Here is a 288,358-nt window from a genome sequence, read left to right on the forward strand (position 1 = left end):
TTCTGTCTCTATGGATTCGCCTATTCTGGACACTTCACGTAAGAGGAATCTTATGATGAGAGACCTTTTGTGTCTCTCTTCTTTCACTTAGCGTAATGTTTTCTAGGTTCTTCCAAGTTATAGCATGCATTAGTACCTATTTCTTTTTTCTTTCTTTCTTTTTTTTTTTTTCTGAGATGGAGTCTTGCTCTGTCACCCAGGTTGGAGTGCAGTGGCCAGATCTCGGCTCACTGCAAGCTCCGCCTCCCGGGTTTACGCCGTTCTCCTGCCTCAGCCTCCCAAGTAGCCGGGACTACAGGCGCTCACCACCTCACCCGGCTAGTTTTTTGTATTTTTTTTTTTGGTAGAGACGGGGTTTCACCGTGTTAGCCAGGATGGTCTCGATCTCCTGACCTCGTGATCCGCCCGTCTTTGCCTCCCAAAGAGCTGGGATTACAGGCTTGAGCCACCGCGCCCGGCCAGTACTTATTTCTTTTTAAAGCTGAATAATATTTTGTTGTATGGCTACACTACATTTTGTGTGTGTGTGTGTGTGTGTGTGTGTGTGTGTGTGTTTTGAGATGGAGTCTTGCTGTGTCACCCAGGCTGGAGTGCAGTGGTGCAATCTCAGTTCACTGCAACCTCTGCCTCTGGGTTCAAGTGATTCTCCTGCCTCAGCCACCCCGAGTAGCTGGGATTACAGGTGCATGCCCCCACGTCCAGCTAATTTTTGTATTTTTAGTAGAGACGGGGCTTGGTTTTGTATCTGAGATAGGGTTTTGAGACAGGGTCTGCCTCTGTTGCTCAGGCTGGAGTGCAGTGGTGTGATGATAGCTCACTGAACCCTCTATCTCCCAGGCTCAGGCCATCCTCCCACCTCAGTCTCCTGAGTAGCTGGGACCACAGGCACTCCCCACCATGCCCAGCTAATTTTTGTATTTTTGTTTTTTTGTAAAGAAAAGATTTCACTGTGTTGCCCAGGCTGGTCTGGAACTTTGAGCTCAAGCAATTCGTCCTCAGCCTCAGCCTCCCAAAGTACTAGGATTGCAGGTGTGAACCACCCACACCTGGCCTATACTACGTTTTTTAAATCCACTCATCTGTTGGTGGACATTTGGCCTGTTTTCACCTTTTGGCTATTATGAATAATGCTGCTGTGAATATTTGGGTACAAGCTTCTGTGTAGACACATTTTCATTTCTCTTGGATATAAACCTAGGAGTGGAATTGCTGGGTCATATGGTGACTCTGTTTATTTTTTGAGCAACTGTCAGACTATTTTTTCACAGCAGCCAAACCATTTAACATTTCCACCAGCAATGTATGAGCGTTCTTATTTTTCCATATTCTCACTGACACTTATTATTTTCCTGCTTTTTTTTTAGATCATAACTCTTCTAGTGGGCATGAAGTGGTATCGCATTGTGGTTTTGATGTGTATTTCCCTAATGACCAGTGGTATTGAACATCTTTTCATGTGCTTGTTGGCCATTTGTGCATTTTCTCTGGAGAAATATCTATTCAAATCTTTTGTCTATTTTTTTTTTTTAGACGAAGTTTTTGCTCTATTGCCCAGGCCGGAGTGCGATGGCCCGATATTGGCTCACTGAATCCTCCATCTCTTGGGTTCAAGCGATTCTCGTGCCTCAGCTTCCCGAGTATCTGGGATTACAGGTGCCCTCCACCACGCCTGGCTAATTGATTTGTAATTGGGTTGTCTGGTTTTTGTTGTTGAGTTATAGGGGTTCTCTGTGTATTCTGAATACTAAACCATTGTGAGATACTTGATTTGCAAATATTTTCTGCCACTCTATAGGTTGTCCTTTCATTTTCTTAATGATGTCCTTTGATGCGCAGAAGTTATAATTTTGATGAAGTCCACTTTATCTCCTTTTTCATGGAAACCCCCTTTGAATCAGACCTGATTCCTGAGCATCTCCCATGGGTCAGACATGGATCAGGGAGCTGCATGAGACACCAGCCAAGTCAGACTTCCCTGGCCCATGTGGAATCTCATGTGAGGGAAGTGACATGGGTCTGTGCCATCAGGTAGAGCCTATTGACCTGAGATGGGTACAGATGAAGCCCTTGCCTGGGAGAAAATCAGGAAAGTCTTCCTGGAGGGAAGGACATTTGAAGAAGGATGGGATTTGGAAAGGCAGAAAAGACAGAGCAAAAATGGTGCTCAGGGTGGAGGGAACAGCTTTGACGAAGGCAGGGAAGTAGGAAGGGACAGGAGACCCTTGCTCTGACATTTATTATTAACTTTGGGCTGGACACTTGCTGTGCAACAGTCTCGGTTTCCTCATCTGCAAAATGGGGATGATGGTGCCCACCATGCTAAGAGTGATATAAACAGTCAGATGTGGTAGGTGCTTTGGTTAGTGGCAACCTGGGTTCTTATAATCTCTCAGGATAGAAATCAAGAGAGATCACCAGACATGATAGCAAAGAAAGTTTATTTTAGCTTGTGAACAAGGGAACCAGAACCAAGAAAGGAAAAAGAACAGCTGCTCCTCAAGGGTAGTGTGTGGGTTAGTTTTATAGGGTCTTTCTATAGGGAAGGGTTACATCGGGCCATGTGTAGGAGGGTTTTCCTTTTTCTTTTTTTTGAGACAGAGTATCGCTGTTTTACAATATTATACTAGTGCTTCTAAAATGGTCAAGTGTATACAAATCACCTGGGGATGTTGTTAAAATGCAGATTCTGGGCCGGTCACAGTGGCTCACGCCTGTAATCCCAGTACTTTGGGATACCGAGGCGAGCAGATTGCCTGAAGTCAGGAGTTCGTGACCAGCCTGGCCAACATGGTGCATGCACCCCGTCTCTAATAAAAATATGAAAAAATTAGCTGGGCATGGTGGCAATGGCATGTGCCTGTAATCCCAGCTACTCAGGAGGCTGAGGCAGGGGAATTGCTTGAACCAGGGAGGTGGAGGTTGCAGTGAGCCGAGATCACGCCACTGCACTCTAGCCTGAGCGACAAAGTGAGACTCTGTCTGAAAAAAAAGCAAAAAAGGAAACAGAAAAAAATGCAGATTCTGATTCAGGAAGTCTAGTTGTGACCTGAGATTCTGCATTTCTAATAAATTCCTAGGCTGTCCAGATGTTGCTGGTTTAGGAGTCACATTTTGGATAGAAAAGACCTGGTTCATCTGTTCAATAAACCTTCACTGTAGAATTTCACAATATACCAGGCAGTGATGAATAAAGCAGCCATGTTTTTGCTCTTGTGGAGTTTATGCTTTAGTGAGGAAGATAGGAATTAAGTAACAAATTATGTAAGGAAAATAAATAGGAGGCATGAGAATGTATGACAGAGGTATGGTGTCTTGAAAGACCATCTGATAAATATTGAGGAAAAGCGGGAATAGGATGTGCAAAGGCTCGGAGTTGGAAAGAAGTTTGGTTGGAAACACAGAGTGAAGGCTTGTGTGGCTGGAGCCCAGGAAGCAAGGAGAGAGGAGGTAGACAAGAAAACCACAGGTCTCCTCATTGGAGACCACATTAAGGATTTTGAACTTTATCCTGAGAGGAATGGGATGGCCTTAGAGAATTTAAAGGAGAAGAGTAATATGATCAGATTGGTGTTTGGAAAGATCACTTCGACTGTAGCTGAAAAAAAGATTGGAAGGAAGATTAATGCCCAAGAAAGGACATAGAAAGCCTAGGAGTTTGAGAGGGCAAGATTATACAGGTCTAGTGGGCATGGTGGCTCCCACCTGTAATCCCAGCACTTTGGGAGGCCAAGGCGGATGGATCACCTGAGGTCCGGAGTTTGAGGCCAGCCTAGCCAACGTGGTGAAACCTGGTCTCTACTAAAAATAAAAAAAAAAATAGCCGGACACAGTGGTGTGCGCCTGTACTCTCAGCTACTCGGGAAGCTGAGGCAGGAGAACGGGAAGCTGAGGCAGGAGAATCGCTTCAGCCCAGGAGGCGGAGGTTGCAGTGAGCTGAGATGGCGCCACTGCACTCTAGCCTGGGGGATAGAGTGAGACTCTGTCTCCAAAAAAAAAAAAAAAGAAAAGAAAAAAAAGTCCAGTCAAGGTTTGGTTCAGAGTGGTGGCTTTCAAAAGGTGTTTGTGAGGTAGAGACAATTTCTACACCAATATTAAGATATTATCCTTTTCCTTCTTATTCTCTCATGACCATACAGTAGTTTTCCAAAGTCTACGTGACCTGTGATATCATAGCTGATTGAATTCAGAAGCAGCTGCTTCTGTTAAGCCACATATTAAAGAGATTTGCAAAAATGTAAAATGATGCCAGTCTTCTCACTAAACTATTTGTTTTGGAAAATGGTTATTTTTTATTTTGAAAAGTTAATGCATAATGCTTTATGCATTATGGGTTTGTTGTTATTTAAAATTTTTTATTGTGGCAAAATATATATAACATAAAATATACCATCTTACCCTTATTTTTTCTGAGACAGAGTCTTGCTCTGTTGCTCAGGCTGGAATGCACTGGCATGATATCCATTCACTGCAACCTCTGCCTCCTGGGTTCAAGCAATTCTTCTGCCTCAAATCTCCCGAGTAGCTGGGACTATAGATGCATGCCACCACACTTGGCTAGTTTTTGTATTTTTAGTAGAGATGCGGTTTCACCATGTTAGCCAGGCTGGTCTTGAACTCCTGACCTCATGATCCTCCTGCCTCAGCCTCTCAAAGTGCTGGGATTATAGGTGTGAGCCGCTGCGCCTAACCAATTTTTGTATTTTTAGTAGAAACGGGGTTTCGCCATGATGGCCAGGCTGGTTTCGAACTCCTAACCTCAAGTGATCGACCCACCTTGGCCTCCCAAAGTGCTGGGATTACAGGCATAAGCCACTGTGCCGGGCCTTAACCACTTTTAAATGTATGTTTCAGTAGCATTAGGGAATTTTACATTATTGTGCAGCTGCCACTACTGTCCATCTCCAGAATTCTTTTCACCTTGCAAAACTGAAACTCTATATTTATAAAACAATAACTTCCTTCTGCCCCTGCCAGCCACGATTTTACTTTCTGTCTCTATGAATTTGACTACTTTAGGTACTTCATATGAGTGGGTGTCATACGAATTTGTTCTTTCGTGACTGGCTTATTTCACTTAGCATAATGGCTCCATGCAGGCCCCATGGGCAGATCAGGCATGGGTGAACAAGCATGAGATCTGGTTGGCTGCTTTGAGCACTAGCAGGAGCAGGCTCTGTGCAGGCGCTGCAGTGGCACCCAGGTGGGGGTGCTTGTGACGCCTGAAACCGCAGAGGGCGTGTTACAATGCTCTCTTAGCTCCACTGTCCATGGACAGTGGTGTGTTATCAGCTCAGTGAGTCCCTTGCCTCATCGTGTGGGGGTTTGCCCTCCACCAGCAAGGGCAAAGGGCCAGTGTGATAGCCTTTTTTGGGTACCCACACTGGTGGGTCCCAAGCCCTTGTCCAGTGTCCAATGAGGTCACACAGACACTTGAAGAATAGTGGAGGCAGATAATTTTATTTAGTGGTGGAAATGGCTCTCAGCAGAGAGGGGAGCTGGAGAGGGGGTGGGACGGGCAGGTAATCTTCCCTGAAGTCCAGCTGTCCCCAGCCAGCTCTTCTCTGAAGTTAAGTGGTCTCTCCTTTGAAGTCTAGTAATTCCTCTGAAGTCAAGTTGCCTCTTTCCAGTCAAGCCGCTTCTTCCCCTCTACCAACTGAATCTGGGGTCTTTATAGGCACAGGATACGGGGTGGAGTGGGCCATAGGTAGTTTTGGAAAAGGCAACATTTGATTGGTAAAAAAAAAATAATAATATTCAGAAAGAACCAACTGGGAGAGGGCAAACAGGGACATAAGTTCTCACTTTGGACTGTGGGTTACAGGGTTTTCAGCTGGAAGGTGGGGTTTTGCTGGGGACCTGCCCTTGTCTGCCTAGAATTTCTCTGCCTCCTGCCTCTATTAGAAAGATAATTAGGAGGTTAATATTGACTGGATGTGGTGACCCTTTGTGGGAAGGAAGAGAAAGATGAGGGGTTAGGGGTGACCTCTGGGTTTCTGGCTTGCACAACTGAGTGGGGAGTTGAGGGAGCTGAGATGTGATGGAGAAGATGAGATCAGTTTGGACCAGGTGAGTTGGAGGTGGAAATAGGGCCCTCAAATTGAGATGGCTTCTAGGTGGTTGGCTATAAGGATCTGGAGTCTGGCGCGATGTGTGGGCTGGGAGCTAGACACATGTTATTTGACCTGTGGTTTTCCACTCTCCAGCTGGGTCATGGGCTCGGGGAGGTCAGGAGCTGGTTACATGCTTGTTACCTAGGTATGCACACACAGGCCCTTCCTGAATGCTTAAAGTGTGGGTGGTTCAGGGTGGCACCTTCATACTCCCCTGACAATAACAACCTGCCTCTTCAGCTTGTTATTGGCGTGGCAGCCAGGAAAGCCTTCACAGGGCCACTGTTTGGAAAGAGACTATAATCTTTAAACACCAGGCAAGAGCATGAAGCCTGCTGAGGGGCAGTCATACATCAACAGGTGACACCATCTGCCATTGTGAAACCCACTTACACCAAAGAATGCTAATAGGCTAGGTGCAAACTTTCGTCTGTGCTGACCTTAAAAAACTCCTTCGTAGAGTTGGGAGGGAAGATCCTGAAAAACCAACCAACCACATACATCCACCAGTAAACAGAGAAGCTAACCAAACCCACTGCCTCTCTCCCCAGGAACTAGCCTAGAGCCTAGAGTGCTATTTCCTTCTGTGAACTAGAAGTATTTTATGATTCATTGACCAAGGGCCAAGAAGCCCAGTGTCTAACATTTTGAAGCCTGAGGCAAAAGAAGAACACCAGAAATATTGATCCTGTCTTTGATTATTTTGGTGTCTTGGTCATTGTGGATTTTATTGTAAATTTTGACTTTTTAAAATATTGCCGTAAAATGTTTTTCATTTCAATAATAATACTTTTTTTTTTTTTTTTTTTTTTTTGGCAGCCCCTTAAACGTTATACCTGAGTGGGTGCTTCTCTTGCCTCATCCTAGTGTAGGTCCTGAAAAAGCCCCTGAGAATCGCCCGGTGCCTCCCGCCAGATCAGAACACTGACCATCTGCAGCAGGTTGTTACCAAACAGAACTTGGGTCTACCCACCTGGTACAGCAAAGCCAAACACTAGCATTGGGATTGCCGTGAGAGAAAGGGAGGCAATGATTGCAGGGCACCCAGCCAGGAGAATTGGGCAGCTCATGCTTAAGACCTGAATTCCCTCATGGCTTACAGCAAGGGCTTTTAAAGGTGGAGAGGCAGAGGTTACAGGCAATGTCATAAATCAATACAGGGAGGCAGGATGGGCAAGGTGGCACACACCTGTGGGCCCAGCTATTCGAGAGGTGGAGGTGAGAGGATCACCTGAGCCTAGCAGGTTGAGACTGCAATGAGCTATTATCATGCCACTGCACTCCAGCCTGGGCAACAGAGTGAGACCCTGTCTCAAATAAACACCACCACCACCACAAACAACAGCAACAAACCCCCATAACGTGGAGGCTATGTATTGGTTGGACCTAAAAAGTCTGGACATCTTGGGGAGGAGGGCATGGGTCATAGGTGGATTCGAAGATTTTCTGATTTGTAATTGGTTAAAGAGGAGAAGCTCTGTCTAAACATTTGAGATCAGCAGATAAAAATGATAGCTCTGGCTCGTGGGCATGACCTCCTCCAGGTCCCTCAGGAAGAGCAAAGAGTGATGGACAGAGGTTAGTCCCAGTTACCCCTTACCTGCTATGTGCCAGGGTCATCTGCGTTTCTGAAAAATAATATATATTAAGAGATTATCTTTGGTTTTCATAAGGAACATTCCATCACTCTAACTTCCTTGGCTATTGTTTCAGGCTACTGTTACCTTCCTGCTTATCAAGTTTCTCATTTGCTTCTCAGGGAGAGGAGGTGCCTGGAATTTCCCCTGAAGGAACTCAAGATTTTCCTTTATTTCCATCCCTGGGGGGTGCCCAGCAGGCCTATGAGAGGAGTCCCGGACTCACTCTCAAGGTTAGTGAGTGATGACCTCACAGCTTCCTTAACGATAGGCATCTGGCTTTGCATTATCCAAGTTTCAGGCTAGACGGCCCAGCCTCAGTGTTCCCCTGTTGATTGTCCTCGTGGTCTTTATCACCCTACCTTGGGTATTTCATTTTATTTATTTATTTATTTATTTATTTAATTTTTTTGAGACGGAGTTTTGCCTTTGTTGCCCAGGCTGGAGTGCAATGGTGTGATCTCGGCTCACCACAACCTCCACCTCCTGGGTTCAAGCAATTCTCTTGCCTCAGCCTCCCAAGTAGCTGGGATTACAGGCACACGCCACCATGCCCAGCTAATTTTGTATTTTTAGTAGAGACGGGGTTTCTCCATATCGATCTGGCTGGTCTCAAACTCCTGACCTCAGGTGATCCACCCACCTCTGGCCTCCCAAAGTGCTGGGATTACTCGCGTGAGCCACCGCGCCCAGCCTCCTTTGGGTATTTTTTAAAATTGCTCACTCCCCACTGCCCACTAGAACATAGGCCTTGTGTGGGCAGGGATCTTGTTTGCTTTGTTCACTAGGTCAGCAATGCCTGGAATGGGGCCTGATACAAAGTAAGTGCTCTGGAAATATTTCATGAATGAACAACAGCTGATGGTTCTCAAGCACTTGCCACGTGCTGATCAGCTCACCTGTAGCAGCTCATTTAATACTCACAACAACCTGGCAAGGCAGGCACTATTCTTGTCTCCATTGTACAGGTGGGAAAACTGAGGCATAGAGTGGTCTTGTAACTTGCCCAAGGTCATATGGTTAGTAAGCAGTGAAGCCGAGATTTGAACCTGAGCAGTCTGGCTCTAGAGCACGGATTCTCAAACTCAGCATGATTGACATTTTGGGCTGCATAATTCTTTGTGGTAGGGGCTGTCCTGTGCATTGTAGGCTATTTAGCAGCATCTCTCGTCTCTACCTAGTAGAGGTATCACCTGGCCTCCCCAACTGTGACCACCAAAAATGTCTCCAGACTCTGAGGTGAGGAGTAAAATCGCCCCGTTGGTAACCGCTGCTCTAGAGCTTGTTTTTGTTTTAGGGCAGTCTTGCTCTGTTGCCCAGGCTGGAGTGCAGTGGTGTGATCCTGGCTCACTGAAACCTCCACCTCTGGGGTTCAAGCGATTCTCCAGCCTCAGCCTCCGGAGCAGCTGGGATGACAAGCACCTCACAACGCCCAGCTAATTTTTGTATTTTTAGTAGAGACAGGGTTTCACTATGTTGGCCAGGCTGGTCTTGAACTCCTGACCTCAAGTGGTCCTCCCGCCTCAGCTGGGATCACAGGCGTGAGCCACCACACCTGGCCTGCTCTAGAATTTGTAATCACTCTACCACACTGCCTTCCTATTTTGAATAAATGAAGAAACGCTTGGGTTCCAATCTGATGCATCCATTGCCCCAGTGTCTGCTTGTGGGGATGGAGGCAGAAGCCTCCCTCCTGAGGCTGGAAGGCCAAACTGCCCAACTGTGCTTTTCACCTTCAGTGAAGAGGAATGGACCCCACCGAATGGACCCACTGGCACATAGAACTGAACTCTGGCTGCAGTTTTGTTCTAAATTTCTTCCTGAGGGGCCTGGAGGAGGTCATGTCCACAAGCCAGAGCTAACATTTTTTTTCTGCTGATCCCAAATTTTTAGACAAAGCTTCTCTTCCTTAACCAATTACAGATCAGAAAATCTTTAAAAAATTTATTATTATTTATTTATTTATTTATTTATTTATTTTGAGGCAGAGTCTTGCACTGTCGCCCAGGCTGGAAGACAGTTGTGCTATCTCAGCTCACTGCAACCTCTGCCTTCTGGGTTCAAGCAATTCTTTTGCCTCAGCCTCCTGAGTAGTTGGAATTACAGGTGTGCACCACCACGCCCAGCTAATTTTTTTTTTTTTTGAAATGGAGTCTCACTCTGTCACCAGGCTGGAGTGTAGTGTTGCAATCTTGGCTCACTGCAGTCTCCGCCTTCTGGGTTCAAGCGGTTCTCCTGCCTCAGCCTCCCGAGTAGCTGGGATTACATGCGCGCACCACCATATCCAACTAAATTTTTGTATTTTTATTAGAGATAGGGTTTCACTACGTTGGCCAGGATGATTTCCATCTCTTGACCTCGTGATCTGCCTGCCTCGGCCTCTCAAAGTGCTGGGATTACAGGCGTGAGCCACTGAGACTGGCCAATTTTTTGTATTTTCAGTAGAGACAGGGTTTTATTATGTTTCCCAAGCTGGTCTTGAATTCCTGAGCTCAGGCAATCCTCCCGCCTCAGCCTCCCAAAATGCTGGCATTATAGGTGTGAGCCACTGCGCCTGGCCCAGAAAATTTTTGACTCTACCTATGACTGGTGCACAGCACTTGCCTCAAGATGCAACCGCCTTTATACGTTAACCAATATATAGCCTTTGTGTGTTGATTTATGACCTTGCCTGTCACCCCTGCCATCCCAACTTTAAAAACTCTTACCTGTAAGCCATCAGGTAGGGTAAAGACTTAAGTTCAGGTGTTAAGCATGAGTGGCATGATTCATCTTGCTTGGTGTCCTTGCAATAAACGCCTCACTTTCTCTCGCTGCAATCCCAGTGTCAGTGCTTGGCTTTGCTGTGCCGGTCAGGTGGACCCAAGTTTGTTTTGGTATCAAGGCCATTGACCCATGGAACCCCAGGATGGCTTTTGGTGTCAAGAGTAACAGCTGATGTCTTGCTTAACAAAGCAGCTTGTATTATACTACTTCATTGGCACCTCAAAAACACACTCTTCCTTCTCTACCACTAACTGTTTAATGGTATTTAATACCATTAATTATAATAATTCATTTAATTTTACTCTGTCATGAGACATCATTTTCCTCCCCATTTTTCAAATGAGAACACTGAAGCTCTGAGAGGTTAAGTAACTTGGCTGAGCTCATGAAGCAGGTAATGCTGGCAGTCAAAAGAAGGATCTAGAACCTTCTCCCTCTAGATCCCCTCTTTCCGCACTTGCTATCCCCCTCAGATCTGAGCACAAAGTAGGGGATGGAAATGTCTGGAGGAAACGGAAAAGCGGTTATGGAGCCAGGTGGCTGCAGGTCCCAGGGGAGGCGGCCTTGGGAGCTCTGGAAGGGGTTGTGCCTTACAGTGGGCCCCATGCCTGTGACTGAGGGTGGTGTTCCGGGGCTTCCCTTCCTGGGTGGCAGTGAGGACACAGCTGGGCTGGATGCCATCTGGGCAGCCTTGCAGCTTCGCTCTTGGAACCCAGGTGCCAGACTGTGAGGAGCCCAAGCCACATAGAGAGGCCATGTGTGGATGCTCCCATGAACAGCCCTAGTGCAGCCCGGCAGACATCAACACCCAGCCATGTGACAGCGCCATCTTGGTGCACCAACTAGAGCACCGCCTGGTCCAGTTGAGCCTTCAGATGACTCCAGCCCCAGTTGCTGTGTGACTGAAACTTCATGAGAGACTCCAAATAAGAACTGACAGCTGGACCCAGTCAACCCACAGAACTGTGAAAGGTAACAAAAAATGGTTTTAAGCCATTATGTTTTGGAGTGGGTTGTTCTTGGTGCAGTAAGCAACTGAAACAGTCTTCCCCATCAAACTGTTGGTGCCTAAAAAGCAGGGATAGTGTCCTTGACACTGTGGATCTCTGGTCCCAGCCTGGGCTGGGTAAGGAGCAAGTGCTCATCAAATATTCTTTGACTGAACAAATGAAACCCATCAAAACTCGCTGTTCACCCTGAGATAGAATAGATTTATTAGCAAGAGGTAATCAGGAAACATATATTTTTACAAAAATGGAAATTTTTTTCCAAACGAGCTGTAAGTTGAAATATTTTAGGACTTGAAATAGAATTCTCATACCACTAGGTATTGCTTACAGCAAAAGTTGTCTGTCTGTTGTAGTGGAGCATGCCTGCCACTTCGGAGTTAACCTGTGTTTTCTATACTGTACAATGTAAAAAATACATGGTAATATTCACAGAATAAGCACTACATTACTATATTCCTGCTAGAAGGCATTTAGACAGGACTACAGTATATGCAATAAAAACACTTGGTTATTGATTTCCTAATTCTACAGTGTGGTACTAATTATCACAAGGTATACAGACTTAGAGCATCTCAATGTAAGCTTGTAGTGACCGTTAGGCGGCTTAAAGAGGAAAAGTGATATTTTTGTGTTCCCGACTTTCAGTGAATGCTGGGCCGGTGGTCGGCAAGAGTCGACGTGGCTTGGTGTTTGTGACTCTGTTTCCTCGGGAAGTCTAGGGCCTTATCCAGTTGTATTGAGACTGCTATTCATGCTATCTGGTGTTAATCCTAGAGCAAGGAGCAACATGGGGCCTGAACGAGATGGCAGCATTTGTACGAGGGGTGTGGTTCTGAGCAGAGAGGACTCCCTTCCGTCCAGGTTACTGGGAGACAGATGGGGAGTTTTGAGACCTGCGATTTTGGCTGGAGAAGCTGCTTTGGAAATTGACATCACCATCAGCGGGAAGATTTGTCAATGACTGGACTTCAGGGTATGGTTCCCCCTCCCGCCGCCCCCCACCCCCCACCCAGTTATAACGACTACATGGAACATGCTGGGAGGATGCCTGGGTGGCCACCTCAACCCAGGAGCCTGGGCTGGGGAGGGACGGAAGCAGGACTGGAGTCTGAGGTTCTTGTAGGCAAAGGTGCTGTTTCCCCTCTGAGAAGAGTGAGGAGTCTAGGGAAGAGGGACCAAGAGTACAGCTGTTTAAAAGAAACAGGCACTGCAGGAGACGAGGGGAGGGACGGGTGGGCAAAGTCTGAAACGGTGCAGAAACTCATATTCCGGTTCTACAGGAATCTAAGAACAAGGACGATTTGTATTCTTGGAGAAGCACATACTGAAGAAGAAAATCCAGTGAAACCAAACGAATATGTACAGTATTATCTAGCACGTGTCCCCGGGAACAGCTGGGTCTGGGCTGGGCACAGCTTCAGGTGGGGAGTTTTGGTTCTATTCGGAGAGAAGACTCGTAGAGGCTTTCTTCATCCATTACAAAAGATTGGTCCAGTAAATATTGCGTTACCTGAGAAAAGAAAAGAGAAAAGGGAATGGGAGGGTTGTGGGACCTCCATAGTACTGATTGTGGATGCCCTTTATCTCCTAGGGCCCAAGTCTCTTCCTGGGGAGAGTCAGGTTGGCACATGAGGCAAAAATGCATTCAGTAGTGTTCCATCTTGACATAAGTTTTCAGTAGTTGACGTAAGTATTGTCTTAGGATTATTATTTAATATTGTCATAATATTAAGGTTGGTACAAAAGTAAAAAAAAAGTCAATTGTAGAAACTAGGTGGCGGATATATGTGTTCACAATTCTGTCAGTGTTTATGTTTGATCTGTCTGTCACAATTCTGTCAGTGTTTCCGTATGTTTGAAAAGTTTCATAAGGCTGGGCATGGTGGCTCATGCCTCTAATCCCAGCACTTTGGGAGGCTGAGGCAGGAGGATCACTTGAACCCAGGAGTTTGAAACCAGCTTGGGCAACAAAGTGAGACCCTGTTTCTACAAAAAATCAAAAAAGTAGCTGGGTATTGTGGTGTGCATCTGTGGTTCCAGTTACATGGGAGGCTGAGGCAGCAGGATCACTTGAGCCCAGGAGGTCAAGGCAGCAGTGAGCTGTGTTCACACCACTGTACCCCAGCTTGGGTACAGACCTTGTCTTAAAATAAAATAAAATGTTTTATAATAAAATGTTGGGATAAAATATATTTAAACACTAGGATTACATGGTACTGTGAGAGATTCACTCCAAGAGAGGCAAGTAGAAATGGAGGCTGTGTGAGAGAAGAGCCTCCCTTTTTCTTACCCTGGGGAGAAATCTTAAGAGTGGAAAATCAGAAAGATGCATCATATGAGTTAGGTTATCCTGTCTTCTCCTCTCTCCCCACCCCACTCCTGCTCTGAAGCATTTTGCTGAACGCCTGTGCATTAAATGTGCAATGAGGGATCTGAGCTCTAACCTCACAGGCAGCCCCCTGCTCCAAAAAGTGTCTTTCCAAGACTTATTTATTTGTCAGTTGTTTGGAACTAAAGGCACATTTCTCCCCCCTACATAAATCCAGAGCAGAAAGAAAAAAAAATTTTTTTTGAGACAGCATCTTGCTCTGTCACCCAGTCTGGAGTGCAGTGCTACAGTCTGCGCTCATGGCAACCTCTGCCTCCCAGGTTCAAGCGATTCTCCTGTCTCAGTCTCCTGGGTAGCTGGGATCCCAGGCATGCACCACCATGCCTGGCTAATTTTTGTATTTTTAGTTGAGACAGGGTTTTGCCATTTTGGCCAGGCTGGTCTTGAATTCCTGACCTCAAGTGATTCATCTGCCTCGGCCTCCCGAAGTGCTGGGATTACAGGTGTGAGCCACCGTGCCTAGCCAAATTTTCTTATTATATGTTTGGGAATCTTTTGATAGCTGCTTGAGAAAAATTAAGTCTGCTGCTTTTGTCTTGGCTAATTGACTCTGCTACTATAAAGGATGGAACCAGCTGTCTACTATGCTGATAGCAGATAAAGTGATTACTATGTCCGATTAGCAGCTCATACCCAGCACTTCTAGGAAGATGACTTTAGATATCACAGTCTGGTTTAACCTACACCCACTGATAAAGACATGGTGATTTTATGACTGTGTGAAATAGTCTTTTATGTCTAGATAGTAGCGTCATGTGAACAGTCCTTTCTAGAACGCATGAATCCCTACCTCCCAAGCCCCCTGGGGATCAGCAAACTGATCAGTTCCCTCCATAGTGAGCATGTGCAGGATCAATTTTAGTAGAGACAGGGTTTTGTCACGTTGGCCAGGCTGGTGTCGAACTCTTGACCTGACTTGGCTAAGTCAGGCTAATTTTCCTAAGACATTGTACTTTTGAGGGAGACTGGCAGCATATACCACCATTGCAAAGCTGTTAATGAAAGAAGACTGAAGAGCAGTAATATTTATTTATTTATTTTTTGAGGGGGAGTTTCACTCTTGTCACCCAGGCTGGAGTACAGTGGCGCGATGTGATGTTGGCTCATTGCAACCTCCGCCTCCAGAGTTCAAGTGATTTTTCTGCCTCAGCCTCCCAAGTAGCTGGGATTACAGGCAGGTGTCACCATGCCTGGCTAATTTTTGTATTATTAGTAGAGACAGGGTTCCACCATGTTGGCAAGGCTGGTCTCGAACTCCTGACCTCACGTGGTCCGCTTGCCTTGGCCTCCCAAAGTGCTGGGATCACAGGCGTGAGCCACTGGCCCTGGTCAGTAATATTTATTTGTATTGCACATCAGAGCTTGAGGGAAAGTTTAAGGAGACAAAAGCAGGAGATGGAAGAAAACCCTGAAATTTTGTTGGTAACTTCTGAGACTTTTCCAGGGCCCACTGTGACCATGGTACCTTCTGGATAAGCCCTGTGTGATCCACATGGCAACTCTATGGTTCCCAGGCTGGATGAACACACAAACACAGACCCTCAAATACTGCTGAGTTATGTTGATACTTTTGTCTTAATATTTTTTATTGTAGAAGAAAGGATGTAACAATATAAAATACATTTTTGGAGAAAAACAGAAGCCCGTAATCTCACCACTCTAAAATAACTGTTTTCATTTTTTTTGTGTGTGATCGTCTAGTTCTTAAAATACAAAAGTACGTTTCCATAGTTGTACCTACGGAATGAATAGCACTTGGTATGCTTTCACTTATACTATTAGGAAAAATGTCCATGTTTCCATAACAAAATCTCCAAAGTTACACTTTTTAGTGGCTGTAAGACTGCATCATCTTGCACTATATTTACTAACCTCTTTCCCTATTGTTGGGTATGTAAGATATGTTGGATATGTTTTCAGGTTTTTTTTTTTTTGAGATGAGGTCTCACTCTGTCACCTAAGCTGGAGTGCAGTGGCGTGACCTCGGCTCACTGCAACCTCTGTGTCTTGGGTTCATGCAATTCTCCCACCTCAGCCTCCTGAATAACTGGGATTACAGGTGTGCACCACCACGCCTGGCATTTTTAGTAGAGATGGGTTTCACCAGGTTGGCCAGGCTGGTCGAGAACTCCTGACCAGTTGTTTTCAGGTTTTTTTGCTATTTTATATATAAAATAAATGTTGCAATGCAGATCTTCTAGAATATAGCCTTTTGCCTTAACTAAGTTTTTAAAGTGTAAATCCCTAGGAGAAGGATCATGGGTTCCTTACTGCATTTTTTCATATTTCTTTCAAGACAGTGTGTATCAATGGCCAACACTGTCAGCAGAGTAGGCTTGTCGAGCATTGAGTATTGTTTTACTTTAAAAAAGGTACATACAGTACAACTCACTCTTTTTGGTGGGTGTGATTCGGATGCACGTGGATACTGGAGACCCACTGCCTTTAAACACTTCTGCTCTTTCCCTGAAGTTCTTGCCTCCAAAGCAGGGGCTCTAGCCATGCAGTTGCCAACAACCTCCCTCTTTAGCCACATTAGACCCCCTCACCAGGCCCTCAAAATCCCCTCACCCATCCACGGAGACCAGAAACCAACTGTTACTCATGTATGCACGAGTTCTTGCATCAGACAGCAATGCTTTTTATAAAGTCCTTTCACAAAGATTGTCATATTTCATCATCAAAAACAACCCATCCCAGGCTGGTATAAGAATCTCATGTTACCAGGCGTAGTGGCTCTATAATCCCAGCACTTTGGGAGGCCAAAGCAGGTGGATCACTTGAGGTCAGGAGTTTGAGACCAGCCTGGCCAATGTGGTGAAACCCCGTCTCTACTAAAAATACAAAAATTAGTCAGGCATGGTGGCGGGCACCTGTAATCACAGCTAGTTGGGAGGATGAGGCAGGAGAATCACTTGAACCCGGGAGGCAGAAGTTGCAGTGAGCCGAGTGCCACTGCACTCCAGCCTGCGTGACAGAGTGAAACTCTGTCTCAAAAATAAAAGAATCTCATGTTACAGTTGAGGCAGAAGGTAACACAGCTGGTGAGTGGCTTTGCCAGGATTTGAACCCAGGTGTTCCCTGGTCGACTGAGAGAAGCTCATGGGATGTGGGAGTGGGCTGAGTGGGGGCTGGTTGGTGTTGAATAAGGCAGAGGGAGGAGCCTTGGAGATGCTGAGCAGGCTCTGGCTTGCTGCTGTTAATTGGCCAAAGAGCCATTCTGAACCCTGGCGGCTTGGGCCTGATTCCCTTAGTGCTTTAAGCTGATGGATTCAATGTTTGATCTTGTTATTCAAATCACCGTGTGTTTATCATCTAAGAGCCATGCCCCCAAACTCAAAGCTTCCCTACCAGACCATGAGCACTTATTTATTTATTTTTTTAAATAGAGTCAGGCTCTCACTCTGTTGCCCCAGGCTGCAGTGCAGTGGCACGATCACGGCTTACTGTAGCCTCGACCTCCTGGGCTCAAGTGATCTTTCTGCCTTAGCCTCCTGAGTAGCTGCGACTACAGGCATGAGACACCACGCCTGGCTAAGGTTTTTTTGTTTTTGTAGAGTTGGGAGCCTTTACTGTGTTGCCTAGGCTGGTCTCAAACTCCTGGCGTCAAGCAATTCTCCTGCCTTGGCCTCCCAAAGTGTGGGATTTCGGTTGGGAGCTACCATGCCAGGCCCTGGACTATTTTTTTTAAATTGTATTTTTATTTCTTTTTATTTTATATCTTATTTTATGTAATTAAAAAAGCAAGTAACATTAAACAGTTCATAATGAAAACCAGCAATTCTCTGTTGCCCCTTCTCAGCCGCCCGGCCTGGCTCTCTAGAGATAGCCATTTTCAGTTCTTAGCCCCCAAATCCAGTGCAGCAGCCATTAGCCACATGTAGCTACTGAGTACTTGAAACAGGGCTCATCTGAATTAAGATGTGACGTGTAAAATACACACTGGATTTTTGAAAATTTAGTATGAATAAAATAAAGTAAAATATTTCAGTCAATTTTTATATTGATTACATGCTGAACTGACAATTTTTTGGATATATTGTATTAAATAAAATATATTATTGTTAATTTTACCTATTTCTTTTTGCTTTTAAAAAAAAATGAAGCTGGGAATGGTGGCTCACACCTGTAATCCCAGCTCTTTGGGAGGCCAAGACGAGAGGATCACTTGAGCCCAGGAGTTCAACATTGGCAGACCCTGTCTATAAAAAAGTAAAATATTAGCTGGGTGTGGTCATACCTTAAGCTGGGGAAGTCAAGGTTGCAGTGAGCTATGATTGTGTCACTGCATTCCAGCCTGGGTGACAGAGTGAGACCCTGTCTCAAACAAACAAACAAAAAACAGGCCAGGTGCAGTGGCTCATATCTGTAATCCCAGCCCTTTGGGAGGCCGAGGCAGGCAGATCACTTGAGGCAGGAGTTGGAGACCAACCTGGACAACACAGAAAAACCCTATTTCTACAAAACATATGAAATAATTAGTTGGGTGTAATGGTGAACACCTGCAGTCCCAGCTAGTCAGGAGACGTCGAGGCTACAGTGAGCCAAGATCACACCACAGCACTCCAGCCTGGGTGACAGGGTGAGATCCTGCCTCAAAAAATTAAAATAAATAAATACAGTTAAAAAAATGTGGCCCTGTAGGATACTTAAAGTTACATATGTAGCTTACGTTATATTTCTAGTGGATAGTCCTGTTTTACATATTCCTTCCAGTATTTATATCTGTTTTTCCATGGTAAATGCTTTTACTGTTGTCTGTTTTCCCGCCAACTTTTTATTTAAAAAATATAAAAACTATGCATACAACATATATGTATAACCCTTTTTCTGAGGGCTGAACCATTTGAAGGTAAATAGTGTAATGCTTCCCCCACTAAATACTTTAGTCGTGCATCTCGTAAGAACACGGACATTCTCTTACATAACCGTAACATCATTACACCTAGGACATTTAACATCAATAAAATAAAATTAGCTGATGCACAGATCATATTCAAATTTCTTCAAGTTTTAATGAATAAAATAATCTTTACAGCTGTTTTTTTTTTTTTTAAATCCCAGATCCAATCAACATTCACACATTGCATTTAGATGTCATATGATTTAGTATTTTTTTTTTGAAAAAAAAATTTTTTTCATTATAGAGACAGGGTCTCACTATGTTGCTGATCTTGAACTCCTGAACTCAAGTAGCCTCCTGCCTCTGCCTCTCACAGTGCTAGGATTGAAAGCTCACCATGAGCCCAGCCTGTGTGTTTTAGTCTTTTTTATTTTATTTTTCATGACATTGATACATATGTGTGTGTGTGTGTGTATTTTGTTTTTAGACACAAAGCCTCATGCTGTTGCCCAGGCTAGTGTGCAGTGGTGCAATTATAGCTTACTATAGCCTTGAACTCCTGGGCTCAAGTGATCCTCCTGCCTCAGACTCCTGAGTAGATGGGACTACAGGCGCGCACCACCATGCCCAGCTAATTATTACTATGATTTTTGCTAGAGACAGGATCTCTGATCTCCCTATGTTGACCAGGCTCGCTTCAAACTCCTAGGCTCAAGTGATCCTCCTGCCTCAGTCTCCTGAAGTGCTGGGATTATAGGTGTGAGCCACTACTCCCAGCCGATATATATATTTTTAATTGAAAATATTTTATTGCTAAAAGACATTGATATTTTTGAAGAGTATATGCAGTAGTGTGTTGGAGCTGGCTCATGCCAGCCTGCACGTGCCAATTGTTAGCCTCTGTTCCCAACTCTGCTTCAGTGATGTCCAGGTGGTGGTTTGAAAGTGGCCCTGCCAGCATCACCTACCAGGCTTCTCTGAGACCTTTTCATATGTAGGCTTCAAATTTGGCTTGCCTTTAGCAAGAATTCCCCCACCTTGATATCTGATCAAATTCTTCATTCTCCAACCCTGATATCTGAAGTCCTTGGCCTGACTTTAATAAAAACCTCGTTAGGCCAGTTTAGCAAGAATTCCCCTACTCTTGATATCTCCTCTTAGTAATTTTCCATCCACTGACCCCCTTCCTTGACCCATTGACTACAAATCCCCACCTGTCCCTGTTGTATTTATAGCTGAGTTCAATCTCTCTCCCCCAAGAAACAGTCTTGGCCTCTATTGCATTTGAGTAAACCTACTATTTTAAACAAGTGTTCCAATTTTACCATTTTTAACAAGTATTCCAATCATTTTTCTCTTCAACAGCAAATAATGCTACACATCAGGACTCAATCCCCCACCCCCAAAACCAGTTTAACATTTACTAGCATACCACTGAGTTACAGGCCAGTTGTCTCACAGAATGTCCCATATTCTGAAATTGTCTGTTGGTTCCTCCTGAATAGATTCAAGCACTTTGATGCATAACATAGGTGACGTTGTGGCTCATGATGCCCTTTATTTCTGTTTTGTCCAACACTGAAAATTCTAGGTCACGCCTGTAATCCCAGCACTTTGGAAGGCTGAGGCGGGTGGATCACGAGGTCAGGAGTTCGAGACCAGACTGACCAACATGGTGAAAGCCTGTCTCTACTAAAAGTACAAAAACTAGCTGGGATCACACCATGGCACTCCAGCCTGGGTGACAGAGCAAGACCTCCGTCTCAAAAAAAAAAAAAAAAAAAAAAAAAAAGAAAGAAAAGAAAAGAAAAGAAAATTCTAGGACTCCACAGCCACCTATTCCTTTCCCAACCTCCCATTCCTTTCCCCTGCTTCATTTCTTCCATGGTTGTAATAATCATCTGTCATATTATATTTTTTGCCTCTTAGTCTATCTCCCTCTAGAACGCAAGCTCGTGACGGCCAAGAGTTTATCTGTTTTGTTCACTGCTGAGCCAAGAGCCTATTAGAGTGCTTGGCATGTAGGACTTGCTCAGTGAATATTTGTAGAGTGAGAGAATGAATGGAAAGCAAAGAAAAAGTGGCCAGTTTAACTAATTGTAGTTGCTCCACCGATTTTTCTCCTTCGATATGGCTATCGGTTATAAAGCAGATCATGAGTTCTCAGGACATGGCAAAAAATAGACACATTCTCAAACAACACATCGATCACAAAGGACATTAGAAGGGAAAAACGATAAAAGCTTGATTTTCTGGTGTGCTTGAGGGTGTGTCTGGAGTTGGATGTTTTTGTGAACTGCACACTACTAGGAGGTTAAGATGCTATATCTCTGGGCAGAGAAGAAAGGTCATAGGATTGGAGGCTGGGTGCGGTGGCTCATGCCTGTAATCCCAACACTTTGGGAGGCTGAGGTGAGTAAATCACCTGAGGTCAGGAGTTTGAGACCAGCCTGATCAATATGGTGAAACTCCGTCTCTACTAAAAACACAAAAATTACTGGGGCATAGTGGCGTGCCAGACCAGTCATTCTCTTACATGGCCTTGCAATCTTTCAAAAATGCAAACTAGTCCAATTATACAACCTCCTTTCAGGGCTTCCCGTGGGCCTAAGGACAAAGTCCCAGATCCCAGCTACTTGGGAGGCTGAGACAGAAGAATTGCTTGAACCTGGGAGGTGGAGGTTGCAGTGAGCCAAGATTGTACCACTGCACTCCAGCCTGGCAACAGAGTGAGACTCCGTCTCAAAACAAACAAACAAACAAACAAACAAACAATAATAATAATAATAATAATAAAAGAAAAGAAAAGTCATAGTATTGGGAGCCCAAGAGTCTGGGTTAGCAAATCTCAGTTATTTTATCTGTAAAATGGGGCTAACAGCACAGGCTTTGAATAATAAAATGAGACTAAAATGATAACCATTCTTTTTTATTAAACAATTTTTTTTTCTTTTTGGTGAGCTGAGACTTTTTTTTTTTTTTTTTTCCAGACCATTCTCTTACATGGCCTTGCAATCTTTTAAAAATGCAAACTAGTCCAATTATATAACCTCCTTTCAGGGCTTCCTATGGTCCTAAGGACAAAGTCCCAGGTCTGATGCTGCTCTCTGCAGCCAGCCATTTGGTGGTGGTGGTGGGTCACTGTACTTAGCCTTACACAAGCTTGTCTCTCTGCAAGAAAGACATGTCCACCCCAACCAGGAAAACTCTTCCAAGATTCTCCTCCTCCAGTAAGGCTCTCTAGGCCCTCAGAGCAGCACAGCCCCTGGGATCCATACCCTATGGCCCTCCCTGCCTGTTTCTGGATATACAAAGTATTTCTTTGTGCCTTGTCTGTAGCAGCAAAATATCAAAACAACCTAAATGACCATCAATACAGAGGATTGGCTAAATAAATAAATTCCTCTGCAGCTGTAAGCAAGAATGGGGATGCTTCTGTTTTAATAGAGAATGATCTCCAAGATATATTATGAAGGAGAAAAAAGAATGATACTGAGCAGTATATAGTATGCTGGAGAATAGTATGCAAAGTCTGCTGTGTTTATGGACTACCTGTGGACCTAGACACAAGAAATGGATGGAAATGTTGCCTTTGGAAGGGGAACTAGGTGGCTGGGGAACATTTCACTGTGCACTCCTTGTATCTGCGGATTTTGTAACTTGTGAGCATAGTACCTTTCAGAAACAGATGTTATCAACTCTGCCTCTCTTGCCCTGGGGGAGATTAGACATGAAAATAAACCATCCTATGGTAGGTAAAACCAGACAAGAGTCACAAGATGAACACAGGCCCAATTTGAAGAAATAGGGACTTGGGAAGGCCTCCTGACAGGGATAGTGTTTGAGCTGGGCCCAGGAGAATTCTGGAAGGGAAAGTGGATGGGTATGGAGGGGACAGGGTAGAAGGTGGCCTAGACAGAGCCACTGTGAAAGCATGCAAGTGACCAGGAAAAGGCACCAGCTTACCTTTGCTTGGTGCTCTATTTTGTAGGCAGTTTGTTGAAACTGGCGAATCTCTCGGATAATATGGGATATCTGTGGGAAGGAAGGAGAGTTTCAGAACACAGTTTGCTCTCCTAGTTCTACCCCCCACGTTGCAGAACTGAAGGGGCATCAACAGCGAAATCTGAAGTCAGCCTCTTAATTCCATACGTGTTGCCTCCTGGAAGGTCCCACGGAGGCATCATGTGTGTTTGTTTTTAGTTTTATTTTTTGAGATGGAGTCTTGCTCTGTCACCCAGGCTGGAGTGCAGTGGCGTGATCTCGCCTCAGTGCAACCTCTGTCTCCTGGGTTCAAGCGATCCTCCTGCCTCACCCTCCTGAGTAGCTGGGACTACAGGTGCATGCCACCACACCCAGCTAATTTTTGTATTTTTAGTAGAGATGGGGTTTCACCATATTGGCCAGGCTGGTCTCGAACTCCTGACCTCAAGTGATCCACCCGCCTCAGCTCCCAAAGTGCTGGGATTATAGGTATGAGTGACCACACCCAGCCTCATGTTTTTTTCTTTTTTCTTAAATCAGAAATCTACTTCCAAGACTTGTCAAGATTCTGTAGGTGAATTACACTATGTGACTGAGAGAAGAAAAAAATCTCCTTTAATTAGTGGCATAAGCTACCTAACGTCACTAAAACAAAACCCTACGACTCCAGCAAAAGTTAAAGGCATTGCCACTTCCTTAGTGCCTGCTGTGCACAAGACATGATGAAAAGGGGCTTTCGCTCTTCAGGATAGTGCCTGAAGAAACCCTTTCCATCCAACAAAAATCAAATGTAGAGGCCTGTTATATAAACCTGGTGCAAGTAGAGGCTTTCCAGTTGAAGTGAGAGGGAAGAAGGGAACGGTTAGAATCCTGTTTCTGATGGGAGAAGTCTCCTCATCCCTTATCCTAGGTTCTTGATTTTTCTGGGAAAATTGGAAACTTATTCTTTTAGGAGATGCTGTGTAAGTGGTTTTACTTTGTCCACATCAAGCGTCAATATGAACAATACAGATGGGTGTGAATAACAGTGTGGGGCTCTGGAGTCACCTGGACCTGGGCTCCAGACCTAGCTCTGCCTTTTACTTGTGGGGTGACCTTGGGCTGCTCACTTGACCTCACCCAGGCTCAGTCTGCTCATCTGAATGGTGCAGAATAAGAGCAGCTACCTCTCAGACTGTCAGGACTAGAGGAGGAAATGCCTGTGAAAGCATGGTTCAGGGCCTGCCAGATTCTAACTGCTCATCAATGATAGTGATGGCTCTCATTGGGAAGCTGGACCCAGGCTCCCAAATGGTGGCACCCTATGCAGCGGGTTGAGCCTTCGGGGGCAGAGTGTGGGTGGGCCCCAGGTTGAGTCATCTGGGCTTCGACACCCCCCTTCCCCTGCCTGGCTGGGGGGAACGCACCATCCTCATCTTGGAGAAGTTGACCAGGCCGTCTTCCGTGTAATTGGGCGTCCCCTCCTCGATGAAGGCCAGGTCGGTGAGGTACATCCCCAGGTAAGGGACACAGGGTGGGTCACAACTTGGAAGCAAACGGAATTAACAAAAGTTTTTCATTTAAAAAAAGGTAACGTCTACCAAGAACAGAACATCCCGCATGCACCTTTTGCTTTGCTAGAGGCAAAGGGACTTGCAGTCACCAAGAATCACACTATACTCTAGGACTGACTATTCTACAAGCCTAGGACAGTCAGCTGGGTCTCAGGGCCAGTCCTCTGGGGTGGTGAGGGCGACATGGTACTGACTGGGGCCTCTTATACCCACTGGGGCATCTCAAATTGTCTCTTTCCTTCCCGAGCCAGAAGGTCCTCCCCTACCTCTCTGCCTTCTGTCCCAGTCAGTCCTTGGGCTCTGTCACCAGCCCCTCTAGACTCACCTTTCCTATCTCTCCTTGAGCCTCTCCCATCCAGATCTGCCCCCTGAATCACCTCCCGGAGGGCTCTGCAGCCCCAGCCACCCCAGTCCTGCCAGTACCCTATCTGACTCCCTTGTCTCTGCTCCCTGCGACCTCTGTCTCCACTGGCATCTCCCACCCACCTAAGCACTGGGCTTGGGTGCCAGGGCAGGGAACCCTTGCTCTCTGAGATCACTTTCCTGAAAGTGATCGTAGCTTCGGGGCAGGAGGTTGGGTGATAGTTTCCATAGTTGGTGACTCTTGGGGGACTGCATCTTTGGGAGCGGAGCCCCTGGAGTGATGGGCCATGCCTCTCTGATTTTTGGTCCAAAGCAGGGGCTCCTGTTACTGCCCCTTCCCAGCATGTTCTGGTGCCCCTGGCTGGATGCTGGGTAAGGGTTCATGGAGGCTGTGATGGAGCCTGGCAGCTGTTATGTGCCGGCAGGGCTCCCTTTAGCTCCTTCTGGGGCGTCCTCCCCAGTGCTCTGCCACCTCCTCTCAGCTCAGCACACAGATGTGGTGGCATCATCGAGCACAGTGCAGTGACCCTCATTCCCAGCCCATCTCACCTTTGTCTCGTTATGGCCGCCTGGCAACCCTGCTAACCTGGAGGAAGGGGAGGCCGGCAGGATGATAGAGCAAGAGTAGAAACCTGGGCCTTGTCCCTCACCTGCCTACTGTGTGACCCCGGGCCAGGCCTTTCCCTCTCTGGTCCTCAGGCTCCTCATGTATAAAGCAATGATGCCAGCTAAGACAATTTTAGGTGGTCTGACAGCTGATTTTAGGTGACTTACAGGCACAATATTAAATAACATGAATTCACGTGGTAAGAAACATTGGATTTTTACTTTTCCCCCTTCTGCTCAGGGAGAATGCCTCATTTGGTGATAGTGTGACTTTGACACTTTTGACCCTTGCCATTCTCCTTTCACATTTTATCTTTTTAAACAAATAGTGACACAGGTGTCAGAATCAGAGTGTTGGCAAGCATCAGTATTTGGCCAGAATTCAATAACATTATTTTGTTTTTACTATATACTTTTTAATGGCATTCTTGTATTTACAGCAAGTATGCTGGTTTTCCATTTGTCACGATATAAAAATTTCCTGCTTATATATTTTTGGGAAAAAGTGAATTAATTTAAAGAGGCTGTTAGGTAAACACAAGTACAGTTGGCACAGTATGGCGAAGTCACGAAGGAGGCAGATGCCTGGCGTTAGGGACACAGCAGGCAAAAGTGTTTTTCCAAATGTAGGGCTGACCCTGTCATGGGTGTTGAAATCAATTTAGAGGGTGTAGACTAGAATTTTTAAATAGTGAAAAAGGGCCGGGTGTGGTGGCTCACTCCTGTAATCCCAGGGAGTGGGATTTGAGAGGTTGAGGTGGGAGGATCACTTGCGTCCAAGAGTTCAAGACCAGCCTAAGCAACATAGTGAGACCCCATCTCTATTTAATTGAAAACAAATAAAAATAACAAGTGAAAAAGAAAATATCTGACTTCACCAAATGGAATAAAGGTACATATTGTTTTGTGGAATTTTTTCTCCTGTAATGCATATATGCATTTGTATACAGACTTGTAATTTCAAATATATATATTTACTGTAGTTTGTGATTAAAAAAGAATAAGGATCATCCAGCCACTGGAGGGGCTGCTCTGCATCCTTCCATTCCTTCTAGTCCATGATTATTACATGCTCAGGTCTTCATTTCCTTTCTTTTTTTCTTTGTTTTGGCAGGGTCTCACTGTTACCTAGACCGGAGTGCAGTGGCACAATCACAGGTCACTGCTGCCTTGACTTCTTGGGCTCCAATGGTACTCCTGCCTCAGCCTCCTAAATAGCTGGACTACATGCACGCACCACCATACCCAGCTAATTTTTGTATTTTTGGTAGGGACAGAGTTTTGCCATGTTGCCAGGCTGGTCTGGAACTCCTGAGCTCAAGTGATCTGCCCACCTCAGCCTCCCAAAGTGCTCAGATTACAGATGTGAGCCACTGTGTCCAGCCAGCTCTTCATTTCCTTTCCATCATTCTCCAAGTCTGAAGCCCAGGATTATGAGTCTGATGGAGAAATAATCCAAAGATCTGAGAAGTAACTCTGGGGTTGTAAGGCTGTGGCAGTGTAGACTAGTGGGTTCTGAGAGGTGCTCTCCCCCTTCACCCTGCCACCTGCACGTGTGACAGTAGCCAGGTAGCCATGGAGTGCTCTAAGGATAGAAGGGAGAACGGGAGACCTGGTGACTGCGAGCTGACTGCAAATGATCAAAGGACTCAGAGTGTTTCTCAAGGCTTTTGGGGGTTTCTGAACACCCAGACCAGTGAAAAGGATCCGAGGTCCTCTGATCACTCAGGGTCGACTTCCCCTGGTACTTATGGGGAGTCATGGTCCAGTTGTGGGAAGGTGGTGGATTTGCAATCGAATCACTTGCAAGTAGCATGCCCAGCCCCAGTACTAACCTCTGTCCCTATTTACTACCTCTATGGCAGGGATGCCCAATCTTTTCGCTTCCCTGGGCCACATTGGAAGAATTGTCTTGGGCCACATATAAAATACACTAACACACTAACGATAGCTAATGAGCTGAAAAAAAAAAAATCACAAAAAAATCTCAATGTTTTAAGGAAGTTTAGCAATTTGTGTTGGGCTGCATTTAAAATCATCCTGGGCCACATGTGGCCCTTAGGCCACAGGTTGGACAGGCTTGCTCTGTAGTGAGGGGCCATGAAAGAGGGGATGAGAGCACACTGAATCAAACACACACACACACCCCCATCCGAAATCCACAGCCATGTGGGCAAATGTATGGAGTTGCCAGAGTGGGATAGAGGACTGCTGGAGGGCCCTGCAGGGACACATGGCATGGGGACTGAGCCACACCAAGCCTCTGAATGAACAGGGAAGTATGTTGGGACTTCCTGTAGGCAAGATACCCAACAACAGGCCAGTCCTGAACCTTCCATATGGGCCTTTTGGCCTCTCTCGGGTGAGGTCCAGCTCTTGCCTATTGAGCAGAGCTGATACAGGGGTGGCTTCCTCCTCTGGCAGAGCCCTCACAGGTCTGCAGCTAGCATTTTAGGGAGCAGAGAGGGAAGTGTCCCACCCCCAGCCTGAAAGCTGTTTCTGGTTTCTGGGCAAGGCCTTGTTGTGGCACTCCCATGCATGGTGACACCTGACCTTGCCTGTGGTTGTTTGGAGCCCCCAAACTGGATGTTTCTTTCCACCAAGATGCTCCTGATGATGTTAAATGGAATAAGGGAAATTATGGGAGACAAGCTACTGCTGGCATGAGGCAGCTGCCCACGCTCTACACCAAACTCCAGGAAACCGACCCGTGACAAGCACTGAGTCCATCTCTCCTTCCTCCTTCTCTCCGACTTTTCTCTTCCCTGTACTGCCCTGGCTGTGGGATGGGCCACTGTCTCTTACAAGTTTCTGCCGACTGTAGTTGGGGATCTCTTCTCTTCTATCTTGAGGCCTGGGATGGGCGTCAGGGAGGGTGTGAGGGCCCTTGAGGCTGGGCTGTGTGGGCGGAATCCCCTGGGGCCAGGGTCCAAGGTTCTGGCACAAGGTACAGGGTGATTAGGTAGATAGTCTTTGAAAAAAAACTGCAATGGGGTGGGGGTGGAAAGTCCCATTTTACCTGCTACTCTGCCCTGTGGTCACAGGCAGAAAATACAGATAGAGATAGATATTTGGTTTTGCTGGAACCCCTGAAATTCTAGAGCTCAGCCTTTGGGCTCATCACATCCATATAGATAAATTGATTCTCACCCTGATTAACGGGTATAGGGGATGGCCTGGCAGTCAGCTAGCTGACACACTCCTCCATGGCTGTTCCCATCCTTAATTCAGGGGAACAAAGGGGAAAAGCTTTCACTGCAGCAGCCTACAATAACAGTGTGTCCCACATGTTCCTCTAAATCAACGACTTCCTATTCAAATTAAACACAAAATGTGCAGATATGAAAGTGTGTGCTCGGTTGAGATTCGACAGGGTAGTCAAAACTGGAATTGGCCCCAAAAGAGCTGGTGACCACATTTTACTGCTAAATTCAGTTCTCAACCAAATTCTTGTTGCCTGGAGCTGTGGAAAGGTTCTGATTGCTGGGAGGTTGGGAGGAGGGAACAGTCATGGGACTTCGCCAGGATGTAGGCTTGGGGAATGAAAAGGGGAGATGAGGCCACTCTCAGGGCACCCGGCAGGGACTGAAGGGGCACACACAGTTAGGGCTGTTGTAGGTGGGGCAAGGGACATTTAAGAGAATGGCTGGCGGGGTGTTGATTTAGGGTTTGGTGGTGAAGTCTTGGCTGGGAAAGGCAATAAGGCCATTTTCCAGCCTGGATGCTGGTAGAAATTGGATATTTTTTCTTTTTTCCTTTTTCATTCTTTTTGAGACAGAGTCTTGCTGTGTCACCCAGGCTGGAGTGCAGTGGCGCGATCTCGGCTCACTGCAATTTATGCCTCCCGGGCTCAAGCGATTCTCTGCCTCAGCCTCCCAAGTAGCTGGGATTATAGGCATGCACCACCACGCCTGGCTAATTTTTGTATTTTTAGTAGAGACAGCGTTTTGCCATGTTGGCCAGGTTGGTTTCTAGCTCCTGACCTTAAGGGATCTGCCCGCCTCGGCCTCCTAAAGTGCTGGGATTACAGGCGTGAGCCACTGTGCCTAGCCTGATATTGGATATTTTAATGAAAAGCTGAAAAAGATGCCTGGGACATATGAATGGGCTGCAGACCAACATGATGAGGCCCATAGCATGGCTGCTTGTCTGGGAAGGTCATTGGCTATGCCCATGGACTACCACCTTGCTACTCTTGCCCCCGTCCCCTGCCTAGTGAAACAGATGCTCAGTATTCATGCAACATCGCTCTTTGTGAAAACCTTAGAGCCTCAGGAGAGGGGGTGCGGGAAGCATTTTCCCCAGGTTTCCCCAGTCCCTCCCTCCTCTGCGTGCTTTGCCTATGTCTCTGTAAGTCCAGAACCTGGTTTGCATAAAGCTCTTAGCTCCCAGAGGCCCGCAGGCCACCTCTGCCCTGTGCTGCAGGGACTAGGAGAATGTGGGAGAGACACTTACACGGGCCCGCAGGCCACCTGAAAGAGGGAAGACGGTCAGGATGGGGACTCAGACAGAAAGGGGGGCCCCAGAGGCAGTGGAGGCAGCGGTGGTGGCGGCAGCAGACCAGGAAGCCAGCCATGTGAGGAGGTGGATGGAGTGGTGCCCCGGGGGCGGACGGACAAGTTGGTGAATGCACGGAGGGGCAGCTCCCCACAAGCACAGTCCACAGGGGCTCTGGGGAGCCCAGGCAGAAGAGAGACGGCCGGACAGCACAGATGGGTGCAACATCTGTCTGAGAACACAAATAAAGTGGAGATGGTCAAGGCGATGGCACACAGAGCTGGCGAAGGACAGACCAAGTATGGCAGGAAGAAAACGAGGAGGCAGACGAGGCTGGCAGAGGGGGTGAGCAGTCCGTCAAAGCCACTGTGAAGGGCTGGAGGTTTTGGCTGGCCCCATCCTCAGAATCTGGGGGTAGTAAACTCTGGTGGTCCCTGCATCAGCCATGATCATGGGAACACCAGGAAGGGAGGAGAGGCTTCCTAAGCTGTACAGGGAACCGGGACCCCAGGGGTCTCCCCGGGTCTCTCCAAAGTGTGGCAAGTAGCCAGTCAGGCAAGGAGAGGAACGGACACTCACTCAATGAAAGGAGGGTTGAGACTAGTGCAGAAGCCTGAGTAAGCACCTAATGAGAGTGACAGAAGCAAATCCCCCATTTCGTGTGAGTGTGCGGCCACAGTGTGTGCAGATGGGCCGAATCAGTGCTTCCCTGGGAGAGCTTGTCTGGAGCCCAGGGCAAACCTTGCCAAGCTCTGGAGGCCAGCCTGGGCCAGTCCTGGTGCTAGGCCATGGCCACATGGCCTTGGACCAGTCACTAGCTCTTCAGTTTCTTTGTCTGCAAGAACAGGATGTGGGAAGCAGCCTTATCCTAGTGGTTCTCAAGGGGGGAGGATTTTGCCCCTAGTGGACATTTGGTAATGTCTGGAGACAGTTTTGGTCGTCACAACTGAAGGAGGTGCCATTAGCATCTCACAGGTAGAGGCCAGAGATGCTGCTAAAGATTCCACAGTGCACAAGACAGTCCCCCTCAACAGAGGATCATTGTAGTCAAAATAGCAAGGGTGCTGAGGCTGAGGACCCCACCTTATGGGCAATGTTGATGGCGTTAAACGCACAATGTCTAGGCAAGTCCTTTACAAACTTTAAGTATGATTATTGTAAAACAGTATTTTTTTGGATTCCAAGATGCCACTGTCTATCAAATGAAAGCATATTTTGATGATGAATTCTCAAGTGAAAAAGGAAACACAATCATGTTAAATAAACAATACTGACTTTAAGACATCTCCTGATGTCAGAATTATTAAAATGTAAAAAGAAAATGTGATTTTAGAATCGAGACATCTGGCGCCACTATTATTATCATCACAGCTACTATATGCTTTCAGGGATCCCAGCGTGATTCCTGTGCTTCTCCCAGGAAATGCCAGCAAACTCTGGAGTTTCTCTGGCAGACCATGGAGGACTCCACCATTGGGGTCCAGGAAATGTAGGGGTCTTGTGGGTAGACAGATGAACAGACAGACAGACAGACGTCCTGCTCTGGCTGGGGGTGGCACGTGAATGCCTCTGCAATGCGGGTCTATGATTTTACAAATAACAGTGACAAAACGACAGACACTTACTTTTTCAGAGCTTCTCTGAGATTCTTAAATCTGCCCTCAGATGACACAAGCTTTTGGAGCTTATCAATCAAAGCTTTAGTCTAGAAGGAATCAGAAGCATTTACTAACACACAGCACACACCAAGGCCCGGGACCTCAGGCCCACACTCCAGCATGCTGCCCGCCAGGGTTCCAGAATTGCATTCCCTTGGGATCTGGGGGCCTCCTGTGTTTGGGCACCTTGCCCCTGAACTCCTCAGGAGTTGGGCATGGGTTCTTGTTGAGTGTGCCTGTGCTCACACATCTCTCAGAAGCAAGGAAGTAGATGTGAGGGACCTGAGTGTGGATTTGGCCCTGGGAAATGTTGCAGGAGCCCGACACCTGGGCAGTTTAGGACTTGGTGGGTGACTCCCAGGAGCCTACGCTGAGGGCAGGAAATGGCAGATTTTTGATTTTCCTGATCTTTCTCATGAACTACACTCAAACGATGTGACCCTCATCTCACACGTTCCCTTTTTCACACCAGAAACACCACCCAAATTTAAGGATCAAGAAAAAAGATGGGAGACGAACTGATCATCAGAAAAGAAAAGGCCTGGCTGGAGAGAGGAAGCCCCAGAGCAAAGGGCTTTGCCAAGCGACCCCGCCAGGCCCAGCACACACATCAGGCTGCAGCCGAGTTTCAGTGGCTGGAGTCTGTCTGACCCACGGAGTGCCCTGGGTCAAGCCTGGCTTTGTGTGCTGTGGAGCCTGAGGGAAGGTCCTTTCCCTCAGGGGTCCTCAGCTCCCTCATTGATAAAATGGTGAGATAGGTTAGAGACTTCCTTTGCAGCTCTGTTCTTCAAGATTCCAAATATGGCTGAGAAACCACCGGAGCAGTATGTCACGCCACCAGAGCCCTAGTCAGCCTGAAGGGGAGACAGGCCCTGGAGGCCAAGCACACGCCCAATCTTGGGGTCAGATTTCTGCTGAGAAACTTGTCTACTGAAAAGACAATCTAAGTCTCCATTCTGACAGGAGGAGATCTGTGTGTGCTCTTCAAGGGGAAAGAAGGGCTGAGCGTACCATTCAGTTCCGTGCCTTATCAACGAGCAGAAAAAGCCTAGCCACCTGGTGTGGACTAATCCTGTTCAGAGCACAACTGTGTTCTGGATCTGACACGCAACAGAATAGCACACAGCACACAGAGTCAAGGCAGATGATTCTGCTTTCACTTGAGATGTCTGCTCTCCAATGACTGGCGGAGGCTGGATGCCCTGGCTCACCTCTGTTCTAGATCTCAGCTTCCCTCCTGCACTTGCCCCTTTCCAGAGCTGCACCCTCCTTCCTCTTCCTGTCCATCCGCCTGCAGAGGAATGACCTGATATGGCTTGAGGTCAGAGGCGGGGGCTGAGTCAGGAAACCTAGGGCCTCCCCAGCCTCTGTCACCTACTCTTGGCATGCCGACTGGCAAATCACCACTCCTCTTGTCTGTCTGGCCCTCAGGGTCCCCATATGGAAAATGGGAGGGTAAATCCAGGTATTCCCTAGGGCAATACTAGCTCAGATATTCTAGAATTGTGGGAGACACAGAAGCTTGATCAGGAGGTCCCGGTGGCCATGTAGTTCTAGATGAAGTGTCACCGTGCTCTGAGGCCGTGAAAATGTGCAGAAGATATTCCAGGACCAATTTGTGGCTCTGAACTGGGCACATTTTTAACTTCCTCCACATCCCCATGCTTGCTGTGTATGGCTGCTCCTCTTTGGGTTGTCATGCTCTCTCCAGGAAGGAGCTCTATGGCCTGGGAAGCCACAGAATTTTCTCAGCTGCTGCTTAAAAAGTATGTTCCAAGTTGAAGCAGTTCAAGTATCTATCTTCTAGCTGGGCCAGGAGCTTCTATCCTTTGATGCTCCATGGGATACCAAGCCTCTGGGATCTTGGGTGTCTCTGTTAGAGTGTGGACACCAGCAGGCAGAAACGAGGGGCCCTTGGAATATGTGATTGAGAGCAGGGACCAAGCAAGGAGCCTTGGAGTCAATGTCAGGAAGAAAGATGATTTTGTGGTCTCCAAAATTCCATCACTTCCTGTTCACCAAGCGGAGGACTTCTGGCTGGCCAAGAATGTTCCCTCCCAGAGAGGCCAAAATCTATTGTTAGCCAAGGCGAGGCTTTTGTCTCCAGGAGAGGTGACACACAAATCCATGTTAGTCATTGTACTGTCCTATGGAAGAGCATCATCATCAGATCCTCTCTTGAGGTTTGTTTTTTTTGTTTGTTTGTTTTTTCAAAGAGGATGGGGAGAGGGGTTAAAAGAAGAAAGGGGAAATGAAAAGTCCCAAATGAAACCCAGCTGCCTGACTCTTGCCAGGGGCTGAACCAGACTTGGACATAATGCTTTTCTGCTATGGTGAGCACATTTAAGCGAGCAATAAGAACTGGCTGCTGAGGTTACAGTTCAGGCCATCTAAGAAACGTGGCCATTTCGGAGGGTCTCCAATGTCCATGGGACACCTGTAGAGAGATAATGAACTGCCCCTGGCAGATGCTGAGCAGGCCATGACCAGGAGCTCTCAGAAGCTCCTGGGGCCAGGTGCTGTGCAGACACACAACTCTTACATGGCTGGGGGCTGCAGAAGACAGCTGGGTCCAGACTGCCATAGAGGGTGGAGACCTCATGCGGTGCCAAAGGCATTTTTGATTTTTGAACCAGGCCAGCTGACCCTAAGTCCAGAAAGACATCCTAGAACACAGGCTGAATCACATGCCCTGACCACCAAGTGTCCTTGATTTGCACTCTCTGCAGAGAACAGAAGATTTCAGGATGGCCAAGCTCATTCCCTCCCAAATCCAATGAGGAGGGTGATGCTGGAGATCGAGACCAAGAAATGCAAGGAGTGTGGGTTCCAGGAAGCCTAAGTGGGGTGGGAAACTGAAGCCTGGTCTGCAGGGCCTCTGGAAAAGATGATGTCATTCCCATAGTACAGGGGAGAAGGAGAGAGAGATTTACCTGGAATGGGCCCCCAGACTGTGGCAAGGGCCCTGCCTGAACCTTGACAAGCCAAATGAGGTTGGGTGACTTGGATGTTCTGCAGAGCTTTGCTCAACACCTGCCTCTAGGAGTTCATGACAGTATGTACCATGTTTGGCTGGATGTGCCTGCAGCTCTGAGCTCCTGTGCTCCTGAGCTCTGCTCTTTCCTGGAGCCCGCAAACAAGAGTAACATCTTTCACAGTCCTTGACCCCAAGCCTGGCATCTCTGTGTGCCAAGAAGCAAAAGGCCCAATCCCACTGGGTTGTAATGGGGTATCCCTGCATGTTCTGTAGTCCTGCTGTCATCAGGGGCTGGAGTGACCAGAAGGTGGGGGAAGGGTAGCAGAGATGTCCCAGGACTTTCCTGAGTTTGGCTGCTAAGTAGGGAGGATTATGGACATGCCGCCTGCTTGGTGGGTGGAATCAAGACCTGCCATTGCCATGAGGAGGGTAGTGAGGAGCAGGTGATAAAGAGAACAATGAGGGCGACACAGTATGCAAGTCCGGAGTGGCCCAGATGAGACAGGGCCCTTGGAGCCACTGGATCCCGCACAGCCCACCCAGTGGTAGGATGACAGACACTGCTGCCAAGGGATCGTGCTTGGGGGCTTGCCCTGTCTACTAGGGGGGCTTGTCCGGCCTCCCGCACACATGCAGGCTGGGGTGGGGCATCCACCAAGTACACTAAGGAAGTGGTCCAAGTGCCTCATTGTGCTCTCCTATAAGGAGCACTGGTCCCTCCTGACCCCAATGCCTGCAGCTTTATTCCTGAGGAAGAATGTATCTTATGGTTTTATGTTCATGTTTTATGTTTATGGCTTTTCAGATTCATGTTCTGAGTGAAGAGGGATTGAGCTCACATTTAAGGTGATCAACTAGCCGACAGGTTCCAGGGAGCAGCTAATTCTCTGTGGCCAGAAGGGCAGGTGAAATCAGAATCCTGGGAAGGGCTTGCAGGATCATCTGTCGGAAGGATCCTCCAATGGAAGGCTCACCTGACCACGGTCTCAGCTGCCCTGCAGATCCCCATAAAGCCACCACTCTCGCCCCAACTCCAGAAGAAAAGTGTTGGGACCAATAATCACCAACATATTCTTTCCACTTTGAGGTTTTAATTACTCAAGTGGGAATTACAGTCCCACAGTCTCACTGCCACATCTGTGGGCCTGCTATCTGGTCCCAGGTGATATACGGGAAGTGATTCTCTGTTTTACCTGGGAGTGTTAGACCTCAGCCCAGTCCTTTGCCCACTTGTAGATGCCCAGTGGCCAGCCCACTGGTCTTCCTGCCCCATCCCCAATCCAGCCCCAGGGAGGCAGTGGTGCCAGCCTCCTGCCCGCACCTGCTTAGAGACTTTGAGCCACGTCTTTTTGAGCCGGAAGATTGCACTGCGGTTCATGGATGAGGTGATCTCCAGCACAGCATTGTAGTTGTGGAGGCAGCGGCAGATGTCAGCCACGGCCACCCACTTCTCGATGGCGCTCACCCTGGCATTGATGTCCTCATTGCGGATGATTTCTGAAGCAATCAAGTTACTGATCTTTAAGCCAATGCAATAAGACAGGGACAAAGAGGAGTAAGTATTGCAAAGATGATAAATAATCACTATTTGCAGATATAATTGCCTGTTTGAAAATACAAGAGGGAATTGGAAAACTGTGAGAACAACTAACAGAGCTTGCTAGGGTTGCTGGCTAAAGGTTCAATATAGAAAAATGAAAAGTTTATACATACATTAGCAATAATCAATTAGAAAATACAACAAAAATACAACCTTCCAAATAACAATGGGAATTTGTAAATACCTAGGAACTTAATGAGAACTATGCAGGACGGAAAAAACAGGTCACCAAAGGATATAAAAGGCTTGAATAACAGAGAAAGAGATCAAATTCCCAAATGGGAATGTAAATATGTCACTTTTCTGAAAACTGATACATGTGTTTAATGTAATCCAATAAAACACTCAGGCCTGGTGCGGTGGCTCACACCTGTAATCCCAGCACTTTGGGAGGCCGAGGCGGGTGAATCATTTGAGGTTAGGAGATCGAGACCAGCCTGACAAACATGGTGAGACCCTGTCTCTACAAAAAAAACACACACACACACAAATTAGATGGGTGTGATGGTGCATGTCTATAATCCCAGCTACTCAAAAAGCTGGGGCAGGAGAATTACTCGAACCCAGGAGGTGGATGTTTTAGTGAGCTGAGATCGCGCCGCTGCACTCCATCCTGGGTGACAGAGCGAGACTCCATCTCAAAAAGAAAAAAAAAACAAAAAACAAAACAAAACAAAAACCCTGAAAACAAACAAAAAACCAAATACCAACGAGAGCTTTCTCTAGAAAAGTAATTATAGACAAAGTAATTCTAAAGTTCATCTGGAAGAACAAATAGTTAAAAGGGGCCAAATTCTGAGGGAATCCCCCATCATACAACTAGAGCTTGGACAGGACACACTTTGAAGCACTGCTGGTCTCACATACACAGTAGAAGATATCTTGTAGGACTCCATCGCCAAACATGACATGCACATGAACAAATCAAGGGCAGGCTGGACCTGGAGCAGCTGGGGGCGGGGGTGGGAAGCTGGGGCTAGAACATCAGGGAATTAGAATTGCAAGAAGCTGGAACAGCAGGAAGCAGTGGGCTTTCTGGTACATTCTTTTGCCACTTCCTAAGACTTTTTTTGTTTTGTTTTGTTTTTTTGAGACAGAGTCTTGTTCTGTTGCCCAGGTTGAGTGCAGTGGTGTCATCTCGGCTCACTTCAACCTCCGCTTCCTGGGTTCAAGCGACTCTCCTACCACAACCTCCCAAGTAGCTGGGATTACAGGCACACACCACCATGCCTGACTAATTTTTGTATTTTCAGTAGAGATGGGGTTTTACTATGTTGGCCAGTCTGGTTTTGAACTCCTGACCTCAAGTGATCTGCCCACTTCGGCCTTCCAAAGTGTTGGGATTACAGGTGTGAGCCACTGCACCCGGCCTTTGTGACTGTTTAATTATTTTAAAATAAAAAATTTAAAAAAAGACTACTACTTTTAAAAAAGGCAATAAAATGACATTTACAGATGAATTAAATATTATAGGGCTTTATTGCTAAGAAACCTCAAAAATAATTTCTAAAGGATGCTCATCAAGAAGAATGAATTGTAAAACTACTTAAGAATGGAACTACTAAAGAACTACTACTTATTATCAGGAAGGATAATAACGCACAGTAGTACATGTATTATATTTCTTAATTAAATTGAAGTTGTAGTTAACTTTTTTTCCATCAAGAGAACATGGAACTTAAAAACAGTTTTATATAAAAGTTATACTAATTTTTGAAATCAATAGATCAATCAAATCTTCCAGAGAAGAAAGATAAAAGGAATATCTGCCAGTTCATTCTATGAAGCCAGTATCACCTTGATACTGAGACCAGAAATGGATAACAAAAGAAAGGAAAGCTACACACCCTTTTGTTTAATATACCATGACCACATTGGGTTTATTCCTGGAATGCAAGGATGATTGAATATTAGAAAAAAAGTATAATTGTCATTTACTATATCAACAGATTAAGGGAGGAAAACCATATGACCATCTCCATGGATGCAGAAAGAAATATTTGATAAAATTCTGTATTTGTTCATGGTTAAATCCATTAGCACCCAAGGAACAAAAGCTAATTTAAAAAAAACCTGGTAAAGAAACAAACATCATTCCACATAGGGGAAATATTAGAAGCATCTCCTTTAAAATCAAGAAGGTGGCCAAGTGCAGTGGCTCACACCTGTAATCCCAGCACTTTGGGAGGCCGAGGTGGGTGGATCACCTGAGGTCAGGAGTTCAAGACCAGCCTGTGCAACATGGTGAAACCCTGCCTCTACTAAAAATACAAAGATTACCTGGGTGCAGTGGCGTGCACCTGTAATCCCAGCTACTCAGGAGGCTGAGGCATGATAAGCGCTTGAACCTGGGAGGTGGAGGTTGCAGTGAGCCGAGATTATACCACTGCACTCCAGCCTGGGCAGCAGAGTGAGACTCTGTCAAACAAACCCAAAAAAAAACAAACAAAAAAAACCCCCAAAACCCCACAAAAACCCAAGAAGGAGACACATGATCACCATGTCCATTCCACGCTGTCCTGGAGAGAGACGGGCCTAGGGTGAGGCAGGTGAGGTATGGGGTACAAGTGCAAAGGGTAAGCAGCTCCTTAGATTTTGCTGTCTGGGGACCTTGCTTGTCTTACCCCAGTACCCCAGCTTGGCCATGGTCCTGAAGATCCTGGCCAGTACCAGCTAAGAGGACAAAGACATTAAAGGCAAAAGGACCAGAAAACAGCAAACAGAACTGTGCCAGGGGAGACGAGGTAAATCGCTATTGTGCCAGCACACGTCCTGTGTATCAGAACCAAATGGTGGATTTGAACAGAGATGGCCAAATGCCAGGTCATTTCAAGGGCAGCTTCTCAGGTAGACCGTGTGCGTTCAAAATTGTATTCTGCTGTGTAATGTTGGGGATGAGATTTCCCCTCCTCGAGCCTCAGTTTCTTCATCCACAAAGTGGGAATGGCAGGATTAAATGAGATGATGCTTTTGAAGCACAGCGTCTAGCATGCGGTGGACACTCAATGAATGCTCACTTCATATTCTTGTCTTTCACTTGCTTGACTCCTGGGCACATAGTGGGACAGGGGAAGGGAGGGGACGGTGATTTGTTGCCTGGTGCTGTAAGGTGTGGTCAGATCAGGCCTCTGTCAGGATGTTTCCTGAGGCTTGGTCTCTGTCCCTCTTTCTCTCCTGAGAGGCACACAAGTCTCCTTTCTGCTGCTGTGCTTACTGCAGGAGCCACTGGGTGCCCGGGCCTAGGAGGCCCCAGAGGGCTCCTCCCCTGAGCTGCAATCCCTGGGTCTTTCTTGTTTCTTCCAGGCTGCTGAGGATCCTCCCAGGATATGGTGTGCTGGGGGCTGGGGCTGGTGGGATGTGGCCCTGGCCAAGGTGGTCAGGGCAAGTGGAATCATGTGCTCCCACCACCGGCCCTCAAAGGCTCTTTCCTCATGTTGATGATTAAACTCAGAAGAATGAGGATGCTGAGTGCAACTGTTCTCAGGGCTGTTACGAGGCTGGGAGTGACCCATCTCTGTGGTTCAGGGGCTGGAACTTGCGCAAACGTGGGGAAGTTGCTGGGAGGGATTTTTTTCTTTCTTTTTTTTTTCTCACACAGCCGATTTGCACTGTGCAGCAATGAAAGTCATGAGCCACCACACACCGGTTAGGAGGCCTCAGCACTTGCCCCTCCAGAGCCTTGGTTTCTTTGTATCTAAAAATGTGAGGACAGCCCCCATCTTTTTTTTTTTTTTTTTTTTTTGAGACGGAGTCTCGCTCTGTCGCCCAGGCTGGAGTGCAGTGGCGCAATCTCGGCTCACTGCAAGCTCCGCCTCCCGGGTTCACGCCATTCTCCTGCCTCAGCCTCCCGAGTAGCTGGGACTACAGGCGCCCGCCACTGCGCCCGGCTAATTTTTTCTATTTTTAGTAGAGACGGGGTTTCACCATGATCTCGATCTCCTGACCTTGTGATCCGCCCGCCTCGGCCTCCCAAAGTGCTGGGATTACAGGCGTGAGCCACCGCGCCCGGCCATCCCCAGCTTTCAATGAGATTACTATGCACAAAATGCTCAGTGCTAGGCACGAGGTAGGCACCCGGTTAGGGGGCAGTGGATATTCTTATTAAAGAACATTGCAAATGCTCCCTGTGGACATGAATTGAGCCTCAGAAGGCTCTGGGACCTGTCTGGCCCCCAGTTCTCTGCTGCTCCCATGTTTCTCTGAGAAGGGATTCTGGGAGCTGGGGGTATGTGATGCACCCATCTGAACTTAGTGTGCTAATCAGTCAGTCCAGACGCTTGGAGTCGCTTATGCCAGGCCAGTTTGCAGGCCCAGTGCTTGGTCCCATCTCAACAGTTCTTCCCCAGGAAAGCTGGGGCTGGGAGGTCTAGAGGAGGGGGCTGGAGGAGCTGGGGACATTCAGGAGCCTTAGTCTCACTCAGCACTGTGGCCTCCTAACATTAAAGAGAATTAAACATTCACCTTCAGGGTAGCCGAAACAGCCAAAACATTAGGAGATTCTGAGGGTTCTGGATAATGTATGAATTAGAGGGAAGCTGTCTGCCATTTGATGAGGTTAAAAAATAGGAAGCATAGCAAGGTCTTCGTTGCTTTCCTTCTAATCCTTCATTCCTTTCTGTTCTCTTTGCCGCAGACGCCCCAAACACCCTGCTCCGAGGAGTGACCCCTCTTAGGAATCACAAGTCCTGGTGAGGGCTCGTGGTGAGCCAATGCTGGGCTGAATGTCTTTAGATGACTGCCCAGTTAATCATCCTACGACCATTCTATGGTCAGCCCCACTTAATAGGAAAAGAGACCGAGACCGAGGTGAGGCAACCAGCCCAAGGCCACATGGCAAGGGGTGGCAGGGCTGGAGAGGACCCAGCAGTCTGGTTCCAGCCAGGTGTATAGCCCATTCTCTACCCAGCCTCTTGAGCATCTTGCCAAAGAAAAACCTCAGTGAGAGAAGTGCTCCCATCCATACTCACATCATTGAAGTGCTTGGTGGTTTTCATGATATAAGGGGTCCTTTCATTCTTTTCCAGTTTCATCCATCCTTGTCCGAAGAACTCCCTGTGGGAAGTAAGGGGAGACCCAGGTGGAGGAGGTGAGGTTTGCCTTGCTGATTTCATTGCTCCATGCTTTTTATTTTATTTTTATTTTTTGGCTTTTTGAGGCTGTCATTTTGGGGGAATGACTTTCTGCAGAACCCTGGAAGGAAGGAACCCTGGGCTGAAGTCCAGCTCTGCCTTGTCGCAGCCGTGTGGCCTCAGACAAACCCTTTATAGAGCAGGGCTTCAGTTTCCTCATCTGTAAAATGGGAATAAAGACGATCCTTTCCTCACAGGGTTACTGGGAGGCTGAAATAAGGTGTGGGAAGGCACACACCTTATTGTGAGGTACAGTGGAAATACTTTGTTATGAATCTTGTTTTCTGACAGAGAATTCACATTTTAGTCATTGCAGCAGCTGGTCTGTAGGATGAGGGAATAGAAGACCCTAAAAGGGGGCAGATAAAAGGCTTAAAACGCCTGCAAGCCAAGCCACAGTCTCCTGACATCATAAAGTGACAGGGAGGGGGACCTTGGCAGAGCCCTGTGGGCAGAAGGGGCCAGGGGAGGTGATCTGTGTTTGAAAACATATCCCGCTTCTCCTCCTACAGGGACATATCAGGAATATCAGCTGCTTCTATGTCCAGGAGATGTGACAGGTTTCCAAAGTGCCAACGCTGTCTATTTACACGAGGCAGCACCCACGCTGGGGAGGGCTGCGAGAGTGCCAGGTGGAGCTGAGGCCAAAAGCCCCTCAATCATTCAAATCCGGCAAGCTCAATTTTGAGAAACCATTCTGGGACCATTGTTAGGAACTGAGACGTATTTGTTACAAGGATGCTTACTGCAGCGATAAATATAAAAGTGGAGACTGAAAACACCCTGGTGGCTTAGTAACACACTGTTAGAGAATGCTGTGTACTCATTAAAAATAATGTTTACAAATGCCATTTTGGCATAGTGTCAGAGGAAGGAAGAAGGATACAAAATTATAAAAGTAGAATAACTGCAATGAACACCAGGGATGACTGAGGCCAGAGCAGGTAATAGCAGGCCTTGGGGCTTCTTCAAAGTCCACATCTGCCCCCTAAATCAGCTCCTGGAGGTCACTGGACCCACACACGCACCCACGCTTATACCTGTGTGCACAGTTTCTCATAGGTACGTGTGCACACACACATGAACACATGCTCTTTTCCAGATACTGTCTTTCTAGGAGCTCTGAGTTAGAGATGATTCCAGAAAAGTGTGTATGTGCAGCTGACAGGTAAGGAGAGAACTTGGTGGGCAGGAACAGAAACAGGCTTCTCCGTCATTCTGCGGACCCAGGCACTATTGTTTTAAGCTGTGGAGGGTCCGCACAGCTCTGGAAGTTCACTGCATATGCTTCTGGGGTGCTGTCCAAGACAGTGCCTGAGGAAGCGGGGGGAGGCAGGTGCTGCCTGCAACACTTACTCATAAGGAATCTTCTTGAAGACGAGGTGGTCTAGCAGGGTCAGCTGCTCTGCAATCTCTAGGGCCGAGTGGTTTTCAAAGGGCTCAGCCTTCACGCCTTCAGCCTGGTTTTGAGTTAGGGGAGCAAGGTTTTGAGTTAGGCCCACGATGAACACCTCCTAGATTCTCAGCTGCCTCTCTGGGGGTTTCTCCCCCTTGAATTTGGTGGGCGGGTGGATGGGGTATGATGCCACCTCGAATCTGGTGGGCGGGTGGATGGAGTATGATGAGGGAAGGTGGAGGGAAGGGAATGGAGGGAGATGGGCCCCGCCCTGTTGTGCTGGTGTGTGCAACCCAGTGCTCAGACCACCCTCACCCACCCTGCCAGGGAGCTCCCAGCACATGCATGAGACAACCGAGGTTTCCAGATGTGAACCACTGGCCCAAGTTGCTAAGCTGGAAGTGGGCTGACTAGGACTGGAGCCCAGGTCATCTGACTCCAGGCTGTGCCTGGCCACTCCCTTCAGGGTCTGCCTGAGCCAACAACTGGCTCTATACAGTTTCCTTTTGAAACTAGCAGGTGTGGACTCCCAGGTGTGATTAGCTCCTGGGATGGTCCTGTGCTTAGAAGACAGCTGACCCACCTTAGTCCTGGGCCTTAGTCAATGTCTCTGGTCCCCAGGGGCCACCCTTGGATACTGTCATTAAGGGTGTCCACTACTTGGGCCCTATGATCAGAGATCTTCAGGGAAACGTTAGCTAGCGGACAGTGGTGCCCACGGCAGGAGATGGATGAGAGGTGGACATGGGGAGGCCGGTGTATTGGGCACAAAGGCCTCGTGGAAGGTCTGCTGGATCTGAGTGAGGGGTGCTGGAAGGCGGTGGGTAAAGGGACAACTATGTTGGTCTTGGGAGGAGCCTGTTAGGAACAAGAATCCTCCCCCATCACCACCTCAGGACCAACTGGGCCACACAGGAGGAGAGGAGAGGGGTCAGCTCCTCGGGCAGCAGGTGCTCCAACAGATGACTGTCTCGTGTGCCTCATGCCTTCGCTTTCTCATGCTCACTTCACTCTGTCCAGAAGTCCTAGTGGGCTGGGCTGAGCACCCACAAGCAGCCCATCTGCTGGTTCCCAAAGGAAGTGGGGCCATCCCTCCTAAACTAAGTGTCTCCCTTCCTCCCATTTCCTCCTCAGATGAGCACTGAGGTCTGCACCAAGGCCTCACCACATGCCGTGACAGAAAGGCAGGAAACACGGGCCCTGACCTCAGGGAGCTCCAGCCTAAGTGGTTCCAAGTCATGTGAACGGAGCGAGGACCGTGGAGGAAAACAGCCTCTGTGTGTGCCATGTGGGTGCTGTGTGTGTGTGTGTGTGTGTGTGTGTGTGGTGTGTATGGGGTGTTTGTGGTGTGGGTATGTGTATGTGTGTGTGTGTGTGTGGTGTGCCTGTGGGTGATGTGTGTATGTGGTGTGGTGTGTATGTGGTATGTGTGTGTGTGATGTGTGTGTGTGGTGTGGTGTGTATGTGGTATGTGTGTGTGTGTGTGTGGTGTGTATGGGGTGTTTGTGGTGTGGGTATGTATATGTGTGTGTGTGTGTGTGTGTGGTGTGCCTGTGGGTGATGTGTGTATGTGGTGTGTGTGGTGTGGTGTGTATGTGGTATGTGTGTGTGTGTGTGTGGTGTGTATGGGGTGTTTGTGGTGTGGGTATGTGTATGTGTGTGTGTGTGTGTGTGGTGTGCCTGTGGGTGATGTGTGTATGTGGTGTGTGTGGTGTGGTGTGTATGTGGTATGTGTGTGTGTGATGTGTGTGTGGTATGGTATCTGTGGTATGTGTGTGTATGTGGTTGTGTGTGGTGTGCACCTGTGTGGGTGATGTGTGTGTGTGTATGTGTGGTATGTGGTGTGGTATCTGTGGTGTGTATGTGGTGTGGTGTATGTGTGGTGTGTGTGGTATGTGTGTATGTATGTGGTGTGTGAGCACTGTGTTCGTGAAGTGTGTGTAGTGTGTGTGTGTGTGGTGTGATGTGTGTTGTGTGTGTAGTGTGTTGTGTGTGTGGTGTGGTATGTGTGTTTGCTGGGTGTGTGTGGTGTGGTATGTGTGTTTGCTGGGTGTGTGTGGTGTGTGTAGTGTATGTGTGTGGTGTGTGTTTGGTGTGTGTAGTGTATGTGTGGTGTGTGTGGTATGTGTGTTTGCTGGGTGTGTGTGGTGTGTGTAGTGTGTGTGTGTGGTGTGTGTTTGGTGTGTGTGGTGTGTGTTTGTGTGTGGTGTGTGTGTATGTGGTGGCTGTCGGTGAGTTTTTCCTGGCAGAGCTGCCCTGGGCAGGGAGGGGTGTGTACAGAAACCAAGGTGCAGGAGTATGGATGTTGGAGGACATGAAGCCTTTGGGGACATGGAGAAGAGAGTGGCAGGGCCACTGGGATGCCAGGTTGTAGTGAGAGGACCCAGGCAGGGGATCCCCTGTGTGCTCACAGGGAGGGGACCCTCAGCTTCTGAAGCAGCTGAGTGAATAAATACAGGTGGGCAGCCCAGCCATCTTCCCATCTGAGGGTACTGCCTGGTGCCCTGGGGTTGGGCTGAACTGACAGGGCCAAGGGTAAGCTCAAGGAGCTGGGTGGCTTATGGCCCAGAGGCCCAGGCACTGTGGGGCCCAGAGGCCTGCACCAGTACCAGAGGCCAGAAGAGGCGTTCTGGCCAAGGTGGGGTAGTTGGCTCCTTTCCCTGGGGTGGCCTGGGAAAGAGGGTGACCCTGGAAGCAGAGGTCAAAACTGACAACTTCCTCCACCTTTTATAGGCTTTTGAAAATCCTTGCTGTCTCTAGTGAGGCCGCGGGGTCCTCTCAACCCAGATCTGCCCCACACAGGCTCTGGGGACAAGAGCGGGCAGCTCAGCGGCTGTTTGTTCTGGAAGAACCTCAGGCTGTTCATGAAGGAACAAGGGGCCCTCATGCTCTTGAGGGGTAAACATTCCAGGTGGGCCTCTTTTGGGAAACAGGAGCAGAGTGCAGTCAGCTTCCCTTCAGCTGCCAAGAGGAGCACTTCTGTCCTGGGGTTTACCCAGCATTCTGGCTCCAAAGGGTCAGTCTGAAGTAGGGTCTGGGCACTGCCAACCTCCCTGCCTAAGGAGCACGTGTGGGTTCCTGGGGGCCCAGCCCTGCAGTGCTGCTCTGGGGGCAGAGTGTGGGCAGAGTGCTTACAGCTTCATAGGTCCCCTCGCCACTTCCAGGAACCAGGAGGGCAACATGGGAGGAGTGGGGGCAGCAGGGGCCCAGAGCCTAGAGTCCCAAGTCCTCACGCTGGCTACTTCCAACAGACTGAAGGTCACTCAGCCAGCAAGGGGCTGAGCCAGCATGGCGCAATCTCTGCCTCTGGTGGGGGTGGTGTGGTCAGAGTGAGTCTGTCTTGAGCATCCCTGGCTGCTGTGATGCAGGGCCAAGGGCTCTGGGGTGGCTTGTGATGGTATTCTGGGGTGCATAGCACTGACTTGGAAAAAAGTGGGCTGTAGCAGGACACTGGAAGTGCACAAGACCATTATTCCCTTACTCCTTGTGGAATGCCACGATGAGCTTGGCTTTTGTTTGTGGTAAGCACAGCTCTCTCTCTGGGGTCCCATCATTTCTGGGCAGGTGGTGAGCTGCAGCCCGACTTCTGAGGATGAGGCAGTGTGGTAGACGGAATGAGGGAGAGTTGTCACTCTGGAGTCAGCCAGACCTGGGGTGAAGACCAGCTCCTACACTGCCACTAGGGCCTCCCCTTGAGCCTTCAGAGGGAGCATGACCCTTCCAACACCTTTTTTTTTTTTTTTTTTTTTTTTTTTTTTAGATGGGGGTCTCACTGTCACCCAGGCTGGAGTACAGTGGCTCGATCTCAGTTCACTGCAACCTCTGCCTCCTACGCTCAAGCAGTCTTCCCACTTCAGCCTCCCAAGTAGCTGGGATCACAGGTATGTGCCACCATGCCTGGGTCATTTTTTGTATTTTTGGTAGAGATGGGGTTTCACCATGTTGCCCAGGCTGATCTTGAACTCCTGACCTTAAGTGATCTGCCCACCTCGGCCTCCCAAAGTGCTAGGATTACAGGTATGAGCCACCACGCCTGGCCTCCCTCTCACATCTTAATTTCAGACTCCAGAACTATGAGAGAATAAATTTTTTTTTTTTTTTAAATGAGACGGAGTCTCCTTCTGTTCCCTAGGCTGGAGTGTGCAGAGGGTGGTCTCGGCTCACTGCAACCTCTGCCTCCCGGGTTTAAGCGATTCTCCCGCCTCAGTCTCCTGAGTAGCTGGGGTTACAGGCACCTGTCACCACACCTGGCTAATTTTTGTATTTTTAGTATTAATGGGGTTTCACCATGTTGGCCAAGGCTGGTCTCCACCTCCTGACCTCAGGTAATCTGCCCACCTCGGCCTCCCAAAGTGCCGGGATTACAGGTGTGAGCCACCGTTCTCAGCCCATTCCTGTTTTTTTAAGCCACCCAGTTTGTGGTATTTTTTCACAACAGCCACAGAAAATGAATACGGGTGATGCCTGTGCTGGGTCAGGGGTCCTGGGCAGGAGGACGGAGAGGAAAGCCTTGGAAAGCAAGAGGGTGGGCCCGGCTCACCATCTGTGTGATCTCCTCCAGCGTGATCTGGTTGTCACCTGGGTCCTCCTGGGTCAGAGTCCTAGGCAGGAAGGAGAAGGCATGGTGAGCCCCACTTCACTCCTCTGCAGCCCCTCCCCAGCTCGGGCAGCCCCACACGGCCTCTGCTCTTACGCCCCTCTGTCCTCGTCATCCCCATTGCCAGGAACGCCCTTTCCTCTTCGTCCTTCACTCTCTTCTTCCTGATGGTTCTGACCCTCCTGGCTGTGGGAGGTCCCCTTCTGGGACCCTCTCAGTCCCTGGGCTTCCTGCCTCTGATTGGGTGGGAATGGCCTTTCTGCCACCTCAGGCAGGGAGCCCTTGAGGGAGGGACTGTGTCTGATTCAGCCCCATAGCTCTGGTGCCAGCATAGGACTGGACATTCAGCAGGCGCTCCTGCGAGCACATGGATGACGGGATGCATGAGAGGAAGGAAGCACAGGGAGCAGGGAGGGAGCAGGGAGGCAGCAGTATGGCAGCCACAGGCCCAGAGGAAAGACTGCAAGGATGGAGTTGGGATTGCAGAGGAGAGTGATACCCATGGTGGGGAATGAGGGTGGAGCCTCAAAGTCAGGCCAAAGTGCCTCACGCTCATGGTGATGGGCTCAGAGTCACAGCTGGTGAGTGCCAACGGAGGCTGCAGACACTGGAGAACCAGGTCTGGGCTGCATGGGAGTGGCTCTCTGGATCAGCCTGGCAGAAGGCATTGTCGTGTATATCTCACAGCTGAGGAAATGGCCCCTCAGGGAACTGCCTCACCTGGGGTCTCGCAGCTGGAGCATGGTGGGCCCATGCTTCAAACCAGGGCAGCCAACTCCAGAGCTTGCTCTTTCATCGCACCCAGGGAACAGGCTCCCCTCCGAGGGTGGCTTTGATCAATATGCTCGGTGGGGGGCTCCACATACTCCTAAGGCCTCCTGGGAGGATGTGAGCGGTGGTTGTGTGCATGTGTGTGTGTGTGTGTATGTGTGTACACACTCTGGCCTCTGTACTGAAGATGGGGAGGTCTGAAAGAGATTTTAGGACTGTGAGCCTGAGGGAAGAATGGGCCCCAGTATGGGGCCTCGATGGCCTGGCTGGGGAGGAAGACTGGGCACTCTGGTCACAGGCAGGACTTGGTGGAAAGTCTGGGGAGGCTGGGGCCAGGCAAGAGGTGAGGAGGAAAGGCCAGGGCCCAAGCCCTCACACCTGGGCTGGGCTGGGAGCAGACAGGCTGAGTCGGTAGGTGCCCGCCACCCACTGAACAGCTTGTAGAAGTGACACCTGTGATCTCACCCCAGCCTTGAAGTGGGTGTTATTCACCCATTTTATGGATGAGGCTCAGAGAGGGGCCTTGCCCAGTTCACAGAAGTCACTGGCTGAGCCAGCTCAGACACGGGGCTGCCTGACCCTGACCTCTGCCAGGAAAGGGCAAGCACGGGTTTGAGGATAAACAACTTAACTGAATTCAATTCAACAGGCACTCCCTGAGCACCTACAAATCAGGCCTTGCTAGCACTGTTTAATAGATCTCTGCAGTGATGGCAGCGATCTACAGCCTGTACTGTCCAATGTAGGGGCTGCTAGCCACATGTCAGGGGTGAAGCTGAGGCTGCTGGGCTCATGTCACTGAGGAGCTGAACTTTAAATTTTATTTAAACTTTCATTAAGATTTAAATAGCCAAGGCTGGGCACGGTGGCTCATGCCTGTAATCCCAGCACTTTGGGAGGCCGAGGCGGGCGGATTGCCTGAGGTTGGGAGATCGAGACCAGCCTGGCCAACATCGTAAAACTCCGTCTCTACTAAAAATAATAATAATAAAAAAATTAGCTGGGCATGATGACAGGCGCCTATAATCCCAGCTACTGGGGAGGCTGAGGCAGGAGAATTGCTTGAACCTGGGAAGTGGAGGTTGCAGTGAGCCAAGATCGCGCCACTGCATTCCAGCCTGGGTGACAACAGCGCAAAAGAAAAAAAAAAAAAAAGATTTAAATAGCCTTGTGTAGCTAGCGCCTACCACATTGGATGGCACAGGCTAGACAGGGGGTAGCAGCTGTGGACACACATGCAGAAGTGTGCTGGGTTCTTGCTTCGAAGAGATCAAGGTCTGGCACAGGGTGGGGAGAGAGGAAAGAAGGACAAATGGACTGCCCAGGCTCGAGCCTGTCCCCAAGAGCTCACCTCTACCCCAGCACTCCTACTTGGGGCTGTCCTTGACAAGGGCGGCCTTCACCTCCCTGGCCTCTGACCAGCCCACATAGAGGCAGAAGGCAGGGCTCCTGTCCCAGCAGGCAGTCCTGAGCCAGGAACCAGGTACTGCCTTTACCTGATGATGTTGGCTGCAGCCTTCCGCTCCTGGGTCAGGAGCTCCGGGTCGTGCATGACTTCTTCCAGAAAGCCGATCACCTTGCATTTGAGCTCATCGTTGGTTTCAAAGTCCTGCCGGGAAGGCGTGATGGGTGGCTCTGGTTACTGTTTTTGAGTTGCCCTGAAGTGGTCTGGGCCCAGGCCAGAGGAGGGAGCTCCAGTTTCTATTCTGCCCAGGGCAGGCTGACCTGCCTCATTTCCTTTCTGCTGGCTTCCTGGCAGGGCATGAGAGGCTCTCCAGGCCTAGAGAATCTTAGATAAAAGCACTGGGGCCAGACCAAAGCCCATCCTTCAGCTGGCTGCACCCCTGGGCCAGGGAGGCACAAACCTACCTGTACCCTTGCTACAGACAGGGTGGATAGACAGAGGCCCATTGTCCTTCCTTGTCCTTGGTTCCCTCCTAGGGAATCTGAGCAGTCCTCTGGGAACATCAGGGTGGCACACTTGATCTCCCTCCCTCCTGCTGCCCCACTGCCAGCCATCAGCTCACTCTGCCCGCAGCTGCTTTTGGAAGGCAGCTGGTTCCTGGGGCCATTGCCTGGTGGTCCCCAGCAGCCTGCCCAGGGAGGGCTCCCACCCACCTGAGAGTGCTTGGACACCCAGTGGCGGAGCACGTTCAAGACACGATTGGTGGCTGCTCTGCGGATCACAAACTCCTTGTCTCCATTCCTCTGGTCTGGGGGAAACCCTGGCAGCATGCGTGGCAGAGGGGAGAGAGGACAGGTGAGGACAAGAAACAGAGCTTGATACTAGTCTGGATTTGCCTCTTGGATCCGGCTGAGCTGGGCTGAGAGGGTCATGGGCAGAGGGATAATAACATATTTAACAACTAGTGTCTGACCAATAGCACAGATGTCATGGCTTCTCAGTGGACATGGTCCATGCATGCCCAGCCTCTTCTAGACCTCTCCATCTTTCAAGAGCTGCTGGAAGGTTCAGGCAGCCTCCAAAGACAGAGCCATGCAGGCCTTCCCCAGGGACCAGAGCTCACGGGGGCCCCTATTCCAGTCTCTGCTGCAGGACCAAGGCTGCAGAAGTGGGAGGTGGGAGCATGGGGGAACAGAGGTTCCCATGGGCAATGGGCTTTATGTTGAGTAGAAGTTGGCCAAGTAGCAAAGGGTGATGGATGGGAAGGAAGAGGCCTCCAGGCAGGAGGGTTGGCATTAGCAAATGCCTGCAGGGTGGAAGTTTGGGGGTGGGATGGGTGGCATTCAGTTGGGCGCTGGAAGAGGAGGGTGCAGGGCAGGCTGTGCGCTAGATGTGCAGTGGCCCTGGCTCTAGGTGTGGGGTTCAGGCCCTGGGTGTGTGCAGAGCCCCAACCAGTGCAGAGAGGTGGGGATTGTGACCCCACACCTCCATAAGTGGAAGGCGGTGCCCAAGTCAAAATAATGATTCAGGAAGCTTCGTGTCCAGTGAGTGAGTGTAATCAATTGAAGCAATTTAACAGGACCCACCTGTGCCTTCAGCAGCACACCTTAAACACCCACAGCAGAACAAGTCCCTGGGACCATGCTGGTTATCACCTGCCACTGGGGTTGACCGTGGGGAGGACCCTGTGAGCGGAGACCACCCCACATACCTGCACTGGCTAAGGACATCCTCCGGTACTTCTCCTTGTTTGGGGTGCCCTCGTTGGCCCCCGCGGTTGCTATGGCAAAGGCGGAGGCAGCCGACAAGGCACTGCGGTTATTGTCCAGTTCGCGACAGGAGGTCATGACGACTCCATTGTTATAGGAAAAGAGCGGGAACTCTGCAGAGAGGAGGGAACCAACCCTCAGCTGTCCCCAGTCCCAACTCCTCAGGCTGTTAGAAAACCAGGGGTCCCGAGGCTAGACCAGCGTCAAGAGCCAGCAGGCTGTGTCTTCAGGGCACGAGGGCATGTCGGGTGGTGCTGGTTTGCGTGTGTGGGTCTCTCTGTGTTAGAAGCTCTGGGGAGAGTCATACCACAACACCCTTAGGGCTGCCCCAGGATGGGGAGCACCCTCCTGCTTCTGAAGAAGGTCTCCAGTCACCCCTTCCATCTTTCTGCAGCTCTCAACCCCTTCACTTCTCAGGTCCAGCTGGGCATGGGCCTGCCTGAGGGCAGCGTCATGAGTTTTCTTACTCTCTCAGTCTACTTGGGATTAACACATAACCTGTTCAATGTCTGACATCCATAACAATCCATACTGATGGGCTCGTGGGCACAGTGGGATGGAGAGAGGATGGCTCTTGGAGTCCAGTCACCTAAGTTGAAATTCTCCCTTATCCCCTACTAGCTGTGCGACCTTGGGTAAGTTATTTAACCTCTCTGGGTTTCAGCAATCTCCTTTGAATAACAGGGATAAAGCTTCAAAAGGTGGATATAAAGATTAAAGGTGATAACATAGATGAAAGTACTTTGTATTAGGTGAAAAGCTATATAAATGCTATGGAATATCATTGCTATTAGTAATAACAATAATGATTTTTAGTAGTAATGACAGGAGAAGCCTACTCCTGAAACCTTTGGTTTCATCTTGTCTCTGGAAAGCAATCCAGACTAAGACAAAATAGCAGTATTTATGCTGTGAGGCACAGATGATTTATTTTAAGGACTCACAGCTTATTTCTAAAATTTGGCTCTCCTAAGCGCTGTTTCTGTGTGTCTGAGCAACTGTGGCAGGGCTGCAGTGCGTTTGGGCAGTTTCTCTCTCAAGTTCGATGACCCTGTTACCTACTGGGTTTCTTTTGAAGGCCTGGATAGTGGGGAGTTCAGGCTGCAGGCTGCCCTTTGCATGTGAGAGCAGGGGCATTGGAGAAAGCTGTGTGAGGAGGGGCTGCCTGGGAGGTGGGTCCCCTGGGAGCTCTCTCTCACCATTGGGTATCTCACAGCCCCCTTGTATAGGGAAAAGGGCTTTATGAAAACCAGAGACCAAGACTGCTTCTCAAGGACCCTTCAGGATCAGGAGTCTGAGACTGCGGGTGAGCAATGTCACCGCCTCTTGGAGTCTTTCCCCTTATTTGAAAAACCTGGCCTTTCTGCAAGGTTGTCAAGATGATGAAAGGGGCCTGCGCAGAGCCTGACACACAGTTCAGGAAGCACCTTCTGAATCAGGATCTTCCATGAATGAGCCCTAGATGCTGAGCTTCCCTGCCTACCTGTGCTGGGTGGGCTCAAGGCAGTCTTGTTTGAAGTTGGGAGAGTGACTTGGTTGAGTTGAAGAGCAGAATCTACCCAGCCAATATTCCAGTGCCCACAGCCCCTTCCCCCAGGGCGGGGCGGGTGGGTCATGAAACATCAGAAAAGTTACTGCTCTTAGGAGTCACTCATAAAGCATAAGGGATGACACTCACTTGCCTGGACTCGACTTGACCTGCTGCCCTCTCCCAAACCGGAAATCTATTTGTGGTTTTGAATTGGTGCATTGTACCTGAAGAATTTTTGCTTTTGACTGATTTGGGTGTTGTTGGAGATTTAGTTGGTGATGTTTCAGTATCACCATCATCACTCTGGTTTTGATCAATATCTGACTCCTCTCTCACGGAGATTTCTGAGCCTGAGAGAAAAGAAATAAATAATTTTACTTTTCTCAATTTTAATTTTAAAATTTAAATATCTGTTTTTAAAATTATGTCTATAATTTACTGAGGCAAAACAGAGTAAGCTTGCGATACAGCTGCTGAAGGAAGTTTAACAGCTTTGTTTCCCACAGGACTTATCAGAACCTTTCTCTTGCTAATGAGCACTGTCAATCTCCAAGATGGCTTTTGCTCTACCAGGGCTTCTCCAACCTTACCAGACACACCTGGGGATCTTGTCAGAATGCAAATTCTGACAAGATCAGGGGTCTCAGGTGGGGCCTGAGAGTCTGCATTTCTAACAAGTTCCAGGTGATGGCCTCTCTTTTTTTTTTTTGGCGAAGCTTCTTAGTTAAGGTCACCATCTGCTCCAGTTTTCCTCTGCTTTTTACCTATTGCCCCATGCCCCTGGTCACTCTTAAAAAATGTCCTGTCTCGGACAATTAATTATAGAGGCTTCCCAATCTTGGGAGACTCATGGTCCACACACCCTGGGGAAGCTGATGAATTATATTAAAAGCGTAGGTCTGGCACAGTAACGTCTTGGTCAGAAACTCTTAACTGCTCTGGGCCTCAGTTTTCCCACATAGAGAGTGGATGTAGTCGCATCTGACCTTGAGAACCCAAAAAAAGCCACAGGTCTTCTCTTTAGACAATAATGACCACATGCACACACATATTTATACATACACAAATACACACACACACACACACACACACAGTTTGGCACACAGTTAGGTTCATGGGCTCCTGGATCACCAATCAAGAAGCCTGGTACAAGATAATTTCTCAGGACTGCCTTGCGTTACATTTCAGAATGTGAAATTATAAAATTTCTGGTAGGCCATTTCCTTGGTTACTGACTTTCAGTTGCACGCATCACCCATCAACTGCATGTGCCACAGTGAGTGTTACTTGGTAGGGAGCCTGGTGGAGGATTTATCTCACCCCAGCTGTGCCCCCTGCTAGGGGTGCCCTCTGCCTTCCCTCTTGACAGCTGAGAGGAGAGAAATCCTTCCCTCTTCAAAGGCCTTCTCCTCAAAGCCTGGGGCATCTGACCAGCCCTGGTTTGCACGTGGGTGTGTGCACATGCTCTCATGTGCTAACCAAGACAACGCTGGTGGCACCCAAGATGTGGCCTGATCAGATCTAAAACAGAATCAGGCCTGACACTTTTAGAACGGTCAGGAAAAACCATGAGAGTAGGGAGGCTCCAGCCTGTTCTGGAATTATCTCCAGCCTGTCCTGGAATTATCTCCAGCCTCTGTCTCACACCCAGCATTTCAGGTCTGTCTGGCGTTCAGCTGTCCCCGAAACACACAAGGCCTTTCTTTTCTTGCTCCTCAGTCATTCCCATCCTGTTCCCATGGTCTAGAATGTTCTTTCCTCTTGGTAAAAATCAAGATCGAACAGTTCTTCCAGGAAGCCTTCTATGACACCCCCAATGGTGTTCCCACCCCAACCTCTGTGTTCCTCGAGCATCCCCCTAACACATGCCATTCATATCAGGTGTCCACATTTCAGTGTCTGGTCTGAGTCCTCAGCCAGACTGAATCCCAGGGGGCAGGAGCTGCTGACAACCTCTTCTCTCCCGGGCCCTGAATGGTCCTGGCCCAGGCCCTGTCCTCTGCAGACATGGACAAACGCAGGGATGCCGCAGGATGCTGTGGTCAGGGCAGAGGGATGCCTAAATTGCTCATGATGGGAACTGACACTCATCTAAAGTGTGGTGATGCCCTGGGAATTTCTGCCTGCCTCCCCCCGCAGCCTAGGCTCCCATATACGGCTACCTCTCTGCACCGCCCAGACTCTGTGCTGCCCCCACAATCTGCCTGGTGGGACCCCCAGCCTCTCCCTTCCTTCCCCATGGGAGCAGGAAGAGCAGCCCTGAGGCCTTGCTGGGCCAGGCTGAGCCTCAGTGGGGCTGGGAGGCTGGGGGGCAGCTCCGACGGCATGGCCACTCACTCTGCTTGCTGAGCACCGAAGGGTCTTCGGGCTTCTCAGGGGTCGTATCGCCCTCATCTGGAATCTTGTTGGTGAAGCTGCTGGACACATAGAGCTTGCTGGTGTCCAGTGTGGCCTTGCTGAAGGGCGACATGGCCGAGTACATGCTGGTGTAGCCATTGGAGTTGCAGCTGAGGGCGGCCAGGTCCAGGGCCTTGCCGCCGGTGATAATGGGGATGTTCAGGGAGAGCTTCCGCCGGCGGCTTGGCGAAGATGTCTTGGTGATGGACAGAGGTGGTGGCGAGGAGAACTTGCGGGTGGCGCGCGGGGACTTGGGGGGGTCACCGTACAGAAGCTTGTTGTTCTGGCCACTGGCAAACAGAAGCTCCAGCGACCTGTTGGGAGGGCGGGGGTGGGGGTGAAAATGACAGCGTAGGCCTGCCTGCCCTCCTAGGCCTGGGGGCCATCTCCAGTGGGGTTCAGAGTGGCAGCAATGGCTCCATCATTCTCATGATCCCTGAAACCCAAGCCTGAGCTGATCTTCTGAGCAGGGACAATGTGATTAAATGGCCTGGGGCCAAGGATCCTGCTTTGGATGGTTTGGTCAGAGGATATGGGGCTTCTATGCTCCGCCCCCCACCCCCTCAGGGCAGCAGCTGCAGCATCTGACCTGAAGTGCTAAGGGTCCCCTGACCTGCAGGCTGTGCAAAACCCCCCTCCATCCCACACAGGGCCTGCTCCCGCCTACACGCTCTGGCCTCATCTTTAGAGAGGTCCTCAGGCGTGGTTTGTGGAATGAGGAAGCTGAGGCTCAGAGACAGGAAATGACTCATCTGATGCCTCCTACTCTAAACCCAGGGTCCTTTCCACCTGCCATGAGGCTTGAGTGGCCCTATATGCAAACTTAGGGGGATGGGAAGCTGAAAGTGTCCCCTGCTATCCTCATGACAGGGTCCCACCTCAGGCCAGGCTGGAAACAGGTTACACATCCAGAACAACCATAGCTTGTTTCATCAAGGCTGTCTGCTCCACGTTGCGCACAGGGCAGGATTTCTCTCTTAACCCTCACTGTTGCCTCAGAACGTAGGCACTCTTAGTCTACAGGATAACTGTAGGCAGGAAACTGAGGCTCAGAGAGGTTAAGGGACTCAGCCAAGGCCACAGGGCTGAGAGCAGTCTCTGAACCAGCCTCTCTGTTCTGCAGGGCACTGCTGCTGGGCCCCTGGGAATGATCTCGGTGACTTTTAGGGGGTAAATCCATCCTGCATAGGATGTTTTCTTCTGCTTTCTCAGAGCCCTGGGAAGCGGATCATTGAGGTTTCAGAAGTTCAGGGCAGAGAGGCAAGACGTGCCCTGCCCCAGTGAGTCCTGAGGTGGGGGCAGGAGGAGGGAACAGAAGAGGGAATGGGTGTATTCTGGGTCGTTGCATTGCTCTGGCAGCAGAGGTGTGGGTTGGGGGAGGAATGGTGAGGTTCCTGGGGAGCCCTGGGGAGCCAGTGTGATTCAGGAGCTCTGCTCCAGGCAGCCCTAGAGCTGAGGCTCTGGCCTCATGTCTTGCCTAGGGTGTTTTGGGCCGGGGCACTCAGAGAGCTTCTGAGCCTCTGAGGGCTGGGATGGGCTGTCCACAGCTGGGATCTGGGTAAGTGGCCTCTCGGAAAAGATAATCACCTACTATTCCTGGACGGGCTCCTCCTGGAGCGGTGAGGCCCATCAGGGGCCTGAACCAATCCCTGAACTTGACCTACTGCTCGACAGCCTTGACCAAGTCCTTCACGGCTCCATGTCTCTTGGGAAGCCAAGGCTAAGGTGGCCTGCATTCCTTATGTTGACTCACCCCAATTAGGCCAAAAAGGGCTCCATCGTTTCTCAGAGTAGGAGGTGGTCCAAGCAGAGCAGGGGTAAGATTCCTTTCTCTCTTCCTTTCTTCCTTCCTCCCTCTCTCTCTTTATTTTTCTTTCTCCTTCTCCCTCTCTCCTTCTGTCCTCCCTCCCCTCATTTCCTTTCTCTTTTTTCTTTTTTCTTTTCTCTTTTTTCTTTTATCAAAGGAAGCACTGTCCTTTGATGAGGGTGGGACCCTGTGCTTCCAGGAGTGGGGCTAAGAGGTCAGAGCACCCTCCACACCCCAGGATCCCTGCAGGTGGAGACGGAAGAAGCTGAGACTGAGCAGTAGCACCAGACAGGTGAGCTATCCCTGCCTCTCTGCAGAAGGAAGCTTGGTTCCAGGGGATAGGGGGCAGTGGCGGTGAGCGTCACACAGCTCCCCAGCACATGCTACTGCTGCTCCCCCAGGGACCTTCCAGGTCACCCCCCAACCCCATGCAAGCTCAGTTTTCCTCCAAGACTTGGAAGCTCTGTGGGCATAGGAGGATAGGGCACCTCAGCCACCTGGCAGGGATGGCACTGATGGGCTTCTTGTAGATGGTAATGAGCTTGTCCAGGACCACGACGGCGGTGGTGAAGACCCGGTAGGAGTGCAGGAAGGTGTTGAGGAAGTCGATGCTCAGGAAGCGCAGGTCTGTCAGCCTCTCCAGCAGCCGCTCCACGCTGGCGTAGCGGATCTGAAGCACTTTGCAGGAGTTCATGGTTTTGCTGAAGCGAATGTCAACATCATCACAATATAAGGAGGCGTCAGACCTGAGAGGGGAGGAAGGACGCAGGTGATGTGGGTCTAAAGGCATCTGAATGGTACCCACCAGGCCTGCTCATCACTGCTTCCCCCACACACTGACAGCCCAGGACGGTCTTATTAAGAGAACAAGCTTGGGAAGGATGACATTGAAGGAGGGGTACAACTTCATTTTCCCAATATCCTAAAAACCCTCCGTTATAAAACCCCTAGAAGTACAGGAGAAATATTACAAACTTAAAAACGTGTTGTTGAGTTCACAAGATACAAGGAACTCTGTTCATACAAATATGTACGTGGATGGGGTGCAGTGGCTCACACCTGTAATCCCAGCACTTTGGGAGGCTGAGGAGGGAGGATCACTTGAGGTCAGGAGTTTGAGACCAGCCTGGTCAACATGGCAAAACCCTGTCTCTGGTAAAAATACAAAAGTTAGCTGGGTGTGGTGGCGCATGCCTGTAATACCAGTTACTCAGGAGGCTGAGGCACAAGAATCGTTTGAACCTGGGAGATGGAGGTTGCAGTGAGCTGAGACTGTGACACTGCCCTCCAGCCTGGGTGACACAGCAAGACTCTGCCTCAAAAAAAAATGTGTGCATGAATGTTCTTAGCAGCATTATTCGTAATAGCCCCAAAGTGGAAACCACCCAGGTGTCCATCAGCTGATATGTGGAAAAACAAAATGTGGTCTATTCGATCTGCTAGCAGCCGCCAAGATGTGAGGACAAAGGGGCTGAGATGGGTGTGAACTTGCAGGGGTCTTGTTTCAGCTGCTTGTGAACTTGAGGTCGGCAGCCTCTACAGGGCGTAGTGGGAACCAGTGGCCCGGGAGGTTGCTGTACCACACAGCGCCCTCTGGTGGTTAAACCACTGGAATCGTGTTTTATTGGTCATCCAATGGGAGCTATCAGGACTCTTGAGCAACTGTGGGTTTCATTTTTTTGGACATTGTGAGTCTTTGTCATCATGTTTTACTTTTTGTTTTGACTACCAAGAATCTTAGAATCAAATATAGTGCTCATTTCTTTTTATTTACTTCTTTATTTTTTGTTTGTCCTTATTATATACTGATGGCTGTATCTAGTTTTTGTTTTTGTTTTTTTAATAAGACAAGGTCTCATTTGCCCAGGCTGGAGTGCAGTGTGGTGGTGCAATCATGGCTCACTGCAGCCTTGCCCTCCTGGGCTCAAGCGATCCTCCTGCCTTACCCTTCCCAGTAGCTGGGATTACAGGTGCATGCCACTATGCCTGGCTAATTTTTGTATTTTTTGGTAGAGACATGGTTTCACCATGTTGCCCAGGCTGGTCTTGAATTCCTGGGCTCAAGCGATCCTCCCACCTTGGCCTCCCAAAGTGTTGAGATGTCAGGTGTTAGCCACTGTGCCCAGACTATCTAGTTTTTTCTTTTCTTTTTTTTTGGAAATGGAGTCTTGCCCTGTCACCCAGGCTGGAGTGCCTCTGCCTCCACGATTCAAGTGATTCTCCTGCCTCAGTCTCCCGAGTAGCTGGGATTACAGGCACGCACCACCATGCCCGGCTAATTTTTGTATTCTTCATAGAGACGGGGTTTCACCATGTTGGCCAGGCTGGTCTCAAACTCTTGACCTCTTGATCCACCTGCCTCAGCCTCCTAAAGTGCTGGGATTACAGGCGTGAGCCACTGCACCTGGCTCACCTGTTCTTTCGACGGTATCTTCTACCTAGGAGTGTAGATAGTGCTCAGAGGAAGCGAGCAAATGGACATAGCCTCCCTTTCACACTATCTTTCTTAAATGCTTTTCTTTGGAAGCATTCTTGGGATTTGAAATAAACAAACAACTTTTATTGAGCACCTTCAATGAGCAGGGTGGGGGGATTTCTTTTCAGGATGAGAACAATATGGGAAAAGCACAGGGCCTGAAAGGATACTGCAGTTCAAAAAGAGACCATTCCAAAGAAACCAAGGAAATGCTGCCTTCTAAGTTAGCTTTGCTGCAAGACACAAAACGTTTTAGAAAACTCCTGATTTGGTTTCCACCAAGATTCAGGAAAATATACACTGCATCTATGGGACCTCGAGAAGCAACCATGAAGAGGGAGTAATCCGATGTCAGAAGGATTTCCTGGATGTGAAAAACAAGAGTGCTGAATTGAAGGCTGGGATGAATTCAGGAAATGGCAGATCGGACAATCAGAAAATCAGAGTGGTCTATTAAACACATTTGTGGAAGTGCCCTAGAAATCAGAGAAGGACAAAGAGGTTGAAATGAGAGAAAATGGAAGCGACACAGAGTGGACAGAGAGAGGACCTCTCACTACTGTGAGAAAGTAGCAAACAAGAGAAGCCACGCCTGCTCATTTCTGCTCGACGGCATAACTCCACAAGGCCCCTGACTCTGTGATGATGTGCAGCTCTCTGGAAAGATGCTTTGAGGACAAAGCAGGCCAGAGCATATGGCCTCCCAGGACTCTTGCCTGAGTCTCTATTCTCCCTACAAGATAAATGACCCTTGTCCTTGCCTTTCCCAAACATAAGATGACGTCTGATGGGGTTAGTGAGGACGTCTCTGTTATCTCTGTTATCTCTAACCAGATGTATTCTCATGCCCAAACCTTTATGTGATTCTGCTTCAATGTCACTTCTCAGCAAGTCTGATGTGATTCTGCAGGTGCTGAACCCCCCACCTGCATTTAAACTGGCTGAAACACTGTGCTGGGATCTGATAGGACCTCCCTGAAGGGCAGCTCCGGGGCTGCTGGCCTCCGTTGACAGTCCTCAGGAAGGCTTCTAAAGAAAATAAACCTGAATTCTTTAAAAGCTTGATCATTTTTCCTTTAGTCAACACTAAAAGTCTCAAAAGGAAGGCGAGAAACTGTGAAGAAGCACTAATAAAAGAAATACTGGGCTGGAGGAAGTGCCTGGGACAGCAACATCGAGTAAGGGCTACGTCCAGCCCTGGAGGCTGAAGGGGTTCAGGAACTGTCTCTCAAATGAAGCCAAGTCATTCCCACTGGGCTGCATGTTTCAGAGGGAGAGGACAGCCACTCCCACATCACGATCCCAAAGCATCCAGCCCAGGCCTGGCATCCAAATAGGGATCATCTGACCCCTCTGGCAAGGGTTTGCTTCTAGCACCTTTTCTGTGGGCTCCTGCTACTGGAGGGGGAAGAGAAAGTGAAGAAAAGCCCCTGCATTCTCTACTCCTTTTTTTTTTTAAGACGGAGTCTCTCTCTGTCACTCTATCACTCAGGCTGGAGTGCAGTGGCGCCATCTCCGCTCACTGCAAGCTCTGCTGCCTCCCGGGTTCACGCCATTCTCCTGCCTCAGCCTCCTGAGTAGCTAGGACTACAGGCGCCTGCCACCAGGCCCGGCTAATTTTTTTTTTTTTTTTGTATTTTTAGTAGAGACGGGGTTTCACCATGTGTTAGCCAGGATGGTCTCCATCTTCTGACCTCGTGATCCACCCGCCTCGGCCTCCCAAAAGTGCTGGGATTACAGGCGTGAGCCACCATGCCCAGCCCCTTTTCTGTTTTAAACCTCACAATCACTGTTGGTTCCAGTGCCTCTGGTAACTCCAATACTCTTTTTTTTTTTTTTTTTTTTTTAAATTGAGATGGACCCCTGCTCTGTCGCCCAGGCTAGAGTGCAGTGGTGCAACCTTGGCTCACTGCAACCTCTGCCTCCTGGGTTCAAGTGATTCTCCTGCCTCAGCCTCCTGAGTAGCTGGGATTACAGGCGCCCACCACCACACCCAGCTAATTTTTTGTATTTTAGTAGAGACGGGGTTTCACTGTGTTGCCCAGGCTGGTCTGTAACTCCTGACCTTGTGATCTGCGCACCTTAACCGCCCAAAGTGCTGGGATTACAGAGTGAGCCACCGCACCCGGCCTCTTTTTTGTTTTTTTGAGACAGAGTCTCACTCACTCTGTCGCCCAGGTTGGAGGGCAATGGTGTAATCTCGGCTTATTGCAACCTCCACCTCTGGGGCTCAAGCGACTCTCCTGCCTCAGACTCCTGAGTAGCTGGGATTACAGGCATGCACCACAATGACTGTCTAATTTTTTGTATTTTTAGTAGAGATGGGGTTTCACTGTGTTGGCCAGGCTGGTCTCAACCTCCTGACCTCAATTGATCTGCCTGCCTCAGCCTCCCAAAGTGCCAGGATTACAGGCAAGAGTCACCACACCCGGCAATATCCCCAATATTCTGTAGAACTATCCTGGACTTCAGCTTCCCTGTCTGTAAAATGGGAGGGTGCATTAAAGTAGGTAGACTGGTGGCAGTGGCCCAGGGCTATGCTTTCAGACTCAACACAAGAGAGTGCTGTGATCCATTAGCAATGTCTGCCAGGGGCTTTGGATGGGAGATGACTGACTTGAGTGCCAGATACTTGCTATGCCTGCTAGAAAGTGTATTCAGTGCCTTAGAATGTGAACGTTTTCTCATTGGAAATTCAGATCTGCTTCTCTCTGATCTTCCAACACTTCTTGATGAATGCTCCAAGTGGTATTCCTGTCTCCCAGGCATCAATGACAGGCCTTGCCTGAAGGGAAAAGGACTTTCTCTTTCTTTTTTTTCCCAGGGACAGTGCCCCCACCTTGAGTCTACCTGCCCTTGAGGTCACATGTTGGGGCAGAGCCTCAGCCCCAGGAGCCTGGCAGGTGGAAGGAGACTTTTCAGTTTTGGGTTGCTGGTGGCTGACCTGAGACTCTGACCACTATATCCACCCACAGAGCTGCTGTGGTAAGGCCTGGATGCATCATGTTAGGGGCTAGTGGGAGTACTTGGGACACGTGCGGTGTATGCCTTTGTCTTGCAAACCCAAAATCAGGATGCTCTTGACTCACAGTCTGAGAGCAGGGAACTGTGCTAGAAACTCAGCATGTTTTGGGAGACATATGGGAGGAATACCCCCAACTCCCCGCCTATCATCCCTACACCTTTCTCCAGCTAGGCTCTTCACTCCCCACTCTCCCCATCAGAGTGGCTAGCAGCGGGGAGCCTGCCACTCCCCTGGTTTGTCTCTATCACCTACAGAACAAAGCCCCACTCCTCGCTTGTCACATTACTGTGATCTGACCCTTGCCCACTGCTCCAGCCCCATCTTTCACTACATCGTATGGATCGCTATATTATTTAAGAAAGTCAAATTGGGCCATAAAAGTAAGAGAAATAAATAAGGAAGACAGATGAAGCTAAGTACAGAAGACTTACTCTAGACATAGTATACCAAGGAGAGCACCTGCATGCTGAACATAGGAAGGGACAGAGGGACCAAAGGCACTAAATAGCCACAAGGCGCCAAATATTGATGCTATGCTTAATATTCATGAGGCATATGGGACATTCAATATTTATTAGGTCTTAAGTCAGCCACCTATTGGTGATGGCTATTCTGACCCTCTGTGTCCCCTGCCCAAGAAATGCAGAGAAAGGTGTAGCTGTTCTCCAGGTGAACTGATGGCTGCAGCTGTGGCCAGGCACTCGCCCCCTACACCGGGGAGAGGGCAAGTCTGTGCCATTGGCCCAAGTGTTTTCCATCGCATGGGCTCCTTGGTTCAAACTTCACTCCATCAGCAGCTATCCCATTTCCTTTCCCTGGTGTCTTGCTATGTGTTTGTAATTGATACTCCATTAGCCAGGTGTGGTGGTGCACACCTGTAGTCCTAGCTACTTGGGAGGCTGAGGTGGGAGGAACACTTGAGCCCAGGAGGTTGAGGCTGCAGTGAGCCGAGATCACACCACTGCACTCCAGCCTGGGTGACAGAGTGAGACCCTGTCTCAAAAAAAAAAATCAATACTCTAGGCCCCAAAATGAAGCATCTTAACTTAGCCTATGAATCTGTTCCAAAGCCTTTAGAATAGTTTGTCTGGTAGTGTACCTGGAGACCACAACTGCATCAAGGTCATTGCCTTCATGACATGTCACTCTCCCCAACCCTGCACTCTCCCCAAACACCATGCACTTTTTTGCCTCTGAACCTATGTTCATGCTGTGCCCTCTTTCCAGAATGCCCTTCCCCCTCAGTCATTTAGCAAAGTCCAACTGATCCTTCGAGGCCAGCTCTGATGTCCCGTTCCATAAGAAACCATCCTTAACTGTGCCAGGTAGATCTGTCACTCATCCTCTGGACCTCACCTGGATTACACAGATTCCATTCTGCAGCATGCGCTACACTGCTTTCTAATAATCTCTCTGTTTGTCTCTCTCTCACTAAACGATGAATTTCCCGAGGACAGAGACCCCACCTGCTCATTTCTGCTTCCCTGGTCCCCTCACTGGTCCTCCTGTGAAGGAAGCCAGGCTTTAGATTGGTAGCAGATGGGTCCTTAAAGTTGTCATTTTAATCTGGACATTCCATTCACTTTATCACTATCATAGTTCAAAATTTTGTTATTTTTTCTTTTGTAGGTGATTTTAATTTTATTAAAATTAATAACATTTAATAAATTTTATATAAAATTATATATTATATGTTAATATATATTTTGTGTTAATGTTTTATTATAATATAATATATTATATATACAGATATGTAATATACAAATATATAATATATATACATATATACATGTGGTGAGGTCTCGACTCAATGCCACCTCTGCCTCCTAGGTTCAAGTGATTCTCCCATCTCAGCCTTCTGAGTAGCTGGGATTACAGGCATGTGCCACCAGGCCTGACTAATTTTTGTATTTTTAGTAGAGATGGGGTTTCACCATGTTGCTCAGGCTGGTCTTGGACTCCTGACCTGAAGTGATCCACCTGCCTCGGCCTCCCAAAGTTCATCTGCTCCTTTGGCTGTCTCAATGTGCACCCTTTCCAGAGCATGAGTGGGTACTCGCTAAACATATAATGGTAATTGAGTGGGTACTCACTAAACATATAATGGTAATTCCAGCTGTGAGTTTTATTGGATTATTGAAACGGATCTAGGAAGTAGGTAGGTACTATCATGTCCCCCATTTACAACGTGAGAAACCCAAGCTCAGAAAGGTTAAGCGACTTGTCTCTAGTCACACACAAAGCTAGGGCTGGTGACCAGGGCTGTTGCTTTCGAGGCCAGACTTTCCTGCTGTACCCCACCACCTGTTCAGCGATGTAGTCATGAGGGGAATAATTCCTTATCAACTTGTGCAGAGGCTTAAAGACCTGGTGGACCTGAAACTGCCTCGGCTAGCTCCTGGCACACAGTAGGTTCATAAAGGGCTCGCTTCATTACACTTGACTTCAGATTGGTGGCGAGTGGAAACAAAGGATTTCACACATTAAATCATGTTCTGCATTAAATGCATTAACTCTGCGGTTCCCCAGAGCATGTATGTGAAGTAGCAAAGAGGCCTGGGTTACCCAGATGATTGTTCTGGCAACAGCAACATGGCCCAGGTGGGAACAGAGTCCTAGCATGCACCAGGTGAGCAAGGCAGGCTCAGAACTCAGAGATGGGAATTGAGGTCAGAGAGCCACTGGGCTCCAGGGTTGGGGCAGAAGGAGGGTATGGTGAGGGGGTTAGGCACGCAGGTGACTGCAAGATAATTGTGCCTGGTGCAGGTGAGGGAGGCTGCATTACCCAGGGCTTGGAGAGCTGCATTTAGTAGCTCTCTTGTCTCTGGGGATTGTTCAAACAAACACAGTGGTCCTGGAGCCTGTGTTTTGGTTTTTCTGGTTTTTGAAATGTTCTATGTATTCATTTTTTAATTAGGAAAAGAAAAATAGTTGTTAAAAAAGAGTAGATAAAGTTTCATTCCTAATGTTATATTTTAAACAGCCAAATACAAAGATAATCCACATGTACAAAACAGATGAACCATAACAAAACTAAGCCAAAGCACCATAATAGAAAATTAAAAAAAAAAAAAAAAAAAAAAAAGATGTTGGCGTGGGTGTGGTGAAAAGGTAACACTTCTCCACTGCTGGTGGGAATGAAAACTAGTACAGCCACAGTGGAAATCAGTGTGGAGATTCTTTAAAGAACCAAAAGTGGAACCACCATTTGATCTAGCAATCCCACTACTGGGTATCTGCCCAGAGTAAAAGAAGTCATTACGCAAGAAAGATCCTTGCTCAAGCATGTTTATAACAGCACAATTCACAAAAATGTGGAACCAACCCAAATGTCCATCAATCAATGAGTGGATAAAGAAATTGTGGTATACATACATATATATATGTGGTATACATACATATATACATACATATTCCATATATATGATGGAATACTACTTAGCCAAAAAAATGAAGGAATTAATGGCATTCACAGAAACCTGGATAGGACTGGAGACTATTATTCTAAGTGAAATAACTCAGGAATGGAAAACCAAACATTATATGTTCTCACTCATAAGTGGGAGCTAAGCTATGAGGATGCAAAGACATAAGAATGACGCAATGGACTTTGGGGACTCAGGGCGAAAGGGTAGGAAAAGGGTGAGGGATAAAAGACTACAAATTGGGGCCAGAGGCAATGGCTTACGCCTGTAATCCCAGCACTTTGGGAGGCTGAGGCAGGCGGATCACGAGATGGTTAGGAGATCGAGACCATCCTGGCTAACACAGTGAAACCCTGTCTCTACTAAAAAGACAAAACATTAGCCGGGCGTGGTGGCAGGCGCCTGTAGTCCCAGCTACTCAGGAGGCTGAGGCAGAAGAATTACTTGAACCCGGGAGGCGGAGGTTTCCGTGAGCCGAGATCGCGCCACTGCACTCCAGCCTGGGTGACACAGCGAGACTCCGTCTCAAAAAAAAACAAAAACAAAAACAAAAACATAAAAATAAATAAATAAAAATAAAGACTACAGATTGGGTTTAGTGTATACTGCTGGGGATATGGCTGCACCAAAATCTCACAAACCACCACTAAAGAACTTACTCATATAACCAAATACCACCTGTTCTCCCAAAACCTATGGAAATAAAAAATTAAAACAAAGGGGGGGAAAAAAAAAAACTAAGCCAAAGCAATCATCCAAATAGCAATCACCCAACTCAAAACAAACAAACAAGAAAACATCCAAAACACCCCCAAAGACAAAGCCCAGCATCTCTGAACCCCAGTAGCTGGCTCATGCCAGTGTTCTGGCTGTCGCCTTGTGGTACTCAGTCTCTGGAATGCTGCCTGGTCAAGAGGGGTTTAGGGCACTTACTTGATCATCTGTGGCACAGTGACCTTGGAATTTTCTTCAAACGCGTTCATCATGAGCCCATTGCATCGGATGTTATCCACACACTGGAATCAGAGAGAGGACCCCAGCGTGAGAGCTCTCCATTGCTGGACCCAGGCCCACCAGGAGCTCTGCCAACTGTAAAGTTCACATGCCTTGGCTTGACACAGGGTCCTCAAGCTTCAAGGGCATTGTCCTGGCAAAGGCAGGGTCAGTGTGGAGCATCCTTTAGACTTTGGCCAGAAGTCAAGTCTCAGTTGAGTGACCTTGGGGAACTTGATCTCAAGTCTTGGTTTCCTTATATGCAAAGTGGGGATAATGACTTCTACCTCACTGGGTTGACTGCAAACAACCACTGGGATGCAAAATGAATGCATCTGCCACTGACCATTCTGTTGCTGATCTCTGGGATCCAGTGTCAAGGACAAGATCAGATCCAAGATGATGTGGGATCTCTCTCCTGGGAGGCCAGCCCAGCAGGGCCTCTGCTCCCCCTGCACGGGGGTGTTGAACTGTTTGTTCTCTCTGTGCTCTGACCATCACAGTGCCAACACTTGGATGCTGTGGATGGTTTTCTATATGAAGAATGCATGGGTGTGGGGTCCTGGGGAAGGCAAGGCTACTGGCAGGAGGGCCACAGATGATTGTACATTTCACTTGACCTCCAAAAATATTCAAAATGCAAATTTTGCTTTGAATAAAAAGTACCCGCCCAAACAAAAATAAAAGCTGCATCTCTTGGGGGGGGGGCTGCCTCTTTTCCCCTGCACTGTCCCCTGCCCTGGGTCTTCATATTTCTGCCATGAGAGGGTTTCTTCTTGGCATAGCGATGGGGAAGCCTTGGTGGCACATTACAGAATCTTCTGGTTTTGAGAATGTGTGTGTTGCAGGGAGGAGGGTGTCAAAGTCATTGGGAAGTAGCAACTTCCACAGTGGGTGGTGGAGCTCCCAGGCCCAGTCTTCTGGGCAGGGCCAGGACCCCAATGAGGGAGGCTTCTGTCATTTGTGTTTCTCAGTCCCACTTCTCTCACCCACCTGACAAGCTCTCTAGCTTTGGTTCTACCAGCAACTGCAGAACAAAGACTTGGCCAGGGGCTCAGAGTGTTATGGAGGCAGGAGAGCTTGGTGTAGGGGCCAGAGGACTCCCACCTTGACCCATTCACTGGCATCCACAACAGCTGCAAGGAGGGCAGAGGACTAGTGGGCACCCTTCGGGCAAGTAGTCCTGGGCCTTTGACGGCTGCAGCTCACTGGGGATGTGAAAGGGCCAAGCTCAGGGTCTGCAGTTTTCTCCAGGGCTTCCTGGGTGTTTTGAAGACATGTGGGAAGACTCAGAACAGGCATGTGCTATGCATCATCCCACCCGCCTTACTCCTCTGGGACTGCGAGATGGGCAGGTGGGCCAGAAGGAAGGCTGGGAGGGGCAGTCAGGGGAGCCTGGAAGGGGCACAAAACCAAGAAGGTGGGGAGCGAGCAAGGGCAGCCGTCCTAGATCCCATGAAGATGCTGCCCTGCTCTTTCAGTTCCTACAGGCACAGGCCTCCTGCAACCCTCTGGACCATGGGGGGCCACCAACCTCCTTCCCCTTCTCCTGCTGTTGGCTGCTCTCCTACCACCCCACCCCACAGAGAGGATGACCAAGGCTCCCAGCTGCTGGGATGGCACATCCCTGATCCATCACAGGCCCCTGCTGGGCTCAGGGAAGGGCTTGTCCTGGGCCTTGAACCCCGGTGCTGCTGACAGCCTCTTTTTGGACTCAAGTCTCACCCCTTGTACTTTAGGCACCCATGGGCACTCTGGGTCTGCTCACTGGTACCTGGGAAAGTCTGTGCTTCCTGGTTAATGCTCCAAATAGGGCGAATGACCCTAATGCTTGCAGCAGGCCAAAGCAAAACTAAATCTTCCATGTGCATAGTGGAGGCTGGGTTTGATCTTAGGTAGCTGCCCCAACTCACTGAAGAAGCTACCCTCGGCTTTCAGGGAGACCGTTCTCTCACTGCGAACATTATTACATCTAATATGCTCAGACTTTTCTGTGCATATCAATTAGCTGGAGCATGTACTAAAATGTGGATTTGCAGGTCATATGCCAACAATTTAGATTTGTAGGTCGGCAGGGTAGTGGGGAAAGGGGAGAAGGGTCCAGGAAACTGAAGTTTTTAAAATCACCTTGCTAGGTGATACAGATGCAAGAGGGGTTTCCAGACCACACTTTCAAGGTGACCCAGGGGACTGTAAACGGGATGGACTAGCTGAGCTCAGCTTTGGGTAGGGCTGTGGACTTGGAAGATTCTTGCATCTTTCTCTGTAGAACAGTGCAGCTACTCCACCGCCCCTCCCCATCCCCCCACCAGCCAAGCCCCTGACCTGGTTAAGCATGAAGGGACCACTCGCTTTCAGGAACAGGTGACGCTACTCACCTGGCTGATGTCACTGGTCCACGCCGCCTTCTCCTGTCTGGACGAGGCCACTAGGATGACCGTAAAGGGCGGGGAATCCTTTGGCTCCACCCCAATTTTAAAATCCAAGTGATCTATGTCTTGGCTGGATCCTTTGGCTTCCAGTTGTAAAACATAAAGTTAACAGCATGAATGTGGACACTTTTTCAGTTGGAAAATGTTTTATTGGTCCCTGTCGTACGTACCGGTGGAGGCTCTGCATTAGTAAGGCACCGGGCCAATTGCTGCTACTTTCAGAATATTATTTTTCTAAGTGGGGAATCTCCATTTCAAAGATGGAAAAACTAAGACGTAGCTTACGACCACTCAGGGGCAGTTCCGGATTCAGAGCAGGAGAGCCTTTAGGAATCACAGTCTGCCCTCTGCCCTCCTTACACCAATGACGGTGAGGTCCCGGGCGAGGACTTGTCCAAGGCTCCCAGCAGGGTGGCGGCCAAGCCAGGGCAGGGCTAGAATGGGCCTCACAGCCAGGCCCTCCTGCTACCCCCAAGGTGGTTCTGGGGCCAAATGAGGAACTTCAAGATCTTAAACTTTTATGGATTGGACTGGACATTTAGTTCAGTTTAGAGCTCCCCAAAGCAAAAGTGAATCCTAGGTATTTTTATTACTGCTCTTAACCTGAAAATTCCTTGAAGTCTTGAAAGCTGTTTATTTGGAAAAACTAAGACCACGGCTTCAAGATTCTTTTCAATGCACTCACATTAATTGGGGATGCACTGAATGGGTTAATGGTGTAAAGGGCCTGCTTTGGCTCTGCTCTGCTCTGAAGCTCTATGTGTGTGTGATGTTGAGGTGGTTTCCTTCCCCCTCTGGGCTTCAGATGTCCTCCTGTACAACAGGAGTGGGACTTGATTTCTGAGGTTCCTGTCCCTTCCAGTTCTGACACCTGAGAATTTTAGGAGTCCTTGCTGGGCACGGGGGAGCCCATTGTCCTGGGACTGTGCTGGAGTCTCTGAGAAGTGGGTACCTGTGTGTGAGTGTGTTTCAGGTGGGGGACGCTTGTGGCCATGCTCCCACCTCCCTGGGCCTAGGAGGGTAAAGAGCCTTGGAGCCTGACAGTGCCACTTGAGTCTGGGCTTTCCTGTGGACCTGCTGTGGCCAAGATGAAAGAAGGCTGCACTGGTAGGAAGGCTCCAGGTAAGCTGCCTCCTCGTTTATTCTTCCCTTGGGGAACCACTTGGTTTGGCCCTTATTGGAAGGGCATGAGGGGAGCAGAACCCAGTGGTAGCAGGGGCTGAACAAGGTGCATGCATGAGGGCATGTGTGTGTGTGTTTGTGTTTGCCAAGTGTGTGTGTGGCAACCCCCAGGCCCATGCCCATCCCCATGCCATGCTGGGCCTGCGAGGCTGAGGTGCTTCAGACACAGCCCACCCCAGGAGGCCCAGTCTGAGGAGGGAAAAGAGCATGGGTCCTGCTGGTGTCCCCACAGAGCAGGGCATCCAGAGGCATCTCTGTGGGTCTTGGCTTGGGGTCAGTGAAGAAGGGAGATGAGTGCCAACTTTGACCCAACAGTAGTGATCACTACCCCTAATCGGAATAATGACCCCACCTCCAATTCGGGTGCCTTGGGAGGTAAATCCCATCAAACATCACAGCACCAAGGACTCTGCCCTCCGTGCATTTCCCCATTCAGCTCCATTTGAGTTGTTCAGTCCCTTCTGACTGAGGTCTTGCCTCCCCTGCTGGTCCCTGCTAGGGGATAGTTCCCTCTCTCAGGACCCTCAGCCCTGCAATCCCTCTGTCAGTGCCCCCTGCACATCCTTTCCTTTTCCACTGCACGACAGAGACAGGGCTGGGTGTCTCCCTGGCTCCCAGCATGTGGCCCTGAGAGTCTTTGTGCATGTCACATGCAGGTGCATGAATGAGGGGTGCTCGCCGAGATGCCATGACCCCAAAACCTAACAGTGCCAACTGGCCCAGCAGCCCAAGGAGCTTGGAAGGAACCAGGAAGGTGGATCAGGGTCATCACCTGCTGGGCTGGGAGCTCTTTCTTTAAAGCCTCAGGCTCTGGCCTCTCCACACCTTATTGGAAGTATGAGGGGAGCAGAGCCCAGCTGTAGCAGGGACTGAATAGGGTGTGCGCATGAGGGCATGTGTGGACCTCCCCTCTGCACTTCAGCATCCTTCCTTCCTCCCAAAGAAACCAATGCCTGGCCCAACCTTTAGGAGTGAGCATGTGTGTGTCTGTGCAAGCACACACATGTGCCCATGCAGCCTTCACACTCACCTTCCTCCTCCGTGCTTTCTGGCTCCTCCAATAAAGTGCAGTCAATGAGGGATATGACTCCATTCTGAAAAAGAGCAGCAGGGGCTACTTTGGATCGAGGGGTAGATGTGCTGGTTTAGGAGTCCCTGGATGATAGGGCTGGAAGGGACTTTAACAAGGAGCATCCATGTATACACACAGATGTATGGATATATTATATGCCAAGTGGATATTTTGCTTTTTCAGTGGAAGAACTTTATCTTCATACAAGAAGCTCAGTGAAGTGAGTCAAAGGGGATTGTCTCAGAGAGGCCTTCCCCAAACCAAGCTTGAGTTCAGGTCACGGGTGGAGCAGCCCAGAACCTGGCCTGCTGGACCCTTTCTTGCTTCCACAGCAGTTCCAGGACATCGCTTCACAGCCCTAAGTCTGCAGAGGTTTGAAATCCCCCATTTTGGGCCAAAGCTATCAGGTTACCCACAGGAAGACAGAGGCTGATCTTATGGGTATTGTAATTCTCATTTTACAGGTGAAGAAGACAGAGAAGTTGTATGCCTTGTTCAAGGTCCCCTGGCAAGTTAGCAGTGAGTCTGGAGAGAGCCTCAAGGGCCCGATCCCAGTCCTGGTCAGTTACTTATTTTTAATTATTAGGAATACCTGGAAAAATGCCTCCCATCCATGAGTGTGTAAGCATCTCTTGGGTAGGAGGTCCCTTGATATTGTAGTGAGAAATAAGAGTGGCCACAGCTGTGGTGGTTGTAAGACATGTTGACAAATTCTTTCACGTTTTTCTTTTCAAAAAGCAAAGCCTAATTCCCTTCCTCTTGAGTGTGGGCTGGACTTAGTGGCTTACATCTAATTAAAAGAATAAATCAGAAGTGACGGTGTGCCACTTTGGAGACCACAGCCTCCTGCTTGCTCTCTTGCTGTCTCTTGCATCACCTGTTCTGGGGGACACCAACTGGCATGCATGCTGTGGGGAGAGGTCTATGAATGAGGAACTGAGGCCTCCAGCCAATAGCCATGGAGGTGTGCCATCTTGGAAAAGGATAGGATACTCCGGCCCCAGTTGAGCCTTCAGAACACTGCAGCCCCAGCTGACATCTTGACTGCAAACCCCTGAGATGCCCTGAGCCAAGACCACCCAGATAAGTCGCTCCTGATTTCCTGACCTACAGGGAAACTGTGAGGTAATAAATGTTTGTTTTAAGCTACTACATTTGGGGGTAATTTATCACATAGCAACAGATTGAAGTAAAACAGCAATGAATGATAAGGAGACCTGGCCATGTGACTAATTTATATATGAAAACGCTTGCAGAGCAGGCTGCCCCTTGGGAGGCAAAGTGGACTGCCAAACCCTGGGTTTGACTTCTTGCTTTGCTCTTTGGTGGCCTTGGGTTAGCCCCTAGGACTAACCCACTGGGCCTCAAGCCTGCCCAGTGACATCACTGGGCTTCATCATTTGGAAAGCCAATCTAGCTCTGACATTCTCTTACTTCAGGGTCTCACAAATTCTTACAGTCGTTTTAAATCTTGCAGATCTGTAGTCTGCCCCCTTCAGAAAGGACTTAAGGCATTCTATTGCCACTTGTGATATTTCAAGAGAAGTGATTTGAATTTTAGCTTATGGCTATTGGAGAGTAGAGCACAGTGATTAAGAACACAGACTCTGGAGCCAGACTGGCTAGGTTCAAATCCCAGCCCTGCCATGTGCTGGCTTCTTCTGTCTCGATTCCCTTATCTATATAAAATGGGGAAAAGGATAGTATCCGTCTCGGTGGGCTGTTCTGGGAATTAAATATACATAACGTATTTGAGTGAGTTCTTGCCCCATAGTAAGCATTATGTAAGGGCTTGATATTAGAAATACAAGTTCATTATTACATAATTAAGAGCGACAATGTCTGTTGTCCAGTGAGCATGCAGTGTGTACCTGACATGAGAACTCCCTCACTTACTCCTCACGGCACTCCTATGAAGAAGGTATTTCCACACCCTTTATGCAGATAAGGAAACTGAAGCCTGATGAGGCCTTGTGACTTGTCTGAGGTCACCTACTGGTGAATGGCAGTGCTGGGATTTGAGCTGATTTCTGGGTCCATGTTCTTCATCAGTGTGCTAACAGACTTTTAAAACTAAAAACAGCTGGGTACCGTGGCTCATGCCTGTAATCCCAGCACTTTGGGAGGCCGAGGCTGGTGGATCACCTGAGGTCAGGAGTTCGAGACCAGCCTGGCCAATATGGTGAAACTCTGTCTCTACTAAAAATACAAAAATTAGCCAGGCATGGTAGCGGGTGCCTATAATCCCAGCTAGTTGGGAGGCTGAGGCAGGAGAATCTCTTGAACCTGGGAGGCAGAGATTGCAGTGAGAAGAGATTGCGCCATTGCACTCCAGCCTAGGCAACAAGAACGAAACTCCATCTCAAAAACAAACAAAAAAAACCCCCAAAACCCCCACAAAAAACTAAACACAAACAAGCAAACAAACAAAAAACTCCAGATAAAATAAAACAAACATAAAAACATGCTTTTGGATTTTCAGAGCCTTCGTGTCTTCAGTTTAACCTGTCCCCACTGACCCCTGCCACACCCCCAGCCTAGACACAGATCTTCTCAGTAGAAACTCCAGAGCTAATAAATAATGAAAGCTTTCCTTGATACATAATTTGGTTAAAACAGAAGTATTCAATATTTGTAAATTAATTTCCCCTTGTGCAGCCAGCCAGCTAATTTGTGGCTATGTGAACATAAGCAGTATATTCCCTGAAGCCATTGTTGGGTCTGTTAGCTCTGCAGGAGGTTACGGGCCAGGCATCCAGGGTCTGGAAGAATGGCTTCTCTGATGCTGTGGCTTAATTAAGAGCACCCTCTGGCCCTTTCCAGGCCACAATGTGTTCAGGCTTCCAAGGTGATGAATGCAGGGCTGCGGGGACTGTAGCTCACAGAGGCAAGTGCTTCCTAATTGACAGCAAATCCACACCCACTGTGAGCTCAGCGCTAACTTATCTGTGCAATGTCTCTGTGAGGGCCAATGTCTCTATTTGATAGAAGAAGTGTGGACAGGGGCAGGGGTATTTTCCAGGGTCACATGTGTGTAAGGGATGGAGCTGGGACTGATGTGGAGCTCAGAGTAATGAGACAAGCAGTGGGCTGTGTCGGGGGATAGGAGATCCTGCCCAGGTCACAGGCTTTACAGCAGAGGTGGCACTTGAACAGGCCTTGAGGGATGTGAAGGTGGTCTGCCAGGGGAGAGGAGGCTGTGTGGCTGAACAGACAGCATGAGCAAAGGCCCTGGGCCTACGAGGAGGCAGGAGCAGGTCTGAGATGCTCATTCCCTCCACCTTTAGGGATGAGCTGGTTAGCTGAGCATTGGGGGCCTCACACAGGGCTGCAAGGTCTAGAAGCTCTGTGTGGAGAAGCTCAGCAGCCTCCAGGGCTCCTGTGCTGGAGGAGGGAATGCTTGAGAAGGTCACTGGGAGCGGCTCTGTCAGAGGTCCCTTGGGGTGGAGATGAAAGAAAGGCCCTGAGTGATGCCTTGGCCCTCAGCCAGTGGAGGCCCTCCACCCTGCCCCTCACACACACCACACACAGACACACACACACACACCACACACACAGACACAAAAACACATACCCCACACACACAACACATATCTCACACATAGACACACACAGATACATACACACATCACACAAACACACACACATACACACACCACACACACATCACACATACATACACACATGTACACAGAAACATACATACACCACACACAGACACACACACATACACACATATACCACACCCACCCACAACATACATACAAACATACACAGATATACACATAGGTACACAGACATATACCACACACATACCCACCACACCTGTACACAGAAAGACAACACATATACACACATACATATGCCATATACCATAGACACACACACACACTGAACACACACAAATGCACAGAGACACAACACACATACAAACACCTACTCACACTACACACAAATACACATATCATATACACAAATACAGACACACATATATACACATACATACATACACACACCACACACACAGACACAAACACATATACACATATATCCATACTGATATGGTTTGGCTGTGTCCCCACCCAAATCTCATCTTGAATTGTAGCTCCCACAATCCCCACCTGTCATGGGAGGGACCCAGTGGGAGGGGATCAAATCATGGGGGTAGGTTTTTCCCAAGCTATTCTTGTGATAGTGAATAAGTATCACAAGATCTGCTGGTTTTATAAAGGGCAGTTCCCCTGCACATGCTCTCTTGCCTGCTGCCATGAAAGACGTGCCTTTGCTCCTCCTTCACCTTCCACCACGACTGTGAGGCCTCCTCAGCCATGTGGAACTGTGAATCCATTAAACCTCTCTTTCTTTGTAAATTACCCAGTCTCAGGTCCTTCTCATAGCAGTAAGAAAATGGACTAATACACACAGAGAGATATAAACACATACAGACACACACTCATATACATACCACGCACACATACACACACACACACACCCCACATATACAAACACACAGACACAAAAACACCACACATACATACACACAAACACACACAGACACACACACACATGCACACACACATGCCTTTTAGGGGTTTGTCCAGGCCCTCTGGTTCCTCTGCCCAGGTGCCCAGCGTGGGGAATCTGAGGCCCTCGGTTCTCACCTTCCCATCTCCCAGGATTTCGCTAGTGGAAAATTGGTCAAGTTCTGCTCGCTCCAACTGGCCAAACTACAGGGTGTGTGTATATCTGTGCGTGTGTGCATGCATATGTCTCCAACACCCCTGCCCACCACCTGGGCCCATAGACCGTATGGCCAGGACAGCACCTGTGTGACACTCACTGGGCAGCCCCCGAGCCCCTCTTCCGCAGCCCTTACCTTGGTCAGGTGAAGCTTCCCTCCAGAGCCTCTGGTACAGATAATCAGATGCTTAGAAAACAGGAAGCACTGTCGCTCACCCTCTTTCTTTAGGGAGAGAGACCCCAGGCGCCCTCTGGTGATCTTGCCCTTTTCAGACATGGGCACCTGGATGAGGGAACCTGTGGGTGGAGGAGAGAGACCCTGAGCCCATCTTCTGGGGTGACCTTTGCCTCTGACCCAGCTTTGAAGGTTGAGATACTGGGGCAGCAGCAGTGGGACAAGTCCATTCTGGTTCCCAGTGGCAAATGTGTTCCTGGGATGCTCCTTTAGGCCTCTCTGCAGGGTCAGATGGTTGGGGGATGAGAGGTGATCAGAGAAGCTCCATGCAGTGCCCACTGATGTCCCAGCCAGGGGCTAGGGACTCAGCAAGTAAAGGAAACCCCAAAAGGCATGGCCCATGTGGTGAGAATGAAGGGCTGGGCTGAGGTCTGGGGATGGCAGGGGACTGAATAAGTGGGGAACCGGCTGCAGGCCCCGAGGGGTTAACAAGATACACTGCACTCCTGCTGGGAACTGCTTAGGGCAAAACCTGCCTCCCATCCTATTTGTAAAAAAGATAGCTACTAAGATTAAAAAAAAAAAAAAAATACATTGCACTCCTGTTGTCCACAGCCATGGTAGACATCACCAATCAATCACTGCACCATACTGCAGAGCTCAGACAGAGCTTCTCAGTCCTCAGCACAGCACTCTAGGAAGCCATTACTGAGCAGAGTAGGTGCCTGTCATGAAAGCCATTGCTGCCCTACTCTGGTCTCCCCACCCTAATACATACCCTACAGGACCTTCCCCACTGACTTCCACAGCTCCTCACTGTCCCCAGGATTCAGGCACTCGAGGCCTCCCACCGGTCTGGCTTAGGCACACCTCCCAGCCTGCCCTCTTACAATTGTCCCCTTCTTCTGCTTCACATGTAGTTCCGGGTCAAGTTAGCCTGAGTGTCACTCTTAGTTCTGAAAAGCCCTTCCTTCACTCTATCTTCCCTGTGAATTCCTGCTTATCCTTGGGAAAGCCCTCGTGACTCTTGGTCCTGCTCCAGGCCACTGCTCTGCCTCCTGCATCAGGGAGATCCACCTGGCACACGTTCCTGCATTTGTCCCCTCATGACTCTCTCCCTCTGTACAGTAGGCTTCTGGAGGGCAGGGCCGGGGCTATTCTCTGAGTGTCCCCAGAAGGCACTGTAGGTCTGGCATGAGCAGGGCAGGTATCAGTGTTGGCTGCATGACTGACAAGTCAGAAACACCTTGTAGAATCCACTCATTTTGTCTTCAGGTCCAGCCCGGCTGGAGAGGGAGAAAATGCCTTGGCTCAGGGTGATGGAGCAGATTTCTGGTCTGTGGGGACACTGGCCACCCCAGAAGGGGTCATTTCTTGAGCTACTTCCAAGCCAGGTCCACTTGGGGTTCCTTCAGAGAGGGGGCCTAAAATACTATGTGAGAATACTTCTGGCATAGAGAGTACCCAACACAGCCCGAGGGGAGCTGAGAAACAGGCAGGGCTGGCTCTGAGCTCAGCAGGTCACAGGGTGGGCCTGGGAAGGACATAGGGGCCACCACACACAGGGGCTGGGACAAAACTCTGAAAAGGTGATACCCTTGTCCAAGGCAGCTGCATAGGCCAGCGGGAGGCACTGGCAAGTATTTCATTAGGCAGAGAATCCCAGGGCTACAGAGAAGAGACTCTGGAGGTCCGTTTGAGGTGGAGGTCACTTGTGAGGCATGCCAGCAGGAGCTTAGTCTCCGACAAAACATGGAAGTTGAATGTGATGAATTTCAAATGCATTGCAGTTCTGATGTCAGTCCCCTGAGCCACAGAGAGCCTTCACCCGCCCCTCTCAACCGGGCTGTGCCTCTTAATCACTGCTCTCAAGGGAAGCAAGGCTAAAGTGTGGGAAAGACCCTTTACCCATGAGAACCACTGTGAAAATGGTCTCTCTAAAGCAGCAGAGGATGATGAGGAAAGGACAGGGGAATGGACCCAACACTGACCTCCTCCCAGACACTGAAAATGCTTCTGATTCACAGAGACAACTGTTAGCTGTCCTCATCCCCCGCCCCATACTTTCTCCCCAAAAAGGACATGTCGATGTTTACTATGACACACAATAGACAAACCAAGGCCATCTGGGTAGAATTCTGTTTACATCTGGAGAGAAGGAAACTGTGAAAACCAATAATATCTGCATCTATATGTATAGATACTGACATCTACATATAGCTGTTGCATTCCGCCAGCAGCCTGGGAATATTCTGCAATCACATTGGCAGGTCTTGGCATGTGGCAGCCAAACCAACTGGTGGTGTCCCCAAGTGCCGCCTCCCTCCTGCTGCTGGGGCCCACCTGGTGGGGGCAGGGGAGACAGGGTGGAGAGGCCATACCTTGTCTCACAAAGGTCTGGCTGGTGTCCAGGAGGATCTCACAGCCTTCGATGATCATGCGCTCGATGGCCAGGTTTTTCCGGATGTTCTCTGTCTCACTTACTTCATCGTGCATTATCCTGTGGGGATGCGAAGCTGCACAGTCAGAGACAGGCTGCCCCCACTTCCCAGGGCGGTGAGAATGCCAGGCTTCTGGCCAGACCTAGGAAGAAAGCCTGGCACACGGATTCTCAGATGGGGTCTGTGGTCATGGAGGGGATGGGAGTGTGTATTTACTGAGTGCCTGCTGCATGCCGGGCACTTCATTGGCATGACCTCATTTTATCCTTCTGACAGCTCAAGGAGGCAACTGTTCTTATTTCAGAAAAAAGAAAACAGAAGTCAGCAGCTACGAAGCAGCTCTGTCAGATTTTAGAGTTCGAACTATGTAGAACAGACAGCAGGGGCAGCTCAGCACTGGGAAGGATATGGGAGTACAGGAGACATCCTGTGTTCATGACCCTGGCCCTCATCCTTCTACCAGCCTTATTCCCATCCCAAGAACAAAGCTCATTGCTCCCTCAGGGCCTTTGCACTTGCTGTCTCCTCTTCTTGAATGCTCTTTCTCCAAATATTTGCATAGTTGTGTCCTTAATATTGCTTGGGTCCTGAAATGGCTTACCTTTTGGAGCACCTGGAAATCCCACTGGCTCAGGGGATGACTGACCTTAGCCTACTTCTGTAAGCTCTGGCTGACCTTAGCCTAAATATAGACAACTCCCCTATTTATTGCTCTCCGACTGCTGTAATACCCCTCATCTCCGAGAGGTGGCGCCATCCAATAGCTTTTAAAAAATGGCGTTGGCGGGAAAAGGTGGGTGTGAGCCGCCAATTTTGCCTTGGTGGGTTTCCAGGAGTCTTGAGAAAGTAGTGAGGAATTTGGCAGGGGCAGGGTCTGGGGAGTGGGGAAGGGGGGCTTCTGGCAAAAGTACCCCACCTACTCCAAGCAAAGTACAAAACCTTTTATCTGCTGCTGATGCCTGAATTTCTATAGCTAAGACCAACAAAAGGGCTGGTTAATATGTGTGGCTTACAAACTTCTCTCATAGACATTATCCAATTTAAACCCCAAAATAAAGATGATACTGCCTCTTCCGGAGCTGGATCTGTGCTTAACTGAATCAGCATGACATTGAGCAGATTCCTCAATCCCTCTGATCCTTAGTTTTCTCATCTACAGAATGCTGGGGTGAAGGTGGAATAAAAGGGATTTCAGGTACTCGCCCATGCCATGCCATGCCTGGCACATGACAGCTGCTTAAATAAAGGGTAGTAGTCACTGTTGATGATATTATCATTGGTTGCAAAAGAGTTGTTATTATCTTTCCTGGTTAAGGACATGCATTTTAGGCTTAAAGTCTCTAGACTAGCACTTTAATAAATGGACTGGGGCCCTTAGCTGGAGTCTCTTCTTTGGGAGCCTCAGTTTCCCCCTTTCTTCCCCAGCAATGCTCTTCTTGGAAGCCCAGGCCCCTGCTTGATGTTTGAGAGGGAGGCACCTCTGGGCACATGCTAGTTCCCTAGAGATGGATTCATTATGGAAGTAGCCAATGGTAATTAAAACCACTTCTCTTGATGAGGGTGGGATTTTGTGGGGGAAGCCTGGTTTTGGTAAAACACAAGGGGGGTAATTCCAAGGTAGCAAAACTAGTTTTCCTGAGCAGCTGCAGTTTACACATTCTAAGTTCCAGCCCCAAGTGGGGTTTGTGTTCGGGACCCACATGCACACATGTAGGAGCTCTGGGAAGGCGGTGGGAGTTTCCAGGCTGCCAGGCTCCTGGGAGCCCTGGAAATGATGACTTGGGTTATCAGTGAGCAGAGAATATAGGGGTCAGGATAAAAAGGTGGGATGAAGGCCCAGTCCCTGGAGGTGGGGAGTGTTTCTGAGCGCAGCCTAGGAGAAGTTTGGCTATCTAATGGCTTCCTCCCTGGGGGAACGTGAGAGGAGAATGAAAGGGATACTGTCATGATGATAGGAAAAACTTTTGTGCCACTGGAGCTAGGTTCAGGGCCAGGTACAGGTAGTTGGGTGGGAGGAAGGAAGAGTAGGCCACACACCGAGGATCCCGGGGATAAGGGATCAGGGTCTTACGTCAAATACCTCGGCACCATGTGCCATCTGCAGCTCTGTTTGCAACAGGATAGGATATCCCTCAGCAAGGAGGAGCCCTGCTGCCTTACAGGAGTCCCAAACCTTTTTCCTTGGGGAAGAGTGTACAGGATTTGGATCCCTGGGCATGGGAGGACTGGAGTCCCTCCACCCTCGTGATCGGTGGTTTCGTTACTCTGCAACTCTGCAATCACACCCTGATGGCATCCTTGCCCTGATTCTCCACTCAGGTGTGCAACTTGGCTGGGTCGTGGAAGGATCAGGGGGCACCCTATACCTTGTGCTGGTCCAGCCTGGTCCTCCCTCCACCCAGCTGGGAGCTGTGGCCTGGTTGGCTGCCCCTTGCCAGCCTCAGGAAGACTTTTAGGGCACTGAGTGTTTGGCAGTGCCCTGGGTAGGGGCCAGGGCTGGATCCCAGACCCTGAAGACTGATCCTTCTTTGTAGCCCTTGGCAGCCCAGTTCTGACCACAAGGCCCTTCCTCATCTCTTGGTCTTCACAGGGTAGATACCCCTGGGCTCAGCCTCTGGTTCTCATCTTTTTCCTGCCCAAGCTAATTCCCTTGGCAATCTCACCAGTGCTGTCGCTTTAAACACCATCTGCAAGCTGATGATTACCGGATTTCTCTCTCCCCTCCGCTCCAGACTCAAATTCCCTAGTCCCTTCTTGTCATCTCCACTTGGACACTGAATTGGCATCTCAGGTTCATCATGCTCCCAAGAAAGCTCCTGAACTCCCCTCCAGACTTGTCCCTCCTGCAGTTTTCTCCAGCTCGGTTGACGGCAGCTCTGCCCTCTTGTGGCTCAGCCCCACATCCTGCAATCACCCTTGACTCTACTCTTTCTCTTTCCACATCAAATCCATCAGAAAATCCCATTGCATCCAGGATCTGAACCTCTTCCTGGAACCTCTTCCTGGATGACCACAGTCGTCTGCTGCCTGGGGTGCTGCAAGAGCCCCTCCGTGCTCCCCCATGTCTGCCCTTGCAGAGGAAGCTTCCCTCTGGGCTTCAGGGGCTGAAAGAGGGCCAGGTGAGGGGCCTTGACCAGAAGACTGGGGCACTAGATTGGACAAGCCATGTGCTTATCCACCCACTGCCACTACCTGCCTCTAGTTGACTAGAGCCTTGGGCACATGAGGGCCTGTCACCCAGGACCCCCTCTGGGCCTCCTATGGCCACAGGTTTTGACACATTGACACTGGAGAACAGAGGAAACAGGCAGAGAGTGCCTGGGAGTCCCGGACAGCTCCCTCTCCTGGGAGATGCTGAGTGCCCAGGGGCCTTCCTCAGGCCCCATCTGTGCCAGGGATAGCATGGCACCCGCTATTCCTGCCCACCAGGGCTGGAGTTGTAACCCCCTCAGGACCACTCCAGGGGACTCTGCTTTGAGCTGTGGCAAGCTGTGCCCCTCCCTTACAATCCCCATCTGAACTCGAGCTTTGTCAGGGGTTCAGCGAACTCCTGGTGAGGGGCGTCCTCAGCCCTGCCCCATCTGCCGGTCTGGTGCACGAAGAGCCAGGCCTCACCTGGACAGCTCCTCCAGTTTGGACTTGGCGTAGTCCAGGCTGTTGCGCTCAACGTGCTCATGAGGTGTGTGGGCCAGGAGCTCGTGGAGGGTCAATATGTACCTGGGGATCTGCGGGCAGGTGGGAGAGGTGAGGGTGGAGAAAGAGCCAGGGAAGTAGGGCCGGGGAAGTAGGGCCAGGGAAGTAGGGCCGGGGAGCAAGGCAGGGTCAGACAGGGAGTGAGCAAGAGAGAAAAAGAAAGAGGGAGAGGGAGAGGGAGAGAAGGAAAGAGGTGGCGAGGGTGGGGGAGAGAGGGAGAGAGAGAGAGAGCACATGAGCATAGGGCACAGGTGCGGGGGGAGAGAGAGAGAGTATGAAGGGGGGTGGTGGGAGAGAGAGAGAATGGTTTTTAGCCCAGAGGACTTCCATGAGCAGAACTGAGGAAGGAGATAGGCTGCCCTTTGGTCACAGACTCTAACTTGGAGGCTCTTCCAGGGTCTTGTCTAGGGCTCTGCTCTGGTTGAGGGTGGTGTGGGGTGCTCAGGAGCCAGGAGAGAAAGGTGGGGTGGACAGGCCCACAGTCAGCTTGCCCTGCACCCAGCATTGTCTGCTGCTGGCCCTAACCACCTCCCCCACCCCCTCTGGCAACCCAGAGCTGGGGCATGTTAAACACTGAGCCCCTCTGCCTGCCATGGTCCCTCCCCCATGCCTGCCTCCCTGACTCTCCCCCACCCAGGCAGGGCCAGACGCCACCTGGAACATGGGGTAGGTGAGGAAGGTCTCCAGCGTCCTCTCCTCGCAGTCAGGCTTGGCCTCGTAGTGCTTCAGCAGCTTGTCAAAGTCACGGTTCTGCTTGCAGTGGGCCAGGATCTGCAGGCTATACTGGTGGTTGCGGACAAACTCTTGGTAGATGTTGAGCATGGGCAGCAGGATGTCAAACAGGTCAGCTGGAAGGATGAGGCAGTCAGTGGGTGGCCAGGGCAGCTTGGTGGGGACAGAATCCCCTAGGACCTTGGCTCCCCCAGCTACACCCAGAGAGGCCAGGGGCCAGGTTCAAGTTCCTCACCCCAGAGACATCTCTGCTCTTGGGGATGACTCCAGGACCACCGCCCTGTCCAGTGCCAGTAGGTGGGCCTCCGTCATTGGGACCACATTAGAATCACAGACTCTTAGAGACACTTGTGATGGGAGTGTCAGAGAGAGGAGGTAGAGTGGGCACTGTGGGGTGCCATCTGGATCCCCCCAGCTGCCAGGAGTGCTGGTGGCCAGTGACTCTCAGCTGGGTCCCTCTCCAGGCATTGCTCTCAACTGGAGGAAGCTGCCTTGCCTGGTCTGTCCTCCCGCTTCCATTCAGGACATTAGTGTAAGGTCACCCTTCTCCATAGCTTCCTGTGGGGTCGGCTGAGGTTCTGTTGCAGCTGGAATGCCGCCCAGATCCTCCCTCTGCCTGCCCCCATGCCCTATGGTGCTATGGCCTAGGACACTCCCCAGGAGGCCTCCCTCCCTCCTGGAGTCTCCATCCTGGGACAGAAGTGGCCTATCTGAGGTCACAGGGCAAGTCAGCAGCCAGCCTGGAGCTGGGTCTCCTGACCCCCCGTTTTCAGGGGTTTTCCTACCATATGACACACGAGTCTCTGCTCCTTTGTTCATCTGTCATTGTCCCAGCAGTCCTTCCACGCTCAGCACTATCTAGTTCACCAGGTGGGGCCCTTTCTGGCTATAGTTCTGTCTCGAGCTTCCTGGGCATATAACTTTCCTTTCAGTGCCCCTAAGTCCCAACCAATTTCCCCAAATCTGTCCTTCAACATTTGATAGACTGGGATGGAGTCACGTGAAACATCTTCTATTTATTTATTTATTTATTTATTTATTTATTTATTTATTTGATGGAATCTTGCTCTGTTGCCCAGGCTGGAGTGCAGTGATGCAGTCTCAGTTCACTGTAATCTCTGCCTCCCACGTTCAAGTGATTCTCCCACCTCAGCCTCCCAAGTAGCTGGGACTACTGGTGTGCACCACCACGCCCAGATAATTTTTGAATTTTTGTGTTTTTTGTAGAGATAGAATTTTACCACGTTGACCAGGATGGTCTTGAACTCCTGACCTCAAGTGATCTGCCTGCCCTGGCCTCCAAAAGTGGTGAGATTACAGGCGTGAGCCACTGTGCCTGGCCTTGAAACATCTTCTTCTTCTTCCTCTTCATTTTTTTGAGATAGAGTCTCGTTCTGTCGCCCAGGCTGGAGTGGAGTGCAATGATGAGATCTTGGCTCACCGTAACCTCCGCCTCCTGGGTTCAAGCAATTCTCCTGCCTCAGCCTCCCACGTAGCTGGGACTACAGGTGTATGCCACCATACCTGGCTAATTTTTGTAATTCTAGTAGAGACAGGGTTTCACCATGTTGGCCAGGCTGGGCTTCACCTCCTGACCTCAGGCGATCGGCCTGCCTCAGCCTCCCACAGTGCTGGGATTAAAGGTGTGAGTCACCACGCCTGGCCAAAACATCTTCTTGTAAGCCCCATTTAAGAAAGGAAACATGGTTTCCTGGTAATCAACTCTAAATGGTAGCTCATGTGATGGGTGTCCATTAGTAGCTTGCTGATGGACAATATCTTCAACAATGCAATTGCAGAAGATGAGGACCCCATCTTTCTAAGGACACTTCTTATTTGACCTTAGAGAAAAGCACGGGTCTTTGACTTGAGAAAAATAATAGTGTCTACTTCCCCCTGGGAAGCTGAGGGCAGGGGAGCTCTGGAGAGCCAGGCCTGGGCCTGCTCTGTGCCCTCCACCTATGCAGCCTTTGCTATCCCTTTACTTCCCTAAGCCTTTGCTATCCCTTTACTTCCCTAAGCCATTTTCTTTGCTTCCATCGTGGAGGTGACACCAACACTCACCTTTATCTACCACATTAAGAAAGTGAAAAAAAAGAAAGACACTTAGTGCAGGTTGAGGGTGAGATGCAGGAGGTTCTTCTGTCTGTTGCTTGTGGAGCTTAGGGCAGTGCAGCCATCTTGGAGAACAATGGGACAATATGTATGAAGCAAGAGCCTTTCACATTTTTGGGTTCTTTGTTTTAGCAATTCTGCTAATTGGAAACCTATCTCAAGGAAATGATCTCTAACATGAAGAAAATTTCTTATGAAGAGATGATTATTTCTAATAACAAAAAATTGGAACAATTCTAAGAGCCAACCATAGCAGAGAGTTAGATAAATGACAGTGCCTTCATGGGTACTGGAGTATTACACAGTGATCAAAAAGCATGCTTTTGGCATGAGAAAATGCTTATGGGATAATGCTAAGTAAAAGAAAAAAAAAACAACACACAGCAAGATACAAATTCTATATTCAGTATGTTTGCAATTATGTAAAGTGGAAAAAAACCCAAGATCTATGCATAGAAAAAAATTGGAAGAAAACACACCAAAGTGTTTATAGTGGTTATCTTTGGGAAGCAGAACTATGCTTGATATTTTTAAACATTTTCTACTTTTATGGGTTCTCAATTTTTCTGAAATGGATGTGTATACATTCTTTATAAAAGGGGAAAGTGGATAGGAAACTAAAAATATATCATTTCCTCTTAGAAATACAAGATTTGCCAACTTGTCTTTTCTCTTCTGCCCCCTCTGAGGGATTCTGTGGGTTTTAAAAAGTGACACTCTATTATGCTCTAGAAGGACAAAACTGCCGCAGCCTTTTGGGGTGGCCCCTGGAGGGGGATTTCTCTGGGGGCCTCAGTGAGGGTTGACTACTCACCCAGGACCAGCGTGGGCCAGCTGGAGATGCGGGCCTTCAGGCCTTGGTAAAAGATTTGATGTAAAAACATGATGGTTTCACTGAAAGAGAAAGCACAGGGTCACCTCTGCCCCAGGGACTTCCTGCTCCTCCAGAGGTGACTGTCCCCAAACCTCCTGCGCGACTTCAGCAGCAAACCCTTTTCTCATGTGAGACCTTATGTGAAAACTGCATCGGCAGGATGAATGCTATAATCTGGGGGACCTGGTGCTAAATGAGAATGCAGGCCCCTGGTTAAAGAATTACTAAGCATTTCCAGATGGTGACAGCAGAGCATTAAATCAAGCCCAGGCTCGTCTATGCATGGGGTGGCATATCCATGGGCCAGCAGAGGGCAGGGAGCTGCTCTGGCCAGTGGCCTCTGTCTCCTCAAGTCCTGGCCTGCTGGGCTCCACACCCCCTCCCCCAAGGTATCTTGGAGGAAACCAGGGCTCTGGCGAACACGGGTAAAAGCCACGGATCAACAGAAGAGCCAGAGTTTGAGATTAGCACAGAGAGGGGCTGAAATCTGCCCAATGCCCCTTCCCAGCTGTGAGATCATGAATAAGTTACCTAAGGTCTCCCAGCCTTGAGTCCTTCTGTGTAAAACACGAAGGTGAAATGAGGAAGCCCCTGGAAGCCATGGGACCATTTGAGTGCCCAGTGCACAGGAGACGCTCAGCAAACGCTAGGTCCCCAACACCCAGTAACTGCCCCCGCTTTTTGGAATCAAAGTCAGAGAAGTCAAAAGACCCAGAGTCTTGCTGCTTGCAAAGCCTCTGTTTTGTTGCCATATAACATGCTGAACTCGTATTCTCATTGGCAGCTTAGCGGGCTGGATACAGACAGCCACATTTGCTGGGCCTTCCCCGCAACCCGTTTTCCACCCACTGCTCCCAAAGCAGCTGGTCCCAGAACACAGTCCGGGCATCTCCTCTCCCAGGACAAGCTGTGAGGACTGAGAGAACACCAGAGAGAGGCAGCTTCTGCTGCTTCCTGAAGGCACCCCCATTCCTTCCTGCCCAACCATTTCTCCCCTACTCCTTAGCTCCTACCACCTTGGAGACCTGGGGGTTTCCCCCAGATTCCCTCTAGGCTCTTTGCGGTACACTCCATTTATGGATAGGAAAACTGAGGCCCAGAGAGAGAAAGTGAGTACCTCAGGAGTCAGAGAGAGCCCTGAGCCTTTGGGCAGGCCCCTATCTCTCCCTGGAATGTTCTCCTGTCTGTCTTTGGCAGCATTCTCCACAGTGTGCTCTGGGCTCCCTCCCGCCTCTGTTTCTCCAGGGCTTTGTTTGGCTATTTGAGGTACCTGGTGTTTCCCACCTTGGGATGCTGGCCCTTCTCCCAGCGGTTTGTGCTCTGAGGCAGCCCTCCTCCATCTCATTGTCTTAGAACAATGAGAGCAGAGGGTGGAAGACATCTGGTGAGCACAGAGATGCTCCAGCTTCGAGGAGGTGTGGGGCAGGGCACAGGGGCCAGTGGATGGAGGGGGCTCAGAGGTTAGAGGCTCAGGACCCCAGAGGGATGTGAAATGTCCTGCGCATGCCTGCTTTGCAGATAAACAGGTAGGGTGGGGAGAAAGAGGATGTGAGAGAGAGAGCAAGAGAGAGGAAGGGGTGAGGGAGGTAAGAGAGGGAGAGAGGAAGAAAGTCAGGGAGAGAGAACAGAACAGAACACAATACCTCTAGGCTAAAGGGTGAAACTAGCAACTGCATTCCACAGAATATGTAGAAGGAAAGGAAAACTGAGCAAGACTGAAACCAATGCGAACTTAAAAATCCAAGCAGAGAAGACTCTGAGTTCTCACTTCTGAGTGTGGATCCCACTAGTATTGTGAATTATCTGTTATCTCCCTAAAGTTCCCAGAGAAAGGGTCCCTCCAGGTATGGCGACATCTTATGATCCTTGGTAAGCCTGGTTTCTGTCTGGCTCTGACCCTCAAATGAGTTTGTTGAATGGATAAATGTTCCAATTTTAAGAACTTTGGGAGTCCACATGTGAAGACCCTTCAAAATGGCCAATAGCAAGAGACCGACCCAGGGTTGCGTGAGAGTGCAGAGGGGGAAGAATGTCTGACTTGAGGTGGGAGGCAAGGAGGTCAGGTCAGGGGACTTTCAGGGGTTCTTGAGGGAGCCATATTTGGCAGCCATCCCCAATCTTTTTGGCACCAGGGACTGGTTTTGTGGAAGACAATCTTTTCACAGACAGATGGTGGGGTGGGGGCAGTGTGGTGGAGGGATGGTTTCAGGGTGATTCAAGTGCATTACATTTATTGTGCACTTTATTTCTATTATTATTATTATATTTTTGAGGCAGAGTCTTGCTCTGTCGCCCAGGCTGCAGTGCAATGGCGTGATCTCGGCTCACTGCAGTCTCCTCCTTCTGGGTTCAAGAGATTCTCCTGTCTCAGTCTCCCGAGTGGCTGGGATTACAGGTGCGCATGCTGGGTTAATTTTTGTATTTTTAGTAGAGACGGGGTTTCACCATATTGGCCAGGCTGGTCTCAAACTCCTGACCTCAGGTGATCCATCTGCCTTGGCCTCCCAATGTGCTGGGATTACAGGCGTGAGCCACCATGCCTGGCTTATATCTTTTATTATTACATTGTAATATATAATGAAATAATTATGCAAGTCACCATAATGTAGAATCAATGGGAGCCCTGAGTTTGTTTTCCTGCAACTAGGCGGTCCCATCTGGGGGTGATGGGAGACAGTCACAGATCATCAGGCATTAGATTGTCATAAGGAGCATGCAACCTAGATCCCTCACATGTGCAGTTCATGATAGGGTTTGTGCTCCTATGAGAATCTAATGCTGCCACTGATCTGACAGGACGTGGAGCTCAGGTGGTAATGTGAGCAATGGGGAGTGGCTATAAATACAGATGAATCTTTGCTCGCTCACCCACTGTTCACCTCCTGCTGTGGGGTCCAGATTCTAACAGGCTACAGACCAGTGTTAGTCTGTGGCCTGGGGGTTGGGGACCCCTGATAGATAGGATCTTGACATGTGTCTAGATCCTTTTAGATAACCCTGAGTACTGCCATGGCAAGACTTAGGATTGCCATTCTCAGACAGCTTCAGCACAGCAGACAATTGTTCAGGATGGACCAGGGAGAAAATGAACCTTCTTATATCCCAATACTGCACATGCCTGTGCAGCAGCATATCAGGAACATCATAAGCTAGAATTATAAAAATACAGTTGATGAAGCCTCCATTTCTAAGGTTAAATTTAAAGAATTTAACTTGTAATCCTACTACTCAGAAATTACTATCATTGTCCAGCCAACTAAAAATATTATCTCATTTTGACTTGATTTACTTAAAAAAATCAAATTATTAATGGGTTGTTTGAACACTTTTCTTATATATTGGCCATTTGTATTTCTTTTTAAAAAATTGCCTAGTCATGGTCATTGCTATTTTTTCTCTTATTAACCTTTTCTCTCATTAATTTTAAATAACTATATTAAGTGTATAGTCTGACATCTATGTTGTCAACATCTTTGCTCAGCTATTTGCCTGTTAATTTTGTGTCTGGTATTATTCTGCAGTTTTTCCATTTTTCCTTGTAAGATGGACCATTTTCTTTCTGGTTGGCTTGGGGAATCATATCTTTCCCCACTCCCAGACTGCTTACATACTCATGTATATATTATTTTATTGTTTCATTTTTACATGTAAATACTTAATTATTGTTTGCTTTGGTGTATGATATGAATAAGGGAGATAGACATAGCCTTTCTCTCAGTTTGGTTAGCCAATTGTCAATTCTGTTAATCAAATATACCAGCTATTTACTAGGCTGGTTTTTCATAGTTACCAAATTCTTGCCAGGCGAGGTGGCTCACGCCTGTAATCTCAGCACTTTGGGAGGCTGAGGCAGGTGGATCTCTTGAGTCTGGGCACTATAGGGAGACTCCGTCTCTACAAAAAATAAAAAACTTAGCCAGGCATGGTGGTGCACACTGGTGGTCCCAGCTACTCAGGAGGTTGAGAGGATGGCTTGAGCCCAGGAGGCAGAGGTTGGCAGTGAGCCAAGATCACATCACTGCACTCCAGCCTGGGCAACAGAGTGAGACCCTGTCTCAAAAAAAAAAAAAAAATTCTAATATATGCGTAAGTCTCTTTCTGGACTTTCTATTTTATTTTGTTGATCTTGTATTAGTCTTAGGTTGTTTTTATTACTTAGTATATTTATAAGCCTTTATAATATATTTAAATTACAGGTAGGAAATTCTTTCGTTGTTTTTTAAGAATATTATCTGTCTGTATGCATTTATTCCTCCAACTGAATGTTAAAATCATTTTGCTAGGCTGCACTTTGATTGGCATCACATTAAATTTACAGAATATTCTGGGTGAAATGACATCTTTACGACACACATCCTTTCTTTTTTTTTCGAGACGGAGTCTCGCTCTGTCACCCAGGCTGGAGTGCACTGGTGTGATCTCGGCTCACTACAAGCTCCACCTCCCGGGTTCATGCCATTCTCCTGCCTCAGTCTCCCTAGTAGCTGGAACTACAGGCACGCGCCACCATGCCTGGCTAATTTTTGTATTTTTTAGTAGAAATGCAGTTTCACCGTGTTAGCCAGTATAGTCTCGATCTCCTGACCTCGTGATCCACCCACCTCAGCCTCCCAAAGTGCTGGGATTACAGGCATGAGCCACTGCGCCTGGCACAACACACATCTTTTTGTCCAGGATGCTGGTGCGTCTCTCTACTATGTCTTTGTTGATGCCTCATCACATAGATACTGTGTTTATTCCTAGATATTTTATGTTCTTGTTGCTATTTCTCATAGTATATTTTCTAAGTGGTTTCTGTAGATATAGGGAAAAGTTACTGATTTTTCTTTTTTTTTGAGACAGGGTCTTGCTCTGTCCCCCAGACTGGGGTATGGTGGTGTGATCTCAGCTCACTGTAGCCTCGGCCTCCTGGGCTCAAGCGATCTTCCCATCTTAGCTTCCTGAGAAGCTGGGACTACAGGTGTGTGCCACCATGACCTTCTAATTTTAAGTTTTCTGTAGAGATGAGATCTCCCTATGTTGCCTGCGCTGGTCTTGAATTCCTGGTTAAAGCAATCCTTCTGCCTCGAAAGTGCTGGGATTAGAGGCATGAGGCACTGTGTCCAGCCTGATTTTGCTTATATTTTAACAACATGAACTCCTAATAGTTTTTAGGAGGTTGTTTTTTTTTTTTTCCATTGACCCTGACCTTGGGTCTGCCCCACAGAGCTGCTTCTCCTCCTTCTCTTCTCATTAAATAGCAGCCCTTCCCACCAGGCTCTCAGACAGAACCTAGGAATCCCCTATCACCTCTTCCCCCTTCACCCCATATCTACTCCATCAAAGTTGCTGATTCTGCTGTCTCCTGTCTGTTGCATCTGCCATTCCTGTCACCTCTGCCTAGACCATTGTCAGTGGGCCCCTAACTGGTCTTTTGCTTCCACTCTTGCTCCTGGTCCACCCATTCTCCACACAGTGGATTCATCTCTTAAAAATTGAATCCAATCGGGGGAGTGGCCTTAACTTGGCCTTCAGCCCCCTGTAGGAACTGCCTCTGTCTGTCTCATGGGCTACTCCCTCTTCCCTATGCCCTCTCACCACTCTGGCCTTCTGTTCCCTGGATTTGCTTTCTTCTGCCTTAAGGCCTTTGCACAGGCCATTCCCTTTGCTCTCACCACCCCCTTTGTTGGCATAGCTCTTCTATTTATCAGAGCGAGAGTGAGAGAGAGAGAGAGAGAGAGAGTGTCTGCACACACATAAATGTGCTATTTTTAAGACTAAGTTTTGGTAAAAAAAAATTGGGAAGTTTTCTACTTTTATCCAATGTTCTGTAACAGTTTAAATAAAAATGATTGATTCTTTTAAAATGCCAAGTTCATTGTGACTCTCTAAGGGGATTATACCATGCACCTTTCTCAAATCTACATGACCCCTTGAAGGTGGAACACCTAATAACATCTTGCAGAACTAGGGTTTCATTCACTCATTCAATATATAGTTATTGAGTACCTACTAGGTGTCAAGCACTTGCTCAGACAATGGTCTCCCTGTGTCTAACTTCAGCAATCATAAAAACAGAAATAGTCCCCATCAAGGCTGCTAGATGCATAGTTCTAGTGGGCACCATTCACAGCCTAGTGTATGTCAGGGGTTGGCAAACTATAGCCCATGGGCCAAATCTAGCATAGCTACTGTTTCTGTATGGTCTGAGAGCTTAGAATAATTTTTCCATTTTTAAATGGTTGAAAACAAAAGAAAAGTTTTACGGTAATATAGCCACATTCATTTGTTTTTGGATTATCTGTGACTGCTTAGTTGTAACAGAAATGGTATGTCTCACAAAGTCTAAAACATTTGCTAACTGACTCTTTACAGAAGAAAGTTCACCCACCCCTGTGCAACATGAACGGTGCCCCTAGAACTGTTCAGTGCACAGCTGGAGCAGCTGTAATCTATGGCCCTGTCCCCACTCACATTGAACAGTTAATATAGTGAGAGACCTAAACACAAAAAGAAATCTTTATTTAAGTGTGATGCATGCAGCAAAGAGAAGCATAGGGGCTCTGGGACAGCACGACCAAAGCACATAAACCAATGGTGGCAAGGGGCATGGGGGTGGTCAGGGACATGGCAACCAAGGAAAGACATGAAGAAAGAGTAGGATTGCTGTCGGAAGGAGAGTAGGGTGGGAAGAACGTTCCAGCAAGAGAAGTGGCCTAACTGCAGGACAAGTTCATTTTGCCTGGTTCACTTCCTGAGCCCAGAAAGGGGCATGACGTACCCAAGGCCAGTCCAAGGCAGATAGGGCTGGGCAGGAGCAGGACAAAATCAGGCCCCTTCACTCTTGCCCCCACACCCTGCCTGTTGCATTGCATCATGGGTTCCGGGCCTGCCCCTCGTCACCCTCCAGCCCATGCAGACAGGATGAATTGATTGTGGCATGCTCTCCTGCTGAGCCTCATCATTCCCTCAACTCAGGGCTCCAGGCAGCCACTGCCAATCAGTCAGCGCAGGAAGCAAGATATAAACCATCTGTCACCAGGACAGGATGCCTCTTGTCATGGGCAACACCTGTGGTTCCCAGCACACGGCGCTGGGCATGGTTTTTATTAAAGGGAAATAGCCAGTCTCTAAGCTTATTGTCTTGACTGAACAAAGCCTGCTGCAAATGTTTAGTTCAAAGATCTTTTCCCCCCTATTTGAGAAGTAGACCGTTAACACCCTCCCCAGCTCTGCAACATCCTCGATGAATCTGCCAAGCTGGAGAGAGGCTTCTGTCTTCCCAAGGACCTTTTAAAATGAGCTTCAGTCAATCACCAAATTAGCATCAGGTTTCTAATGTGGCTGTATATTTCAGCCTAAAAGCAAATCTAGGAGACAGCTACATATGGAAAAGCTTTGCAGCAAGTGAGCTGGCAGCTCCACCGTGGCTTATGACACACAGACCTTTGTGCTGTGGTCTGAGGCAAGGAGAGCGGCGAGGTTCACGTCCTGGATCGGCCCCCACAGCGTGGACAGCAAGTGAAAAGGTGGGTCTCACACACAAGGGGGAGTTCTCCAACAGAGGGTGCATGCCCAGACCTGTGCTGTAATGACCCACACTCATTAGCAGTGGGGGCAAGGAAAATGGGTTCCTGGAGAGGATTCCAGCCCATTATTTAACAAGGCAGCAGCGGGAAGCTGGGGTCTTACCATTAAACAGAACTAGGTTACAATCCCAGCCTGCCCCACTCGCTGTGTGCTATTGAGCATTTCCTGCCACCTCTCTGATCCTGGCTCCAGCCTCATGGGTGCCTCTGAGGATCAGAAAGCATGCAGGTCAAGTGCTGGCAGAGAGCCCAGCACAATGCAGGTCCTATAAAGCACTGCCGTAGTATGGGAAGTGCAGTCCAGAAACTTCAATCCTGCAAAGCGCTGAGTGGGGGCTGTTTTAAGGTCACAAAAAAAATAATTCCAGCTGTTCCTTACGTTTGCAAAAAATCATAGAGTTTAAGATAGTGAAGCTTGTGCTGTCCCCAAGTGACAATGTATAAGGCAAGGATGGTCTGGAGTCCATCATGTTCCAGCTCTTCCTTCCCACCCTGACCCCTGGGGAAGGAAAGATTTCTGGCTTGCACATGTTTGAGAACAGGGACCAGGGTAGAGGAGAGGAACCAGCCTCATCAGACTTGCAGCTATTGATATAACCACCAGGTCTTCTCACTTAATCTAGGAAGACAATAGAGTAAATTACACTAACGGATTTTCAATGTTGAACCAGCCTTGCATTTCTGGGATGGATCCCACTTGGTCAGGATGTATTACTCTTTTTATATATTGCTACATTCACTTTGCTATTTTGTATATATGCACATGAGGGATATTGGGCTGTAGTTTTCTTGTGATGTATTTGGTTGTGATATGAGGGTAATGCTGACTTGTAAAATGAGTCAGAAGTGTTCCTTCCATGTTATATTTGATTTTGATTTCTTGCACCGTGCATTATTATGGAGCACCTGGGCTATGTTGGGCTCTGTGCTAAACACTTTACACCAAGTCTCTTCTTTGATCCTTTAGTGCCTGTAAGAGACAGGTACCATTCCTGGGGCAGCCTTTTCTGATGACCTCTAGAGTCCATATTCTAGAGGTCTTGAGAATTGATCAGGCTGCTGCTATTTTTCCTGAGATCAATAAAATTGCTAAGGTAGGCAACAGTTGGCCTTGGGCCCATCGTAAATAAGGTGAAATGGGCAGCATCCTTGGGATGAAGAAGTGGTTACCTGGGGAGATGGGGATGGGTAAGGGAGCTTCTCAGGCTGAAGCCTGTGGAGGATGCCACTTGTCTTTGTTCTAGGCAGGCATGCACACTGCCCAGGAGGTCCTGAAAGCATCACATTCATAGTGTCACTATTCAGAGCTGGAGGATCTTAAAGGGCATCTGATTAAACTTCTAAGCCTCTTTGATGTTTCTGACAAAGGGTTACTCTTCTGAATTCTTACTGTGATGGGGAGCTCATTACTCTTCCAAACTTTTGCCTCTGGGTCCACCAGCCTTCAGTTACCCAGCCCCCTACAAGGCACCAGGGAAGTGTGCTCAGATGCACATTTGCCTCTGCTGGCAGGATGCAAACATGTGCTGGGCAGTCATGCCTGCTCAGGCCCTGGAGTCCCTCCATGCTCACTTAGCCTCTCTACCAGCCTCCCATCTTCCACTCTCCCCAAGGAGTGCCCCCCCCACATGGCAGAGGGGCTGAGCTTCCTGCAACAGACCTGACCATGACATTCTCTGCCTGAAATGTCTGATGGCTCCTTCCTGCCTCCAGAATCAAGTCCCACTCTCACCTTTGGGCCTTCGCACATGCTGTTCTCTCTACCTGGAGAGTTCTTTCCTCTTCCTTCTCCTGTAAACTTCCTTGTGTCCTTAAAGACTAAGCTCAGACACCACCTCCTCCAGGAAGACTCTGGTGGTTCTCACATTTCATGGTAAACATCTGCTGGATCATTCGACTTGATGGTGGGGTTTACATGGCTCACTCTATATATGTGAACCCAGCACGCAGCCAGGCACTCTGTGTTGCTTGTTTGTTGAATGAGCGAGTGGATGAGTGTCCTTGCCTTTGGTGGGGCTGCTGGCTACCAACCCATTCCTTCCATCCCTAGTCATTGCTGGGGCCCCACCCTATGGACTGCCTTGTATTGACAAGAGAAAGGGAAAAACAGATTTGGGTAAATCTTTCCACTTGCCCTGCTGAAGGGCACTTGCCCTGTTTTGTTTCTGGGTCTATCTTGAAGTCTATCATGTTTCCTTTTGAGGTCATTGTTGAAAATATCAGCTTCATGAGAAGGCAAAATCCCCCCCTTTCCTCCTTCTCATTTGTTCTCCATTATAGGTATCTGACCTGATCCATTCAGTTCTTTGAAGATAAAAATATAAAACCATGTTGTGATTTTTTTTTTTTTCCCGAACAACTTTTGAACAAATGCTGTGAGCTGGCATGAATATTCTCTATCAAAGATTCCAGGTCAAAAGAATTCTATTTCAGATGAATCAGTGGAGTATAATAAAATTATGAAAAGGTAACAAACACAAAAGGACGCCTCTTAGCGATGATGATAAATCGTCACCAAAAGTTTGCATTGGTGGCCTAACATGCGAACAAAGTACAAACGACATAGAACTACACCACTGCCTCCTGAAGTAAACCTCAAATAAGGAGTCATGGTGGAGATAAACACAGGCAGCCACCTCTGTTTATCTCAAGCCTCCCATTTTGGTGCCATGTGGGACCAGTAGCATCAGCAGCACCTGCAAGCTTGTTGGAAATGCAGTCCCCCGGGCTCCACCCAGACCTACAGATGGGCTTGTGTTTGAGAATCTGTGAAGTCAGCTGAGCTATCAAGGGTTTGCTCAGCAAGGAACATGTTCTTCACATTTTTCATTCAAATTCCAGGTCACTGAATCTAAACAACCCACTTGGAGTTTCTGGGTTAAATGTTACCTGATTTCACACACACATAATTCTTTTGTTGTTGTTGTTGTTTTAGTCAATGCATAAAAAGCATTTATTGAATGTCTAAGAACTGTGATCCACATGTCTATTAAAAAGCAACCTTGTGGGGCCCTGTGATTCAGTCTGGAAAAGGTCTCATGAGGCCAAAAGCTATTTTTCTCCTCCTGCCTGCTTCTCTCTCTTTCCTTCTCTCTCTGTCCCCCATATTCTGATGCCTTGTCCACATCTGTGGTGTCACCTGTCCCACTTCAATGACTTTCAGTTTCTTCAGCCCAATCTCTCACCTGAGCCTCAGACTCGTGTCTGACTCACAACCTCATACATCCCCACCCTGGGGTGTTCCACAGTCCCCTCAAACTCAGCACATCACACTGTTAGGGAAAGGGGAAGAGGAGGACACAGGGAAGGTGGCTCTGGGTCCCAAATATTCATGCAGAGGGTTTGGAGAAAAGGCTGGTTGAGATTAGTAAAAGGACTGAATGCTGAATATTTGAAAAGAAATGTAGTTGAATGAACATCTAGGGGAACATAACGATTTACTTTAATTAGTAGATGACATTCCATTGTAAATAGCATGCTGTTTGTATGTCTTCATTTTTGTTGTTTTTATCTAGTTTATACAATTTTATCACCCACCAGAAAGCTCATTTAAACCATTTCCTTTTAAAAAGAAGTTGACAGCAGAAGAGCAGCCATCAGTGCAGCCTTCTGAAGAACTATAAGCCTCATACTGATGCCAGGGTCACCTTCTGGGCGAAGTGACTTCTTTGTAAGGCATGTGGGTAGTGTGGTCCACAGCAGAACTCTAAGGCACCTGAGAATTGTAAGCTTCAACCTGGCCTCCAGGTCATTATGATGGCATCAAGGTCGAAGAATATTTTATTTTACGTTTTGTAGCTTGATTTATAACTCTTGAACATTTAAACCAGGGTTCCTTAACTGTGGCACTACTGACATTTTAGTTGGAATAATTCTTTGTTGGTGGGGGACTGTTCTGCATATTGTAGGATATTTAACAGCATCTCTGGCTGTTAGATCATTGGATGCCAACAGCAACCTCCCTCAAGTGGTGACAATCAACAATGTTTCCAAACATTCCTAAGTGTTCCCTGGGGAGCAAAACTGCCCCAGTTGAGGCCCACTGGTTTAGACCTATACTTTGTGAGCCTACATTTGTGCCCCTGCCCCAGACCCCACAATTGTTGGGGTTGGTGGTTTCTAGCCACGTGATCTTGGGCACTTCCATCCTCTCTGGGCCTCATCTGCACTTGGTGGGAAACACATGAGAGAGTGTGTCAAAGCTTAGCTGCAGCCAATGCTCACTAGTCTCCTTCCTGCCTTGGTCAACCTTTAGGGGTGCTCACCTGTTCAGGAAGATGCTGCTGACATCGTCATGTGTGATGGGAGGCTTCTTGGAGCTGGCAGCCATCCGCAGTGGGCGCAGGAAATTGTTGACAAGGATGTGCAGCTGCTGCACGTACTCAGCCTCAGCCTCCAGCATGCTGAACACCACCTGGTTCCTCTTGCGCATGCTGTCGGCATGGGGTGACCGGATGTAGTCCTGGATGATGGTCTTCCACTTCCGCCGGCACAGCCAGCCCCGCAGGAAGCTCTGCACCTGGGCAGCAAGACCAGTGGGGAGAGGCTCCTGTCAGGGAGTCTGGACCACTCCTGTCCTTCGAGGTTGTGAGCTCCCCAAGGGCAGGGACCAAAGCTTTGTTATTCCTATGCCGGCCATGTAGCAAAAAGAGCTCAGATGTAGACCAGGCCTGGCTCTGTTGCCCACATGATGCAGGACAAGTTGTTTGGTTGCTCTGAGCCAATTTTCCCATCTGCAAAATGGGGCTAAAGAGATGATGGCTAGACTGAAAGTGTGGTCCACAAATTGGACTGGCATCTCTGAAGAGCTTATTGGAAATGCAGATTCTCAAGCCCCACCCCAGACCTCTGCAGTTTAACAAGACCCCTTGGGTTGCTTTGGAAGCACTCGCTGGAGGAGGGAAAATGTGGCTCCATGTCTCCATAATGGGAGGTCGCCTGAGGATAAAGGGTTGCAGGGCTGTGCTGGGCATGGGTCATGCCTTGTCTTGTCTAATGACTTGCCTGAAAGCCCAGAAGTTTCAATTAAAGCTCTTCTGGATAGAAGGGTGATTATCAAATTGAACAGAACATGGAAAATTAGTTAACTCATACTTAGCCCTCATCAGCGGCTTCTGAGTGCTGGTGCCTGCCTGGAGCCTCTCCTCCTGACTCAGTAGGGAAATGAACACTTAACTTAGTTGCCTTGGAGCTGGGCTGCTTGGAGTGGCCTCGTGTTGGCAAGAACTCGGGAAAGAGCCTTGATTGACATACACACAGAGAGTTGTTTTAAGCTGTACAGGCTTCCAATCAAGGGCTTCTGAGCTGTGTGCAAGCTCACAGTCCACACTGGGAGGAAGGGTGCTGGGATGAGCCACTGGGGACCAGGCAGAGGTGCTCATACAATATTCTCCACTGAAAGGACCACTGTCTCCAAACAGCAGGTACAGTTGTCCAGGGGCAGACCTGCTGGCTAGAGATGGGTGCTGTGGAGTGAAGAGGCCTGCCCAAGCCCCAGGAGCTAACTCTGAAGATAGGAAGGGCTTTCTCAAAGAGGGAGGGGCTTACTCTGAGGTTCCAGGAGGGTGAAAATAGAGTGATGGGAGGTGGATTTCAGCTAGCCTTTAACAAAATGTTCCAACCAGAATGCTCCAAATACAGGGGTGGACTGGGAAGCTCACTGGGACTGTAGCAGAGAACACGGGTCAGGGCATCTCTGCCCAGATGGGACTTGACTCAGACCCGGGTGGCAAGTCCCAGTGTCTGTGGGGCCCTGGCAGTTCCTAGAGGTGCGTGAAGCTGGCTGGGTAGGGTAGGGGGATATATCATAAGGTGGCACCTCTTGCCTGGGCCAGCTGCTGTCATGTGCAGGAGGTGGCCTGGGGCTGCTGGACTTTCTGCTTTTTAAGGAGATGTCGTGTCCCAGCAGCATAGCCTCTGGAGCTTGGCCGCCAGGGTTTGAATGTTACTCTGTATATACTTAGCTGTGTGACCTTGGGCAAGTTCCTTTGTCTCTCTGTGTCTCAGCTTCCCCATATGTAAAATGAAAATAATAAATAAACCTCAGAGGATTTTAGAATTAATCTGCATAAAGCTCTTAAAATAATGTCTGGCACATAGAAAGTAGTTAATTAATGTTAGCTATTTCTATTCTTAAGAAACCAGAAATCCAGATTTTCGTGTGATGTGTTTAGCTTTTAAAGCACTGGCAACAAATTTTTAAAAATGTAAACCAAAAAAAAAGCCCAGTGGGATGAAAATCTCAAAATCTCAAACACACTGGTAAGCTGAACTTGGCCCATGGGATGCCAGTTTGCAGTTTCTAGGGATGGCATTGGGGTCCTTTTATGCACTCAACAAATAGGATTCTGTGGTTTCACCTGTTTTTCTTAGGGTGAGTCAGGCTCCCCTGCCTTGAGTCTGGCAAGCTACAAACACAGCCCATGCTCCTTCCCTCTGCCACACCACCACAGGGTGGCCCATGGTATGTCACTACCTGGCCACTGGGCAGATCCCTGGTAGCTTCTGAGATGTCTGTTCCTCCTGAACTCTCATAGGGTAAAAGCAGTGAGGTCCGAAAAAGGCTGGACTACTGTGCTGGGTCTGCTGGGGACTCAGGAGGTACTTGTGAGAGGTGGTGTGTACATGGCAGTGGGGGTCACATGCCAGGGAGTGGCAGCAGAGAGGTGGCCCTGGGGGTCTTGGCAAGGTGAATGACAGCGTGAGGAAAGTGGTCAGCTGAGAGTCCCGGGCCTGGGCTTCTGTCCTGGCTTTCCCCACTCCTTCCTCTTGTGGAACCTTGGTTTTCTTTTTTTTTTGAGATGGAGTCTCACTCTGTCACCCAGGCTGGAGTGCAGTGGCACGATCTTGGCTCACTGCAAGCTCCACCTCCCGGGTTCACACCACTGTCTTTCCTCAGCCTCCTGAGTAGCTGGGACTACAGGCACCCGCCACTATGCCTGGCTAATTCTTTGTATTTTTAGTAGAGACGGAGTTTCACCATGTTAGCCAGGATGGTCTCGATCTCCTGACCTTGTGATCCACCTGCCTCAGCCTCCCAAAGTGCTGGGATTACAGGTGTGAGCCATCGCGCCCGGCCCTCAGTTTTCTTATCTATAAAATGGGGCTGAAGCACTCTACCCCACAGGGATAACCAGAAGAAATGACTTGACAAGGTACCCTTCAGGGATAAGGGATTGTGGGCTCTGTCTTTGGAGCTGAGGTTGGGGGATGGGGGGCACGCCCTGAGGAAAGTGGGACTATGGGTGGATACTGCCAAACCCTGGGCTGGCTCTCTAAAGACAGAGCTCCAAAGAGGGCCACCCAGAGGGATAGTACAGACCTTCTTAATTTTCTTGATGTCGCTGTCTTCATCGTTGGGAGCAACAGTCTGGGTGGACTGGATGCGCTCATTGTCCTTGAGCAGGGATGCGATCTGCAACAGAAACACAGGTCAGCCTGCGAGGGGCACTGGTTCATGGAGGCCCCAGGTCTTTGGGTGGTGGGTGGCAGGCACAGGGTGGCAGCTGAGTGCCCTGCCTCTTCTTCCCCAAGAACCAAGATGCCACAGCTTGTGATTCTGACTCTGTGCATCCAGGTCATGGAACCAGACAGGCCCTAGACATCTGCGAGAAGCAAGCGCTGCATGGGGGATGGGTAGACACCTGGGTTCCAGGCCAGCTGGGCTGCCCAACCAGAGTGACCTTGGATGAAGCCCTTCTGCTCTCGGGGCTGTAGCCACCTCATTTGTAATCTCAGAATTTGACCTAAATCTGTGATTCTCCTCCCTATTCCCCAAACCACTAGTCCCTTTATTTGATAATTTTTGCTGTGATAGAACACATGTAACATAAAAGTTACCATTTTTACCATTTTTAAGGGTATGGTTCAGTGGTATTAAGGACATTCACAGTATTGTGCAACCGTCATCACCATCTACCTCCGGAACTCTTCATTTTGTAAAAGCGAAAGTCTGTACTCAGCAAACAATAACCTTCCATTCCCCTTCCTCCCAGTCCCTGGCAACCGCATTCCACCTTCTGTGCCTCTGAATTGGACTCCTCTAGGTAGCTCATCTAAGTAGACTCATGCGCTATTTGTCTTTCTGTGACTGGCTTATTTCATGGTGCATAATGTCCTCAAGTTTCTTCCCATGTTGCAGCATGGGTCAGAGTCTCCTTCCCTTTCAAGGCCTGAGCAATATTCCCTCGTGTGTGTAGACCACATTTTATTTATCCATTCCCCCTTTGATGGGCATCTAGGTAATCCCTTTATTTTTCAAACAAAATTGTATCTGGATATAAATCAGATACAGCAGGTGGCTCCAGGTGATGCCCTGCTGGCTTGGCGCTTTCCTTCCTGGGCAGCCCCAAAGCACCTCTTAGAATCAGAGGCCTATTTTAATCATAACCTGGAAACTGCTGGCCTAGAAAAGTGGAATAGCTCTTCGAATATCTAGCTGCTCTAAACATCTCCATTTGCATAATTTGGGGATCACAGATGTCGACATAGCTGCAAGAACAAAACCAAGGCATGGTGCCTAGGAGAAGGTGCACCTTAAGCTGCACTGTGGCCAGGGGCCTCTGGGACTCATCCCATAGACAGGCCAGTGGTGTATCCTCCTGCGCAGGGTTCACCCAACCACTCCAATTCTGTAAGTCCTTGTTTTGTGTCCTGTAGCAGGGTTCCCACTGCACCATGGACTTTCCTGTGAAAATGCTGGAATTGCCTGTCTACTCTTCTATCTTTGCTGTGAGCTCTAAGGGAGAAGGGATTGCAGCTGTTTCATTTATTGTGCTCCTGGTGCCTAGCGCGACATTGGGCACTCAGCACATTCTTGTTGTCTATACAAATAAGTGAATTAAAAAAAAATCAGAGCAACAGCAGCAACAAAAACATTAACCAAGGGAAAACACTGCAGTAATGAAGCCCCGCATGTCTAAAGATAGTAGCTTGGGGGATTCTATGAACACAGCCACAAAGCCCAGTGCTGTTCTCTCTTGGGAACACATGGCTTTTGTCCCCTCAAGGCCACTTGCTGAACCACAGGATGAATGGGTGCTCATAATTGAGCAAATCAAGCACTTTGAAAGCAAAATGGAACAGTTACCCGCTCTCCACTCCTTGGTTGCTAAAATTACCCCTGTGATTGAAGAGTGGCCGAAAATATCTAACTGAGAAATAGTCAGCATGGAGATGGGCTTTTCTCCCCTCCCCCTCCCCCTTTTTGATCCTTTGAGAACATTTGCACATTGAAATGATGACTGATTCTTTGATCTAGACTCTAAAGGGCTAAGAAACACACAAGTGTGTGTACATACACACAAACACACACACACGCCTTTGGAACCTGCTCAGTCAACACCTTAACCTTCAGCTTCTCACCTCTGTGCCAGGATGCTTTCTTTGCCAGTTTTGGGATTTGCACATAGCAACTCTTTTCACTTTAGGATGGTGATATGTGTGTGTATGTGTGCTGGGGTGGGGGAAGTGGTCTGTGTTTAAAACTGATGGTGTTCTTCTCAGAGAGAGGCATGCCGGGACATCTGCTCAACAGGGACCAGGGCAGAAAACAGATGCAATTAGGTCAGGCACCGTGCTACATGCACAGGCAACAATGGCAGCTTTGGAGTCTTTATTTAAAGATCAGGCTAAGTGGGCAAAGCTCTGGAGGGTTGCAAGCCTGGGGACACTGCAAGAGTCTTGAACTATGTCTAGTCTTGGCCGATTGCAACTAGGAGCCAATATCGGGATGGTGGTGGGAGCCCCAGGCCTAAAGGGCTCATGGAGGGCTCATGGAGGCAGCCTTTCCCTGACACTGGCAGGTGCCTCCTGGAAGTAGATTTTGCTTTGCACCCTGCTTTGTTTGGTTACATCCTGCCCCTACTTAGTTGACCCTGGTGAATTACAGCCATGGGGAAGTGGACCTCTGACTCACGCCCTGTCTCTGACTGGCTGACTCCACACCTGGCTCCATGCCTGGTGTCTTGGCTGGCTCCTGCCCACCCACCACCCTCAGACTGGCTTTCTTTGCCCCTAAAGGCAAACTCTTACTTGCCACACCTGCTTTGGGCATGGTGCATTGACTCCTGCTCCACCCTACTCCCCTCTCTGGAGACACTTTCTTTAACCCGGAATGTGTTTAGTCAGTGCAGTAATGGGTAATGGAATTAATCCAGGTCTTTTGCTCTTTGTTAGCAGCCAAGGGTTTACTAAAGATTGCTGCATTGCTTGCTTTTCAAGCAGGTGCCACACAACTCAGCTGTCTCTCCTGCCTCCCTGCCTCCCTCTGCCCCCATCCAAGCCCAACAGGTGCCCCCATCTCTGTTTCCCTTTGTGCCAACCTTATCAGCATGTTCTGATGGTGTCTGTTTGGGCACCGTGCCAAGTGCCCTTTCCCTGGAGGAGCTCCCAGCCTAAGAAAGAGGTCAGGCATTCATAGAGGTGACTTGCAATCCAACAAGGCCAGGCCAGAACAGAGCTGTGTACCCACTGCCATGGGAGGGCCTCGGCCAGGGAGTGGCAAGGCTCCCCAGGAAAGGTTTTGAAGGGCAAACAGGAGCCCAACAGTTGGTATATGTGGGGGAGAGAATTCAAATAGAGGGAATGATATGAACAAAGGCATGGGTGTAATAGAGTTGTGTGCCAGGGCAGCAAGTCTTGGGAATGGGGGATGGCAGGAGATGGGCAGCAGGGCCACAGCAGGGAGAGTGGCCATGGAGAGGGGGTGCTGGTGGGGAAGGACCAAGGCCACCCTCCCCTCCTTTCCCCAGAGCAGTCTTCTACCTATTTTATATATTGGGGTTCCACATCAAAGTGTGTTTGCAAAACTGATTCTAGGCCAGTTGCGATGGCTCACACCTATAATCCCAGCACTTTGGGAGGCTGAGGCAGGTGACCACCTGAGGTCAGGAGTTCGAGACCAGCCTGGCCAACATGGTGAAACCCCATCTCTACTAATAATACAAAAATTAGCTGGGTGTGCTGCCTGTAACACAAGCTACTTGGGAGGCTGAGGCAGGAGAATTGCTTGAACCTGGGAGGTGGAGTTTGCAGTGAGCCAAGATCGTGCCATTGCATTCCAACCTGGGCGACAAGATTGAAACTCCATCTCCAAAAATAAAAAAATAAAAAAACCTAACACTGATTCCAAGGCTAAGTCTTCCTTTTGAACTTTAGGGTAAAGATCTCTGCAGTTCCCTCCACTGTCAGCCTTCTGGGATATGTGTGTTCCCATGCCAATGAAATATTACAGCCATGTGCAAACTCCTATGCTGCCCTTTAGGGCCTGTCTTAGCTCTCCAAATTTACTTGCAATTGCAAATGGGAGAGAAATAGCTATTAAGAAAATGAAATCATGCCAAACTGAGCATTCTAGAGGAGGGGAGGAGTCTTCTCAGAGGCAGATGTTCCCTTATTTAGATGGTTCCTTGATGGGGTTTTCTGGTAATGAAAGAGAAGTCCTGATAGGATTGTTTAGAAGGGAGAGAAGAGACTAAGTCAGCAGGGGATTGATTGTTTAACTTAGTAACGTTACAGGTGTGTCAGCATGATCTCCTGTTACAGAGATGGCTGGGGTGGGTGCCACAGGATGGAGGGTACAAAGGGAGAAGATACAGGCTGGCTTCATGGATGTGTGGCCTGTGCATTTGCACAGAGTCCCAGGCTTACAAGGGCCCAACGGTTGGTTTAAGCTTCTGCAGTTGCTGTCTTGAAGTTTTTAAGGGCCCCACATTTTCTTTCGTGCTGAGCCCTGCAAATTACAGAGCTGGTCATGAAAAGAGTTACAGACAATAATATAATGGTAAATTATAAATGGTAAAGCTCTCTGAAAGGAAAACTGACTTGTAGCATTTGCCAGTTCCCATGATGTCAGCCCATTTCTAGCTCAGCCCATTTCAAGCTACCAAAGGTCAAATACACAGCTAGCGAAATTCTTGAAAATCTAGCAGTTGGCTCTTGCAAGCTGGTGTTATGGAGTGTTGTGTAGATGGCCAATGGCCAATGGTAGAAGCAGGCTCTGGCACATCACTGGATGCAGGGGGAAGATCTTGTTAGGGAAAGAGGTTATGGACAACAACAAAAGTGGCACGTGGGAGTGTGAGGAGAGAAGTCAGTGTGTAAAGGGGAGGTTGGTGAAGGATGGTTGTGGCAGGAAAGGCTGGGTGACATGAGGGCAGAGGTGTTTTCTATTCATTTTTTAGCTGTTTTCTGTTTTAATAGTGGAGTGCCTCTCCATTCTGTTACATACAACAGCCTGTGTTACGGGTTTAGGGACTGAAGGAGGAGCCTCCTCTGAGTCATTGTTGGGACTTTTGCAGATACTCTGGTTCTCTCTCTTCTTGGAAATGGTGGGTTGTATTTCCCAGATCCTCTGAAGTTGGGCACAGCCACGTGACTTGCTCTGTCCAGTGTGATGTGAGCACTGTGCCATGTGCCTTTCCCCAGCCCAGCCACATGACTGGTGAATTTCTTGATGGCAGAAGCCTCCTTGGCTTGTCTCTCGATCACTGGAGGATTTTGGGGAGCAGAGTCTTCAGCAGAACTCTCAATGGACACACAGAGTCAGTAATCAACCTCTGTTGTTTTAAGACATTCAGATTTGGAGGTTGTTACTGCAGCGTAAGCTAGCCCATTCTGACAGATACAGGTAGTGACTACTCCAGGGGAAAGAAGCAGTGAAGACTGAGTGGAGGCAGCTGCCATGAGAAGTGCAGTGACAGGCCAGGAGAGTGGAGTTTGAAAGCAAGAGGTGGCCAGGGGAATGTAAGCCCCCAGGAATCCTCAGGAATATGTGGGATGGGGCCTGAGGAAGCTTATTTGGCCATCAGAAGAGAGGTGGACCATGAGAGTGTGGGGCCATCCAGGCAACACTGTCATTCCTGAATACGTACTTTGTTATCAAGGTCCTCTCCTCAGCAGGGAGGCAAGGCTGTGGTGGGGCAGGCTCAGGCCAAGGATTTCAGCCAGGAGATCCAGTGGTGGAGGCGAGAGACTTTGGGTAAGTTGCTTCCTCCCCACGGACTTGGTGTCTTCAGAGTCCTCCTGGCTCCAACAGTCTAAGACCCTGGGCCTTCCTCACTGGTGTCACTCGTCGCTCACCTGGCTTTTCAGTGTGTCCTGCCCACCTGATGGCCACTCCTCAGGAATGAGCTCTGGTTCCACTCTCCTAGAGCCCACTCAGAGCCAGCAGGTACCCTCTGACCTGCAGGACATATTTTTGCATATGTGTGTGTGTGTGTGTATATTATCAGGGGGACAGAGAGAGAGAGAGAGAGAGACCAAGAGAGATACTATGGCCAGAAAGCTTTCCTAAGATGGTCCTTCTTTCAAAGTCTTCTTTAAAAAATCTTTTGCCCTGAAGGGTAATACACTCAGTTGGAAGCATCGCTCTGAAAATTCCCATCAAGTGGGTCTCTACTGCCACTTTGAGACACACACACACACACACACACACTCTCTCTCACTCAGTCATGACTGACCGGCTTTCTGCTCCCCAATACCACAGGGGGCTCTGCCCTTTGCACCTACACCCCTTCTCTGACCTAAAGTGCCCTGACACCTTTTAAGGCCATGTGCAACATGAACCCACACCTCCCAGGCTGTAAAACAACTGACTTCCTGACTTGGGTTCACACTGCAAACCCTACTATGGCACTGATGACACTCTACCACAATCAGACCCAAAGGCAGAAACCTTCATATCTCTAATGCTTCCCACAAAGTCTGACAACCATTCATTCATCAAGCCCTTATTGAGTACCTACTATGTGCCAGGCCAAAAGAAGGAGTGATAAGCGACACAGCCCTGTCCTTATGGAGTTCCTGCCAGGCCTGTTGGGGTGACAGGCACGCATGGAGCCTGCTCTCACATGGTGAGCTGAGTGTGGGAAAGCCATGGGAGCAGACAGCAGGGAGCACCCTCCGGTCCAGGGGTCCCCCAGGGTGAGGCATTTGAGTTTGGTAGGATGTCACCAGGTAGGACGCTTGGGGATGAAAGGGCATTCCAAACAGAAGCACCAGCATGTGCAAAAGCCAGGAGACGGGTAGTGCACTGGTGCCCACAGTGAAGAGGTGAGTGCTTGAGGACAAGGATGAGGTCAGTGGTAGGTGATCTTCAGTGAGTAAGTGAATGAATGAATGACACCTGGACACCCTTGATCATGAAGCTAATAATCTGGTACTGGGGCTGGGCTCCTTCCCTGATCCTGTATAGGAGTTCAGTTTGGATTTAGGAATCTGTGTTGGGCAAGGATTGATCCCACAGTGAACTGGGTGGGCTGGAGAGGGGACATCCCTGAATTGAGCTCTGGTAGCCCTGTGGGAAGAGGCTACCAGAGTAGAGTGGAAAGACTGGCAAGCAGACAGGAGACCTGGGTTCCAGCCCTCTGCCACTTCCCAGTTGTGTGAGCTTGGGCAAGTGACTTGGGCTTTTTGAGTCTGGTTCCTCCTGTGAAATGTAGGTGACTGATCCTATCAGGATGGTTGTGGGGAATGAAAGAAAGTATGTCTTGAAGGTGCCTGTTATCAGGCTAGCAGAGGTGTGTAGAATCTGGAATTTTTGTTGACCTTGAGGTTGCAAGTTGATGTTACTTTTAGTTCAGGGCTTGGCTGCTGCGGAACAAGGTGGAATTGTTGGCTTTAGATCTTTGAACATTCCAAGCAGAACTGGATTAGCAGGTGTGATGGGGTCCTATGTTCAGAAGGCCCTGCACTTGGGACTTCAAGCTCTTTTGTTGAAATTCTTAAAATAGTTTTCTCTTTGAATTGTGTTTAGTGAGTGAACTCTGATGGGACCATGAGCACAGGCCAGGGAAGTCATTCTCCTGTCCCACAGCCTCCTGACCTAACTCATGGCAGACAGGCAGCACCCAACCTCAACCTCCAGCCTGCCCTGCCCCGACTGCCAGGATGTGCTCAGTAGCTGGACTTGGGTGGGCAAGGAGCTCCTTCTGAGTCACCCATCTAATGTACCCTGGCACTGCCAGCCTGTAGCACCGTGGGGCACACACTGGCCCCCAGCCTGCACCTATGCCCAGGCACCTGCTGAGGGCCAGGGGCGATGGTAGACTGTGAGTCTCCTCAGCTGACTCAACCAGTTGCTCCCCAACCAGTTGCCTTGGCTCATGCATGTTCCTACCTCCCACTGCTTTCTCAGCAACTTGGATGGGTTATTGACTGCTTATTCCTCACACTCTGGCATCCCAGGCCCCAAGACCTCTGCTACCATCTGCTTAGGGAGCAACTGGTTGAGTCAGCTGAGGAGACTCACAGTCTACCATCGCCCCTGGCCCTCAGCAGGTGCCTGCGCATAGGTGCAGGCTGGGGGCCAGTGTGCGCCCCACGGTGCTACAGGCTGGCAGTGCCAGGGTGCATTAGATGGGTGACTCAGAAGGAGCTCCTTGCCCACCCAAGTCCAGCTACTGAGCACATCCTGGCAGTCGGGGCAGGGCAGGCTGGAGGTTGAGGTTGGGTGCTGCCTGTCTGCCATGAGTTAGGTCAGGAGGCTGTGGGACAGGAGAATGACTTCCCTGGCCTGGGCCTTGCATTTTCACCTCGCATCAGACCCTGCAAATTGGATACCCAGCTGACTTCAGGGGTCTGTGTTTTCATTTTCCCCTCCTCAGTGCAGAGTCCATGGTCCTTGTGTGATACGGCCAGATGGTTCTGAGCATGCTGGTGAGGTGATGGGGGAAGAGATGATCAGATCATTCTGTGTCGGGGTTGATAGCTAGTGAGGGGCATCTAAGGGACTAAGAGCTGGTGCTTCCCAAGGTTTAATGTAAATGGAATCACCTGGGCTGTTGTGAAAATGTAGATTCTAATTTAGAAGATCTGGGGCCTGGCCTGAGATTCTGTTCCAGGTGAAACCAATGCTGCTGCTTCATGGCTCACACTTGGTGAAGCCAGGTGCCAAGAAGCTTAGTCTGGCAACAATGCCGCCTTCAGAATACTGGCTGGTGGGCCCCTGCAGGAGCTTTCATCAAGATGGGTGGAGGGAAGGGGCTGCCTTGGAGTTGAGCAGAAGCCCACACTCTAGTGACCTACCAGTGACCCTGCGCCCTCCAGAGTCTTGGGCTATTAATGCAGAATGCTCAGTCAATACAGTTGCTGACACAGTAACTAGGAGCTTACCCATAGGTAATCTCACTCAATCCTCACGACCTTGTCAGGTGTTTATAGAAAGCCCTGTTTTACAGCTGCAGAAACTGAGGCACAGGCACGTTGAGGGACTTGTTCCAGGTTGCAGTCAGTAAGTGGCAGAGGTGAGATTTAAACCCAGTCTGACCACAGGACCTTCTCATTCTGCCAGTACTACCACATCTTAAATTTGGAGCCTGGAAGAACTGCATCTGGGAGCTGGTTCCCCTGCCCGTCATGTGGCTCCCCGATCCTGCAGGAGCCCAGGGTTTCAGATGTTGTGCCTAGGGCCTGGGCCCCTGGCCAGCTTTCTCCACCCGCCAGCCCGCAGTCACCTCTGCCTTCAGCCGCTCGATCTCGATCTCCCCATCCTCGATCTGCTGCCGAAGCTGCTTGGCTACGGTCTTTTCCGTCTCCACGATCTGCAGCAGGTGCAGGTACTTCTGCATTAATGCCTCATGCTCTGTGGCCAGGGTCCTGTAGCTGTGGACAGATGGACATGGCAGGTAAGATGATGACTCCTTGTCCCCTGGCGAACCAAGCAGGGCACTGACCGGGAGAGGGGCTCACCCACCCACCTGCACTTAGCAGAAGGCCCTGACTCCCAGCACCCTGCAGAGTGAGAGGGCTTGGCAGGGTGGAGCTGGGGGCAGTCCAGGCAGGGAGACAGCTGGAGAAAGGCGGGGCGGTGGGCCCGAGTGCGAGTCTGCTCTAGAAAGCACATCTGCGTTCTTGTTCCCACCCACTTTTAAAGATAAATAACAGGGCTAGAAGAGAGAATCCTTTAGTTTGTAATGCTGTTCTATTAAAGTGTAATAAGATTTTGTGCTTCTGTTATGAAAATGAATATCAGGTTTTAAAGTTTTTCCAACTTCTCAAGAGACTTAATTGTTTTTCCTTGCAAAGGAAATTCAGCTGAGAGCCTGAAGGAGTCTGTTTGGTACCACCACACCTCCCCCCACCCCACGGGTGTGAAAATTCGGCTGCTTCATTAGTCTGTTCTTACTAATGGACCCCGTCAGAGTGCTGTAAAACAGGCGTCCACCTCATCTGCAGGCTGCTCTGCTAGCCTCCCTCCCTCCTTCTGTCCCTCGTTCCAACCCTCCCTCCATCCTTCTCTCCTTTCCTCTCCTTCCTCCCTTCCCTTTCCTTTCCTATCCTTCCCTTTCCTATCCTTCCCTCCCTCCCTTCCTCCCTCCCTTCCTTCCTATCCTTCCTTTCCTTCCTATCTTTCCTATCCTTCCTTTCCTTCCTATCCTTCTAATCCTTCTATCCTCCCTTGTGCAGGCGCGATCTTTACAGACTCAGACTCTCAGAGAAGGGAACTTGGGGATCACAAAAGACCAGCTGTCTCATTTCACAAATGAAGAAACTGAGGTCCAAATCACAGTCCATGAGTGTCAAAGCTGGAGCTAGAGTCGGGCTCCAGCCCCTGACAGTGCATTTGTGCCTCCTTTAGTGGTTTCATCTTCTGGTTTGGCATACAGTTCTCTCCACTGAAACATACACTGTAAAATGCACTTGATGTTGCATTTTGTATCTTGCTGTACATAAACACACACCCCCCACAGAGGCATCCCATAATACCAGAATATTATACATACAGCGCGAGAGAACATTGTGTCTCTACATGATATTAATATACTCCAGTGCCTTTTTTCGTACATAGGAAGTATCTATTATATATATGTAAATAAAAACTAAGTTGGGAATATGTAAAAATACTTAATATGGCTGTGGAAGACAGCCAGTGTCTCCCTTGATACAAACACACACACACACACACAGTGTCTGAGGGTTCAGTGATGCTTACAGTTACAGTGTCCCCCTCTGGTCTTATGGCCAACTCCATAGATAAGGGCACGATAGCTCCTGTTGTCCCAGGCACTGCTCAACAAGCCTCAGCTCAGCCAGGATGGCTGATGTGGATGCTGACTATTCTAAGGAAGGTGCCTCGATTTCCCTTTCTGCGACCATCACCATGTCACTCCCCCAGCCCCCATGTTGAATGGGAGACATTCCTGGGAGGCCAGTGGGCTGGCCCCAGGGCTTGACAAAGGAAGAAGGCAAACAATCAGCCTGTCCCATCATTCCATCACTGTCCCATTGACATGTGCCCCTGGCTTCCAAAAGGGTGATGCATATGGAGAGGTTTTTGTTCACAGGTGTGTGGTCTCCATCACCAGCTGCTCCCTTATTGGGGAGCAAGGCTTCTCTGCATTACCTGGCAGTTGCAGAGCTCCCAGCTTACTGGGAGCCAGGATCTGGAACTCTACAACCCCCACTTAGGCACCCATGTCCTGTGTGACATTGGGTCATACGTCTGTCAAATGGGCTGAAGGGACCCCTCCCTGGGTTATCATAAGCACATGATGAACTGTGAGAGCTGGACAGACTGTAGAGCAGACAGACACTCTCAGATGCAGAACATTCTGTCAGGCTCTGGAGGCCCAGACAGGCTTGGCAGCATTGATGTCAATTGGATTATTATTATTTTATTGGCTTCTTAGAGCCAGTCCTTAATTTAGTGAATTGCTTGAAAAATTATCCTGTCCATGGTAGGCAGCAGAGGAGTGCCTTGCCTGCCTGGCATGCACCATTGCACAGTTGCCCTGCAGGGCTTCTTCTCCTGTCACCAGCTTGTGTCAATGTGGCTCAGTTGACCTTAAAGCAGGGAGATTGTCTAGGTGGCTGTGATCCAATTGCATGAGCCTTTAAAAGCGGGGAGTTTTCTCTGCTGGTTGTAGAAGGGACCGTGAGAAATCTGAGGCTGGAGAGTTACTAGCTTGAGGATGGAGGAGGCCATGTGGCAAGGAGTGTGCAGCCTCTAGGAAGTGCCCCCTACTCCCCTTCTCAGTTGCCAGCAAGGAAACAGGGACTTCAGTCCCATGGCTACAAGGAGCTGAATCCTGCCAACAACAAGAACGAGCCTGGAAGTGATGATTTCTCAGAGCCTTCAGAGAGGAGCCCAGCCCACTGACTCTTTTTTTGTTGTTGTTGTGTTTGAGACAGTGTCTTGTTCTGTCTCCCAGGCTGACTGCAGTGGCGCAATCTCTGCTCACTGCAAGCTCTGCCTCCCAGGTTCAAGCCATTCTCCTGCCGCAGCCTCTCGAGTAGCTGGGACTACAGGCACCTGCCACCACGCCTGGCTAATTTTTTGTATTTTTAGTAGAGATGTGGTTTCACTGTGTTAGCCAGGATGGTCTCGATCTCCTGACCTCGTGATCTGCCCGCCTCGGCCTCCCAAAGTGCTGGGATTATGACTCTTTGATTTTAGCCTATGAGACCCTGGGCAGAGAGAGACCTCAGTCAAGTATGGACTTCTGACCCAAAGAACAGGGAGGTAAAATAATGGGTGTTGTTTCATGCTGCTGAGTTGGTGGTAATTTCTCATGCAGCAATAGAAAATTAAAACACTATCTTTAAAATTAAAAAAATATATATATCATTCATTTTTAAAATTTGAGGTTTAACATACATATTGTAGAAAGCACAGGTCTTAAGTGCAGTTTGATCAGTTTTGATAAATGAATGCACTCAAAGCCAGATGAAATTTCCATCACCCCAGGAAGTTCCCTCATGCCCTTCCCTGTCAATCCCTACACCAGAAGTAACTACTGTTCTGATTTCTATCACCACAGGCTCATTTTGCCTATTTTAGAATTTCATGTAACTGGAACCAAATATCATGTACTATTTTGTGTCTGACTCTTCACTCAGCAAATTGATTTTGAGATTCATCCACCAGGTTGCACGCATTTGTAACTGGTTCCTTTTACTGCTGAGCAGCATCCCATTGCATGCATGTACCAAGGTGACTTTAGACATTTGCCTGTTGATGGACACATTGGCTATTCTTAGTTTTGGACTATCATGCATAAAGCTGCTAAGGGATATTTGCATACGACTTCTTATGGACATTTTTTTCATTTCTCTTGGATAAGTACCAAGAAGTGGAACTGCTGGGTCACAGAGCAGATGTATGTTTAACTTTTTAAGCAACAGCCTTGCAATTTTCCAAAGTGGTTGTGCCATTTTATCCTCCTGCCAGCACTAGATGAGAGTCATGTTTGTTCCACTCATCTTCAACATTCAATATTTTCTGTCTTAACCATTTTAGCCACTCTACTATATAAGTATTGGTATTTCGTTGCCTTTAGAAACTTTTCGTATTGATTGAGATTCTAAATCAATGTAGTCCTGGTTATCAGCACGTAAAAGTTAGAATTCTATAATACTTCTACATTTACAGAGCCCCTTCACATAAATAATTTCATTTGCTCCTCAAAATAACCATGCTCTTGGTTCTACTTTAGTGCTTAGGAGACTGAGGTCCAATTGCTCCCCCTGCATCTGGGTTCTTCCTCACTCAGTTTTATCCTCCACATCATGAGCAATTTCCAATTCAGATCATAGTTCTGATCATGCTACTCCCCTTGTATAACACCCTTGATGGCTTCCCACTGTTCACAGCGGAAGGGTCAAACATCTCAGCAGTATTCAAGATCCAGTTGTGGTCTGGTTCCAACCCACGGTCCACGGTCCAACCTCATCTACTTTCTCTCTCTCTCTCTCTTTTTTTTTTTTTTTTTTTTTTGAGACCGAGCCTTGTTCCTTTGCCCAGGCTGGAGTGCAATGGCGCCATCTCGGCTCACTGCAACTTCCGCCTCCTTGGTTCAAGCAATTCTCCTGTCTCAGCCTCCTGAGTAGTTGGGACTACAGGCTCCCCTACCACCCCCAACTATGCCCAGCTAATTTTTGTATTTTTAGTAGAGATGCGGCTTCACCATGTTGGCCAGGCTGATCTCAAACTCCTGACCTCAAGTGATTTGCCCACTTTGGCCTCCCGAAGTGCTGGGATTACAGGTGTGAACCACTGCACCTGGCCAACCTTATCACTTTATGACACCCAAACTTTGCCTCTTCATTATTCTTGGAATTATCTTTCCTGTATCAGTGCCTTTATTTAAAGCTTTTTTTGTGGGGTGTGGGGAGAAATGAGCATTCAATGCTACCAATCTAACCCATTAAGTCTGACTCCCAATCCCCTTACTCAGGCCAAATCTTACCCTATTTCCAGATTCCCCATATTCTCCCATTTCCCTGCAGATGGAAGTAATGTCTCTCTCTCATGTTGTTTTGTATTTAACCCAGCCTCATGCACCAGAGCTATCTGTGCATACATCTAATGTCTACCTGAGGGAATACTTATGTTGCATCCATCTGTCTCCCAGCACTGTGCACTGGGCCTGACTACTGGTTCCTATGTGACAACCTGGTCTCTGTAGCTAGAATGGATACCCCTTGAGGAAAGAACTAGAGATGGCCTTATCTCAGGGCCAAGGTCATTGCTATAGTCATAATAAAGGCTTCTGGTTAACTAGTCTGACCCAAGGCTCAAGGAGGGGCCCTAGGATCCATCTATCCAAGCATACATCCATCATCCACACATACTTTCAACTCATCCATGTATCATCCATGTATCCTCCATTAATTCACCATTCATCTTCCATATATAAACTCAACAACCAGTTTTGCATCCATCCTCCAACCATCCATCCATTCTTGCATTCCTCTAACCCATATTTACTGGGCACTCTGTCTATGCATTTATCAGGCCTCGGTAATGCAAAGAATCACATCTGATCCCTGCCCTCAGGAGCTTCCATTTTTTTAGGCAGCAGATACAGAAACACCATTACTCACTAAGGTAGAAAGATCCACTGCCCAGAAGGGAAAGTCTGGGTGCTGCTGCCCCTAACCATGCTCAGCTCTGCCAGGCGATTGTCACCTCTGGAATCACATCCTGGCTCACAAACCCGTCATTTCCCTAGGACCCAAAAGGGACTCCGTTCAGCTTGGAGCCCCTATTGTCTCTGTGGTACCTATTGTCCTTTGTCTTTCCCCTCTCTTGGCCCAGGGAGTCTCCCTCCAGGGGGCACTTACTGCTGGATCAGAGGCAAGGAGCAGGCCTAGAATCCCTGAGTGTCAAAGTTCAGAGAGGTTTAGAATGTCAGTCTCTGGATGAGAAAAGCGAGGTCCAGAGAGCAGAGAGGACTGGTCCATGGTCATGCAGCGAATGAATGGCTGCATTTGGGTCAGAATGTTGGAGGACTTAGGCTTCAGGAACCACAAAATCCTTTAACCAAACCAAATACTTGGTTCCACTAATATAAAAGAGGTAACTAGTGTGGGAACAGGGTAGGAGCTACAATACTCATGGCCTCTCATTCCCTGTGGCACTGAGAGGCTCATCTCAGAGGTGCAGGCTGTAAGGGTGGACCCTGCCAAGAGATGCTTCTTCTCCTCCTTTCCCCTGCCCTCCTCTTCATGGGGCTTGGCTTTGTTCAAGGGCCCTTGGGTCTGGTCTCTTCTGCCTGGACTATGGGGTGGGGGCTTCCTGCCCTGGGCAAGGAGACATACCTGGCATGTGCAATGGCTGCCACCCATTCATCACAATCTTTTGCGTCCTCTGTCCTCAGCTCCAAGGCTTTCTGGTTCTCATGGCTGAAGTTCACCGTGAAGTAATGCTGTACCAAGAAGAAGACATCTCCAATTACCAGAGTGTCCATGGGACCAACAGAGACTCCTGCAATCAATCTAGCTGTTTTGCAAAGTGCCTGCTGCCACATCAGCTAGGCACAGATTCCTTGTTTGTGATAATCAGAATGCCATTCTATTTAGCAGTTTCCAATTCTCGATTAAAAGGGCTTTTGTACCATGTAACAGAACCTATGCTTAGGATATTGTAAGAAGGAAACAAAACACACAAAGCCCTGTTCGACAACAAATTGCAAAAAAGCCAGTTTGAAACCACCAGGCACGCCGATGGGAAGGCAGGGAAAGCACACCCTTAGAACATCGTTTTGGGAATTGGGTACTAATTCAATGCAGCATGTATTTAACTCACAGCACAAAAATGGACTAAGTGCCCTTCTAGGTCCTGGGGTTAGAGCGATGAGTAAACAGACACGGTCCCTATAAGAGCCCACTGGAAGCCACCTCTGTGTTGGGTGTAGGTGATTAACTTAGAACCATGCTAACCATGGGCACTGCCCCTTAAGGACTCAGGGAAGCGGAAGAGTCAGACAATAGACACCCATCTGCAATACTGTTATATGAGTTAAATACATGTAAAGCTCCTAGAAGAATGCTTGGCACCTAGTAAGCACTGTAATTGCTATAATTAATGTGGTGCAGTCACTACTGTCATGGAGGTAAGAACAAAGGGCTGTGGGGGCACAGAGCAAGTCACCCACTGACTTATCCCAGGGAGATCAGGAGGGCTTCCCAGAGGATGGGACATTGGTTCTGGTTTTATTTCAGCTGAATGGAAGAGCATGGGGACAGCTTGGTGTCCAGAGCTCACAGCATATTTGGGACGGGGAGGGGGCTGTACAGGGATGCCAGTGGGCAGGTGGGCAGGGGCTGGGGTGCAGCTGAGAGGAGGAGCCGTGGGAGGAGAGGGCAGCAGGAACAAAACCCAGGTTTCTGGTTTGAGCAACTGGGCATGTTGGAAGAGTAAGACTGGGCTGGGACATTGGCAGGAGGAAGGGGCAGGGGCTCTGAGGGGCCAGTTCCACATGCAGAGGGATTCGTTGAAGAGAGCAGACAGACAAACGAAGTGCTGGGGGACCAGCCTGGGCCTAGTCCTGGTGAAACGGGGAGGAGAGAGGCAGGGGGTGAGGTGCAGAGAGGGGTCCTTAGGTCTGCCATTCAGAGGATGCACCACAGGCCAGCCATGGTGTAGTACTGAGCCAGAGAGGGTGCCCGTCCCTCCATCCCTCAGTGTCTAGGTGGCAGGGAGCAGCAGCACAAGGTGCAGTGTGTAAACTAATTTTAGCTTCTGCTGACATTTATGTATTTTTGTTAATTGTCAGTCTAGGTGGCAGCTGGGTGTATGTGAAGCAGGGGGCGGGGGAAATGAGTGCGGTGGGGGGGGGAGAGGGAGAGAGAGAGAGAGAGTTGTTACAGAGTCAATGTCTGTCTCTTGTTTCCTAGGAAACAGATAACTGGGGCTATAGAATGAAATGTCAGCTATAGCCTCAAATAACTGAATCTGAAAGGCTCCAGTGGGCAACCCGCCCCCCTCGAGGAGGAAGCAGGTGACACATAGTGGCAGGCGGCTACCTAGCACTTTCACCATCTCTCGAGAGATGATGAACACACAAATGCTTGTCTCCCATGATCTCATTATTTCCACATTCACCAAGCGGAACAGGTATTCTCTGTGTTACAACTGATGAACCTGAAGCTCAGAGAAGTTGAGCTGCTTGCCTAAGGTCAAACAGCGGGAAAGCAGAGGAGCCAGGATGACACATCTGCACTGGGCAACTGCCGCCTGCTTAGGCCCTGGGCTTGGCCCTGGGATGTAAAGACAAAAAGGCAAAGTCCCCACCTCAAGGAGCCTGTAGGCAGGTGAGACTTAGAGTCCCAAATCAGAAACAAGGCACTCAGCTACATATAGGCACAGTGGGGTTGCTGGGTCTCCTTAGAGCCCCAAGGGGAATGTCCCAGAGCTATAGGGGCCCATTGCTGGGAGCAGAGCAGGAGTGTTCTCCTTCCCCACTGGGTCACCAGGGGACTCAGAGCTGCATGGTGTGATGGGCTTGGCTGAGGGCTTTCACTCCTCACAGAGTCTTCCCAATTGGCCCTCCTGAGTGGGGAAGCAGATGGCTCCCTGCTAGCCATGTGTACTGGAATCCCCTGCAGCCTCACCCCTGCTGGAAACCTAACTGTGAGGAAGGATGCCAGGAAGACCCTCCAGGCCTGAACCCAGTCATCAGAGACCCTGAACTTCTGACAGGTGATGATGCCCAACTCTGTCCTGCAGACCAGGCACGGGGCTCCTGGAGGCTTCAGAAAGCTGGCTGCAGGCTACCCAGAGGCTTTCCCCACTCCCTTCCTGCCACTCCAATAGTTGCTAGTTCGTCTGCCTGTCTACTCCATCTGTGTGACCTCGCTCTGACCCCATCACTGCTGCCCTAGGTTAGGCCCCACCACCTTTCTCCAGGGCTACTGCCACAGTCTTCTAACAAGCATCCTGCATCTGCTGTCCTCCTGGGATGGGAGACACTGCCTAGACCCTGAGTGACTGACGAGCCTGGAGTTCAAGTGTAGTGGCCAGTTTATGGAGGGATGGCTTTCAGGACAGGTGTGACCCAGAAGCTTCCCTGTGAAGCATAACAGACAGGCTCCAGGGTCCAGGGTGAGCTCTGGGAGAGTTCAGAGCCACTTCAGGCTCCTGGCCAGAGGAACTGCAGTTCAGGCAGCTGTGAGGGCCTCCACCTTAAGGAGAAGGGGAAACTGGAGGCCCTACCACGCCTCAGGCATAGTACTAGGTTCTTTGCACACATCAGCTGACTAGAGATACAACTGCCCTAGAAATTAAGTCTGTTATTCCCATTTAGTTGGGGATGTTTTGAGGCAAGACACATTCATTTGTCCAAGGTCACCAGGCTAGAAACAGCATCACTGAAGCCAGAACCCTGGGCTGCCTTTGCCCAATGGTGCTTTTGCTGCTGCAGGAGGCCTGAGCTGGAATATAAGTGCCTCGAATGAATTGAGAGCAGTTTGTTCCCTTTGTGCTTGTAAACCTGCCCCCTGACATCTGTTTTATGCAACTGCATTGCCCGACTGACTTGTAGAAATTGTTTGCTAAGGGAAAGTCAGCTTCCACCCAGAGTTTCTGAATCAGCACAAATCCGGACTTTGGGTAGCAAGTAAATGAGACTTTGCTCTACGTGGGAACTGGTAGGGACAGAGATAGAGACAGAGATAGATATGATAGAGATAGATGGCTCGTGGGGGTGGTGGTGGGGAAGGTGGGAGAGGGAGAAGCCTACAGAGACACAGAGACAGAGTATAATCCACTGGGAAGACCAAAGACCACATCTAGAGAGAGACGATGAGCTCTAGGCTCCTGGAAGATGCTATGAAAATGGGAGCTTAGAGAGTTGAAAGGGGCTCAGTGAGAATGCAGATCTCCAAACCTATGTGCAGGAAAACCTAAAACACAACCAGTGGTGTGGGGAAAAAAAGGGAAAGTGACTGTTTTTGTGAGGCTCTGCTGTGTGCCTGTCACCCTGTAGGCACTGTCACTGTGTTCCTGAGGGAGCCCAACCACGGTGGAGGTAGGTGGCATGACCCCACTTCACAGAGGGGGCTGAGGCTTGGAGGTGGGTGTGAGGTGTCTCTGGGATTGCTGTCTAGGGTGACAATGGCTTGACTCTTAGCCCAGGGCCCTTCTGTTCACCCTGTTTGTTCTCTTCACTGTAATGGACAAGACTTAATAGGGGGCAAGTGGCTTTCTGGGTGCAGAAAGAGCACTGGAAAGGGGGTCTTATCTGGTGTCAGTTCTACAGTTGAGACTGTGTGGCTCGGGGGCAACTAAGTCTCTTCCTCCTTGTCATTCTTAGCTTCCTCATCTATGAAATGGGGAGTTAGATGAGCTGGGCTCAAGGTCTTTTTGAGCTCATATATATAAATATATATATACACACACACACACATATATAAATATAAAAATATATATTAATATATAGATCTGTGTGTATATATATCTACACACACACACATACATACACATGCTTTTATATCTATCCATCTATGAATATATCTGTCTGGAGAATATGAATGAGAGTGTGCATGCGTGGATGTGTGTGGATGTGTTTTGGGTCTTTCCCTGCACTTCTGAATAGGCCCTGGGTTGTTCCCAATCTCTCTTGTAGCTCTCAGAGGCTGTGTATGTTTCTGGCCTATCCCTCTTCTCTGTCAGGTCAGGTGTGTGGCCTAAGTGTGGTCTGAGGGTCTAGGCATGGCACTGTGTCCTGGGGTCAGCCTGGCAGGCTGAACCCCAGAAGAGGCCAGGCAAGGACCCCTCCCTGGGCCCCAGGGAACACACAGGCCAGAGATTCAGGTCTCGAAAAAGAGTTTTCCTGGACTTCAGGCCTGGCCAGGCTTAGGCTGGGGATGGGGGGGGGGGGGGTGTCTGCACTCCATCCTTCCCCTCACCTACAAGACTTCTCCCTGAGGCCCCTCCTTCCTTGGAGCCTCACAGCCTGACTGACCCTTTGGTCTTGGACTGCTCAGGGCCAGGGCTTGTACCTGCTAATTTGGAAACTCTAGAACCCTGCACAGAGCCTAGTACTGAGTGGATGCTGATGAATAGCTGAAGAATGAATGAATGAACAGACACATGAATACTTCACCTTGGGGTTCTGATGATGTCCTGATGAGGCACCCAGGACCTCATGATGGTCCTCACCCCTCTTGCACTTGTTAATGATTTTGCAAGTAACCTTTCTGGGCACTTGTGATATCCCAGCCACACTGCTGCATCTCTCAGGGACACAGGCCCATGTGGGGATGGCAAGACCCTGTTTGCTGTCTTTGGTTAGTGAGGATCTGTAACCACTGTTTTTGTCCCAATGTAGGCTCACCCCAAATAAGCGGAGCCCTGGGAGTGAGGAATATAAGTGATAGAATTTTCTCTGTGCCAACCAATTTCCCATCTTTATCTTGCTTTCCAGCCAGGATGGAGGGACTGGGCAGACTTCTCCAGGGGAAGCAGGTCTTGCTGCAGCAGTTGGACAGAAAGAGATTTTTTGGTGATGGCATCAGAAAAGTAAAGACTATCAATGCTGGTGTTTCTTAAGTAAGGGAAGGCAAAGATTGGGGGAAACGGGCAGAAGAAGGGATTTCCTATTGCTTTTTATTGGGTCCTTGAGGTGCCTGGGCTGAAAAGGCCTTGATCTTTGTCTACCTTCCTCACCCACTGCCAACATTTTATTATGAAAATTTTAAACATTCCCAGACATTACAATTATTTTACAGTAAAAACTCATATCCCACCACCTAGCTTTCACCATTACACTTTACGGCACTTGCAGAAAACCTTGGCCCTTATGAGGCTCTTATGCGCCATTCGCCCAAATGGAAGATTCCCTGCCATGAGCTGACACAGACACCTGAAGACAGTGGAAGCCCCCAACCCCGGATGTCCCCACGAGGTCCATGGATGGTGGCAGCAGGGACTGGGGAGTCATGTTCGGGGTGCCTTGCTTCTGCCTGGGAAATGCTCAGGTGCTAGCATTCTGCTCAGGCCGCATTTGGTTCCACAGGTGTGAGGTTGGGTCTGGGATACGCTTGTGTGTCCCACTGATCTTCTGGGGCTTTGGAGATGGACAGCACACGGGAGTCTCAGGGTTGCAATAGTCCAGCTTTGTGGTCCAGTTTGGGTCAAGGAGCCCACTCTCCACCCAGCCCCTATCTGGGCAGCTCCCCTGACTGGGACAGAGCGTATAACTGGGGAAAAAGGGAGACAAATGCTTCCGTTCAGCCTTAGTTTCTGTCTGGGGTTTTTTTTAAAAAAGGGAGACTCTATTTGGGAAACTTGATTTCCTTTTGAGATAAAGAAGTGGCCTTAATAATTGGAGGCGGACTAAGCAGGTGGAGGTTCATATTCCTTCATGTTTCAGATGACAACAAATGACAGGTGTAGGTGGCATTGTGTTATCTGGGAAATGCTATTGTTGGTACTACTTGCTAGGTGTGTAACCTGGGGCCAGTCACTGGATGGCTCTCACCTCAGTTTCTTCATCTACAAAATGGGCATAAGAAGAGTCCCTTCCTTGCATGGTGGTTGTGAGAGTCAAGTGAGATAATTCTGGTGCCTGCAAGCAAGCATCCAATGCATGTTCACTATGCTTCTTATTTTATTAATATTTTTATAACTTTCTCCTTGGCAAGCTTGGGTGCCACTTTAAAGCACAGGTGATTTCTTGGCTGGTATGGGCTTGGGGTAAAAATATGATGATCTTCTAGGCCCCATTCCATTTTAGAAGTTAAGGGCAACTTCAGGGAAATAGACACAAAGTTGTTGAGGATCTGAATTGCCCATCTTGTGCGTGAGTGGTGGCTGTACAGGAGCATGTCAAGGCTCAGGGCAACCTTCCCCAAGGGACACTCGGACCTCTTATCCTCTGCTGGTCTCCAGCCCCGGGAGAGCAGCTGCACCCTCAGGCTGGGCTGCCGATGCTCATGCTGTGTTCCCAAGGAGCAAATATGCAAGGGAGATGGATGGTGGCTTGGACATGCCTGAGCCTGAAGCCTTGTTTTCATGGTGGGCCTCACGACCCACTGCAAGGCTATCTCCCATTACTGCACTTTCAACAAGGAGCAGGGCTGCCTCTGGTATGGATAGACCAAAGTTCTAGGAAAACCCTACCTCTTGGCTCTTTGAGCCTGGAAAGGGATCATTTCCTTTCCTCTCTGTTCTTTCCATTTCTCTCTGTCTCTCTCCTTTGCATTCTCTGAAGCTTTCTTTTTTATTCTTTCTTTCTCTCTTTCTTTCTTTCTTTCTTTTTGAGTCAGAGTCTCACTTTGTTGCCCAGGCTGGAGTACAGTGGCACAATCTCTGCTTACTGCAACCTCCACCTTCCGGGTTCCAGTGATTCTCCTGCCTCAGCCTCCCGAGTTGCTGGGACTACAGGTGTGTGCCACCATGCCTGGCTCATTTTTTTTTTTTTTTTGTATTTTTAGTAGAGACGGGGTTTTGCCGTGTTGGCCAGGCTGGTCTTGAACACCTGCCCTCAAGTGATCCATCTGCCTTGACCTCCCAAATTGCTGGGATCATAGTTGTGAGCCACTGCGCCTGGCCCTCTGCAGCTGTCTCCTCCTTTCTTTGTGTCTCTGTTCCTGCCTTTCTCCTCTGTGTCCCCTTTCCAAGCCTTCCCTCCCCACTCTTTCCAGCTTCTTTCCACATGGCAGGTGAAGTTAACTGGTCAGGGTGGTACCAGCTGCAAAGCAGCACCTCATATTGGGGCCCCCTAGTTTCCCCTTTCTTGGCTCCTTCCTCTTCTCCAGGCTGTGACTGAGTGTACCAGGGGCAGGGGCTCCCACTCCTTCCCCCTGTCCTAGAAGTCTGAACACATATCTTCTGGCCCTAAGACTCACTCTCCTGTCCCTATGATCCTTTCTGGCTGGTTTGGGTGTATTTTGGGAGACGCTTTCTGGGTTCTGGAGCAGTACCATCTGCTATTGGGAAATGAGCTTAGGGAGGAAGGAGGAGCCACTGGCCTGCTTTGGTTCAAGGCCCAAGCTCCAAAGCCTCAGTCAGGCCAGCCCAGCTCCCTGGAGCTCTGAGATAGCTGCAGAGAACTGAGGAGCATTATATTGCCAGCAACTGCCTGAGGACCTCATGAGGGTGGTGGTCTGGAGCAGTTAGGGGGTTTCTGGGAGTTCTTGATAAATAATCTTAATATCAATTTCTTCCATGGAAAAACAACGACCCTGCATAGCACCAGAGCTGTTGAGACAGTCTCATAACCTCAGCTGGTATCGGTTCAGAGCTCAGGCTGACCTGAGTCACCTTTGAAAGCTGAACTCCCACCTGGCCTTCCTCAGAGTTATAAGGTTGAGCAGAGGCCAGAGACAGATCCCTCCAAAGCTGCAGAGTGAAAACCAGACTCTCACTGGGGGCAACACTGGAGCTGCTGTAATGAGGCCAGAATCACAACTTGGACATCCCCAGAATGATGCTGAGACCAACCAGAGCTACCCAGAGCTTCTCAGAGTCACAACACGAGAGCCTCAGTGTGACCACAGGATAGGACCCGAGTCACACCTGACACAACAATGTGACCACATAGGCTTGCCTGGATCCCAGTTGGATTCCTCTGCAGAACAACAGCGTTGTTCTGGAGTCAGTCCCAGGGACACCCTAGGACTCTCCAATGCAACAGAGAGCCTCATGCCCACCTTCCCCGGGCCCTGGATGTGATCAAGACTCACTATATGTGATCAAGGATATAGGATACATTCAGATATAGGACCTGCATCCAAGTTTCAATAACAAATCTTCACAGGCTCACTAGAGTTGCTGGAGCAGATCCAGCATCCCCCGCAGCCCTTCACCAGACTGCCCGGACAGGGGAGTCATGATGTCTGATAAGCCCATGGCTCTTTCTAAGGGCAGCTGGTTCCTGTGGGGAAGCTGGACTGGGGCCAGGTAGAGCAAGGGCTCTCCAAACTGCCCCAACAGGGAAATGAGGCTGGGAGTTTGCCTTAGGAAATAGGAGGAGAGGTTGGTTGGCAGTATCATCAAAAGCTGTAAGGAGACCACTAGGAGTTGGGGTTGTGAGAGACAAGAAGGGCTATGAACAAGCAGAAGCCATGAAGGGCAGGTGAGCAGGAGGTGTGAGGCCAAGCAGAGATAGCAGAGCACGGAAGATGGCACTAGCAGACATGGGGTGCTGCTGAGTTGCACTGAGGGTGGAAAGCTAGAGGTGGCGTCTCAGGCTCTGGCTGCAGGTGGTTGGGGGTGGCATGGGGACAAGACTGGCTGCCCTGGAACACCTGGATTCCACCTCTTCTCAGTTATGTGTGCTGGGAATGCTGCCTGTACTGTGGTTCTTTTTCTTCCAAGAATGTCCCACCACCCTTATTGCCATGAGAATCCTTAAAGTCACTGGAGAAGCAGCAGCACCCAAATCACCTCGGAATTTGTTAGGAATGTAAGTTCTTGGGCTCCACCCCAGACCTCTGTTTTGAAACAAGCCCCCCAGGTGATCCTGCTGCACCTCAAGGTATGAGAAGCATTGCTTAAGACAAGCCACCATCACTTGAGATGAAACTACATGTGGGGCTAGGACTGTCTTCAGTCTTGCTGGGTGTCACCAGTTTTCCAGGATCAGGCTCAGATCTACAGTTGCCTCAGAGGTAAGTAGATGTAAAAATGCATTTCTCCTACTTCAGTATCCCAGTTGTCCACTCCATATCCCTTGGGGCGCTTGCTAAAAATGTAGATCTCCAAGTACTAGCAGGCCTTCTGAATCAGGATCCCTAGGGGTACGACTGGGATTTATTTTGAAGAGCACCCTAGGTGATTCCTTACATGCTCATGCTTCAAGGAGAACTGATAAGCCCATGGCTCCTTCTAAGGGAAGCTGGCACCTGTGGGGAAATTGGGCTGAGGCTCTTCCCTGAACTGGACTGGAGCCAGGTTAGGGTGGGGTAGGCAGCTGATGTGAGGGTCAGTGATAGGGAGTCTTATAGTCTGGAGATACATCTGAACCTGGCTTAGCCTAGGACTGCAAGGACAGCCTCAGCACTACCAGAGTACTCACTAGGTTGTGCAGGGCCAGTATCCTATGTGGAGCTTCACCTGGGCTGGAGGCCCAGGTCCACTACCACACCTGGAAGGTGCCATGGGCTGTACAGAAAGACCCTTATCATGAGCCTCACTAGCCTGCAGGGGCCAACTCAGAGCCACACCCAGGCCTCATAATGCATTCAGGGATTCACAGAACCATCGCTGGGGTCCAACCGCAGTTGTATGAACAGAACACAGCCTCATTCAGGGATTCCCCAGAAATGCAACAGAGGAAGAAACCACCAATGGGCCACACCCGATTTTGCTAGAGAAGAGGTAAGACTTGGTGAACCACTTCTAAGGCTCCTGCAGGGCTGCAGAGATGGGCCCAGAGCTCCACCTGGGGCCTCCACAAAAATCAAAGATGGACCTAGAGCTTCCCTAGACCTGAAGTAAGAGATGGATAACCTGATTTGGGATTCCACCAGGAGTCCTAAGATTGAGCGAGAAATACTGGCAGTATCAAAATCACCGTAACAGATCCACAATGATTCCAAGGCCTTCCCAGGTGCAGGGATGGAGCCTGGACCTCCTGAGGCTTGACCTGGGTTGCTGAGTATCCCTAGACCTGCGAGTCTCAACCATGGCTGGACATTGGAGTTTTACATAGCATCCCCGGCTGATTCCAATGCGCAGTCAAGGTTGAAAACTACTCGCTAGTCTAGACTTTCGCCTGGGGCCTTAGTAGGAAAAAAGGGATTGATCCACAAACTATACCTGTGACGTACCCAGAAATCACATCTGGGGTTGTGCCATGACTAGACTCACTTGCGGGCCCTTGTCTTTGCTGGAGGAAATGTTCTGGAACCACACCTGTGGCCTCAGCTGGCCTGGAGGTGCATGAGCTCCAGCTCATACTTGGCGCAAGTATGCCCTTCCTGTCCAGTATGTCCTTCCTGGCCCCAGTATGCCTCTCCTGCCCAAACAAGTTGCAAAATGGCCCCTGCTACCCGAGGTCAGTCTGGAGCTGGATCTAATTCCCCTCTGGAAGCTGGGGCTGGGGATGTGAAGCCCCACCTCTCTTTTGCCTCCTGCCTCTCCCAACTCACCAGCAGCCCCTGCAGCCCCTGCACTGAACATGGAACATTGGACAACCACTGACAGTAGGGTGACCAACTGTCCTGGGTTTGCCTGACACTAAGGAGTTTCCCGGGGGCATGGCACTTTCAGTACTAAAACCGAGACAATCCTGAGCAAACTGGGATGTTTGGTTCCCCTACAGACAGAGGAGCAGGTGGAAGCCTCCATAGCTGAGTCTGGGTCTGGCAGTGCTGCTTAGAGCTGGGCACTCTGGGCAGCCTTTTCATCTCTCCAAGCCCTGGTTCCTTTCTGACAAACAGGCCCAACAACACTTGCCTTGGTCAATTCTATACACGTGGTATTAGAGTGAAAATTTCCCATGCCAAACTCTCCAAGTCATTTCTTGTTCATTAATTCAACTGGTATTTAGCCTCCACTAGAAGCCAGACATGGTTCACTTTGCAGCCATCAATGACAACACGCATGCCAGCTGTATACATGCTTTCAGAAAGGCATGGTGGTTCTTCCTAATGGGCGAGCTGCTAGGGGCTCTCAGATAGAACCCCATCATGTGCCATCAAGGCCATTCTCAACTCATAATGATGTTCTGATTATCTTTCCAGCTACAGCCCATAGTCTCAATCCAGGCTACACATTAGCGATGTCTGGGAACTTAAAGAAGTACCGTCGCTCAAGTCCCTTCTCAGATCCATTAAAACAGAGTGGTGGGTGGGGAGGGGAGGGGAGGTTGCAGGCATTGGTCTTTTTGAAAACCCCCCAGCTGGTTATAATCACCCAGAGCTTGGAATCCCTGAGGGAGGAGCAACGTGGTTGTTGTCATACTAGAAATGCAGGACTTCTCCCCTGCCCCTCATGCCCTCTCAGAGGCCCATGGTCCTGGATGCAACTGCCTGGAGCAGCAGTGGATGTGTACCAGGGGTCACCCATCTGGGGCTCCTGGGAATGTGGCATAGTGGCACAGAGAGACCAGGCTGATGAGCTGCGTGTGCTGAGCTCTAAGTGCAAGTAAGAAACCAAGAAGGAAGCAAAAGGGTCTCAGAGAAAGTGGCAAGAGGAGGTGATGGAACTCAAGTGGTGGGGGCAAGGCCAGGTGGAGGTGTTCAGGCCATGGAGACCCAGACATTAATTTTCTCCCTGGGTTCCATCAATTACCACTGTGTTTCTTCCAGGATAGTCCTCTCTTGCTTAAGCTGCTTGGAGCAAAAGACTCCTGTTCCTTTCAAAGAAATGATTCCTGACCAAGAACTCTCCCTGGAGCCTGGCACCATGCCTTGGCCGGGGCACAGGGTAGCCCTGGTTGACTGAATGGGTGACTGACTGCATTTGTCACTACTGCCCAGGAGCCCAGCTTATTAACTGGTTAATAGCAAAAGCCACAAAGTGGGTGGTGTTGAATATACCCCTCAGGCATGGGCAATGGAGCTGACTGGAAGGGGTTGGGGGGACTTGTTTTTCATCAAAGTCATCTGTGCCTCTTCAGGGAGAGCGGACAGGGCACAGAGCAGTCCTTCCATAAGGAGTCTTTTCTGGAACCCCCATGGAATATTTTTGTTTTCATTTTTTGGGAAGCGCTATCAATATTCCATAAAACCAGTGTTCCAGGGAGTCCACTTTGGGGCCCTGGGGTTGTGGGGTCTGCCAGGGTTTGGAGTCATCAGACCTGGGTTCAAATTTATTGTTTATCATTTAGCCTTGGGGTCTTCAACACACCTCTTCACTTCTGTGGATAGTTTCCTCTTTCACAAAATGGGGACAATATTACCCACCTCACGGGGTTGTTTAGGACAACATTGTGGGAGCTCCTCATTCATGAAAAGGCTGAAATAGTGTTTTGTAAACCACTGGATTCATTTACAAGGTCAAACGATGAGTGTAATCAACCTAGCAGTGGCACATTACTAGAAAACACACATGCATGAGCATTCATATGCCTGCGCACACACACACAATGTAGGATCCAGCCGCCATCCTGAGGACGTGGTGGGGAGGGGCTCATAACCAGAAAGGCCACAGCCATGCAAGATCAGTGGGTTATAGGGAGTCGGTGTTTGTGGCATCCTGCACATCATCTTCAGTTCCTGCTTCTCTCCTATTCCCGCTGTGTCACTGGCTGCCAGTTGTATCTGTTTTTCCTCTCTAGTATTTCTGGAATCTGTGCCTTTCCCCATCCTCACTGCCATGCCTGCTTCAGGGGTTCATCATTACCCACCTGGACCATCAAACAGTCCCCTCTGATCTCCTTGCCCCTCCAATTCATCCTGCTTTCGGGAGTTCAGACCTGCTGCCTGGGCCTCTGCTTGTTGCCTCCTCTGAGAGAAGGGGTGGGGGGGGGTGGGCTTGGGGATAGATGCCACTACTCTTGGCTGGTCCCACCCCTTACCAGGTCCCACTCTGCTGCTCCGGTTAGGGCCAGCTAACCAGAGCTGTGGTTTTACACAGGGTCAGGACCCCACTTTGTGACCTCCTTCCTAGCTCCAACTGGCTTCTTTCTGCCCAAACTCGGACTCTGAGTTCTCAAGTCTGAGTCTTCCTGGGCCCTGGTGGCTGCACTAGAACCTCTGCTTTGTCCCTGTTCTCAGTGCCTGTCTCAGGTCTTTGTCCAGGTTCCCTGCCTTTAGGGCCTAAGCCATATGTCACTCTGGGCCCCAAACCAGCCCAGGAAGAGGCCTGCGGCCAGAGACTGACCTCCTGGGTGCCATGCAACGTGTTCACTCATCCTCCCTGCCTGGCCTCACTGGGAGTTGAGAGGAAGTAGGTGGGAGGAGATTCAGGAAGTGACTGCAACCTCAGGGCTTAGAACCCCTTGAAAGCCCCCCTCTTTCAGAATCAACCTTGGACGAGGCTGTGCCTGACCCAAGGCCTGGGGGCCCATGTCAGTGTAGGGTCTCTGCCTGCGGAAGGGTCTCTGTTTTAATGTAAATTGCTTCAGGACCTGGGCGCCATGGCTACAGATGAAACAGGGTTCTGGTGGCTGTTACACTTGGCTGGTCCTGCACAAACATCTTTCAATCTGTGATGATGCCTTAGCCAGCCTGCCCTCCCCTTTTCAACAGCCCCTTTTCTCATAGTTGCTGAATGAAGGTACGAACTTCAGTATGGATGTATCTGCCCTTCAGCTTCTGTCAAAAACTTGGTTGGAAATGGCCCATGTGCAGGGATATTTACTTTAATAAGCAAAAGACTTTAAATTACCTAAATATCCCTCAAGAAGAGACTGGTCAAAAAAATGATAGCATATCCACACCATGGAATACTATAGAGCCATAAAAAAGAATGGTGATCAATGTACTCACAGAGAATCCTCTCCACAAAATAGAAAAACATGGTGCAGACTGTGTTACAATTTATATAACTATACACACATGCATATAGACAGATGTTTGCATATATGTGTGTGTGTGTGTATGTATATATAATCCCTCTGGGAGAATGTATGAGAAACTGGTATAATGGCCACTAGGGAAGTGAACAGAGTCATTAAAGGAGCATTGTCACTGTATACTTTTTTGTCTCTTTGAATGTTGAGCTATTGAAATGCATTACCAATCCTAAAATTTAAAATAAAAGAAGGCAATGGCTATTTAAGAGGCTCAAATTGCCCATCCATTCCCTAGGCTTCTCCAAGCTGCACACTCAGCCACCCCTAAGAGACAGCAGATGCTGCTCATGGGGGCAGGCCCTATACTGGCAGTGCCTCTACCCTTAAGGTCATCATCATTTCCCTGCTGGTCCCCCATATGCAAGCTCCGGGGACACAAGTACTCTTGTCTGAGCAACTGGACTTTGTCTTTCCATGCGGCAATGACTATCTCATAACCAGCCTGTTTCCCTCCTTGCTCAGGCTACCAGGAAACTAAGATGTAATTACTTGCTTCTCCTCACTGATGCCCACCCAATATTGGCTTTCCTTCTGAAACACCAGCCCTTCCCCCTAACCCCAATTCCTTGCTGCCTGCAGATGTGACCAGGAGTGAAGGGAGCTGGGGTGGCTACTAGTGCAGTGAGGGGGCAGGAAGGCCCATTGAGGAGGAAAGGGGGTGGGAGGGCAGCTGCAGGCTTAGGGCACAGGGAAACTGGGCAGGCTGAGAACTACATGTGAACAGGTTCTTCCAAATGATTTCACTAATTTCTTGAGTTTGGCTAAAAGCCCAAGAGGCATCTAAACAAAGTTGATTATATTTCACTTATATAGTCTAGCAAGAAAAGTTCACCTTGATCAGGTTTCTCTAAATTTCTATATGGAGTTTTGGAACACCAGCTAAGGTTACCAAAAATTCATTCATTCTTCTAAAACTGATTTTGAAAGGACTTTATTTTAAGATCTGAGTTGGATTTTCCAGTTTGAAAAAAAAAAGCTCCACTAGGAAGTATCTTTTGGAAAATAATTATCTCATGTTTCCGGGGAAAGAAATTGCATTAGCCTTGATGGATTAGTAAAATCTAGTCTTTAGGGTATAAATTACCTCATTTAACAACCGGCCTCATGTCCACTGACCTTATCGACCTAGAACCAGGAGGCCTGGTGAAGATTCTGACATTTAGCAGTGAGAGCTCAGTGCCTGGCACAAAATAGACACTCAATGGGTATTTGTGAAGAGAATGAACTCTGTCTATTCAAGCCTCCTCTGTCAAATGAGGATGTGCCTCTCTTATGTAGAACCACAGTAACTGCAGGGTTACTATGGTGGTTAAATGAAATGCTAATCATGAAAAAGACTCTGTAATCTGAAAAGGTGCTTTATCTGAGTGGGTGGCTGGCTTGGAAGGTGTGGAGACAACACTTGAAGTTTTCATGGGATGAGAATTTGACATTCCCACTGCCGCCCCAAACCCAGTATGTGGGAAGCCCCCGAGGGCATGGGGCAGAGGGCATGGGGCAGAGGGCATGGGGCTGCAGAGTCTCAGGTTCTTGAGCTCTGGACGGTTTTAGTGGGCCACTACTACAGCACAGGCTTCAGTGGCTGAGTCACAGGCTGGGATGGGAGTGGAGGGGAGATCTTTAGTGCTCACGGTACTTCCCAAATGCAGGCCTTTGCTACTGCTCAGTTCTGCAGCTCCCTCTGAACTGGCTTCCTGCCTCCAGACGGGTTTTCTCCTGTTCATTCTCACTCTGCAGTATCTTCCTAACGCACAGATCGGAGCCGCCCGTTTCTCACTCAGAGCCCTGCACTGGCTCCACACTGGGCCTGGGAAGACCTGAGCTTTGTGACATAGCACACAGGCTTTTAGGGCAGCTTTGGTGTCCCCTGCAGCCTATATGTCCCTAATCACCCCCCACACCCTGGGGCTGGGGGAAGTGCCCTCACTGGAGTCCCATAGCTCCCACCCCTCCTTGGCTCTCTGGTGTGCCAGCAAGGATCACACTGCATTGTCACTGTCTGTTCACAGACTGTCCCCTCACTGAATGGCAAGCCCCTCCAGGGAGGGTCCCTGCTGTTTGTCCCATCCTCCCAGCGCCAAGGAGGCATAGGCCTGGCTCCTTGGAGGTACTGGTAAATCTCTGTCGAGTAAAGGCTGTCAATGGAGTGTTAACATCTCAGGAGGACACTTTAACCTTTAAAATCCTCTCCCTTGTTAATTCCAGGGAAGCCTGGTGGCCAAAATGCTTCTGTGATGCTTGGTCAAGAATAACAGAGTCACTGAGCTTAATGAAAGGAGGGGAGGCCAGGCAAGGATCCTGCCCCTGTAAGCTCCGAGCTTACACTCACACCACACACTATCCGTGTCCTCATGAAATCACCATAAAACCTCTCTTCAGCTACTGTGTGTGTTCCTGATGATCAGATTTGCATTTTAGAAAGGTGGGTCTGGCTGCAGAGAGGCCAGTGGACTGGGGAGGGGGCACAGCGCATGTGTGGGGACAGTGGATACCATTAGCACCATATCCTCTCTGGCGCTCTGTGTCCAGGAACACAGTAGGTCTGCACTTCTGCACCTCTTCTGAAATGAAGCCAGGTGGCTCACCCTGTCTAGTGAACTGCGGTCAGAGTGGATCCCTTCTGGGAAAAGCCAATGAGAGATCTGTCACCCTCCCTCTCCTCAGTGGAGGGGACCATGGAGGCTGGCATCAGGACCAAGTCTCTACCAGTCCAGGTCCCTGAGTGATCATCACGAGCAGTGGCCTCCTGCCAGCTGCATGGGACGTAAAGCACAAGCAAGAGATGAGTCTTAGTTGTGCTGATGGAGATCTGGGGGTTGGTTGTTATTACAGCACAACCCAACCTACCCTGACCAACACACCAGTCAGGAGGCCACTGCGTAAGATGAGTCCAAGTGAGAGGTGATCCCAATCTGGACCAGAGTGGTGGAGGAAGAGAGGAACAGATGGCACAGCTCTGAGAGATATACCCAGGAGGAAAAACTAACAGGGCTTGGTGATAGTTTGTCCACAGGGATAAAGGAAGCTCCCACAGCAATCACCTGTCCTTTGGTAGGGGCTTGCTTGCTCAGACCTTTTCAGGAACTCGCAGGTTCTTTGAGCTAAGATTTCCATCCTATTTTCATATGCAGAGTCAGGGCTCAGTGTTGACTTGCTTCCAGCCTGCGAGAGACCCCAGGGACCTAGGTCACTGCTCTAGTGAAGAACAGTCTTGTCATAAAGGTGGAAGCCGAAGCCCCAGCTGCTACAATTTACTGATAACACCTACTGTTCTGTGCTAGGGCTTTCCAAACAGCATGTAGTTTAACACAGAGATGGAGAAACTGAGACTCAGAGAACTTAAAAGCCTTCCCAAGCTAGGAGGTGGCAGAGCCGAGATTTAGAGCCAGGATCTAACGTTGGGTCTCAATGGCTGGAAAGTCTCTATGCTGCCTCACTATCGGGGCAAAATCACTCCTCAGTGAGGGAGACTGGAGGCTGGAAATGAAGGCTGTGTGTGTGAGGGGCTGTATTCTCCTCTCTGAGTCGGGGACAGAGAGTGGGGGTGCCCACACCTCCCAGCTGCTCCCTGCACGACAGTCGCCCTCACGGAAGTGTTTGGGCGTTGGCAGTGTTCTGGACCTCTCTCAAGTCCACGCGTCACTAGTGCTCCTGCATAAACATCAGGGGGCTGAGTTCTGTTCTTGGCTGCACGCACACGGGCACTGGCTCCACGCTCCCACAGATTCCAGGGAAACCGGATTGTGGGGCGTGGATGCCTGCCTTGGTGCGCTTCCCATCAATGCTCAGGGGATTCAGAGTTGCAAAGTTCCCACCCAAGCAGAAACAAAAGCCGCCTTCACAAAAATCACTGGCGCGACTGTGACATATTTTCACCTGCTGTTAATTCTCTTTCTTTCTCCATGTATTTTGGTAATAGACAGCAAGGAATAACAGTCCCCAGCCAGTCTTCATGCTGTTTGTGGATGAAGAGCTCAGGTTTTAGAATCAGGAAGACCTTCTGGGTTCATGGGCCAGCTTCTGCATGTACTTGCCCTGTAACTTTGAACAACTTACTTAACATCTCTGAGCCTCAGTTTTGTCATCTAGAAAATGGGCAAATAGTGAGAACCTCACAGGGCTGTTGGAATAATTAAGGGAAGAGCTATATGTAAAACATGCACTCTGGTGCCTGGCACACAGCAGATGCTCAATAAATGGTATTTATTGTCATTCAGTATTTTCGATCTGGCGTTTTGAAACATCCTGCTACAAAATTATGTACATTTAAATCTGCATTCATAGCATGGCAGAGTTGAAGGGCATTTAGTAATAACTCATGGTGAAGGGCAAGCTTTTTAAAGCATTGGGAAAGATAAAATCTCACGTGGAAACCTAATATATAAAACAGTTAAAAATGGGACTGCTCTGATTGATGTGGGAGTGTGGCCTCCAGGGCTCCTCAGAATGAGGCAGAAAGGCATCGATGAAGGGAAGTTGAGGATTTGTCCACAGTGACCCAGTGGGAGAGAAGGTTCAAACCCTACTTCTTCTCTGCAGCTTTGGCAAATCCTATGAAGGAGGAGTGATGGCACCTGCCTGGCAGCGTTGAAAACTGAAATCCTAGTGTGGACAAGCCACCAAATTCAACTTCCCACTGCTGGCTAGTTGCCCTTGAAGAAGTGCAGGAAAAGGCTGACCAGCCAGGCCGGGCTGTGAAAGCGTTGAGTGCAGCCATACCCCAAAGTGACCTCATGAGGCTCTGCCCAGCTGCCACTATCCTCAGCCAGCCTGCACATCCCCTGCGGTGCACGTGGCAGCCACATCACTTCATTCCCTGGGCTCTGGACAACAGGGCTGCCACCTGCTGAGCCTCTGCCCGTGCCCTTTTGTTCGGTCCACCGCCCTCAGCACACACCACCCACTGTCCTCCTTATGGGGCTCCACTGGTTTCTGTAATAAGTGTCCTTACCACACTGGAGAGTGGGGGCCACTAAAGCCCTTTTCTGCCATTGGGCATCTCAAATGTGACCTCCCTGAGATTAAATGTGATGAGATCACTGCCACTCATCATCTTCCATTGCCCATAAACCTGCTTGTCTTCAGCTCTCCCCTCTCTACAGGTGACACGCATCTGCCTGGCGGCCTCAGGCAGAACCATGGACATCATGTTTGATCCTGTCTTCTTTTCTGTTACAACCAATGGGATGGCAGGTCTTGCTAATTTTCCACCTGAGTCTCTCTCGGTAAAGTTTTGTTTTTCTTTTTAATCGTAAAGACCCCGTTCCTTCATCCTCTCAGGGTTTCCACCTCTCTCACCTGGACTCTGGGTTTCAGCAGCCCCTGATTAGTCTCCTGCCTCTGCCTGCCTCCTGCGCACCTGGTGCTTATGTTCTAATAGGAAGAAGGATGGTTTGCAACTGGCCAAATACATGAAGTAATCACAGACTGTGATCAACTGTATGAATGAAGAGTCCAGTGCTGTAAATGCATGTGATGATGGAGGCGACGTTTAGGCTAAGACCTGCAGGAGAAGAAGCAGCTGTTCATTCTAAGGGCATGGTTGGTGGGAGATCATTCCAGGTGGAGGGAACGGCTTCTGCCACAGCCTTGAGATAGGAAAGGGGAGGCATATGCAGCTCTGAAAAGTGGTGGCCTGATCAGGATGAGGAAGGAGGGGAGTGGGATGGGTGGCTCTGGGTTAGAGAGGCCAGCAAAGGGTGGATCTCACTGGGTACTCCAGGTCATGGTCGGGAGTTTGAATATTTTTCTAAAGGCAATGGGAGCCACTGATGCTTTCGGAGCATCCCAGGGTTCTGTGTCTAAGGGCTGCTGCTTTTGGAGCAACCTTATTTTTCTACATTTAGCTTTTCATTTTTCTGATTGGCTGAGAGGTTGAATGTGCTATAATTCCAAGGAGGGTGTGCTTTGTGGTGACAACAGAATAGCTACAGAGTGAGAAAGCCAGAGAACGTGTCTCATTTCTGCCATTGCCTTGCTGGGCGGCCACAGATGAAATTGTTTCCTCATCTGTAAAATAAGTGTACCCATCAACCTCAGGACTGTTGTTGATCTGAATCTGCCAGACCAACCAGTAATATGTCCTGTGCATGAGGACCAGGAGTGGGGCTTTGTCTTGTCTCTAGGGAAGGGCACAAAGTGGGTACATAATAGGTACTAAGAGCTGCTTCTGGGACCTCCACCAACATCAGGTTCTGAGGTTCTGGCTGCAAGGATTTGTCTGAGTCTCTTCTGTCCTAAGAGAATCAGGAAGAGCCTGGTGCCCACATTTTGACCCTTCCTGGTTGGGAAGGGTGAAAGGAGTGCTGGAGGTAGTTTGCCTGGGCACCCTACTGAGAAGCTGGGGCTGGACATTCTATTTCAGGGAGTTTGGAATCAGACTGGGAAAAGCAAGGATTGGGGGACTCCATGCCAAAGAAGGGTATGGAACAACAAGGGCCAACTTCTAGGGAAGCTGAACCCAAGCGCTAAGTCAACAGCACCTGGGCTTTCAGTGTGTGGGCTACAGGGCTGGGAGCAGAGGAGGTCAGGGCTGAGCAAAGGGTCCAGGCCAGGGAGGCGGCTTGCAGCTGCCAGATGGAATGGGGGGCATGGATGTGCCAGTCTGTCTTCATGAGGCCTTAAGATCCCAGGATAGAGCTCCTGGACACTGGGGCTGCACCAGAAGCAGTCAGACTGGGCTGGATACAGTCAGACGAGACTGCACAATGTTAGGATGGGCCTGAGGCTCGGTGGCAGGGCTCCCAGAGCGCCTTGCATATCCCACTATTAGAGCATCTTCACAGGGTGAGGAGCTCACCCTTATCTATGTCTGTCTTCCTCAGGGGCTCACGGCCTGTGACAATCAGCTTCTAGGCTGAGGACATAAAATATGGAATTAACATATGATAGGCTAACAAGTCCAGCTCAATGTGCATTTCCTGTGCATCTACTATGTGCACAGTTCCTGACTCTGTCCCAGCCACTTAGGGGTTCCCAGCCAAGAGTTGGTTTCTATTCCTTAAAAAACCATCCTTGACCCTTCTGGGAGGAAGCTGTCTGCTTGGACATTGGTAAAATGGCTTCCTGCTGAAACCAATTCTTCATTAGATACCAGCTAGTCTAGTTAAACAGATGGCTTCGTAGAGGCCTCTCAACTCAGGCATTCTGTACATGCCCAGCAGACTGAGCCAAAGCTTCTTGTAGGCTCAAACCTGGTCAAAGAATGGCCTGGAGTTAGGCCTATCACGCTAGGCTCTGTGGTTTATGCCATGGGGCACCCAGTCAAAGAGAAACACGGAGCAGCTGCTGGCACCATCAATTTTACTCCAAGATTGAGAAAAGAAACAGTGATGAATTTTTGTACACACGTGTAGCCCGAAGGAGCAGGATCTAGTTTTCCACAGGAGCCAAAGTTGTTCTAGAGGCAAATGGAACCTATATAAACATAGGTGATTAAAGTACGAGTCTCTAACAAAAATTTGCGCCAAACCATCATCTGTTACTTTTAATCATGTTCTGTTCTCTTGGGTCAGGAGGGCTGCTCTTGTGAACACACCTGAGGATCTCTGACTAATAGTGTTCCGGGGAAACGGCTCTGAACATGAGCGCATCTCATCAATTAGTTTTGCACTGATGTTCATCCCATGATCTACTGCTAGGATAATTCAATACCTGGGCCAAGAGTTGGATGATTTGAAATCAATGTTGGGTCTCATTTTCAGGAATTCTTAGGCACTGGATGAATTCTAGGTCTGATTCTGCCACTGATTTACTCCGTTGTTGGGTAACTCCCTTTCTTTGCCTCTCAGTTTCTTGGTCTGTAAAATGGGAAGGCTGTATCTCTGAGGTCCTGTTCAAGTTTAACATCTGGTGACCTAAATAGCTCTGTCCAGGTGGGTATAATTCAGATTCAACTATGATTCGTCTAGATCTAACTAAAATGTATTGGGAGCATACTTTCAAATACATTATTTAATGTAGGGCTCTCAAAACCCCAGAAAGGTAGGTGTTATTATCTTCATTTTGTAGATTACAAAATGGAAACTCAGAGAAGTTCAGTAAGTTAACTGAAGTCACACAGCCAGGAAGTCGTAGAACTGAGATTCAGTCTCAGGCCTGTCTGTCTTCAGGTCCAGGGGGCTGAGAACAGATAATATGAGCCCATACCAACTTGGCTTCCCCCACCCATCCCTTCCTGCCTACCCAGGAACTCAGCTCTGGGGTCTAGTGTAGTGGGTTAAGGGATGGAGGGGGGTTCTGGCTGGGGCTGGGGCTTGGCCTGCAGTCCCCCAGTAGGTATCGGTGGACACTGGCTGGAGAGGGGCAAGTTCTGAAGGGCTGAGAGCAAATTCTCCAGCCTGGCCTGGGTCTGGCTCTTCCACATGAGTTCCCCAGGCTCCATGTGAGCTTTAAGCTTAAGGAGCGGCCTGCCCTTCGCTCTTCTTTCCATCTGGGAGTCTCTGCTCACCACATGGCTTGTCATCTCCAGGGACCCACCCTCAAAAATTCCTGTCCACACTTTCCAGTCCTCAGAAACCATCTCCTAACACTCATTGGCTGAGGGCAGGGAAGGAAGAGATGTGCTAGAGAGACTGAGCTCAGATCTCTGTCCTGACGATTGGGAGGAAGACTTCAAGCGATGCTTTTATTTCAACCAATTCAATTCAATCACCACCAGTCTGCGTCTTCATGCAGCAGTGGTTTTTGAGATCTCAGTTGTCTTTTCAGAACATTGGGACGGCCTCAACTACTTGCATGACGTTGGGCAAGTGAATTTCTCTCTCTGGGCCTCAATGTCCCCATCTAGGTAATCACCAGCCCTTGGGCCCTATGGATGTCAGGTTCCTGCCGGCAGCGGCATTTTAGGATACACTATCATCTGCTTTATCTTCCTAGAGGCAAGGGGCTGAACCAGATGCTTTTGGAAAGCGCACCAAGCTTAAAGGTGGCTCTCTCTGCAGGTGCCCCTCCTCCCTTCAGGCCAGAGGCTCACCCCCACCCGGCCCGGGCTCCCTGTCAGATCCAGGCCTGGCTCTTTAGCCTTGCAGCTCAGGAAACTGGAGCGCAGCGCTATAGCCGCGACTGCGGCGGCGGCGGCGGCGGCGGCGGCGGCACAGGGGGCGGGGGGAGGAGAGAAGCTCCCACTTGTCCCGCTGCCTCCGCAGCAGCCCTGGCCCTAGCACCGGCGCATCAGAGCTGTCCTTGGGAATCTTTGGGCTTGTTGCTCCAGCGGCCGCCAGCTGGTAGCCCACCACCGTTCCATGGTACCGAACCGACCCGAGTAGCCCCGCAACCCCCGCCCAACTCCGCGGAGCTAGCGCAGGCTGCTCTTCGCCCTCAGCTGCGGCGAGGCAACGGCTGGCAGCGCTTGGACGCCTCCGTCTTGCCCTTCCCATGCCTAAGCGCGGGGAATTACACGTTCCCGATGTGAAGCAGATGATTGGGGCTATTAGGGCTGGGTGGTGGGAGTGGGGGTTGGGAGCACCATTTTTGGCTGGACGTGTGTCCAGATTCAGCGTCTCTGTCTGGTCCTTAGGACCTCATCTTCCACTGCATCTCCAGGTGTCAGCCCCTCTGTACCTGCCTCCCACGGGGCTCGTCCGGCGAAGGGCAGCCGCAGCCCACATCTACTCCCCGCCCTCAGTCCCTGCCCCCTCTGCCCGCCGCAGTCACTCGCCCGGCTAGGAGCAAGCCTCCCCTCTTGCTGAGGGTGCAGAGAGCGCCTAGGGTGCCAAGAGTAGAGGGACCAAAGTTCGAGCGCCATCAGCCAGCTGAAGGCCCTGAGCCCCCAGGGCCGCGGCCGGGACGCGGGGAGGTCAGGACGCGAAGCTCGCCTCACCTGTTTCTCCAGAGGCTCCTTGGCCGACAGCGCCGGCTTGGGGGAGGGCGCGCGGTCGCAGACGCAGCCCTCCAGCAGGTAAAGCCCCGAGGGCCGCGAGCTCGAGTCGCTCTCGAAGTAGAAGAGCAGGTTCTGCAGCAGCGCGAACCACTTGGTTTGCCATTTTGTGTTGTCTGAACTCCGCTTACTCAGGTAGCCTTTGCGCGTGCCGTCTTTGCGCGCCAGCAGTCCCAGGGACGCGACGTGGCCATCGTTCAGCCGGATCCCCTTCTGCATGGTGCTCAGAGGCCAGCGAGACCCCACGCGCTTACATCTTCTCCGCGCAGCAGCTCCCCGTCTGTGCGCCCTGCGCGCTGCCTCTCTCTGGCGCTCGCTCGCTCGCTCGCTCCCTCGCTCTCCCCTCCCCCCAAATATCTACACTCCAGGATCTGGCGCCGAGCCGCGGCTTCTTGAATCCAGATATACTATTCCCCGCTGGAACCTCTTCTCAGCTCCGCAGAGCCCCAGTGCCCGGAAGCTCCCGCCCGACCCTCCTCCGGCGCCGGGCAAACTGAGGGACTGGCGATCTGCGCGCTGGCGAGGGGCAGGCGGAGTCATGTGACGCCGATCCCTCGAAGAGCCCGTTTCAGCAGCGCGGACAGAGACACACGCACGCAGCCCCGCCAAGGCGCAGAGCCGCGCGCAGGCTGCACCTTGGCGCGTCCTCCCCCTCCCCAGACACACACGCGCACACGCACACACACAAACCCTGTCCTCCCTCCCCTCATCTTCCCTTCTCTCCTTCGGATGTTGAAAAGCAAATCAGATCAATTTTCGTTTAACCCAATGGGACCCCGGAGGCTAGCCAACCAGGGAGTTTGCGTCTTTGCGCCCCACCGCGGCTCACTGTAGACCTGGGGTTAAGTGCCAGTTGTCATTTTCTCCTCCAAAGGCTCCCCCATCCCCTGCTTTATTTCTAATACAAGGTGGAAGGAAGAAGGTGGGTGGCGAAATAGAGCTGCAAAAGCGTCCAGTCCTAGTCTTTGCATAGTCAGCCGGGTCACACTGAATTCCAGCATCCGGCCGCACTCCCGGCGGCTTCCCCAGCTACCTGAGGACAGTACAGGGGGTGAGATGGGGTGGTGGTTGGTGAACGTTGGTTACTTTATTTTGTATTATTTTATTTTGAGAGTTGCCATAATTACTGGCGCCACCCGCCCTGCACCCTGAGGTCTGGTTGGCGAGCCGCTGCTGGGAGTTTTCTGCAAATACCCCCCAAAGCCTGAAGGCGGGCTTCAAACGCAGGCGCCGGGGACCATGGGAGCCTTCAAATAGCTGCGCTGGCGCAATGATACCTTAATGATAGATTTTCCGTTCTTATTTTTAGCTCTCATTCGCCTACACAGTTACACGGCATTTATCCGAGAACGTCACAGCGCCCGCATGCTGCACCGGGAGGGCGCGCGGGCTGCGGGGCGAGCCGGGAGCTGGAGCGGGGAGCGCGCATCGCCGTCTGCCGCAGAGGGCAGCGGGCTCGCCCCGACCCAAAGCAAGCCGCTTTGCAGCGGGGATGGGTGCCCGCGCAGCCCTCCGAAGGCAAGACACCATCTTTCCGCACGGAAACCGCGGACGCCCCTCCCCCGACACACACACACACACACACACACACACACACCGCTCACACACAGCACACACCATATACACCACACACGCACACATACACACCACACACCACACACACACATCATACACACACACCACACACACCGCACAGACCACAAACACCACACACACCATACACCACACACCCACACACCACACACCACACACGCACACTCACACACGTCACACACACCGCATACACAAACACCACACACACACCATACACCACACACCGACATACCACACACACATCACATGCCCACACACCACACACACACCACACAGCCTACACACACACCACTCCCCACACCCCCCACACCCCCACCACACACACACCACACACCCACACACCACACACCACACACACCACACACCACACACGACACACACCACACACATGACACACACCACACACATGACACATACCACACCACACACGCCACACACATGCCACACACCACCCACACCATACACCACACACACATCCCTCACACTCCCTCACACCCCCCCACACCCCCCACCACACACACACACCCCACACATCACACACACCATACAAGCACCACACACACTACACACACCACCCCCACACTCCCCACACCACACACCACACATACACATACACCACACACACACCACACACACACCCCACACACACCCCCCACACATCACACACACCATACAAACACCACACACACTACACACACCACCCCCCATACTCCCCACACCACACACCACACATACACATACACCACACACACACCACACACACACACACCACACACACATCACACACACCACACACACACACCCCACACATCACACACACCATACAAACACCACACACACTATACACACCACCCCCCACACCTCCCACACCACACACCACACATACACATACACCACACACACCACACACACCGCACACACATCACACACACACATCACACACACTACACACACCACACACATGCCACACACCACACACACCCACACACCACACACCACACACACATCCCTCACATTCCCCCACACCCCCCACACCCCAACACACACACACCCCACACATCACACCCACCATACGAACATCACACACACTACACACTCCACCCCCCACACTCCCCACACCACATACCACACACACACCACACATACCACACACACCACACACACATCACACACACTACACGCACCACACCCACACCCACACACCCACACATACACCACACACCAGACCACACACCACACATACCCCACACACACCATCCACACCACACACACTACACCAAACACACACACCCCGCACACCAAACCTGGGCTGCACACACACACCACACCCCACACAACACATGCAGCACACCACACACACACCACACACACACAAACACACACACACACCCTAGTTTGGAGCCCTAGGGAAGGGCTTGGAAACCAGGCAGCCTTGTGTAGGTCACGGAAGAATCCACGGAGAAGCTCTGCTGTGGAGGAACGGAGCTGCCCCTGTCCTGAGCACAATGAGGCAGGCCTGTGTTCCTGGAGTGGGAGCATTTTGGGGGAGGGACTGGCCTTGTTAACCTTAGTCCTCCCTTTAGTGCCATCGCTCCAGTCCTAGGGACCCCAAGGACTCAGTGGTGCTGATTTTTCTTCACAAATAATGCAAATAGACTAGATGGCTAAGGCTTTTCATTCAGTCTTAATTTTCCCTGCACTGTGAGCATCTTTTCTTTTCATTTGCTCTCTTCATGGAAGCAGAGTTTGCAGGATTGAGGGTCTTAATCTGGCTTTTCTTTATCTAAACTCTTTTATTCAGAAGTCTGTTACAGAAGCCAAGAAAACTTCAGGGAAGGGGCACTGTGCTAAGTGCTTTAGATCCATGAAGCCATTGAATCTTCATGCAACCCAATGTAGTAGGTTTATTTTTTTCCCCAGTGAGCTCCATTGTACAGACGGGGGAAACTGATGCGTGGGAGAATTGAATGACTTGCTCAGGGCTGCTCAGCTAGGAGGTAGTGGAGGTTGGATTTGAACTGGGCAGTCTGTCCCAGAGGTCTTTGTGGAGCTAAGTGGGTGGTCCCTGGGTGGCAGGGAGGTTGGCTTTTATCCCAAGAGAGGGTAGGATGGTCAAGAGAGGGTCTCCCAGGTAGGCTGGAGCCAAGGCTGAGCCTGCACAGAGGCTGCTGTGGCAGAGGGACTTAGGAACATAGGTTCTGAACCTGGGCTGCACATCAGAGTCACCTGGGAGCACTTAACAAGCACTTCCCAGAGATCATGGGTGGGCTAGCTACACTTTCATGGTTAATTGTAATGTGCAGTGAAGGTGGAGAACCACTCATATACGGGAGAACTAATGATATGGTCATGTGCACATGAATCACCTGGGGATCTTGTGAAAATGCAGATTCTAGATCCTTGAGGAATCGCCATACTGTTTTCCATAATGGTTGAACTAGTTTACAGTCCCACCAACAGTGTAAAAGTGTTCCTATTTCTCCACATCCTCTCCAGCACCTGTTGTTTCCTGACTTTTTAATGATTGCCATTCTAACTGGTGTGAGATGGTATCTCATTGTGGTTTTGATTTGCATTTCTCTGATGGCCAGTGATGACGAGCATTTTTTCATGTTAGAACTAGATGTACCATATGACCCAGCCATCCCATTACTGGGTATATACCCAAAGGATTATAAATCATGCTGCTATAAAGACACATGCACACGTATGTTTATTGCGGCACTATTCACAATAGCAAAGACTTGGAATCAACCCAAACGTCCATCAGTGACAGACTGGATTAAGAAAATGTGGCACATATACACTATGGAATACTATGCAGCCATAAAAAAGGATGAGTTTGTGTCCTTTGTAGGGACATGGATGCAGCTGGAAACCATCATTCTTAGCAAACTATCACAAGAACAGAAAACCAAACACCGCATGTTCTCACTCATAGGTGGGAACTGAACAGTGAGATCACTTGGACTCTGGAAGGGGAACATCACACACCGGGGCCTATCATGGGGAGGGGGGAGGGGGGAGGGATTGCATTGGGAGTTATATCTGATGTAAATGACGAGTTGATGGGTGCTGACGAGTTGATGGGTGCAGCACACCAACATGGCACAAGTATACATATGTAACAAACCTGCACATTATGCACATGTACCCTAGAACTTAAAGTATAATAATAATAATAAATAAATTAAAAAAAAAAAGAAAATGCAGATTCTCTTTCAGTGGATCTGGGACAGGACCTGATAATCTGGATTTCTAACAAGTTCCCTGGTCATGAAAAGCTGCTGGCTTGCAGACCACACTTTGAAAGATCTAGGGCACTTGAGAGGTGGGAGGTGATGGGATTCATTCATTCATTCATTCATTCATTCATTCACTCATTCACACACATTTCATTCCACTAGTGTTCATTTAGCCCTTCATCTGTGCCGGGCATGGGTGGGCCACTGGGGATACTGTGATAAACAAAATACAGTCTCTGTCTTGCAAGGGATGCCCAGGCATGCCTTCTCTGCCTGACCTTTAGTGTAGCAGGAAGAAAACCATCTTCCCCTGGATCTGGGGGAAAGATTCCTATCAGAGGTGGCAGGCGGATTGCCTGAGCTCAGGAGTTCGAGACCAGCCTGGGCAACACAGTAAAACCCTGCCTCTTCTAAAATACAAAAAAATTAGTCAGGCGTGGTGGCACGCACCTGTAGTCCCAGGTACTCAGGAGGCTGAGGCAGGAGAATTGCTTGAACCTGGAAGGCAGGGGTTGCAGTGAGCTGAGATCGCACCAGTACACTCCAGCCTGGGTGACAGAGCGAGACTCTGTCTCAAAAAAAAAAAAAAAAAAAAAAAAAAAAAAAATTACCCCACTTCAGTGGATCTCAGTCCTGGTGCACTTTGGAACCACCTGGAGAGGTTTTAAAAATCTCTGTGCTCAGGCTGCACCCCAGGCCAATTAAGTCAGAACCTTTGAGGGTGGGCCCTGGGCATCTGTGCTTTTAAAACCTCCCCAGGTGATTCCAATGCACAGCTGGGGTTGAGAAACACTGGTCTAAAGCCTGGGCCAAGAAAATCTGCTCTCAACTCCCTCCTTCCCCTTGCTGGCATTGGGGAGTCTGAGCCACCTCCTTTTGCTGGTCTTGGACTTACAGGAATTCCTGGTGGGCCAGTCCATGTTGGAGGGCTGGGCTTGGCTTAAAACCTCTGTGTGAGAAAGAGGGGGGTGGCATCAGCCCTGGCGCTTTGATGACTCCCATCTGAGCTGTGTGCATATTAATTTATCTCCAGTCTCCACAGGTGGAAACCGAAGAAGAGCTCCTGATTGGCCCCCCTGTGGTCGTTTGCCTCAATGCTAGTCAGAGTGCAGAGCCCCTGGAAGGTGCTTAAGGTAGCTGGCTAAGAAGACACCGTTTACCAGGCTGGCCCCAGCTTGGGCGGGGGTGGAGAATGCCAAGAAGGGGGTAGGCATTCCCTGCCATAGCTGGTGGAAGTGGGCACACCTAGCTCTCATGTGTGCTATCCACTAGGCTTAAGGCCAACCCTCCCTCAAAGGTGGAGAGAATGTCTACAGGAGCACTGTAGGTGCACCTGGGCTTTGCCATCCTTCGTTCCATTCTCCCAAGAAGGGTTTGCATAAGGGTTAATAACCCCATTTCACAGATGGAAAAACTGAGGCCCAGATAGTGGAAACAACATGCACAGAGTCTTACAGGGAGATGCTGGGATGAGGTGTTCTGACTGCTCATCCAGGTCTCATCCCAGAACTGTCTTACTGGATTTCCCACCTCCCAGCCCTGTGGACTGAGGTCTCTGTAGATAAGGAATCAAGGAGAAATAATGAATATTTTGGTGGGTTTGATCTCTGTATTTAGAAATGGCTAGCTAGTGACAGGGACATTGCCCAGTTTGAAATCCTACTAAGTCTTCACGTGGGATTTCAATTAGACTTTGGACTGGAGCTCAACTTAGGCATTTGTTGAGGTGGGTGTTCTGTGGGTCTGACTGGATGGGAGGTGCCTGCTAGTGAGGATTTCTAGTGTCTATGTGTGTGCGCGTGTGTGTGTGTGATGTGTGTTGTCTATTGCATGTGTGGAAGGTTCTGAGTGGTATGTTGTGTATGTGTGTGGGGCATGCGGCGTGTATGTGGATGGAATATCTAAAGAACCTTTGCTCCTTTGGCAACATATTCCAAAAGAAAAATGTAGTTTCCATGTCATTTAAAGAAATGAAGACTTAAGCTCAAGGGGTGAGAAGTGACTTGGCAATGGAGGCTTTGCCCATGGGAGTTTACTACTCCACCTTTGGGCTCAGTTGGTCAGCTTTGCCCAGACATGCAACCGTAGACAACGGCGATTTACGCTTTTACTTTCTAGCCAATGGAAATAGCCATAGTATTCCATTTGATTACAATTACTGCAGGCTCTTTGTAAAAAGTTAAGACAATATAGAAAATAAATAGATAATTTCTCCGATGATCTCTTTTTTCTATACAATCCTCTTTTCCTAAGTAAATGTATTTACCAAAGTGTGTTTCTGGAATACAGCAACTATGCTATGCTATTTTAGGATCTCAATCTCTTGCTGTCTCTTTACTTCACAGTATGTGGGGACACTTTAAATATTACTACACATTTAATTAATGGATTCTTTCCGATTGGGGATTTAGGTTGTTTTCAACTCACAGTTTTTGGAAATAATGCAGTTGTTATCTTTTTATATACACTTCCCTCTCTTAGGCTGAATTTCTGAAAGTGGCACTTCAGGATTAAAATGATGTACATTTACAACATTGGTTTGTATTACTTGGTTTCCAGAAAGCTTTTACTCCTTACATGGCTACCAGCAGTGGATGAAACAGTCCATTTCTTCATCCACTTGTCAATCCTGGATATTAATATTGTCAATCTCTTAAATATTTGCCCATTTTGAAAGGGCAAAAAAAAAAAGATATTCCTTCTCACATTAATTTTAATTTCTTTTTAAAATTGTGAGGTTAGACATTTTAACATGTTTACAGTCATTCGATTTCTTCTTTTTGAATTTTTGTTTTATATCTTTATTTTGGCAGATGTGTTTATATTTTTCTTGTAGATTTATCACAGTGTTTTATATATTAGGGATATTAACTACTGGCTATCATACATGCTGGAAATAGTGCTGTCTTTTTCTCATTGTGGTAAAATACACATAATGTTTACATGTTAGTCATTTTTAGGCATACAGTTCAGTGGTATTAAATACACTCACCATATTGTGCGACCACCACCACCACCCATCTCCAGAACTCTTTTTATCTTGTAAAACTGCAACACTCTACCCATTAAACAACAACTCCCCATTCCCCCTTCTCCCCAGTCCCTGGCAACCACCGTTTCACTTTACATCTCTATGAATTTTGCTATTCTAAGTACCACATAAGTGGAATTGTTAGGGAAGCAGAAGCCTAGGACAGCCAGAGTAAAGCCATTTTAAGTTCAGCTCCATCTTAGAACTAGCAAGGCACGCTCCTTGCCAGTTGCAACCCAGGGCCCAAAGATGTTTATAGTTGAGGAAAACCCACAAGGACGCACACCTACAACAGCAGAAGGCCTAAATGTCTTAATACCCATAACAACATGTGCTTTCAAGATAATAATAGTTAGGCTTCGGTATACTCTAACACTAAAATGTCAAGGTTAGTTTCTTTAAATCAATAGAATAATAAATTTTGTCATGCTGCCTGTTCACCCGCATGTAGGCACAACTTAGTTTAGTCTTTGCGTAGATAAGACCCTATAAAATAAAATCTTAAAGATGGTGCATTTCTTTGCTTGCTTTCCGAGGACGCCCCACTCTGTAATGCAATTGCTTTCAATAAACTATCTCTTCTCACTATACTCTGTGACCCACCTTGAATTCTTTCCCACCTCAGATCCAAGAATGCTCCCTTGGGGTCTGGAGTGAGATCCCTTTTTCTGGTAACTGAATCATACAACAGTATTTGTCTTTTTGGGACTGGCTTATTTTACTTTGTTGTTGGTATTTTAATCCTGTATATCCATATCTATATGTTGTGTATATTGTAACAAATTTTAAATTTGAATGTTGACAGATCTTTTTTTTAATAGTTTCTGATTTTAGATTGCCCCCCTACCGTGCTAGCTCAAGATTGAAACATATTTGCTGTATTTTCTTTTGTAGTTTTATTTTTTGCATTTATCATTTAATTCATTTGGATTTATTTTTGAGAAAGGATTAAGGTTAGAGTCTGGCTTTATTATTAATTTCCTCAAATGGCTGGCAAGTTGTCTACCACCACTTGTTTGAATAATCCAAACTCTACTACTGATAAGAAGTAGCGTTTTTATCATATACCAAATTCTTGTCTATACTTGGGACTATTTCCAGATTTTACTTTTTGTCCCATTGTTGTGTCCCTCTGTTCTTATGCCAGTGACAAATGACTTTATTTCTTATTGCTTTATTATTCATTTTGAAAGCTGCAAGTACAGATACATCTTCATCACTTTTCCTTTTCATACTGTTCCTGAATATTCTTTTGTATTTACTTTTCAAGATTAATTCATACTCAGTTTGTCTAGTTTCAAAAAAGTCTCATTGAGGTTTCAACTGGAATTACATTGAAAATATTTATTAGTTTAGGAAGAATGAATACTTTTATAAATGTTTTGTCTTCTTATTCAGAAAAAAGGTATCATGCCAATTCTTTGTTTTTAAAAATCTTTTGGTGGAATTTTACACTTTTCTTTATACATGTCTTGTATATTTCATGTCTAATTTATTTCTATATATGTTTTGCAGTTACTGTTGGAAATATGATCTCTTTCCTATTTTTTAAAAAACGGGGCAGTCTTAGTACATAAGAAAACGATTGCTATTTATATATTTATTTTTAAGCTGTTATTGTCCTGAATCATTCTTGTTTCTAAAATTTTAATTCATCTGTTTGGATTTGCCAGTTAGACAACTGAAGTACGTTAATATATTTTCCAATATTTAGGCATGCTTGTATTTCTTAGATAAACCCCACTTAGCCGTGGATAATTTTTACATGATCATTGATTTATTTAGTTTTTCCTGTCTCTTTTTGAGTCAATCTTGGTAATTTATAATTTCCAAGATAATTTATTTACATTTCCCAATTTATTTAATAACCTTACCAAGTATTATCTTACAGTTTTTCTAATTTTCTCCACGTGTTACTTCCCCTTTTAAAGCGCTGATTTTGTGTTTTTATACTACTTGTCTTTTCTTACAAGAGTTTAAATTATATTATTAAGACTTCCAATTTATTTGTCAATTCTATTGTTCTTCTAGCTCATTAATATGTACCTATATGTTTATTTATTAAATTATTTGTCCTGCTTTCTTTAGATTTGTTTTGTTACCCCCCCAACTTCTTGAATGCTTAGTTTATTTTCATTATTTCTTGCTTAATAATAATAGCGTTTAAGACTACGCCTTTTCTTGTAATTGCAGATTTCTTCCAGATCCACCAGGATTGCTATATAAATTTCTGATTACCAGTATATTAAAATAGTATGAAACTAATTTATTCTTTAGGTGGATATTTATCAAAGTTTAACTGAGTACTTTCTGAATTTCCAAGTAGAGTTTTTTGCTTGCTTTTACTTATTTCTAGCTATATTGCATTGTGCTCAGAAAAATGGTCTGTGTTATTTCTACAGTTCAAAATTTATTGCAGTTTTCTTTTTGTCCTGTATGGTCAATTTTGTGATTGTTCCATGGACTTTGGGAAAGGAAACACATACTCTTTTCACAGAGCTTAGAGTTGGACACATATCTAGGCACATATCAGTTTAATAAATTATATTATTCAGGAACAAATCTCTGATACTGATCTCTGTTTAGAGTAGGTGCAGCTGTGCACAGAAGTTGCAGATGTTTGTACTGTCAAGAGCACCAGGGCTGGAGAAAACTGATATTTTTCTCTTCTAACACTGTCCAGTGTCCCTGAGGCTCAAGGATTTGCTAAAGTCTAGAACTCAGCAGCAGGCCAGGAAACCAACATAAAGGGCCCCTGAGTAGCCAAAAGGAACACCACTAGTGTCCATGTACTCCCAAGCTCCGATGTTACCAGAGTTAAGCCCCCTAGGTCATAGCTCATCGCCTCTGCATTTATATTATACAATAATGCCTTTTAGTGAACCTGGTGATGTGGCTTCCTAGCACATTGAGGACTGGGCGCGAAAAACTCCTAGATGAGTGAGCCAAACATGTGGTTGACAGTAAGTGAAGAGAAACATATGTAAGTCTTCAGTGAGCCCAGAGGATAGAGTATCATGCACTAGTGCAATCACCAGTACAAGTTTGTGCTGGACAGCTCCCATTTGCCACTCCAGACCTGCTCTCCACTCTTCTCCGCCCTGCTGTGTCCCAGGAGGCTGTTATCAGTTCTGGGTCTTAACTGCATCAAGGGCTTCTGGTGTGGTTTGGACCAAGAGAATTGTTTTCCTGGAGGGAGAGAGGAGAATGAGGTTGGTGTTGCATCTCTCCTACCAGCCCTGTCCCTAGGTTCCTGTAACTGCTCCCTGCCTTTACTGCTTCAGGACTAGGGATGGTATTTACTCCAGGGCAGTGCACCGGCTCCTGTGGTTTCCCTACTCCCAGCTCAAACCTTTGCAGATAGTCCCTTTATTACACCCACCTCTCAAATTACCCAACCTGAATGTTTCATCTGTTTCCTGCTGGACCCTAAATGATACACAGCTGGTAGGAAACTTAGGAATAATTCAGCCCAAGTTCCTCATCTTTTGATTGGGAAAAAGCCATGCTAAAGGTCACAAGTTTATGGCTAGAACTAGAATTCTGGACCCTGGGGTCTTAGTTTGCTATCCTTGCCTCTCCAGTATTCTGTCTTTCAATTCAATTTTGTTAAATACAGAGAGCTAGAACTGACTTGTAAACACAGAAGAATATGAAAAATAAGTCAAAGATTTACCACCCCCTTCATTGGAATCAGGCCTCGCTAATCTGATCTTTTGAATCATTTTAGGGGAGTGGGAGGGGAGGTAGGCATATGTGCTCAGTTTCTCATTTAGATTCAATATTCTTTTTTCTCTGATCTATATTTTCTACTTTTTGTAATAAAAAGTTATGATAGTAAAGAAATAAAACACTTTAAGAAATGTTTTCAGTCAAAAACTTCTGGTGCTTAAGAGAGTAGGCAAATCTTCAGCTATTTAGAGTGTTCATCTATCCACAGTGGTACAGTTCTGGAGAGTTTCTAGAGTGTTCTGGAGAAGACATTTTTACTGCCTTACTAAATGAGGAATCGTTGGTCCAAAGTCCCATACGGATTCTTTGGAGTAGGTTTGTTGCAGAGTCCAAAATAGGAGAGGATTTAAAAAAAAATGAAATTCAGAGAGTTTAAAAAATATATTATCATTAGGATTATTTCAATATTTCAAGTAGAAAAAAAAGAAAAAATCAATGAGGTGTTTCTTGTTGCAACTGAGGTGCCCAAAATGGAGAATCACTTTATGAATAACTTTTCATGTCTTAGCTTATTTTGTGTTGCTGTAGCAGAATACCCGAGGCTGGATAATTTGTAATGAGAGGAGGTTAGGTAGCTTATGATTCTGTTGCTGGAAGGTCCTAGAGCCTGTTACTGGCATTTGCTTGGTTCCGGCAAGGGCTTGCATGCTGCATCATAACATGGTGGAATGTCAAGGGGGATCAAACACATGTGAAGGGAGAAAACACAAGAGTGTCCTCACATTATAACAACTCATGCTCACAGGGATTAGTCCAGTCCCATGAGATCTAAGCCATTCCTGTGAGAACTAAGACAATCTATCATAACAAACTTTTAATCACTTTTTTTTTTTTTTTTTTTTTGAGACGGAGTCTTGCTCTGTCGCCCAGGCTGGAGTGCAGTGGCCGGATCTCAGCTCACTGCAAGCTCCGCCTCCTGGGTTCACGCCATTCTCCGGCCTCATCCTCCCAAGTAGCTGGGACTACAGGCGCCCGCCACCTCGCCCGGCTAGTTTTTTGTATTTCTTAGTAGAGACGGGGTTTCACCGTGTTAGCCAGGATGGTCTCGATCTCCTGACCTCGTGATCCACCCGTCTCGGCCTCCCAAAGTGCTGGGATTACAGGCTTGAGCCACCGCGCCCGGCCTTTAATCACTTTTTAAAGGCACCACCTCCCAACACCATTACATTGGCAGTTAATCTTTTTCTCTTTATTTTTCCTTTCTTTTTTTTTTGAAATGGAGTCTCGCTTGGTCGCCCAGGCTGGAGTGCAGTGGTGTAATCTAGGCTCACTGCAACCTCTGCCTCCCAGGTTCAAGCGATTATCATGCCTCAGCCTCCCGAGTAGCTGGGACCTCAGGTGTGCGCCATCGCACCTGGCTAATTTTTGTATTTTTAGTATAGACAGGGTTTCGCCATGTTGGCCAGGCTGGTCTCGAACTCCTGACCTCAAGTGATCCTCCTGCCTCAGTCTCCCAAAGTGCTGGGATTATAGGCGTGAGCCACTGCATCTGTCTGGCAATTACATTTCATCATGAGTTTTGGTGGGGACACTCAAACCATAGCAATGTCCCACCTTTCGAGCTCTTATACTTTGCACAACTCCTTGAGACACATAGGGAAGTAGGAAGGCCCTTTTTTTAATAGCCTAAATACACTGTAAATGAACTCCCAGGTCTGTTTCTGGGTCTTAGCTGACACAGGCTAGACTTTACAAATGAATCCAAAAGTTTATGGCTTAAACCCAGTGGAAGTTTATTCCTCTGATTTATTAATAGTGCAGGGTATTTGGGTGAGTGTCTCTCCACATGGCAATTCAGGGATCCAGGCTTCGTTCATCTTGTGGTTCTGCTACTCCCTAGGGCCTTGTTCTAGTCAGCATGTTACTTAGCCAGATTCTAATCGTGGGAGGGGAAAACAGTGGGGCAGAGGCACAGCCTCTTTCTTAAAGCTCCATCTCAGAAGTGGCATATCTTCCGTTCACATTCCATTGGTGAAAACTAGTCATTTGGCCACTCATTAACTGCAAAGGAAGTTGGGAAATGTAGACTAGCCATGTGCCTGGGAAGAAGGGGATAACAAGTTTGGATGGAAATGAAATCTCAGAGAGATTAAAGAAACCGCCCAGAGTCACAAAACTCGTATGTGGCAGGGTTTAATTTATGCGATTCACATCCTACGCACTTTTCACGATGTCACACTGCTTCCCAAGAACCCAGATAACCAAAAGGGAGAAGACTGCGGCCTTCTGTCTGCAGAGTGTTTTATAGTTTTCAAAGTGTCTTCGAAGTCACCATTTCAGCTGCTTCTCGTAGCTGTTAACTTCTCTTCTCTTCCGCTTCACCTTCCTGGTCTCTACCATCCCCAGCTCTCCGTAGCTGGGCACACAGATGCGCCACCTTCAGGTGTTGCTCTTCTCTAGTTCCTGAGTGATTCCCAAACATGTTAGGTTCTGACTCTAAGGAAATGAGTGTTGAGCCTGCTTCTCATTTAGCCTAATTTGGTCCCCTGCACAGTTCCTCAAGTGACTGCCTGCTTTACCCACTAACAGTTCTGATCCTGTGACAGGGCTTTTCCCCCGGTTTCTGAGCTTGTGTCCTCCTTGCAACCCCTGCCTAGGTGCCCCCATCTTGATCCCAGTTCCAAGTTCCTCTCCTCGAAGAATGCCTAGGACTTTGATACCTTTGGAGGCTCACAGTACAGCCTTGAACTGTACTCTGTACCCTTGAGGATAACAAGCTCCTTCTCCTAGGACTGGAACCAGGGAATACCTTTCTTTCCAGATTCCTTGTCTCTGGCTGGATCCCATGATGGGGACTCCATCACCTCCTGGGGAACTCTGGTGCTGAGAATGTGGAGATCTCTGTGACCTATGTTACCCTTCTGCAGGTCACCTGGCCTGATTCTAGCCTGTTTGCCTTTAATCTGCTGTGAGTTAGTGCCTGTTGAGCTCTGAGATGCAATAGCCTTTTGAGATAGGCATGAACAATACAATGAGATTGTTGTCATCGCTCCTATTTTTACTGGTGAGGAAAAGATGGCTCAACATGTTAAGTGATTTCCCCAGTGACGCAACCAAGACTTGAAACCGAGTCTCTTAATCCTGGAATTGTTCACAGTAGCACAGGGAGTTATATTTGAAAGGGACTATGGAAATCACTTAGTCTAACCACTCTACATGCCCTTCATTCATCCCAACCTGTAGGAAGGAAGAAAACCTGAGGTTAACAGGTTAGCTAGAGGCACAGCACAACTGGAAGGCCAATTTCTTTAGCCCCTTTCTGTGATGTTTTGCTGCTTCAAAAACTGTTTTGGGTCCTGCCCTTATCTCATTGCAGAATTTTCCTCTGAAAAGCTCCTGATACCTAAGATGTCAGAGGAATCCAGGGCGGTGTGTGCCAAAGACATTGCCTTATTTCTAGGGTGAGGAACAGGCAGCTTTCTTCTTATCCAAAGGGACCAAGTGCTTAAATCCAGTCTTTGTGCTGAGGAGGAGTGTGTACATACGGGAGATAAGGAAGCATGTTCCAAATCATCTTGTGTATGTGAAGGCAAGGGAGTTATGGATTTTGAGGTCCTTAGGTGGGCAGTTCAGCAAGCAGGAACTGAGTCTGCAAAATTGATTACATCGAACATCAGATCAACTTTAATTTACAAGTTGCTGAGAAATGCACTTAGTCCTGACTGGGGTCAAAAGACCTTGGTTCGGCGAACCACAAGACTGCTGATTTTCTAGATGGCCTTGGGCAAGTTGCTCCACTTCTCTGTGTCTCAGTAAAATGCCTCCTTCATCCACTGCCAGATGGTTACCAAGTCTCAGATATACAATCTCTTGAGTTCTCTATTTCTCCTTTTTTCTCCATCCCTACTGCCAGATTCTCAATCCCAAACAGACTCTTCACTGGCCTCCCTCCCTGCAGTCTGCTCTCTAGATCTGAGAATAAGAAGCCCCTGCTTAAAGCCCCTGATTTGCTCTCTGTTACTGTTAGAGTAAAATGTAAGCTCACCAGCATGCCATTCAAGGCTTCCCTTTTTCTGCCCTGCATCCTCTGCTGATGTCATGATGAGTTGCATGAGGTTCCCTAGTCCTCCCAGGCTGCTTCATGCCTCTGGTGTTTGCACATGCTGTTCCTTCTTCTCTTGGCCTGCAATACTCTTCCCTCTTAGCAGTCAATGTAAAGTCTTCCACCTGCAGTTCGCTTAATCTCTCTTTGATTCTCATCTGTACTATTACCACCTCTATTTTCTTATGACAAAGCCTCATTGTAAGGGTTGCCACCTAAGCTGATGCTCCTCCGCTGCAAGCTCTAAAGCCACAAGAGCAGGTTCCTTTCAGTTTTGATGCTCTGGAAAAGAACTGGGCTCTGCTTTGGGAAAGCCAAAGGGTCACATGGAATGGGCCATGGATTAGACAGGGAGTTGGCAGGAATCAGATGACACACTCTGAGTAACAGAGGACAGTTATTAGCAGAATTATTTGAAATGGTGTGTCAGGGTTTATGAAAACCACAACAGACGGTGCAGTAGCCCAGGGCCAGTAACAATGGGGAGCTGTCACTAAACCAGACTTGAAGGGGTAGTCGCTAGTCCCAAAGGGAGAGCCATGTAGGGAGGATCATGCAACAGGAGCCATGACCTTCATTAAGGGATAGAGACAACCTATGGTGACCTGGAAGGAATTGATATTCCAACTTTTCCCTGCCCTGGATCTCCTATGGATGCTTCCCATTGAATAAACCTAACCAGAAGGCAGAGGGCCAAAGAGCCTGTCAATGAAGTCTCATAAAGATAAGCTTCTTAGGACATGGATCAAGGTGGAGAGTGAATCAGGAGAGGTGGATCTGGAAGAGATCCAGCATCATCCATAAGCAGACCCATTGGAAACAAATCTTGCTGGTGAGACCCCTACTGCATGGGGAGCTCAGGCTCTGTGTGGGTTTGGTTTTGGAGCCCAGGGGAAGCCATGCACCCAGTTGAATGGAGTTTGAGGTGCACAGTGGTGATGTCCCTCTGGCCAGAGCTCAGGGATAAAACTGCCAAGTGTAGGCATCCTGATTTGCAGAGGGGCTCAAAAGGGTGCCGAGATTCTGGACTCTCTGATGCTGCTTTGTGTTCACTCTGTGGATCATCACCTCTTGTGGCCTTGCCTTGGGGCTGCTGTGGTAGGCAGGGAGACAGGTGGGTACTTGCCAGCTATCTGATGGGGAGGCATCACCAGACACTTGCGTCCTCTTTATAGATAGGGACAGCAGGACTTACCACCTCATCTTCTCTGCCTTGAACTTCACACCCTGGAATGGACACCTCCAGGGCAGGCTAAATACAGTGTTGCCCACAGGGCTACAAAAATTTCAGGTGCTAGAATTCTAGAATGGGGACTGCATCTCATAGAAGAGCAAGAGCCAATGAAGTGGACATGTCTTTTTTTTTTTTTTTTTTTTTTTTTTTTTTGCTGCTCAGCATTCATTCCCTCTTCTGGTAACAGTACCCTGGTTTCCTCTGGGGCTCCTCTTTCCCACTTCTCAGCCATATGGCTGAGATGAAAAGTGACTTTACCTGCAGCTCCAGGCCTGACCAATCTTCATGACACCTCCTGACTTCGGTGAATGGCTTAGGGATGGTCATGTGACCCAAGCCAGGCCAATCAGAGCCAAAGAAATTAAATTCTAGGGGCATTCTGAAGCTCTCAGGGAATATGCATTTTCTTTTTTGCTGGGGATGCTGAAAAGAATATGATATGAGCCTAGAGCTGTTGGCAGCCAGTCTTGCCAGTATCAGTGAGACTGAAGCCAGCATGAGAAAAGCAGAGATAATGAATGAAGGAGACTGGTTCTTGATGGTTTTGTTTAACTGAATCCAGCTGTGCCTGAATCTACTTTTCAGTTAAATTAGTCAGTGCATTCCCCTTTTCTGCCTAAGCCAGTTGGGTTTTCCATCACTTGCATCCTACAGAATCCTTGCTAGTACAGCTAAAAGGGAAATGAACTGAATGACTTTGCCTTCTGAATTTGCTGTGTGTGTTCAAACTGGAGCCACCAAGCGCTGAGGTTGTAAGCTCCTTTGGAGGGCCCTCTCCCTGAGAACAACCTCACTTGACAGGTAAAGAAATGGAGGCTCAGGAAGGGGAAAATGTCCCACTGGAGTGGCCCACGTGCCACTCTGTGGCAGGTCATGTCCAAACACGGCAGCTTCAGGATGTCCACACAACATCTGTGCCAGATGTTGATGGCTGCCCTGCTGAAGTCTTTCTCCACCTCTGGTGGGTGTGGCATCTCGTGGGGGAAAAATGCTGTTGGTCCCTGGGGAAGGATTTCACAGTTTCAAAGTGGTGCTTTGTTCTGCTGTTTGATGACAGAGATGACAGAGGTATGTGAGGGGTCATGGTGTGTAGAAACCTGTGTGTGGAACCCAGAGTTGTGTCAAACAAAGTCTAAGCTTTGGCCATCTCTGTATTTTTTCTGGGTCACTTGTTGCTATCTGCTATCTGTCAGGGTGGAAGTTTGAATCTGCCAGGGAATTTTTATTAACAGAGGTGAGCTGATGCCTGGGGACCTCCTGATCTTTAGCTAGTTATGCCATCAGTCACAGGCTGGTGTAGGAAATGAGAGGCTTTTGCTTTCAATCCTGTTGAGGTTTCCTGGTAAGAATTTTGGTGCATGGCCTTTTCAGTGAAAGCATGGACTTTCTCTTTCAGAGGCCTGAATTCCAGCATTTCTGAGTGCTGAGTGAGGAAAGGGTGGCCAGCTGGGAGTGTTGCGTTTCCTTTAAGGACCAACACTTTCTTCCAAGCATTATGGAACCCTGTGATTGAAGTTGTGTGTAGTTTGTTAAAATGGAATGTAAAGCTCTTTCCACCATTATGATCCTTCTTTCAGCCACAGGGTCTACCCTTCTGTCCTCCTTCCACCCACCCCCAGGGGCACCTAAGTGGGCCAGAGGATTCCAATGTTTCAAAATTGAGCTCTCTAGGTTTTCTTTTATTGGTCATTTTACATCAGGTTGCCAAGTGATAATGGCAAATCTGCATTCAAATGAGTGCAGCAGCCACTTGGGCCATAAACTTATATGTGCAAGTCATATATTTTTCTATAATTGAGATTCATTTCTATTTTGTGCCTGATTCTGATAGGAGGCAGGCAGTAAATCCAGTCGGTTCACATTTTCCATTTAGTCAGGGATTCACTTCCCTTTTCTTTGGTGTTCTGTCTAAATTCGGGGTGGCAGTAGACTGTAGAAGAGTAAACACCCAGGAGTGGTGAGCTTTTGGGGTGTGTATGTGATCACTGACAGGGGCCACTGGAGCATCTACGGAGATGCTCTTTATTCTATTTGGACCTTGGTCACACACAATACATAAGGTCACTGCTATGCCTCATCCCTGACTTGCAGAATTTTCTAGGTACCACCCTTTCTCAGCTGTTTCAGTAGCACCTTGGGGCAAGGAACGTTTGGTTCCCCCATCCTGTTCACTGAGGAGTGGAGACTCCGAAGCTAACTTGGGCCATTGCCCAGACACCCTAAGAAGCCAGCTCTGCTCTACTGCCCTAGCACCAAGCTGGGTGTGAGTGAAACTGGGAGATGATGCACAGGGCTTTTCTGCTGTGTGATTCCTACATAGAGAGAGGGTTTCTGCTGTTCCATTTCCATAGGGCTGAATCCAGGAGTGGTGGTACAGGGCCCCTTCTTGGGGACCCACTCTATCTTTCAACTCTCCTCATTGCCGTCTGACTTTTTTTCCATCTTCCAGTGCAGGGATTATATAATAGGAAAAAAATCAAAAAATATACAGTCATTTGAATAATAGTGGCAAGAGTACTTGTTCTTGTCTTATTCTTATCTTAGGGAGAAAGCATTTAAGTTTTCACTTTTAAGTATGTTAGCTTCAGGTTTTTAAATATAGATGTTCTTTATCAAACTGAGGAAGTTATTCTCTATTTGAGGTTTTCCAAGAGGTTTTATCATGAAGTGATAAAGTGTTGAATTTTGTCAAATGCTTTTTCTGCATCAGTTGATATTAAGATGTGATTTTTTCTTAGCTTTTTAATATGGTAGATTGTTTATATGGTTGATTGACTTTTAAATATTGAACCAACCTTATATTGCTGGAAGAAACTCCATTTGGTCCTGGTGTGTAAAAGGTCCTGGACCCTTTTATATATTGCTGAATTCTATTTGCTAAGATTTTATTAAGGAATTTTTGTATCTGTATTCATGTAGGATATGGTCTGTAGTTTTCACATTTTGAAGTGTGTTTATCTGATTTTGCTATCAGGGTAATATTGATTTCATAAAATGAATTGGGAAGTGTTCTTTATTCTATCAATATTTTCTGAGTGAGATTATGTACAAGTAGTGTTAATTCTTCTTTGAACAATTCAATATAGTGCTGGAAGTCCTAGATAGCTCAATAAGGCAAGAAAAGGAAATAAAAAGCATACCAATCAGAAAGGAAAGAATGAAACTATCTATTTTCGGATGACATGATAGTCTATATAGAAAATTCCAAAGAATCAACAAAGAAAAAAAGTCCTAGAACTATAAGTGAGTTCAGCAAGATTGTGAGCAACACATGAAAATAAATTGTATTTCTATACAATAGCAATAATCACACAGAAACCAAAACTAAAAATACAATGCCATTCATCACTGCTAAAAAAGAAATTCTTAGGTATAATTGTAACAAAATATGTATAGGACTTGTATACTTAAAACTGCAGAAGCTGATGAAAGAAATAAAAAATATCGAAATAAATGGAGATATATGATATTCATGGATTGGAAGTCTCAACATAGCTAAGATGCCAATTCTCCCCACATTGATATGCCGACTTCATGCAACTCCTATCAAAGTTCAAGCAACATTTTTTTTGTCGTATAGGCAGGATAATTCTAAAATTTATATAGAAATATGAAGAACCTAAAATAACTAAAACAATAATCAAGAAGTAGAAGAAAGTGGGAAGAATCAGTTTATCTGATTTCAAGATATTATATAACTGTGTGGTATTGGCAGAGGGGTAGCCACATAGATCAATGGAACTGAAGAAAAGATCCAGAAATAGACCCAAACAATTATGACCAACTGATTTTTGACAAAGGTGCAAAAGCAATTCTATGGAAGAAGGATAATTCTTCAAGAAAGGTGCTGGAATAATCAGATATCCATAGGCAAAACTGTGGGCCTCAACTTAAGCCTTACACTGTATACAAAAAAAAATTTAATTCAGAATGGATCATAAATATAAATATAACACATAAACTATAAAACTTTTAGAAGAAAATATAGAAAAAATCATCAGGACATAGGAGTTGGTGAGATTAATTTGATATAACAACAAAGATGATTTATTAAAGAAAAATATCATAAATTTGACCTAATCAAAATTAGAAATGAGATCCAGCAATTCCATTTCTGGGCGTTTACCCAAAAGATTTAAACCTGGTTAGTCAAAGAGATGTCTGCATTCCCATGTTCATTGTAGCACTATTTACAATAGCCAAGCTCCAGGATCAACCTACATGTCAATCAACCAGATGAATGGATAAGGAAAATGTGGTATATACACACAATGAAATACAATTCAGTCTTAAAAAAGAAGACAATTCTGTCATTAGCAACCATATGGATGAAACTGGAGAACATCATGATAAGTGAAATAAGCCAGGCATAGAAAGACAAATACTGCACATTCTCCTCTGTATGTGGAACGTAAGACAATTAAATTCACAGAAGCAGAGAGTGGAATGGTGTTTACAGAGGCCAGGGGTTGTGGGGAGTGGAGAGATACTGGTCAAAGAGTACAACATCTTAGATGGGAGGAGTAAGGTTTTTTTTTTTTTTTTTTAATATCTATTGCATAGCATAGCATGGTGCATGTAGTTAATAATAGAGTTTTGAACATTTCAAAATTGCTAAGAGAGTAAATTTCAAATGTTCTCACCATAAAAAATGATAAGTATTTTGGGTGATGGATATGTTAATTAGCTTGATTTAATTATTCCCTAGTGTATTCATAAATCATAACATCAATTTGTACCCCATAAATATGTACAATTATAAATTGTCAGTTTACAAGAAAATAAAATAAAGCAACCAAAAAGATTTAAAATTACCCTGCCAAGAGGATAAAAAGGGGGTAAGCTACAAACTGGGAGAAAATATTTGCAAACTACAAATATTTGACAAAAGATTCATAGAATCTATGAATATATTTAAAAACTCTCAAAACTCAACAGCAAAACAACAAACAATACAATTAGAAAATGAGCAAAAAACCACGAGGAGACAATTTACTGAAGAGGACACATGGATGGCAAATATGTACATGAAAAGATGTTCAGAGTCATGAGGTGTTAGGGAAATGCAAATTAAGAACATGATAGCAATAAACATACGTGTGCATGTGTCTTTATAGCAGCATAATTTATAATCCTTTGGGTATATACCTAGTAATGGGATGGCTGGGTCATATGGTACATCTAGTTCTAGATCCTTGAGGAATCGCCATACTGTTTTCCATAATGGTTGAACTAGTTTACAATCCCACCAACAGTGTAAAAGTGTTCCTATTTCTCCACATCCTCTCCAGCACCTGTTGTTTCCTGACTTTTGAATGATCGCCATTCTAACTGGTGTGAGATGGTATCTCATTGTGGTTTTGATTTGCATTTCTCTGATGGCCAGTGATGATGAGCATTTTTTCATGTTAGAACTAGATGTACCATATGACCCAGCCATCCCATTACTGGGTATATACCCAAAGGATTATAAATCATGCTGCTATAAAGACACATGCACACGTATGTTTATTGCGGCACTATTCACAATAGCAAAGACTTGGAATCAACCCAAATGTCCATCAGTGACAGATTGGATTAAGAAAATGTGGCACATATACACCATGGAATACTATGCAGCCATAAAAAAGGATGAGTTTGTGTCCTTTGTAGGGACATGGATGCAGCTGGAAACCATCATTCTCAGCAAACTATCACAAGAACAGAAAACCAAACACCGCATGTTCTCACTCATAGGCGGGAACTGAACAATGAGATCACTTGGACTCGGGAAGGGGAACATCACACACCGGGGCCTATCATGGGGAGGGGGGAGGGGGGAGGGATTGCATTGGGAGTTATACCTGATGTAAATGACGAGTTGATGGGTGCAGCACACCAACATGGCACAAGTATACATATGTAGCAAACCTGCACGTTGTGCACATGTACCCTACAACTTGAAGTTTAATAATAATAAATAAATTAAAAAAAAAAAAAAAAAGACCATGATAGCTATCACTTCACACCTACTAGAAGAGCTAAAATAAAAAACAGTCACAACACCAAATGCTGGTGAGGATATGGAGATCCTGGGTCTCTCATGCATTGCTAGTGAAATGTAAAAAGGGATGACCACCCTGGAAAAGAGATTGGCAGTTTCTTACATAACTAAACATGAACTTGCCATACAATCCAGAAATCCCACTCCTGGACATTTATCCCAGAAAAATAAAAATGTACGTCCACACAAAAACCTGTACAGAAATGCTTACAGCAGCTTTATTGCAGCAGCCACTAAGCAGAAACAACCAGGATGTCCTTCAATAGGTGAGTGGCTAAACTAACTGTGATACAGCCATACTATGGAATCATAGTTGGCAATCAATAGGAATGGACTACTGAGACACATGGCACCCTGCATAGACTTCACGGGTACTATGCTGAGTGAAAGAAGCCAGTCTCAAAAGCCAATCTTGTAGATATGATTCCATTTACATAACACTCTAAACATTACAAAATTTAGAGATGAAAAACAGATTAGTGATTGTCAGGGTTTAGAAACTGGGGAAACAGCAGGATAGAAATCTTTGTAGTGATGAAACAGTTGATTGCAGAGGGGATCACACGAATGTACACACATGCCAGGAGGGTATAGAATTGTACACACACATTGTACCAATGCCAGTTTCCTGGGTTTTTTAGTTAGTTAGTTTGTTTTTTGTTTTTGAGATGGAATCTTGCTCTGTCGCCCAGGCTGGAGTACAGTGGAGTGATCTCGGCTCACTGCAACCTCCGCCTTCCGGGTTCAAGTGGTTCTCTTGCCTCAGCCTCCCGAGTAGCTGGGATTACAGGCACCCACCACCACGCTGTAATTTTTTTATTTTTATTTTTTATTTTTAGTAGAGACGGGGTTTCACCGTGTTGGCCAGGCTGGTTTCGAGCTCTTGACGTCATCATCCGCCTGCCTCGACCTCCTGTGCTGGGATTACAGACGTGAGCCACCGCGCCCGCCCGGCCAGTTTCCTGGTTTTGTTATTGTACTGTAGTCATGTAAATGAGACCCTTGGGGGAAGTTGGATGAAGGATATACTGACCCCTTTATACTCTTATTGCAACTTCCTGTGAATCTATAATTATTTTAAAATAAAAAGTTAAAAATATACATGTGTATTACAAAAAACTGTTCTGATCTATCACAAATATTTTGTAATCTACTGTTTGTGCCTTTAGGGCCTTGGCTTTAAAAGATGATTAAATTTTTATTTTATAAATTTTAAAAAGTTGTTTTATTTTTATTTATTTATTTAGTTTGAAACGTTTTAATTTTCATGGGTACATAGTAGCTGTATATATTTAATGGGGTACGTGAGATATTGCGATACAGGTATGAAAAAAATTCATTATTTTGAAATGATAGTTTTCAAAGCTATTATTTATATTTAGTGATATAATAAATGTACATGGTTTAAAAAGTTGGTATCCCACCTCTTCCTATGTCCTGAAATCCATTCACTAGAGGCAACTACCCTCAATTCCTCTGAATTTTCATCCCTGTATTTACTATGTCCCTAAACGATATATTTATATGGATATCGTTTTATTCATCAACAATTGATATTATTGGTTTATATTTTGTCATGGTAGATATCAGCTTAACTCTCCCACAACTTTCCCATTGCTAACTCCTATCTACCATAATTTTCTCACATTTTGGTCATTTTATTAGCTGGCGTATACAGTATTATATGTGTTCAAATATTGCTTCGTGATAAATGAAGAGTCCACTCTTACAATGTCTCAACGCTGTTTAACTCTTTGTCCTGGGGTTCATAGCTGCCTTGCCTTTCATTTTTCTGCTTTTCTCTGCACGTGTGGCTACACGTTTTCCCATATGCTCCCTTCCTGGTTACTCTTTAGGCCAACTGTATACATTTTCCTGAGATTCCCCTTCAGGGCTGTCCTGTGTTGGAACCCTGGCTTCTTGGAAGCTGTGTCTTTCTCTTTCTTGTTTTACATTTGCTACCTAAAGAAAGGGTGTGTGGGAGACAGAATGTTTGAGTCTTTGGATGTCTGAGAGTCTCTTGGATCTGTTATCCCTCTTGATTGATACTTTGGCTGGGAATAGGCTTTTAGGTTGAAAATGATTTTCTCTTGAAAATTTGAAGGTACTGCTCCCTGTTTTCTAGCAACTGGCTGCTAAGAACTCAGAAGCCATTCTGGTTCTTCTTCCTTCTTGTATGTCATCTGTTTTTACTCCCTGGAAGCTTGTGGGGTCTTTTGTTGCTGGTATTTTGAAATTTCACAGGGATGTACAGTATCCAGGCTTTTGAAATTAGAAAAACCTTTCTCAAACTAATGTCTTTGCTGTGAGTTCCAACAGTCGATTTTGTAACTCAAAAGCCAAGCATTAGCTCTTTTATTTCCTGCTTTTTTCCATGCACACTCATTCCCTGAGGTCATTAATGCCATTGGCTGACTAGGTGAAAAGCTGGCGAGTAGTTGGAGGTACCAAGGGACAAAGGAAGATGTGATCCTGGGTCTCAGGAATCCATTACACACTACTATGAGTTGCCAGGAAGAGGCCCATGGGTGAGAGTAGGGAAAGAGATCCTAATGAAAATTAAAATCCAGAGAAACCACACCAAGGGATTATCCCACCCTAGGGAGTAATCAAGCATCCCCCAAAGCTGTGTGCATTCTTGCTTCAGTGCCTTTGCTTGAGCTGTGCCCTAGCTGGAATTATAATTAGCTGCCATCAACAGAGAATTCATTCCAGTGGTCTAAATATATGCGGGTTCATGCTCTCATGTAAAGGAAGTCTAGAAGTAGGTGGTCCTGGGTGGTTTGGTGGCTCCATGGTCATAAGGGACCCAACCTCTTTCTACCTTTTTGCTCCAACTTCATTAGCATGTTGTTTTCATCTTCAAGGGCACAAGATGGCTGCTGGCATTCTAGTCATCACACTCAGGTTCCAGGCAAGAAGAAAAATAGGAAGAGGCAAAGGGGCATTCTCTGGCTGGCTGATTTCTCTTAAGGAGCCTTTCTGGACGTTTATCCAACAACTTCTACTTGTATCTTATTGGCCATTGTGCAAGGGAGGCTGGAAATATTTTCTTTTAGCTGGAGATATTGCTGGCCAAAGTGGGTTTCTGTTAACAAGGGAGAAAGGGAGAATGAATACTGGTAAGGGACTAGCAGTCTCTGTGACCATGTTCTGGACTCTTAACTACTCTAGCTGCTGAGACCTTGTTCCTTCCGGAAAGCACAGGTGAGGTGGCACTTCGGTTTTCCTGATGCCCCAGGCAGAACCACAACTGCCAATGCCCTCATGCCCTTGGAGACCCCCTCTCTGTGTTTATGTCATTTTTATTTCTGCCTGAAAAGTGTTCATCTCCTCACCCTAGCACATCCCCCGCCTTCCCATATGTTCAAATTCAGCCTTAGAGACCTAGCCAATGGAAACTTCCTCCAGAATTCCTTGATTTCAACTGCCCAGCCAAAAGTTCCTCCTTTTTCTCCTCTGAGTTCCATAGTAGGATGAGGGATTAGAGTGACTAACTGTTCCTGTTTGCTCAAGATGAAGAGGTTCAAGGGACAAAGGACTTTTGTACTGAAACCCGTTCTGGACAAATCATCCTGGTTTGCTTGGGACTGAGGGGTCTTCCAGGATACAGGACTTTCAGTGCCCAAACTGGGAAGGTTCTGGGCAAGCCAGGATGAGTTGGTAACTTCACAGGGGTCAGAACACTGAGCTTGGCAGTCAGAAGACAGGAAGGAGGGTGCTGGTGCTGTACCAATGGACCATATAGTTTTGGGCCTCCCTGACTCTCAGCATCCAAATCTGTGAAATGGTACTATTATCAGCTTTTCAGGGTTGTGAGGAGGATGGCAGGAGATCCTTTTATTTTTTATTTTTGAGATGGAGTCTTGCTCTGTCACCCAGGATAGAGTGCAGTGGCACGATCTTGGCTCTGCCTCCTGGGTTCAAGCAATTCTCCTGCCTCAGCCTCCCAATTAGCTAGGATTACAGGCAAGTACCACCAAGCCAGACTAATTTTTGTAGTTTTAGTAGAGATGGGGCTTCGCCATGTTGGCCAGACTGGTCTTGAAATCCTGACCTCAGGTGATCCACCCACCTCAGCTTCCCAAAGTGCGGGGATTACAAGTGTGAGCCACTGCGCCTGGCCTGGCAGGAGATCTTGTACATGAAAGCTCCTTGCAAATGTGGTAACATATAAATGGGTGACAGCCTTTTTTTTTTTTTTTTTTTTTTTTTTTTTTTTTTTTTTTACTATATTGGTAAACCTTCTTATGGTCCATACCACATTCTGTTGGGCATAATGGTTATTTGAATGCCTGTTTCATTTTCCGCTCCTAGACTGAGAAACATATGTCCCCATAAATCAGAGGAACCCAGCAATCTCTGCAGCAGGTATGAATTTGCATCCCAACAGTCACATGCAAGAACCATGGCAGTATTTTATTTTTGTAAACCAAATTAAATCTGGCTGTGAGCTCCCAGTCACCATAGTTGAGTCATTGCCTGGAGCACCCCCTCCTTAGGGTGGGCAAGGATGGTTTACATAGTCCAGAAACTTCAGCAAAGCTTGTGTTCTTCAGCCCCATATGGTCACTGCTGGAGCCTCATGCTCAAGTCCAAATGGTTCATTCCAAAGAAGGGTGGCTCTTCTCTCTCCATGCCAAGCCAGACTCTGAGATCTTTTTCAGCAGCTCACAAGGTCTTAGAGCTTGATTGTCAGTCCCTGGCACCCAAGGGCCTCCCCATCAAAGGTCCTGCCACCTCCTGAGGTGCTGCATTTAGCTGGGTGCGCGTTTCCATGTCAGTGGTGTGCTGGAGCAGGCTTGTACTGACTCAGGAGAGCCGACTGTGTGTGTCTCTTCCCAACTTCCTGCTCAATGACATAAAGTTGGTAGCTTGAAATTGACCATGGTGGAAATATTTACACCACAGAAACTGGTAAACACTATAAATCAGGAGCCCATGCCCTCCAGCCCACCACCCTGAGAACACGTGTTAGCTTTCACCAGTACACCAACATATATCCGACCATGGCTTTGCTTCCTGTCTCTGGAAAACCTGGGTCTCCCCGTGGGTTCAGCCTCTTCCTGCCCATCCCAGAGACCCTGCTCATCCAAGACAAGCCAGCTCTTTGTGCCCAGTGCCTAGACTTCAGAAAATAAAAGCCTTTCATTTCTCCTGTGGAACAGATCTCAGGACACAGAGATCTCCTGTTTCTCTTCAGAGGAGAAAGATGAGGTTCCTTTAATTCTGTTTTCTGAAACTTTCTCTTTCAAATGAGTCTATAATATCATAAAGCACAATCAGTTTGCCCATTGGGCAATCCTGCCACATTCAACTTCCTCCCGGCAGTGTCTGGCATTATGCTCTTATTTCAGTAGAACAGCTGGATAGATGGATAAAGGGAAGCTGGACATTCACCACTCCCTGTGAACTGGGTGATACTCTCAATGCTCCCCTCTCCCTTAAACACTCTTACTGCCCCCCACACCTGCCGCCCAGGCCCATTGCCAGGCCTTGCTGTAGCTCTGCCCTGACCTCCTGGCTTCTGTAGCTCTTTATGTAACTGAGCACTAAATGTTCCATCTGGGAGGCTGGCTCCAAGGAATTTCTCATTTTCAGATATTTATGCCTTAAACTGGAGACCAAATACTGCTGGTTCTTGTCTCCTGTCTTCTCACGGCATCATTAGTAGTTTTCAGGAGCTGCATTCTGTAAGTGAATTTGCCAGCTTGTCACTGGTGAGTTCTAAGTTACCAATGACACTTGAAGAAATGCCCAGAATAACTCCAGCCAGCCAGCAATGCATAACCAGGGAGACAGGAGCTCAGACACATGAATTTAGGGAGAACAGTGGGGATCTCATCTATAAAACCTTGGTAATGGCTTGTATCTTTCTCCAAGGAGATAAGGAAACTATTGTTGCTTCCATCCACCTTCTCAACACTCCTGGGAGGAAGATAACAAGCAGATGTTAGTGTTTTCCTGTTGCAGATGGGTACACTGAGGTGCAGGAAAATTACAAAAATTAAATATAGGTAAAGGTTGTTTAAGTGAATGTATGCAAAGGGAAGTAGTGAGGTTGCAAAGAGATACTCTTTCATTTATACACACATTGATTCAGCTCTTTGCCCAGCATGCCTTGTGTATGGGGGACAGACACAAGAATTAATGAAACAGGCTGCCCACTCACAAAGAGCCCAAAGTCTGGTGGAAGAAGCAGACACACTTAAGCCAAGAATTTCACTGTTACGTGTGCAGGGCTACCATGTGCAGTTGTTCAGGTGCTCTACTGCACAAGGGTGCTCTGCTGAAGAGGCAGGTGGAAGGGGCATGCTAGAAATCTAGCCCTTGCCCTGCTGGCTGAGACTTTGCCCTGGTGTGGAGTTGGGACCCCCTGAGGAAGGGGCACATTTTTCTAGTGGTAAAAAACCTGTATGGGGGATTTCTGGACTGTCCAAAGAACACTAGCCCTAGATTTTTATAGCATTATCTCCTGTAAACCATTCAAAATCCTAATCACAAATGGATAGCCTGATCATCAACAGCAGCCACCTGATTTGAGCTCTAGACTTTGTTCTGCCAGTGAGTCCCCGTGCCTCTTCTTTTCTTGGGGTTTCAGTCTCCCCTGTGCACTGTGGGGATCAGCAAGATGGGTATGAAGGCCCTTCCTGCACCAGTAGTCCAGGTAAGTTTGCTTCTTGCAGAATGCTCTATGGGTGATGCTTCCTGCCTTTGTACTTGGGAGGCTGGTATGAGCAGAGAGAAATATCAGTAAAGGAAGGATATTCTAATGAGGGGACCTCAGGTAAAATGTCCAGGATTTTTATCAGGACAGAAGGGTGACCTGCGCTCTACTGCCCAAAAGGCAGAGTTGGGCCAATGCTGGAGACCATTCTGGTGGGCAAGGCTGTAGGAAGTGTAGGCCGATTGGAAGGCCTAGGAAGTGGTGATTGGCATACAGAGATCAGCAGGGGGCCTAGGGGAGACTCCCGCTTGTGGTTTCCAGCCTCTTTTAGATTGTTCAGCAGGGCAAAGGTCAGACTCACAAGTAGGCATCAAGCAGAGGCATAGCGGGTGGAACACAAGAGTCTGGGGACACTGGCACAGCCTTTCCTGGGTCTCTTTAACAACAATGGGTAAAGGGGTCAGGTACCAGCTGTGTCTACCAGGAACCCAGATCCCAGCTTAGGGGCCCACAGATGAGGAATGCTGTGAACCCACCAGCTAAGAGGAGCCGAGGAAGGCAGAGGCCAAGAGCAAGAGGCAGAGATGGAAAATGTCCATGAGTGAGGCAGAGACGTTGTGACGCCCTGGACAGAGCTTGCGGTGGGGCACCTGAGCTTAAAGCTTGGCCCTAGCACTGTCCAGCTGGGTGACTTGGAACCAGTTACCCTCTCTGAAGTCTCAGTTTTCTCATCAATAAAATGGACTAAAAAAACCTTTGCTTTGCAAAGTGGTTGTGAGCATTAATGGTGTTTGTATATGGAGTCCCACCACATGGCCTGGCTCATGGTAGACTTTAATAAATAATAGCTTCTGTCAATCTGAACAAAAGTCAGCTAGAGTGTAGTACAGGCATGAATAGGGAACAGCTTTCTAGCGCAGTGAAAAGGGATGTTCCACCTGCCCCTCAGTTTATTAAAATGCCACCTTCTGCCACACATCTGGATGAATGGACTTGATGTCTAGCTTCTGTGGCTCCTTCCTTTACTAGAAAGAATTCTAAGTGAGCCCATCACCAAATTTATCTTCTGAAGACAGTGACAAGCTGTATCCAGGGTAGCTGGAGATGGGATTTCTATTTTGGTTGTCGACAGTGTCAAACAGATACTTGCAACATGCTGTCAAATTGGAATTGGACAGAAAGGACAGGAGATTCCAGCTTAGGCAAGAATCTCATACCTTTGTGAGGGGCATATAAAAAAAAAACGCGATGTGTATCAGCATGTCCATGGGATGATCGAGCTGAGAAGCTCTGGGAGTTTCAGAAATAGAGTACCGTTGATGACAAGACAGGAACATGTGGCTGTCACAGTGTGGGAGGAATTAACCACAGTTCTGTACACTGTACCATTTAATAAGCATCTCCTGTTTGATCTTCCAACAATCCCATGGGGGAGATGCTGCCCCCGTTCTACAGGCAGAGAAACTGAGGCTCCAAGAGGATAATAGACTAGACCAGGGTAATAATACACTGAGGAAAGGGTGATGCCTGACTGGAACCCAGGAATCTGATCCCAACAGCAGGATAATTTCTACACAGGCACACTACAAGTCCTGTGTCTTGCTAAAGGCAAGCCGTAGGGAGCAAAGCTAATGGTTCAGGTCTGGGTTTCCCCTCTCTGATTTATTTCTATTTGTTGTATTTTCTACTTTTGATTCCATATGGGAATATTAGACCAGAGTGTGCTGGCTCCTACTGAAAACTCTACACAGCCTTCCTTGCCCCACCCAGATGGGTTGAGGCCCCTCATTATATTCTCACATAATCCCTTGTGCTTCTCTTTGGAAGCCCATATCACAGTTAGAATTACTTAAGCCCTTGTGGTCTGATTTGTTTAGTGTCTTCCTCACTATACTTTAAGCTCCCTGAAGACAATCATATCTTTCTGCTTTACCCCAGAGCTTAAAATGATCCCTGGCACATAGTAGCTGCTAAGCAAATGATGACAGCTTTCCCTTGGCGGAAGAGTAGAATTTGGTCCAGAAGAGATGGGTGTTGGCCACTCCAGATGGAGGGGCAGGCCTGATTGGGAGAAAAGCCCCAGCTGAACGTCTACTTTGTCCACATCCTCTCAGTATGGAAAGTGCAGGGCCTGACACATAGTAGGTGACAAAAAAAAGATTGATTGATTTAATGATTGAATAAAAATAAGACGCAAATTCTGTCAGGTTTCTCCGTTCCTATTAGTTTCTTTGCGTGGCTGGTTTGAGTGCTATTGACTCAAGCATACATAGCTCAAGGGGCAAGAATGCAGGGAACTTATAGGGGGCTCTCAGGCATCGTATGTTTTATATACATGTTTCATTATCCTAAGAATAGGATAATGAAGTAATCCTACAGGATAATAGGAAGAACCTTCTGGGCTTATAATAGTGGGTCACTTGGGAATCCAGGGGTTAAAGATTAGATACCGGCTTAGACTGACGGAAATGGTGATTGGACGTCTAACCTCACCCTGCAGGGTTCCTGGCGACTTGAAACTCCTTTGCCTCAAACCTGAATTGGTCCAGCACCTAGGCAGTAGGGGACTGGGCTGAATAGACCTACATAAGGCTTCTTGTACACAACCTGTTAGGGCAGGATGCCTTAAGGTGTGGGCAGCAGGGGAAGCAGACACTTGCTGATGGTAAGGACAGAGATGAGGTGAATCAGTGCAATAAAGTATGCATGGTTCTGTCGTATATTTGTATCCAGCTCCTTTCCTGCCACAGGACCTTTGCATGTGTTATTCCCAATTTTTAGCCACCCTTTCACCCCTTTGCAAGACTAGCTCCTTTTTGTCCTACAGGCCTCAGCCTATTTTTTGTTCCTCAGAGGAGACTTTTCTGACTACTGTATTATAAATAGATCTCCCAATTTCTCTTATTCTCTTTCTTAGTCTTTTATTTGTTGCTTTCATTACACATATTAGAATTTGTAATCATTTTACCTATTTCTGTTTACTTGTATACTTAAAAATCTATTTTCCCCACCAGAATGTAAACTCCATGAGGTCAGGACTATGTCTATTTTGTCACCATTGATTCCCTGGGTCTAACAGTGCCTGGAAGAGCAGGCAGCCATCAGCCTTGGCAGGATGTTTGATTGATTGAATGAAGAATTATGTAACTGATCGAGATTCCCTTTGAACTTTGGCTGCCTAGAAATTCAGAGTTAAAATTTTAATGCAGCTTTAATAACTGTCTGGGTCATTAAGATGGGCATTTCTGAGTGCTGACCTTTTATCTGACTTTCCTTGCGCAGTGGACCTTGTTTTCATTGGCCTATGTAACTGATGCTTATAATTTATGGTAAGAATCACACTTTCCCTCATGATCTCAAGCAAATATGATGTACACTGCAGGCCAGAGACTTTTTTTTTGTACTTTCCATAAAACAGAACAGTGTAAATAGGTGCAACAGAACTATGACCAATAATGTTTTCTCTTCATCAGGATGGTGTTTAGCAATAATTCTTTGGGTAGGCCCTGGTACCTTTGGGGTTCAGGCCTGCCAGGGGAGGCCTGTGATGGGTGAGGGTTCTGCCACAAGTGGGCAAGGGCCACAGCTATTCTACATAAAACTTTTGTGCAAATTAGAAAAAGGTGCCCCTGTGGGTAGTTATAGCACTATGCAAAAGCGAAAGATTTGGGAAACAGGGTGTTGGCTGGATTTCGGTCCCTCCTTGTTGCCTTGGCTGGATATATCTTTGTGAAGTAAACAACCTGAACCCCTGTACATGGTGGTCTTGAGTGGAAAGGTCTCTAAGGCTGGGGAGGACCCTACTTGGCTTGGTATTTGGAGCCCTCTCTGTAGGGGCTGCCCAGCAGACAGGGCTTCCTATCGTGAGTCATTACTTCCCTCAATCATGTCAGAGTCTGCTCAACCCTTTGGAAAATATGGCTGGGAGAGGACAAGGGGGTTGGGGAGAGAGCAGCATTTATCAGGTGTCTAGCACTAGGCCAAGTGCTGGGCATATAGCAGTAAGTATGACCTGGTCTTTTTCTCACTGTCTGATGAAAGGATAGATAGGCAAATAAAGTGGGAACAAATTCTCACAAGTAAATGAGTGAAAAGATACAGGAATGGAGAGAGGAGCAGCCTGCCTCAGGAGTCATGTATGGCTTCTTAGATGACAGATGACATGCTTTATGACTTGGGTCCTTGGAGGAGTTCCCAGGCCAATCAATAAAGGAAAACGCATTCTAGGCAGGAGAAACAACAAGTACAAAGGCTCAGAGCTCTGAGGTCTGGTTAGGTCTGGGAACAAAGGCTGCCCAAGATGCACGAATGTCCTCTGCCCACACACCCAACTCCTATCCACCCAAAGAGGTCTAATGTTAGCTCTTCTGTGACACCTTCCTTTGCTCTCCCAGGCCCCTTCCCCTCAGTCTCCGTGGTGCATACCTCATAGCACCTGACACCGCATACTACTGTCATTTACTCCTCTGGGCTCTCACTAGAGCCTGAGCTCCTTGAGGGCTGGGGCAGTCCCAAGCTCACCTTTGTGTCCTCCTTTTCTCACACAGTGCCAGTCACATGTCAAGGGATAGAAAATGACTTATATGAATAAATGATCAGTGTGCTTGAAGCAGAGTGTAGCAAAGCCAGTTTGGAAGCCAACCTGGAGAGGAATTCTGGGTCTTGTAATGCCATGCAAGGGATTCTGGACTACAGGCATTGGCATAAAAAGTTTGGGGTGGAGGATGTCAAGGTAGCAGGGCATTCAATCTGGAAGGCAGATCCCAACTGTAAGATGCACAAGCCTGCGACCCTCTGGGTCATGCAGGTGCCTCAGTGCACAGAGCAGAGTCCAGGGAGGATACCTCAAAAGATGGGAGAAGCACAGGGCTATCGTGACCAGGGCATCTTTGACTACAGATGACAAACAGTAATGCCTTGTGTTATCTCACCTGATACGAAGTCCAGAGGTAGGAAAGTTTTCAGGCGAACAGGGCTCAACAGTATAATAATCTCATGGAGGTTCTCTCCATCTCCCTGCCTTGTGACTTCATTTTCAGCTTCATTGCAAGATGGTGGCAGCTGCTCCAGGAATCACACCCAGATCCATCAACGTCCAGTGGTTTAAGAGTTACTCCTTCTGCTGTCTCCTTCCTAAGAACAAGAAATCTTTTCCCAGAAGTTCCCTGACAGACCTCCCCTGACATCTCATTGGCCAGAGCTGGGTCACATGTTCACTCTTGCACCAATTACTACTAAGAGTCTCATGATTGACTTAGACTAGTCAGGTGCCAGGCCTGGGGCTGCCTTTCCCTATAGTAATTGGTGTGGCCTGGCGGAAGAGAGGATGCTGAGCTGTAGAGGACCCTGACCCAGCTTCTAGACCCTGAGCTGGGAGTATGTGCATGAGGATGAGCAGTGAACCCCTCCAGGGGGTGCAGGGGAAGGACGTCCTCAGCAGAGCCACCACTCAGGTGGAAGGGGAGAGGGAGGGAGTTTGTTTGTCAGGGCACAGGGATTTAGGGGGGTGGCTGATGGGAAGGGTGGGGAGGGAAGTTGCAGAGGGCGAATGGGTGAGATGGGGAGGCTGGGAGGCAAGCATTAGAGGAGAGGCTAGCATGCTAGGATGGTCCCAAAGGTGGGTGAGAAAGGCTTTCCCGTCGGCCTCAAGTGCTACGTTATGTGCTGGCTGGGAGTGAGGTCCTGCAGTCATGGTGGGGGCTTGATGACTTAGCAGCCTGGGCTAGGCCTTGAGGGGACAGGTGTGGCTGAGACTTGGTCTGTAGGCGGGAGGCTGTGAGGGGCAGGAGACTGCACAGCCTGTTTCAAACACTCCGCCCACAAACCACACACTTGCATACTCATACACACGCAGCCTTGCCATTTACAATGGTAAACTCCTCAGATGGCACAATGCAGCTCTTTGCCCAAGCAACAGAGGAAAGGCCCTGGTTGTTATTCAGAGACATATAGGGGAATTATTTGTATTTAACTGACCTCTTGACATCTTCACTTGGACATCTCGAAAGCTCTCAGAGCCCATGCCTCTCAGCCAGGATGGCTAGAACAGCTGGGGACTGGCTAGAGACTCTTTATGCCCATGGTATCTCTTCAGCAGGGTGTCAGGGATTTTTACAAGGTGGCTGGGTTCCAAGAGGGCAAAAGAGTGGAAGCTGCAAGCTTTTCAAAGCCTGGACTGAGAAGTCCTAAAATATCACTTTTAGTTTTCTGATCAAAGCAAGGCATATGACTGGCAAACCCAAGGCTAGCCAGAATCAAGGAGAAGGGAAATAGACTCCATCTCTTGAGGAGAGGAGTGGCAGGTGTAACCAAGAATGAGAAAGATAGTTGGTGGCCCTCTCTGGAAACAAAAGTGCCACAAAACTGGTGAGCTGCAAAGTTGAGGCTCCAGCCCATGCCTGTCTAGTGCCAACTGCACACCATCACGCCACTGATCAGATCATGGACTTCTCAAGCTTTGGATTTGGACCACTGAATAACTTGAGATCATCCAGTGTTCCAAATCCATCATTGTCTTAACCTGAGTTTTCTTAGAAGCAGGACTTGAGGCCCAATTTGAGTATAAGTGGTTTATTTGAATGGTGACCCCAGGAAGCCCTGATAGGGAAGAATTATGACAGGGATGGAGGGATGGAAACCATTAAAGGATGCCAATGAGAAGGTTATGTTGTAGGCACCTGGACCTCAATCTTGCTGGGATTCTGGGAGGTGGTCCAGAACACCTCTGAGGGGCCAGGAAGCTGGGGTGTTTATTCTTCTGCTTCCCACTCTGGGGCCAAGATCCCATCCTAGGCCCATAGAACTTCTGTTTGAGCTGATACTCCTTTTCAGGCTTGTTCAGGATACCTTCATTCGCTGGCTCCCAGTTACAGAGGCTTCTGACTTTTATGGCCCCTGGGCTGGAGAGCCTGTATTGCACCATGGAGTCACATGCAACAACCCAGTCAGGCTCTTTAGCTGCTAATAAAACTCAAGACTCTCCCAGAGCCAAACGTATTTCCTCTGCTTGGATCTCTGGGCTGTCCCTGCCTCTACGAACCCAACAGTGTCTTCTGGCTGCAAGAACTGGAATTAGAAATAGTGATAGACTGTTACTTTGTAGCTGCTGAAGAATTATGCCTCCCAGTATTTATGTTCTTGTGTAGTCTCCTTCCACATAGACTTGAGCTTGGCCATGTGATTTGCTTTAGCCAATGGGACACTAGTAAATGTGATTCAGGCAGAGGCTGGATAAGTGCTTGCACACTGGGCCTTTTCCTCTTGTACCCCAGCCACCATTCTGTGAGGAAGTCCAGGCCATCCTGCTGGAAAGAGAGATCATATGAAGAAAATACATGGTGAGAGACATATGCCACAGGGAGGAGCCCTGAGCCATCAGACATGCAATCTGTATCTTCCAACCCAGCCCAGTCACCAGTCAAATGCAGTGAAGAGACAATACATGAACTACAATACAGAGCAATATAGAAGAATTGCACAGCTGGGTCTTGTCTGCATTTCTGACCTTCAGAATCTCCAGCAAATAAGATGGTTCTTGTTTTAGGCCACTGTGTTTTCTAGAAATAGATAACTGAAACAGAACTGCAGGCCTTGCTACCCATATGCATCTTTGTAGCTTCTGCTTCCTAAGTTTACTGACACCACACTTCTTTCCTCTGTAGGTTGAGAAAGTGCTTATTGAAAGATACACAACACCCAGTTTGAGGAAGCAGGGAATTCTTTGGTTCTGGGCAAGATGGGAGTGGTAGAGAGGTAATTGCACGTGTTTGATGGTGCTACCCAGCAGAGGTGCCCACCAATGTCACTGACATTCTCAACAAGGAGTGTGGTGAGTTCTCTGCCTCACTGTGGGGTTCTGACTTCTCACTCAAAAGCAAGAATTGAATGCTCAACCCTAGGCATGGCCGCAGAAGGCCACAAGGTACTCTGAGTAATAGGCCAGCTTAAGATCCCTTTACCAACTGGTCACAGCTGGAAGACCTGCCTCATCAAGGGGCTCAGTTGGACCCAGGTGCTGCTGACAATCTTGACTTGGCTGCTAAAAATCAGCTGAGAAGACACAGATATAGCTGAAATCCCAGGGCTACATAAAAACAAAAGCAGAAAACAGTATTAGGGACTAACCATCCTGTAGGGTTTCTCAGTGAGTTCCATTGCTATTTGTGTACAACAAGCATTACTGAATGAAAATGTCACATCTGAGCACTGAGTTTTGCATCCAGTGGTGAATGTGTACCCAAACTACAAAGGAAAAGTTTTAATTCCCATAAAAATATGCAAAGTTACTAATTAAAAATTTTCTCCATCCACATTAAGATCACCAAGTGAGTAAATCTCCCAAGCTGATGATTGTACCAAGTTCAGATTTTATTAATAAAATCTAATTTGTTTTCCCAGTTTTATGGATTAGATTCCCTAGTTATGTTATTTATTCCTACCACCTTTTATTCTTGAATCACAAAATAAATGTCAATTTCAAAAGTTAGATGGTGAATATTCATCTCTCTCCCTAGAATATTGTGGGTGGGAGGCTTTTTTTCCTGATTTAGAAGGGGAAAAAAAAATCACAATTTAAATATGAAGTACACATAAAAGAATTGAAAAGGTATTATAAAATGTTCTTTTTTTATTCTCTTTTTATCTCCATTCCCTACTCTCATTATTCTCCTCCCTGTAGAAGACCATTCTAATATATTTAATGAGTATTATTTTGTTTCTATGTCTTCCTGTAAATGTGCACTGTTGTTTTGTGGGCATGTATTTTAAATTGTTGTTATTAGTACTGTGTTACAGATCCCATTGTTTCTTCCTTTTTAAAACATTCTGCACTGTGTTTCTAAGACCTATCTATGTTACTATATGAACATCTAATCTACTGATTGTAACTGCTGTAGGGAACTCCAGGAAATCCATTCTCCACATTTCACCTATTAATTCTGCCAGGGATGGACACTCTAATGGCTTCCAACCCTGGCCACATTAAGAAATATTATACTGAACATTCTTGTTCAGGTTCCCTGACAAACCCAATAAAATAAATGTCCATGCATTTATTCATGGATCATAGTGTAGGTTCACATGCCTTTATGTGGCACCAAAAAAATCTGGTGAACACACTGATTTATAAAGCTGAATTTAGATTTCTTAAATTCTGTCTTCATTGTCATAATGAAAATGTCCAAACAGCTCAAAGAGTTAACATTGTGACTTCGAAAATGCAGATAATAATTTTAGAAAAAAATTGTCTCTGAATTAATCAGTACATACCCTGCGAGAGAAAAAAATGTTAAAAAAAACTAAATATATTGTATTCATTCAAAACAAACATGCATTCACAGTAAACATTTCCTTAGGTTTGTACAGTTACAGTGCATTTTCCCAGTTGAGCAATATTATGATTTGTTGGAGGGGGCTGCAAAGCCACTGAGCAAATGGATTGCATGTGCCCATATTTGCTAGTACATGGTCCCTGTTCACACAGCCTGCTTCTAAAACAACAGCATTCTTCTTTTTCTTTTCAGTTTTAGCTCCTACTTGAAAAAGTCAGATACAACTATAGACATAGGGTAGCTCTTAACCTGCCTTCTTTCCCCATGGGAGGTTACAATTTTATGGAGTGAATCGCTCTTGCTTGTCAAAATGTCCAACAGATTCAAAAGATGTACTTTTCAATGTATTCTTTTATTTTTTTTCCAGGATCTGACATTCTTAGTTCATATTGCCTTTTGCATCCGACAGCTCCCTGTTAAGCTCCCAGCTCAAACTAGAGACCTGTTTGCTTGGGAGTCTGTGGCCATTCCATGGTCGTCTTAGCAAAGTCTTTCCCCTTAAGTTTACCAGGTCTTTATTTCTTTTGTGACCTAGCTCTAGCACTCTCAAAGGATTCAAGCGGGGCAAGAGACTTTCATATTTTGAATCTCTCTCTTTGAATGACTCCTTCTCTAGTATCCATTTTGACATGTAAACCTCCATTTTGACTCTTGCCATTATAGATGTAGGGAAAAAAGAGTTTTTCCAGAGATTCCTGAGCCCTCCCAAATTGTTGGGAGAGTGAATCATCTGAGCTTTGGTTTGGCCAACCTCTGCCCCTCAATGTGCACATGGAGGGAGTTTTCCTGGAACTGGCTAAGCCCCCACCACAACAAGGACCATCTGGGTACACTTGGATCACAGTTTCTCTGGCCTTACACCTCATATCCTTCCTACTAAATCTGAAGCCTTGCAACATTTCCCCCTTTCTTCCATCTCTTATGCTTTGGAATAGCTCTCCCCAATTCATGTAGAAGCTTCCTTTAAAAAATATGTGCAACAACAGCTGGAAAATTTTTAGGGATGGTTAATAAAGGGAGCTTTCCCAACCAGATGTGAAAGTGCCTTGAGCTATGATAACTGATACAGTTTAAGATTGCCACATGAATTGATACATAAATGGAAAAGAGGAGAAAATCTCAACACAGACCAAGAAACTAGAAGGATTCAGCATATGGAGATGACAGCATCTCAAATCAGTGATGAAAGGTTGTGTGATACAATATACAATGTTGGGAGTACTGGTCAATCATTGGGGGAAAAAAAGAGTTAGATCCCTACCTCACACCAGGTAGGTAAAACATCTAAATGTTAGAAGAATGAGAGAAAGAAGTCATCGGTATACTAGAGAATATTGGTGAGTATATATACAACCTGAGAATGAGAAAAGCCTTCTAAAAGTACAGGAACAGAGGCAAAAAGCCATACAGGAACGTCAGTAGATTTCACTAAAAACAAAATCTAGGCACTTCTATATCTATAAACCCATCATAATAAAGACTTAAAGGTAAAATAAAATGGGGCAAAATGTAGCATAGATGGCAAATTATTAATATAATTAGTTTATTAAGACTTGCCACCAATCAATAAGCATAAAGTTGAGATTGATGTTGAGACCTATGTTAAGGCATTATTGCTCAAGGAAGGCTGCCAACTACTTGATGACAGGTTAATTACATCAGACCCTTCTTCTAATGGGGCAGCAATTTGTTTCTTTTAGATTTTTACCTACTGTAGATATAAGTTTGCGTTCCCTATCAGTAGTGTTTCTGCCAACACTACTATCTGTGGACAGACAGAACTGGCATGGTATTCTGAAAAACATAGCCCCAGCTTGAGGGACCTATTTTATGGAAAAGGGAGGGCTGACAATGGCACACTGCAAAGGGTTCCCTTGGTATACCCATCAGCTGGAAGGAGCAAGCCTAATGTAACAATGACACGACCTGTTGGCTTAGTGAAGGGACTGGCTCTGGGACAACAATCTGCAGGGTTGGCATGCTGAGCTCCAGGATGCCATATGCACACTGAGCTAGTGAGCAAACTGTGTCACCAGAAGCTAGAATACACAGGTCTGGCAAAAAAAAGGGGAAGCAAGTTTGGCCCCCTTCACTATTGCTCCCAGTGACACTTAGGAAAGCTGTATTTCCTTGTCCTGAACCCTTAGATTCTGTTGTATTAGGGGTCCTATTTCCCAAGTGGGGAATGCTTCTATCAGGAATTCCTTTCAACTGGAAGCTATGACTGTCATCTAGTTGGTCACTTTGACTCCTTATGCCTATGGTCCAGGAGGTAAAGAAAGTTATAGTGGATTCTTAGAATAGATTCTCCCAGAGGCAGGTCCTGGAATCAGGATTTGAGTGCAAATAGTTTATTTGGAAGATGATTGCAGGAAATACCAGAAGGGGAGTAGAGAAGTAAGATGGATTGAAGAAGGAAATCAACATAGGATTGCTGTTGAGGAAACAGGGACTCGACTCTGCTGAGGACATCTGGGAGAAATGTGGAACATGCCTTAGAGTTGTCTCACCAGAAAGGCAGAGAAATGGGTATTTATACACTAATTTCTGCTGTTCCCAGAAGCTTCACCTCCAGGGCACCCTGTCCTGAGCTGAATGGGAGCTGGGCATGCTCTGAAAGCTGGAGAAAGCCCGCAGTCAGGGAGCAGTGGTGTTCACAGCAGGAAGCTGCTGAATGCCCAACCACAGCAAATACTTAAGTGATATGGGTGGGCTCCGTGTTGGAGTGTGATTTTCAGTACAGTCATCCCTCCAACTTTTCAAGATAAGGGGCTTTTTAAATGCCTCATGGACCCCTCTGGCTTTTACACTGTGCCTTGGGTTGATATCTGGCTGGCCTATGGTTGTTATTTTCTTTCTTCATCGTTCCTATGGCCATTAACAACAGCTAGTCAGTGCCATAATCCTTATGATCACCATCATCCCCTGATTTTTCCAGATGTCGGAGCTATTGTTCAAGCCTATACATCTCCTTCCTCCATGCCCCTCCCAACCCACTGTACATGAGTGATGCTGCAGCATGGCGGGGGTGATGACCACTGCACTTAACACCAGAATTTCAATTCTTCTTGCCTCCTAGCTAGTGAGACATTCAATTCCAGAATCAAAGCCTGATGATCTGCTTCCTAGGGACACTTCCAGTACCAAATGTCTTAGTTTAGGTTTCCCTTGAAGCAGACTCTAAGACTAGACTTTCTGGATGAGTAGTTTGTTAGGGAGTGATTCTAGGAAACACCAGTAGGGGCATGAGAGGGTGGGATAGGGCAGGGAAGGAAGCCCATGTGATGCAAGGGGTGGACTGTATAAAATGCCCATTGTGTATCTTCATATCCTTTCAGCCTCACTTTCTATCCCACTGTCCTTGTGGTGGCCAGTTCCACATAGGATTTGACCAGCTTCATGCAGGGGCAGCATGATGTCTTCTTTTTTCAGGCCTGTGCCAGTGCGTCTCACTTCCTGACCCAAGCATACCAAACCCCAGGAACCTGCTTTCAACTCACACATGTGCAACCTGGATGTTCAAGCCAAGTTCAATTCTATGACCAGTGGATGGGAGTTGGGGGGGCAGAGTCAAAGGATACATGCTTTTTCTTAAGGAGCAGGTCACCACCTTGGGTAACTGGGGTTCAGTCCTGCTAAGGATCTCCAAAAGATCATGTGGACATGCCTCAGAGTTGTCCCAGTCCCATGAAAGGGGCCACATAGCTGGGGTATTTATCTACCAACTCCTAGTCATCATTAGTTGAGACTGTCCCCAAAGTGTCCCCTTCTCAGCACCTCTGACCAGCTCTGAGGGCAGGCTGAGTGTGTTTCCACAGCCAGAGGGAGGTTTCAGCAAGGAGTCTCTAGAGTTTGAGGTACAAAGCTCACGTGCGTGTGACAGTGATTGTCAAGGGGATATGAATGGAGCACTGACAGCTTTAACTTGAGGGGTGGGGCGTGCAATTTACCCTAATGACCACAAGGTGCTGGGGCCATGCTATACAATGGGGTCAGAAAGGAGCAGGTCTGGAGCCCAGAGGATTTACTGGAGTTTTATGGCATTTCCATGCCTGGTGATCATGGTGAGTGGGCTGTTTCGGCAACCACAATCCCACAGCCAGCAAGGTGATTAAGGGCTCACACCCTTCAGTGTAAAAGAACTGGGTCACCTTACCCAGTGAGCAACAGAGATCAGCATGCTGGCAAAGGAAACCAAAATATTTTGTCCCAAAATATGCCTTGGCATATTTTGAGATGGCTGTTCAGAGGGTCTACAAACAGAAGCTGTCTTTTGTAGGAGGAGATTTGCATCTGTAGAAAATCTGCATTGATGCTGCCAGGCGTTTTCTGAAGCCTCCCTTTGTCTGGATCTAGGAAAGATGAACCGAGTCTGACGCCTTTAAAGAAACATTTACCATTTATTCTCTCTGAGGGCTGCTACCTTTGAGATTTCATCTACATAACAAGACTACATTTGCCAGCCAGGCCTCTTCTTTCTCTCCCATAACCTGTCTTGCCACTATAACCTGATTTACCACCAAACCTGTTTTGCCATGATCCCAGCCCCTATTCTTTCCATAGCCTTAAGATGGTATATAAACTTATGAATTCCACTGGGGGGTTGGAATAATTACTCTGTGGTTCTCCCCTGTCTGCACATTGATTCATTTGTATGCCTTTTCTCCAATTAATCTGACTTTTGTCAGTTGACTCTTCAGCAAACCTTCAGAGGACAAACTGGAAGTCTTCCCTTGTCTCCTACACTGGCTGTGGGTGAGGCAAAGCTAGGGAGAGTGGTAGAGGAGAAGGATAGTGGTTAATCATGGCTTCGGGGCCAACTGCATTCTATCTTTGAAGATATTGTGGCTGACCATCACCTTGACCACCACCTTGTAGGGAACACTGTGTGCACTGACCTTAATGAAGGACATGTGTAGAACTGAGTGGTGCAAGGGGTGAACTGTATACAATGCCCATTGTGTATCTTCATATCCTTTCAGCCTCACTTTCTATCCCACTCTCCTTGTGGTGACCAGTTCCACATAGGCTTTGACCAGCTTCATGCGGGGGCAGCATGATATCTCCTTTTCTCAGGCCTGTGCCAGTGCCTCTCATTTCCTTCCCCAAGCACGCAGAACCCCAGAAACCTGCTTGCAACTCACACATGTGCAGCCTCGATGTTCAAGCCAAGTTCAATCCTATGACCAGTGGATGGAAGTGGGGGACAGAACTGATGGATACATGCCTTTTCTTTTCTTTTCTTTTCTTTTCCTCTTCTCTTTTCTCTTTTCTTTTCTTTTCTTTTCTTTTGTTTTCTTTCTTGTCAGCAGCAAACCCTGGGGTCTTTACTAACACTTAAAATGTCTTTGGTTCTTCATTTAATGTCTTTGGCATTTAAATGTCTTTGGTTCTTCATTAGCAACAAGTTAGTAACCCAAGAATGTAAAAATCCCGCTTCTCCACATCCAGCTGATCAATATGCACTCAGCAGACACATGCTTTTTCTTTTATCTCTGGGGAAGGCAGTTCTGGATACATTTCCTTTGGTTCCTCAGAAGCCATGGGATTAAGCACTGTTGTCCACAGAGGTGGCCAATTTGTGAACACATCCTTGGATCACCTTTTCCTTCTTGAGTGTCTTACTCCCCCTGTTCCTCACTTCTGCTTCTTGGGACTACTTTTCGAATAGACTGACTTCATGCAAGCTTTGGGGGGAATTTAGACTAAGGTACTTAAGGCTCATGTGTTCATGGAATTAAGCTTCTATTAGGTCACTTCAGTGTCACTTCCTTTTATTCCCTGTAAATCTGATTGCTGAAGCTTTGTAATATCGAAAGTCAACATCTTTCTGAACATCTCCCCAGACCTCAGGGAGGCTGTTGCTGTCTGCTTTGAGGATCTATCACTTTTTACTCTTTACTTCATCTGCATTTGGTTTTCTCAATGTCATTGCTATTGAGGGGTGATCCTCTGGCCAGGGAACACAGTACTAGTTTATTGTTGGGACCTAACTCTCCATGGGACTGTCATGTTTCTGCATGCCTTAGAAATAGAGGCCTTTGTTCCAGACTACTTCTTTCAATGGTGTATATATCCAAACAGCCATGGAAGATGGAGATAGTGTCTCCCTCTGGAGCAAAGGGCAGGCTTTCTTACTGCCCACTGGAAAATATTTAAGTTCCCTAACTTCAGAGTTCCTCTCTTGAAATGCAATTCACTGCATATGCAGGTGTCATCTGGCCCTCTTTACATTACTCTGTGGGACAAAAAGTCTGCTGATACTCTGATTGTTGTTAATACAGTGAGTCACACAGTCCTTTTTCTCTGACCCAGGAGTCTTGTGTCTTCTGCCAGCATTCATGAAACTGACAGCTTAACTCATCAGCTTGTAAAAGTGATAAAACCTCAGGCTCTTCACATTATTGATATGTACTATTTTAGTCTTTGCTGAAATTCTAAAGCTATTTGGTTGAGCTACGTTCTTCCCTCAGCCTGCGTTATTGCAAGAATTCATTCAACAATCATTCAACACTTTTTTTGATGACTTTCTGTGTACCCAATGCTATTCTTGGGCCTGGAGATACTGCAGTATATGAAATAGACAAACATCCTCACCCTCCTGGGCCTTACATCCTAGTGAAGCTTTAATCTGTATCATCAGCTTCCTCTCCTTGTTTTCTCTTTCTCTTTCTAGATAACTTGGACCTAAATTCACTGATGACACTTATTCCATTCCCTCCTCTAACCCTGAGACCAAACACTTCCTCTTACTGTGAAAATGATTTCCTTGAATTTCTGCTCAGATCAATACTGCCAACTCTTCATACTTTGAGACGAAAAACCTAAATTCTGCTCCTGACACTGCCACCAACTCTATGGCCTTGGACACGTTGCTTTTGTTTTTATAAGCCTTCACTTCCTCATCTGTAAAATTGGTACAGTGAGGTCTATCTTGCTGCTATTGGAGGGATTAGAGAGGATCATATATATAAAATCCCTAGATTTTTGTGCAGCACAGTGACCACTCAGTTGCCCTCCTTGATCCCAGTCCTAGCCCAATCCCCAATGAGGATTGGTTGGAAAGGAGCAACCCAAGACCTCTAATTTCCCATGTTCCTCTAATTTCTGACTCATGGCTGCTCAGACCTCATGTTGAGTCTGTGCCCTACTTTCACACCCTGATTTCCATATAGTAAGCTTAGCCTATTTGTGCCCATGATATGGCACAAAAACTAAAAACTCCACATGAAGAACATGGCTTCCTGCATCCAGTAGCAGCAACTCCAGACAATTCATCACCAACTAGATTAGAATAACACTAACTTTTGCTACCATAGCAACTGCTGTTCATTGTGCAATCACTGACTTTGGAAGCTACTTAAAAATGTGCAAACCATTTTGCATAAGGTGGCTTTACATCACCAAGAGTAGTGACTTTCATTTCCCCTCAAGATTCATCTTTACAAATCTACTTTTTTTTCTACTTAGAAGCATTTCATAATTTATTTTTTAAAAGAACCATTTTAAAAAACCATTTTAAAGTTTTGCAATGGTTTCCTCGTGCCCATAAAAAAGCAAATAGAAATTAAAAATAAGAGGCTTAATTCTTCCTGTCAAAAATAAGGGAAGAGACTTCCTCCTCCCTTTTTCTCAGAGCATTTGCTTTAGAAAACTTGTAACTATAAGTTTTTTTCTCATCTCTTTGATATATATGTAAACCTTTTAAAAAGTGAAATAAGTCTATGGCCAGCTTTGCAACCCAGAGATCCAGGAACATCTTTTTTAAGGACTTAAGAACCATTGCTTTGAATTGTAATGATCAAGGAAGATAGGGCCCTTATCTACCAGTTTCTGTGGGAAGGTAGGAGCCTCCAAGTTGCAAAACTACCTTCTGTCAAAAGGTAAAGAGAAGTTAATTTTCCCTTTGGGTAAAGCCAATTCATTAACATAGGTGGTCACCCAAACTATCAAGTGAACTTGAGATGAATTACGTGCAACATATGACACTACTGAGTTCTTCTACTTGAGGACTAGTTATTGTTCATCTTGAGAACATGTATGCAGTGTGCTGTATCTGCTTGGCCAAGTAAAAGGATGAGAGTTCTGTCTGTCTTTGCTGTCTCTCTGTGAATTGCCTAAGACATGCATGACATTCTGGTTTAATGCTCATTCAGTAATAAAACTGTTTTCTTTCTCTTCCTCCAGCTTTGTGAAGAGGTTTTCTGGGTTGCAAGGATATTTTGTTTTAATTGTATTTCCCTAACATCCACCAGAACCAAATATTTTGAAACAGCACTTACAGAGGTTATCATAATGAATTTGTGGAAAAAAGCTGGAGGGAAGTACACCAGGGAATTATAGAAGGAGAAGGAAACTATATCCAACTTCCCTCCATTTCCTATCGCCAAAGAAGGTGATAGAGCTCTCATTCTGAATAAGCCCTGGAAGTAGTCCTCCAACATTAGCCTTGGGACATGCTGTAATTCTTTACTAGATAATGCCATAGAATAATTGTCTTTGTCTTTTCAGAAAAAATCACTGGATATTTGCAGACTCAATTCTGTGCTAGACTTGAGGCTCTAATTCAGTGGTGCATCACTCAGGTTAGGGAACACCTCAGTGTCTGTCACAATCCCGGGGGCAGGGGCGCCATTCACGTTGTAGCTTATGTGGGTGACACCCCTAGAGCTGTGCAGTGCTAGCTGTGCCTCTGCGTATTATGGCCCTAGCTCTGTGCCCCCAAAATAACTTATTTCAGAAAACTGGTGTTCAGTTTACCTATAACCACCTACTGCTCCTGCCTGAAAAATATCTGGGGATAAGTCCAGACAGAAGGCTCTTGAATATCCTAAGAATTGTTTCTACTTCTTTATGTCTACTGCAGAATCAGAGCTAGCTATGGAAACAGAAGGAGCCTTGGGCTGATTTGTTCCTTAGTAGCTGGGTGACCATGAATAAGTTATTTTTAAACGTTATATACCCTTGTCTGTTCATCTAGGAACTGGTGACAGCAAATGTATCATAGGATCAACAGAGATGTTTCTACATGACTGTCTTCTTGTCATTCAAATTGCATCTCAGAGAGGCTTTCCTTGAACATGCAAAATGAAGTAGCTCCCAGCCATTTGCTGCTTAATCCCTCTATTTTAATTCTTCGCATTTTTTTTATCATCAGCTGACATTTCTTTCCTTCCCTCCTTTCCTTTCCTCTTTCCCTTCATCCATTCTTCCCTTCTCTTCCCTACTCTCCCCTTCCCCTCCCTCCCTCCCTCCCTCCCTCCCTTCCTTCCTTCCAACTTCCTAACTTCCTTCCTTCCTTTTCTCAAACTCCCCCATTAGAATGCAAGATACATAAGTGCTTGGGATGCAGCCCTCAACAGAGGAGGCTAGTACACTTATTTAGTTCATTCCTTGGCTGAGATTTGGTGCTATCATCTCGAAGTTTTGAAAGAGACTTTCGTGTTTCTAACCTTGCAAAGCACAGCTTCCTGCCTGACCTTAACACCCCTCAGATATTTCAGATGAAGCCTTTTCACATTCGAGCTTTTGGCCCATCCTGTCTTTTATATACAAGGAACTGAGTTATGTCTCTGAAAAACAATCTGATAGAATAGAGTCTCATGTTTCAGGTTTCCCATTTTTCAAGTGTCTCGTGGTGGGATCATCTTTCCTCTGTCTTTGGGAAGCATGATCATGTGTGTGACACTGGAGGGCCCACACCTCTGCAGGGAACCAGACACTCAAGCCAAAGAGGCCCTGAAGCAGGGGTCAGACTCCATTCTGCTGAAATTTAACTGTCACTAATGTGAGCATCAGGATCAAGGTGAATGTAAAAACAACTCTAGCCAGAGCCACAGGCATTCGACAGCTCCTCAGTGCAAAATAAATACCAGCAGAAATATGATGCACCTGGGCTGATAGCAGAGGCGGGCCCAGACCCCGAGTTACAGAACTGCCTGCCCAAAGACTGAGGAGAGGGCATGGAGGTGTTGTGGACATGAAGGATCACATTCCAGATTCATCCCTGAGCAGAAGCCCATTGTCAGAAACTCACAGTAGGGAGCAAAAGGACTTCACAAAGCTGTAATACTGTGGGGAATTTTAAATATTCACATTTCCTAAACTAGCCTTTCTTCTGAGACATGAAGTGTCTTTCAAAACCATAAGGCAGGAGCACACTCAATGTATAATAAAATCCTTGGTTTTGGTAATCATGATGAAGCTGTTGCAGTGTTAAATGATGCCACTTGATGGATTGTGAACACGAAAGTGCCACAGTCAACAAGAGTTGGGAATTTAATATTTTTAACAATCTCTGAAGGCCTGAGAAAGAAAGAATGAAGCAAAATGCCAACAGGTGCTCTTGTCCAGCTTATGGCTTGCCCAAGAAAGAAAAAGGAACGACGGGGACAAAGAGGAGGAGGAAGGGAATAAAGAAAAGAAAATAACATGCAGATGGAATAGAATAGAATCTAGTTTTTCTTTTGATAAGTCATTATACTGATAACAGGCAACTTCAAAGCAAAGACTTAGGTGTTTGTTTTGTTTTATTTTGTTTTTGAGATGAAGTTTTGCTCTTGTCGCCCAGGCTGGAGGACTGGAGTGCAGTGCCGCAATCTCGGCTCACTGCAACCTCTGTCTCCCAGGTTCAAGTGATTCTTCTGCCTCAGTCTCCCACATAGCTGGGATTACAGGCACCCACCACGGTACCCAGCTATATTTTTTTTGTGTGTGCATTTTTTTGTATTTTTAGTGGTGGGAAGGTTTCACCATGTTGACCAGGCTGGTCTTGAACTCCTGACCTCAGATAATCCACCAGCCTCTGCTTCCCAAAGTTTTGGAATTACAGGCGTGAGCCACCATGCCGGGCAGATTTAGGTTTTTAGGGGAGCAGAGATATTCTACTTGGAGAAGATGGCCGCCGGTTAGAGCGCCACCTCCTGGTCTAATCTGTTGGAGCAGGAGGTGCAAACACCAACCTTGTAGGGAGCCGAGGCAGGCAGGAAACGGACTGTGAGAGAGATGGCCTCGGCTTCCCTGGGCAAACAGTTTTATTTGAGGTAATGGACTCTCCATTCCTCAGCCCCCTAGACACACACCCAAGAGTCTGTCCTACAGGGAAAAAGAAATAACACTGGAGGGCTCTCTCTAAAGAAATGGCATGGTCCTGAGCCAGAACATCCCACCTGGGTATTTGGGAGTCACCCTGCTAGACCCATCAGCTGGATCCCTGCTTATTACCCTAAGAAAACGAGGCCATCTGCATGCACAAATCTCTCTCTCAGGTCTCTTGTTGTCTCACTCTTGCACATGAAGGGAAATCAAGGATCACTAAACATTTGAAGAAATCCTCCAGCATGAAAGACAGAGACCAACGGAACTGAAAAAAGACCCTAAAAATATATTGATTTTGGGCAACAAAAGGGAACTTACAACACAAAGCACCTCTAATTAGTATCCACAGAAATTCTAGAAGATATATTCATTAACCAGCAAGAGAATGCCATGAAAAAGTAGCAATTAGGGGCAAGAATGTGCTTAGACATTGAGAATGACATTGCCAAAGAAAGTTCAAAGGAAGAATTGGAAGATAAATGTGAAGAAATATCTTCTGAAGTTGAATGAAAATACAATAAAAGGAAAAGATGTGAGAAAAAAAAGAGTCATAGAAAATCCATTAAGGAGGGTCAACATCTAAATAATTGGAAGCCCAGAAAGCTAGAATAGGGAAAACAGAGGGAAAGAAATTATGTAAATATATAAAAAGGGCAATTTTCCTGATAGGCACAAATCTTTTGATTAAGAGGGTACACCAAGTGCAGAGAATAAGGAATGAAGAAGACCATTGTCTGGCCTTTTGCTGTGAAATGTCAGGTTACCAAGAAGAGCTTAAAAGACTCCAGAGATAACATAGGTCATCTCTATAACAAAGGTCAATTAGCAATGGTTTTCTCATCTGCAGAACTGGATGCTAGATTGTAATAGAGCAGTGTCTTCAAAGTTTTAAGAAAAAAGTTACTTAAAAAATAAAAAAAGTATGAATCCATTAAAAGATAGTAAACCCATTTTATGTTAACATAAATAACATTTATTTATTAGTTTTCTTTTTTTTTTTTAGAGACAGGGTCTTGCTCCATTGTCAGGCTAGAGTGCAGTGGTGTGATCACAGCTCACTGCAGCCTTGACCTCCTGGGATCAGGTGATCCTTCCACTTCAGCCTCCTGAGTAGCTGGGACTACAGATACATGCCACCACACCCAGCCAATTTTTAAATTTTTATTTTGTGGAGACGGGGTCTTCCTGTGTTGACCAGCCTGGTTTTCAGCTCCTGGTCTCAAGCAACCCTCCCGCCTTGGTCTCCCAAAGTGCTGAAATTACAGTCGTGAGCCACCATTCCTGGCCATAAATAACATTTTTGGCAACCTTTTAAATGTTTGGCTTAGGAAAAGACAGCTGGAGTCCCATATCTGCTTCTGCATCAATCTGTTGTGATTTGTTGTTGTTGTCAAGGGAAAAATTAGTAACCTAGAGTTCTATACCCAGCCAAACTGAAATTAGAAGGAAGGAGTACTTTGTTTCCAGACATGCTGGAACTCTGAAATGTTACCTCCTACATTCACTTTGCTGGGGAAGCTGTTTGAAAATGTGCTGCAAAGTAAAAGAGTAAACCAAGGAAAGTGAAGATGTGGGATTCAGGAAACTGAGGAATCAACTCTGAAAATCAGTGAGAACTAGAGGGACTTTTGTGCAGGCCAAACAATCCTTGAAAGGGGTCCTTGGGGGATAAAAGGGACTTGAGGGAATAGGTGATATTGTGGAATGTGGGGGGAAAATGGAGATGCTGATAATAGAAATAGAATATAATTACAAACTTCAGGAAAAGTAAATAGCTATGCAAGAAAGAAAGTAGTAATCCTACACTACTTGGCTCTGCAGTGAATGATTGTTTCATAATCACAGTTATGCACACGCTGCTTGTTGAATTTTAGAATTTAGTTTTAACCTCTAGACAAAGCAAAGACAACTTAATGTTCGTTTCAGAATAGAATGCAAATTTTATCAGTGTTAAAAATGCAAAGGTAAGAGTTCAGCTGACAGAAATAGAAATATAGAAGGAAGGAGAAATAGCTGAAGGGAAGCCAGGATTACGAGCTTCTCATTTTGGAAAGGGGAAACTGATGGAACAAAAAATACTGTGTTAGTTTACTGTTCATGTTGACAAAGGTAACCAAAAAAAGAGCTCTACCTAGTGCTATAATTGTATTGGGACACTGGGGAAGGTTAGAGGGAAGGGAACAGTTTTAGATAGTGACATTCTCATCCAATACAGCAAAAAGTCAATCTTGCAATAAATTGATAAATCAAGAAATAGTGGTGGAAACCTCTTATTTTGTGGTAGGGACATAGATGCAGTATTAGCTAAAAATACGGAGGTGGGAAGAGGAAAGACAGTAGATTACTGTTTTCATTAGCTGGGTGTTTTAAAATTAATTAATGTAAAATAAAAATAAAGAAATCGATTTGTGCGGTCTAGGCCACCAGTATACATGATCGAATCCACTTAGTTCATCATTGTCTTGTGTCTGTGATACTGAGAGGTAGGAATCAGAATCTAGCCTGTTCTTTTTCAACCTACATATCAAATGTGGATCCAAATGTTCCGGGAGAGTCTTCAGGGATCATGGTATGCAAATGAAGACCCACTCTTTTTCAAATAACATGGTTCTTTCATATTGAATCCTATCTCTGTAGGAGGACTGACAAATGTTCTCTATTATCAACCATGACTTAATGTACTTTCAGTGGAGGGCTATGGAGTGTGCTGGTAGTCAGGGGTGGGATGGGATAGAAGACAATGTTCCCTTTTACAGCAGCCTTAGTGGTGACCCTAACTCCTAGAGAGACTCCTAGAAAAGTCTTGATCTGTCACCTACCACCATCCTGGTGCATTTTGGGGAATCCATTAGAAGATCAGTCCAGATACTAAAGAAAAAAGTCAATTCATCAAAGCAAGCATGGGAATCAAAACTGATATTTGGCTGCAGCTTCTGACATTCAGAAGGGGAAAAAGGCACAAAGAAGGCAGCCATTAAGAGACTTCATCTAACCAGAAGAGGCAGATCCTAAGTCGGGTGACTGATAACATTGAAGACAAACAACTAGGTGTGCCAGATATACACAAGAGGCCCAGTAGTGGGGAATGATGAGAGGAGTTTCGTAATTATCTTCCTGGAAGAGATGTCTCATTATCACCTTTTAGAGAGCATGAATCCATGTAAGCTAAATTTGTTCATTATGTAGCTTTCTCAACAATGGTTTATTTAGGGCCAACTCAATAAGAATTTGGGAATGAAGGTAGAGAAAGATTTCATTGTTCCAATTATATTTCTCCATGTGATAGTCTGTAGGCTTCTGGAGGTTGCTGTTTACAACTCCTAAATGTACGGAATTTTGACAATTATCCAATTCAAATGTTTGAATGTAGATTTCATGGCTGAAAAATCTAGTTTGACGATTGAAATGGGCATTGACCACATTTTATGGATGTTTAGAATTTTTTAACCACATTGCTACATTCAGAGAACATCTACCCTTACAAGTCTGATCTTCTTCCTTAAGGGAGAACCTTGAAAACTTTCTCTAGCTTTCCTGGTGTCTAGGGTGTAGGCATATGACCTCATCTCTACTAATCAGTCTTACCTACTTGAGATGTTAATTTGAATGACAGTAACGTGAGGAGGAGGCTCTGGGTGGAATCATGTTGCTAATGTGGTTGCTGCTGAGGTTTCTAGCTTTCAGGGATGGAGCGTCTGTGTATTAGTCCATTTTCATACGACTATAAATAATGCCTGAGACTCAGTAATTTATAAAGGAAAGAGGTTTAATTGAGTCACAGTTTTGCATGGCTGGGGAGAGACCTCAGGAAAATTACAATCATAGTGGAAAGTGAAGGGGAGGCAAGGCACATCTTACGTTGTGGCAGGAGAGAGAGAAAGAGAGAGATAGAGATAGATAGAGAGAGAGAGAGAGAGAGAGAGAGAGAGAGAGAGCAAGGAAGTGCCACACTTAAAAACCATCAGCTGTCATGAGAACTCCCTCACTATCATGAGAATAGCATGGGGGAAACCACCCAATCACCTCCGACCAGGTCCCTCCTCGACACGTGGGGATTAGAATTTAGACTACAATTCAATATGAAATTTGGGTGAGGATACAGCCAAATCATGTCAATCGGCAAGGTGGAGTGGAACCAGGGGGACAGTGGTGGTAGAAGAAGTGAAGGAGGGCTCGTCAGTAGGACAGTTCTATGGTGTGGTTTTGGTCATTGATTTGTAAATCTTAGACTCAAGCCTCAGCTTTTTCAACAGTTTAGAGAGCAATGCACTCTCCTTTAATGAACTAATTTTCTGTGTCATCCGCTAGACTTGGTCTTTGTTGCTTGCAGCCCAGAATCCTAATCAATGCAGTGATCTGTGCTAATAAAAATAATCAGATAACTCCCAGACTGCTTTGTCAAATGAAAACATAACCATCCAGAAGAAGGATGGTTAATTTGTGTGCTCACAAACTTATTTTTTTATTTTGCACAGACACTGCCATATGATTAAGGAAGAGTGGGGAAATTGTTCTACAGTCATGAATGAGTTTCAACTCCAGCTTTAGAGACAGGACCCCAAAAGTTTGATAGATTAACATTTCATTTGGTTTTCAGACAAAGCTAACTTGGCTAGCTAACTTTGACTCTGAATTATAGTGGCAAAAATGCCTGTCAATATAGTTATGATTGTGCCTGTCAGTCATCTTATATTATACAAAAAGTCGATCTTTATTCCCCACTGAACTTCTGGAGAGTGGGTGGGTTTTTTCTGCCTGCATGTGATTATAACAGAACTAAGGTTTGGATAGCTTAGAAAATGTTTTCATTGTGTTATTTTCAAGTGCACTTAAATCAGGTTGTTCTTAAACAATTTTAGAGGAAATTCAGATTCAGTACAAAAATGCACCAAAATTTTATTTACCAAAAGTCAATTCGGTCCAGATTTTCTGAGAAGATTATTTCTGAATGACAGAAATGGCAAAGAGGTGTTCAAATTCAAAGACTATAGCTTAGCAGTATTTCTCTTGTGGGCATTTCAGCTCAAAGGAGACACCAGAAAACAATTTTCAGGTATAAGACCAGAATTTTAAAGGAGTTAGATGGCCTAATATAACTAAACTGGCAAATTGGATCTGTGATTGCTCAAACCAAAAGGCAACCCCCAGACCTCCTTAGCTATGCCACCAGGAAATAGAATTCTAGGGCAGTGTATCCTCTAGAAGGGGAATCCCTCCCCAAACCTATCTAATACAAGGGCATGTAGAACATTAATCAAGGGAGATTTCCTCAGTGTGCAGAATTTGGGGCACCCATAGTGTATTAGTCTGTTCTCATGCTGCTGATAAAGACATACCTGAGATTGGGTAATTTATAAAGGAAAAGAGATTTAATGGAAGTACAATTCCACATGGCTGAGGAGGCCTCACAGTCATGGCAGAAGGCAAAAGACATGTGTTACGTGGTTGCAGGAAAGAGAGAACTTGTGCAGGGAAACCCCCCTTATAAAACCATCAGACCCATGAGATGTATTTGTTATCATGAGAATGGCACAAAAAAGACGCACCCCAGTGATTCAATTACCTCCCACCAGGTCCCTCCCATAACATGTGGGAATTATGAGAGCTACAATTCAAGATGAGATTTGGGTGGGGACAGAGCCAGACCATATCATTCCACCCCCAGCCACTCCCATATCTCATGTCCTCACATTTCAAAACCAATCATGTCTTCCCAACAGTCCCCCAAAGTCTTAACTCATTTCAGCATTAACTCAAAAGTCCACAGTCCAAAGCCTCATCTGAAACAAGGCAAGTTACTTCTGCCTATGAACCTGTGAAATAAAAAACAAGTTAGTTACTTTCTAGATACAATGGGGGTACAGGCATTGGGTAAATACGCCCATTCCAAATGGGAGAAATTGGCCAAAATGAAGGGGCTAAAGGCCTCATGCAAGTTCAAAATCTAGCAGGGCTGCCAAATTTTAAAGCTCCAAAATGTCTCCATGAGACATGTTGACTGCATGTCTCACATCCAGGTCACACTGATGCAAAAGATAGGATTCCATGGGCAGCTCCAAACCTGTGGTTTCGCAGGGTACAGCCTCCCTCCCAGCTGCTTTCATGGGCTGGTATTGAGTGTCTGCAACTTTTCCAGGTGCATGGTGCAAGCTATTGATGGATCTACCATTCTGGGGTCTGGAGGACAGTAGCCCTCTTCTCACAGGTCTACTAGGCAGTGCCCCATTGAGGACTCTGTGTGGGGGCTTAAACCCCACATTTCCCTTCTGCACTGCCCTTAGCAGAGGTTCTCCATGAGGGCCCCACCCCTGGATCAAACTTCTGCCTGGACATTCAGGCATTTCCATATATCATCTGAAATCTAGGTGGTTTCCAAACCTCAATTCTTGACTTCTGTGCACCCACAGCCTCAGCACCATGTGGAAGCTGCCAAGGCTTGGGGCTTGCACCCTCTGAAGCCACAGCCTAAGCTGTACCTTGGCCTATTTTAGCCATGGACACAGGGCACCAAGTCCTAGACTGCACGCAGCAAGGGAGCCCTAGGCCTAGCCTATGAAACCATTTTTTCCTCCTCAGCCTCCAAGCCTGTGATGAGAGAGACTACCACAAAGGTTTTTAACATGTACTGAAGACATTTTCCCCATTATCTTGTCAATTGATATTTGGCTCCTCATTACTCATGCAAATTTCTGCAGCCAGCTTGAATGTTTCCTCAGAAAATGGGTTTTTCTTTTCTATTGCATTGTCAGGCTGCAAATTTTCTAAACCTTTATGCTCTGTTTCCCTTTTTAAGGTGAATGCTTTTAATAGCACCCAAGCCATCTCTTGAGTGCTTTGCTGCCTAGAAATTTCTTCCACTAGATAACCTAAATCATCTTCCTCAAGTTCAAAGTTCCACAAATCTCTAGGGCAGGGATAAAACCAGTCTCTTTGCTAAAGCATAGCAAGAGTCACCTTTGCTTTAGTTCCCAACAAGTTCCTCATCTCCATCTGAGACCACCTCAGCCTAGATGTCATTGTCCATATCATTTTCAGCATTTTGGTCAAAATCATTCAATAAGTCTCTAGGAAGTTCCAAACTTTCCCACATTTTCCTGTCTTCTCTGAGCCCTCCAAACTGTTCCAACCTCTTCCTGTTACCCAGTTCCAAATTCACTTCCATATTTTTGGGTATCTTCACAGCAGCACCCCACTCTACCGGTACCAGTTTTCTGTATTAGTCTGTTCTCACTCTTCTGATAAAGACATATCTGAGACTGGATAATTTATAAAGGAAGAGAGGTTTAATGGGCTAACAGTTCCATGTAGCTGGGGAGGCCTCACAATTATGGTGGAAGGCAAAAGGCATGTCTTACATGGCAACAGGAAAGAGAGAACTTGTGCAGGGGAAACTCCCCCTTATAAAACCATCAGACCTCATGATTCACTGTCTTCACTATCACTCTTCACATATTCACTATCATGAGAACAGCATGGGAAAGAAACACCCTCATGATTCAATTACCTCCCACTAGGTCCCTCCTATGACATGTGGGAATTGTTGGAGCTACAATTCAAAATGAGATTTGGCTGGGGATACCACAAAACCATATCACATAGTGACTGACCAAGGAACTCAACCCATGGCCAGATAATGGAGTCCTTTTTATTCTTGGATAGTGGGATATGGCTTACACTAATGATTTAAGACCACAGTTACTCTTTTCTTATTTTCCATTTTCTCAACAAGGTGTGTGTGTGCGCGTGTGTGTGTGCACTCACTTGCACTTATAGCATCATCTATTTGCCATTGTATATTGGGTATGCTTGGGGGTGGTTAAATGCATCATTTAGTCAGGGTGGGTGCATGATCATTGGGAATATACAATACTCAGGGATCCTGGACTTGGAGATAGATACAGTAATTGCATGTAACTTTGGAGTTGTCTTCTGTTGGCAAGTGTTTACATATTTTTGCTGTATGTAAGAGAGTTGCATTGTGTTAACAGGTATTTAGAAATTATATGCCAGGGAAGCAGTGTGTATGCACATGTTGGGTATTCAAAGGGTGGAATGTAATAGACTGTTTGCTATAGCTTCTGACTACTTAACACACTTTTCCATATCCTTCCTCTGGCAAAAGTAACCCACTTTTTCTTTGGAAAACTATATCTGTCTGAAACTTTGCTGTTTTGATGCAGTTGTTAATTACAATGACTAATCTTACTTTGACCACAGAAGTGGGGCATGGGACCCAGGCCTGGACAGTCAAGAGTAACCAATGATCTGGACCACAGTGATTGTTTTAAAGATGAGTATTTGGCCCACATTGGGTTAGAGTTCTAACAGATTCTTCAGCTAATGGAGAAGGCTGACACTTTTCTACTGGGAATGCTAGGCTTGGACAATGTGAGACTGTAGTTGCCAGTGGCCAAATAGCCTGCCACATAGAGAGAACATACCTTACTAATATAGCAGCTAGTCTTTGTTGAATACTTACTATATGCCAGTTGTATATGCTTTATCTCATTTACTATGTATAACAACTCTATAAGGTTTTTATTGTATCTCAATTTTACAAATGAGAACACTGAAACATACAGAGGTTAAGTAATAAATTGCTGACATTTATGGTGGAACAAGGATTCATAGTCAGAGAGTCTGACTTTGTAGCTCAAGGGTTTCACTGCCATGCCACACACTGGTAAGCTGAACAAAGAAAAGTCAAAGAGAAAGAAGGATAACTGAGACAAGGAGAGGGAGAAAGAACCCTGGTGATATGATTTGAGGAAGCCAGTACAAGCAGAACCAAAAGATGAAGAGAAATGAAGCAGTAAATCCAGCTATGCTTAAACCAGCTGTACTCCACGGATTTGCAGGCACTGAATTCATGGTTTCCCTCTAGGACTTAATTGAGTTTCAGTTGGGTTTTTGTGCTTGTAACTATAGAAACTTGAATGAATACAACTATATATGATATTCTGTAGCATTGGAGTCTAACAGAATAAAATGTTTGACATCTGTGTAGTCCAATACAGTAGCCACAAGCCACTATTATGGCTATAAGATCATTAAAATATGCCTAATTTGATAGGGAACATAATTTTTAGTTTTATCTCATTTAAACTAATTAAAATGAATTTAAATAGTCACATGTGGCTAGTGGGTACTGCATTAGACAGCACAGATTTAGAGGCTACAGCTGGAGCTATCCTCAGATTCTTATATTACTGTCTTTGCTTATTCAGGCTGCTAGAACAAAGTGCCATAGACTTGAGAGTGCAAACATTTGTTAATTCATACATAATAATTATACAAATTATGGAGTACATGTGAGATTTTTGATACATGCATAGAATGTGTAATGATCACATCAGGGTATTTAGGATATCCATTACCTTGAACATTTGTCATTTATTTGTGTTGAGACATTTCAAATTTTCTCTTCTAGCTATTTTGAAATATACAATATATTGTTGTTAACTGTAGTCACCCTACTGTGCTATTGAACACTAAAATTTATTTTTTTTTTCTATCTAACTGTATGTTTGGACCCATCAGCCAAACTCTCTTCATTCTCCTCTCACTTTCCAGCCTCTGGTAACTATCATTCTACTGTCTACCTCCATGAGATCAACTTTTTTAGCTCCCATATATAGGAGAACATGTGATGTTTGTCTTTTTGTGCCTGGCTATTTTACTTAACATAATGACTTCCAGTTACATCCATGTTGCTGTGAATAACAGGATTTCATTCTTACTTATGGCTGAATAGTATTCCATTGTGTATATTCAACACTTTATCAATTTACCCATTGGTGGACACTTAGGTTGATTCTATGTCTTGACTATTGTGAATAGTGCTGTAATAAACACTGGGGTGCTGGTGTCTCTTTGATATACTGATTTCCTTTCCATTGGATAAATACTCAATAGTGGGATTGCTGGATCATATGGTACTTCTATTTTTAGTTTTTTGAGAAGCCTCCATACTGTTTTCTATAATGGCTGTACTAATTTACATTCCCACCAACAGTGTATACGAGTTTTCTCTGCGTCCTCACCAACATTTGTGTTTGTTTTTTCTTTTTTGATAATAGCCATCCTAACTGAGGTGAGATGATACCTCACTGTGATTTTGATTTGCATTCCCTGGTGATAATGATGTTGAACATTTTTTCATATACCTGTTGGTCATTTGTATGCCTTCTTTTGAGAAATATCTATTCAGATCATTTGCCCACTTTTTAATAAGACTATTTGTGGGTTATTACTTTTTGCTGTTGTTGAGTTGTTTAAATTTCTTGTAGATTCTGGATATTAATCCCTTGTTGTGTGAATAGTTTTCAAATTATACAGGTTGTCTCTTCACTCTGTTGATTATTTCCATTGCTGTGGGCACCTTTTAAACAGCAGAAATTTATTTCTCACAGTTCTGGTGGATGGGAAGTTGAAGATCAAGGCAGTGACAGACTCAGTGTCTGGTAAGGTCCTGTTTCCTGGTTCATAGATAGCGCTTTCTCATTTCTTCACATGGAGGAAGGGTAAGGGATCTCTCTGGGGCCTCTTCTGTAAGTGCCCTTATAGAAGATCTGCCATTGTGACCTAATCATCTCCCCCAAACCCAATCTCCTAATACCATCATCTTGGGGTGAGGATTTCAACATATGATTTTTTTTTTAACTTTAGGAAATTGTATTAGTTAATTCTTATGCTGCTATGAAGAAATACCAAGACTGGATAATTTATAATGGAAAGAGGTATAATTGACTGACAGTTCCACATGGTTGGGGAGGCCTCAGGAAACTTACAATCATGGTAGAAGGAGAAGCAAACATGTACTTTTTCACATGGCAGTAGGACAGAGAAATGCAGTGCCAGCAGGGGAAATGCTGGATGCTTATAAAACCATCGGATCTCACGAGAACTCATCCACTATCATGGAAACAGCATGGGGGATACCACCCCCATGATTCAATTACCTCCACCTTGTCCAGCCATTGACACATGGGGATTATTACAATTCAAGGTGAGATTTGAATGGGGACACAGAGCCAAACCATACCATTTCTCCCCTGGCCTCTCACAAATATCATGTCCCCACATTTCAAAACACAATTATGCCTTTTCAACCGTCCCCCAAAGTCTTAATTCATTCCAACATTAACCCAAAAGTTCACATTCAAACTCTCATCAGAGATAAGGCAAGTCTCTTCTGTCTATGAGCCTGTAAAATCAAAATCAAGTTAGTTATTATCTAGATACAATGGAAATACAGGCATTGGGCAAATACACCCATTTCAAATGGGAGAAATTGGCCAAAACATATGGGCTACGGGCCTCATGCAAGTCCTAAATCCAATAAGGCAGTCATCAAACCTTAAAGTTTCAGAATGATCTCCTTTGATGCCGTGTCTGACATCCAGGTCATGCTGATGCAAGAGATGGGCTTTGATGGCCTAGGGCAGCTCCGCCCCTGTGGCTTTGCAGGGTATAGCCTCCCTCCTGGCTGCTTTCATGGACTGGCATTCAGTGCCTGTGGCTTTTCCGGGCGCATGGTGCAAGCTGTCAGTGGATTTACCATTCTGAGGTCTGGAGTACGGTGGCCCCCTTCTCACAGCTCTACCAAGCAGTATCCCAGTGGGGACTCTATGTGGGGGCTCCAACCCCACATTTCCCTCCCACACTGCCCTAGCAGAGGTTCTCCACGAGGGCTCCGCCCCTGCAGCAAACTTCTGCCTGGACATCCAGGCATTTCCACACATCCACTGAAATCTAGGTGGAGGTTTCCAAACTTCAATTCTTGACTTCTGTGCACCCACAGGCCCAACACCATGTGTAAGCCATCAAGGCTTGGGGCTTGCACCCTCTGAAGCAACAGCCCAAGCTGTACCTTGGCTTCTTTTAGCCACGGCTGGAGCTAAAGCAGTTGGGACACAGGGCACCATGTCCTGAGGATGCCCTGGGTGGGGAGGGGTGATGGGGGAGGGGGGTGGCTTGGACCTAACCTCTGAAACCATTTTTTTCCCTCCTGGGCTTCTGGGCCTGTGATGGGAGGGGCTACTGTGGAGATCTCTGGCATACCCTGGAGACATTTTCTCCATTGTTTTAGTCATTACCATTCAGTTCCTTGTTATTTATGCAAATTTCTGCAGCTGGCTTGAATTTCTCCCCAGAAAATGGGATTTTCTTTCCTATTGCATTGTTAGGCTGCAAATTTTCCAAACTCTTATGTTCTGCTTCCTCTTGAATGCCTTGCTGCCTAGAAATTTCTTCCGCCAGATACCCTAAATCATCTCTCTCAAGTTCAAAATGCCACAGACTTTTAGGGCAGGGCAAAATGACACCTGTGTCTTTGCTAAAACATAGCAAGATTCACTTTTGCTCCAGTTCCCAATAAGTTCCTCATCTCCATCTGAGACCACCTCAGCCTGGACTTCATTGTCCATATCACTATCAGCATTTTGATCAAAACTATTCAATAAGTCTCTGGAAAGTTCCAAACTTTCCCTCATTTTCCTGTCTTCTTCTGAGCCCTCCAAACTGTTCCAACCTCTGCCTGTTACCCGTTTCCAAAGTCACTTCCACATTTTCGGGTATCTTTATAGCAGCACCCTACTCTCTGCAGGACCAATTTACTGTATTAATTTGTTTTCATGCTGCTATGAAGAAATACCCAAGACTGGGTAATTTTTAAGGGAAAGAGGTTTAATTGACTCACAGTTCTGCAGGGCTGGGGAGGCCTCAGTAAACTTACAATCATGGTGGAAGAGAGGCAAACACATCCTTCTTCACATGAAGGCAGCAGGGAGAAGTACCAAGCAACATAAACATAATATATAATGAAATTAATCAATCACTAGTTAACATACACAAGACAAAAAGGGAGAAAACATAAATATATAAAATATAAAAAATTTGAAATGAGAATGGAAAAATAATCATAGAAACAAAGAAAATTAAGATTTAAGAAAATATTTATTTCCATGTAAAAAAATTTGAAGAAACTGGATTACTTCCTTGGAAAATATAAAGTTCCCAAATTAATTGTGTTACAGACAGAAGACCTAAATCCACCTGATGGATTGTTGTGGAATAAAATGAGAAATTTGCCAAAGAGTTACCCCCTCCCTTTAAACAGCTTTGTAGTATTTCATTCCAAATGTATTTAATCGTTTCCCAATTGCTGGGCTATTTTTGACTTTACAAGTCTTTTTTTTTTTCCAAACAAAAATTAAATTCTGTATGGCTATAGTTAACAATAATATATTGTTTATTTCAAAATAGCTAGAAGAGAAGATTTTGAATGTTCTTACCAAAAAGAAATAATAAACATTTAAGATGACAGATTTGCTAACTACCCTGATTTGATGATTCACAATGTTTATAAGTATCACAACATCAAATTGTTTACCATAAATATGTACAATTATTATGTGTCAATTAAAAATGAAATGAAATTTAGAAAAAGAAAAAAATGAAATTGTATCAAATGTGAAGGAAAACAGAGTTGCAAAACCCCTTAAATTGTATTAGAGGACTCCAAAAGAAACACTACAAATTTTGCCTTAAACCAGTGTGATATGGATTTCAAATCCAGCAAAGCACAAAAAAGAATAATAGTGATGAACTTCACTTATGATGATCAATACGAAATCTTAATAAAATAATAGCAAATGAAAATCAGCAGCGCACTAAAAGAAAGAGAAAGGCTTATAACCAAGTGGGGCTCATTCCAGGAGTTAAAGATGGTTCAATATTAGAAAAGTTTTTTTCACTTCATTTGCTATCATTCCTATTTTATTAAACATTACAAATGTTTAATGGAATAATAATAAATCTGATAAAAATAAATGGAATAAAAATAAATAATGGAATAAAATAATAAATGGAATAATAATAAATGGAATAAAAATAAAATTTTTAATGTTTAATACAATATGAATTAAGGAAACTCATAACAAAGCAGGTATTTTCTTAATAAAACAAGAATATATATATATATATGTTGTACTGCTTTATAAAATTGTGCTTGTAGTCAAGTACATATATGTGTGTGTATATATATTTTATATATATATATATACACACACACACATATATATATAATTCATTTATTTTTTTAGACAGGATCTCTCTCTCTCTCTCTCTCTCACCCAGGCTGTAGTTCAGTGGTGCAATCATAGCTCCCTTCCCTCCTGGGATAAAGGGATTCTCCTGCCTAGGCCTTCCAAGTAGCTGGGACTACAGGCATGCACCACCATGCCTAGTTAAAAAAATACATCCTAAACCAAAAGTAAGCACTATTCTTCATGATGAAAACCTATTAATACTGTTAAAGTCATGAAGATAAGGATGCTCACTCTCACCATTGTTATCTGATAGTTTTTCTAGAGCACTAAACAATAAGAGAAAGAAATAAAGGTATAAAAATTGTAAGCCGAGAGTGAAAAGCAACCTAAAGGTCCATCAATGGATGAATGGATAAAGAAGATGTGGTATACATGGCATGTTATTTGGTCTTAAAAAAAGGAAATCCTGCCATATTCGACAACATGGATGAACCTGGGGGCATTATGCTAAGTGAAACAAGTCAGTTGCAGAAGAGTAATACTGCATGATTCCACCTCTATGACATATCTAAAGTAGTCAACCATAGAAGTAGAAAGTAGAATGGTGAGTTTGGGGGAGAGGGAAATTGGGACTTGCTGTTCAATGGGCATAAAAAGTTTCAGTTATACAGGATAGATAAGTTCTAGAGATCTCCTGTACAAAATTATGCTTGTAGTTAAATATACTTTACATGTTTATTAAGAGCATTGATCTCATGTTTCTTTTTACTACATTTTTAAAAAAGAATAAAAATCATAAAGGAAAAGACAAAATTATTATTTTCAAATGCTGTGATTGTATAACTGGAAAACTCAACAAATCAACTGAAAAAACACTATTAGAAACAGTAAGAGAGGCCAGGCACAGTGGCTCAATGACTGTATTCCCAGCATTTTGGGAGGTCAAGGCAAGTGAATCACTTGAGGCCAGGAGTTTGAGAACAGCCTGGCCAATACAGAGAAACCCCATCTCTACTAAAAATACAAAAAAAAAAAAAAAAAAAAAAATAGCCAGGCATGGTGGCACATGCCTGTAGTCCCAGCTACTTGGGTGGCTGAGGCACAAGAATCACTTGAGCCCAGGAGGTGGAGGTAGTGGTGAGCTGAGCTCTCGCCACTGCACTCCAGCCTGAGTGACAGAGTGAAACTGTCTCAAACAAACGAACAAACAAACAAAAACACAGTAAGAGAATTCAGGCTTCTGGTTCCCAGATCAATATGCAACATTGATAATGTTCCTAAATAACACTTTACTAGTTAATACGATTGTGTAGAAACATGTGAAAAGATACCCAATTTCATTCATATTTAATAAGATCAAATGAAAACAAGGACTCCTTTTTCACTTATCAAGTTGATTAGGTTAAAAGCTGACAGTATATAGAATTTAAAGTACAGGGAAACAGACATTCTTATAAAATGTTAATGAGACTGCAAAATTGGTGCAACTTCTTTGGTAGGCAATTAAACATTATCTAGCATCATAAAAAGTACAGACACCCTTTGACTCAGAGTTCACATCTAGGAACTTATTCAACAGATTACTTTCATGTGCACAAAGATACATATACAAGGGTGTGTATTGTAGCACAGTTTGAAACAGCAAAAGACTTGTAAAATGGGAAATGTCCAGCAAAAGGGGAATGAGTAAATGCATTTGGAATAGACTCCTATATGGCTGTTTAAAGGAATAAAGTACATCTATATGCGCAGATACGGAACAATCTCTGTTTTAGTCCCTTTGGACAGCTACAACAAAAATCTGAGATGGGGGAATTAATAAACAGCAGAAATTTATTGCTCATAGTTCCGGAGGCTGGGAAGTCCAATATCAAGAGGCCAGCAAGTTCAGTGTCTGTTGAGGGACCGTTCCTCACAGATGGTGCTTTCTCTGTGTCCTCATACAGCTGGAAAGGTGAAAGGGTTAATAAGCTCCCTCAGGCCTCTTTTTTAAGGGTACTAGTCTCATTCATGAGGGCTCCACCCCATGACCCAATCGCCTCCCGAAGCCTTGCATCAACACTGTCACCTTGGGGGTTAGGTTTCAACATCTAAACTTTGAGGTAGACACAAAGATTCAGACTCAGTAATTCCCAGTATAGGTATTATGAAAAAAGCCACAAGACATGGAGTAATGCCTGTAATATATTGCCATTTGTGTCAGGAAAAAAGATGTATATTAACAATAATTTCTGAAAGGATAAAATAAAATAAGTGAAGACCTGCCAAAAGGTGTCCAGAAGCCCAGAGAGGAGGGAAGCCTTGCTGTTTCATGATGTTACCTTGGACATGCATCACTTTTCTGGTTAAAAAGGCCAGTATAAGCATGTGAATGAATCTGATATTCATTATTGAATTGTTGAATAACCTTGCCCTCCCGCTCCACACTTCTGTATCATGTACCATGCTAGACCTGGAGGATACAGCAGAGAACAAGACATGCCTGTTCCAGTTCCTTCCTTCATAAAAGTTTAGCAGTCTAGAGTAGGGCTTTGCTACTCCAAGTGTGGTTTGTGGATCAGCAGCATCCACATCACCTGAGAGCTTGCAAGTCAGATTCTCCATTTTAACAAAGTCCCCAGGGGATTCATTTGCACAGTGTGATTTGAAAGCTCCGTTCTAGGGATCATCCTCAAATAACTCTACTTTCGCTGGTTCAGATATGGTTTCTGGCCTAGAAGAGAGAGAGCACAGCTTCAGCTAGCTGGGAACATGCTGAATATACTCACAGGAGCATTGCGGAGAAGGAGGTTAAATACCTACAGTCCAAATTGTGCTATAACTTTACACTAATTTTTGTCCTGCTTTTTCTCTCAGGAGTTAACAACTAAATAGCTTTGCTGTGCTGTTGCTATAGCAACAGGGTTCAGTAGCGCTTTGACTGTTTCCTATTGCCAGAGCCTCTCAACTAGTCTCCCTGCCTCCAACTGAGCTTGCTTTCAGTTAATCAAAGTCGAAATCAAACACGTGGCAATTGGGGCAATCACAGTCCCTGGATGATACAACTGGTACAATAACTGCCTAACTTTGCCTTAATTTAGGACTGTTTAGGATTATGTGCAACTGATTCCTGAAATCAGAACGTAGTCACCCCTTGCCACAGAGAGAAAAATAATTTCTTTGACAGTTGTATATTTTTCAATTTCTAATTTCTATAGGGTTTTTTTTTTTTGCTGTGTAAATATAGTAAAAAATTAGGAAATGCAAATGAGTGAAGAATGTACAATCTAAGTTCCCACATGTCTGTTTTTTTGTGACTGCACATTAAGCCACTGTTGGGTAAAATGGGTTGGTGTGTGTGAATCACCTGGTGCTGAGCCCAGCACTTAGTGGGTCTATAGGCACGAGCATTTCATCCTTCTTTCTCCAGATGACAAGGTCTCGGGCATACACCTTCCCTTGCCATCCCCCAGTGACTGCTACCAGGCCCAGGTATCTACATCTAACGTGAGTCCACAGCATCTCTGGCATTCTGAAGCATTTTCATAGAGGTGTTTCCTGTGTAGACATAAAGCGACAACTGTCTTTGTCGAAAGGACAGTGCCTAGAAATGCGAGTACTAGGCACCCCATAAAGGGCAGCCCAGTTCCTGTTGACTGGTTGTGCCTTAATTCTTCATGGGCCTCCTCTGTAGCTACTTCTTCTCTTCTGTTTATTTTGAAACAAATCCAGAGAATTTGGAGACAAGGAGATCATGTGGGTCAGTTTCCTGACCTCTGATAAGGCTTATGCAATTTATGCATGTGATAACTGTGATCCAAAGAAGTTACATGAGGTCATACAGCAAATTGATGGCAGAGGGGAATTAGTTCTCCTGGTTTATCCACTACATTATTTTTAAATTTGACATTTTGTTGGGTTATAACATATTGCAGTGAAGTGTGCACATCTTACATGTATAGCTCAATGAAGCTTCATATATGTGTATACCACGTAACCACCACCACCATCAAGGCAGAACTTGGCCATCACCCCAGCAAGTTCCCTGATGCCCCTCCCAGTTAGCGTCTTCGCCAAAGACAAGTGCTATCATCCTAGATTAGTTTCACCTACAATCTGTGGCGCTGCAGATCAGAGGATCAGCTACTGCTACTGCCATCTTACAATTGAGCAATTTGTGACCTTCATTAAGTAGCAAAGGCTACATAACAACAATAACATCTAATATGGTTGGACTGCTACCTCTATGCCAGGCACTGTGCATGTGTGTATCTCATTTAATGTTCACAGCTCCATGAGGCAAACACTGTTACCACCTGATAATTCTCTCCTCTCTCTCTCCCCCCATCTCTCTGTCTCTCCTCCTCTCTATCTTATCTGTCTCTCAGGATTCATCATTGAAGTTTGACCTTCACAATGTGGAAGCTGGTTAAGCAATCTCTGTGAGGCTAGTTCATTGCATCTAATGCGGAACCTTGGATTCCACAGGGCAAGCAGCTGGGAAGGGAGATGAATGAGCAGGAGAGAGCAAGAACCAGCTGGACCCGATGAGCACAAACTAGAACAAGGGGAGCAACTCTCCTGTATTTCCAGGACTTAAGGGGTTTCCAGAGATTCAAGACTTTCAGTTTTAAAATTAGGAAAGACCCAGGCAAACTAGGGGGGAAGGTGGAAACCATGAGGACAGCCTGCGAGCCATGTCAGTTCTTGCACCTCCAGCCTTGGCAGTTTGGGCATCCTTAGGGGAAGCTGGTGCCCCGTCATGGAGCTGAATACACAGACCTGGCTCAGAGGTTGAAGAAGCTGAATGGAGATCTCAGGGAAGGTAGAAATGTCACAGGCCCCACACCAAAGAGGTAGGCCAGCAGGTAAGCGACAACCTGTGTGAGCTACAAAATGGCTACCAGCTTCACTTCTGCCCTGCAAAGCTGTTGCTCGAAGGTTTCCTGTGAGCCATCCTAGCCAGAAATACACAAGGAAGTGAATTCTGAAAAATGGAGCTCAGCCTAGCCAACTGGACAGATTACAAAGTCACCCCTCCTTTACAGATGCGGAAACAGCCTCAGAGAGGCTAATTAACACACCCAGACTCACACAGCTAGCAAGGAACTCTAGCTGTAGAGTCTCATCCTAACCCAGGCTCTATTTCATAGGCTCTGTGAGGTCAGTGATACCAACAGCTGGGCAAAGTTCCAGGACAAAGTTTAGGGCAGGTTCCCAGGCATAGAAGCAAGTGGAGTTGAGGCCATTAAAAGCAGGGGTCTGGTATTGCACTGGCCCAGCTGTATAATGTCCCACAAGTTAGTGAACCTCTGCAAGCCTTAGTTTTCCATTACGTGAAATGAGTTCATTATAATCCCTATCTCACAGGGTTTTAGTGAGGATGAAGGGAGACGACCCAAGGATTCAGAGAGCCCAGTTGCAACCTGTAATTCAATAGCTGTGTATATGCCCAGCACTCACTCTTGCAAGAAAAGCTCTTAGGGCTGGATGATAGAGCAGGAGCTATCATTGCCCAACCCTAGGAGACTGCCCTCAGCTCCAAAGTACGGAGGCACAGTGGCACAGAGGCCTGAGGCCCCCCCCGCCCCGCATAGGGCTGGTTGGGACTAGGCTCAGCTCAGGCTGTGGGGTGAGGCATTAGGAGGGCTGCAGAGGCAGATACTGATGGAGTCAGTGGGGATACTGACAGTCAGACCTGTCAGGCCTTAGAAACTGAGAGCTCCCTGAAGGTTTCACCTGCACCCCCTTCCCTCAGCTGAACAGCAGCTTTTCAGAGGAGGTAGGTAAGGTGTGCTTCCTGCCACCCTGGCAGCCCCGGGTGAGTCAGCGGGACTCCCGGGCCACAGGATAGCCCAGGTGGAGTGGGAAGAATGAAGCAGCACCCTCGCAGCCCGCTTTGCCACAGGCAGTGGGGGCAAATGCACCAGTTTCCCAGAGTTTGGTGCTAAATTTAGAACCCATCATCCTAGTAAGCTCAGTCACTGTTTAGTCAGAGGCGAAATCCAGGGCTGATGAAACTTACCTGCCTGTCACTGCCTGGCTGGCATGTGCCACTGCCCATGGAGGGTGGCATAGGAAGCTGACAGCATCCGAGTCTGCGCCTCTGACCCTTGCCACTCCTGCTCTGCCCCCAGGCCAGACTGTGCGACCACCATGGCAGGTCCCTGACACAGGCCCTTGGGACCAGAGAGCCTCATACGGTGCTGCTGCCTTGGACCTGCTGACCAGCCCTGTTCTCCCAGCCAGACTAAATCTCCAGCTGTTCTTCTGAAAGCTTCTGCTGCTTTCTGAATTTAACACTGGGAGAAATGGATTCAGCACCAAGGTTGTGAGGCCCCAGGGATCTTGCCTATTGGCTTTCAGGGATCAGTTATTTCCCAAGGCCAGGGCAGAGGGCTGGCTCAATAGAAGTCAGGCTTGGGGATTGAGTGAGTACTTATTGTGTGCCAAGCCCTGTAAATGCAGGAGCTGCCAATCCACAGCAGTATTTTAAAACTGGGAATCCCCACCCCATAACAAAATCAATTTAGTGGATCATGACCAGCATATAAGAAAATGAAACAAAATAGAGAAGATCAGAGGGACTGAAAGTAGAAGGGGTAGATATTGTTTTCTGAAAATTTATGTGTATAGGTGAGTACTAGATTGAAATATACAATGTATTTGTTAATGAGGGCCAAAGTCCAGAAGAGTTTAAGAAACACTGGCCCAGAGTGGGAGGGAAGTATCCCAATGTAATTGTAGGTATGGAAAGAGGACAGAGGACAGACCTGGATTTAAATCCTGGATCCGCTGCCAGCCATGTGATCCTGGTCTAGGCAGTATCTCTAAGTCTATTCTCACTGACTACTTTTATTTTTAAGGATAATAATGCCTTCTACAAAGGGTTCTTAATGAAAGCTAGAGCTGAGGCATGCCCAGGTGCTAGCATAGGACCTGGTACCCTATTAGGTGTTCAGGCCAAGGAAGCTATTTACGTTGTTATAAGCACTGCAAGAGACCTGGAGGCAAGGGAGGGATTAACTCCTGGGGGGTTGGCAGAGCCTTCACAGAAGAGCTGACGACTGAACTGAGGCTCAGACAATGCATAAGGGCATGTGAAGAAGAGTGGAGAGGATGGGGCAGTCTGGGAAGGGGAACCATCATCTCTCAAGATGGGGAGTGCGAAAGGGTCTTTTTTTCAGGAAGCAGCTGCATGGTTGGGCTGGTGGGAGTGTAGAGTGAGTAGGAAGCAAGGCATGGCAGGCAATGGGCCTGGGTTATCATGTTGGGGCCCTTTGAAGGTGAAGGTCTTTGTATGACACACGGGAGAGATTGAGCATTGTCCTGGGGGTACAGGGACTGCTGTGGCTTGAGTGTGTCCCCCGCAAAATTCAGGTGTTAAAACTTAGTGGTCAATGTGACGGTATCAAGAACTGGGGTCATTAAGCAGTGATTAGGCAATGAAAGTTCCTGTCCTTGTGAATGGAATGAAGACCCTTATAAAAAAGGCTCCATGTAGCATTCCTTCACTTGATCTTCTGCCTCCTGCCATGTGAGGATGCAACAAGAAGGCCCTTACCGAACACTAGAGGCTGATGCCTTGATTGGGGCTTCCCAGACTCCAGAACTGTGGGTGATAAATTTTCTGTTCTTTATAAATTACCCAGTCTCAGGTATTCTGTTATAGCAGCACAGAACGGACTAAGACAGGCACCCATGTGGGCAGGGGGGTAATTAGATTTGTCTTGGTGTTTAGCCTCTCATTCTGTAATGCTTTTTTCCCCATAATTAGTTTTTTTAACAATTTTATTTTATTTTAGGTTCTGGAGTACATACACAGGATATGCAGGCTTGTTCCCATAATTAGTTTTTTAAAAAAATCCCTCTACCTGAAAGTGCCTTCCAGTGTCTTAACTTCAGGAGAGGTCCCCTCATTGGCTGGGCCATTAAATTCAGCCCTTTAAGGAGGAGACCGGGTTTGCTTGGCATGGGCTATCTGAGCCCAGTAGTGAACTCACCATCACATCATTGGAGGAATGCAAGCAGAAGCTGATATATCTCTTGGGGGATATGATGGAGAAGTAGTTAAGCACTGAAAGACACATGTGGAGCAAATGACTTTGGAGGGCCTGTCAGCTCTGGGTCTGATGCTGCTGCCTTATGTGGCAGGAGAGGGGAGTCCTAAGGGTGTCCCAGAAATAGTTTTTCTCTTCCTACATGGCGGGGTGAGGAGAGGAGGCCTGAATGTCTGGGTCAGCTGCTGAAGAGTCCCTTAAGTACGGTAGAGAAGGGGACTCTGAGCTTTGAGCACAGGACATTCCCAGGCCTCTCTGCAGAGTTGCCAGAAGGAAGTCAGTGAAGGGTTGTCTTCCCATGGCAGTGAGAGGCCCCACCCAAGGAGTCCAAGACCCCGTGAGTCACCGCATGGTGGCTGCACTGAAATACTGACTGCATGACCTGGAGTTATTGAGCAACGAGCAGCCACATGGAGACGAAGAAAAGGGACTTTCAGTTCTGCAGGCTTGGGTTTGAATCTGCTTCTTCATTCATGAGCCAAGTGGCCTCAGGCAATTCCAAAACTCTCTGGGTCTGAAGTTACACATGTACCAAGCGGGAATTCACAACACTCATCTAGCAGGACTTATAGCTCGAAGACATGTAACAGTCAATACATAGTAGCTATGATGATGACACTTGTAACAACACATTAAGGCACATTAAGGTACATGTTACTCTTTTTCTTTTTTTTGAGAGGAAGTCTCGCTCTTGTCCCCCAAGCTGGAGTGCAAATGGCATGATCTTGGCTCACTGCAACCTATGCCTCCCGAGTTCAAGTGATTCTTGTGCCTCAGCCTCCCGAGTAGCTGGGATTACAGGCACCTGCCACCATGCCCAGCTAACTTTTGTACTTTTAGTTGAGACGGGGTTTCACCATGTTGGCCAGGCTGGTCTTGAACTCCTGGCCTCAGGTGATCCACCCGCCTTGGCCTCCCAAAGTGCTGGGATTACAGGCATGAACCCCCATGCCTGGCCACATTAAGGTACATGTTACTCTTGTAAGTCTAGTATGAAATGCATAGGCCCAGAGCTACCCAAGGAACTTAGGTCACAAAAGTTTAATTACAAAGGGGCCTGGGAGAAAATCCATGATTGATCTTCTGAGTGGGGACCATGGGAATGACAGGTGTGGCCAGAGGAGACAGGAGATCATGGTGGATTCAACCAGATTGGCCTTACTTGGAGGACCCCTAAGGGTGCCGGTCAAAAGAAGCTCTCATTTCTTGGTGTGGGGAAAACTCTGACCCAGGGTAGGAGATCCTAGTAGTGAGAGGGCTCCCAGGACAAAGATGGTGCTTTGGAGACGATTGGCCAAAAAGAACTTGGGGTGTCTGAAGACCCCTCCCCTCCCCAGTCTCAGTAGGCCCTAGATGCCTGTCACCTTCACAGTGAGCATCTCCCATAGCCAACTGGAAGCTGGTGGTGGTGGTGGGGAACACTAACAGTTCAGCAGCCCATGGGTGTTACTGGTTGTCTATATCTTTCCTTCACAATCCTCAGCACAACACACATTAGGTTTTGCATTTTTCTCAGTGTTGGTTCTTGCCTTGAGCTTTTTAACTGGACCTCCCCACCCTGATTCCTCAGAGGAGCAGGGGACAGGCAGGATTAGTTTCGAATGCAAAGGCTTCCAAAACCTTGAGTTGGGAGGCAGGAGGGGAGAGAGACAAGTCTGGGAACACATATAGCCTATTTATATTATTTTCTGCTGCCACTTTACTGCCAAATATGGTCCTCGGTATATAGGAATTGCACAAAAAATATCCATTAAGAAAAACATGTAAGCACACAGAGTTGTTTCCTCAAAAATCTTATCTGCAGCAAACAGACTCTGAGGTGCTCCCCAACAATCTCCACCTCCTGGTGAATCCCTGTTCTTGAATGTGAGTGGAACCTGCAACTTGCTTCTCACCAATGGAGTGTGGCAAAGGTGATGAAACCTCACTCTGTGATTGTGTTTTGTCATGTAAGACTTCATCTTGGCAGACGGAGGGAGGGATGCCCTTTTTGAGTTTGATGAAGTGAGCAGCCATGCTGAAGAATCCCACATGGCAGGGAAGTGCAAGAAGCCTCTAGACTCTAAGAGAGATGTCCTGTCAATAGCCAGCAAAGAGTCAGGACCCTCAGCCATGCAGCTGCATGGAAATGAATTCTGCCAACAACCTGAACAACCTTGACTTGAATTCTTCCCCAGTCAAACTTCCAGATGAGACTGCAGCCCAGCTGATACATTGATTGTACCCGTGAGAGACTCTGAGCACATGACCCAGCTAAGCTGTGCCTGGAATTCTGACCCATGGAAACTGTGAAATGATAAATGTGTGTTGTTTTAAACTGCTAAGTTTGTGATAACTCATTATGCAGCATAGAGAACTAATACAATATCCATTTCTAACACTCTAAACCAGCACATGCTAATTAAAGTTTTCATCCTTTCAGTGTTTTTCATTTCAATTTTGTTTTGTATCTAATTTATTCAGAGATAATAAATTCATATGGTACCAACATTTAAAACTATGAAAGCATTTATAGTAAAAAGTCTTCTCTTGTTTTCCTGTTCCCAGTTACTCGGTTTCCCTCCCCAGGGACAACTTGTGTAACCAGTTTCTCATTTATCCTTCCAGGGATGTTCTACACTTGTATGTGCAATTACCACTAAATAAATATATTTATATTTCATGAATGGCACTATACTATGTATATACTGCACTTTGTTTTTCAGTTAATATTTCTTAAAGGTTATTCTGTATCAGTCCAATCAAAGCTCTTGATTTTTAAGATGGGCATGCCATAATTTAATAACCAGTCTGCAATTGATAGACTTTTAGGTAGTGTTCAATGTTTTGTTTTTACAAACAATATTGTAAGATACTTCGTATATTTGTAATATGGTGCAAGTGCAAGTATTTCTGGAGAAGAAATTTCTAGAAGTGGAATTTCAGGGTGAAAGGACATATATCTTTGTAATAATGATAGATATTGCTTCTCTTCCATAAAATTCATAACAGTTAATTCTTCTGTCACAATGTATGAGAATCCCTGTTTCTCTTACACCTCACAAAGACAGGGTCAATCTTTTTGCTTCTTGATAACTGTCAGGTGAAAAATGATTTATCAGTGCATTTAATTTGCAGTTGAGTATATTTTCACAGGTTCAACAAATATATGTATTTTCTTTTCTGAATTCTGTTCATTTCCTTTACCACTTTCTTATTTGTTTGTTGGTCTTTTTTCTCTTTTAAAGATTGATATGCAGAGCTCTTTCTCTATTATCTAATTATTTAGATAGTTTAGATAATTAGCGCTAATTATCTATTAGGATAATTAGCCCTTTGTAATATGATTTGCAAATACTGTATTTTCCTAGATTGCATTTTGATTTTATTCATTATGGTCTTTGCAATGTTTATTTCTAAAAATTTAAATTTATTAGTCTTTTCTTTTATCTTCTCTTTCTCTCTCTTTTCTCTCTCCTTCCTTCTCTCTCTCTCCCTCCCTTCCTTCTTTCCTCTCTTCCTCTCTCTCCCCCCTACTTTCCTCTTTCCCCCTTTCTCCTCCCTCCCTCCCTCCCTTCCTTCCTTCATTCCTTCTTTCCTTCCTTCCTTCCTTCCTTCGTTCCCTCTCTCTCGTTCTTTTTCTCAACCTCTGGGTTTAAGTAATATTTGAAAAGTCCTTCCCTAATCTGATATAAAACATAAACATCCAATTATGATGCTTTAAAAATATCAGTTAAATAGAGTATGAGGAAGTTGATCCCTTTGAGAATGACCAATAAGAGGACTTCTGGTATGAACCACAGACAAAGAAGAAATTTCAACTTTTCAAGCCAGAAAATGGAGGCAGGTACAGTTTCTCCTGGGCAAAGACTGAATGAATGCAGCAATCAAGAAGACCCCAACTCAGATTGGCCTGATCCCCAGTCCTGGTGCCCAGGTTGTGTCCCAGCTCCAGGCTGTGTCACCCCAAGGGCCTGAGACCCATGCCAACATGCCAATTTCCCTCACCTGTAAAATGGGAATGCCATTACCTGTCCCACCTTGCCTGCCTTGCAAAAGTTGCTGTGAGGAACGAATGAGGCCAATGAGAATGGAAAAGCCCTGACAACTTCAAGTTTTGTACACATACACATTGCCCTTCCCAGTGAGCCAGAGTAAATATGTCCAACCTAGTCAGTACCAATGCCTATACCATCCCCAAAATTACCCTGGTTGGAAAACTCCAAGTCATCTTTTACCCCTTCTTCCCATATCCTCCATATCTAAGGAGTTGCCACAATTCACTGATTCTAATGCTAATTTTTTCTTGCCTCTGTCTTCTCTTTTCTACTTTCACCACCACTGCCGTTGTTCTGCATCCATCTTTTCTTGGTTGGACCATTGCAGAAATGTCCTCGGTGTCTGTCTGTCACTGGTCCTTTGCTTTCCCCAATCTTCTGCTCCCAGATCCAGGCCTGGGCCTGTCCTTGAAGAGGGACTGGCCATACCTGGTTGGAGCCAGTTAAGTATGAATATCTAGGCAGACCAGCTGATCATCTGTCTCCTCAGCAGCCAGCCCAGTTTAGTTCAGTATCAGGTGAATAGGACCCTGCTCTAACCCAAGGCGGTATGACTCTTTATTATTTTAAGCTAATCGCGGGAGTTCCATTCCCCTTGCCAGTGACTGACATAGGAATGGACGTGGGGCACAATTCTGGTCAAGATGTGATGGGGAGACCATCAGGGCAATTCTGGGAAATATTTTTCTTGTTTTTGTTTTGTTTTGTTTTGTTTTGTTTTAGAGATGGGGTCTTGCTATGTTGCCCAGGCTGACCTGAAATTTCTGGGCTCAAGTGATCCTCCTGCCTCAGCCTCCCAAATAGCTGGGACCACAGGAAGGAGCCACTGCACCCAGCATTCTGGGAAAGATTCCCTGGCTCTGAAGTAATTTCATACTGCTGCTTCCTGTTGGTCGGCATGTGATACCTGGAACTGTGGTGGACATTTTGAGACCATGAAGGGGAGATGAGGCCTCTTAACCTGATGATGGTAGAAAGGGCAAATGGAAAGAACCCTAATAATGCTGACCTGCAGAACTGATCAAATCTGGAATTGCCCTGCCTCTGGGATTCTTACAGGACAGAATCAATGTGTGGAATGCTGTGCTGGGTTTCTGTTACTTGCAGCTGTGAGTAGTCTTACAGCTGAAGATACTACTACCACATCTATGGACATAATAGGTCACCCTGACTAGAGCAGAGCTGCCATGTGCATACATCTGGCATGGAGGACACCTTGTTCTTCAGGGATCTGGTTGCTTGTATTAATATGTGTGAGGCTTTTGTTTTGGCCTAGGGAAGGCGGGAGGGTTAGGGGTATATGCAAAGATGGGGAAATAAGGAGAATGGGAGGATGTCAGTGATTGTCCTTTCTTCCCCCCAAGACCGTTACCATTGGTCTGCCCTGAGGATCAGTGTATTAGTCTGTTCTCATGCTGCTATAAAAAAACTACCTGAGACTGTGTAATTTATGAAGAAAAGAGGTTTAATTGACTTACAGTTCTGCAGGCTGTACAGTAAGCATGGCTGGGAAGGTCGCAGGAAACTTACAATCATGGCGGGAGGCGAAGGAGAAGCAGGTGAGTCTCACATGGCTGAGCAGGAGGAAGAGAAAAAGTGAAGGTGGTGGTGATATACACTTTCAAACAACCAGATCTCATGAGAACTCTATCAGGAGACAGCACTAGGGGGATTGTGCTAAACAATTAGAAACCACCCCCATGATCCAATCACCTCCCACCAGGCCCCTCCTCCAACACTGGGGATTATAATTTGACATGAGATTTGGGTAGAGACAGAGACAAACCATATCAATCAGCTTTGAGTCCTGATGGAGAGAGGTTTGGGCCAGGAGTCAGAAGAGTGGCATTCATAAAAATGTTGTGAGATCCTGATTCCACATCACTTCAGGGTCCAGCAGGCAGGGAAGAGTGGCAGCAGGGGATGGTTTAGGAGGCCGATGCAATGGCCCAAGTAAAAAGGAAGAAGGGTCCTGGTCCAGGAAGGTGGTATGGCATGGTAAACAGTGACCAACTGGTCTCTCTGGGGGATGGGTAAGGAGAGGAGAGCTCCCTGAAGGCCTCAGCAGTGAGAGTGATCACAGAACCTAGAGCCCTGGCCTGGCAATCTGGAACTGACACATCTTGGCATGCCTTTTGTCTCCTTAGAGATACCACTGCTGCTGCAGACACAGTAAGTCATGGGGAGAGGATCACATGGGTAAGCAGGGACCAACAGATAGGAGAACAGGATGGAGTCTGGACCCCCACCCTTGGTTTGGAGGTGAACACGGGAACAAGTAACAGATATGGGGGATGAGCCTCAGGTATAAGCAGATTAAGAATTTCTGGTGGAAGCAGGAATTACGGTGGCAGCCTCTCTTGAATTTTGAACCCACCAGTGCTTGCCTATAGGAGTTGAGGTACCTTGTATGCTCACAGCTGGCCTGCCACAGAAAGAGGGCAGCCTTGGGATTTTGTGCCGACACCAAGGGGACTCAGGCATCCAGCTGAGAAAGTCAAGAGATCTGCATCCCAGACTTGCTTCCTAACTACCACCTACAATTTCCTGGGGCTACATAAGGCCTTTTCACATTTGCTTCCTCCTTCCCCACACTGACAGGCATGTTCAGATGCAGTCAGAGTCTGGCCCTGGTTTTGGTGACAGGTGGGCACCTGCAGCTGGGTTCTGTATTGCCATAGTAACAAGGTAGGGAAAACTGCCCCAGAGCTCTGAGGCTGATTAGATCTCAAGACCAACCCACTGTCGCCTGACACCATGTCTCCTGGGGCACTGCTGTGTGTGAGTGTCCAGGACAAGATGGGAATTTTCTGAGACAGAAAATTTAAGTGGATGAAAAATTAGATGCTTAACCAAAGATATTGTCCCCTTCCCCTCCCTATATATACTTGTCACTACCAGCTACAAATATACAATTTTCTGTCTCCTTGTGAACTAGTAGCAGCCACAAGAAAGGTGGTCCCACTTCCTGCTGGCATTCGAAGTTATGTAGAATAAGACATGCTTAGTTTGGAACATTACTTGGAGTGTTCTGAAAACTTCCTGATAAGTATTACCTAACATCGAACTTGGGATGTCTTAGTCAGCTTAGGCTGCTATAATAAAATACATACTACAGACCAGATGGCTTAAATAACAGACATTTATTTCTCTGTTTTGGAGGTGGGAAAGTCCAAGATCAAGGAGCTGGCTGATTTGGTTTCTGTTAAGGACTCTCTTCCTGACTTGCTGATGGCTGCCTTCTTGCTGTGTGCTCCTACGGCGTTTCCTCTGCTCGTGGAGAGAGAGAGCAAACACTCTGGTCTATTCTTATAAGGGCACTAATTCCATCATGAGGGCCCACCCTCATGATCTCATCTGGCCTTAATTACCCCCCAAAGGCCCTATCTCCAAATATCATCACATTGAGGGTTAGGGCTTCAGCATATGAATTTTAAGAGAACACAAATATTCAGCCTATAACATGGGATTTATACAGTTTGCAAGTGGCCCTTCAGCACCTGTCAGGAAACATTTCTTATTTTATCCATTTATTTGTTCATTCATTTAGCCAAATTTTTGAGTGCCAGAGACTATTCAGAGACTATGTCCTAGGATATAGCAGAGAACAAAACAGACAAAAATTTCTGCTGCCATGAGGCTTACCTTTTAGTGGTCAGAGATGGGAAAATTTACAAGTAAGCAAGTAATTACATAATCAGTGGTGATAAGAGCAATTAAAAAGCATAAAATAGGGAAGAATGAAAGGGCGTTGAGGGGGACTTGCTCTTTCATACGGCATGATCAGGGAAGACTGGGGCATCTCAGCAGAGGTCTTATGGTGGCCATGATAAAGTGTCTTGCAAGACCTTCTACAGGGAGCATAACTGATGGAAGGCCATGGCTATTTCACTTTGAAATTCATCGCTGCTTTTGTGTGAAGGCTATGTCTCCTGGGAGAGTTGGGACTTCCTCATCAGCACACTTAAGCTCAGGGACTCCCTGATGGTTTTGTCAAAACTTCCTTAGCCTGCCCAGCACTAGAGGAGGCTTCCACTCTACCTTCTCTTTTTTTTTTTTTTTTTAAGTAAATTATTTTATTGTTTTTTTTTTTTTTAATTTATTTATTATTATTAAACTTCAAGTTGTAGGGTACGTGTGCACAACGTGCAGGTTTGCTACATATGTATACTTGTGCCATGTTGGTGTGCTGCACCCATCAACTCGTCATTTACATCAGGTATAACTCCCAATGCAATCCCTCCCCCCTCCCCCCTCCCCATGATAGGCCCCGGTGTGTGATGTTCCCCTTCCCGAGTCCAAGTGATCTCATTGTTCAGTTCCCACCTACGAGTGAGAACATGCGGTGTTTGGTTTTCTGTTCTTGTGATAGTTTGCTAAGAATGATGGTTTCCAGCTGCATCCATGTCCCTACAAAGGACACAAACTCATCCTTTTTTATGGCTGCATAGTATTCCATGGTGTATATGTGCCACATTTTCTTAATCCAATCTGTCACTGATGGACATTTGGGTTGATTCCAAGTCTTTGCTATTGTGAATAGTGCTGCAATAAACATACGTGTGCACGTGTCCTTATAGCAGCATAATTTATAATCCTTTGGGTATATACCCAGTAATGGGATGGCTGGGTCATATGGTACATCTAGTTCTAGATCCTTGAGGAATCGCCATACTGTTTTCCATAATGGTTGAACTAGTTTACAATCCCACCAACAGTGTAAAAGTGTTCCTATTTCTCCACATCCTCTCCAGCACCTGTTGTTTCCTGACTTTTGAATGATCGCCATTCTAACTGGTGTGAGATGGTATCTCATTGTGGTTTTGATTTGCATTTCTCTGATGGCCAGTGATGATGAGCATTTTTTCATGTGTCTGTTGGCTGTATGAATGTCTTCTTTTGAGAAATGTCTGTTCATATCCTTTGCCCACTTTTGGATGGGGTTGTTTGTTTTTTTCTTGTAAATTTGTTTGAGTTCTTTGTAGGTTCTGGATATTAGCCCTTTGTCAGATGAGTAGATTGCAAAAATTTTCTCCCATTCTGTAGGTTGCCTGCTCACTCTGATGGTAGTTTCTTTTGCTGTGCAGAAGCTCTTTAGTTTGATGAGATCCCATTTGTCAATTTTGGCTTTTGTTGCCGTTGCTTTTGGTGTTTTAGACATGAAGTCTTTGCCCATGCCTATGTCCTGAATGGTACTACCTAGGTTTTCCTCTAGGACTTTTATGGTATTAGGTCTAACATTTAAGTCTCTAATCCATCTTGAATTAATTTTCGTATAAGGAGTAAGGAAAGGATCCAGTTTCAGCTTTCTACTTATGGCTAGCCAGTTTTCCCAGCACCATTTATTAAATAGGGAATCCTTTCCCCATTTCTTGTTTCTCTCAGGTTTGTCAAAGATCAGATGGCTGTAGATGTGTGGTATTATTTCTGAGGACTCTGTTCTGTTCCATTGGTCTATATCTCTGTTTTGGTACCAGTACCATGCTGTTTTGGTTACTGTAGCCTTGTAGTATAGTTTGAAGTCAGGTAGCGTGATGCCTCCAGCTTTGTTCTTTTGACTTAGGATTGTCTTGGAGATGCGGGCTCTTTTTTGGTTCCATATGAACTTTAAAGCAGTTTTTTCCAATTCTGTGAAGAAGCTCATTGGTAGCTTGATGGGGATGGCATTGAATCTATAAATTACCTTGGGCAGTATGGCCATTTTCACGATATTGATTCTTCCTATCCATGAGCATGGTATGTTCTTCCATTTGTTTGTGTCCTCTTTGATTTCACTGAGCAGTGGTTTGTAGTTCTCCTTGAAGAGGTCCTTTACATCCCTTGTAAGTTGGATTCCTAGGTATTTTATTCTCTTTGAAGCAATTGTGAATGGAAGTTCATTCCTGATTTGGCTCTCTGTTTGACTGTCACTGGTGTATAAGAATGCTTGTGATTTTTGCACATTAATTTTGTATCCTGAGACTTTGCTGAAGTTGCTGATCAGCTTAAGGAGATTTTGGGCTGAGACAATGGGGTTTTCTAAATATACAATCATGTCGTCTGCAAACAGGGACAATTTGACTTCTTCTTTTCCTAACTGAATCCCCTTGATTTCTTTCTCTTGCCTGATTGCCCTAGCCAGAACTTCCAACACTATGTTGAATAGGAGTGGTGAGAGAGGGCATCCCTGTCTTGTGCCAGTTTTCAAAGGGAATTTTTCCAGTTTTTGCCCATTCAGTATGATATTGGCTGTGGGTTTGTCATAAATAGCTCTTATGATTTTGAGGTACGTTCCATCAATACCGAATTTCTTGAGCGTTTTTAGCATGAAGGGCTGTTGAATTTTGTCAAAAGCCTTTTCTGCATCTATTGAGATAATGATGTGGTTCTTGTCTTTGGTTCTGTTTATATGCTGGATTATGTTTATTGATTTGCGAATGTTGAACCAGCCTTGCATCCAGGGATGAAGCCCACTTGATCATGGTGGATAAGCTTTTTGATGTGCTGCTGAATCCGGTTTGCCAGTATTTTATTGAGGATTTTTGCATCGATGTTCATCAGGGATATTGGTCTAAAATTCTCTTTTTTTGTTGTGTCTCTGCCAGGCTTTGGTATCAGGATGATGTTGGCCTCATAAAATGAGTTAGGGAGGATTCCCTCTTTTTCTATTGATTGGAATAGTTTCAGAAGGAATGGTACCAGCTCCTCCTTGTACCTCTGGTAGAATTCAGCTGTGAATCCATCTGGTCCTGGACTTTTTTTGGTTGGTAGGCTATTAATTATTGCCTCAATTTCAGAGCCTACTATTGGTCTATTCAGGGATTCAACTTCTTCCTGGTTTAGTCTTGGAAGAGTGTAAGTGTCCAGGAAATTATCCATTTCTTCTAGATTTTCCAGTTTATTTGCATAGAGGTGTTTATAGTATTCTCTGATGGTAGTTTGTATTTCTGTGGGGTCGGTGGTGATATCCCCTTTATCATTTTTAATTGCGTCGATTTGATTCTTCTCTCTTTTCTTCTTTATTAGTCTTGCTAGTGGTCTGTCAATTTTGTTGATCTTTTCAAAAAACCAACTCCTGGATTCATTGATTTTTTGGAGGGTTTTTTGTGTCTCTATCTCCTTCAGTTCTGCTCTGATCTTAGTTATTTCTTGCCTTCTGCTAGCTTTCGAATGTGTTTGCTCTTGCTTCTCTAGTTCTTTTAATTGCGATGTTAGAGTGTCAATTTTAGATCTTTCCTGCTTTCTCTTGTGGGCATTTAGTGCTATAAATTTCCCTCTACACACTGCTTTAAATGTGTCCCAGAGATTCTGGTATGTTGTATCTTTGTTCTCATTGGTTTCAAAGAACATCTTTATTTCTGCCTTCATTTCGTTATGTACCCAGTAGTCATTCAGGAGCAGGTTGTTCAGTTTCCATGTAGTTGAGCGGTTTTGATTGAGTTTCTTAGTCCTGAGTTCTAATTTGATTGCACTGTGGTCTGAGAGACAGTTTGTTATAATTTCTGTTCTTGTACATTTGCTGAGGAGTGCTTTACTTCCAATTACGTGGTCAATTTTGGAGTAAGTACGATGTGGTGCTGAGAAGAATGTATATTCTGTTGATTTGGGGTGGAGAGTTCTATAGATGTCTATTAGGTCTTCTTGCTGCAGAGATGAGTTCAATTCCTGGATATCCTTGTTAACTTTCTGTCTCGTTGATCTGTCTAATGTTGACAGTGGAGTGTTGAAGTCTCCCATTATTATTGTATGGGAGTCTAAGTCTCTTTGTAAGTCTCTAAGGACTTGCTTTATGAATCTGGTTGCTCCTGTATTGGGTGCATATATATTTAGGATAGTTAGCTCTTCCTGTTGAATTGATCCCTTTACCATTATGTAATGGCCTTCTTTGTCTCTTTTGATCTTTGATGGTTTAAATTCTGTTTTATCAGAGACTAGTATTGCAACCCCCGCTTTTTTGTGTTCTCCATTTGCTTGGTAAATCTTCCTCCATCCCTTTATTTTGAGTCTATGTATGTCTCTGCGTGTGAGATGGGTCTCCTGAATACAGCAGACTGATGGATCTTGACTCTTTATCCAGTTTGCCAGTCTGTGTCTTTTAATTGGAGCATTTAGTCCATTTACATTTAAGGTTAAGATTGTTATGTGTGAACTTGATCCTGCCATTATGATATTAACTGGTTATTTTGCTCGTTAGTTGATGCCGTTTCTTCCTAGCCTTGATGGTCTTTACATTTTGGCATGTTTTTGCAATGGCTGGTACCGGTTGTTCCTTTCCATGTTTAGTGCTTCCTTCAGGGTCTCTTGTAAGGCAGGCCTAGTGGTGACAAAATCTCTAAGCATTTGCTTATCTGTAAAGGATTTTATTTCTCCTTCACTTATGAAACTTAGTTTGGCTGGATATAAAATTCTGGGTTTAAAATTCTTTTCTTTAAGAATGTTGAATATTGGCCCCCACTCTCTTCTGGCTTGAAGAGTTTCTGCCGAGAGATCTGCTGTTAGTCTGATGGGCTTCCCTTTGTGGGTAACCCGACCTTTCTCTCTGGCTGCCCTTAAGATTTTTTCCTTCATTTCAACTTTGGTGAATCTGGCAATTATGTGTCTTGGAGTTGCTCTTCTCGAGGAGTATCTTTGTGGCGTTCTCTGTATTTCCTGGATTTGAATGTTGGCCTGCCCTACTAGGTTGGGGAAGTTCTCCTGGATGATATCCTGAAGAGTGTTTTCCAACTTGGTTCCATTTTCCCCCTCACTTTCAGGCACCCCAATCAGACGTAGATTTGGTCTTTTTACATAATCCCATACTTCTTGCAGGCTTTGTTCATTTCTTTTTCTTCTTTTTTCTTTTGGTTTCTCTTCTCGCTTCATTTCATTCATTTGATCCTCCATCGCTGACATTCTTTCTTCCAGTTGATCGAGACGGTTACTGAAGCTTGTGCATTTGTCACGTATTTCTCGTGCCATGGTTTTCGTCTCTTTCATTTCGTTTGTGAGCTTCTCTGCATTAATTACTCTAGCCATCAATTCTTCCACTTTTTTTTCAAGATTTTTAGTTTCTTTGCGCTGGGTACGTAATTCCTCCTTTAGCTCTGAGAAATTTGATGGACTGAAGCCTTCTTCTCTCATCTCGTCGAAGTCATTCTTCGTCCAGCTTTGATCCGTTGCTGGTGATGAGCTGCGCTCCTTTGCTGGGGGAGATGCGCTCTTATTTTTTGAATTTCCAGCTTTTCTGCCCTGCTTTTTCCCCATCTTTGTGGTTTTATCTGCCTCTGGTCTTTGATGATGGTGATGTACTGATGGGGTTTTGGTGTAGGTGTCCTTCCTGTTTGATAGCTTTCCTTCTAACAGTCAGGATCCTCAGCTGTAGGTTGTAGCTGTAGGAGATTGCTTGAGGTCCACTCCAGACCCTGTTTGCCTGGGTATCAGCAGCAAAGGCTGCAGAAGATAGAATATTTCTGAACAGCGAGTGTACCTGTCTGATTCTTGCTTTGGAATCTTCCTCTCAGGGGTGTACTCCACCCTGTGAGGTGTGGTGTGTCAGACTGCCCCTAGTGGGGGATGTCTCCCAGTTAGGCTACTCAGGGGTCAGGGACCCACTTGAGCAGGGAGTCTGTCCCTTCTCAGATCTCAACCTCCGTGTTGGGAGATCCACTGCTCTCTTCAAAGCTGTCAGACAGAGTCGTTTGCGTCTGCAGAGCTGCTGCGTTTGTTATTATTTACTGTGCCCTGTCCCCAGAGGTGGAGTCTACAGAGACATGCAGGTTTCCTTGAGCTGCTGTGAGCTCCACCCAGTTCGAGCTTCCCAGCAGCTTTGTTTACCTACTTAAGCCTCAGCAATGGCGGGCGCCCCTCCCCCAGCCTCGCTGCTGCCGTGCCGGTAGATCACAGACTGCTGTGCTAGCAATGAGGGAGGCTCCGTGGGTGTGGGACACTCCCGGCCAGGTGTGGGATATGATCTCCTGGTGTGCCTGTCTGCTTAAAGTGCAGTATTGGGGTGGGAGTTACCCTATTTTCCAGGTGTTGTGTGTCTCAGTTCCCCTGGCTAGGAAAAGGGATTCCCTTCCCCCTTGCGCTTTCCAGGTGAGGCAATGCCTCGCCCTGTTTCAGCTCTCGCTGGTCGGGCTGCAGCAGCTGACCAGCACCGATCGTCTGGCACTCCCCAGTGAGATGAACCCAGTACCTCAGTTGAAAATGCAGAAATCGCCGGTCTTCTGTGTCGCTCGCGCTGGGAGTTGGAGACTGGAGCTGTTCCTATTCGGCCATCTTGCTCCGCCCCCTACCTTCTCTCTTTTATCCTTCCCTTGGGATCAGACTTGCCTCATGATCCAGCTACAGCCCCTGCCTTCCTCTGCTCCATCCCTAATTCCTTTTGCAAGGCATTTCCCCTAATAAAAGCCTTGCATGATTAATCTATTGCAGCATCTGCTTCACAGAGGAAGGACTAATGCAGATTTGAAGGAAGTTAGAGAATAAGCCATGTGGATTGGTGAGGGAAATATATTCCATGCTGAGGGAACAGAGACTGCGATGGTCTTAGGGCAAGAACATGGCCAGTTTGTGTTAGATCTGAGATTTGATTTTTATCCTATTCATATGCTAACAGGTTAGTGTGTAACTGTTTCATAGATTCTGGCAGAAGACACGAGACTCCTGGGTCAGAGACAAAGAACTCAGTTCTTATAGCACAGCCGCACATCCTGTTGGTCAAAATGAGTTAACAGGACAGTCCAGAGTCAAGAGGAGGGGAAATGGACTCTTTCTCCTCATGGGGGAAGCAGCAAAGTCACTTTGCCGAGAGGTGTGGATATAGCGGGGAGAAGAACTGCAGCCAGTTTTTCAAACCACCACAGGTAAGGACTGGAGCCAGGTGCCTCAGGAGCTTGAGGACAAAGAGGAAATTCACTGAGTGATCAAGCAAGGCCTCATGGAAGACTTAAGTCTTTAGCCTTGCCAAATTCCTTTTTGTTGTTGTTTTGAGACAGGGACTTGCTCGGTCTGCTAGGCTGGAATGCAATGACATGATCATGGCTCACTGCTGCAGCCTCAACTTCCTGGACTCAAGAAATCCTTCCAACTCAGCCTCTTAAGTAGCTGGGAATACAGGCACATGCTACCATGCCAGGGTAATTTTTAAAATTATATTTGGTAGAGATAGGGTCTCACTATGTTGCCCAGGCTGGTCTCAAACTCCTGAGCTCAAGTGCTGACCACCCATCCTGCCCAGAGCCAGCTGCTGCCTCCCTGTGGGTCTCAGAGAGAACACAACCAACACCTCTCCTGATGGCCTGGGAGGCAAGGCTGAAACAGATCATGTGAGTCTTCCATTGTTCACATTCTGTTTGGTTACAGAGGGAGAGGGGAAGGCGGAGACAGGCCATAAATAACATGCTACGCCTGCTCTTACCTCCACTGTAATTACTCTCCCGCTCACCGCAGACACTTGCCCTGCCACCGGGGTCCAGCCTGCCACTGAATCAGGAAAGCAGTTTGTTCATGCAGAACATGTCACTGTTGGAAGTTTCTCTTTCATCATTAACTAATTTGCTGTGCTTTGCCACAGCCCTTGTTATCTATAACCATGGTAACAATGGAAAGAGCTGTACATGCATTTATTTTGGACTCTAAAAGCCCAAGCATGGTTTATTTCTGTCTCTTGGCTCCAGAGGAGCTGGGTGGGTCTGGAGGCAGGGGCTGGAGCTAGAGGACCAGCCCTTAGTCCTGAGCCTATCAGGGTGTGACTTCAAACACACAGCTTCTCGTCTGGGACCTCAGTTTCCTTAAGTGTAAGGTGAGGGGATTGGGGTGTATGGTCTTTGTGGAGTCTTCCAGTGATGTCTTTCTATTAGTTGAAGAGTCGTGTGTATTTAGGATCTAGAGGGAGAGTTCCCCAGCCCACCCCAGAGGCTGTGAGCCGGCTGCGAACATGGGGATGTAGGCAGTGGTGTGTGGCTGCTGCATCTGGCAGTCCCCTCTTTCTGCTAATTTGGTGTGCTCGCTATATAATTATACTGTGAAATTCCCTGACTGAAGATAATTTTTTAAAATATCTTTCCCTGACTCCCACCACTCATTGCCCAGATTCGTGAATGGGGTAAGTGGGTGTTTGCAGCTTTTGGCGGAGAACGAGGATGTTATGCAACCTGCCCTTCTCAGAATTTCCCAGCACCACCTCCACACTGGGCCCCAGAAGGGAAGAATAGGGTTTTCTGATTGGGAGGATGCAGATTTTGACTTCTCTCAGTCTCGATTTCCTCATCTGTGAAGTGGGGAGAAAATTATCTTTCCTGTGGGGTAACATGAAGAGTATGAGACCATGCACTGCACCTCTGACCACAGGGAGTGTGATGAAAATGTGGGCTTTCTCCCTCTTCCTGTGATCTTGGACTGGTAACTTCACTCCTCTGAGCCTCAGTTTCCCCGTTTACAAGTGGGGTCAATAATAGCTATATATCTTTCAGGAGTGTTGTGAGGGGGTTAAATAGGATACCAGCAAAAAACGCCCCGTGTTGTTGTTACTCAGCAATTGGTATTTATTATGACTACCAGCAAAGGCATGATGTCCTGTTACACCCTGCAGGATCGTGTTATCTGGGCGTGTCTTCCGGCTGGCTGTGGCTGCTTTGCCAGTCCAGTAAGATATGGCCAGAGCTGACAACTAATGGACCTGTCAGCTCGATGCAGAGCACTTCTTGAAGCTCCCCAGAGGCAGGTGCCGATGCCACATCGATAAACCCCATTCCCCTGATGGGCTCCTGACATTTCCTGCCTGCATTCCCCTGTCTGCCTGGGTCAGTAGTCAGACTGAGTCACAGCCACTCCCTGCAGCCCTGGCTGCCCACTGACCCAGGGCACAGGGCGGGAGGCAGCTGTGCAGGGTCAGATAGGGTGCCCTTTCTATTTATATTTTAAAACATTATATTTTTTTCTTCTTATTTAACATGCTTATTATTCTTTCTTACATGAGGAAGATACTTAGAATGCCTTTGATCATTATTTATCTATTGCATATGTCAACAGGTGTTTATTTAAACAGAGATAAAGACCTGGAAGGAACCACCAGGGAATTAATAGTTGTTACCAGTAGGGAGAGGCGTTGGGAGAGGGGGGAAGCATTCACTTCTTTATAGACTAAACGAAACGGTGGGATTAGCAAAGGTGCTTAATTTTGGTTTGAGTGAAAGCTGCTCAGTATATTTTATGTTTAAAAATTTTTTTAAAGTGAATAACATGGATTACTTTAGAATTAGAGACACAATCTCAAAATGTGAAGAGACAAATGATAAAAACACTTTTCAGCAGAAGAAACATCTTCATCATAGTTTTTTGTTTGCTTAAATTGGGCTAATCTGTACTGGGAACCTATGCCCAGGGATTAATGTGTCTATTCAGACTCCCCATGGAGGTGAATGTTTTTCTTGTTTATTCTTCTCATTTCACAGATGAGACGGTGCAGCCTCTGACCTGGGTTCTTTACATGAATCCTCTTAGTTCAAGCATGTTTCAGTTCTGGAAAGGAGAGCTGTTACAGTATGCTCTTTTGTTCTTTTTATTACTGTACACTCTGCGTGAGATTTGTACTGTGGCTCTGTGGACCTGTCTCCTTGCAAAGGCCAGGCTGAATGCAGGCTTCACGAAGACTTAAGCACCTGCAGTATCTGTAGCTCCCTTGGGGAAAGATGCTCTGCAACGCAGACCCCTGCGCTGGCCACCCCCATCCCTGTTCCAGAGAAAAAGCAAGGACTGGTCTGGTGGGAGGCTTCCTGCTTCAGGGAATGATCTCATCTTGAACCTGAGGGAGGTCCAGCTGGTGTTGATTCATTTTAGCAGGGGGCCTCCAGAGCAGAGGGCCTTACCTCTCCACCTGTGATTTTCAGCATTCCCTTGGGTCAGCATCAGGGAATTTGTCTTTGAAGACTAAGGTGAGCAAATTTTAAAAGGAGAAATTGAAAGCCTGTTCTCTGGTGGTCTACATGGCTAGGAGGGGGCCAGAGAGGAACAGGCAGCCATAGACTGTCATAGGTGGGTGAAAGTGTGTGGACATGCTGACTCGTGCCAGTGGGGTTTCAGTAAAGGGTCTGAATCCAGGCTCTGCCACTAATTAGCTGTGTGACCTCGAGTAAGTTACCTAGCCTATCTGAACCTCAGTTTCCTTATTTGCAAAAGAGGAATTCAGAAGACCTTGCAGAATCAGAAGAGGACTCCACTACGTGAGATCGAGTATGCTGGATGCCCTCCAAAGTTAAAATTAATAGTAATGATTACAAGACAAATCACCAGCCAAGTGGTAGGGAAACGTTCTGTGCAGGGCAACCTGGGGCACGTGGGTGCTTAGGAATGCCGCTGCCCAGGTGTGAGAGAAAAAGCAGCACTCTCAATTCTATGTTGTTACAGGGGAGGCCACCAGGTGCTGTGGAGGCACCATGTGATCTGGCATCTGCTCCGGCCTCTGCTGCCTACCTGCAGTGTGACCTTGGGTAAGCCTTTCCCTTTTCCAGGTTCCAGAGCTAAACTGGGCCAAAACCATGCTCCTTTTCAACCCCAGAGGAGGTGCTGACCCTGCAGGGTCCCCACATCCATGGTGTTACAAGGTCTTCCTCATCAGGCCCATCCCTGATGACCCTTCTCTCCTTGTGCAGAATGAATGTTGGGTCTGGAGTGTTAGTCAGTGGTTGGTGGGGGGCAGCTGCTGCCTCTCTTTGTCCCCCACTCCTTGAAGGGGCTGCCTGTGCACACCAGACTGCTGTATTTCCGAGCCAAAGCTCTCAGCCCATCGTCCTGCTTGTTGCCCTGCTGAGCTCTCTGGATGCCCCAGACTTGAGTCTTCCCTGGGATCACACTGACCTCAGAGTCCCAGGTCCCAGGCCCATGTGCACCCTTACAGGCCTTAGGCCCTGGTTAGAAGCCCCTGTTCCAGTTTGGGTCATCATGCTTGGCTCTTCTGGGATTACATCTGGTTCTGGAGCCCAAAGCACCCACCCTGTTCTGCTAGCCCTCTGCTGGGCTCCTGGGGACATTCCAGCAATTTCTTCTGCAGCAAGCCAGAGATGGTTATGCTTCCCCTGACACCACCCTGGGCTGGCAGGTGGCCCCTCTCTAGGCACTGCAGTGGAGTGGATCATCTGTTCCATTTCTAAAGATTAGTCTCCCTTGCCTCCACATCCCACTGGCTCTGAGGTGTAATGGGTTTTACATGCCTTTCCCCCAAGCTGCACCCTGACCCAGAGCCTGCAGTGCTGCACAGCACAGACGTGGTGACACAAGAATCCAGTGGCCCCTCTCCTAGCCACTGTCCTTGGGTTGGCTGCACTCCCCTTCACTCCAGGCAGGCCTTAGGCACACAGATTTGCCCTCCACATGCATCCCTGCAGCTCTTCAGGATTTGGAGCCACTCTCCAGGTCCAGCTCTGGTACCAAGAATGTGCTTCCAACTGTCTACTCCACCAGTGCTTCTGCAGCTCCAGCTCACCCTCACCACATCAGGAGGTCAGCAGGAAAGTGGGGTGGCTCAGAGGCCACATTTTCTGCTGGGGTTTCCATCCGAGCCCAGATGGCATCACACAGCCTGGAGGTCAGGACACGGGATGGGGATGAGGACTGCTTCTTAGGGTGTGCTGAAGGCAGCATGACTAGCTCAGAGGTGAGCCCTTACATACCCAATAAAAAGGGTGTAAAAGCATCCCTTTCTTGCCTCCCCACAAAGCTGCATGTGAGCACGTGGATGCTAAGCCCCAAGGTGGGCAGCACAGGGCAGGGGCTGAGAGTTAGTGATGAGAACACAGTGTCATCAAGAGCCTGCAGGGAGTTTGTGGTGAGAACACAGCGTCATCAGCAGTAGAGAATGGACAAAGGTCTCCTGACTTCCTGTCCAGGGCTCTCCCATACCCTGAGTCTCTAGGTGTTTCTAAGTGGCTGACAGCTGGTTCTATCTGTTGGGTATCTCTTCATCAAGTCATCCCAGGTGTGGCTGCTGGGAGATGCAGGCATTTAAACTCACTGAGCAGTCTTAGTGCCTGGCCTGGGTGGTTTCCTGTGACACCAGGTTGGACTGCAGGTGACTGTGCTGGGGCACACCTTTGCAGTGGGTTTAGCTGCCCCTTTTCATAACGACAGCCTGCTCCAGGGCCAGCAATCAACATTAACAAAGAAATGTAATGAGCTGGGTAATCGTGGAAATTAATAGTGGTAATTAATTGCTAAAAGCATGCAGAGACCATGGCAATGGTTGGATGACAAAGGCAGAAACCTTACTTCCTTTTGTAGGAAGTCCTCCAAAAGGCTCCAAGTCTCTGTAAACAACTTGCACAAGCTTTGTGAAGATACAAGGAGCTACAGGTCTCCAGTGGCTTTGAAGTCAGCCTTCAGTCTGAACACCACTCTACTTGCCACTTCTTTGCTGGATCATCTTGGGCAACTTGCTGTAACTTTCCTGAGCCCATGTCCTCGTCTATAAAACGGGGAGAAGTCCCAATTTACAGAGCTTGTGAAGAGCCAATGAAGTGCTTCCAACTGTCTACTCTGCCAGTGCTTCTGCAGCTCCAGCTCACCCCCGCCACATCAGGAGGTCAGCAGGAAAGTGGGGTGGCTCAGAGGCCACATTTTCTGCTGAGGTTTGCATCCGAGCCCAGATGGCATCACACAGCCTGGAAGTCAGGACAGATGTGACAAGGAGATGGACTTTGTAGCCAACTCAAATTCTGGCACTATCACATATTCGCTGTGTGACCTTGGGGCAAGTCATCAACCACTCTGAGTTTCAATGCCCTCATCTGTAAAATAAGGATGATAATAACAGTTCTCATAATACATCGCTATTATTGTGAGGGCTAAATGAGGTAATAAAGTGCTAAGCACGTACAGCATATGGGACATTGCAACGTTCGATATAATTTACCTATACAACACTCTATTAGGAAATGTTTATAAAGTCCCAGCTCAGTCCATGATACTAGTAGTGATAGTGACATTTATGGAATGTTTCTCATGTGCTAGGTGTCATTCTAAGCTCTTAATGTGTATCAGCTCCTTTAATTCCCCTAACCACCCTATGAAGTAGATACCATAATTATCTCTGCTTTATGGATGAGGAGACTGAGGGCTAGTGTTTGGTGACCACGTGAAGCAGAACTTGAAGAAATTATCTGGAAAAACTAACCAAAGCAGGTAGCTTTTCTGGGGAGGCCTGGCCACCCAGAACTGTTTTGCTCCTCAGCACATTCTTCTCTGGATCGAGGCCGCTGTGGCGTCCTGTCCTGTCTGGGCACATAAAGACTCAGCATCCCCCTCGGCACTCCTGGAGGACTCAGTCCTGTCCTGCCCAGGAGTGCTCCCCATCCAAACCTCATCCCATATTTGGGTGCCAACCTAAACAGGGTAGATGAGAGCGTTCTGGGCAGAGGGAGCAGAATGTGGATAAGGACATGAAGGCATAAAATGGCATTAAATTCTTAGGAAAATGCAAATGACTGCACAGATGGAGCTGGGCAGGAGGTGTGTGTTGGGGAACCCTGGAGGTGTGTGACTGGGAGGTAGGCAGGGTCTAGAGAAATGGTTCCCAACCTTACATGCACCAAAGAATCACCTGTGAAGCTTTAAAAATGCCACTGCCTGTGTCCCACCCCCAGAGGTGACTGAGTATTAGGATTTTTAAAAGCTTCCTAGTTGATTCAAATCCCAGCTGAGACCCAATGTTCTAGAAGATCATTTAAGGTTATGCAGATTATATTAAGCAAGTAGACCTGTACTGTACAGTAGATTAATATACTTGAGGTAAACTAAAAATAATTCAGGACTTCAGTCACACAAGCCACATGTCAAATGTTCAGTAACCACGAGTGGCTGCCATATGGGACAGCATAGATAGAAAGCATTTCTCTTCACCTCAGAAAGTTCTCTTGGGCCAGATTGATTTAGATTTTATCTGGTAGGCAGTGAGATGCCACTTAAGGGTTTTAAGAAGGGGAGTGATGTGGCCAAGGGTTTGCTTTAGAAAGAGGATTCAGGGGCTGTACAGAAATGGATCCAACAGATCTAATGCTAGCAAGACTAACAGCAGAGGGAGTTGTTAGGGAACTGTTCTGATAGCCCAGCTGGACAGCAAAGCCCTGAACTAGTGCTTCAACACTGGAGCTGGAGAGGTTGGGATAGATTTGAGAAGGGTGAGAAGAAGAGGCACTGCAGGATAAACAGGCCCAATTGGATGGGGGTTGAAGAAGGAGGGTGAGTTTAGGTTGCCGCTCATATTTTGGATCAGTTACTGGGAGGTTCCTCTGTGGCAATGGCTCCCAACCCAGGAGATTTCCCTCCCGGGGCACATTTGACTACACCTGGAAATAATTTTGATGATTGCAACTCAGGGGGTTGAGGGTTTACTGGCGTCTCATGGGTAGAGACCGGGGATGAAGTAGAGGCTGGTAAATACCCCATAAATCACAGGACAGCCCCCTAGAATGAAGAGTTATCAAGCCCACAATGTCAATAGTGCAGAGGTTGAGAAACCCTGTTCTGTGGGATAAAGGCAGGAGATCAGTCTGGGTGCAGTGGTAAAGATAATGAATAAAAGTGGAATGAATTTTGCTTTTAGTTCTGAGAGTGGTTGGTGGAGATCCCCAGTAGAGAGCAAATGTCTACTGGAGCTCAGGAAAGAGGAGTGGGGCAGTGATAAGCAACTGGGCATCCCCCTATCTCTGTATCCAGACCACCCAGTGGCTTGCCCTGGACTCCTGTGGAGGGTGCTGAGTGAGAACGGGCTGAGAGTGGAGCTTCAGGGAGCAGCCACACTCCAGGGGCAGGTGGAAAGGGAGGAAGCCACATCTTTGGAAAGGTCTTTGTATGAAGCCAAGTGCTGTCTTCCTTCAGCCCCTGCTTTTATAGCATCTATAATGTCCCAACCATCCTGCATCTCCAGGCACTGCAGGCAGTAATGACTCATTCTTGCTGTGCAGCACCCAGACATTACCGTCAAGGCTGAATATCTCCCAAGCCTTGAGTTGTTTGTGAGTGACGTCTTCCAGACTCCTTGTACTCTAAGCTCTGCTCCTGCAGGTGTGGTCCTTTGGCATTGGAGGGAAGGATGGGAAGAAAGGCATGCTTCTCGCTCCCAAGTGCGCTTCTGTCCCGCACAGTCCACATGTGTATATAAAGGGTGCCTACTGCAAGGTAGCTGAGAACGGGGCCTGGGCCATTTTCTGGTGATTGTCCCTGTAGTGGGTTGAATACTGTTCTTTCAAAATTCATGTCCACCCAGAACCTCAGAATGTGACCTGATTTGGAAATAGGGCTTTTGCAAATGTAGTTAGCGATCTTGAGATGAGATCATCCTAAGTTTAGGGTAGACTCTAAATCCAAGACTGGTGTTCTTATAAGGAGAGAAGGCAGAGAGACACATAGAACTAAATTCATGTGAAGACTGAGTCTGGAGTTGTGCTGCCACAAGCCAAGGAATGCTCACAGCCAGCAGAACCTGGAAGCGGGAAGTAAGGATCCTCTCCTAGAGCCTTCAGAGGAAGCGTGGCCCTGCTGACAATTGATATGAGACTTCTAGCTTCCAGCACTGAGAGAATAAGTTTCTATTGTTTAAGCCACCTGGCTTTTAGTAATTTGTTATGGCAGCCCTAGTATCTAATACAGCCCCCTGTGTTTAAAGCAGACATACCTTGACACAAATATCTAACCCTAGACTTGCTTGTCAAGTTTCCTGAGGTTTATCATTTGGGTGACAAAGGTTGGAAATGGGAGACCTCCGGTGTCTCTCCCAAAGGACTGTCTTCCATCATTTATCAATGGGTAAGCAATCTTAGAGGAGAGGGAGATTTGGGGGATGCAATAAACCCTGGGCTCCAAGGCAGCTTCTGGTAGCTAGCTAATCAGTTTCATGGCAGATTGAGCTTTTAATTCTGAATAGCTTCTAATTCTGAATAATAATAGATTATAATGCTGTTTGTGGTAACTAATGTTTATTGGGTACTTATTATGCACTAGCACTTTATAGATAGTGCAATGAGATATCTGTACTCTTTACTTCAACCGTATTATTACCCCCTTTTTAGTGATGAAGAAACTGAAGTTCTGAGAAGCTCTCTAAGGCCTTACAGCTTATAAGAGGCAAAATCCAGATAAACCCCAAGAAGCCTGGCACGAATGCTGGTTTTTAGCCATTGTATGTGCTAGCCTGCAAAGTGATGAAGTTGTTGGGTGAGCAGCTCCTGTCCGATGATCGTGGCCATCTTCAGGAGCTCTCGAGTTACCTGGTTCTAACAGTGTGGGCACTAGGTGAGCAGAGGAAGGAAGAGAGTAACTGCTGATTAAATGCCTTCAGGAGATGCTGGAAAAAAGATCAAACTATTTTGGGGACACCATGGGCCATCTTTGAATACTGGGATGGGAGGCTCTCTAAAGAGAAGGAGCCCCACTCACTGCTGTCACTGATGCTGTGGCTGCACATGATACCTGTCTGTCCTGACCTCTGAACATCTCCCCTGCCTACTTGGCCTTCGGTGGAAACTAAATGAGGGCCTCGAGACCCAGAGTGTGGTCTGTGGACCAGAACGGCATCAGCGTCACCTGGGAGCTTGTTAGAAATGCAGACTCTCGGGCTGCCCCCGATGTACTGAGAATCTGTTTTAAGAAGATCCCTAGGGGGATTTGTATGCACATTACAATGTGAGAAGCAGGAGGGAAAAATGACCCAAAGAAGTCCATAACTTGCAGTGAATTCTGTGCTCTCTTGGTGCAAATGGGCAGAGATCAGGGCAATGGGAACTTCACACAGGGACCTCGACTTCAAAGATTTTGGGCCCTGGATCAGACGGCCTCATTCAAGACTGTCTTTGGCCCCATCTGCCCTGTGATCTGACACTCTCAGTTCTCTACTCCAGACCCCCAAGCTGGAGATGCCCTTCTTGGCTGAGCATCAAAGAGTGACCCTCCAGTGGTTACCAGGAAATTAATTGGCGTTACTTCTCTTTCTGTATCTTCTCAGGGGGGAGGGATGGAAGCTTCTGGGATGAGGTCCCTGGCAGCTGAGCTCATGTGAGGCAGAGCACATCAGATTTCATGGATGATAGAGCTTTTGATGTGTACTTTCACAAGGAAATGCTAGCCCATCCCCTGCTCTTTTTCCAGCCCTGCACTCTGAGAGGCAGTTGCTCTCAAGCTCAGAGATGTCAAAGGGGATGGCCACTAGAGATGAATTATGCTGCTCTGTTCTCGCTAGAGATAAATGATGTTGCTCTGTTCCCGCTAGAGATGAATTATGCTGCTCTGTTCACAGCCCTCAGATGACTGTGAATGCATGGGCTGAAAGGGCTCAATGTAAATGATTTGAAGTGTCTTATCACTTTGCATTTTCTTTCACACTGAATCCTTACTCGTGCGACGACAGTAGTTTCTAGAAGGTGAGGTCTGCTTGGGTTTAGCAGAGAATTAGAGGTCAGGATATTTTTTGATCAGTCTCTCACAATGTTCAGCCCTGCAGCCTGAAGGTCTGAGAACACTGGCGGAGAGTGGGTGGTGGGTGCGTGGGAAGAATGGTGGCTCCGCAGTCCTGCCGTCAATGGTGGGTCCCAGAGACAGCATAGATCACCTCCGAGATGACTCTGAAGGCAGGTTGTCCTATGACAGCTGATAGGACGATCTAGACAGTGCTGGGGCCCAGCTGGCCTTGGCCTGGGAGGATGACTCACAGCAGCAGGACCTTGTTAACCTGTTTACAGTGAGTCATCGGAGCCCCTCCAGGCCTTGGTTCCCTCAGCTGTAAAATAGGAATAATAGTAACTGCCCCAGCTGCCTCACAGGGATGTGAAATCCACAGCAAAATGAGCTGAAAGTGGCCACCTGTAAAGCACCTACCCCGGGTTACGAGGTGTCGCTTTGTGCAGCCAACGCATTCTCTGCTTCCCGTTCTTGGAGCCATCGCGGTTGAGAACAAAACTGTCCAAGTGGGGGGATGTGCACTGTGGTTAAAGACAGGGAGAGGTGAAGTCTCTTGAGATGACATTGGACTCTGCACATTTCTAAAATTCTGCTATCAAATAGCAGCTACCCTCAAGTCCTCCTCGACCTCCCTCCTTGGACGTTTGATTAGAACATAAAAATAAAAAAAAGATTTAAAAACCTGTTACAAAGGAAAGAAAAAGTGTGTGTGTGTTGGGGGGAACCTCAGCAAGTGAAGAGGAAGGGAAGCAATGTCTGTAATCTGGGAATACTGTACAGGCCTCTTGATCCAGCTGTGGTCTCACCTCCTTGCCTGGGAACATGGGCCTTTTGTCATCTGGCCCGGCTCTATCTCACCAACCTCATGTCCCCCTAGTTGCTCGGGGCTTATTACTGGTTATATATTTTTGAATGAGTGGCCACTATGTTTTTGCTCGTGCTCATTGCCTTTGCTTGGAATTCCCTTTTCTCTCTGGGACATACCCTTCTTACCCTCAGAGGTAAACATACAGGAAGCTAAGGAAATGTCAGTGCATAGCCCAAGGCCCAGGAGGGGCTCTAACAATGGGTTCATTTGACATTAATTTTTTTTTTTTTTTAGATGTAGGTTCACTCTGTCACCCAGGCTGGAGTGCAATGGACGGGATCTTGGTGCACTGCAACCTCACATGCTTCTGGGTCAAGCGATTCTCCTGCCTCAGTCTCCCAAGTAGCTGGGATTATAGGCATGTGCCACTACTTCCGGCTAATTTTTGTATTTTTAATAGAGACAAGGTTGTGCCATGTTGGTCAGGCTGGTGTTGAACTCCTTACCTCAGGTGATCCTTCCATCTCAGCCTCCCTAAGACATTAATTTTTAAAATTTAAAAAAAGTGCAAAAGTAAGATACCGTATTTTGATTACAGTTGACTATGCCCATTGGCTCTTTCTACTCCATCGTCCCCTTCGCCACACCTGCTGTCATGTCGGTGACACTGGAGGAGTCAGTAACATTCATAATGTGATACGATGGCTGGCCTAGCACTTCAGGGCCCTGACATTAGCGGTCTGGCATGGAGGAGGGTGTGGAGAGAGTGTTCCTGAAAGCCCCTCCTACACTCGAAAAGGCTCACAATACTTAACTCTAAATCGAATTGATGGTGACCTCACTAACACAAGCTAAATGTTCCCCCAACTCAAGTTCTCCTTGGCTAGAACCCAAAATGCACAGGTCAAGCCTTGCCACGTGGGCTCATGGTATTTTAAGGAGTCGAAACACATTTTCTTTTTTTTTTAAAAGATTTAGAAGAGAAATTCAAGTCCAAGATACAAAAACTTTATTTTAAAAAGTGAATAAGCTCAAACATGTCATTATAACTACAGTTTGGGAAGACATGTTGGAAGCTTTTTTCTGCAAAACAAGTGAGAAGTCTCAGACTCCTGGTTTGGACATACTTGATGGAAACCTTTTTTTTGGATATCTTTAATTTATTTATTAAAGAACTGAGAGAATATTCAAATACAAATTGATGAAATTTGAAACAAAAGCTATAAAGATAAACAACAAAATTATTCTGTCGTCGAGGAGTGAATTATACATATACTGTATATAATTTATTAAGAGGAGATGAACTTTAAATATAAATAATGGGTTGGTTCTTGGATGGTTTGCTTATCCAATTAATGAAGAGGAAAAAATCATATGAATGTATTTATAAAAGATTTATATTTCTTGCTGATTTGGAATGAATCAACATTGACAAAGATAACATGAAACCTACAATACACTGCTACCGCAAGTATATTGGTAACGAGGTGTTTAGTGAGTGCCATCAATTTAAAGAGAAACTAAGAGAAGTTATTGCAAAAGAAAACCTGAAATGCCTTGAAATCTTGCAGTTTTTATATAAAAGATCCTTGACCCTTGATTTGAGGTTTTCCCAAATGGATAACAATCCTAAAAATTGTTTCTACAAATAATAAATTGTGACATTATCAACAAGTATTTTTTACTGCTCTGCCTGTGAAAGGAAAGACTTATTTTAATATTCTACCTACAAGAAAAGATGACATTACAAATTGTTATCATATCAGAGGCTATCCAAGATTAAATAAACAAAAATACATACGGTAGAAAAGCATTTTAGAGGCAATTCAGGAATATTAATAAAAACATTATTTTTCTGACTTTCTTGAACTTGGTAATATTTTCAGTTTTAAAAATTGTAATTTGGGCTGGGTGTGGTGGCTCATGCCTGTAATCCCAGCACTTCGGGAGGACGAGGCAGGCGGATCACTTGAGGTCAGGAATTTGAAACCAGCTTGGCCAACATGGTGAAACCATGTCTCTACTAAAAATACAGAAAAATTACCCAGGCTTGGTGGTGAGCACCTGTAATCCCAGTTCCTCAGGAGCCTGGGGCAGGAGAATTGCTTGAACCTGGGAGGCAGATGCTGCAGTGAGCCAAGATGGCACCATTGCACTCTAGCCTCGGCGACAGAGCGAGACTCTATCTCAAAAAAAAAAAAAAAGGAATTTGTTGTGATTTCTTTTCTCATTCTAAATTAATATTAGATTTTGCATTCAATTTTGGTTTTGTATCCTTTTGCTTAGAGAGGCTTCTACCTCCTCTTGCCAGTGCACATGCATGCACGCACACATGCACACCACTGTGTAAGCTTCAGCTTCCACAGACACTGGAACTGCCTGAGCTCACCCTTTCTGATTCTAGGCCAGTGTCACTTCCTTGGGTCTTCCCTGACTCCCTGGTAGAGGACAGTGTCCTCAGCTCTGGGATCCCACACGACAACAAGGTAACTCTCGTTCCTCGCTCACGTGGCTTTATGTGTATTGTTTCTGCCTTCCTCCAGGGCAAGAACTTTACCTGGTGAATCTTTTTAGCTGCACGCAGCTTGGGTACTGGCCCTGAACACACACATTTCAGAATGTGAGAGTCCTGGGGGAGAGACCCCCATGGGTAAGTGATGACAGTCCTTGGTGCCCATGGCATCTACACTGTGCACACTGCCTCCCTTCAGCCTCCTCCCCTCTGTCTTTCCAGGAATCTTCATGTAATTTTTTTTGCTGTTCTTTTTTTCCTTCCTTCTTTCCTTCCTTCCTTCCTTCCTTCCTTCCTTCCTTCCTTCCTTCCTTCCTTCCTTCCTTCCTTTCTTTTCTTTTCCTCTCTCTCTCCCTCCCTCTCTTTTTCTTTCTTTCTTTCTCTTTCTTTCTTTCTTTCTCTTTCTTTCTTTCTTTCTTTCTTTCTTTCTTTCTTTCTTTTTCTTTCTTTCTTTCTTTCTTTCTCTCTCTCTCTCTCTCTCTTCTTTCTTTCTTTCTTTCTTTCTTTCTTTCTTTCTTTCTTTCTTTCTTTCTTTCTTTCTTTCTTTCTTTCTGTCTGTCTTCTTTCTTTTCCTCCCTCCCTCCTCCTTCCTTCCTTCCTCTCTCCCTCTTCTTTCTTTCTCTTTCTCCCTTCCCTCCCCCTCCCCCTCCCCTCCCCTCCCCTCCCCTCCCTTGCCCTCCCTTGCCCTCCCTTCCCCTTCCCTTCCCTTCCCTTCCCTTCCCTTCCCTTCCCTTCCCTTCCCTTCCCTTCCCTTCCCTTCCCTTCCCTTCCCTTCCCTTCCCTTCCCTTCCCTTCCCTTCCCTTCCCTTCCCTTCCCTTCCCTTCCCTTCCCTTCCCTTCCCTTCCCTTCCCTTCCCTTCCCTTCCCTTCCCTTCCCTTCCCTTCCCTTCCCTTCCCTTCCCTTCCCTTCCCTTCCCTTCCCTTCCCTTCCCTTCCCTTCCCTTCCCTTCCCTTCCCTTCCCTTCCCTTCCCTTCCCTTCCCTTCCCTTCCCTTCCCTTCCCTTCCCTTCCCTTCCCTTCCCTTCCCTTCCCTTCCCTTCCCTTCCCTTCCCTTCCCTTCCCTTCCCTTCCCTTCCCTTCCCTTCCCTTCCCTTCCCTTCCCTTCCCTTCCCTTCCCTTCCCTTCCCTTCCCTTCCCTTCCCTTCCCTTCCCTTCCCTTCCCTTCCCTTCCCTTCCCTTCCCTTCCCTTCCCTTCCCTTCCCTTCCCTTCCCTTCCCTTCCCTTCCCTTCCCTTCCCTTCCCTTCCCTTCCCTTCCCTTCCCTTCCCTTCCCTTCCCTTCCCTTCCCTTCCCTTCCCTTCCCTTCCCTTCCCTTCCCTTCCCTTCCCTTCCCTTCCCTTCCCTTCCCTTCCCTTCCCTTCCCTTCCCTTCCCTTCCCTTCCCTTCCCTTCCCTTCCCTTCCCTTCCCTTCCCTTCCCTTCCCTTCCTTTCCCTTCCTTCCCAGAGACAAGGTTTTGCTCTGTTGCCCAGGCTGGAGTGCAGTAGCATGATTATAGCTCACTGCGATCTCAAATTCCTGGGCTCAGGTGATCAACCCACCTCAGCTTCCCGAGTACCTCAGACTATAGTTGTAGGCCACCATGCCAGGCTATTTTTCAAGAATTTTTTTGTAGAGATGGGCTTCACTATGTTGCCCAGGCTGGTCTCAAAATCCTGGGCTCAAGCAATCCTCCCACCTCACCTCCCAAAGTACTGAGATTGCAGGTGTGAGCCACCATTCCTGGACTTTGTGTAATTTTTTTCTTCTCTCCTTGCTCTGTGGAAAAGATCAGATACTCATTCAATCTGGGATTCAAATATCTGATTTTAGATTAAAATATGTGGCTTCCCAGAGGTTTTAGTTTTACCATGGGAATAGTCTTCAGTCCCAAATATTGACACTCTTAGCAGTGGGCTTGCAGTCATGGTGAATGGGGGAGGGGTTTGGAGCCCAGGCAGCCTCCTGCCTAATCCAGGCATCAGGCTTCCTGGGGTCTGGAAGGTTGACTGGTGTCAAGGAGAGCAGGCTGGGAATGGCCAGGGAGTCCATAGTGGGAAGGAGGGAAGGAGGAGCTGAGCATGAATGAAGGGATGGAGAGATGTACCCAAGAGACAGAGGCAGTGAGTGGACCACAAGGAGAGGTCTGGGTCGGGGGTGCTCTGGGGGTACCCACAGTTTTCCTGCTTTTTATCTCTAGAATCCTCTGGAGAGACTGGAAGACCAAGATAATCTTATCTCTGAGAAAATCTGGTTCATTTTTCTCTCTTACAAAGATCATTTGAGCCTCAGTTTTCTCATCTGTAAAATGGGGAGATAATCCTTACACACAGTGACAAACTTGGGAGAGGCAGATTAAATAACAGATGTGACTGCACTGAACACACACAGGGCTAATGCCTGGTGCAAAGTAGGTGCTTGATTAGTGTGCATGGCTGACGCTGTGAAGGGGCCCGCATCTGAACTCAGATGTGCTTGAATTCCCGCTAGGTTTGAATCTCAGCCTCTCTGCAGGTTATCAGGACCATGTGCCTTTGACAGTTTGGAAACACCTCAGTGTTTGAAGCCACAAAGATTCCTGGAGTAGAGTTGTGTGGAATTCCTGGTCAGGGATTTTCAAAGTATTTTAACCACACAACCCTTTGTTTGAATGAAATTGTACATTGAAGCCTTGTGTGTCAAACAGGTAAAATGGGGCTGGGCTCGTGGCAGCACAGAGTGAGGAGTTCGGAGGTCTGAAGACAGCCTCTGCATCTTCCCCAAGACACTTGCCCAAGAAACTTCCACTACACCCAAAGTTCCATTGTTGGAAACTGATTCCAGTCTAAATGTCTCACTTGTGGTTGGACGAGGGAAACTGAGGATCATGGAGAAGGAAGATAATTGTCCAGGATAACTCAAGAGGTCATTTGCTTTCTCTTGGACTCAGTTTCCCCATCTGTAATCAGGAGAGGAACTCAGATCTCCCCTATTTTCAAGTGCTTTCTGGCTATAACGCCAGTCTAAGGCATGATGCAAGCGCCACCTGGTGGTGAGAAAGAGCTCTGGAAACTGGAGAGAAACCCTGCTATTATTTCTCCAGGTTTAGGCAAATGTGAGGTTTTATGCAAATGATCCCACCTTTGGCCAGAGTGATACCTCTCAGGATTATAGGACTTTCAGGCTCCTTCTCCTATTCCTCATGCTCTCACACTGAAAGGAGCATCAAGAAGCCCAAGAGAGGTATCAGGAGGCAGCTTGAAAATATTTCCCCCAGCTCTGCCACTAACTCCTGTGTGATCTTGGCCATCCAAGTCCTTCCCCTCTCTGAGCCTCAGCTCCCACATCTGCAACCTGAGGGGGTTAGGTGAATCCAGGGTTCTTAACTTGAGATCTATGGATCCATGGCTGGGGATTTTGTGAAACACTTGAAATTTTAAGAATTTGCGTGTGTGTGTGTGTGTGTGTGTGTGTGTGTGTGTGTGTGTACAAGGTATAAGCAGTTTTGGAGGGAAAGAGTAGAGCTTTAATTGCCTTCTTAAAAAGGGCTATTCCTCTGAAAGTGTTCCCTGGTCTAGAGGAGCTCTGAGGGCAACCAGGGCTCAGGAATTCTAGGAGCTTCCCCTTTGGAATGCTTGTTCACTCAGACAACCCAGAGGATTTACATTTGGCAAATGCATCCAGCTTGCCAGTGATGTGGAGATATGCTGAGAGCGCCAAAGAAAAATGAAAAGCAAAAGCTTCCCAGATACATGCAATCGATGGCCAAGGACATGCTCCTCAGTCTCCAGCAACCCTGAGTCAGGTAGGGACTAGAAGTTGGTAGCTGAGCCCTGGAACTCTGCAAACCTTCACCAGCTGAGGGTGCTGTCTGGGACAGCCTTCCTTCCTTCCTTCCTTCCTTCCTTCCTTCCTTCCTTCCTTCCTTCCTTCCTTCCTTCCTTCCTTCCTTCCTTCCTTCCTCTCTCTCCTTCTCTCTCTTTCTTTCTCTTTCTCTCCCTCTTTCTCTCCTTCTTGCTCTCTCTCCCTCCCTCCCTCTCTCTTTCTCTCTTTCTTCTTTCTTTGTTTTCTTTCTTTTTACAGGGTCTTGCTCTGTTGTCTAGGCTGCAGTACAGGAGCATGATCATGGATCACTGCAGCCTCCACTTCCCAGGTTTGAGTGATCCTCCCACTTCAGCCTCCCAAGTAGCTGGGACCATAGGCGTGTACCACCATGCCCAGCTAATTTTTTAATTTTTTTTTTTTTGTAGAGACGGGGGTCTCCCTATGTTGCCCAGGCTGACCTCGAACTCCTGGGCTTGAGTGATCCCCCTGCCTTGGCCTCCCAAAATGCTGGAATTACAAGTGTGAGCCACTGAGCCCAGTCTGCCTGGGATTTCTTGCCTGGATGGGCCCACCATGGTCCCTGGGGAACTTCAAAGACAGGATTTACAACTGGCAGAACTGGGAGGACTCTAGTCCCCATGGTGTGGCCTCTTCTAGACCACAGAGATGGTCTTGTTGTCCCATCCTCACTTCCAAAGGCCCATTTGCTTTTGGAACCACTGCTTTCTGCAACGCATCAAGCGGTGGGAGAAGGAGGAAGAGGAAGGCATTAGCCCTTGGGTCTCTAATCTGTGCCAGGTATTGTGCTAAGTATTTTACCATAATGAGCTGCTGTGATCCTCACAATAACCCTGGGAAGTAGGATTATTCCCATTAGATATTTGCAGACTTCGAGGCTCAGAGACATTTACTGACTTGCTCCAAATCATAAAACCTGTAGATGGCTGTTTTAATCATGTCTTGCAGCATGTGCAGGATTTGGAGAGGTTTCCCAAAAGTGGCTCTCAGGGCTTCAGGAGGCCCTCACACCTCAGACCTGGGCTGGAGGCATGGTCGCTCTCAGACGCTGATGCTGATTCTAAGCAGGCAGATTTAGTGATTGCCCCAGCTCCTGGGCTGGCCTTCAGACTCAGTTTGAAGGTCTGAAGACAGCTTCTGTGTCTTCCCCCAAGAAACCTCCATTTGCCCCTATCAACTGAAATTGTCCATTTTTAAATTTTTACTATTTGGATTTCTCATTTCCTGGGGTAGTGATGGTGACCGAGAATCTGACCCTGACACTCCCTGGACCACACCCTGCTCTGCTCTGTTGCTGGGCTTGGGAATTACCCACGCAGAAGTCCGCACCTCCCCTCCAGGGCCTTCAGACTGACAGTTTTCAGGGACCCCTCCCTACACGGTGCAACAAGACCAGACCTGCCTGAGAGCGGGAGTTTGCACAAGCCTGGTGCCTGCCCTCCATGTCCTCCGGGCCCACTGGCCACGGCAGCTGAGGGGAGGTTGGCTGCCGCCGCTCACCTGGCTTGCCCTCCCTGTCAGCCTTTTCACTTGGGGCTTCCCTGGGCATTTGAGAAACCGAGCTTTTGGATGTCATGCTTCTTTTTGCAGATGGGACCTGAGGGAGCCAGAGTCCTGGGGATGCCCTGCATTTCTGTCTAGAAGAGAGTTTCCCAATCCCCCTTCCACCACTTCAATAAGCATTGTGACTGGGTCTGACACTACCTGTCCCTGCCCTCCGCCTCCCCTTCCCTAGTCACTGCTGCCACCAAATCATCCTATGTCCATGTCGGACTATTCAAGATGGTCCATTACAATGAAGTTGATTCATTCACATGTTCAACATATATTCACTGAGCCACAACTGTATGCCAGTATGTCCTCTGCTCAGGATACATTCTTGTTCTATTTATTTTTGTATTGTCATGCTTAGTGCGGGTCTGGACACACAGCATGCATTCCCTGCATTTGCTGAGTAAATGAACGAATGGCTGAATATTGGATTTGTAGCCAACTGAACCCTTTCAATCATTGTTTCCAGATGCTGCTCTTAAGTCAAGTATCTGCCATCCTGAATATTGTTGTAGTCGCTTCATTGAAATGACAGGCAGGATTTTACCTTTGTCCCCATAAAATATAGCATGTTTGTACCAGGTGTCTTTCTGTCCCTCCAGACCCACTGTCACCTTTTTCCACCCTGCTTTCTGCCCCAGAAACTGACCTGCATGGCCAGGCTCACCTGTTCTTGGGCTTCTTATTGGGTTTGGCCAATGGGTACTCCAGCTGGAATCAAAGAGAGGTTGGGGATGTTTACTCCTCTGACTTCCTCCCAGGGTGATCACCTGTGTCCTTCAACCAAAGGATACTGTTTCCTTTGATGGCCTCCTTCCTATGCTTCTCTCTCCCGCTGGGTTTTAACAACTGCTTCCTCCCCTTGGCCCTTAGGCTTAGGAGTGGTAACGGCGTTGCAATTGCTACCCTGGGTTATAGCACTATCTTCAGATTCTTTAAATCTCAAAGCAACCCATCCTCACATTATCCCAATTTGAGTGTATTTTCTGATATCACTGAGACCCCGACGGATAATATTACAGTCACCCAGTGACCAGCCTCAGCTCACAACACTGCTGACAGTTGTTGAAAACTAACTCTGTTCCAGGCACTTTACAGATACTATCCTTTTGATTCTTTTCTTTATATTTTCATATTTTTTTGAGATGGAGTCTCACTCTGTTGCCCAGGCTGGAGTGCAGTGGTTGGATCTCAGCTCACTGCAACCTCTGTCTCCCAGGTTCCAGTGATTCTCCTGCCTCAGCCTTCCCAGTAGCTGGGATTACAGGCAAGTGCTACCACACCCAGCTAATTTTTTTTGTATTTTTACTAGAGACGGGGTTTCATCATGTTGGCCAGGCTGGTCTTGAACTCCTGACCTCAAATGATCTGCCCGCCTCAGCCTCCCAAAGTGTTGCAATTACAGGTGTGAGCCACCATGCCCAACCCTGTTTTTTGCTTTTTAAGAGATGGGGTCTTGCTCTGTCACTCATGCTAGAGTCCAGTGGTGTGAACATGGCTCACTGCATCCTTGATCCTCCTCCCTCAGCCTCCTGAGTAGCTGGGACCATAAGGGTGTGCCATCATGCCTAGCTAATTATATTTTTATTTTATTTGTATTTTTACTAGAGACACGGTCTCACTATGTTTCCTCGGCTGGCATCAAACTCCTGAACTCCAGCGACTCTCCACCTTGGCTTCCCAAAGTATTAGGATTACAGATGTGAGCCACTGTACCTGGCCTATACAATCCCTTTTAATTTGCTCATTGGTTTAATGAGGGAGAGACTCAGTTGAGTGATGGAACTAATACTCAGAGCCTAAATAATTTGCCAAACATAACTAGCTAGTAAGTGCCGGAGCTGGGATCCGATCCTGGGCAGATCCAGCTCAGAGTCCGTGCACTTCATCACCATGTGATGCCGCTGTACAGAGGAGTCTCATAGATGCTGACTTTGTCATATGACTTGTTCAATATTGTCCTCAACTTCGTGATGGCTGCAGATTAGATAAGTTTCATCCAAGGCACAGCTACCGTCTAGTTAGTGACTCCGATCTCCTTCTAGATGTCAATTGTCTTTTATCAATAGTCTTTGGCTAGAGTTGTTGAACTGGTTTCCAATCTACCTGGATGTATAACTATCCATTGCTCCAATGTCTTCACAGGGTTACCATGCTATGTACCTCCCTGAAATCTAGATGAAAAGTATCTTCAACAAATTCCAAACTAATCTATTAAACCTATTAAATTAAAAAAAGGGATTGAGTCTGTAATGACTCAATTAAGTCCTTTTCTTTCCTGGAATTTTTCCTTGGCTTCCAATTCACTTCCTTCAGTCAAAACCTTGATGAATGACCCTTTCGTGGTCACAGTTTTACAATCATGGGCTCCACTTGCTTTCTTCTAACCAGTACAACCCTGGGTGAAGTATGCTGAGGTCAGATACAGGTCAAGAGAGAAACCAGAAAGAGTTTCAGTTTTATTATACTGATAGTCCCTTGGTGAGAACAAGGCACTGGAACACAGCGGTTGGCCATGAGGCAGACTGGCCTGCTATGTTTGGACGTGGTGCCCCTGCAAAATCTCATCCATTGTGGCTGGTTTGGGGCTATCTAAAGTCTCTAGATGTTTTCGGGTACTGCAGGATTTACATGGGAGCAGCTAGTAGCCATCCTGTAGATGTTAAAGATCAATTTTCAGACAGTAAAAATATGGCTCACATGGCACTCTACCTCAGAAGTTTGCCAAGCCAGAGCCTGAATTTCTTGGTCTTGCTTCGAGTTGGTGTCTGGTCTCAAACTTTCCCACATGGATGATCAGGGAGATCAATGATCATCATTTGGGATGAGGAAGTCAAACAAATCCATGCAGATGTTATCTAAGAGGCTTCCCATGCCTTTATCCCTTATAGCTAAGACGTTCCCCCCTCATGGTAAGGGTTTAAGCTACTTCTCTGTTGAGACAGCTAGAGCCCAGCCGTGGCCTCCTACTAGTTCTTGGCAACACACACGTTTGTGAACCAGGAGAGAAGATGGAACCTGATTCCTAACCCAATCTCTGGGTCACAGGGGCAGGGACAAGCTTTTACCAAACCCACCAGAGTTCCCCTTTGAAGGCAGCGAGAGGGACGCCTGCGTGGTCGACTTACAGAGCTGGTGTTTTCATTTCAGGAGTATGGGGAAATCACTGTTTAAAAACACGGGGAGGGTTTAGTCCCACGCTTTATGCGAATCATGTGTTCTGAAGGGAGAGACAGCTTTGAAACTGCTGCCGAGAGTGCCTGGTGATTATACAAAGCAGCAGTTGGCTAAATCAATGCTTTTCGTGTTAATTAGCTCTTCATTAGAACAGGGGGCTGCCCCAGAGGAGCCAGGAGCCGAGGGGACTGCTAGCCAACCCCGTCATCCCCGGTAACTGCATCCTAATTGGAAGGCAGATGTTGTGGCTTCCAAGGCAGATGGAGAAGGTGAAACTGTGCCTTCCTTCATTCTCCCTCCGCTGTTCCTGAGGAGGGGGGCTTGAGGAGGTGGCAGAGCAGGAAGGGCTCTTAGCAACACCCGATCCTGGCATCCTCGTGCTCTAGGCCCGTGGAGGGTGAGCTTCCTTGGCACAACTCCCCATAGCCTCGAAGACCGAGACCAGAGAACATGTTGTCTGGGAAGGCTTCTGACTCCAGGGAGAGAGTGAAAGCAAGTTTCCAAACCAAGGGTGAGTCAACTAAAGTATAGTCACCCCTGGAGTCAGCATGTGACATCTGTGATAATTAGGTTTTCCCATTCTCTTCTTTAAAAAAGTTTAGATAGCAACTCTCTGGCTCTCTGTGTTTCTTTTTGTGAATAAGTTAAGAATAGGTTAAGAAACCCTATTCATAAGTTTAACGACAATTTTATTCTGGGAAAAAAAAATACAAATTTGAGCATGCTTTGCTTCTAACTGGGGTTGGCAGGCTTTTGCTGTAAAGCGCCAGGTGGTCAATATCTTAGGCTTTGTGGGCCACACAGTCTCCGTCTCAACTGCTCAACTTGGCCTTTGCAGTATGTGCACAGCATAGGTGATACCCAAACAAATGGGTGTGGTTGACTTGGCCTCGGCCCCAGGGTCACAGTTGACCTGCACCTTTCTCTTGGATTTGAAGGCAAGCGTCAGCTAGCTGTAATTAGCAATGACTGGCAGGCGGTGGCTGTGTGGGCCGCTGTGATGAGAAGAAGCCCAAGGCCTTGGGCAGGTTTGGTGGGAAGGGCGGCTGGGTTTAGTGATGTTTGCCACTGGCCGGGTAGGGAGAACAGCAGCTTCATGCCCTGTGTTTGTAGTCCTGCCTGGCAGCCCTGGGTGGGAGAGAGTGAGCTGGATTACAATGCACACAGGCTGCAGGGTGGTGAAAAGGGAGTTTTTGGAATGGGGGTGGCACTGTGCGAGGGTGGAAAGGACACTTTTTATTTGGACACTGTCGTTTACTCTCTGTGAATCTTCCAGATATCTATCTATCTGTCTATCTATCTATCTATCTATCTATCTATCTATCTATCTATCATCTATATCTATATCTTTTTTGAGACGGAGTTTCACTCTTGTCTCTCAGGCTGGAGTGCGATGGCGTGATCTCAGCTCACTGCAGCCTCTGCCCAGGTTTAAGTGATTCTCCTGCCTCAGCCTCCTGAGTAGCTACGATTACAGGCACCCGCCACCCTGCCTGGCTAATTATTCCACTTCATTCCACATGGCTCCCAGAAGCACCACACTCCTCACTTCCGTCTTCTGACCCTGCCAGTACCAGGATACTTCCCCCAGTAAAGCAACATCATCACCGAGGAACATAATAGCACCCGCTGCACAAGAGCCCCCCCGAGCATCAGGGCTGCACATGCAGCTTTGACACTGATTTTGATGAGCAGCTCTCTGTCCCTGGGCCACCCCATAGCTACTGAGCCCTCCTAACCCTGGTCCTTTTCAGTGAGATGCCACTTTTATCACATCACTGGGAGAACACAAGGAGGCACATTTCTAACAGTGCCCCAAGCGACCATGACTTTGAGCTCTAGTCCCGCCAGATTTTCAGGTTTCAGCCCTTCTTTAGACATTCGTTTCCCTATTTGGCTATTCCCAGGGTGTGCACAAGGATGGTGTCCTGGTCACTTTGGGCCTTGGCATTTGCTGTTTCCTGCTGGCCTCTGCCCTTCTCTCTGGGCCTCTGTGTCCACTGGTGTCCCTCTGGCCACAGCTGCTGCCACTGTGCAGGCCTGGGGTGGGGACAAGAGAGGAGACATCCTTTATGATTCCATCATGAGCACAGGGCCCCTTAATTTCCAAAGTGGTGCATAAACCAGCTTGTAAATTTTGATGAGACTATGCAAAACCTTCAGGATCAAGTTTCACAACAGAGAGCTGTGATTTGATGTGATGGTCTCCTTGCCTAGCACTGGGCCTCTCTCAGGCTGTGGGCCCCGCTTCACACTGTGAGAGCATCATGAACCTGTCTGCAGTCCCTAGAATCCAGGCTCCATGCCTGACACCCTGGTCCCAGGCTGATGGTGACAGCGGAAACGGTCACAGTCTTCAACAACAACCCCGCCCACAGTGTCGGCTTCTCTCCCGGCCCCAGTAGGGAAGTGGCATCAGAATACAGGAGTATGAGATCAGTCTGCCTCCAAAAGCCAAGAGGGTCTTAGTTTTAAATGCTCAGTGTGCAGGACATTGACTGCACATTCCAGGTTGAATTTCCCACCTGCAGGCTCTGCTTACCTATTTATAGAAGTGCCTCTAACACAGGGCAAAGATGGCGTTTCCCCAGCCTCAGAATGCCTGTTATCTAAGCTTCATAAACGCACACACACAGCTTCTCAAGCACCAGCAACTGTATGCAAGCCCAGGACAGTGCCAATCCAGTGGAAAACACAGGAATGCTTCTCGGTGCCTGGGAAGAAGCAAGTCTGCAGAGCAGATGCTCACTCAAACACAAACCACGTGTAACATTACCCTACACAACACAGAGCTTCTTAAGAAAGGCAGCTGCAGTTTGTCAACTGCGGCTGCACAGTACAATCAATCATCTGGGGAACGCTTGAAATGACTGATGTCCGTGCCACACTCAGAGCTCTTGAAGGGTTGGCCGAGGAACTGGCATTTTCAAAAAGCTCCCAGGTGATTCTGATGTGCGGCGTGCACTGGAACTTCTGCTCTGAAATGCCAACATCTAGGTCATTGGTGGTGTTCGTCAGAAGAAGCTGGGTTCTCCTACAGTCGCGCATTAATCCCAGTGTTTTAGTGGCTTATCACAACAAGGGTTTGTTTGTTCCATCACACTGCCTGTCCATTAAGGGTCAGCAGGAGACTCCACTCCACACAGGGAGCGAGTCACAGAGGCTTTGTTACTGTGTGATGGCGTTCTCTTAAATACTTGTTTCCTTGGTTGCTATGGCAGGGGAAGTGACACCTGAAAGGTCACACCAGGCTCTTCTAGGTTTTAGGCTGAAAGTAGCACCTGTCACTCTCTCCCATAGCCCCGGCCAGAGCTGGCCACATGGCCCTGGCCAGCAACAAGGCAGCTGGCGAGGAGGTGGTGTTGGGGATGAGCAGGAGGCTGATGGATGTTTGATGGATGCTACTGTGTCTGCCACAGTGGTGTTTTACACATCTTGCCCCCCAGGATTGACTTGGTGCTTACTTGACTGAAGGGTCAGTTCAGGAAGTTATGCCAGAAGGAAAAACCAGCCAGACTTAACACAGTGGTCAGGTTTAAGTCTCCATCACTTGGAACTGCCTGCCATTTTGGCATTTTTGTAGCTTCCACAAGTCCCACCAGAGTTTGACAGAAAATATAGCTATTTTGCTCTGTTACTTATGTGCACAGTCAGCCATTTCAGGACTTTCCATTGATTTGTTGTTTCTCACATTGATAGTGCACTGTTTTAAGTATTGTAGCTTTGCAGGGCGTATTGATACATTAAAAGCTCAATTACCTCTCACTGCTTTTTTATTTCAGATATTATCTTGTTTCTTTTTTCTTTATGCATTTTTCATTGTACAAACTTTAAAAATAAATGTTATAAAAATTGGTTATGATGTCTATTGGGATTAGACGTCTTCGTAATATCATCTTCTGCCTCAAGGAAATGCCCTATATTTCTAATTATTAAAATCTTCTGGCTGGGCATAGTGGCTCATGCCTGTAATCCCAACACTTTGGGAGGTTGAGGCAGGTGGATCATTTGAGGCCAGGGGTTTGAGGCTGCAGTGAGCCATGATGGTGCCACTGCACTCCAGCCTGGGTGACAGAGCAAGACCCTGTCTCTAAATAAATAAATAAATAAAGTCTTCTCTTGACTTTCTCAATGAATGTTAGCATTTTTTTTCTTATAGGACTTTCATATTTCTTACTAAGTTTATTTTCATCTATACACGTACACACACCTATATATATTCATATGAAATGTGTAGAGCATATTTTTCCCATCATATTTTCTAACTATAGATGATATTTAGGAATGTTATTGATATTTGTACATTCTTTATAGAACAATCTACTTTATTAAACTTGAATGGATTTTTTTTCCAGGTAGAAAATCATATTGCCTGAAAATGAGTATAGTGTTGCCATCTTCTGTCTTATAATTTTGCATCTGATTTGTTACCGTGCCTTATGGCATCGACCGGGCCCTTCAGAGCAATGTTTCACAATAGGAACAGCTGTGTTCTTGTCTTAGTCCTTATTTTAATGGTAACAACTGCAGTGTTTACTGTTGATTGCTATTTTCAGATAGATATTTTATTATCTCAAGAAAGTATTCTTCTAATCTTAGTCCCCACAGTATTTTTTTCATTAGGAGTAAATAGTAGATTTTGTGAAATACCTTTTTGCCATCTATTGATATGATATGTGCTTTTTAAAAATTGCCTTTTTCTTTTATGTCCTTTTTTGGTCCTGTTGATGTAATAGTAAAAATTTAAAAAAATTGTATTTAATCCTTGAAGAATAAAAACAAAACTCTTGGCTTCATACTCAAGGCTTTTTAAAGACGCACTCTAAACTGACTTGTCCAGTCTCCCATCCCATCATCTCTCCAAACTCACATCAGCTGTACCTGATGACGGGCATATCCTGAAACCTGTAAAGTGTTTTGCAGGCCCTCACGCTGTTCACTTTGTCTGAAATGCAATACCTTTATCTTCCAAATGGGGACCCCCTGAACAATCTTTAGTGCTAGGGTGACCAGATATCTTGCTTTGCCTGGGACAGTTCCGGTTTGCACCGCCTGCCCCTGTGAAATCACCACTCTCAAATGTGTCCTGAGCTGGACATGAATGATAATATATGGGCACCCTCTCCTTAGGTAAATTCTCCCTGCTCTCAACCCCCTAAAGGGTTGAATGTCTCCCTTTTGCACACCATACCTTCCTGGACATATTTTCACCAGAGCTGTCTACTACCCAGCAGCAGTGAGCTGGCATGCAGTAGGTGCTCTAAATCCTAGCCAGGGGTATTGGTGGAATGAAAGAATGTTACGACCTCATTTTTAAAATAAGAGGAGCTCTCCTTGCAGGGCACCTCCCTCCTCACAGCATGTGCCCACAGAGGCTTTTCTGATGGGTAGCCCTAGGCCACGCTGCTAGCTGCTCAGCCAGCACCCTCAGAGAAGTGAAGACAGGAAGGGACTCCTGCAGGCAGCTTGCTGGGGCTGTTGGGAAATGCACACTGTGGGCTTGGAGCCTGCAAAATGGGGAGAGAGGAGAGGAGAGGAGAGGGTCTGGAAAGTAGAAGGAAGGGATGTAGGAGAACAGAAAGAAGAAAGAGGAATGGAGCAAGAGAAAAGAGAAGAAAGTGGCAGACGAGGGAAAGAGGGAGAGAAGAAGAGAGAAATGGAGGAGGAGGAAAGGAGGCAGCGGCTGCCTCAGAGCAAGGCTGTGCCCTGCTCGTCGCTCTCATGCAGCTATTTTAGGGGGTGCTAATTTCCTGGCTATTTGGGGAAACTTTGCAGGCATATTCACTTATCTTGAATGTTTTGAGCTTCACTAGCCTGTGATTGCAAAATAAGGTCATATTCCTTTTAACTAGTCAAATTAAAATAGGACAAAAGCTCTACTGCCTCTGATGTTAGACTCCCCTGAAGAGGTCCCATGGCCCTATTTCTGGGGGTTCCTTGGGGTGCAGTTCCCTGTTTGCTCAGAGGGTGGTGCTGGTCAAGGCTTTGCACCCCGGTCCCTCTTCCTCTGCTGGGGGCTGCCTCTGGGGTTGTGACCCTGGGAGGTCCTCTCCTTGGAAGGTTCTACCATTCCAGTGACTCCCCTGCGCCCACCACCCTGAACTCAGGGGAGAGGACCTCTGTTCCCTCTTCGCTCCTCAGGCTCTCCTCTCAACTTCCCAAACTGCATAGCTGGCTCCAGGTCCTAATTGTTGATGAGGTTTTCCTGAGAGTTGAGTGAGAATAAATGGGAAGCACGGCCCAGGATGTCACTTACAAAAATGTCGATCTTTAAGGTCCTGGGGACCTCCCAGCCTGGCCCCCACCCCACAGGCACTCAGCAGGGCCCCCCTCAACTCCCTCCCCTGTTCCCCACAGCCATGTGACCCCTGAGATGAGGCCGTTTTTCCCCCTCTGAGACCTGCTGCTGGAGTCTGTATTTGTCTCCCGTGACTGCCGTAACAAACGACTGTAAATCTAGTGGCTTAAAACAATAGAAATGTATTCGCCCAGTTCTGGAGGCCAGACATTCAGGATTGAGGGGCTAGCATGGTTGGTTCCCTCCGGAGGCGCTGAGGGAGAAACTGTCCCTTGCTTCTCTCCTAGCTTGTGGCAGCTGGGGCCATGCTTGGGGCTCCCTTGGCTTGTGGAGGCGCCACTCCAACCTCTGCCTCCATCTTCACACGGTCTTTTCTCCGTGTGTCTTAAATCTCCCTCTCTTTATTCTTGTAAGAACAACAGTTATTGGATTTAGGGCCTACCCTAAATCCAGGATGATCTCATCTCAAGAGCCTTAACTTACTTACATCTGCAAACACTCTATTTCCAAATAAGGTCACATTCGCAGGTACCAAGGGTCAAGACTTGGACATATTTATATTTTTTGAGGCCACAATTCAACTCGCCACAGAGTCCTTATTTCCTATTCAGTGTGGTCACTTTCTAGGATGAAGGGCTATTAATCCTATATCAGCTACAAGTGTGTGGTCTTGCTCTTTGATCCCCAGAGACAACTAAATTACATTGAACACATGAGTCCAATATCCATCCTTGTTATACACGTCCTTTTGAAGGACACTCGGAGTTGCTTGCAGGGTGAACTGAGTGGACAGGGGCGCTCTAACCATCAGAAGGATAGTTCATGTCATAAACAGAAGGGCACGAGACACTAAATCTTCACGGAAGAGGAGCAGCAGGGGTAATGGTGGTCGTTAACCCCCGCATTGTAAAGGTAGTGGACTGGGAGCTGGAAGACGGAAACCAGAGATTCTCTGAATGCCTTAGGATGGCTCTAGCTCACCAAGGCTTGAGTCCGTTAATGACCAGGTGCTGATAGTGGGATTAGAAGAGGCTGTCATGGTCACATAGTCCAGCTTTTCCTAAATTGTGCCTCCCAAGGTCTAAGAATGTTGCAGCAGGCATTAAATAGGAGAGGGGATGGGGGAAGAGTTAATTCTGTGATCAAACCAGTAAAGAACACTAGAGTTAAGCAAAGATGAATGCATTTCCATTGTGAAGAACTTCTTGGTATCTTAAGCCAAGGGTTGGAAACTGAAATGGTCTGCAGGGGCCAGGCAAGTAGTGGGGATGACAGGGACTATAGTGACCAGATGGGGACTGTGGGACACTGGGGAGTGTCAGCCCTGTCTTGGGGGGCAGGCATCATTGTACAGGCATTTCGGATCTGATGTTAGGAGGCGCTGAGGCTGCTGAGGTAAGGAGTCAAGGGCAGAATACACAAATGCCAGGGAGGATTGGGCAATAACATTTCAAACAGAGCCCACGTGGCAAACTGAGCTAAGAGGAAGTGATCACCATATGGGCATTGCACACAACCCTGCTTCCCTCTGCAGCCGGCAGCATTCGGCTGCTTTACTGCATTTGGCAAACTTGTCAGTGCAAAACATCAATATTTCAGGAAAGGTTGAGTAAGAACCTGAGCTCTGCAACAGAGCAACAACTTTCTTCTGCTTTACCAGTTCTGCTCATCAGTTAGTACGAGCTATCTTACGTTGCAGCTGAGTTGACTATACTCTTGTCCCAGTTCCTCTGCTGAAGACCTGAGTTCAGATGCTGGCTCAGGCTTCCCACTTATTAGTTACGTGACCTTGAGTATGATTCTAAACCTTTGTAAATCTCCATTTCTCTGTTTCAACTATTCATTGCTGTGTAGCAACCCATCCCCACACAGTGTCTTAAGTGAATAACAGTATTTTTCTTCATCAGGAGTTAAGTGAGCTCAGCTCGGCGGTTCTCAGGATCTCTCAGGTGGTTGCAGTCAGTCAGTGGCTGGGGCTGGGCTGGGGTCTTCTCAATGTCACCTTCACTCACATATCTGGCTCCTGAGCTGGGGAGATTCACACAGGTGGGGCCGGAACAGCTGGGGCTCCTCAGGCATCCCTTTTTCCACGTGGTCTCTGCCTGGTGGCCTCCAGGCAGCTGACTCCCGATGTGGTGGCCCACGGCTCCCAGAGCAAGTGTCTCAAGACAGGTTGGCAGAAGCTCTGTGGCCTTTTTCAGCCCAGCGCTGGAAGTCACACTGTATGACTTCCACCTCATTTTATTCATGGAGGCATCCACAGAGGCTCATCCAGACTCAAGGAGAGGGGACATGGACTCCACCTCTTAATGGAGCGAGTGTCAAAGAAACTGTGGACTCTTTTTTTTTTTTTTAATTTTTAGTTTTTGAGGGTACATAGTAAGTGGATTACATGAGATGGGTTACATGAGATGTTTTGATATACGCATGCAATGCATAGTAAGGACATCATGGAGAATGGGGTATCCTTCCCCTCAAGCATTGATCCTTTGTGTTACAAACAATCCAGTTATACCTTTTTAGTGATTTTAAAATGTACAATTAAATTATTATTGACTATGGTCACCCTGTTTTGCGATGAAACAGTAGATGTTATTCATTCTTTTTATTTTTTGTACCAATTCACTATCCCCACCTCCCCCGAGCCCCTTCACTACCCTTCCCAGCCTCTGGCAACCATCCTTCTATTGTCTGTCTCCATGAGTTCAATTGTTTTGATTTTTAGCTCCCATAAATAAGAGAGAACATGTGACGTGTTTGTCTTCCTGTGCCTGAATTATTTCACTTAACATGATGACCTCTACTTTCATCCACGGTGTTGCAAATGACAGGATCTCATTCCTTTTTGATGGCAGAATAGTACTCCATTGTATGTACCTACCACGTTTTCTTTACCCATTTATCTGTTGATGGACACTTAGGTTGTTTCCAAGTGTACACATGTTTTAAAACCACTACATCATCCAGTAAATGGGGCCAATATTACCACTTCTCATAAAATGCACCATAGTTTATTTCACCTGATTTCTTTCTTTTCTTTTTTTTGAGATAGAGTTTCGCTCTTGTTGCCCAGGCTGGAGTGCAATGGCACGATCTTGGCTCACAGCAACCTCCACCCCCCGGGTTCAAGCAATTCTCCTGCCTCAGCCTCCCGAGTAGCTGGGATTATAGGCATTCCCAGCTAATTTCTTTTGTATTTATTTATTTATTTGCACCACCACACCCAGCTAATTTCTTTTGTATTTACTTATTTGTTTATTTTAATAGAGACAGGGTTTCTCCATGTTGGTCAGGCTGGTCTCAAACCCCCGACCTCAGGTGATCCACCTGCCTCAGCCTCCCAAAGCGCTGGGATTATAAGCATGAGCCACCACGCCTGGCCTATTTCACCTGATTTCTAAAAGCAGCCATTTTCGTTATTCCAGTTTTTTGGCTATTATACATAATGGTGAAGGGAACATCTCTGTGCATAATTTTTTTCTTTTCTATCTTCTGCTATTTGGGTGGGGCTGCCAAGAAGGGAGATTGCAGGATCAAAGGGTAGGAACGTTTTAATCCACTCTTCAGTTTTCAAGTATCTTTGAAGACATGGTGAGAAGCCTCCCAAGCTGAATCACACTCTCCACACCTTGGCTGTGTGTGTACATGGGCTGTGTGGGTATTTTGGGGCCTGGACCGAATGTGATTTTTGCTTGCTTACTTTTCGCTTTCAAGATGCATAATCAACATGCTTTTGCTTGAACACAGATAGGTTCACAGCCTAAAAACAGCTCGTGTGTGCCGCAGGAGAAGGTTATGCTTTTGTGAAATTCTGATGTGTCCAACTGGGGACAGGACAAAGCAGGGGGACATAGAGGGACCCTGATATGTAGGCAGTTACTGGAGTTACAGGCCCACACTCACTCTGAGTAACATTCCTCAGCCTTTTAGAAATATAAGCCCATATTTCCTCCAAAGCTTTCTGCCTTGATCTTCTGGATGAGCCCAGAAGTCACATTATTTTGTGTAGTGTGTTCTATGCAGGCGTTTGAATAAGATCTTCTCAAGCCATATCTTTTTCTTCCCTCCAGGGCTCCTCCACTGGAGGCTGGGATGCTCTCTGCTCATAAGCCCTGTGTCTCCTTGACAAAGACTAAGAAGAGATCTGGAGCTATAACTACCATTTCAATGATTATTATTAGGGCAAACCTCCCCTGGGGAGGGATCTAGATAATTTCTTCTAGAATTGGCTTCTCTTTACTGTCTATGGCTTTGAAGTCGTATGACATATGAGCTTTGGAAGGGCTGGGTACTTTCTATTTTAAGTTTTTGCTGGGTTTATGGGAGAAAGTTGGAATGTTAGAACTTCACTTTTTTTTTTTTTTTAAAGTAAATTTAGCCAGTGACCTTAGGAGGGACTTGCCACTTCGTTAAATCCTTTCGCAGCAACATGGCAAAGAGAGCCCAGCCCTGAACTTGAGAGTCACAAGACTAGCGTCTTAGCTCCAGCTCTGTCATTAACCTGGTGGGTGACTTTGGACAAATCACTTCTTTAGTATCTTCAGATGCCCCACTTGAGAACTATGGACTTGAACTTGGCCAACTCCTACAGTCATCACAAGTCTAAAATTTGATAATTTGTGTCAGCCCTGAGTGTCTTTACTCCAAGAATCCTTTTAGAATTCCTTCCATCTTCCTCTGGCCGACTACAGATAAACACAAGGGTTGGGGCCTGGAGGAGAAGCACCTATATTCTTGGCAAAATGGGTTGTCTTCTCTGTTATAACAAAATACTATAAACTGGGTGGTTTATAAACAACAGAAGTTTATTTTTCAGAGTTTTGGAGGCTGGGAAGCCCAAGATCAAGATGCAAGCAGATTTGCTGTCTGGTGAGAGCCCACTTCCTCATAGACAGTGCCTTCTTGCTGCATCCTCCCATGGTAGAAAGGACAAAATAGCTCTCTGGGATCTCTTTTATAAGGACATGAATCCCAATCATGTGGGCTTTGCCTTCACAACCTAATCACCTCCTAAAGGTCCTACCTATCTCCTAATACCATCATCTTGGGAGTTAGAATTTCAACATATGAAATGGAGGCAGGCAGGAGCACAAATATTCAGACCATAGGAGGAGTTTAAAATGACAGAGAGATTGTCTTAAGCTGAGATCTCCCAGAAGCAGATCCGTAGACAAGGACTTGAAGTGGTTTATTCAGGAGGTTGAGGGGGGAAGTGAGATGCGGCAGAGAAGGGGGCCAACACAGACAGTGCTGGTGAGCAGGCCATCACTGTGGGCAGCTGGGCTGCAATCCTGCTGAAGGCTTCTGGAAAAACACATCAGAGTTGTCCACCTGAGGATGAGACAGCTGGGGTATCTATCCCCCAAGGGGTGCTAACTGCCTCCCGATCCCCTGCATATCCAGCTTTCCCCCTGCGTAAGCCAAGGAAAAGCCCTTAGGTGGAGCATTGCAGGTGTTCGCAGTGGGGATGCACAGGATGTGCAGAGGATATGGGTGGGGCTTTGACAACGTCTGCTGCTGTTAATGCCATGTGGCACATTGTTCTGATTTTCCTGGTTGCTCATTGTATTAAAGTGCATAGGAAATATACCTTGCACGAGATTCTGCATGGGTTTAACAAGTTTAGGAGTCTTTTGATGTTCTATTTTGTCAGGTAGACAGAGACGGTATTGAATTAGAAGGAAATGTCTCATTCAGCAAGAGGTTGGAGACATGGGAAGGATATATCTGAAGGTCTATGTTGAAATCTTATGACATTGAATAAACTTACAGAGTTTGTGATGAGAACAATGATGGAAACCCTATAGGGAAAGGATTCAGGTGTGGAAATCAGGGCACGCATGGATGCCAGGAGCATCATGTCAACATTGTGTAAATGAGGACGGCCTGATGCTTTTCCCACTGACATGCTGCTAGCCACAGTAAATTAGCCAAGGATCCATCAGTTCACCTTTTCTCCTCCATTCTGCCTGCACCATTGTTGGGGGGAAGGAAATCTTAAAGGGTACAAGGAAGAGGAGCCAACACCACCCACTGTGATTAGTATTTGTGAGCACCTACTGTGGCAAACAGGACACTCAACATTCAGGGTACTCAGAGTGGGGCACTAGGCCCAGCTTCTCAGAAGGCTGAAGCGGGAGGATCACTTGAGCCCAGGAGTTCTAGGCTGCAGTGAACTATGATCACATCACTGCACTCCAGCCTGGGCAACACAGCAAAACCCTGTCTTAAAAAAAAAGAGTGGGATAGTCCTGTCCTTTAAGGTAAGATAGAGTGAAATATAATTACAGTGAGGGGCAGAGAAATAAGGATCAGGAGAGAGGTATGAATGCACTGCTGGGCAAAACAGAGAAGAGGGCCTTCTTTCTGACTGTTAAGATCCAGGAAGGTATCTTAGAGGACATGGCAACTGAGCAGTGCTTTGAATTTGAATGGAGCAGGCACCTTCATATGAATAGAACTGGAATGGTCAAAGGTATGGAGAAGGGAAAGTTGAGGGTGTATCTGGGTTTCATTGGCTGGTCTGATGTGACTGGGGCCTCAGTTTCATGCAAGGATATCATGGACAACATATGGATAAAGGAGGAAGGGCCAGGCTGTATAGAGCCCTGGGTCAGAAAGAGGAGACAGGAGTGGGCTGTGGGGCCAGTGGTAGTCACTGAGGCATCCAGAGCAAGGCATGGAGGGGTAGGCCTTTAAAGAACAAGACTATGAGAGTTACCCATGACTCAGAAGCACCCAGTGTAGAAGCAGAGTGTCTGGTACAGTGGAAATGAGGTGGTTTCTTTTCACAAACATGGATATTTCTGAAAAAAATCTCTACGTTTGGTTTTATTTCTCCTGGAGAACAAGGCACAGACCTGGGACTTGAACATTGGTCTTCTAACCCCCCAGTAACCACCTCCATCCAACTTATGGGGGTTATTTTTCCTGGTGGGAGAGATTACATTTCTGGATTGCTTCTGTCTAATTTCCATACCCACTTCCATCTCGCAAGCCAGCCCACTCTGGGTTTGCAGAGTGGGATGGCTAAGGGTTAATCTGAGAATTGAAATCCCAAGGACTGTGGGCTGTCTGAGACAGAGGACAGAATCAGGTTTCTCCAGGATGACTGGCTCATGTGGGAAGACCTACTTGCTGGCATGCATTGGAAGAAAAGGATAGGAAACTGGATTTTGAGTTGTTTTTTTCTTTTTTTTTTTAAATTTAAGTGTATTTATTGGCACCAGGGCCAGTATTAACAAAAACTTAAATTCCCAAGCAGCCTCCTTCACTCCTTGGCCCAGCAAGGAAATAATTTCCCTGCTTATTCACTCACTCACCAAATGTTTATTGAGCGTCTACTATCTGCAGTCTTTGCCCTAGGCACTTTGAAAGCAGGAATGAACAAGCAGATGTTTCCCACCCTCCCAGAGTTTGTGTTCTAGTGGAAGACATGGAGAATAAACAAAGGACAAGGAGGTGCAGGAGATGCTGTCTCACATCCTTCATCCTTCCAGGCTCATGGCTTCCAGGAGAGGAAACCTTTTCCTTTGCCTGGCCTTCGAGACCCTTCCAAATCAGTGCCCATCCACCTCTCCAGTCACTTCTGCCCAGCCTCCACTTCAAATGTAAGTATGAAGTAGAACAAGAGATCAGAGCCAGAGATGATAACTAGGTCCAGGTGGGGGCAGCTCTGATCTCTTCTTCCACTTTATGCTTTACAACCCAGATTTTCTGGAACCATCCCAATATAAATTTTCTTTTCTTCTCTTATATACTTAAGCCTTGAGTTAGGCAAAAATCATAACCAGATCCCACGTTTGTCTTAGAAATTATATTTGCATTTCCATGCCTCTACTATTTCTCCTATCACCTCTAGTGGGGACTGTCTAGTAAATGTGTCCACCTCCCTTGAACTCGAGAGCTCTGGTCCAGCTCTGTGTCTTCAGGGACATAGCTCGGAGCTTAGCACATGCTGCTACTCAGAAAGTGCTTTCTAGACATGTGATCAGACTGCCATGTGGGCTTCAGACGGAGGCAGATCTGCCCACGACCCTTGGAACCAAGCAATATCCAGAGAGGGGAGTGGCGGTTCTTGAACTGTTGCCTCCAGCTTTGCAGTGAAGACAGCAGGGAAGGCTGATAGCTGAGCCGGAACCAACTTCAAAGAAATGTGCCTTCCCCGGCTTCCAATGTGGGTCTGTGGCATCTCTGCAGGCCAGGCCTGGTAGATGTTTATTATACTTAAGAATATATTAAATGCAGGCTCTGAGCTCCGTTCCGGGCATAGCTCGCCTCCGGCCACTGGCTCTCTGATGACTGAACTGTGCAGTCCTGCAGGTGGATGAGCAGAGCCTGGGGCACGTTTCAGCTCAAAAGGGCCAAATCAAACACTGGGTGTCTCAACTGAGCACATTCCTGAGCTCATTAAACTGGGCGAAGTGAGCCCAGCCGGATGGAGACCAGGGAGGAGACAGACGGTCATAGCCCCTGAACACAGCTGGGGCCAGGCAGCAGCGTCTGCTCTGGAAAGGGGCTCGGCACTCGGTCCTCTTCCCTCCCTCTCCCTGTCCTGAGTCAGTCCCTTCCACAGCCTGTTATATCCCTCAACCATGGGGAAGTAGGACTGCACCAGCTTTGGGGGACAGGGATTTGGAGGGTTGAGGTCACCCTCAGCGCTGCCCAGAAGGAACTTACCAGCGGGCAGGCAGACAGGCTGTGGTGGAACCAGTCAGTCGGCAGGAAAGGATTATGTGAGATGCAAAGCTAATGTGACAGACCACCCAGCCGGAGAACTGGAAGGGTGGGATTTCATAACCCACGCAGAGTCAATCAAGGCCAAAGGAGTTAGAGAAAGCACAGGGGATGATCCTCATGGTAACTTTTTGGACGAGGTACCCATGAAAGATGGGCAGGGTGTGGTTTAGCAATTATTTTGCTTCACCTTCAAGCCTGCCTCCTTTACCATGACTGTCCTTTGGTTTTGGAGCTAATGAATAGTAAATTATTTTAAAAGGCATGCATGACTTGGCATCTTAGTGAGAGATGTTGAATGTTATGCTCATTCATTTGCTTGTGCATTTAGAGAGACAGAGGATAATGCAGGAGAAATCAGATGGGTTCTAATTCAGATGAGCTGTAAAGCCTTGGACAAAGTTGCTGAACATCTCTGAATCTGTTTTCTATTCTGTAAAAAGAGGAGGATGGTGACATGCTGAGTAGAACTGGTCCCTAAAAAAATTATTGTGCTGGATGTGGGAAAATTCAGGTCAAATAATATAATATATAAAGGTTTATTTTAGAGGGTTTTTAAGCTTCAATGATATATACATGAGTGGTATTAGAACATGCTTTAGTAAAAATCCATGAAGACCTAACAAAAGGAAGAGAGGGACGCTGGAGAGTGTCACAACTCTGGGACCACAGAATGAGTGAGCTAAGGGAAAAACTGGTGCTTGACCACTAGGGGCAGAGGGTCCAGCTAGGATGAAACTGTGTGGGCAGCCCCTCCAGACTGCCCTGGCCATGGGGCCCCCTCCTTGTGTTGATGACATTTTAGAAACAAAAGCCGTGTGCCCATGAATAGCCTGAATTAAAGTGGATCAGCACATTGTCTTATGACCCAGCCATGAAAGATGAATTGGAGTGAGTTTTGGAGGGAATGTTGGGGACAAGGTAAATGGGGTAAAGGCTTAGGTGGTCCATCGGAGGGCTAGCCTGAGCTTGCGGCCTGTGGGTGTGTTGGGTGTGGCACATGCAGTGCAAATGCCCCAAATGTCGCCATGTGATTGACTGCCATCTGGACAAGAAGTTGGAATGGGGAATGATGGAGCCTATTCTCTTGGAGGAGCATTACAAGTTGAAATCCTTCCTTTTGCTTTGATTGTTTCCATGACACCTGCTGCTCCTAAGAAGGGTCAAGACCATCCCAAATACACACTGCTCAGGGTTCCTGAGGGGATTAAATGAAATACTATAGAGGGACGAGCTGAGCCCAGCATGGGGCGCGAAGATGCTACTCAGATAGAAGTATCATTACTTGCATTCTTTTGTTATTTCTAGAATATATTGAATTTAAAATTAAATTAAAGATCACTGTCCCCATTGCCACAGCATCAATTCCAACTCTCACCACCTCCCACCTGCCTTGAGCAGCAGTTCCTCCACTGCCCATCTTTTTCCAAACCTTCCCCTATCTTAGCAGCTCAAAATAGATGTGATTTTCCTCAGAACCCCAGCGCTTTCTCTTGCCTGCCAGGTAAGACCCAAATTAACCTGATGTCCACGGTCCCTGACCTTCTGCTTCCAGCCTCATTTCATAGCATCACCCCACCCTGGGCTGTTTGCTGCTCCCTGGTCAGGCCTCTTTTCCAGCTCCACACCTTTCCATAAGCTCCTCCCCCTGCCTTAGGGTTCCTTCCCTCCTCTCCACTCCAGGGCATGTGGGTCAGCATCAGCCAGGAGCTGCTCATTTCCTTGAATGTGGAGACTGAATTCAGCCCTCTGCCCTCAATGTCTACAGCAGTCCCTGACAATAAATGGTCTCTTCAATGCCTGTTGATTGAATTGAATTGAGTTTTTAAAAGCCCCATGCAAATGAATTCAATGGAATCATTATAAGAAATAAACAGATTAAGCAATTGACCATATTTAAAAACCTAAATATGAACATCATCTGGGCTAGGGAAGCAAGATGACAGGAAAGCAGCCTTTGAAATTGAACTCCTTCTGCCTGCCAAAGCATTCGCTTTTAGATTGGACGTGGAGGAGAGACACCGTAGGTTTGAACATCCCAGAGTACCTTTCCCACTTCCAAGCTCCTGTATGTATTTACAGAGAGTGAGGCCCATGTTGTAAAGATGAGGCCTATAGGACCCCTGAGATAGACAGTACAATTGCTTTCATGGAAAAAGACATGAACCACTGCATTTTCTCTCTGGCACAATTTGGGCCCTTGAGAGGGGTTGACTGGGCCTGGCAGTCCAGCAGTTAACCAGGCATCAGTTTCCCCTTGTCCCACTGTTCAGAGGCCTCCCACATCCTCCTGAAAACACCTGACTTTTTGATCTGCATTATAAACCTGCTCTGGTCTAGGGTCCGAGACAGAGAGCTGCCACCCTGGGACCTTGGCTGAGTTTCTACCAGGGCTCTGGTTTCCTGTCAGTAGAACAAGGGGGCTGGGCTAAGTGTATGGTCACTGTACAGCTTCAGCTTCCCCAAGAGGTCAACCTTAGGACTCTGAGGAGTTCAGACCACAGACTACAGACCAGGGTCGTCCCTTCTCCCACACAGCTGGATTCCTTGAACATCAAAGCACTCACTTCCTCATGATCCGCGATTGACTTGACTGCTCCATGAGCCAGAGTTCCTGATTCCTTTTGTCCCCCTGGGCCCTGGACACTTGGTCCCTTGACACTTCACTTTCAAGAAACAGAGGGCAGGAGCTGCATAAGCTCTTGGTCCTGATCGAGGAGCTGATTTCCAAAGTAATTGGTGCCTACTCTGTGAGTAATCAGTGCCTTCTGTACCGGATGCAGATGGAGTTGGAGCTCACTCACAAGACTTGACTGGCCTGACCCTCAGGGACCCATCCACATGGCCCACTCAAGTAATGCACCTTTTGGAATATTTGCTGAAATAACTGCCATCCTGTGGCATCTTCTGGGTCAATGTCACTGTCCACGGTGGTATTTTCTTGTTAATGATATCAGCTGCACATCTTTTAAATTCTCCATGCTAAGGGCGTTTTATAGCTCATCTAATTGAACCTTTACCACAACCCTGTAAGTTTGGGTGATCACAGCCATTGTGTTGATCTGGAAAGTGATCTGAGAGGCTGAGTGATTCTCTGTCAATGAACCAGCAAATGACAAAGTCAGGATTTAAATCCAGACCAATTTTACTATAAAGACTAAGCTCTTAACCTTATACTGTATATTTTAATCCTCAAAACAACCCTTTGAGGTAGCTTTTATAACCCACATTTTACCAAATAAGTCACTGAGATTTGGAGAGTTTAAAAGACCTGCTGAAGTTATGTAACTAGGAGGTGGCTGACCTGGGATTTGAACCTAGGCGTGAGCATAAGCTCTTTCCATCCATTTTCTCACTTAATTCCTGCAGCAATCCTGGGAGTTAAGGAGGCACTATCTCTGTTTAATGTATCAGGAAATCAAGGCTCAGTAATTTTCTCAGGGTTACACAACAAGGAAGTGGCAAGCAGACGGGATCCAAAGTTGGTGGTCGTCCCACAATGTCATACTATACAGAAATCCATTTCTGAAACCTGGACAGGTTCTCTTTGGTTTCATTCCGATACACAGAATCACGTTAAGACCTCCATACTTGAAGCCATGTCAATAGTTTTTGGTTTTCAAAGACTCTGTGGATGAATCAGTGTGGAAGGTCAAACAGTCAAGACAGAAGAATCTGACATGATGGGGCAGTGAGCTTGGATACATGAGAATGCGCTTGCCTTTGGAACCAAACTCCACCCTGGCCTAATCCCATCAAGGCCACGCCGCACAGTGGACACATCCAGCTCACAGATCTGTGGCTGATGGATCCTGGCCTGGGGCCAGCCTCTCTGGAGGACCAATCCTGGTTGGAGGAGGAGACTTGCTGTAGGGACTTTATGAATGGCATGTGGGTGTGGGCTTAGCACAGAACCCTAGGGAGGAGCAGGACCTGCTGGGCCGGGGCCTCAGACCTGCGAGAGCCACTGGGTAAAGACTTCACTAACTTCGGCTTATTTATTAATTTTAAAATTTAAATTAATTTCTATTTTTCATTGATTTTTTTAAATGCAAAGAATCTACTACTTTCCATAGCTGTCCAGAGCTGCACGTTTGAATTTCTGTGTGCAGAAACATAAGTGACTTTCCAGGTGTCAGAGGGAGAGACTGGGGCGAGAGGCCAGAGCAAGGTAGAAGGGCACAGAGGGGCTGTGAATTTGAGGCAGGGGTGGAGCTGCAGAGAGGGGGCGGGGAGGGCTCGCCAGGAAATCAAACGTCCGTTTACATCTTGTCCTGCAAAGCTTCATCAAAACTTCTTTGCCGGTCAGTCACGTCCCCTTATCACTTTTCCAGCCCAGCTTTATGACTGTAAGTGTTGGACGGAGAACTGATAAGGGTAGGTGATTGACACTCACAGCCTCCGGAACCCCCCGCACCGCCTGCACCTGCATGATGGGGAAAACCTGGCGCTCCCGCTCTGGGTGCGGGAAGACAGCAGGGGATTCCAGGAGGAGACCTTGGGCATAGGGGGCCCAGGTATGCGCCCCCTGCCTGAGGATGCTGGGGTAGCCTTTATGTTTTGTCAGTGAGATCTCCACTTTGCGTATTCAAAATGTGCTCTCTGCGACCGGGTTTAGGGTCTCCCCTTGAGAAAAGCGGTTGAGTGGTTGGAGAAAGAAGAGGGCTTATTCCACAGACTTCTTTATAAGGTAAATAAAGGCATATAGGAGTTTTTGGAATTTTGGGTACTCTTGCTTAAAAAAACAAAACAAAACAAAACAAAAAAAACAAAAGGGAGAGCAGGAATTGCCGTCTGATTTGAGGGAAAGTCCCTTTCCAGACATTTTCTTCAGCTAATGACAGATACTCACCAAATGCTTTTGTCTTTTTCAGTTTATAGGAACCATGTGTTGAGACAGAAGGTTTCATGACTCTAACTAAACTTATATTCTATTATATTAAAGATGGTTATTTATTACGTTGTTGATTCAGAATGATCCTTTATAACTCATAATTGCTTATACCAAGTCAAACTCAATAAATTTCTGAATTGGCACACTGCAGTAATGGACTGACACATAAGCAAGTCTATACACCTGTGCGTAAAGATGTAAAACCACAGATAAAAATTCCTGTAACTACAAATTCTTCTATTTCCTGGAATGTGAATACAGTTAACATGAAATGGATTGCGTCTCAGCTGAACAGGTACGTTTTTCTTTCCTACAATTAAATATTATCATTTTACTTAAAGAGTAAATACAGTTTTTAAGTTAAACGAAGGTGGTAGATTAACACAGTGGTTCTCAGCCTTAGCTGCTTGTTGGAGTCACCTGGGAGTTTTGAATGATCCTGATGCATGGCAAATTACATCAGAATCTTTAGGATGTGGCTAGGAAAGAGTAGGTTTGAGAATGGTGCAAAAAGAATGTGAATGAAGGCATTTAGTGTTCACAGGGGGGCCTTCTCACTTTAATGCAGGAGTATACAAGCTTGGCTATCTGATACTGATGCCCAGATCTCATCCCCAGAGATTCTGATTTAATTGGTCAAGGGTGTGGCCTGGGCACTGTAGCTGTGCCTAGGTGATTGCAAGATACAGTTGAGACTTTGAATGTACAACTGTGATGCCCCCTGACAACTGTGAAAGTCCCAGCACTTGGATTATAGCCCTGGCTGGGATCTCAGCTTCTAGTATGATCTTCCATAAGTCTTTAACCTTTACTATACCTCAGTTTCCTTTAAAGCAAACTGGAACCTGGGGATAATGGGTGGAATGAATGTCCCCTCTGAGCCCTTCCTGCTCTCCAAGGTGACTGAGGCCCAAGAGTGCTTTCACAAGATTGCAGTTAGGGATGAGACTCAGCACCTGTGTGTCTTGGCTCTGGGTTCAAGACTGTGGAGAGCGGCTCGGGTGGCCGTGGGATGGATAGACAGAGGCGGCTGGGAGGAGCAGAGAGTCCCGGCCCAGAGACTCAGCCACCTCCTTCAGACAGAAAGAGGCCAGTTAGGGGCTGGCTGGACAGTGAAAGTGTTGATAAAAAGGGATTGAGTGTTCCCCATCCTCTGGTGGACATACGATGTTGGATATCTCTGGTGATCACCTGGTGAGACACTGTTGGGCTCAGAACTATAACAAAAACAGAGTACTGGTCTTTGCAGTTGATTCTCCAAAGGTTTTATTTTGTTTTATAGTTCCTCATAACTCTGTCTTTATGCGGCATGAGTGTGTTTCCAATTCTTTTTTGGACTGGTCCAAAAACATACATGTGGAAAGATTTAAAAAATCCTGCATCATCCTTTGGATTATAAGAATATTAATAATCAAAAGTATAGCTCTCATTTCTTCAGGGCTTACTAGGAGTGTCTCTGTTCAAAACACTTTACTTTTTAATTTTAATTAGCTCATTTAATTTTTACACCAACAGTCTGACCTAGGTACTACTATGATTACTACGATTATCATCCTCAGTTAATAGTCGAGAATACTGGGTTCCAAAGAGGTTAAGTGACATGCACCAGGTTACACAATAGAGGGCAGAGTCTGGATTTGGATCTAGGACCATCAGACCCAAAGGCAAAGTGCTAAACCACCACACTTTACTACCCAGAGCACACCTTGGGTATATGTTGGAGTAGAGTCTCACTTTATAGGTAGAGTGCCAGGCCCAGAGACCAGATGGATCTTTTCACCTGCAAAACAACAGCTGATCTCGCAAACGGTCCTGGGTGACAGGTCTTAGGGCTGCACACATTTTGCAGATGAGGAAACTGCCATCCAGAAGGACACATGGCTGGTAAGTGGAAGGGGGGACAAGCCCACCTTTTGGGGGTGTAATACATGCTCCAACCACCACTCGCACTACAGGGGTTGGCAGAACCTGATGGGCATGGTTGACTCTCTCTTCATCTCTGGATCCCAAGCCCCTGGCATGATGCCTGGCACATGATGGGCTTGCAATCAGTATTTGCTGAATAAGAACTCCAAAGACCAGATGTGCACAGACACATAGCCCCACCCTCCACTAGATGCAACCTTTTAGAGATTCAAGCTTGTGAATTACCTTCCAAACAAGAGGAACAATTGGCCTTTTATGCAAATGTCTGACACCAGAATCTACTCCTCTGAATGCATTCATCTTCTTTATCCAGACTCTAAGTCAGCGATAACACACTGTCTCATAGTAAAGGTCCTCAGACTCTCACAGGCACCTCAGCCTTAATGCAGTGAGCTCTGGGTGGGGATTCAGAGACCCAGTTCAAACCTAGGTTTCAACATGACTGATCTGGTGCTAGGCTAAGCCTCAGTTTCCCCACTTACATGGTAGAGATGTAGATGCCCTTTCTGTCATTACACAGCTCCTCCCCTGGCCTGGGTGCCTCCTTCCAGGGCTCATCACACAGGGTCAGGGAGAGGGGAGGCCTCACATGATCCACTGTCTACAGAGACCCAGCCGGGCATACAGGTGCCCCCCTTCCCCTCTGTGCTCCAGGCTACTGCCTGATTGCCCATGAAAAGAAGGCTTACTTCTGGCTGGAAATGCCTGAGGCAGCGGATTTTGGTGTGAGTAAGCAATTCCAGGGGCATTAAGGGGAATGCAGGCTCGTCTGGAGTGCATAAAGCTGCACTGGGTTCAATTCAAGAGGAGGAGGAAGCTTGGGCTTTCTCAGGGGCCAGGCACGCAGCCCCAATATTAAATCCCTGAGAAAGAATGTCTTCATCTTTATGGATAGAGGAAGAGTCAGATGCTTACAAAAGGAACAAGGGACAGCAAAGCCAGGTCCAGGAAATCCCTTTCATCCTGCATAGAGAGCCAAACAGCCCAGATCTGGGCCCTCCACCCCACGGCAACCTCTGGGTGAACTTGCTTGATTTGAATTTGGGTGCAGGATCCCTTTTCATTTCTGTAATAATTGATATTCATGGCCAGGAGAGAACATAATAGAAAGCAACATCTGTTACTTCCCCATTCACAGATTGTTTGCACATATTTTGCTTTATTCAATCTTTAACCACTTTACAGATGAGGAAACCAAGGCTCACAGAGGTATCTGTCCCTGGCTTAGATCACACTGCTCCAAGAGGCACCACCCAGACCTCTGGTCAAATAACGCCAATGCTAGGAAGCCCTCCTTGCTCCCGCAACCATGGCCACTTCTGCACTGCATAGTACATCTGCTGCCACACTTACTTCTTTGTAGTAGAATTCACGTTTCTTTGTCTGCCATGAGTAGGAGGATGTGAGCTTCTGGAGGGCAGGGGCTCCAATTTACTCACCTTCATAGACTTAGCTCTCAACACAATCTAGGGCCCAGAGCAGGTTAACAGTAAATATCACAGAACAAATAAATGGATGCTGTGCTCTTTCCATGGCCCCACAAGACCAGGAATTCTGATGACCAGACAGATAATCACAATGACAATCAACAACAGCAGCCAACGTTTGCATCTTGCTTATCAGCACTTTGGCACCAGGGGCATATTTTGCAACAATCAAAGGTGCCAACTTTTATTTCCATTAAGTGGACCAGAAGACTGAAGTTCACATAAGCTACAGGGCTTGCTCAAGCCTCTTTTTCAAGGTCCACAAGGTGGAGGAAAACCTCAAACTCAACTCTTCTAATTCCAAATCTCAAATGCTCACGTAACATTCATAAAGCATTCCTAATCAATAAAACACATACTCATATAGCTCATTATGTGCCAGACAGTGTTCCAAACTGAGTTGCAAACCTTAACTTGTCTAATCTTTAAAATGATAATGAAGAATGTACAACTAGCATCATCCCCATGTCACTTCCTTGGAAACTGAGGCAGGCAGACATTCAGGAGTATGACTTAGGCTGAATACTGCTAAGTGGCAGAGCTGGGATTTTTCAGGAATTGTATGCTGTTACCACTTGGCTACACCGCTCTCCTTAAAAGTGACTGTTCCATGCCAGACAGTGGGCCTTACTTCACTTAATCCTCATGGAGGTCCCTGAGGCTCATATTGGCATCTCTAAGTGACAGTCACATAGGTGGTGAGTAGTACAGTGGAATTTAAACCCAAGTCTGTATGATTCCAGAGTACAGAATCTTTGCTTCCTATGGCCTTGAGCATACTTCTTGCTTGTTTTGCAGTGGTGCGGGACTGTGTCCACCACTCCAGATCACACCCCTTGGCTGGGGCTCAGATGTGCTAGGGTGAAGATGGGGTGGGGCCTGAGGTCTTCGTGGAGCTGAAGTTTCTGAAATAGGAGAGTTAAGACACAGCCCTAATTCAGGTGCACGGTGGGAGTGGTGGGAGGCTGGGTCATTACCTAATCCTGCAGTCCGGGCTCTGAGGCTCTTTTTTCAGGAGGATGAAGGTGCCTCAGTTTGAATACCGAAGGAGCTTTGGCGGGGTCCCAGTTCCCTGGGTCTAGTACCTCCAGAAGCAGGGGTGGCTTCAGGGCCTCATACATAGAAAGGCCCTGGGCCTGGCTAAACTCTCTGCTGTTACCATCTTGAAACTTGTAATAATTTTTAACAAGAGGACCCAATTTTCATTTCGCGCCAATTGTATAGTCTATCCTCCCTCTCAGGGAGGCCTCTTCACTGGATCTTTCATCTGAATCAGCTCCGTGGTTTCCTTATGCTAACCACATGTTTGTTTTGTATCCAGGCTGGCTGTATTTGCAGAGGCTGAGCCCAGAGCATGGCCATGGAGAATGCCTGGGCACTAGCCAGGGTGGAGGCTTTGCAGCCTGTGAGAAGGGATGCTGGTGAGGAAACTGGGGCTTCAAGTCTAAGACGAAACCATCTGTGTGTTTCTGTAGCTGATCCAGGTACTGAGCCAGGTACAAGAGCTAAACAGCAGATGTACAGGAAATGGAGATAGTGTTGTGGATACTGGGAGATCCTCCAGCCTGGAAGTTGGCGGCCCTCAAAATGCATCTCATTACCATAGCCTTGTCCCTTTGTTCTTGTCGTCTTACCATTCCCAGGACTCAGTTTCCCCACCGTCTTTGTTTGAGACGAGCTCTTGCTATGTTACCCAGGCTGGTCTTCAACTTCTGGCTTCAGTTTCCCCATCTTTAATTGCAGAAGGAACATTGGCACTCAGTACCTGGATGAAAATGCAACTGAGTACTCACCTGACCAACAGTAGGGCAGAACGGTCTAAACATAAGAGTAAAGCATAATTCATTTAAAAAATCAGTTTGATTACACAGACATTACCCATCTGAACATTAAATACAAACTACATAACTAAGAGAATGAGTTATTTAACAAATACACATGCTATACATTTGGAAGAAAATAAAGCTAGATGTACAGCCTTACCATATGCAAATATTAATTCTTTCTGGATTAAAGATCTAAATAAAAAAGTAATGTAAAAATATTAGAAGTAAAAACTAGAAGCCTTAAGAAATAATCTTGGGATAGGTTGGCTTTTTAATTTTTATTTTATTTTATTTTTTTCCAGAAATAGAGTCTCGCTCTTTTGCCCAGGCTGGGGTTCAGTGGTGCGATCATAGCTCCCGGCAGCCTCAAATTCCTGGGCTCAACTGATTTGCCTGCCTCAGCCTCAGCCTTCAGAGTAGCTGGGATTACAGGTGTGTGCCACTACATTCAGCTAATTAAATTTTTTTTTTTTTTTTTTTTTTTTTTTTTTGTAGAGATAGGGGTCTCCCTGCGTTACCCAGGTTGATTTCAAACTCCTGGACTCAAGCAATCCTCCTATTTCATCTTCCCAAAATGTTGTGATTACAGGTGTAAGTCTCTGTACCCAGAGAGGGGTGGCCTTCTTAATGCAGAAAGACATACCTAGCAGCCATACAGAAAAGATAGTCAGATTTAATTATATAAACATTTCAAATTAGGTATGGCCAAAGATAACATAAACACAAAAGAAAGATGAATGGTAGCTGGAGTATAACTTTCCTGTTCTGCATTGTCCAATATAGTAGCCATTAGCCATATGTAGCTACTGGATACTTGCAGTGAAGCTAGTGTGACTGAGGAAAAGAATTTTAGATTTTATTTAATTTAAGTTAGTTTAGATGTGTGTAGCCACAAGTGGTTGGTGGCTGCCATACTGGCCAGCACAGGCCTGAGAGGAAATACCTAAAACCCATATGACTGACAAAGGGCAGTATCCCTAATGATCAAACTCCTCCAAATTGACAAGAAAAAGACAAACAGACCAGAAGGAAAAAAGAAAAAAAAATGGATAAAGGACAGAAAGAGGCAATTCCTAGAAGAGGACATGTAAGTGAAAAGTAAACTTCTGCTCAACTCTACCAGCAATCAGGGAAATGCAGATTAAAACAAAGCCATTGTTGGTATATCTCATTGATAAAATCTAAGAAGTCAGTCACACCCAGGACTGGTGAGGCTGTGGAGAAATGGGAAGTCATATGAACTGAATATAAGTTGCCATAGATTTAGTGGAAAATTATTGCAATTGAAGTTGTGCCTCCCTTTGATGAAGCTGGCCCGCTTCTAGGAATGGGACTAAAAGCAGCAGTACTTAAGAATAGAGGTATAATGCATTACAAGACTGTAATAGCAGCAGTACTTAAGAATAGAGGTATAATGCATTACAAGACTGTAATAGCAGCAGTACTTAAGAATAGAGGTATAATGCATTACAAGACTGTAATAGCCCCAGACTGGAAACAGCCTTGATATTCCTCAATAAGGTAACTCAAGGAGGGACTATTCATTTTCCTTTTCTTTAGAAAGATCCTAAAGTGATTCTGATGGTCAGATTTTAGACCGACAGAATTACGTGTACCATAATTGAATTACTCAGTTCTCTATTGACATTTAGGTTGTTTTCAGCTTTTTGCTGTTTTGAAGAATACTTTTGTAGTGAAATCTTAGATGCACATCTTTAATTTATTCTTTAGGATTAAATTCCCAATAGTGGAATAGTTGGGTATAAGGGCGGTGTGTATATTTTTGAGAGCTTTTCGTAGGTATTGCTAATTTATCCTTCTCTGACCTATTTTAGCTGAGTTTTGTTTCTTCATTGTTCTTGCTATCTATTTCTGTGTAACTATTGTAAAATTTAGTGGTTTAAATGCCAATACTCATTTATTTTGTTCACAAAGCTGAAATTTCAGCAGGGCTTGGGAGTAGCCTGCCTCTACTCTGTGCAGTGTCAGCTGTGGTGGCTCAACCTGGGACTAAAGGATGAATTTTCAAGATGTCTCATTCACATGGTTGACAGGTTGGTGCTGGCCATCAGCTGGAAATTCAGCTGGGACTGTTGGCTGGAACATTTAACATGACTTCCTCATGGAGCTGCTTGGGCTTCCTCACAGCATAGTGGCTGAGTTCCACAAAACCAGTGTACCAGGAGTACCAGCAAGAATATGCATTACTTTCTATCACTTAGCTTTGGAAGTCAAACAGCACATCTTCCATTTTTGTCACAAATCCAGATTTAAGAGAAAGAAAACACAGACCCCACTTTATTATGAGAGGGATGCCAAAATCACAGAGTAAGAAGATCATGTGGGAGGGGAGATGTTGTTGCAGTCGTCCTTGGAAAACATGATCTGCCATACATTAATCATGGCTGCCAAATTTTATAGCTTCCAAAGAGCCTGACCTCTTATTTTTTCCAGTTAAATCAGTTTTGAGTTATTAAAATCTAAGCCTATGCCAGAATTTTATACTTTTAACAAGGATTTTAAAGAATTTTGGCAGTTCTGAGTTAAAATAGGCAACCTCTATCCAAGTGCTTTCCAACATTCTTTCCTATCATGGTACACACAGAAAACATTTGCCTTGCACATAAAGGTAAACTGGAGGGAATTTTGGAACATTTAAGGGGCTAGGTGAATAAATTCATTATATTTTCTCTATAATATATAATTAAGACGAGTGAAATAATAGAAAATATCAGGAAAAATACTAAATATTAAATTTATGTGAAACATAAATAAAAATTACCAAATTTCTTCATGAGAAATTTGAGTTTGCATCTACCTTTTTTTTTAAAAATCAGATTTTATACCTGAAATGGCTCTATGCAATTCCTGATTATGATTTTTAAATTCAATACATACTGACTAAAAATTTTCCCACCCCAGTAAATGATAAAAAATTAAGAACAATGTTCATCATTTGAAATTATGCTTACGGAATCAGATGGCCCTTTCTTTTCTTTCTTTGGCACTTGCAATGTTGACACTTCTTTGGATACTGTAAATGAATTTTGAGGCCAGTCAACTTTTCTCTATCAAGTTTTAGAAAATAATCATGAGGGTCTACTTTGCAGATGTGTATGCCTTGGTAGAAGAGTCACCCTGAAGATAGCTGGGATGCCACACAAGCCCCTTGCTGGGGACATAGGATGTGCAAATCAATGTCTTTTCCTCCAGGGACAGAAAAGTGGAATGAACTCAAGCAAATCCCTTGTGTCCCTAATTCAGAAAGCCCTGCGTCATCTTTTTGGAAAACAGCTGTGATTATAAAAGTTAAAAAGCAGTGGTGCAGTCTAACAATTGGACACTAGAGGGTAGACACTTGAAGCTTTGATTTTGTGATATTCTGGAGGGCACAGTTTACTTGAGTCAGGCCTATCATCAGCTCAGTTATATACTAAAGATCACAGATATTTCATACAAAGATGTCTCCTATTCTCTGAGGCCTCAGTTGAGAACCTGGACACATTTGTATGGTAGGAATATGACAGAGAAAAATCATGTTTATATTCTAAAGGGTTAATTCATCCATCCACTCATTCATTCATTCATTCATTCATCTGTTTGTTCAGTTATTCTATTACCTATCCAGCCATTCATTCAAGAAACATTCACTGAACAGCTACTGTGATCAGAGTTCTTGCTGGTGCTAGGAGAGAAAAATGATAAGAACCCTCCTTGCCATTAAGACTTTCACAGTTTGGGATGAGAGATGTCTCATAAGTATAATAGCAAGCACCATAGAGTGTGATGCCCACTGTGGGAAGACAGAAACTCTGGGATTGTGTGAACTCAGATGAGGGCACAGGCCACGGGCTTGTGGCTGCACCAAAGGTATTATGATGTATGGATGGCCCACTGTCTCCAGATCTTTCTGCCTGAATCCTACATAGTGGGGCCCAATCCCTGGGGCACATGCAGGTGGTCAAGCAACCCTTGGGAATGAACTTCCACAGTGAGAATGCCCCTTCAGTCTGTAGACACCCAGTTCCTCTCCCTCCCTGTCCATAGCCTGGACTCAAATCTAGGCCCTCCACCTGGAATTCCTGTCACTCTCCCAATGTGACCCCAGCTGGCCTTAGCAGCAGGACCTCTCCCTGCTCTGCTCTGCAGCCTCATCTCTGGTCACATCTGGGGTCCCTGAGCATGAGCCTCACCTTCCTGCCTCCAGGTTTTAGAAAACTTCTGAGCCAACAAGTTGGTGTTAGCATAAGTGGTTTATTAAGCAGATGCAATTTATTAGGATATGAGCATGAAATGAGTTGTTCTGTCGCCTGCCCCATTCCCCACAACTGCCCTGACTGTTGTTATGCCCTGATTGTTGTTATAACAACTGTTATGTTCTTATGTCTGGGTGGCAGCTGCCCTAATAATGGTACAGCCTACTTCCAGAAAGTCTAGTCACTTGCAATTTTGAAGAATTCAGCCCTGATCATTTTTAAATATTGACCTCACATCTATTTAAAGCTTTTCTCCTCTTTTTCCTCAGAGCAGGTGAGATTCGGAGCACGAATGGTTTGGGTTGGAGTCTGGCAGGTAGATTGGGGTGAGGGGCAGGGGCATGGTTTGCTCTTACTACCCCCTCGTCTCCCCATCCTGGCACTCTTTCTCTGGAGTAGATGCAGGAGGAGAGAGAAGAGGACAGGTTTTCCTCACACCCTGATTGCAGTTGATTCTTTCCTGGCCAGCACTGCCAAGCCACCAACTACAGCCAGGTGGGATTCACTTTCTACCCTCTTAGAGATTGCTGATCAGAGGTGGTGACCTTGATCTTCTGTCTTCCTGCCTGTGGTCCCCATGGCATCCCTTTCTCCAGAGAGTTCCTCCCCGCTCTGGTCATACAGGAGTAGAGGAAAGTCTGGAGACCAAGCAGATGCCTAACCAGGGAACCAAATCTAATCTTCTCATTTTGAAAGCACTCCCCCAGATTTAAATGTTTTCTTGGGAGAGATACCCTCTTTCCCATCCCCACAGGGAAGAGGAGGATGAAAGTCTCTCTACTCACAAATACAGTGTTTCCTGAACAGCGCCTGTCCCCATGTCCTGTCCTCCTCTCTGTCCAGGGGGCAGGGTAAGGGGAATTATAGGGCTGAGTCTCCAAAATGGCATCTCTAGATTGACCCTCTTACCCAGCGTCTGACCCCAATGCTGGTGGTGCTCCGAACCTCCAATGTGGGGTAGGTGCCACCTGTTGTTCTCAAATGTCTCTTTTAGTTGACATTTCAGAGCAACAAGAAAACTCCGACCAGGCACCCTATTACACTGGAGCACCCCTTTGTGAAGGAGTCCTCAGGGGCCATTTATAAAGAAGCCAGGACACCATCCCAGGCCTCCTGAGTCAGGGCACGGTGCTCTTGCTCCAGGCCACTCATCTCTTTGGGCTGTCTGGGACTCAACCACTATGGTGCTGTAGGAATAAGGTGTGTGAGCAGGGCTGGACTGGGCGTGTGGTTGTTACCATCATGCTAATAATTGGGAACCCTTTAAAACATTAGTCTTGAGCTACTTTTCTCAAAGTTACTTAGAGGAGGGGCTGTGATCTGATAAGGAAGGGCAGAGAAGAAGGACGGTCGGTGGCACAGCCTCGTCTCTCTTGTATTTCATGCTTTAAATCTGCGTAAGCCTCACTAGCAAAATGCACCCTGTCCTTAGAGGGCAATCTCCTGCTGTTGGAACACTCCCAGGGTCCTGAGGGGCTGGGGTAAAAGTGGGGTATGCTTGAGTTCTGCTGTTTGTTACAAGATGGCAAGGCACCCCAGCCAAACACTTTGCAGGGGCCTCATGGATGTTCTGAAGGCTCCTGTCCATTGGAACCTTGGACTTTGGGCCTGATCTGGGGCTAGAAGGGGCTCTTTGTGTGATCTCAGGGTTTTTGCCTCCCCATCTGAAAAACAGCTGGGTGATTCCCGAAAACCTACAGCCAAAGCCCTCAGGCCCTCAAACTCTGGGCTTCTCTCTTGGTTTCCCTGCCCACAACTACAGCCTCCACGTTTGGGCCCCGGACCCTGGCCCAGACCTCGGTCCTCTCTCCCCTGGGGGCTGCTTTGGCCCCCATTTACCTCCAGAACCAGCTGCATTGAGTATGCCTGTGGCCTGGTGTCCTCCATGTCCGCACCCTCACCCACCAGACATTCTGCCTAGATTCCCTGCATTTACCTGGGGGCTCCAGGCAGAGAGGGCTGTGTTCATTATCTTAAGACCTCCCATCATCCTTTCCTCTCTCTATCACTTTTTTTTCCCTCTTTCCTCAGCCCCCTCTAGGATGGGGACCTACCCAGGAGAGTGTGTATTCCAGCTTCCCATTCCCTGTTCTTTGGTTACAGTTCCAGATATTCTGCAGTGTCCAGGCGTGGGGGCCTGCTAAGGGAGCCTCCTGAGTCAGCCTTGAGTGAGGAGTGTTTTTCTCAACCCCTCTGCAAACATCACCAGTCCTGAGAGGTGCATTATTCCATGTGAATGTGCCACGTATATTCAGTCCTTTCCATTCTGCATCCTAGCAGGAGGATGGGGCACTTTGGCAACCTCTGCCTCTCTGAGTAGTCTTCTCTCTGGCCCCACTTCCCCCTGCCCCACGGACTGATTCCCACCAACCCTAGGACCTGCAGGAGCCCAGCCAGCCCTAAGTGCCTTCTCTTTAATGACCTGCCGTGTTGCCATAGCAACGAGAGATTGTTTTAACCCCAAAACTGTCTTCATTAAGCTTCATTTGGAACCTGCTTGAGCTGGAGTCTGCAAGCTGCATCTTGAGGCAAGTCCTATAACATCACAGAGTCTCTTTGGGTGGGACTCAAAATTGAAAATCATCAGCCGGAGCTTCTAAGAAAATCCACCTAGACAGAGGGCCTTTATTTTGGGGGAAGGAAATTTGGGAACATTTCTGTTGTCGAAGCAGCTTCTCTAGGCTCCATTTCATAACTCTGCATACAGCAGGTGCCCTATTGATGCGGCTGACTTGAGTGGGCTGGCCTTGAGCACCAGCCTGCTGTCTCCATTGATTTCCCAGAAGCGATTAGGGTGTCCCCACCCTTAATTAGTCAGCCAGCTAGGTGCCAGTGACTACGCCAGGCACTGAAGCGGGGGCTGCAATAAAGCAGGCAGGAATTCAGCCCTCAAGGGGCTTAGGGCAGTGGGAGAGTGAGGGCATGACTCCATGGCCTGCACAGAAGGCCAAAAACTTTAGGAAGCTTCCAGAAAAAGCATAGCTCCTAGTGGGACCCTCCCCTGCTCAGAAGATTCCATGATGTTCACTGATCACAAGAGATAGTCTAAACTCCTCATCTTGTCAATCAAGGTTCTTCAAGCATTGAGTTGCTTTTTTACCCTTTAGTTTCCATTTTTATTTTAGTATACCATTGTATACAGAAAGTGCACTAATGTATAAATGTTATAAGCTGTACACAGCTTATGAATTTGTTCTCTGTATAAACCCCAGTTCTTACACACACACGTGCCCATATAGCTGCCCCCCAGGTCAAGATAAATTTTGAGGGACAGAGTGAAATGGCTCTAGATTATATGCTGTCCTTCCCCCTGCCTTTCAATTAAGACTGAAAGTGATGTGGTTAGGCACAGATGATGCTTATTCTGGATTCGTTTCACATTTTTTCCTTTAAAAAATGTGGTGAAGACATAACATGAAATCTATCCTCAAATTTTTAAGTGTACAGCGTAGTTAACTATAAGCACAGTATAGTTAACTATAAGCCTAGTGTTATATAGCAGATCTCTAGAACTTTTTCTTTTTAAAATAATTAATTAATTATATACTTTTTGAGACAGAGTCTTGCTCTGTTGCACAGGCTGGAGTGCAATGGCCTGATCTCGGCTCACTGCAACCTCCACCTCCCGGGTTCAAGTGATTCTCGTGCCTCAGCCTCCCAAGTAGCTGGGATTACAGGAAGGTACCACCATGCCTGGCTAATTTTTGTATTTTTGGTAGAGGCGGGGTTTCACCATGTTGGCCAGGCTAGTCTCGAACTGCTGACCTCAAATTATCCACCCACCTCAGCCTCCCAAAGTGCTGGGATTACAGGCGTGAACCATCATGCCTGGCCTGTTTTGTTTTTTAGAGACAAGGTCTCACTATATGCCCAGGCTGGTCTCAAACTCCTGGGCTCAAGCAATCTTCCCACCTCAGACTCCCAAAGTGTTGGGATTACAGACATGAGCCACCATGCCTGGCCTCTAGAGCTTTTTCTTCTTGCATAACTAAACTCTGCTTTCACTGAGCAAAACTCCCATTCTGCTTCCCCTTTGGCAGTCACGATTCTACTTTCTGCTTCTATGTGTTTGACTACTTTAGAGACCTCAAAAAAGTGGAATCCTGCAGTATTATCTTTCTGTAACTGACTTGATTCATTCAGCATAATTCCTCCAGGTTCATCCATGTTGTCGCATGTGGCAGGATTTCCTTCTTTTAAGACTGAATAACATTCCATTGTATGTATATACCACATTTTGTTTATCTATTAATCCCTTGATGAACATTTAGGTAGTTTCCACCTCTTGGTTATAGTGAATAATGCTGCAGTGAACATGGGAATGCAAATAGCTCTTTCAAGATCCTGTTTTCAATTCTTTAAATAAATACTCGGAAGTAGTATTGCTGGATCATATGGTAGTTCTATTTTCAACTCTCTGCGGGACCTCCATACTGTTTACCACAATGGCTGTACTAATTTACATTCCCACCAACAGTGCACAGGGATTCAAATTTCTCCACATTCTCAACAACATTCATTATTTTCTAATTATTCATTATTTGATCACTAATTATTTGATAATGACTGTCCTAATGGGTGTGAGATGATGTCTTACTGTGGTGTTGATTTGCATTTTCCTGATGATTAGTAATAATTAGGTGATTTCATATACCTGTTGGCCATCTGTATGTCTTCTTTGGAGAAATGTCTATTCAAGTCCTCTGCCCATTTTTAAAATCAGGTTATTTGGGTTTTGGCTGTTGAGCTGTAGGAGTTCCTTATATCCATGTTTGTACTTTATTGCTACCTCCCTGAAGCAAATTTTTCACTCCTGAGGGAAGTGAGAGATTGAGGTGATGGCCAAATCACATGACCAGCTGTAGGGATGGAGTTCCAGCTCCTTCTTGTTAAAGCCCAGGCCATTATGAGCAAACCTGTCCTTCTGGTGGGCAAGCTGAGAAACCTAGAGGCTGGGCACAGGGTGAGGAGGGTGGGGTGAGGCTGTTCTGGTCCTGGGGCTCCAGTCGATATTGCTATGCACGTGATCCCAGGCAGCTGGGTTTCCTCTTTCCAAGTGCAGTCTACCCAAGGCTGAACTGTTGGAAGCTGTGCAGGGACAGGGCAGCAGCTGTGGAGGAGGAATGACAGAGAAACTGCCATGACACCTTTGATTCCTTGAAAATAAATGCCTACGTAAAAGGGATGTGTGAAACTCTCAAAGGAGCATATGGCTGAAGGCTGTGCAGCAGGGTTGGGGGCGTGGGGCAGGATTTGAAATACATGGTCATTGATGAAGGTTGTTTTCAGGGATGCTGGGGTGGAATGAATAATGGGAAGAGAAACGAGGTTAACCTAGCATGGCTTGTTCTTGACGAACATGTGCTGGTTCCTAGTAATCACCGAAAGTGCCTAGTAGCTATTAATCTCACAGATAGGTCTGGAATCTTGCTGAAATGGGTATCACATTTGCAGGGCCATAGTGGTAGCACCCTCCTAAGTCTTTTTTCTTTTCTTTTTTTTTTTTTTTTTGACAAATGGGATGACCACATAGTAGCAGGGTGACTTTGGGCAAGTTACTAAATTCTGTGTGCTAAAGTTTCTTTCTGTGTAAAATGGAGAGGATCGTAACACCTACCTCATAGTGTTTTTGGAAGAACTAACTAAGAGAATGCATTGAAATCCCTTAGCAGTGTGCCTGGCCCATAGGAAGGGCCCAGTAAATGTTACCTATTATAATGATTATTATTGTTATTACTGGTTACTGATAGTAGTTTCATGATCTCACTTGCAAGATTTTTAAATTCCATTCAACAGTTACTGAGCTTGATCTCTGGGCCAGAGGCTGTAACAGGCATGGTCAGGGTGGAGAATAGTATAGGACAAGCTTCTTGCTCTATGGGATCACAAGGTCTAGAGCAGGTGACAACTACACAGGTAAATACCTTGAATTCCAGGTGAATGGTAATACACGTTCTGGGACAGAGGAATAAACAGAGAACAAGGGCTGGGGGCAGAATACATGGCCCCACTCTCGGTGGGGCTGATACACAGAGTCTACCTGTCTGTTTTTTTTTGGAGTGACAATATTTCTGCATCTCTGCTGATCAAGCTGACGTACAGCCAAGCTGCAGCTCACCAGTATGGCTCAGTTATTTTTGGAATGGTCCTGTAATAGTTTTGCTTATATGAGTGCAGGGAAAGCTTAAAAAATGTCTTTCCTAACCTACAGTATGCCTCCTGATGTACCCAGAAACACTAATTGGATGCCAAGAGCTTGCTTTCCTGCTGAAGAAAATGTCAGGCTCTAATAATATTCCATTATTAGGCCCACATAATTTCCTGCTTGGACAATTCTAACAGCTTCCTCTCTGGTCTTCCTGCTTCAAACACATTCCTTATGGCCTATCCTCAACATTGCTGCAGTGCAATTGCCATTTCTCTACTCACAGGACTTCAGTGGTTCCTTGTTATGTGCGTCTGGGAACTAAGGGGTGTGGGGAGAGTGGTCCTACTTACATTACTCCCAGTTAGGGAATGTCTGCATCCTGTTCACACAAGTTTGGAGTCTGTGAGTCTAGAGGTCTTGACCTCAGGTTGGGGAAATGATTCCATTAAGGGCTATACAAGTCCCATTAAATTTCATATTATGGCTGCTGCATGATCACTGGGCGGTTTGTGCTGACAGAAAAAGAAAGGAGTCACCATTCTAGCTGTGGTAATTGACTTTGATTAGGCAAAACTAAGGCTGCTGTCATCCAAAGGGGAGCAGAGAAAAATGTGCTGGAGACCAAAGTGATCTACTGGGGCTTCTCTTAGTACTCCCCTGCACAATCTTCATGGGAAAGGGTCAAGTATTGCTGCCACAGCTTGAGAAGGACATAATGACTTGGGGTTTAGACCACAGGTAACTCACAAAAGGCAAAATACCTAGATCAGAAGTGCTCACTAAGAGTGAGGGGACTCTCAAATGCATAATAGAGAAAAAAGATAATAAGGACCAATCATGATCTTGAGACCAGTGGCAATGGCAAAGCTATAGTCCACCCAATTACTTTAGTTTTGTACCTTTCCCTCAGGAAAAGAGGCCCACTACAATCCCGAAGGAGCTGCTCTCAAGACTTCTACAAAACAAGTGGATCTGAATGGCACAAGGGGTAGACTGTAGTGGATGCTGTCATTTGCCACCCAGATTTCTCCCACCTTCAAGACTGAAACACTTAAGTCTTCTGGCTACAGGGAATATTGAATGTTAGCAGCTTTCAGCTAAGTCCCTCTTCCCAGTGATTGTCCTTGGCTAATCATAATTATGCCCTTGTCCATTTAGGGATCCCATTACAAATCCTTTTATTAGGCCATCACATGCATTTACCCATTTTACTTAAAATGCTAAATAAATGAAATTTCTTTGCAAGCTGTAAGTAATCTGATGCTTTTAAAGGATGTCAACAAGGTCAGGATTAAGGAACGGCCATTGCTGGTCATCTCTGGGCTGGCTGTCACACCTACTTCTAAATTAATATTCCTGGCTCTCAGGAGACCTGCAGGCTCTTTTCTCATTCCTGTCACAAGAGCATTTACATTCCGTTTTTCTCACTCTCCCCACCTACACCTTTAAAACATCTTCTTTGGAACAGCAGACTTTACCTCCCACTCCAGACAGGTTTCTGTGCTAATCTTAATTTGGCAATCATCACTACAAATTGGAGTTCTATTCAGCACCTCCTACACCTCTCTATTAACTCCAGTACATTAACAAATACCAAAATATTCATGTAAAAATATTTCTCCCTTTAGAGAACATTGTACTTTATTCCAGGTTCCTCTGTTTAATGCCATCTGATAAGAGCTGACTATAGGTTTAATTATAATTTTACTGTAACCTGACATTTCTCTGTCAGACATGCAGTGAAAAGAATTCGGAGATGGGACAGAGAGAGGAAACAGGTATGGAAAGATGGTAGAGTATACAGGAACACATAAATTCCCTCTCCATAAAATTAATAAAAAACTGAAGTAGAAGATACACCAGCAAGGAATAAATTGGTAGCATTCAACTAAATAAAGGATTATAAGTTTTTGTCATAAATTTGGAATGTATCATCAGAGATAGAAGCTTCTAGAAGTCAACCAGAGGCTTTCTCCACTGTTACAAAGCAGCACTTCTGCCACACATCTCGCTCTGAAACTTCTATTTGAAGGGAACTGATGGGAATACATGAGTGGGAAGCCTAGGAGAAAGGTGTGGAGTGTTTCTTCTAGGTCAATGCTTCTCAACAAGGGAAGACATTTGGCAATGTCTGGAGATATTCTTGGTTGTCACAACTGGAGGTATGGAGGGTGCTACTGGCATTTGGTGGATAGAGGACAGGGATGCTGCTAGACATCCTGCAATGCACAGGACAGACAGTGCCCCACGACAAAGAATTATTCAGTCCCAAATGTCAATAGTGTCAAGGTAAAGATCCTGCCTTAGATGTAGACGCCCTTATCTTCATTCTGTGGATAAACTGTACTAATTAGGAGAGGAGGAACAATTTTGTTTTTCTGTGACTATTTACTCTATGTTTAACTGGCTATTTGAACAGTATATATCAACTGAGTCAAAACCCAGCTATCAGAAATTTTTCTTTGTCTTTTTTTTTGATAGTTTGGTTATTATATATCTTGGTGAACTCCTCTCTGGGTTGGATTTAATTGGAGATCTTTGTGCTTCCTGTACCTGGATGTTGGCATCTTTTCCTATATTTGGAAAGTTTTCAGCTGTTATTTTTTAAAATATGCTTCCTGGCTCTTTTTCTCTCTTTTCTCCTTCAGCAATTTTTATTACGTGAATGTTGGGTCTCTTGATGGTATCCCATAATTCCTGGAGGCGTTCTTCATTCTTTTTTTATTCTTTGACTGGATAATTTCAAATGTCCTATCTTCAAGCTCACTGGTTCTTTCTTCTATTTAATCAAGCTTTCTGTTGAAGCTTTCTATTAAACTTTTCAGTTCAGTTACTATATTTTTTATCTCTATAATTTCTATTTTTTATTATTTCAATTTCTCTGTTAAATTTCTCATTTTGTCTGTGTATTCTTTTCCAAATTTCATTTAATTTTTTCTGTATATATTCTTTTAGTTCCCTGACTTTCTTTAAGAGGGTTATTCTGAATTATTTTTCAGTCATTTTATAGATCTCCATTTCTTTAGGGTTCATTGTTGCAGCTTTAGTAGGTTTTTCTGGATGTGTCATGATTCCCCAATTCTTCATAATTC

The 288,358-nt window shown here is 46.7% G+C and overlaps 1 protein-coding gene, 1 long non-coding RNA gene and 1 pseudogene across 5 annotated transcripts; 1 reads left to right on the forward strand and 2 right to left on the reverse strand.

Annotated features, from left to right (window-relative positions):
- Positions 1 to 10,746: 10,746 nt before the first annotated feature.
- Positions 10,747 to 140,844, reverse strand: RASGRF1 (Ras protein specific guanine nucleotide releasing factor 1). Of its 2 annotated transcripts, none has more exons than XM_008015697.3 (27): positions 140,251 to 140,844; positions 116,281 to 116,387; positions 110,193 to 110,340; positions 101,060 to 101,152; positions 98,004 to 98,257; positions 86,111 to 86,190; positions 83,104 to 83,297; positions 82,372 to 82,481; positions 78,697 to 78,815; positions 76,277 to 76,437; positions 71,359 to 71,422; positions 69,093 to 69,229; positions 66,655 to 66,737; positions 57,293 to 57,541; positions 54,929 to 55,302; positions 52,816 to 52,941; positions 51,003 to 51,173; positions 50,005 to 50,111; positions 49,383 to 49,495; positions 47,059 to 47,119; positions 42,479 to 42,582; positions 40,961 to 41,045; positions 35,715 to 35,912; positions 31,384 to 31,463; positions 24,146 to 24,263; positions 22,722 to 22,790; positions 10,747 to 13,033 (listed from the first exon to the last, which is right to left on the reverse strand). In XM_008015697.3, the coding sequence occupies exons 1-27, from the start codon at positions 140,524 to 140,526 to the stop codon at positions 12,941 to 12,943; spliced, it is 3,774 nt and encodes a 1,257-aa protein (XP_008013888.1). In that variant the 5' UTR covers positions 140,527 to 140,844; the 3' UTR covers positions 10,747 to 12,940. The 2 variants fall into 2 exon arrangements, with proteins under 2 accessions (XP_008013888.1, XP_037866165.1); XM_038010237.2 differs by having other exon boundaries at positions 57,284 to 57,541.
- LOC140710352 (uncharacterized) lies at positions 27,495 to 30,777 on the forward strand (annotated as a pseudogene).
- Positions 140,845 to 163,421: 22,577 nt separating the features above from the next.
- On the reverse strand, positions 163,422 to 210,731 carry LOC103245239 (uncharacterized). 3 transcript variants are annotated; one of them, XR_012091572.1, is made up of 3 exons: positions 210,376 to 210,731; positions 174,826 to 177,198; positions 163,422 to 166,315 (listed from the first exon to the last, which is right to left on the reverse strand). It is a non-coding gene; the product is annotated as an uncharacterized lncRNA (long non-coding RNA). The 3 variants fall into 3 exon arrangements; XR_501885.3 differs by lacking the exon at positions 163,422 to 166,315 and adding an exon at positions 167,621 to 169,155; XR_005244429.2 differs by lacking the exon at positions 163,422 to 166,315 and adding an exon at positions 167,621 to 168,076 and having other exon boundaries at positions 210,376 to 210,730.
- Between the last annotated feature and the right edge of the window lie 77,627 nt (positions 210,732 to 288,358).

This window comes from Chlorocebus sabaeus, chromosome 26, assembly GCF_047675955.1.
Source record: "Chlorocebus sabaeus isolate Y175 chromosome 26, mChlSab1.0.hap1, whole genome shotgun sequence".
NCBI classification, from domain to species: Eukaryota; Metazoa; Chordata; class Mammalia; order Primates; family Cercopithecidae; genus Chlorocebus; species Chlorocebus sabaeus.

Excerpts from the sequence above, each read along its gene's own strand:
- RASGRF1 (XM_038010237.2), bottom strand. The coding sequence starts at position 140,526 with ATGCAGAAGGGGATCCGGCTGAACGATGGCCACGTCGCGTCCCTGGGA. Across the intron at positions 51,174-52,815 it reads CAAAAGCAAAAATTCTTCAG|AGTTCCCGCTCTTTTCCTAT; the intron begins GTACAATGCACC and ends TCCTCTCTGCAG. Across the intron at positions 47,120-49,382 it reads GCTGCAGCCAACATCATCAG|GACTCTGACCCAGGAGGACC; the intron begins GTAAAGGCAGTA and ends CTTCCTGCCTAG.